The sequence below is a fragment of the Pezoporus wallicus genome, unplaced genomic scaffold, assembly GCF_028554395.1.
Source record: "Pezoporus wallicus isolate ANWC-B61680 ecotype Strahan unplaced genomic scaffold, APGP_CSIRO_Pwel_v1 contig_2384, whole genome shotgun sequence".
Taxonomy (NCBI): Eukaryota; Metazoa; Chordata; class Aves; order Psittaciformes; family Psittacidae; genus Pezoporus; species Pezoporus wallicus.
In genome coordinates, this window is record NW_026640488.1 from 1,817,624 (window position 1) to 2,024,488 (window position 206,865).

General features: G+C 39.7%; 4 protein-coding genes and 1 non-coding gene across 6 annotated transcripts; 2 read left to right on the forward strand and 3 right to left on the reverse strand.

Moving 5' to 3' along the window:
* Nucleotides 1–31,129: 31,129 nt before the first annotated feature.
* Nucleotides 31,130–143,109, reverse strand: DCHS2 (dachsous cadherin-related 2). 2 transcript variants are annotated; one of them, XM_057419073.1, is made up of 20 exons: nt 141,262–143,109; nt 98,266–98,457; nt 91,201–91,432; nt 76,585–76,821; nt 74,411–75,430; nt 72,799–72,986; nt 72,233–72,332; nt 66,723–66,880; nt 64,817–65,663; nt 63,620–63,859; nt 58,687–58,821; nt 58,236–58,445; nt 56,223–56,963; nt 50,118–50,228; nt 47,293–47,504; nt 45,689–45,840; nt 42,686–42,816; nt 40,937–41,223; nt 37,143–37,281; nt 31,130–34,792 (listed from the first exon to the last, which is right to left on the reverse strand). In XM_057419073.1, exons 1-20 carry the CDS (start codon nt 143,065–143,067, stop codon nt 32,166–32,168), a joined length of 9,765 nt encoding a protein of 3,254 aa, XP_057275056.1. In that variant the 5' UTR covers nt 143,068–143,109; the 3' UTR covers nt 31,130–32,165. The 2 variants fall into 2 exon arrangements, with proteins under 2 accessions (XP_057275056.1, XP_057275055.1); XM_057419072.1 differs by having other exon boundaries at nt 56,106–56,963.
* Nucleotides 39,408–39,509, forward strand: LOC130604602 (U6 spliceosomal RNA). Its single transcript, XR_008973494.1, has one exon. It is a non-coding gene; the product is annotated as a U6 spliceosomal RNA (small nuclear RNA).
* Nucleotides 143,110–167,291: 24,182 nt separating the features above from the next.
* Nucleotides 167,292–182,302, reverse strand: PLRG1 (pleiotropic regulator 1). Its single transcript, XM_057419065.1, has 15 exons — nt 182,266–182,302; nt 180,384–180,490; nt 180,031–180,173; nt 178,931–178,984; nt 178,361–178,454; nt 177,901–177,991; nt 177,606–177,707; nt 174,747–174,839; nt 174,232–174,381; nt 174,014–174,115; nt 173,413–173,515; nt 172,713–172,821; nt 171,056–171,195; nt 168,455–168,648; nt 167,292–167,496 (listed from the first exon to the last, which is right to left on the reverse strand). Exons 1-15 carry the CDS (start codon nt 182,272–182,274, stop codon nt 167,437–167,439), a joined length of 1,551 nt encoding a protein of 516 aa, XP_057275048.1. The 5' UTR covers nt 182,275–182,302; the 3' UTR covers nt 167,292–167,436.
* A 5,071-nt stretch (nt 182,303–187,373) lies between these two features.
* FGB (fibrinogen beta chain) lies at nt 187,374–194,678 on the forward strand. The gene is made up of 8 exons (XM_057419139.1): nt 187,374–187,533; nt 189,098–189,301; nt 190,519–190,702; nt 191,285–191,512; nt 192,097–192,210; nt 192,757–192,879; nt 193,071–193,356; nt 194,082–194,678. The coding sequence occupies exons 1-8, from the start codon at nt 187,381–187,383 to the stop codon at nt 194,308–194,310; spliced, it is 1,521 nt and encodes a 506-aa protein (XP_057275122.1). The 5' UTR covers nt 187,374–187,380; the 3' UTR covers nt 194,311–194,678.
* Nucleotides 194,679–197,435: 2,757 nt separating this feature from the next.
* Nucleotides 197,436–204,089, reverse strand: FGA (fibrinogen alpha chain). Its single transcript, XM_057419131.1, has 6 exons — nt 203,942–204,089; nt 202,216–202,344; nt 201,162–201,345; nt 200,681–200,826; nt 198,675–199,755; nt 197,436–198,295 (listed from the first exon to the last, which is right to left on the reverse strand). The coding sequence occupies exons 1-6, from the start codon at nt 203,990–203,992 to the stop codon at nt 197,586–197,588; spliced, it is 2,301 nt and encodes a 766-aa protein (XP_057275114.1). The 5' UTR covers nt 203,993–204,089; the 3' UTR covers nt 197,436–197,585.
* Between the last annotated feature and the right edge of the window lie 2,776 nt (nt 204,090–206,865).

The window sequence follows — 206,865 nt, forward strand, 5'->3', positions numbered from 1 at the left end:
TGCTACCAAAAATGGCATTTCACATGAATACACCACAGCTCACCAAAGGCAAAAAAGGGAAAGATCCAAATAATCATCAATACAGCTTTTTGTGCTAGTCACCTTAAAACAGTTTGGAGAAGAGAATTGCTAAAACAACTTTTAAGGGCTTGCAACACCACTATGCCGGTCCTCGTATTAACAGTGTCTGTGTGTTACTTCATAAAATATCAGATGGCATATCGCTTTATTTCCAGTCAATAAAAATAATAATGAGTTCTGTGAAGGTCTTTCTGATACTTCAGTTGCTCAGAAAGGTGATGATCTTTTGTCTGCGCCTAGTTCAGGTGGTGGAGACTTTGCCATGACCAACACATAAGGCACTGAGAAAACCAGAGCACCTGTGGAGCACAGGACCACGGGCCTATCGCATCACTACAGGGATAAAGGTGATGTGAAAGCCTTGTATCTATCAATCTCCGCATGAGAGCCCTGCTTAAAGCGCTGACTCTGCAGCCCCTGCGTTGAGCAGAAACTGCTCCGACAGCGGCAGTCACTTGGGCTTGCTGTTGCCTTGTGATGCAGGAAAAATAGGAAATTGGGTATTGGCTTATTTGAAATGTCCCTTACCTGTAAAGGAGATCATTCTTCAGAGTAATGCATTAAGGCAAAATGCCAGTCTGAAGGGTTAGACATAAATTGGCACAGCTTCAGGTCACAGGCAAAAGATGGGTTCAAGCTATCCTCCAAATGCCACTTGTGTTTCTCCCCCATCCTCCCCAGGCACCCTGAGCCTCTTCCTTGTGCTTGAGCTTTAGAAGATAACAACAGGAGCTTGTTGTCTGAACTGCTGAGCAGTATCCCATGATACCATGATGTGATCCAGCCCCGGCTGAAAACAAACCAAAGCTCCTGACAGAAAGTGAACATGAATCCCACCTGATTCCTTTGGATTTGTTTTAAGATTGTGGGTTTTGGTAAAGAATGTCTGACAAACCCTTTCAAACGTGCCCATCTCTTCGCTTTTGGGCAAGGAAGGAAGGAATTTGTCATTTTAATTTTACCATCAGGATTGATTAAATGCTTTGTAAGTTGTGCTGGATAAAGGCATTCTTCAACCCAGGTGAAACCTTATTTAGAAAATGCATCTTGTACAGAGACTTGCTCTAGCTGCAGAATTAAACAAACACGGTTTTTATTTGTGTTGAGGAGTTTCCATTTGTGCAGCTTTTGCCAGAAGACTGAAGAGGCCTGTGATGTGTAATTTACTGCTCAGTGATTTTAAAGATGAATATTTGGATTCTCATTGATATTTGATTTTTATTGCTCATTTTGTTACGGGGAGGTTTCCACATGCTGCTTTACATAAACTTGGTCTGGTTTCTTGTTCTGTCCTCAGGATACAGCATGTCTTTCTTCACTAAGAGTTTAGAAACATGCTCTGGGTTTGGGTTTTAATTATCTATTAACTCCTTGCTGAAGGTAAATTGTTGGGATTTCTGTCAGTGGTCTTAGGACTCCTTACCCCTTGCAGACCTGGTGAACAAGGCTCCCCACAGCAGCTGCAGCAGCAACTGGGCATGGGGAATTCTGCCCATATCCACACTACTGCATGTCCTAAATGCTGAAGCCTGCAGTTTTGCCAGCATGGGCCCACCATGACCAGTGAGCAATTGGTGAGACCCCAAACAGCCCGATCACACCAGTGCCCTTTCTTCCAGCTCAGCTTTGTCACTGTGTGGATGCTGTGAAATCCACCCCAACCAAAGCGTCTTTTAGGAAGCTCGAATGGGTGAAAGTCCACAAAAAGTCCTGAGAGACCTGAAGTAGGGCTCAGATCAAGTTTAGAAGGTTAAATCCAAACCACGAATCCTGACAGCATGGAGCTGACCTACCGAGAAGCACTGGGACCTGGATGCCTCATTGACAAAGGCCTTCTGCCCACACTAGATGCCCCATTGACATGGTCCTTCTGCCCACACCAGAAGCTGCCCCAAGCCTTGGGGCTTAAGCCAGGTCAAGGCCCACTAACAAGATGCCCTTATAGGGTTGTTCCAGTAGGTGTCCGAGGGCATGCCTAATAGATGGTGTCAGAATTTTCAGAAAATTCAGGATTTTCAGAAAATACAGCAGCAGTGCTCATGACATTGGAGGACGGAGAGAGGGTGGACAGAGGGAGGCAATACCCCTTTTAGACAAAAGCCAAGTGGCTGTAACGCTCTAATGAATAAGCAAATCCACTTCATTTCCTCCTCCCCATGGACGGTTTACAGCTCACCAGGTTCCCCGGACTGTGTTTCACATAGGTGCCTAATCAAACAAACCGTTCATGAAATAAGAGCTGACTGAGCAATATTTCAAATCCTGAAACTCTACGTACAATAGAAGCTGTTTTAAAATTACTTGCCAAATTAGCTCAAGCAAGCCAGAAGCACTAACTCATAGCCAAAGCACTCAGTGCAAGTTTGAAAGTTGAAATAAAACTTTCAAGGGCTCTTGAAAGAACAGGAGATGAGGGAAATGGCATTCACATTTATTACAGAAATGTAATTCATAATCCCAGCGGTGGGAATGCTAATGCCTTTTGATTGATTACTGTGGTTTCTTTGTGAAAGCAAAAGATCTCAGGACCTGAGGACACTACAAAGAGCAAATGAATGCCCTGTAATCATGGCTATGATGCAGGAAAGCAGTTAGGCATATACCAAAACTAAAGTACCTGCTTAAGTGCTTTGCTGCATAAGGTTGTGTTTAAGTCAATGAGTTTTTTTCCTGCAATAACCTGTGTCTTGCCTTGTTCTTGCATTCTGTTTCTGCTTCATTTGATTTTAAGAAGAACAGCTTTTCAGACATGGCTAAAAACATTTTAAAATATTTATCAGTAATGTTTCTTATCTGCCACTAGTTAAGCATACAAGAAGTGTCTCTGAAAATAAACACTGATTTCAGCATGTCTTCTAGCATTCCACATGAAGAGCGCATGTCTTCCAGCACACCTCTGAACACCCTTCTTGACACCAGATATTTTCACCCAGTAGTGACCTCTAGCTAATTCCTCCCTCACCTTCTTGCACATTGGCTTGTAGTGTGGAAAGGTTGTGGCAGGCAGAAATACCTGGCTTGTTCTGTGGGCATTCCACCACGGCACATGAACCATGTCCTGTTTGTTGCTCTCTTTATAGAAAGTGAAGTTTATTTCCTGTCTGACACACACAAATAGCGCTGAAGGCCAAAAAGACATCCAGAAAAGTCTGGGCTACAATGTAATTGCATTGCATCCCTCACTGATCCTTCTTATGAGTACCTGGTGCAGCACACATGGTTCTTTAGGCCATCATCCAGCAAAGCACTTTAAGCGCTCCCTTAACTTTAAGTATATGATTAATCCCATCTATATCTACAAGAAATAATATGCTTCCTCTCACTGCCTCTGAAGCGGATAGATCAGATTTTATCAAATCCATGCATTTATATATGTATGTATATATATAAAATAGATAAAAATAGTATTTTATGTCCACATGTTGGGCAGTTTATTGTTGATAAACATTTGAATTCTTAGAAATGGGTAACTTGGCACTGAGCGTATTCCTTTCGAGCTAGATGTTCTCTAGACCTGAGGTTTTAAAACACACACCATCCTTCAGCCAGTCTTGTACAAGAAATACAGCAATTTTTAATTTGATGGGAAAATGCCTAAGTGGATTTTCCTTAAAGTTTCAAATATGAGAAGTATGTGCTATTGCTGTTTTGGAGGGAACGACTTATAAGCACCTGCGACTAAAGTTGTCAAAAGCAAATGCCATGCAGAAATATAAACAGAGGGGTTTCAGTGTCATTTCACGGCATCAGCAGTAAAGTAAACTGTGACCAGTCAGATAAAACTATAAGGTCTGTATTAGTGTATCATGATTCCCGTAAATTTCTTCTATGAATAAGAATGTTTTAAATTAAAGACTGGCAACTTATTTCTACTGGCTCCACTCTTGTCGCTTCAGCTACACCCCCACCCTGGGGATCACAACAGGGGGTTATTGCCTGCATCTGACAGCTGCCCCTGGAATAATGATAAAAAAAAAACCCAAACCAGAAAAAGGGGAGAAAAAAGAGAGAAAGGAATATAATTGCTAAAACATGGGCTGTACTCAGAAATTGCCTTTTTTCCCCAAGTAATATACTTTGGAATCTCAAGTAAATGGAGTGTATAATTCTTTGTGAAATGGACACAGAATTAACGCAGAAACAAATATTCAGAAACACAAACTGGCACACGCACACATATGCATATACATCTGTGTTTTACGCAGTCACACACAGACACTGTGATCCCTTTTATCCAGTTAATTGTATGTCTTCCCCTAACATCTTACTTTCTGTACTTTCAAAGCCTTATTTGTTAATTAAAAACACCTATTTTTTTTCCTAATTTTTCTTTAACGACAAAGCCACAGCAGACTTGTGGTAGGCTTCTGGAGTGCAATTACTCAATTCCACAGCACCAGCCCCTTTTCTTTTTGGATGGTAGTCACAGACTCCAGATGCCAATGTACTGAGGCTAATTTTTTCCATCAGCAACATGTCGGTATTTGGCAGGCCACTCTGGCATTTTTGCTGGCTGCCTCAGAGCGGTTAAATGGCAGTGCTCTGCATATATTGCCTGGGAAACTGATTTACCTGGGTGGTATTTTAATCAATGTTTTGACTTACCCATGCATTTTACGCAAAGGATTCCTACTAATAAACATGCCTGTGTTTTATCTGATCATTAGATTTCCCCAAAGATATATTCTTATGTGCAGTCAAAGTCCTGCGCTGAAATGTTCTTTTGTGATTCACAGGCTCTTGTGGTCACAAATCCAGGGTACAAGGATTCCTGCACCCCTGTATTGAGGGGCAGTGGAAGCCATGCAACTAATTCTCCTCAATTCACCAGCCAACCTGAGAGAGAGAAGGGAAATTGTTTCAGGCTGACCCCAATTTCAAATTGCATTTGTTTGTTTCATCATCAGAATACTTCCCTTCTCAATGGTACTTCCCGTTGACTAAAACATCCTACAAAACTTTTAGTACAAACTAATTTTCAGGTAAAAACCTATCAAAATTCTATTTTTTCCAATTTGCTTATCAAATGCTGAAAAAAATGGTGTTCTTTTTTGGTTTTTTCCTTCTTTTTATTCAGACCAGAAACATTCATGGAGTTTTACATGAATTTACAAGTAAATGTACTTGCCTTGAAGCTTCATGTTTTTTATCCATACCAAGTCATTAACTTCATATTATACCACAAAGCTGATATAAAAATAGAAGATTGGTTCTCACTTAATACATATATAGGTGTGTGTAAAAACTCATGAATACATACATATGCGTATATATATACATGCGTGCTGTGTTGAACTATAGTGCATCGACATGCTATGCAGAACCATTCTATGATTCTATCAGGTGCCCAACATCTGTTGCTTACTTGAAAATATATAATGCCTGAGTTGAATGACATAAAATTGGACCTCAGTAGAGGCAAGTAAAGGGCACAGTTCAGTCAGAACAAGGGCAAGGCTACAAGGACAATGGCACCAGATGGCCAGGACAGACCCTGGGACACTTAGGTTAGATACCAAGAAAAAAATTCTCACAATGTAGCACAGTCCAAGCCTGCCTGTGGAGGATGAAGATACTCAAGATCAGACCCAAGAAGTGCCTGTTGACAAAGATCTGGGTCCAGTTAATGTTGCAGGATGACAGCCCAATCTCTACCACAGCTCTGAGAGCCTAGAACTCCAGGCTTGCTCTCTGGGGAGGCCCTCACCTCTTTCACTGGAATTTGTCTCCCTTGCAAGTGAGAGACAACAGGCCATTGCTTACATCCCCTATAATCAAAACATCAGGCACTTTCCAGGGAATGATGAACAGTAGTCTCTCCTCATAGGAAGCCAACCGTGCGCTGCTGTTCAGCTGAAACACTGGACGTCTTTCCCATGAGCTAAATCACAATGATTAAGCTTTCTGCTGGTTTGTATATTAAATCTTCCCATTGTAATTAGGGGTTCGGGAGGAGAGCTGTTTTCTTTGGAATGAGAAGGGTGTCATTTTCATTTTTTCCCTTTGGCACTCCCTCCTTTTGGAAAAGACCCCCATGGAGCTGAAACGTGGATAATTTGGGTTTGCGTCAGGAAAAGCACAGTGCATCGTCTGGAGGACAAGGCGTCCCTTGGCTGCAGGGGCCATGCTTCAGGCCAGGCAGAGAGCCATGGGGCTATGGTGGCTCTCCCCCTGCCCATTATGGTAAGCACTGTCCTTTGCACTGTCCTTTTCACTGTCCGCACACTACTCAGAGCAAAGAGCAGGTCTCCTATCCACCCCTGCAGAAGCAGTATTTTTTGTGTATCTGTGTTGTGAGGGTGCAGAAAGTGCCAGGAAAAAGCATCAGTGACCTCGTGTTAATGTGCTCTCAAACCCCTCTGCATCCCCCCAGAGTGATGGCACTGCTGGGTCAGCTTTACACTCTGTGGTGGTCTTTTTCCACAAGAGTAACGGGTTCGTCATGCCAGGACTTTTCTTCCTCTGCATTTTCCCTGCTATCCCAGGTGGTTTCAGGGCCTTGTGAAGGCTGTCAGGTTCACAAGAGCTGTTGCTGCCTCCCCTGGAGCTGGTGACAAGCTACATGGATGACCACAAGATCATTTTGTCTCATTCCTGTGCCTGGAGCCTTTCTCCTCCCTACTCCAAACCACAGCCTTACACAGAGCTACCGAATGGAGGTGAAGCATTAAAAGACATTTTGCTCTGTGACAGTGAAAAAAATACAGCAAGCAATCATAATTTGTAGAAAGTAGCAAACAATCATTTTTTGTAGGACTGAGTGCATCAGAAGGACAAGCTTTCTCTGAAGCAAGATTTCGTATCCATCCTTGACGTGGTAGCATATGATCTCCATCTTCTCACCAACGTACCGCAGTAGGAAACTGCAACAATCTGATTTTAAATAACAGAGGGCAGGTCCTCTTCAGTATGAGTTGAAAAGTCTCCCTTTTGCCTTCACCAGTGATTTAATTTGATGCGCTGGACTGTGCCCAAGTGTCAGCAAATCACCTGCAAGTTGGTGCCTCCCTGCTGCAGGTGGAGCCCATGAAGAAAAGCTGACAGGGCTCCCGCTGGGTAAGAACAGGCTGCTCCCTCCATTTATCAGTTTCACAAGAAGTCTGCCAATAGCTATGGGTACCTGCGTGTTCCTGTAAATTTGTCTATGACTCCTTATGGTATAAAAAATGCATCATTTCCTTCTTTAACAGTAGAATTTAAGAAACTTAATCCTTGTGTCAAATGCGCTACTGCAAAATTCTGTATCATTCATGAGCAATTGTATAGCACTTACAGCCTGACCTCCACAGCTGCTTATCAATCTCCATTTCTAGTTAACTCAGATGGGTCACCTCATTCTCCAATGCTTTTGGCTCAGTTACATAGTCTTACAACAGATAACTTTAAGAGTTGGAGACCCAAGGGTTAAATTGTGCAGGGTATGAGACCGAGATAAAGGTATAGAGGCCCAAAGAAATAGTGGTTTGATGTCAGCTGTTACCTTGTGCTGGCATTCTTGGGTCATTCAGAAATGTAAATTGCACATGCATGTTCTGTTGATGTTGCTACTTGTCCCATGAAACGCTTCTGCTTGGCCAGTGACAAGTCCGATTCTGGAACACAAATCCTAGTGCTGTTTTATCACCAAATGCTGCCACATGGAAGATAAAATTTGCTACTCTCCCTGTTTTGCTGTCAGCCCTTTCTCCCCCAGCAGCTTGTCACATGCCATTCCTAGATTATACAGCTTTCATCTACCCAGTGGTGGATGCCTGGCTGCTGTGATTTTGCACACTCACAACCGTAGCTCATGGGGAAGACCCAGTGCCATTTACCCCATTGATACAGCTGATGATCACCCTGTTGCAAAGACCACTGGTGGGCCACTGGGAATAGGAAGATCCAGGGCTGATGGTGAGCAGCAGCACTGACAATGTGATACCATCATTAATTTTCAAACTTGAGGCTACAGCTTCTTGTATCCTTAGCCAGTAACTGTTGGACAACTGCCTTTGTACCAGCTTGTCTCCGACACCGCAGGGCTCCATCTTTCCAAGAGTGGCAGCAGCAGAAAGGAAATAGGAAGAAATCAGAAAGAGCAGTATGACAGGCTTTGCTTGAGGGTGGCAGTGCCTCATCCTTCACTTTTACTTCTTTATCCATCACAGATGTCAGTAGGCTATGGCTTCCCAGACTCCTGTGAGATCAGGCTCCAAACAGGAGAAAACAGATGAAGGTTCTTAAGTGAGGGAGAGAAATCAGTTACCATGATAGATGGGTTGTAGCAGCTGGAGGTGAAGAAAAGATAAACAGCCAGTGAGCTCTCCTACAGCATGCAGCAATAGTCCATGTAAGGCAGCTGTAGCTGGGAGGGTGTTTTCAGCCACATGAAGCATCCATGACAAGCAGAGACAATGTCCACCACCAGCCAAGTGTGGTGCCAGGAGCATCTCCTGGCCAACTCACAAGCTTCTGAAAGTATGGCCTTGAGGAGACTATAATGAAGAGAACATACTGGTTTTTGTGTACTTGCACAGCTTGATGCTTAGAAAGTAGTCATCCATCAGAAAGAAAAAGTGGTGGTGTAGATTTTTTTCTTCTTTAGTAAATCTGCTGCTTTTCTGAAGATTTTTTAAAATCATTTTTATGAATGAAAGTGGGTAAAATTACAAAATAATGGTACTAAGCGTATCACATCTTAGGTATTCAACATGGGAGGCTCCACAAGTGCCAGGTCTTCAGAAAGCATCAAGCAGTAATCTTCTGAAAATGAATCTAAGTTATATTTGGTATAGGCATACAAGAAATTTGACCCTAAAAACCCCAGTATATTTTAAAAAAAGTTTCTATAACCCATTCAACTGTAATTTTGATGTAGCAATAATTAATCAGTGTAGTTCTGCTGGATATTTGTACATAGAGCCATTGACAAAATCATTACTTTCTTACCTTTCATTAAGCTAATGTTAACATTCAATCACTTGCATAGAATAAGTTTAGTTAGTATTTCAGGTATGAAATAATATGTCAGCTTGTTTTTATACTACCCCTTCATGCTTATCTCCTGTACTTTCTGTCTAGCAGAAGATCTGATACACGGCACTGTTTCAGTATCAAGGAAAATATTACATCTGCAGTGGTTTTTCAATACTCAGTGAGAAAAATAGGCCTTGCCAGATATGAATAGCGGGCATATGTTAGCTGAGGAGTTTCAATGTGCTTGTTTAATTTGCAATCATACACAAACTTAACAGTAAACAACCTCAGCAAATAATGATTATTTGATGTAGAACATTTTTTACTAGGGACAACAAGCATGAAAGTCAAGATGAATACATTGCTTTAATTTCATGGACAATGTGAATTAGAAACAGGCTGCATACATTCTGTTTTAACTTAGAGAATAAAACGTTTTCATTGTCTAAAAAACCAGATTTATCTTCGATAATACTCAAACCCTATTTTTTTCTCCCAGTGATTTCCCAAAAAATTTCAGAAGTAGGGAGTAGCTGTCTTAAATACGGCCAATTAATTTTGTTACTTAATTGGATGTGAGACAGCGAACCAACTTTCTTGCTGTTGATAGCTACAGAAGAGATGCAATGGATCACCTCAGACAGCTCAGATCAATCTTTTTGTATTTATCATGCATTTTGAAAACACAACTTTGCAAGTGATTGATGCGAGGAAAATTGACTAGTCTCCTTCTGTCATATTGGCTAGAAATGTCTATATTTAACTCCTAACAGACCAATTTCAGTGCACAGTTTCTATGCACCAGTTCCAGCTCATATCTAAAGGTCCCTAAAGGACAGTACAGTGGGAATGACAGTTCATGGCATTTTCAGAGATAAGAAAGAAGAAGGTGGAAGCCCCACTTCTACTCCTGCTGTCACATCTGACAGTTGAGTGACTTCAAGTCACTTCTTGTCTCCCTGCTCCTCCCTCTCATGCAGGAAAGAGCAAGGAGCACCACCATGCTCCTTGCTTAATGGCTGCTTAGTGCCAGTCCAAGAAGCCTCTTGTGCCCTACACTAAAGCAACTGCACCAGCATATAAAATGAGTGTGCAAAACCAGACGCAAAATCCACTGAGATGAGCCAAATCAGCTTAAGCCTGCAAAGTACCAACTGCATTCATAGAATAAGAAAGAAAAGTCTGCAGCATAAGTACCCACACAGATCTAAAACATGCATGGGAAAGAATACTACAGCTCAGTAAAGCCAGGGGAGAAAAGCCCACTGGGAAGAGTGCGGGAGGAGTGGGGAAGGGCTGCTCCAAAAGATAAACAAGCAGAAGGATGAGAAGCAAGCCCTGGAAAAAGAGTTAAAAAGACAAAGAATAGAGGGTGGGAAATAAATAAAACCAGAAACATAGCAAGGATTATAAAACATTTTTATGTGAACATTAGTAAAGAGCCCATAAGACTGGTAAAATATTATTTAACTCACAGACTCCGCGTTTTATGGTGCCTACCTGATTGGCAGGTGCACAAGCCAAGTTCTTTCATAGAAAACTCACTTTTCAGGTGTGCTGCTGCATCTGGAGGAAGGTCTTCTGTAGTTGTCTTAATGTGGATTTTTGCCTACATCCACAGGCTGTGATTTTGCTCAGAATTCCCCCATTGGTTTGCCAACGACACCGAGCTGTGTGGTTCAGTTGATACGCTGGAGGGAAGGAATGCCATCCAGAGGGACCCTAACATGCTTGTGAGGTGGGCTGATGCCAACCTCATGAAGTTTAACCATGCCAAGTGCAAGGTCCTACACCTGGGTCAGAGCAATCCCAGGCACAGCTACAGGTTGGGCAAAGAAGAGATTCAGAGCAGCCATGTGGAGAAGGATTTGGGGGTGTTGGTTGATGAGAAATGTAACATGAGCCAGCTGCAGTGTGCGCTCACAGTGTTCAAGTGCACTGGCAGTGTTCAAGGCCAGGATGGATGGAGCCTTGGGTGACATGGTTTAGTGTGAGGTGTCCCTGCCCATGGCAGGGGGGTTGGAACTTAATGATCTTAAGGTCCTTTCCAGCCCTAACTATTCTATGGTTCTATAACACAAAACTACTATTGCTACCATCAATAATAAGAATGATAAGTGAAATAACAAGGGAAGAGAATATAACCGCTCACCATCAGCCAACCAATACCTAGCCTGACCTGAGCAGTGATCTAGCCCTTCTGGGTAACTGCCCCCAGTTTATATACTGGGCATGACGTGCTGTGGTATGGAATAACTCTTTGGCTGGTTTGGGTCAGGTGTCCTGTCTCTACTTCTTCCTGGCTTCCCCTCCTCCCTGGCAGAGCATGAAACTCACAAAGTCCTTGGTCAGAGTAAACATTGCTGAGCAACATCTAAAAACACCGGTGTTATCAGTGCTCTTCCCAGGCTGAGTCAAAACCACAGCACTGCACCAGCTGCTAAGAAGGAGAAAAATGACTGCTACTGCTGAACCCAGGAAACATGTACAGATAGATACACAGACAGATGGCTGTGCAGTTTTCTCCAGGAGCCATTATATTATTTACTAACGTTTTCCCATATGAAGTGAATTGAGCACAGCAGAGATTAATAGCTACCTAAACAAAACTGCACTTTGCGGTGAATTGGCTAATAGCATGCCTCCTGCCTGAAAAGTGACATGTAAAGCATTGTATGAGTACAATAAAACCACAAAGGCTAAATATGAAGGGGATAACATTTAAGGATAAAAGATAAGTTGTTGAGTTATGCCTGACTGGACTAAATGCATCCTATTTCTGCTTCGCTACAGTCCATTCTAGCAGGTGGATTACACTAAGGGACTATTGCAAGGCACTGACAATACCTGTTTAAAATGAGAATGTAGCTTTTGCAGTAAATGTAAACTAACTGGCAGGATCTTGATTCACCTCTGCCCCCTCTGAGGGGCAGGAATTTTTCTTGGCCACCGACAGTAACTCTTTCATTTGCCTGGGTACATATCCTTGGCATGTGTGATCATCTATTCTTTCAAGGAAAGAATGAAATACCTTTCCTCAGTTTTATACTTTGCAATTGGCCTAAACTTATGGTTCTGAATATGCTTTTCTCCATGCCCAAGGAATAGCCTATCAGGCATTCTAAAGAAGTCCTGAGTGGGGCAGGTGAGAGGTGGGTGGTCAACCCCATGCCATGACCGGCCACAACAGCCTGTACTTTCTCAGAGACTGGACATTTCTGCAAGTTTTCTTACACCACGCTGATATGTACAACTCCTACTTCTTTTCCACTAATGCTGTAGAAAATCCTTCTGAAAACACCCAACCTCTTCCAGGCTTGCATTCAATTTGCAAACGCTGTACACATCTGTGTGTGTGTTTGTCATCTGGAGGTGAGGGAAAGGCATTACAAAGACCCCTTTTGGCAATGTCAGGATGTTATTTATGCCACTTAACATGGGCTTCCCACAAATAAAGACACTAAGTCTTTAGCACCGTAGCCACAGCTGACTTCTTTCTCTACAGTTTTTGACTATAAAACATTTTAAAGTGTTTGTTAGTGTCTGCAGTGCATAAACTGCTGATCTAATGCTTTAGGTTTTAAATCAAGTTGACACTTGTATCAGTCTTAGTAATTCATTTGTGGTTGTACAGAAATATTCCCAAACATACACGTCACCCAAAACATTTCATTCTGAATGCCATAAAGAAAGAAAGGCCTTTTCCCACACAGTGCAAAATTAAATGGTGAAATGTGTCATCCTTACCTTATGGATACCAGAAGTTTAAAGGGATTAAAAGAGAGATTAGGGCAGTTAATAGAAAACAAGTTAGCACAATGGCTCTCAAAGACAAGTTTGCCCATACAGCTTGCAGCTTACCACGTGTCATGGCAGACGCCAGGCCCCTGGTGGACCATACTGGGCTGGTTTTTGTACTCTTCTTGCAGGCATCTGCTGTTGGCCAAGGCTGGGGCAAGACATGGGATGGTTCCCATGATCTTCTCTGCCTCCCTTAGGAGCTGTGGATACAGCAAATCTTCCTGCAGCTGCCTCTGGAGCAAAGTTATGACACTCTGGGATGAGACCACCAAGGTGTTTGAGCTGTGCTCTTGGGAGCAGATGCCCTTTGTTCTTTCTTCTGGTGGTATGTGTTCCAGCTCTGGTGCCATCACACAGTAAGATTGGGCTAAATGGGTGCAAAGAAAATGAGAGTCTTTGCAAAGTCAAATATTACCACACCCCTTCCATTCTGGGACTATTGATGAATGTTTACGCTCACAGCACTGAGTATTCATTCGCAGAAGCTGTCATTTTTTCATCTGAGATCATTTAGCTAAAGTGTTTTGCCAGTAAATTTCTGGCACCCTTCTTTGCAAGGAATGCCAGACAGCAAACTGCTCACTAGCTGCTGCATCTACACTTTCAAACAATTGACAATTCCATTTTGTTCATTTTCACAAAGACATTGATGTATCTGGCTGTTCCCTAAGAGATGCCTCTGTGCTCAAACTGAAGCCACATCTGAAGAGACAGCAAACTGGAGATGCAGTATTTCTTTTTGCTCTTCCTTCTTAATCTAAATACCTACAGTGTGAAGTGCCAAATATTGGACTCTACCTTTCTCTGTGTATAATAAAAAGGAAATATATTTCCAAAGATGACATTTTTATTGTGAAATAAACTGCTGCTTTTTAAAATACTGTTTTAATTTCCTCTGCATTTTTCCAAACTCTTCTCAGCCTACCCAAACTAATTTTGAGTTTTCTAATGATGTCCATCATCAAAAAATAAATAAATCTGAGCACACATTGTTTAAATTACTAAAATCCACCAGGACTTTTCTACAATCTCTGACTTGTTTCTTTTTTGAGGAAAATCTGGTTGAGAAGAGCTGGAGGGAGGAAGCAACTGAAAGGGGACAGTCAGTTTTGCAAATGGTAATTCGGAAGGCAGGAAAGATGGAGGTTTTGCTGTGCTTCCTCAAGGCATCCACTCGATGCTTGCCCGATCCCTTTCAGGCACTTGTACCTGAGCCATCACACAACGCAATTGAGTGTGCCAGTCTGCAGTGTCACAGCTGTGCTGGTGGCATGCAAACTGATAGTCAACCTTTTAATGTAGCTGGGACTTGACTGATAAACATGGTGGAAGACTGGGAAGACCCTAACCCATCATCCAGAGCTAAGAGCCAGCTGAAGGACTTGAGCCCAATGTTCTTGCCACATGGAGAAGGCAAGCAGCCACATGCTGTAATCCTAAACAACCTTCTCCATGGTCATATACCTAAATATCCTATTAGACTCCATGGCAAAAGAGCCCCCAGACAGAATATGTAGAAGTCTTGCAGATCAGTAGATATGTGCTGAGATTTGAACACTAGACCAGTGAAAAGTTTTTGAATTAAACTGCCCAACTTCGTAAGGTGGGGCAGAGAAGAAACTTTAGCCTTAAAACTCTATTATCATATCTAAGCTCTTGCTCACATTTTTGATCAACTGGAGCAGATATACTCAAGAGGCAATATCATTCTCTGATGGGTCTTTATGTAGTTTTGCATAACAGATAAATGATTTTACTTGGCTTGCTTAATGCTCTGTTGACTAAAGAAGGGTGACATTTCTTTGGAAGAAATGCTTTTCCTCTAAAAAACATTTATTTGAGTCAACCAAAATTCTTTGCAATTTGACTGGTATTTTTTGGCCAAAAATAATTAAACCTTCAAACATTTCAGAACACTTCAGTTTTGATTTGTCATTCACTTGAACTGGTTTGCTTCCTGCTTTACTAAGGACTTTTTAAAATAAAAATTACTTTTATTCAGCTCTCAGTTAAATCCATTCTTGGTGGTTGTGATGATTTTACAATAACTTAATTCATTGAACCTTCTTTACCCTTTACTCCAGTTTTCAGGTTGTCTACCAAAACCAAAAGCTTATTGTCTTAGCATGTCTGCCATTCAGGCAGTCAGGAATAACTATTTTCCTGCTTACTGCAATTCAGAAATGCCTTCCCAGTGAGACTTGCTTTTGCAAAGCCTTAACACTCCCTAACCCAGCTGATCAACCAGAGGAGAGCTCATAGGCAAATTGGCAGCGCTCAAAATGTTCAGGGAGCTTATGATCACTGCATGGCACTATGCTCCAAACCGAGGTGCACAATTTCCTAGTTTTCTCTAGAGTTGGGTCTATTTCTACCTAGTGAGACCTTGTGCCTGGAGGTTCTTTAAATATCTCACAAAGGAAGTTATTCTTCTTAATGCCCTCTTGGCTCTACTTCTTATGCCAGAAGAAGCAGCCTCTCACTTGTGAAATGGGGTCATGCTGTTGCCTCCTCCCAGAACTTCAGTGTTTTAAAGTCAGCAGTTACCTTGGAGGTAAAGGCCCTAATCAGCAGTTTAGAAGGTCAGGCTCATTCTCAGAAGGCCTTTCCCATCTAACCAAATCTGGATTTATTTGGCGCTCAGCAATACAACTTCAGCAGAGGAAAATCAGTGTCATTTAGCAATGCTGTTATCAGTCTTACTGTTCACATCTAAATCCAACCCATATTCAACATATTCTTGAATAATGGCTGCCAGAAAAGGAGAGCTTGCACAGCAGTCACTGTGCCAAGTACAAACATGAAAAAGCCCCCACACCACCTAATATCTCCTTGATTTTAGATACAATGCTGAAGGCTCAGTTCACCTTTTTAGCCAGAGGACTGTACAGGGACCAGGAGTTAATCCATTAGCACCATGATTCCCAGTGCTTTCCTTGGATTGCAGAGTACTATGACAAATGTGGCCAGCATTGCACCAGGACAGAATGCCATACCAGAACAGAAAGTATCTGCCCTTTTTGCTGTAACACATCCCCTGACTACTTTTCATTCACTGGTCTCTAGGTTAACTGCAACTTATGTTTTCAGGCTATTGATAAAAGGCAGGAAATTGTATTGGTCCAAGATCTTATCCTGTTCATTCCCCTGATGAGGTCATATGGATTTTGCATTTTTTTTACATCAAAAGTAAAATATAGTGGGGAAAAAAAGCCGCGAAAATAAAACACCAGGAACCTCACATCAGCACAACAATCATTACCAAGTAAACCCACAACCTTAGCACAGCTCTATCAAATTTAACTGGTAAGTTCTCTTTTCCCTCATCTTAAGTCTGTCTCAGCCTTTGCAAACTGGCATTATGTATTTTACTGCTGCTAAATTCCCTCTTAAGTGACACCTCAGCCTTTCCAGCAGTTTGTTCAGTCAGGCTGACAAGTGCACAGTGATTACTCCAACTGTCTCCATTTAAATACCGACTTACTATTTACATCTATATTAATTCCCCAGGATGTGTGGGACCACCACGTTTAAAAACCAGCCCCTTCTCAGGTAGCTCATTACAAACTCCTATGATCTAATTATCGAGACCTGTGGCTTAACCTGCTTGACTACTGTGTTAGTGGAAGGCATTTCAGCATCAACCAGCATAAAAGCATTGCCTGCTTGCCTTTTCCATCTGTCATCTCCAGTATTTGCCTGACAGAAACCTCAGTGCTAAATCCTTCTGCTTAGCTTCATCTACTGTGGCTGACCCAGTGGGATTAACAGCTTGAGTCATTCAACAGCAAAGCCAGCTACAAACCCAAGAACCAAGCCCCAGATCATCGTCTCCACACAGCCACAAGAAAGCAAGACCTTTCTCCAACCATCCTGAGCAGGAGCTCACTGAGAACAAACTCAGCATGTCTGTCTAACTGACAGTGACAGCAGCTGCAGGGAGAGGGCTAAGCCTGGGTTCTTCTATGGAACTCAGGACAAAACAGTAAACATTCCATCTTCTCACAGGAAGATTCTCTTCGTGCTGCCATTGTTTTGTTCACCCAAGTTTGAGAGTACTGGATCAAAGGTTCATCCAAACCGGCAAATCTAGTTTTTCCAGAATACGTTCCCAGGCTCCAGCCGGTTGCGGCTGAAGGATTCCCTGAGCCAGAAGCAACTTCTTTCTAGTAAGACCCTTGAGCGGACTTTTATTCCACAAACTGTTGCAGGGACTTTTTAAACCTTGCATGCAAACACAGGCATATGTATGTGGCACGTTTTTGTTGTCATAGATACACTAGTCTAGAGAAGACTATGTATCATTGATAAGCAAAACGATTATTAGAGTAGCTGCTTGATAGGGGCCAAATGGTTACATAAGCAAAATGAAGCCAATTAAAAGCCCATTTTTCTCACAACCACAGTCTTCTGAATCACTCATTGTTCAGGCTGAAGTTTTCCATGCCTAAAGAGAGGGTTTTTTTTCTTATCCCCTTAAAGTCAAAGCAAACTCCCTGCAACCATTTTTAGGTTATGGGAGAATGATTCTAACCAAACTTTTTCCAGAAGAGCTACAGTAAAAACAGATGAAATCTGAAACTTGGCCATGACTGCGTAATCAATGAAAATTAGTGCTCTTGCATGCTTTGAAATGAATTTGCTTTAATTTAGTAAAGTTGTGGCTTTTTAAAAACAATGTGCCACATACTGACAGCTGAGATATTGTCTACAGGTGGACATACTGAGGAGTCAGTGAGCACACACACTGATTTCATAGAGAACCCTATGTTGTTGCAGAACCTGCCACTCACTGAAGTCACCCTGTATAAAAGTAATTCTCTTTTATGGGTGTGATGTTAAAAAAAAAAATCATCCAGGGCTTGCTTTCACAAGATCTGAGCCAATCCAGCCCTTGAACTTCCTCTAACCTCCAGCAGGTGTGAGAGGGCCCTGTGCATCCTCAGACTGATGGAATAAGGTAGGAGAGGTAAACAGGAAGGAACCAATAAACCAACAAGAAGGAATCAATAAACCAACGAGAAGGAATCAATAAACCAAGAGCACTACTGAGTCTGAAAGGATCAGCTTCTCACTCTTTCTTTCTGGGAAGGAAATCCTTGCAGCAGCTCACCTTTACATGGGAAGAGTCCTTTCTCAGAAAACCCAGTGGTCCACTGGAACTTCCCTGAGATATAAACCGTGGTGATTAGGACGCCTTAAGATATGTCTTACCTCATAACTCTTGCTTCTTGGACAAACGTTTTGACCCATTTGCAGCCAGGGAACAGGATGATTCCTGGGTAAACAGGGGCAATTGGAGATTTCTGCTCTTCTCTGTGAAGTCTGTGGGACCCTGGCAGTGGCTGGGTCATCTTCTGAGCCTGACAAGTTTCTTTAGGAAGTTAAACACCTGACTGCTTCGTGCGATATTCCCAGAGGCATCCATTGCCTCTATAAGAAATTCACTGAGTAAAATTTAAACTAGGCAAGAACCTTAGTAGGGCCAAATGTGTATAAAACTGATAGGTCAGTGACCATGTCAGGCTACTTGAGCTTCCCCCTCAGAGTTTTAGAATGAATATTTCCCTTAATGGTGGCCATATTTGATTATTTTTCGGTTGTGCTCGAAACAACACAAGAAATTGCATAAGATAACATCCAGCAAAGCAACAAACAAAAACCAGAGTTCTCCTGAAACATTTCCTTATACCTAGGCACCACCTATTTGCACACCTTTACATGAATGAACAGTTCTCACAGTGTCTGAAAGTTTTCACTTCTGTCACTAACCTTCAAAGAAATTCTTTTGAAGCAATTTCCGATGCATCAATTTATAGCCCTTTAAAATAAGATTCCTCTTCTGGGAATCATTTCCTTGGATAGCTAAATAAAAGAGCAACCCTTTTTTTGGACAAATTTTATAAATGCTAGAATAAAGAAAGATAACATCATTCTGACTCATCGGAAATTGCTATTGTGCTTTTTTCCTATTTGGAAATTGGATGATGCATGACAGATTACTACCTTGAATTTATGCACCCCCAGGAAACGCTGTTACCCGGCATGCAATGTTGAAACACAGAACTCTAGAAGTTATTTAGATGATTTACACTTATTATACATGGGTTTTGTTTGGGTTTTTTTTCAGATGCTTATCTGTTCTTCTCATTTAATGTATTTATCTATTTTGTCCTTCATCAACATATATAATGCCCTTTGAGAAAAGGAAGTGCCAAAAAGGTTGGCCACAGAAGATTACGCAAGAACATGATGCTAGAATCACTTTTAATATACAAAACACTAGAATGGATGACCTGGGGCAGGGTTAGGTATGAATAAAATAAAATTTCTTAAATTCTGTACAATCTTAGGCTTCCACTGCATTACAAGTTTCAACCCTTTTGCAAAGATGCAGCTACAACTGAATAAAACCTATTAACATAAATCTAAAGATAAACAATCCATGACAATTCCTATTTCTTTCAAAATGAAGAATTATTTTCAATATTAATTTTAGCAGTACTCCAGATCGAAGTATAATGAGCATCTGAATCAAAATAAGCAACTTACATATTCTTTCCCAAACATAAAAAAATTATTTTAATGCTGGGTTAATCAACCTTTAATTACCACTGTAGGAAGGACTGGAATATATGAAGCATCTCAGTTTAGACAATAAAAAACCTAGTCAGACCCAAGGAAAGAGTCAGCTTTGAAATCCTTTGGCAATGTAATATAGTTGTTTCTGTTAGAAACCCTAAATTATCTTTTCTTTTATGGGCTCCCAATCCCACTAGTTGAGTTCCTAATTTTCGTCGCTTGCCATTAAAAGACTTTGATCATGTGCTAAATGGTTTTACAGTAAATGGATAGGACTGCAAGTAGCAAGATAGGGAATAAAGAATTCATCCTCAAGAGTCTCTTATTTTGACGGGTTGCCTTTGATCCCACAAAGACCGGATTACAACTTTAAAGTTCATCCTAGCAGCGGGTGGATCACATCGGGAACCGACCAGAGAACAAAGCACATTCCAACGGCAGAAATTGCAGAACCTGGCTTAAAACTCCTAGCTGCAATTCAGGAACTTCACCAAAAAAAGAAACCTGAAAATTGTGCCAAGCCATCTGACAACCACAAAATTTGGGAGGGCATTCAGCTCACTTCCTTTTCTATCTGTTTGTCCAGCCTCCAGCTTTCCCCTTTAAGATCACCAGGTTTGTTCTTCAGCATAACAATATCAAAGTTATTTCTTGCATTGTATTCTGTTATGCCTGTACCTTGTGCAAACAACAGGAACTATTTAACATTTATGGGAATGTAGCAGACAAAAGAACCTGGCCCTCCCTTCCTTAAGGCAGCTTAAATACTGAGGATGCTTGTACAGCGCTGAAATACTTAAAAAATGAGGAATCGGAAGAAGAAAAAGTGAGAAAAGCATTCAGAATGTCCACAATAAAATAGAGAGAAGGAAATAAAAGAAATTAAAGATTTATTTTTCCTTCGGTGAAAGCCAGCAAGGAATTCTTGAAATTTTTCAAACTACATTTTGCTACACCTTCTATACCTAAACGTGAATCTGCACAGGATTTAAGCACATGCTTCCAAAGGTATTTCAACCACTGGCAATTAACACTGCTCCCACAGGAGGGCTACCTCTTTTCTTCTCATTTCTCTATATCTTCTACAGTGTCTTCATTGAAGTTGTTTTTGACTTGCAAATTTGGTTTCCGAGCAGCAGGTTTTGAGAAAATCATAAAGCATTAGATTTATTGCAGAGGGAAGCATAAAATGATGTTATTTTCATGTTGTGAGCACCCTTCCATGTATCTAAGATAACTTCCCTGTGTCAGAATCCCACTGAAGCCCTGAGGGAGAATTGGATTCAACAGAATTATTCGAATCATAGAATCAGCTAGGTTGGAAAAGACCTTTAAGATCATCAAGATCAATCCCTGATGGCTAAGTTACGGTTTTTATACTTACAGATACTGAAAAGCGGGAAACTTCGTGGATAATGCCAAGAAGTGGAAAACATGTTACAGACAAGAAAAAGAGTAGGACATTTCTCTCCTGTGGCTCATCACATAAACTGGTCCCTGGCTTGAAAGCCACTTGGGGAAGGGAATTGTTTGCATTCTGTTTGTATTGCAGCACTCTGACTAGGAGCAATACCCATAGGAAAAAACAGTTAATTAAACCCCCAACAATCCATTTACAACAACAACAAAGCCTGTTGTGAAAATTCTTGGGAAAGAGATACTACTGTTGTATTTGGGAAACTTCCTCCAAAATTTCCACAGAAAACTATCCAGATTTTAGGCTCTAATACATAACATCCAGTGACTGATTCAGCCTTTGAGCCATAGATGACACTCTGCAGACTTTCAGCAACCAGGAACTTGGGATTCAGCTATGGCAGTTTCATTTTCACAGAGAACTGAGGCCCTAATCCCTGTGAGCAGGGTGCCACTATTCCCCAAGTTGACTCCTCTCCCCCCCCAACAAACTATGAATCTCCCCCTTGGAATTAGCCTGATCCAAATAGAAGCTACCGATAAGCTTAATGACCCTCCTAGGCTGCAAACAAGAGACTTCATTTCATTAAAAAAACAGGAAGCAATTCCTACCTGTCCATGGTTAAAAAACAAACCTCTGCCTGTGGCTGATCACAAGATATTCCACTTTAAGAAGTGTGTCAAAATTTCTGCAAATCAATTTTAGAGGTTTCTAAATTCATTATTTATAAATTCCTTTCCTCTCCCAAAATTCTTTACAGTTGGAATTGTAGCATTAATGGAGTTTGGCTTTACAGGCAGAGACAGAAATAGCAACAATAAAACTTTAAATCTTACTAAAATACTTTACGAATAAGTTGCTGTAGAATATCAGGCATCCACAGAGCACACATTGGTGTCAAATACTCTAAAGGTCTTATTGCTGCTTCTTGGAGATGACCTACATAACTCACTAACAGCATCTCCACTCAGAAATAGTGCACCTTTCCAAATACATGCTGCAAAACCTTTTCAGACCACGTTCCAAAAATGTTACAATCTTTATATATCCCATATACATCTTTTTTATTTTCACATCTCTAAAATCAGTGAGATGATTCAGTAATGCAACATTTAATGGATAAATGTGCTTGCACTCATTTTACTACAGCTACCCAGTTTGAGTTCAGTTCCCAAAACAATTTTTGGCAGGAAGAGATACTGGGGAAGGAGGGAGAGGAAAAAGAGGCAGGAAAACAGAAAAGGAAGGAGAGGTAGATTTGTGCAATTGGAAGCTTAAATTAAATGTGCCTGCTTTTGAATTTTCATGCATTATTTATTATATGTGATAAACTCTATTATGTTTCAAAATATCTTGACGAAAATTCAAACAAAACATTTTGAAATATTTGAATCCCTGAGCAAAACCTGATACAACTCTATTGTTCCAAAGTTTGCATCGAGAAATGGCAGTTCTAGATAGCCTAATGTATTAAACAGAGCTCTGTGAGTTATGGTGCCTTTAAGAGTACTGAGGTCCATGCCAATATTCATGATTCTGGACACCACCATCTCAGCACATTCTCTTTTGTATTTGCATTCATGTTTTATGCAACTTCTCTGAATGACAGTATTTTCTTTGTGCAAATCAGGTTAAATTCTCTCTTCAAATACAACCGTGTGAAGTGCTATTAATCAAAAAGCAGTCAATACCTCTTTCTGGTTTGTACTACTGAAGAAATATAAAGAAGCTTCACCATTTTTTAGGAACAACAAGCATTACCCAGTTCATTAATAAGTGAAGGGAATGATAATGTTACTAAGGTCAGAAAAGACATAAGAGGATGGATATGTCTGAATTAACAGCGAGGGTATTCTGCATTCAAGAATCAAGTAAGAACTGGCTGCAAATGCTTCAGGTATGCAAATGCTAAGTCGCAATAATTTTTGGTAGTAAAAGAATACTGGAATAACAATATATTTCAAGATGCTGAAAAAGTACTGATGACAGTTGCAAAAATTGCTCAGGGACTAGAGAAAATGACTCATGGTGTGACAGTAAAAAAGGTCAATATTTTTACTAGGTAAAAAAAGAGATCAAAATTGATTTGGTTACAGTGAGCAATCATATTAGAAATTCAGGTGCTCCTTAATCTAGAGCAGAACAAGGTATTATAGGAACCAATATCTGGACAATGAAGTTTGACAAATTCATATTGGAAATTAGTCCATATTCCCTCTTACAAACTGATGAAGATCTCTTCCGGTCAGGCTTGTTTCTGTCACTGGTTCTATTGGAAAATATTACACAAGCCAGAAAAACCTATTTGTAAAAACCAATCCAGAAAAATCTGTCTCTACCAATGACCTTTTTCCAGGTCTGCTCTTCCCTTTTCAAAGGTCACCCTTTGCTCCTGCTCTAGCACTGCACTATTCATCTAACTGGCAATATAATCTGCAATAAATGTATAATGTTGGAATTCTAGAATTAACTGTTACTTGGAACTGTGTCAAATGCTTTTCTGAAACTCAAATACAAAAATTCCATTGAATTTATCTAAGAAGTTACCTTCCCAAAGATTGCAGGGTTTGGGCACATGACCTACCTACACTGAAACCCACGCACAATGTGATTGCATCTGTGTGTCGTGATTTTTCTTCAAAGCTGATTCTAATCCAAGAGAAGTTGTGTGAATCACTTTATTTTCCCCTTCTTTACTAGGGGGAACTCCATCACGATTTTCTAGTAGCATGCTCTCATCCCTTCCTTGATGAAATAATTTCAATGTCACGCCATGTCTTGGGCATGTTAACTCCACGCATACATACTTATTCAGTGTCTTAGGAAAAGGACTATTTTCATTTTGTGTGTGGTCTCCCTTCCTTCCCTGCCCTTACTATTAGGTCTGTCCTACCATTCATCCCATGGTCAACATCGCCACTAGCTTTACTGCAAATTAAGGTTAAAAATGCTTTCATTTGAGCCAGAAGACCTTATTTTTAACCTCCACCTCATTTTTCATGGGTCCTACTTCTTTCCTTCCTTTTTACAAGCAAAGAAGCTTTGTCAGTTTGTTGTAATTTTCTTAAATCTATTCACTGAGTTTTTGCAATCCTTACACTTTGTCCCCTTTAAAACAGAAAAGCTCCTTACTAGACAGTCCATGTCCTATTTTCTTTTCTCTGGATAATCTTTGCTATCCAGACAGTTCCAGCAAATGTTCACATCTTTGGCTTGATAAAATTCTAAACTTCCTCAGCATTCAGACTGCTGCGTCCCAATGTCTTCACCTCTATATTCATGAAAGTTTGCTCTTTGAAGTAAGTAATCCTAGCATTTAGCTTACATGACACAGTAGGGAATATGATCAAAGCTATTTTGGGTAGTGTAGCTATGTCAGCGTGATGTTCCACTTGAGCTAATATAGTTTGAATCTGTTAGCCAGAGCAAAGCATGTGGCAGTACAGCTTTAGATATTCAAATCAGCCCATTCAGAACTAATTTGGTTCTCTTTGCTGGCTATATAATGTTGTGTAGACACAGTTCTTAGTTACAGACCTATTTCTTCCTTTTATTGGAACTTTTTTAATTTAAACAAAACTAAATTTTGATTACAGATATAAGCTTGCTTTCTACAAGGAAACATCCCAGCAATACAATCACAGAAAATTCTATGTGTATGTATATACTAGTGTCTAAACCAAACTTAGGCACAACAGTCAGCTCTGTAACCAGCCAAATCTAAAAAGAGTTCTTTGGCTACTTTCTGCTAAAGTGACAGTAATTCAGATCAGCTTTATTTTTGCTGTCCCTTCCCATTTCTCTACAGTCTACCACATTAGTAATATATGGTGCTACCACATCACATTTTGCATTTAGTTCTGCTCTCCCTGACCAGCCCACTTTTTTTTTTTATAATTGTGTTCCAGTTGTAATTATTGTATTTGATTTCATATCCTGCATGAACAGCTGAAGTTTCACCATACTGCAAAGTACAGTGCTCAAGAAACAGAGGAACCTCAGTTGTGTCCAACCTCATTCAATATCAGACCTAACCTTTCATCACCCACTGCATCATCTACGTGATCCGTATTCTTGGTGGTAACACTTCTTTCTTAACATAACAGACTTACAGAATAATTTAAGTCAGAAAGGACTTCTTGAAATCTGTAATTATACCTCTTGCTCAAAGCCATGCAAGCTTCAAAGATATCAATTTGATCAGGGTACCATTCCAAATCTTTTGTCCATTCACCTTGCCTCTGTGATTCCTTTCTCCCTTATCCCTTCCCAACTCACCTGATTCTTCTCTTCCTTGTAATAGATCCAGCCTTGAGAAATTACATGCTCTCCCTGACTTTCTCCACACTGTCTTCCCTGATTCTTTTCTACTTCTTGACAGACCAGCAGAACTCTACTGAAGGTCATCTAAGCTGCAAGGTCTTGAAACTTCCACCTCTCATGAATATCCTTGACGGACTCTAGCAGACAGTTTCTTTTGTTGAGACTACAGGTGAGCAAAAGAAGCTTTTTTTATTCCTCAGAAGTTAATTCTCCATGTCAGGTCTTTAACATGTAACTGTCCTTGGCAGGCAGCACAACTCTGTTCTTCTGGACCAGCAAGTACTCAGTTCTTCTTAACAGGCAGACCTCATTGACAGAGATCTGCCCCATGTCTGTATGTATCTTTGCTCTTCCTTTCAACTGTAGTTTATCCCATCTTCTCTGTCATAGACTTTCACATATCACCCTCTTTGTTCAGTGCTGAGACTCAACAACATCTCTGCTTAGGAGATACACAAAGTAGAAAAAGCACATACATTTCAGAAACATGCAGTCAGCAGTCACTGGAAGGACTGTGCTCAGATTATTCATAATTCACTTCCCTTTTAGGAAAATACCCCCACATCTGTCTTTTATATATATATATATATATATATATATATATTTATATATATATATTTTTTTTTTTTAGTTAAGCAGCAGAGTGGATGATAGGTTCTGTGGTGTTCTACCACCCTCCACTCTTGCCACAAAGCATTGCTGATCCTGCCATAGGATACAATACTAGGCACTTTTGTTTATACATGTGAGCATTATCACTGCTATAAAAGAGAAGAGCTGTAATAAAAGACTAGCAGCTTTACATGCCCCAGATCTAGTAGTCTTGACCATCACAAGATCTTCCTAAGCAGTTAATGCCTCAAGCAAGTGGATGAACCAGATGAGCTTTTTACTCAGTCTCATTTTTTAAAACTCAGTTATCAAGATGTCCTCTTTGCTTCACCATTTCATCTTTACACTACTTGCAGTAATCAAATTTCCTTGCTGCTTTTGGTTTCTATGGTATAAACATCACTACTTAGCTAAATTTAAGTCACAAAATACCTCACTAAACCCTATCCCAAAACTGTTGGTAATATGAGGCTTGTGCTACTAAACCTTCATGTATCTCTAATTTCCTATTAAAGGAAAATGACATTCATCTGATAGGAAACATTCACATCCTGTCTTCACACCTTAACTGATTAGGGATCAGGATCCTGTATTTTCAGTTACTAAATCTAAGTTATCAGACATATACGAAGGATGGAAATGGTGGACACTGGAACATTCTAGCTAGATATGGAAAAAATCTGGAGGATATGTGAGTTCAAATATATCATTGATCAAGTACAATGTATGATATTCAGCAACAAAGTTATATGCAGTTTTCTGTAATTCTGCTGCCAGCAAACAGAGCATGCTGCTGAAACTTACCCATTCTAGCCAGTGAATGTGTGATCAGACAATGGCACAGGATATTCCATTAGTGCGACAGAAGCCCAAATTCAAACTGCAAAAGCTATATGACTGCGGAGTTCAGCTTAAAATTGAAAAAAAAATATGCACCTCAGAAAAAAAACCCACAACCTCCCCCCCAAACCCAAACAAACCCACAGACCCCAGCCACTCAACAAACCCCAAACCCTTCCTGGCTACCTTAATGTTAACAGTTACGAGGATCATTCTGAAGGCAAGTGCTACCCAGCACTTGACCTCAGGTGAAGTGCTTACAAGACAAAAACAAGTAGTGGAATCCCTGTCTGAAGACATGATTACTCTATGCATTCAGTAAAAGCAGTAGCAAATCAACCAGCAGACTGCAGTTTACATAAAAGTAGAATGAGGAAACAGTAAGTGACCTTTGCCTTACAGACCTTCTCAGACCTTTCTAAAAGTCACTCCAAAATAAGCATATAAAGCAAGGCTTGCATCAATCACTGTGAACCATAGAGGAACCTCCCCTCTAAATCCCACTTCCCCCACCACCCCATGCTGGTTCTACTCTCTTTTCCAGGCTCTTGATTTCCCTTCTTTTAATGCTTCTTCCTGCTGGTTTACAGCCCTGCACACTGGGGCGCCAGCTTTCTGCTGCCAGTGACTCTTGTTACAATACCAGGGAGGCACACATGTTGTCCATTTCTTCCAGGTGCATATTTTATTCAAGTCCCACTGAAATAAGTGGAAGAAGTCTTGGGGTGTTGGATCAGAACTCGGTATTTTCAAACCTTTTGAAATTAAATGAACCCTACAGTTTGTTAAAAGGGAGATGCTGGAAATGAGTCTACACCCAGCTAGATGGGGCTTGAGACAGGAATTTCTGAGGTCAATGCAAGCAAGCTTGGCTTACTACTCATTTATTCTGGTTCTGGCACCAGTAACACCATTTTAGAAACTCTTTCAGGTTTCCCATTTGAAAGTTTTCAACGAAACACTGTAGGCATATATGAGTAACAGCAAGGTATTCCTCCAGGTTGGGATAGTGAGTGGACATCATCTGCCCTATCCATTCGCAAATGCCACCTTCACATAACAGCTACTGTTGGCTGACCAGCTCTCACAATCAACAGTTCAACGTCCATTTCCTGAGCTTCTGAGAGCTTTTCATAGGCAATTAACATGCAGTTTTAGGGAAGGTGGCCAGGACTGTGCTAAATACTCTAAAAAGAAAGTTAAACATAAGATTATGTTCAAGCAGATACGGTGACATGGACATGGCTGACAGTTTTAATGCAGTTTGTACTGTGGCAATCCTTTTTTGTTTTTTTTGAACAGGATATTCAAGAAATTTGAGTTTTGTAATTATAATTAGATTTTCAACTGAAGTTTTGAATACCATGGTGGATGGTCCTTTACCATGACAGCTGCATTTTCAGGCATGTGGTCTGGCATCCCATGCTTCATTCAGGACAGGACTTGTTTGGGTCAGTCAAACATTTATACAATAATGAGGCAGCAATTTTTATTTTTATGACCATCATCAATTAAAGGATTTGGTATTTTCTACATTGCTCAAGTAACTCAAATATGTCAGAAACAGAACAGTTTTGCAATTCTACCCTACCCTTATGCCTCTCTATATTCCTTACAGATGCTTTTCTATTACATTTTACCATTTTAGAAGAAAAGCATCTGACATTTTATGAGGAATAGCCCTAGCACCAAAAGTACAGGTCTAAAGTAAGTTTTAGATCCTCCTTTTTCTCAAACTTTTAAAAAATGTTGTATGCACTTATCATGGAATTTTCAAAGTCACAGAGAGGATCTGGATGCCAGACTCCAGCTCCTCTTATGAGATCCAAACATCCAAATCCATATACATATTGAATATACATTAGGCTTTGCATACTTGCTAGTGAACAGCTAGCAGAGCTACAGCTGTATAACACCCAAAAGTATATTCAATTTGATTCTGCAACACCTTAGTTATTTCAACCAGATCATCTACAGGGAACTACGCCACATAACACCATAGTAAGTTGATTCTTTTGCGCCAGATACTAAGAGCAAGAAGCTGTAAAGCCATTTCACTTGCAAAGTAAGCCAAACACTAAATATAAACCTCCCACCAGAGGATATTCAATTACAAAGTGGCAACCGTCTCCTATTCCAATCAGCGTTTTTACAGGATTTTAAGGAACACCACCCATCACTCTCAGCCAGCCAGTGCCAGTTCCCTCTCTGCAAGGATTCCTCTGTGTCCTTCACCCTCGGGGGTGGTTTTCAAAGAGCAATGCAGCCAGCACGCACTGGGAGGAGGTCTAATCCCAATGGCCGCGCACACCTACAATGGCCAACTGGATTGCCAACTGACCTTTGACTCCATGAAGTGTAGAAGTATAAGGCCATACAGGCACAATCATCAGTCTGGTATTCTAGCAACATTATAGGCCTATAGGTGTCTCAAAGAGAAGAGTTAAACATAGTTCTTCAGGAAACTACATGCAGTTAAAGAAAACAAGTGAGATACAGCACAAAAAATTGATGGCAACCAAACGTAAATGATAATAAGAATTGGTGGTGCCATAAACTTAGCAATGATGATTCATTTTTATCTAAAACTTCTTTAGGAACAAACAATTCCTGACTGTAGATGAAGATAAAATACAAACTAAATATGGACTTGTGTAGGGAACTGGCATTTTTAGTATCATTCTAGGAAATAAGTATATATATTTTTATAACCTGTAAATTATGGATTCCCTAAAAATATGAAGGCTTTTCCTCTTTGTACAGGAATCTGCTTGAACATCAATTTAATGATTACTACTGGTAGATGGAATTTTTATATCCATTTGGTAGTGATTTACACCAGTGTTTTCAAGGCTGCCAACAAGAAAATCCAGAAGGCAGGCAGCCAAATTCCAGAAGAGACAACTGTCTTTTATTTTATAGCTTATGCATTTTGAGCTTAATATGATTTTCCACTAACAAGTTCTGTACCTTCTCCAAAGTGCTAAAACTTGTGTGCAGTATTGCAAAGTAATACAGCCTCTTCGAGGCAGGCTAATATTAAACTCATGGTAAATTATAGAAGTTATACTGTTTACTTAGGGAAAAAAACATTAAGGTTAAAAGAACTACACGATTTATTGCAGACACTTGTTTAAATGGTCACATTTTTAAGCTTGACTATATATGAAATAACAATATATTCTCTAAGCATTCTTTCTCATTTGATACAGAATGAACAAATACGTAAGAGACAAGGAAAAGATTGCTGTAACACTTAAAAGGAGCACAAGGTATGCATTGGTTATGTCATGTGTTTGATAAATAGAATGCAAATAATATCTAATATTTTCAAAAAGACATTGAAAACAAGCTGCATTTGAAGTAGCAAAAAGGTTACAAAGAGAAACAGGGTTTTCTCACTTTTCAAGCAGAGCTATGGGAAGTGGGCACACATTAGCATGGTGAGCTCCAAATCTTGTCCTAAATGTGATGACTGAATGCCTTCTAATGCTAATAGTATTTCATTTGCAACAGCAGTATTAGTGAGGAAAACGTTACTTATCCATTAGCCTAGATTCTATGCATGAAATGAGGCCCTAGTGCCACTTCATATCTATCACTGTGAGAGACCAAACACAGTTTTCTTGTGTAAAGCATTTATTCTTCCACCAATCACCCATTGGAAAGTTGACCCCTTTCAGGACAGCTTGGATCATTGCTCCTCTGGGCAAGAGCTACCACTTGACCATTACCACCTGAAACTAAAATCAGATTAGCTAAATTGTTGACTAAATAGAAAAGTTAGTTCTGTATGCCATGTGTGCCTCCTGAAACTGCAACTGCACAGAACTGGCCACCACAAAGAACACCTCTCATTCTATTAGAAATTACTTTACAAGTCATGCAAGTCAAAACCAAACAGGCTGTAGATCGCATAATGTTAATGGGTGGAGAATAATATTCATTCTGAAACAATGGCCTTAAACTGATATTTCACATTCGGATTAAAAACTGAGAATGACTCCTCCTCTTTGCTTTCCTCTTCCTGTCATGGGGCTTTGTCTGACTATGAAACTTATCACACTGTCTCCTTTCTTAGTAATATTTGTCTGTCCTGAAGAATTTCTAACTTATGTCTTGTTTCATACTTCACACAGTACAAAGAACAAATGTCAGCTTTAAAAGAAGCACTTAGGCAGAGCAGTATGGATCCTAACACATGATAGGATAGTGCAGGTGCAGCCTTAGAAACGGGACCTTATTCAAACACAGGTTATGAGCCCGCAGGCTGTAAATCTTGACATGCATGATTGAGGAAAAGACAAAAGCCACTGCACACATGATGCTGATAGCACAGAATCACTCAAACAGCACAGTATGCTTTTCCTCCACCTGCTGTGACCTGTATAATATACACCTCTGTACACATCCAACATATAACAGGTTCCCAGGCAACAATTAGACCCTTCCCTACAGACCAGTTTTCATACACATGATGCAAAAGACTTTTAAATATACACCGAAGAGAAACAAGAGTTACTTTAGATGCATTTTCTGTGTATTTTATTGATCTGATACAAGATACAAGCATACACAGCAGTATAGGCATGTGCATGTGTCTGGATATACATACATACACAAACTGCCATATGTATGATACATACAACAAAAAAGGCCAGATTATCTGGTCTTGCAGAGATATGCCCAGCCCAGGACCAAAACCAAGGGTGGAGGCATAGAGGCCCTTCAGAACTGTAACATTGCCTATTCTTACAGATGCCTGGGGACCAGGACAACTTCTGTAATAGGACTGACAGTAGGTATCTATTTTAGATCTAGTAATGGAGAAAATGGTTGCTTTTACCTTTGATCTGTTTTCCAAGGGTGATCCATTATTATTCAGATAAACATTACTCGCTGGCTTTACACCAGGAGATAAACAAAATGTCCACAGAAACTGCTAAATAGGATTCCACAGCACAAAGACAGCTTAGAAAACCCACTGGGGAGCCATGGCAGATGATGAAACTGCACCAAGGTGAACAGGCTGTTGTGACCCAGGGGCTAAGATGTGGAAAGCCTGGGCAAACACTCAAGAAAGAGCTCAGTAAGAATCCTTGCTTTATTCTTTGCCCACCCCCAAACCTGCTGTACTTACACATGCCTTTAGTACCTTCTTCTAGTACCACCACAGAGGTGGTCATAACCCACCAGCACGCTAATAAAGTTTTTCCACAGAAAAGAATTGCTACTATTACTTGTTATTGACATATTTTATAAGAAAAACAGTAAAATTGGTTAAGTTGGTTATCAGGCAACTGGCTGCATGATTTACCACAGGTTTTTGGAGCTGAAAGAGGAGGAGCTTCATGGCCTCACAATGAATTCTGGGAAGAACAAGATGGATAGTTACCAAGTTTGCAGCTATTTTGTATTTTAAACTTTTCAGCTCATGAAAACAAAAATAATACTGGTGATATAGCTCTGACAGGCATATTTTGCTTTTTTAACAGTAACAAAATATATTTTTAGCCTTATTTTTTTATACCATAATCTACTGTCAGTTAATAATCTAGACCTGAATTTCTTCCTCTGTTGCCAGTTCATGGCTTTGATTGATAAGACACATTCCTATAATTTTCCCATCGGACATTACTGGAGAAGCAGCAGGTGTCTGCATGGTAAGTAAAGAGAGAGAAGGAGAAAAACTTGGAGTCATGGTTGGTGGAGGATATCTAAGATTACTGATAAGGGGAGTGTGAGGGTATTTTTTAAACGCTTGTCCTGATACTATATTTGGCATTCGTGGTGGCACTGTCCTTATGCCAGGCTGAGCTACTGATGTTATCAAGGGAGGTGGGAAAACAAGAGATGTCTTCTCATTAGGGAAGCTATGAGTGTACATGTCTTCATCTTTCAGTTTTGAAATATCATTAAACACTGAAGCAAGATGTTGAAATCTGGGTTCCCAGCTGAGCACATAATCCCAGTTATAACCACCTCCAGGATCCTCATCACAGGTGCCAAGTGTTGCAAATGAATCATACCCAGAGTCCTGCCTATCTGACATTAAGACATACTCTCTTGTGAGGTCTGTCATTATGTCCTTCTCTTTTATTCCAATTTTCTTATATGTTGGGGATGATATTTTGTGTGCATAGGCTGTGTCACAGGCTTCTTCTCTGCCCCCTCTTTTAATGGCCTTCATGCTTTCCATGCTTTGTGTGTTAGCCACAACATCTGTTTCTCCAGACTGACAGGAGAGCTGATCAGACTCTCTTGGGATCCCCGAATCTGGTACCCGTGAGCCACACACACTCACCGCTGAGCCGTCACTCTTTCTGCATGAACGCTCATTGATCCGTTTGATTTCCTCATCCTCTGTTGTTTCTCCTTCAGCAGAACCATGGCCACTGGAGTCTGAATGCCTGCAGGGGACATTATCATCCTTTTCCTCTCCAATTCCTGCTAGGCTCAGCCATTCTGCTATGGCACCCATGGGAAGCATACTGCTCTCAGTACTATGGATTTTCTGGCAGTCCTTTTCTTTGCTGGCTAAATTCACATCAGTAGCTGAGGAGCATGATGCTTCTTTTTTCACGCAAGAGTTCATCAGATCATTCTGCTTACATCTCATAGTAAGCGCAGAAAGACTGACTGCAAGCAGTAGCAACACTATCAAGAAGGCTGAAATGCTAATGGTTAGGTTGTATGCTGACACTACCGGGTAACTTTGAGGAGAATTGGAAACATTTACCAAAACAGTGCATACTGTGAACTTGGACTCAGTTTTGGGGCTATGAGCTCTTACCAACAATTCCAGGGTATCATCATTCCTTTTGCTGCCATTTTTCTTCCTGTGCACAGTCTGAGTCAAATAAATATTACCACTGGTTTTATTCACTGAGAAGAATGGAGAAGTTTTTAGCAGAGAGTAAGTAACAACTCCATCCAGTCCACCATCACTGTCCGATGCTGTCACTCTACCAAGCAACTGGCCTGCTTCATTCTTCTCAGGGAGATTAAAGAAATACCGATCTTGTGTAAACACTGGGTCAAATTCATCCCTCCCCTCAATATCTACCTGAACTGTAACAGTAGCCAGTGAGTCACCTTTGTCTTTTGCTTGGATTATGAGACAGTACCTATTCTTACTTTCATAGTCAAATATTTGTTTTGTATGAATATCTCCCGTCAAAGGATCAATGAAGAACATGTCATGGTCTCTAGGAGCTTCACGATGAGCCAGACATGATGACTGGATGGAGTAGGTAAGGTGTCCATAGGAGCCTTTATCAAAATCCAGTGCATTAACAGAGCACACAAAAGAAAAGGTAGGCAGATTTTCACTGACAGTGCAGCTCAGGCTGGGAAACAAAAACAGTGGGGCATAATCATTGTCATCTAGGACACTAATAAGGACAATGGAAAAAGCCACATTTTTTACATCAGCTCCTCCATCTGTGGCTTGTATGATCAGAGTGAATTTTACGGTATCCTCATAATCCAACGTTTTCATCAAATCCACTGATCCTGTTTTCCCATCTAAGCGAAAATGTCCCCTGTCATTTCCAGAGATGATAGTGTAAGTGACCTCTGCATTTGTGCCTGCATCGCAGTCATTTGCTGAGACTTCAGTGACATGACTACCTACAGAGATGCTTTCTTTGACGTGAATATGGTACTCTGGGCTGCTAAATACTGGAGGATTATCATTAACATCCAGGACAGTTATTAGCACAATAGCAGTTGAATTCAAGGAGGGTGTTCCATGATCAGAGGCAAGAAGGACCAAACGGTGAGAAGAAACCATTTCCCTGTCAAGAACACTGATCAAAACAAGACTGCCAACAAGTCTGTAGGATGTTTCTGACTCCATGACACTTGTTTCCACAGTGAATAAATTCTTGTCGTTGCCATCAATAATAGAGTATTCAACATACGTGTTTTCATGTGTCCAGTCATTGTCAATGACTGAAAACATGAGGACACTTTCTCCAACTGTGGCATTCTCACTCACACTGAGATTGTACAGAACCTGTGTGAACTGAGGGGCATGGGTATTTACATCTTCTACATGCACTTCTACAGAAGTGACTGCACTCAGAGCCGGACTGCCACCATCCGTGGCTTCTATCAGGAGCTGAATAATGGAAATCTTTTCCAGTTGTGTCACTGGTCCCGTAGCAAACACTGAACCTGAAAATAAAACAAAATTAATAAAAGCTAACACTTCGCACTCTCTAAGGCAAGTAAATGTGATTCCAAAAGCTGTAGCTATTTAATTGTACTTGAAAATGACTCAACTATAATGTCTGCATACCCCAAAGTAATTCTCTTGCATCCAAAGAGTAGTGGGTCAATGGCTCAAGGTCTGGGTACAAAACACTGATGAGTGGTGTCCCCCAGGGTGTCTGTATTGAGACCAGTACTGTTTAATATTATCATCAGTGACATAAACAGTGGGATCAGGTGCACCTCAGCAAGTTTCCCGATGACATAAAGCTGTGTGGTGCAGTTAACACTCCTAATGGACAGGATGCCATCCAGAGGGACCTAGACAAACATGAAAGTAGGCCCATGTGAACCTTATGAAAGTTAACAAGCCCAAGGTCCTGCACGTGGGTTGGGACAACCCCCAGTATCTATCTAGGCTGGGGGATTGAGAGCATCCCAGTGGAGAAGGACTTGGGGGTACTGCTGGATGAAAAATGGGTATGAGCTGACAATGTGCACTCGCAGCCCAGAAAGCTGCATCATGAGAAGCATGGCCAGCAGGCCAAATGAGGTCAAGGAAGGTGATTCTCCCTCTCTACTCCACTCTGGTGAGACCCCAACTGGAATACTGTGTCCACCTCTAGAGTCCTCAACACAGAAAACACTCATTGGATGTGGTCCAGATGAGGACCACAAAAATCATTAGAGGGCTGGAGCACCTCTTCTAGTAGGACAAGAGGTAATGTTTTTAAACTAAAAGAGGGTAGTTTCATACTAGATATTACTAAGGAATCTTTTACAATGAGGGTGGTGAAACAGTGGAACAGGTTGCCCAGAGAAGTTGTGAATGTTCCATTCCTGGAAAGATTCAAGGTTAGATTGGATGGGGCTCTGAGCAATCTGATCTAGTTGAAGTTGTCCCTGCTCATTGCAGGGGGCTGCACTAGGCGATCTTTAAAAGTCCCTTCCAACCCAAACTATTCAATGATTCTGATTCTACAAATCCTAGCTTATGCTGTAAAGCCAAGGCCTACCCATAATGAGGCAGTATCAAACACACATACTGCATTTAGACCAGCAAAAATTTCTCTTCCTAGTAACAGACTGAAGATGCAAAATACATAAAATAAAAAAGTAAACAAAGCTAAGGAAATAGGGGCTCCTTACTAGAGGCAGCTATGCTGTGCAAGTTCATTACTGAAGGTCATTAGTTCTGTTTTACTTGCAGCCCAGTAACAGCCTTATGGGCTTGTTTGTTATTTAGATAGGTTTGCCAATAAGTTATGTAAACATGTTTCATTCAAATCGTTCATCTGAACATGGGGGTTGGATGATCTTGAAAGGTCCCTTCCAACCCAAACCATTCAATGACTTTACGTTCATAAGCCATCTATTTCTACTTCACCCTTCACTGTGTATAGCTAAGCACCAGAGACAACAATTTTCTGATCGCAGTGGAAAACAGCCACTCGCAAAACATAAAGGCAGGCTACAGAATAAAAAAAATGGGTAAAAATGAAATCTGTTTTAACTGGGTGAAACATCTGTATTTCAGTGATTGCAGTTACCATCATCCAACAAACACTGCGTTCAAAAATTCACCTCATGTAAACACGTAGGAACAGCAAATAAGAGATAAGAACTTGCTCACTGAACAACAGTTGCACATAATTTTTGCAGCATCTAATAATCTCTGAGGCTGATATTCCCAAAAATCTTATGTTCATATACATATAAAGAGACACACATATTTCCTTCTCCCAGAATGCTATGGTATTAGGCCAGAAAATTCAAATTGCTAAATCTTGTAACCACTGAAGAAAAAATTATGTACTTTGGAGAGAGTGTTCTCAATTTAGAAAAATTTTATATTCCATTTACAAGATTACAAGATAACATAAGCTCTGTAAAGATGCAATATTAAAAAAATACTAAGCTGTAGAGAAGCTCCATTATGACAGGTTCAACTTACACTGAAAAAATAGGAAGTATGAACTTAAATTGAATTAAATCTAATACATGAGCTGAAATGTTATGAATCAATGCAAAACATACAGTAACTTTTCTATCAAAGCACACCAAAGGAATAGCACCTATAGGATGTTGTGGCTGCTTGCCTTGTGCATGGTTCAGGGACAAACTGAGAACTCCAGCCCCCAATGCAATCAGTTCTTCAGTGATAATGGCAGATTTAGACAAAACATATAGTGGACTTTTGCCTCCAAAGATTTCCAGAACACATGTGATCACTGGCAACTGATGAGGACGTACAATAGGACTGCTCAATTCGCACTGAAAAAGCTGAAGTAATAAACCATGCTTACAGACTCACCATTCTTGTGGTCAATGGAAAATCCCTCAGTAGAAGAGAGGATTTTGTAGGAAATCACTCCATTTTGCTCTGAATCCCTATCCACAGCAGAGACTATCAGAACAGTGCCATCCATAGAAATGCGCTCTGGCAAGCTCACCTGACATATAAAGCAAAATTACAGTTTTGATAGAGTTTAATAAAAGATTTTGAACATTAAAAAAATGTGTTTTCCTTCACTTGGATTTCATTAGGAGAAAACTAAAAAAAAAAAAACCCAAACACAGTTCCCAGGTTTGGAAAAAAATCACCTGTTTTCTTCTGGGACAAAACTTTAAAGAGTTGAGATATTGAAAATGGTGCATACAATACAGCCAAATCTTATAGTAAACTAAAACCAGCAGTAAAACCCATCTAGTTCTAGTTCATTATGACAATAAGTTCAGAGACTCACTGAATCTCTTTTTTCAATAGAGGGTAATGGAAAGAATACCTACAATAGACTGGAACTAAAATTGGCTTTACTCCCTACTTGTAGAATCACCTTGATTGTTGTACACAGAATACAGTCTGCAGTCACCATCTCTAGTACATGATTGACCATTACAAAAAACAACATGCATGCCCTGAAAATTCCAGCAGATAATAGCACTTAAACATCACTGGATTATTCCCAGAATTTAGTTTTTCAAAATGCTCCCTTTTTCTCTTCATGTAATGTAGAAAACCAGCAAAATCCTTTCCCTTCTTAAGAGCGTCCATTATTTGAAATCTAGATACTGTACTTTTGTGTCCAAAGTTTCCTTCCATCTTATAAATCCAGTTTCAAATGAACAGTATGATTCAGCAGCTACCTTTAAATAATTTCAAGTGTTAGTTTAAATCATTTTAGCAGAGAGTGTGTATGTATATAACAGCTATAAACATATATGAAACTATATAGAAAAGTATAAATATTAAAACACTTGAAAGGACAATAAAAGGGTAAAAATTACAGGATGATGAATAGAGAATTATATGCACCATCGACCAAAAAGAAGCAGTGTACCTTACCCTGCAAGCAACACATCAAAACATAAGGATTGTGGGGAGAGAAGCTCAGCTGTTTATGTTAGCATGGTCAATAGAGCTGCACTGTTTTGCATCAGTTAATAATCCTGCCTGTAATGACTGCTCTGATCTACAGAAAAATTCCTAGCACTTGCACAAGCACGTACTTGTCTAAACTATTCTCCAAAATCAGACACAGATGGGGGTGTGGAAAACTTAAGGCAAGGTCTAAAAATGACTTGAGCAATAATAGTGCTTCTTTTTGTTTTTTTCCAGAACTTAGACTTATGAGTTTAAGTGGGCAATTTACACAAATCCTGACAACTCAGGCACCTGAAAGTTTCACAGGTGCCTACAGTCTGCCCTATACTTAGATAAGTGACTAAACTGCTGTGACTTCACATGCTCAAAGGTTGAAATTTCCTTACTAAGACAAATGTTTAGACTTATTTCTTGACTAAATCTGTCTGAGATTTATAAATGAAGCAGTAGTAAATCCACCACTTCTGTGGTGCCTCATATTTTTGGCTCTGAGCACATCTACCACACACAGAAAGCACCAAGTCAAGCAAACAGCTCAGTTCACACGATCACAGAATGGCTGAGGCTGACAGGCACCTCTGGAGAGCATCTTTTCCAGCCCTTACTCAGAGCAGGGTCACTATAGCAGGGTGCCCACGACCATGTACAGTTGAGTTTTGAATACCTCCAGGGATGGAGAATCCACAAACTCTCTGGGCAACCTGTACCACTGCTTAGTCACTGTCAGAGCTCAAAGGAAACATAAAAGTTTTCCCAGATATTTGAACAGAATATCCTGTATGTCAGTTTGTGCTCACTGCCTCTTGTCCCGTCACTGAACACCACACAGGAGAGTCTGGCTCTGTCTTCTTTACTCCCCCCACTAATATTTACACACATTGGTAAGATCATCTTAGATGACCCTTCTATTTTCTAGGCTGAATTATCCATGTTCTAGATTCTCTTGGTCCTGAGCCCAAGCCGCACAGCTTAGCCCCACACAAGTCCTAAGGAAACAACTCCTCTGGCAGCCTCACATTTCCTATGGAGCCTAACCTCACCTGGAGCTCCAGATTTTGTCTGTCTCCCATCCCTAACCACAATTCCAAGCTGTTACAAGTGCTGGGACTTAGCTCAAGCCCCACAGCCTTAGGACTGATGAAGTCAGGGCAAAATCCTTTTAGCAGCCTACCCTTCAGAGCTTTGTAGGATATTATGCTTGCTTCGGCAGCACCTATGCTAAAATTGAAATGACACAGATTAGCATGGTTCCTGTGCAAGGACAACACCCAAATTCATGAAGCATTTCATATATTTTATTTTTTTAGGGATCTGGAGGTGCTGGTTGACAGCAGGCTCAGTATGAGTCAGCACTGTGCCCTGGCAGCCAAGATGGCAAACTGCACCCTGGGGTGCATCAAACACAGTATAACCAGCTGGTCAACAGACATGATTATCTTACTCTATTCGGTATTGGTGTAGCCTATGCCTTAAATACTGTGTGCAGTTCTGGGCTCCACAGTATAAGGATGTGAAGCTGGTGAAAAGCCTGGAAGGCATGTCCTACGAGCAGCAACTAAGGACTTTGGGCTTGTCTAGTTTGGAGACAAGGAGAGTGAGGGGTGACCTCATCACTCTCTACAGCTTCCTGAGGAAGGTACATGGAGAGGGAGGTGCTGAATCTCTTTTGCCTGTGTTCCATTGACAGGACACATGGGGATGGTTCAAAGCTGCACTAGGAGAAGCTGAGGCTAGATATTAGGAAGCATTTCTTTACCAAGAGGGTGGTCAAGCACTGGTATAGGCTTCCTAGAGAGGTGGCCAATGCCCCAAGCCTGTCAGTGTTTAAAAGGCATTTGGACAATGACCTTAACAACATGCTTTAAGTTTTGGTCAACCGTGAATTGGTCAGTCAGTTGGACAAGAAGATTGCTGTAGGTTCCTTCCAACTAAATATTCTATTATATTCTACTCTATACTATTCCTATTCTACTCATGCTGCAATTCCCTTAATTGTCTTAGTGGCCCATAGTTGTCCATGTCACTAAACCAGATTTGTTTCAAAACACTGTTGGACAATGACTTCTACAACAGTCTAGCTTTTCAAATGCTTGTCCAGAAGTCTAAAAGCTGAGCCTTGTACCCTTCTCAGTCTAGTAGGGAATGTTGGGGAGGTCAAAATTCACATGCCTCAATCTCTGGATGAGTGCCATTGTGATGAGGCAGGGTTACATATTACAAACTACATGTGCATAATCTACCACAGGGACATTTGCTACACCTCTGTGGAGCCGTCTAACTGAAATGGTAGAAATTCATGACATAGTAAAGGGGCCAGAATAAATGTACCAACTTGTTTACCATTGTCTCAGAAGACGGAGTTCTGAGCACTGCACCCTGTTCCCCAAACTGGTTTGAATTGTCTCTAGTAACTTCTAGTAATGAATGAGTGGTAATGGAGTACAGCTAGCATACACACCACTTTTCTTCTGAAGTCAGAAACCACAAACATGAAAACTGAACAATTCCCTCAGTCCTTTTAGCAGAATTCCCAGGAAGGGGCTGGAGTTTCCCAGAAGAGCTCTGCTCTGTTTCTGCTCAGTAATAATTTGGAGAGACCCTTCTTCTCAGTGTTCAAATGTTTATAACACAAACATAAACAAGACAAATATAAGCACTCCTACTATTTATCATCATATAAAGACAGACATCACATATTTGTTGTCCATTTGCCATGTTCCCACCTGATATGAATCCTGAGTGAACACTGGTGGGTTATCATTGACGTCCAAAACAAGGATGGTAAGTTCTGCTTCTGTTTGATGTACAGAATCTGAAACTATAATTCTCAGCTTATACACAGCAGTTTCTTCAAAATCTAATGGTTCCACCACTCTGATTACACCAGTGTGTTGATCCATGGAAAATTTCATTCCAAGACTATTATCATAAATAAAACCAAACCGAAGTGCTGGGCTTGAGTCCACATCATTTGCTGACACCTGAGTCACTATAAAACCAGGTAGGGCATCTGAAACAATAATTTTCAGAGTAAGTCATAGCTAAAAGATGATGTTACAGTTTCTGAAGATTTTGCCAATTTTGTAATATTGCATCTTAGATATATGTAATCTTTGCGTATTAGCTTTTGGTGTATTTTGACTTTGTGTTTTAGAGTAACAGCAATATCCAGAAACACTATGGAAACAGCAGTAGATTTCTTCAAATACATCTACTTTATCTCAATTTTAATTCAGGTCTTCAGACTTCCGCGGATCCAGTGTAGACATAACCAGCAACAGGCACTTGCATGGTCTTCCACAAGCATTTAGGTGATGTTAATTTATTGAACAGTGTTACAAACTTCCACAAGAATATTTAACTGGGGCCTCAGAGTCTCCTGGTCTGTGTAGAACCAGTGATGCAATTCTTGAGCTTTTCCAAAGGAGAAAGCTGACAGAGAGAAATGAGATCTCCAGCAAACCTATGTGGCATAAAAATTTTAGAAGCTCAAGGTATAGTCTTGGCTGAGAAACTGGATACAGACAGCTTTTGTCATGTGCCGAATTGACAGTACCAGGGATTGCAAACTGAACTTATTAGTGATCATCTAAAAAACCCTGGAGCTAACAGAAACTGAACCATTTCTCATTTGCATGCCTGGGGCGTTAAGCCTAAAACATGCTGTGCAATGTCCTACAGTAAGTATTCTTAAACAGAATACAAAAACCTGAATAAGTAGCAAATGGTTCAGTTGCTGTGCACCCATGACTTCCATACTTGTCATTATCATTGGCAGCTGAATTTAGGAAAGGCTAAAAAAATATCAATAGAAAGATAGCCTTGATGTTTTTTGTTAGCAGGAGTACTGGAATTTCAGCACCTAAATCTTTATAGCATTTCTGTGGTGTATCTTAATGCATCACAGGTATAATGCCTGTATTTAAAAATACCAGGCTTAAGACTCCAGGTCTGCAAATGTTGAGCTACTGTCACACAACATACCAGATGTATGAGGTGGGAACTCAGGAGGTACTGGGTCCCCTTCTTTATGATCATAAACTGGATCAAGCTATAGAACATTTTTATACTCCATTCAAATTTACAGAAATTATTTCTTTCATGACAATGAAGTCCAAAATGTCTAATTTCTAGCAATGCTGGGTTTAACACCAAGTATTTTCATTGGAGAAAAGCAGAAACTGAAGACATCTGAAGAATACTATGCAGGAGTCCAAAACGAAGAGATTACAGACATAATTTTGTAGTTTGTTTCCCTCTTTCTGAATTGCCTATGGTTTTGTTCCAAACAATTCTTAAACACAATGTCTGAAGATTAAGAATAATGCCTCTGAGAACAAAAGCAGATATTTTGGTATTAATACGATCCATTATGCTTTTTACTACAGTTGCTTGGTTACACCAATCACCAAAAGCACTATCACCTGAGAACTCCCAGTCCTAACAAAACTTAGCTGTACTATCATACTTACCTTCTGGGACCTCCACTTCACTCAGTGGTCGGACAACTGGAGCATTGTCATTAACATCCAATACTTGTATCTGCACAATAGTTGTAGCAGAAAGTCTGGGGTTTCCTTTATCAGCAGCTTGTACAACCAGCCTACAATTATAGGAAGCAGTAATTTTCACTACTGGTCAGAAATCACTGAATTACCCACTGATGTTATAAGCAGGGGAAAAATTAAAAACTAAAAGGTTAGCCCTTTCTGCCCCTCATTGCAGCTCTTCAATTCCATCTTTCTGTGACGTTGACTGTCTGGAGTTTTATTTTTTTTGTCTTGCAGGAAAAATGTCCAGGAGATTATAGATGGCAAGACCGTGACAAAATAATACAAAAAAGAGAAAGTATTAATTTGTATTCGTTTCACCCAATTTCATACCAAATGAAATAAAACAAGCTATCAAGACTCTTTCAAATAAGACATATTTCTCCAGATGGTAATTCAGAGCAGGAATTAAAACTTAAGTACTAAATTGTCCTCTGGAGGAACCTGACTGTCCTCATTGTTTACAAAGGGACAACAGGAATGTGAAAATTGGGTAAGATAAAAACATACAAAGTAATACTCAGCCAAACATCTGCAGAGACACAGAATAGTCCCCCTTTTAAATTACAAATATAAGTGATAAAGTGAAAAAACAGGATACATACACCATTTGACATTTGCAAAGTTCTCACTGATTTTAGTGGGACCACAGTCTCACTGTCAGATTGAGAGAGTTTGCCTGTACACTTCCATTTTACACCTGCATAAGGATGGGTTGTAGATTCTCTTAACAACCTTAAAATTTCCACAAACAGTGGAGCAAAAAAAAAAAAAAGGTTAGTAATGACTGATAAATTTAGGTAAAAGGATGCTTATTCTCTGTGGGAACTATCCTCTGAACAGCAAAGAGCAAATGTTTAGTGTAAGCAGGAATTTGTTGGAAGACCACTCTTCAATATTAAAAATTACCCAGAAGGGAATTAAAAATTAAATCTAGCTCAACAAGCTCAACAAGTGGGCTAAACAAACCCTAAAACCAACCACCCAGCTATGCAAAAGGATATACAAGTCAGAGCTTGGCATCTGAATTAAGTATTTTGTGTACTAGCAAATGCCTGTATGTTGCATGATATTTTCTGTGTCTTTCTGCAAATATCCTGAATGCTTTGTATCTCCTTCTTTATTCTAATTCAGTTTCTGTTTAAAGTGTCAAATAGATGTTACTTCTTATATGTTCATAGGACAATACGGAATACCAAGGCAGTTACTTAAGTGGATTGCAGCACTTCCATTCCAGAATCACACTAGCTGTGGTTTGGTGTTTCCTCACGGTTTCTGATGCCAACTGAACATATAACTCAAATTGCAGGCTAGTATTCAAACAATAACCATGCATAATTCCATATAGAAAGTGAATTTTTGTAGAATAAATATTGGTAAAGTATACATATGGAAATATTTTACTAAAAAAAAAATCACGTTCTAAGGGAAAAAACCCCTCATAAAAAAATCTCAGCCAAGGCATTAAAATTAAGGTTCTGTCAACACTTTCCTTATAACTCCTATATAAGGGACTTAGAACTTATGGAAATGAAAATGTTCAATTTATAGATAAAATAAACAACTCCTTGCAAGTTTGAAACATTTTTGTTTCGTAACATTTTGAAATTAAACAGGAAAATGGTTTTGAAAGTTTCTGTTGCTGTTCACATTTCACCTAACAATGTACAGATTAATAACATATTAATAAAGAGAAGGAATATAAAACTTTGAATTCCTTGAACAAACTGTCAATTTAAAAGGCTAGAATTTCAACCTAAACACTGAAATAGATCAGGCAGTCAGTTAAAGACAGATAGGAGAATTATTATGCTTACATATCCAATGTTTCACCAACAGTAAACGTCCTTCCTTTGAAGGATTTATTGCAGGCATTCTTTTAAAGTACTGGTTACAAATAAAATTTATTACACTATTTAAATGACTAAAAATCAGAATGGACACTTTTGAGTCAGTGAAAAACTGAAGAAATAAACTTCAAATGAAGTGTTCTGTATATTAAGTTAAAACAAAGTATTTCCTTTAGGACACTATTGTCAAATTACGCTGATATTAAAAACCCAACATATTCTGTTGAGCTTTTTGATGTGGTTTTAGAAAAGGTATTCTGGTTCCTAAGAATTCCGATTGGATGTTTAAAACTTTGTGGGTCCAGAGGATAGGAAACCTTGTGAATACTTTAACTGATGCCATAACAACATGGAAAGAAAGAAAAGAAGGTAATTTCTACAGACACATACACAGAAATCTACTTTTTATATAAATTGCAGTAGATAAAAATATGAGTATGAATCCACATACTCATATTTTCTCTTCAAGGCATGATTTATTTGCTTCCTAATTCCAATTATGGCATGACCTGTATAGAAAAATTGCCATGTCCACTTGATCATATTTACTCAGAGTTTCTTGGAAACGGGAAAACCCCTAATACTTAGTACAAGACAGCTTCTAGGTGGAAAGAGCCTTCAGAAGCATCTTTATCAGATTATGGTGAAGGAAGTTGGAACAATATTCTAATTAAAGAACAGAACACGTGTGTCTATTTCTTGTATTCAGTTTAAATGTTTTCCCTGTGTCTTTACATACTTAAAAAAAACATTCCAGACAGGGAATAGCTGTACAATTCTTAATCAACTAAAATCCAGGAACTGCGATCATTCCTATAGTGAATCATCCCACTCACTTATATCAGTAAGTGTTCCCATTGATTAAACAAGACTTTATTTCTTCCCCTAAATTTAAGAAGTATGCAAGAATTCATCATACAAATGAGCAGCTTCAGTGCTGTTCTCAATGCTGTCTGGCTTGCACACGGGATTTGTGGGCAACAGATATCAACAGAAAACTATAAAACATGTAACATGAGCAACCTCAAAGTGAACAAGAAAAAAATACATTTTCATAAGAACCTTGCATACAAACCTGTAAGATGAAGTGTTTTCATGATCTAGGACTGTATTAGTTGCTAAAATCCCTCGTGCTGAATCAATTAGAAATGCTGCATTTTCATTACCAGATAAAATTGAGTATTCAGTTTCCCCATTCATCCCACTGTCAAGGTCAGTTGCAAATACCTGTTTGGGAGCAAACCTGAAACTTAATTCAAAATGTCAGAATGCAATTTCAGAAATAAACCCCCTTTACTAAGGTCATGTATTTCTGGTTATTTTTGACTGCACAGATTTAAGCAAATAATCATACTGGTCCCCAACATGAGTGTCATGTGAGGTTACAAAAATCTGCTCATTATAGGAAGCATACAAATTCTTTCCCTGAGTAATCTGAAATTCAACTCCACAAAGCACTAGGGTTGAACGTAATAATTGGAAACTGCTTATATTACTAACAAGCCCTTAACATATTACTGCTATACTAACAGAAAAAGGATAAAATAATTAGATGAAGTTTTCAGATAACTTTCATGGAACAGTTCATTGATTACTTTTTAAAATACAAACCAGAAAATGCAAAAAGGGGAGAGGCAAGCTATAAAACCAGCAGAATAAGTAACATTCAGCAACAGTGAACAGGTTTCTCAAAGACTCCTCTGGCTCTTTGAAGAGCCGTCTTTGCATTTTTCTGGTTGCTGAACAAGCATTATAATCAGTACAGGATCCAAACCATAGCAGAGGCAACAAGACAGATTGAATAAAGGAAATAGAATGTGTTCTGTCATAAAATTTTGACTACACATCTGTGTTGACTGCTTTGTGATTTTTCTCCATTCCTGGACATATGTTTCTCTAAATACAACGTCCATCAGTTTCTAATCACTTTGCCCTGGAGGCATTTGTAGCTTTCCATTTATTTATTCTCTAGAGGAGGAATATCTTTAGTACCTAACATGACCCTCACTGTGACCTGACTTGCAATGCAAGAACATGAACTGAGGAAATAATGTGTTCTTCTAGTCCAACTGATGTCTTCTTTTGCTCTAACACGGCCAGCTGGAAACACTTTCGGAGAATAGATCCATTCAGAGGAAGAAATGTTTACACATTTAAATTGAGACAAGCTGCTCTTTAGGCATCAGGTTTTAAATTGAACACTTGGGCTGACTCTACTATTCTGATGAGTTGAAAGTATTCTTTTTATTGCTATAGCCCTTTCAGTAGATGCCTTATGCAAGACCCAGCCTTATATTGTAACAAGAGCCACGGCTTTGAATGGTGTTTTTCAACTACTTGAAGAGAGAAACAGAAAATTAAAAACCAACAAAAAACCAAAAACCAAACAAACCACAACAACAAAAAAAAAGTATTTCAAGTCCAGCTGCACAACTATTAAGAAGATAAAGAATTATATAAAGAATTATCTTTCAACTTAAATCTGAAATGTGGTCTAGAAAAAGAATCATTTAATATTTTAGATATTTAAACAAAGTAGTAGCAACACCAAGAATCCATCTTTCAGTTTTTAAGAGACAGTGGTCCAGAACAGACTTAACAGGATTGTAATCACGAATAGATCAACCAAACGTCTTTTTAACTACGGCACTGGGCTTGGGAAGGTGTATTTCCACTTACCTGTATGATGTCTGTTTTAGGACTTTGGCCTTCCCATACTGATGCTCTGTAATAGCTTTGCTCAAATTTAGGTACATTGTCATTCACATCTTGTATCAAAACTGTCACTCCACAGAGTGCTGAGTTTAAGCTATTTTCAGCCAAAACTGACAAACGTATTTTATTCTTAACTTCATAATCAAGAAACTTTGGCTCTTTTACTGTGATTTCACCTGGTTTATTAAAACAAAAAATAGAATTAAAAAAGGGAGATGTGATATAAGTATTCAGGAAAAATCATGCACAAATGCAGTTATGAAGTCCCTAACATAAAGGGTCTCCTTTACTGAACACATGACCAAATTCCAGCAAGCTCCCTTCCCACCATGTTCTTCTTCTACCTAACATCACCCTCACATGCTAAGTACTGTACAAGTCTTGGACAGTGGATTTTTTGCTGAACAACTACCACATTGGCAATTTCCTAAAACAAAGCTGATTTACTTGTAGAGGACTAGACACAGGAAGAAAGTGGCTGCATGATGTGTGCTTCTTGACATGTGACAATGAGCCAGCTGTGCCTCTTGAGTGATTCTTGTCCTTCATCTGAGAGTGGCTACATCCAGCCCCCCATCTATATCCAAACTGGGCAGTAGCTGTATCAACTTCTGCAATGTCTTTGAAAACCCATGGTCACTATTTTGATGTTCTAGGTAATATAGTAATATACTCAAAATTCATCATTACATCTAAACATCAAACATAATTATTTGTATGTTAATTTCATTAGAACTGAAATTCAGATTTGCATAGATTTTTCAAAAATAATGCCATAAATATCTATATCCCAAGTTGTGATAGCAGAAGAACTCATCTACTGTGCCTCTCCAAGCTAGTGCTTTTTAGTTTTTATTTTCTATGATAAGCAGCAATTATTGGCTATTGCTTATGGATCTGCCCAGTGTTCAAGAATTGCGTCTTGAACATAAAGATTTCAAAGCTCTCAGGTTATCTCTCCTAAGTACAACACTTAAAAATTACTGTATTCTATATACAGGAAAAGTAAAGTAGGCAGTGACAGAAGGAATACACTTCAAGATGACAAGAGAGTAACTGGAAGACTATAGTGTAGAGTGGAGCAAATAACCAAGTTTGAGGTACACCACCTAGGAGGAACAAGTGAAAGAACCAGAGTTGCTCATTCTAGCGAAGTGCACATAAAAAAGAAACAGGGTAGCAGCCTCCAAATATCTAAAGAATAGGGTTTTTGTCTTATGTCTACTATTACTAGGTTAAGAATTATTAAGTTTAAATCATTTCAACAAGCATTCAGATAAGTATGAATAAAACCTTTCCAACTGCTTAGACAGACTACTGAGGGGGTTTGCAGAATTTGTGTTTAGATCACTTCCTACTATACTTTATACATGAATCCTCCTAGGATGGGAGAAAATCTCCAAAGTGCAGTTAATTAACATCAGTGCTTATAAAGACAAGTAGAGCAGACCTTCGGGTATCAAAAATACATAACAAAGAAACGGCATCAATACAGCTCAAAATATGTCTGCTGTAGAAACAATGGCTAGAGCTATTGGTGTCATAATTAATGCTGAGGGTAAGAACTGCTTTTAAAATGTCCTGAAAGGCTGCACTTCAATTAACATTTTCTGAAAAACAAAAGAAAGAAACCAGAAGAAACCACAGTGGCTCAAATTTCTCAAAGGAAGACTTAGGACATTCACTGCTGTAGAAATTCCACTATTGTTTGTGAAGAGAGCGCTTCTGAGACTCTTACATACACCATGTAACCACTTTTCAGCCTGGTTTGGTAAAAAAAACGAAAATCCCATTTGAGAATCACTTTCTTGAGGATAAATTTATCTCAGTCTTTTAAGATTAATCTTAAAGTACATCTTCATTTCAATGAAAGAAAGACTTTGAGATCAAGCGTATGCACTTTTAGTGCCCTTCTTCTAAACAAACCAAACCAATCTTAACTGTCCATCAGCATCAAACATACTAGCTTTACAGGAGTAAAGCCACTTGATACCTGCAGACACCAGAATAATCAGAGACTAAAGCCTCCAGGAAGCCAGGGAGAAAGACAACTGTTAAGGGTACAACTATTTATACTATTTCTGAGGAAAACTGTTTGCACTGTCTATGCAATCTCAGAAAGACTACAGCTATTCAGAAGGCAAATTCTTTTGTTGCAGATGTTTAGGAGCTGAGAGGCAACCAGAGTAGCTATGCTCTCTTACATGCCTTAGGTAAGAGCATGTAAATGCACACGGGGAATGTCCTGCTCTCCTGCCATCCAAATTTCCTGACTGAAGAGCAGGTGAAGCAGATCTGCTGCAGAACGCAAATAAAATTGCAAAAAAAGAAAGCACAAAATTGACTGTCAGACTTGTCAAGGTTTGCCTGAAACAAAGAGCATTAAACTCAACAAGGGTCTAACACTTCTTACATTAAGAGTGTTTTGAAGGATTATGTTTATTGAGTTTTTGGGCAGCTTGATGATGAGAAACAAAGCCGCATCTCGGCCTTGGATCACAAACCGATAGTTTATCAACTCCCAACACCTGGTGATCAATAGTTAATCAGAACTGAGCGTTTTAAACAGGTATACTGGTGTTCAACTTCTTTCCACATCAAGTTTACACTACTACAGGTCTCATCTGCAGTAAAACATTCCTGGTTTTACTAATGATTTATTCATTGTAACAGGAGAGTGATATTCTTAAGGCATGTACCCCCTGCTCTTGTGGTAGGAGCTTGCTCTATTTTAGAGATTAAGCTACACACAGACACTTGAAGAAAAATATGTATTTATAAAAATGTACCTGTAATGGGGTGTATGGAAAATATGTTTTCCTTGTCACTGAAGATGCTGTATTTTATGCTTTCTCCTGTAAATTTGCGTTCATATGCTTCTATGGTTAGAAGTGATGTACCTATGAAAGCAATGCAACATTTTCATCATGACCACTTTAGAAGGTTTCATTCTAATTTTGTATTACTATGATTAATAGCAGGTGCACAGCCAAACATCTGTGTATTAGGTGAGATGCTACTTCATGAATTAAAATAGTAGACAATAACAACAATTCTTCTATGAGTTTCACTGCATTATAACTTCATAGACAAGGCACTGCCTATCCCTCCTTGCCCAGTAAATTACTCATCAGATCATAATTTCATCACCTGTCCAAATAAAATGATGAGTTTTAACTTCTCTGAACTGCAAAGATTTCCTAATTTTTCACACTACATGAATTACCACTTACCTGAGATCCTATGTATTCCTTTTATTCAGGTTATGCCATTTGTGGTCGCTTAAATCCCACTTTTTCATTAATTCTTTTAAGAAAACTAATCCCTTCTTTTTTTGTGCAGCATAGGAATGCATAATACCCCTGAATCACCATAAAAAGCTTATTTTCACTCATTTATCTGAATTCTATTGGGATTCCTAAACAATATTATAAATGAAATATTCTTTAATTTTTTAATTAGCCACCTTTTAACAGAGGGAATCAAGAGATGAAACTACATGCATAATTATGTGTCAATTCTAGCAGAATCCAAATTCCATGAAAAGAGCAATAATTTAATACAGAAAACAAGGGACATGAAATAAAAATCCTGTTTGAAACGAGATTAGAGGAAAAATGGGGAACCGAATACATTATCTTGTTTTAACAAAAATGCATCAAGTTTAAAAACCATTATCAAGATTTCCAAATAATTATTCTTTCCAAGTGAGTTACGAACTTTTTTAGCATATATGGCAATTTCTTTTAATGGATTTTAATTATGTAATTTAACTGTAATTGATTCCATATAACTGTGATGGAGTGAGACTACTGTGCAACCTGAACTCTTCCAAACAGCATCACAGATAACTAGATATTTTATTACATTACAAAGGGCATGCTGTTCACACTCAGTCTCCTGGATGTCAGAGGCAAAGACATGTATCTTTAGTGTAAAAATGAGAGGGAGGAAACATTGCTGTTACAACTATCTATCTGCTACCTTTTTTTTAAGCATTGTTACTAATTTTTAAACACAGGAAGTTTTGTTTTGTGGTTTGTCACTTGCTCCCAAAATCTATCAAAAGCAAAACCTTGCCACTTTCAACAGACACAATTTTCTGTACTAGTCAATATATTGTAAGATATTTATAAAAAAGTTCTGGAAGTAAAATAACCACACAATGGGTAAAGACTGCACTGTTGGGGTTTTTTTTAGAAACTAAAATAGGGAGTTGTAGGATGAATTTTCATTGCCAAGGAACTTTGAAGTACTACAAGAGCCTGCAAGCACCATCATTCATAGCATCCTCAGAGCAGACTTGAAGAAAAAAGTTCAACTTTTGAAAAACGTTACTATTTATCTTCTAATGCTTTCAACAGCATTTCTGTTTCTTTGCTTGCGTGTTTAAGAACAAAAACTACCAGAAGTAAAGGAAGCAGCATCATTTCTTCTTGAAATCCTGTTTTTCAGGGTTTAGGTTAATAAACTGTTGCTCTAAGTCTTCAAATCCTAATCCTTAAAGTTTCCTATTTTTCACATAGTTAAAATTGTTTACATTTTTTTTTGGCAGAAACTTCTCATTTCTGATACTTTTCACAGAAAATTACTCCTTCAAATAGTGAATTTTGTAGTTCATTGTCAAAAAAATATGACCCAACTGGGAGGTTTGTTGTGTGACCTATCGTAACACAAACAGGTCCCATACAGGTAAATAACAAAAGATAGTACCCATCTGATGAAGCTCGCAATTTCAAATACACATGATTCAAAGACTGCTTGAAGTAGAGGTCACAAAAAATAACACTCAGCTTGGATAAAATTAGGAGGAAAGTAGCTTTCTGGCTGCATAGAAATGGCATGATGTGTATGAGATCAACACTGAAGCTCGTGCAAAGAAGGGGGGAGATCAGGACCATAGAAGAATGAAAACTGGCTTGAAACACTATGCAATTGACTTCTGAATTAGTTAAAAATGTCAAAGGAAGTGAAGAGTGATTTAAAATGTTTATATTTAGGTTTTTTGGTTGTTTTCTTTTTTCAGTTCAATTACAGACAAGCTAACTGCATTTGAAAGTACCTCAAACTGCTTTAAATAGCCTCACACCAACCTTTGCATTATGCCTGCCTGCTTGAAACTGAAGCATGGCAGCACAGACAGTATTTGCCTACCTGGCCAAGTACTGGCCATGGTGTTAGGCCATAACATATACACTGGAACTGAGCTAATGTATCACTATATTATTGTTTTCCTTCTCTCCTCAGTACCAATTACGGTAGTCTCTTTCCTCCTCCTTTGCCACCTAACCCCCTTTCATCCTTGTCATTATTTCTTCAAACCCCTTAATTGCTTACGAAAGAAAAAGCTAACTGCACAAACAGTAAGAGGTTACTTACAGAGAGGCTATATATTTGATATCTAATAGAAAAAAAATAGAGGACTTAACAAGTTTTACTCGTGAATTTGTCTCCAATGAAGCACACAACCGTTCAAGTAAAAGCTTGGAGAATAATAAAGGTTTCTTACCCTCTGGAGACTGCAGTGACTTGATTATTTATTGACTGGCTTCTAAGTACCTGTTATAATGCAGTTTATAATATTTAAAGACATTAAATATTCAATAATAAACAAAAAGTAGAAGAATGTGGTTTTCTGAAGGTCAAACTTGGAGGTCAAACACTTAAAGAAAAATATGACCACAAGGACCAGTACCTGAGGCACTCACGCAGTTGACAAGTCCAGACTAAATTAAGACCAGTTGACAAGTCCAGACTAAATTAAGGCTAAGGACCCTTGGCTCTGGCTTTTGTTGATTACACTATTCAGATTTTTGATTATTTTAAAAATAAACTTTCTACTTTAACTCTATTAGTTAAGGTAGAAAAATAAAATTAGGAGGTAAAGTCACATTTATTAATACCAGGTCTACAAATAATCAGTGCACAATGTAAATCTCCCCTGGACTAAATACACTGGTACCATTCATATTTATAGGGGTCCCAGGATCACATATATTCTATAAGCTAACTTCTGTGAGAGTTTTAATTATAATCACAATTTTTCCCCTGAAATGTAAAATATTTGATATTTATTTATGCTTATATAAATAAGAAAGTACTAAAAAAAAACAGCCAAAAATTATTAGTATTTAGTAAAATCTCTCATACTCTAAAAAGCATTTTTTTAGAGTATACTCTAAAAAGTATGATCTTCTTAGCAAATAAACTTTTATTAAATATACAAACTAATATTTGGGAATGAAACCCTCTTGTTTACCCTGCAGCTTTGCTTAATTTTCTTTAATCAAAACATCTTAAATTGGGTATTATTTATATTTTCTACAGATTGAATGGGACAACATGTGACTATGGCATTCTGATACCTCAGCTTCTTGGGGCATTTTGTAATTCCAGGGTTGATTTTTACAGTCTGACCTCAGATTTTATCTACACTTAGGAAAATTTAGGATCAGATCAGTTTATCTATTGCCATAAAGCCCTGATTTTAATTTTCTTTCTTTAAACCTAACAAAACCTATCTTTCCTCTTACTATTTTTTCCTTAACCAGAAGGAAATTTTAATGCAGGTTAATCCCATCTCTCCTGAAAAGACTGAAACCCCAGGACCTTGTCTTTACTTTGCTAGGAAGCCTGACAAACAGGTTCTCAGGATATTTTCTGAGCATATAAGCTGCTGCAGCAAGGGAGAAACAAAATTGAGAGCCTGGAGCTCACCTATGGAGTACCCTGTTTTCTCTGCTTCCCGGACATTTAGGATGGAGGGCTCCAGACATCACCACAATTGACTCTCAATGGATTTTATCAAAAAAGACAGAAAATGACAGATTTAACATACATTGCTGTGGCATCCAAATTGTAGCTTCTGGAAGCAGCACCTCTCCCAGGGCAGAATCTCATTTGCAAAGTGACACACAATTAAACACTATACAGTGCTGACTCTAGCAAAACAGGGCTTTGAGGCCTTGGGTTGTTGGTGATTTACACTCACACAAAAAAAAAAAACAGTTTTATGGTGTCCAAAACTACCTGTAAATTGTGCTCAAATTAATGGAATAAAAGCAATATTTTTTAAATTGCAGGACAAATGTGTTAAGGGAATTTCTTTTAATTTTGTTTTTGCATTTGTAATAGAAGCAACAAATAAAGCACCCTAAAGAATTTATCCTTCAGGCTCCCTACTCGGAGGGTTCAGTATAGAGTGAAAGGGAAATAAATACTCCTCTGCCTAAGAAGACCTGAATCTACACCTTTCATATTTCAGTAGTGTTTTAACCACCCGTGTACTGCATGCTCTACTCTTTCCTATTGGAGGCCTTTTGCTTTTTTCAAAATCTCACATTTTCTGACAAACAAGGGAAGAGCTAGAAGGATGCTCTAGTTTGGTGCTTTGATTGATTAAATTTTTCAAGATAGCCTGAAACCAAAATATTTCACCTATGCTTAAAAAAATAAAAAAAATAAAAGAAAAATGTAATTAAAAAAATAAATAATCAAACCTCACCTTATTGCCTATTTTTGATGTGTTAATTGAAACATCAGTAATACTCACAGCATTATATTTACCTTAAAATACAAGGATGAAAATTAGGCTTTTAGTCCCAAACAGGCACAGAGGAAGCAACAGCTGAGTAACCACAGCAGTAATTACCGCAACAGCAGTCTTTACCTTTCATCCTTTTTTCTGTTTATAATTATCCAAGAATATTGATTGGTTTTTCAAATTTATTAACATATTTCTTTTTTACTAGTTCCTAATCAAATATACAGGTTATTAGTCAAGATCTAAGAGTTCACTAGTCTCACAATACCCTTAGGATACAAAGGAATATTGCTTTTGTTTTACTGAGGGAAATTTGAACTATAAAGAGGATAAATGACTTGCTCAAGGTCAGCCTTATGAGGCAGTGCTTGAATCAAGAATACAGCGCAGGTCAGATCTCACAATACTTCTGGTCGATTGTACAGTGGGATTTGTGTTCAGAAAAATGTGAAAGGTGCTCCTTTCTGCCCTTTATTAGGATGAAGCAGGAAAAGGTACTTGCCATATATAACTGGCAGGAGATATAACTACTAATAGTCTCAGAATGATAAAAAGTAGAGCAGTAATTCTTATCACTATATGGAGCAAAAATAAGTCTGTAAGCATCTTGTGATTGAAGCTGGTTTGTCTATAGGTAGCTTTCAACAGTGCAGACTCTACTTAGAGGTACACTGTAGAAGCCTGTCCAAGTGACAATGTACTACAGCCTCCAAATTCCTCTCCCCTTCACCCCTCATACTCCTTATTCTCCTACTTTTGGAAAGTCCAGGTTTTCAGTAAGGTTTTACAGTATCTCTGCAAGCTACTACCATTCATGACGGGTTTTGCAAAACCAAGAAATGTCATGTTGCAACTGGTACACACCACTCATCTCGCCTGAGCTTATGTGCATTGAGATCGCTAGCGAAATTTTGCTAAAAGAGTGAACCCACTGATGCTCAGGGCATCCCAGGCTGAGGGGTGGAAACACACCACCTTTGTCAAAGGAGCTTCTGTTTATTGTGAGCATTGCTGCTGTACGTGGGCAGCAAACTCTAGCGCCAAACAATGTCTCCAACTTCTTTTTCATGCTTGTGCACTGGAAAAGGGCAGACAGGTATTTGCTACATCCAAATTAACTTTTCCCTTCTGCTTCACAGGGAAAAGGCTTCCCTATACTATTCATTACAATTACGATTCCAAAATGAGGGGAGATGGGCAACTTCAAGAACACAAATTGGGATTTGATGCCCACCTGCTGCACTGTTCTCAGGCATGGTTGCTTCATACAGGCTACGGCTGAACGATATCTCCTCCTCTTGTTCTTCTGTAAAGATGATGACCATAGCTGTGGCTGTTCGAGGTGAGATACCTTGATCTGAAGCCATCACTATCAGCTGGGTACTGAAGTCTTTGGAAGCCAAGGGCTCCTGAAGAATAATGTCACCGGTCTTCACGTCGATCTGAAACGCGGTTTCTGCTATCATCAAACTAAACACAACAGCTCCATTTGACCCCAGATCCATGTCTTCTGCTCGCACAGTGGCTACTGTCTCATTCACAGGGGTTTCAGCAGGCACAAAGGACCTGATAGGATTCTGCAAAAAAATGGGATCATTGTCATTGACATCATCAATGTGCACCACAACACTGACAGTGGTGCTTCTTGGCAAATGTGTGCTACAGTCACTTGCCACAGCCCTAAATGTATACTGGGATTTGGTCTCCCGGTCCAATGCCTTCGTAGTAACTATAGACCCAGTTACACTGTCAATAGCAAATGCTCCAAAGGTGTCATCAATGAAGGAGTATGTAACTTCACCATTCAGACCATCATCTTCATCAGAAGCAGAGAGGTGCAGGATGGCTGAGCCTTCCTCTAGGTCTTCTCTCACGGAGATTTGATACTGGGTCTTTGCAAACAATGGGTTGTGGTCATTTTCATCCAAGACTGTTAGATAGAGCTGTGCAGTGGAGCTTCTTGAGGGACTTCCTAGGTCACGGCATTCAATTACAAGAGTGAAGCTGCTGATGTCTTCTCTGTCTAAGCTACGAGTGACAAGCAGTTTTCCTGAAGTGACATTTACTGTGAAGTATTCTCCAACATTTCCACCTTTCAAACACATTAAAAACAAACTGGTCACAAACAATTGCTTTTGAAAAAAAGAATCACTTGTGAATACTTCTATGTTAATTGCAATAACATGATGAGATTGCTCATACAGCTGATGCACTCATGTGCCTTTTACATTTTTTATTCCTCTTATATGAATTAAAACCTGCATTTCATTTAAATCAGTGGGTGGCAATGACAGTAAATACAGAATGTCGTATCATTTTACAGAGTGGCTATTTTGCCAGGTGCGCATCTTCTTATAAGGTGTGCTGCTTTGAGAAAAATCTCCTGCAACTACGCTGCTGCATAAAGTGACCTCTTCCTAACCTTAGTTACAAATTCCAGAAACCTATAAAGCATTGCTGACAGTTGTAATTACTTGCTCTTCGTTCTCTTCTACAAACCTGTCTCTTGGAAGTGAATAGTTGTACAAGGTCTTGATTTGGGGGGTGTGGGAGAGAGAGGTAAATAGAACTAATAATATAAAATAACTTGCATTTATTCAAGTATAAATAGATATAATAAAGCAGTCAACAGAAAAGTCAGGGTGTTTGGTAACAGTGAATGGCATGCCTACTTTATAATATGTAGAAAGACAATTAAGGATCACAAAAGATTGTGAAATTAAACCCAAGAACACATAAAGGAATTTATAACTGTTTCTTCAAAGAAAAATGTGTTGGCTATTACCACAGTAGCTATTTGCCTGCATTGGAGATACTGCTGAGGGCCACAAACCAAAGTAAGACCAGCAAACTTGTATTTGTGCAAAGATATTGCAGGAGGCTTTGAACAGCTGTGGAGCTTACATTGACACAGTAGACATGGGAAGAGCTTGACAATATGAAACCCAAGTATGACATTACTAATTGCTCAGTGAAAGCAGCTCTCATGAAATAAAACAGATAAAACTAACAAATAAAATTAGATTATTGTACTTATTTGCAAGGGCATATGACATTCAGAAAATCCACAACTATAACAAATGGACAAAATTATGCCCCCATGATTAATGACTCCTTCCAGCATTTGATAGGTTTTTTTGGTTTTCTTTTCTGTACTATTTCAAATCCAGAAAGCAGACTAAAAGTATGCCTGGCAAGTGCTTATTAATGCTAACAAAGGGGTGAAGAATCTTTTTTTCTTCCACACGAAATAAGCATATGGACAAGATGGGAGCTAGGGAGGCCTGGTAAAATCTAAATCTTGGATACTGCTGTTTATATACTTTCTGATTTATGCTAACAAAAATGATGGAGTATAACTTACCAACTATTTTGTATCTCAGAGCTCCATTATTGCCAGCATCCATATCTACAGCCCGCATAATGTAAATGACAGAAGGCTCTTGATTCTCTGGAATACAAATCTCAGAGGTGGGAAGAAGAAATGTGGGAGAGTGATCATTTTCATCCAGCACTGTGCAGATAACTGTTACTGTACTTGAAAGCGATGGGGTTCCACTATCTCGAACCAAAACTAAGATTAATAAAAAGAAAGCAAATTTTATACAGTGGTTGCAGGTTCAGCAAGAGATGTTCCTTAATAATGGCAGAATAGGAGAGCTCTTTGTGCTGTGCAAAAAGTGCTCTTCTGTACCTGAAAATCTTACCATTTCCATCTAATTCAGATGGCATGAAAAAGGGTAATGCTGATAGTGACACCACACCCATCCTCACTTCTCATTTTAATGGCACTTGTAGACATTTCACACTGTTACCTTTAATACGGAAAACCTCCTGGGTTTCCCTGTCCAGTGACGCAGTTGTTACGAGTTCTCCACTATCTGAGTTCATCTTGAAATTCTCATAATCATTTCCTGGTAAGATTTCATATTGAAGCAGGGAATTCAGTCCTTAAAAGCAGAATGGAAGTCTTAGTAGATCACAGCCACACATTCAGGTCAACAGATTTGTCTCTTTTTTCGTCTCCTCCCTGGGACATGGGTTATGTGTATGATCTTATTTTTAATACAGTAACTGCTTCTTCATTAGCACACAAGATACAAATTCAAAACCTGGTTCTTCGAAATCTTTGTCCAGATGCTGCTTTGTGCCTAGCTTTTCCAGATACTCAAAGTGACCCCAACAACATTTCTAGGCACTCAGGGCATGCCGCCAAAGAAGCTGACATATTAACATGATGCAAGAGAGCATTAACTTAGCGCAATTGATACATTTGTCGTCTGCTTTCCCAAGGTAGTTAGTTTATTTCTCAACAGGATGTCAGGCAGAGTACTGGGCTGCTCTGGTTCTCCACTTAACTTCACTCGGAGGCAACACAAGAACCTCTATACAGTACAACACTGAATAGTATAAATATTCTGAAAAAACATCCACTTCTTGGCATGACCACCAGTTCTAAGTATTCATTATACTGAGCAGGCAGATGTCTAAGCCCCATCAGGTCTCACGGGCTAGCCAGCTCCTAGCTGTCTGCAACAGAAAAGCCAATTTGGTGTGCTATGGGAATGTTCATCTCAGACCTTTTAGACTGCTCCCACTTGTAGCAGTCTCTGAAATGATACTGCTTGGGTTTATAAAGTCGTGCAGGATTTCCAGAAGGGGAGGCTTAAATAGTTTCCTTCCCTCCAAGTTTTTCTGAATGCCAATTCCATTCAGTTCTTAATCATACCTACCATTTGTACATAGCACAGGGATATTAGCTTTCCTGTCTTTCTCTAGGAAATAGGGTAAAACTGTACAGGCTTTTGAAAACATTTCTTTCAAAGTTGCCTGAATTGAACAAGAAATATGATTCCACATTCTTACCTATTATGGTTATAAAATAATTTCTTTCATATTTCTTCTAGTTTCATCACCCTCCTGAGGAAAGTACAATGTCATCTCCATCACACTTAGAATATTAATTTTAGTGAGTTTAATCCTACATTATACTTGAAGGGCTTGTACTATTGTGGTCTTTATTTTTCTTTCAATTTTTTCTACATTTCATTCAATCACTCTGTGTTTTCCCAACCAACAATCAGTCTTTTAGTAGGGTAGGGACAGTTGGCGCACCTGGAAAACTACACCACTTCTAGTCATATGAAACATGCTACTCAGTCAAACACTGCCTGCCTGTTCTTTGCTGCAGTCAAAACCAGGACAATCTGTGCTGGAATTGGTGGAGAAATACCAGCATGAGAGAAGAAACAGAGCCTACAGTTTTTAACATCCATGATTTCCTTTGTTTATCTTTGAATAGCTTTGCTAACTAGTTGACAAAATTTGATTAAGAGAATTACTACTGTAAATGCATTTGCACCTAAATGAAGTCAAAGGAAGGACATACTCATACAAGACACAGCAGAAGGAAAAATAAGTTACAGAAATCCTTCCAGCTTTCTAGCAGGAAGGAGAAAAATCACAGCAGTAACGACAATCAAGGAGAACATCTTGAAAGTTTAAGGTTACCAACACACACTCCTTGATCTGCCCATATTGGATACCATTCAACTATTTTTAGAAACAACTATTAGAAACAATTTAGAAACAACTATTTTTATGAACTCTGCCTGCATTTATCTATTATTACTCACCAATATGCTACAGATGGGGAAAAATAGGACACATGACATTGCAGAGCTGATATTAACTATTAGCCTTTGGTCTGCTGCAACTGAACTGCTTCAACCCAGTGCCTTCACTTGCAGATTTCACAATGACCATTATTTACAGACAGTGCCAAAAAACACACAGGTGCCACCCAAGCTGACTATTCACATGCTATTGAAATTAAACTTTTAACCCTTCAAGGACACAGATATGTGACACCTTAATTAGATTTCTCTACCAAGCACTTATTGCCTTCTTTCCCATAGTCAGCTGCTAGGAGCACACACCTAGCAGCAGGAGAAACCTGCACACCCTGCCCAAGAGAGGAGCATGACAACTCTATGCATTCACATAACACGGCATAACAGCTGACAAGTCTGCACTTGGTCCAACCTGTTGGTAAATTATTCAGTAACGCTAGTCACCTTTGGGGGCTAAAATTACACACTGAAATTAGAAACAAACAATTCTTACCCTGCATTACAAGCTCGAAGAGGAGCTAAGCCCCTTCCTTGCAGGACCCCTTTCCCTGCAGGCAAAATGGCAGGGTGGATGCATGGTGTCTGAGCAGCAGCCAGAGAAAAGCTTCAGCCCCTTTCCTGTTCCCTCGCCACAGCACCAGCAATCCCTGTGCTCCCACAGCTTCTCAAAAGCAGCAGCTGTGGCATTACATCATGCCAACACCAGTGAAGAAGCAATGGGAGCAAGGTCTCCCCATCCCAAATCTAGGCTCAAGTCTCATCTTTATAATACAAGTGTTTTTAAGACTACACTAATCCATGAATTTGAGCAAGACAAAATGTCTAGTGAATGGCAGCATGCCCTGTCCCATAACTCTAAGTCAGCAGTCCCTTTTAACGTCCTGAGACTTTCCTCCTAAGGCTCCAGACATAACTACTAAACCACAGAGGTCCACATCAGCTTAAAAGCAGACCTTGACAAATGCTATTTCAGTCCATTCAGAGCTTCTGCAAAGACATATCTCAAGACAAACCCCTGAACTATCTTTAATATGCTGCAGATATCTTTGATTTCCCATGCAATTTTTTTACCCCACTATTTACCTGTATTACACAGTGATAGCACAAGGCTGATATTGTCAGTAAAAATGATTCCTCCCTGTGGTCAGTCAAGGAACATATGAAGTAAAAAACCCAGAAAGGTCTGTGATAACAGGAAAGTCATCCACTAAAACTATGCAAACATTACGGGATGTGAACTGCAATTTAAAGAGCAAATAAAGTAAAAAATATGATGTAAAAAAATAAAGACCACCATGAGAGGAGTCATCTCATTCAAAAATTCAGTTCCAAAAATGTAAGAAAAGCGAGTAGCATTGTACTTATATGACACCTACATAAACCCTGTTTTCTTACCTTAGGAGCATCACTTCAGCATTTGTTTGGAACTATGCTGTTACATCCACATGACAGGGGCCAAATTAGCCAAATGTGAGCAAAAAAAAAAAAAAGTCAACAGAAGGACTGTGGTTACTGAAAAATGCATTTAGAAAAAGACAGGAAGGAGCCATCAGCCACAACAGTGCTGCAGCCCAGAGCGTCTATACAGGCAGGCGCACACTGTGCCACCCAGTACACTTGGAATGCCCTTCCTCTCCACCCAGCCAAGCCGGCCCTGGGCCCTCCTCCTAGCGGCTCCCCACATTTTCCTCTGCTGTATTTCCCACAAGATGTGCAATAAATAAATATAAGGGATAGAGAAAGGAGGGAAAGGAAATAAAGCAAATTCCTACTTATTTTCTCTATTATCTTGCAAATTTTTATATATATAGTGTGATCCACAAAAGAAAGAAAATACTTGGAAGAGCAAGATCCAGAGGTAGACTGTAATGCTGCTCAGCTGTCACAAGGATTTTCATTGAAGAGCTACACCCCCCCCCCCCCCCCCACTTCTTAATTTCTAAATACTTTACATACTTGTGGGGAAATGTCTCTTCTGTACAGCACCTCCAGTGAGCTCACATCAGCTTTTTGCAATCAATACATACTCTACATTAAAATGACAAACGTTACTGAATACAGAAAACTATTTTGCAAATGAGATCTGTTGTTTTACTTATTTCTTGGGTAGCACAACTGTAAACAATTATAAGGATGTGCAGAAAGTGAACACACAGCAAAAAGAAAGTAATTCACAGAGCTGAGACCACCTTTGGGCCAGCTGCAGCAGTACTGTAATATTTAATTCTCTTTCCAGATTCTATCTTTCCTGCAAACTACAGGCTCCATGTAACTGCTTCATGTTACATCAACTGTATGTGCCGTGCGTGGTATTACTAAGATAAGATTCTCTCCAGCACACAGACTACCTATAACATCATCTGCATTTTAGATATTTCAAAAGAGCAGGTAGTTGTAGAGCCGGATGGATTTTTTTGTTGCTTTGCAAAGATTCTCTCACGTTTAGTCATTACCTGTGATTCAAATAGCGTATGAACCACCTCTTCTTACTCGTCTATTCTGCATATGTTTGAAAAGCAGTCCATTAACATCATTATGTATGTAAAATCCCATTTGAAATCCAGAGCGGTTCCACGATCCCGGCAGAGCGCAACTAGCTGGAAAATCTTGGATGACAGTGCCCCTCTCTGGTCAGAAAAGATTAATGCATATTTGCAGGGTCTCTTACAAAACCAGAATTCTTGTCTCGCAAACCGTTTTATAACTACACAAAATGTTCTGATTGAGAGCAACAAAACGTTCAAATATTAACTTTAACTCAGCTAAGCATTGCTTGCTGGCTTATAACCAGAGCACGCCGGCTACCTTCACATGAAAGGCATAGTACACTGAGTTACTCTGCATCTTGCAAGCGTACATTTTACACTTAATTTACCAGTCACAGCTGAAACTACCCCAGTGTGCAAGTTCAAATGCCTCCAAGACCTGAATAAAGGTTGAGGGCCTGAAGCAAAAGCCATGTTTTGAGATCAATATATCAAGGTATGTATCACTCAAAAGTGATATATACCTTGGGTAAATCACAACAGCTGTATGCTCAAGCAGAACAGGCAGCAAGATTTGATAGATCTACTACAGTCCACAATGAAATTAATAGCAAAAGGACAGAAATTACCTGCATCTCTGTCCACAGCTTCCACCTTTATGACAAACTGCCCTGGATCTTGGTTTTCATGAACTGCAGTCTCATAAAGTTGCTTCAGAAATATCGGGGTCTCATCATTAACATCAACAACAATGATGGTTAGAACTTGTGTGGCAGAGAGAGCTGGGCTGCCATCATCAAGAGCTATGACTGTCAAATTGTAGCACTCCTGAGTCTCACGGTCCAGAAGCTGGGCTGTAGTTAAGAGTCCTATTATAAAGAAAGAAGTTATTTATAAAGTATTCTGAAGGTATTAAAAAAGTATTCTGATCCAGGTTAGGATCCCAGTTGTTCCAGCACTCACAGCTTCAGTGGTAGCATCACTGTGCATGCCGTGGCACTGCAGCACGGCTTCCAGACTTTGAAGTCAATCATTACATGTGATTAGGCTGACAATTTGCCCAGAAATGCTCATTTTGACATCAGGGAAAACTAAGATTCACAGAATATTCAAGTGAAGTTCAGAGATTCCTTTTTATTTAACTTCGGTCTCAACTTTTTAGCTTAAATATTAAACTTAAATATTTTTAACTTAAATATTTGTCTTCTTTAGCACATAAGTTATGCAATTAGGAGCTCTACAAATCAGCCTCAGCTATATCCCCTAATGTATTCAAAACCAGAGTAAGAACCAGAAAATACTGCAACCATTAGGGCGAGATCTGCATTTGCACGCAGATGGTATAATAGTTGCACAATTCATTCAGGAGTGAGAAAATTTCAGAGGGCTGATGAAATTCATCAGCACTTTGAGCTGCCACCAAGCATGTTCCACCACAGTGTAATGCACACTCCTTGATCTTGACTTTGCCTTTCCCTGTGTGTATGTATAGCAATATATGTGAGCAGCATGCAAAAATGAGGATGAAGCATTTCACTGCACACACGTTCTTCCCACATTCCTTAATGTGCTGTTTGGAAGGTGCTCCAGAACATCTACACAACACAATAACAGTGTCATGTGGCAATTTTTGAGCTGAGCATCATCGAGCTTGCCTACTGCACGTAGTACTGCCATGCTTGTGTGGCGCTCTGCCCAAAGTTATCACCCCTGAGGACAGTAAGTACCATCAAAATGTGGTATTTCATGCACATGGCATTGTATGTACTCCCAAATATTACCGTGAAAAGCACACAAGAAACTCCAGAGAACAGTAGTTACAGTACCTGTGATTTTATCCAATACAAATGCTTTGTTTTCATTGCCTGAAACAATGTGAAATGTAACTTGTCCATTTCTTCCCTCATCAAGATCCTTTGCAATTATGCGGTGCACAAGGAAGCCCACCTCCACATCCTCCATGACATAGGATAGAGGTGAAGATGTAAAACTGGGACTGTTGTCATTGGTATCTAAAATAACAATTTTCACAGCCAGAGAATCAAGCCTGCGATCACTCAGATTTATTGCCTGGTCTGTTGCAGACACTGTAAGGACCACAGAGTGAATAATCTCCCTGTCCAGTGCAAAAGCTGTGGTCAAGGTGCCGTACAAAGGGTGAATATGAAATAGATTTTCACCCATGTTACTAATTTCTAGGAAATACTGTATTTTGCTGTTCAGAAAACTGCCATCTCCATCTTTTGCATTGAATGTGTAAACCAGAGTGCCAATAGGTACATTTTCCTCTATGCCAATCACTACAAAGTCATCTTGAAAAAAAGGAGAATGATCGTTCTGATCTTCTACATCAATACTTAGGAAAACAGTGTTATTCTGTGGAGGATTATTATTATAATCCTTTATAATAACTTGCAAAAGGAAGTGCGAAGCTGTTTCATAGTCAAGTTCCTTGGAAAGATAAAGGTCTCCTGTCAAGCTGTCTATTTCAAAATGAATATCATCGTCATCATCATCTCTAGCAATACTGAAATGCAGTTTCCTATTGGCAGTTAGATGATTATCAGGCCACTTCAGAGCATTCAACACTTGCGCAGGTCTAAAATTTTCAGGTATGATAAAGTGCTTGAAATCTTGAGAGAAGACAGATCTCCCATTGGGAAGTGGGATTATCTGAAACAAAAGCACAAAGACCTCAATACTTTCCCATTGTTATTACAAATAGTATAATTATTTCTTTTTCCTTAATAGTTTATTTTTTTGTGACTATATTGATCCTAAGCATGCCTCAAAGCCAGAAAACAAGCTCAACATGCTCCATGTCATTTCGTAACTGTTTTGCATTCCTACATTAAAAGAACTAATAAGACTCTCTCACCCCCTTAATAACAGGGTCTGAAGACGAGATGACTTGAATATTGCTATCTCTGCCCCTACTCTGAAGCACTTCAATTGCCTTTGACATAGGACAGCCTGACAGGGACAGATGTGACAAAGAAGGCACAGTAGTTATGCACCTTGCCAAACAGAGATAGCTGGGGATTTTTGAGGGTTGTTTATATCATTACAGGGTTTCATTCATTACAGATTGCTGCAGTGTTCCAAGTTAATGCTTCAAAATGAAAGAATCTCTTCCACTGTGGGAACTGCATTTGCCTTGTCTTGACTGAAGCTTTTTTTTTTTCTTTTCCCCAAGCTATCCAAAACAAACCAGCTTTTGGGTGACATGAAAATAGCAGCCTCAGTGACATTCAACCTCTCATAAAGGAGCACACAGGCAGCCTGGACAAAGCAGCCCCACTGCGGCTCAATGAACAGCAGGTGGCTGGCTGTGGAAGGAGCACACGCTGGATTTCACACTCCCATGCAGAGCAGCCCTGTATAAACCAGCACAAAAGAATGAGCTATCTTTATACCGGGTTACAGAGACAAAGTATTTTCCTACTCTTTTCCAGTGTTCATAATGACCTTCTACTAAAGCACAAACATCATCTACTTGCAAGACAATCCAGAATGCTGTTGTGCACTCTTAACAAATCAAAATGAGTCAGCCCTCATTTTCTCCCTCAACAGAAAAATAGCTAAACTACCATGAGACAAGGTGCTTGTAATTTTGAACCTCTTTCTTTCTTCAGCTTTTTCCCCTAGCTTCTCCCCCCCAGTTTTTATTTTATTTTCAAAGAAACTAAGTATCTAACATAACTCTTCTATCTGTACAGCATAAATAAGTACCTGGACATAAACAGCAGCATGTCCTTGAAGTGAAGGCATTCCCTGGTCCTTGGCTGTGACCATAATTCTGTAGTCTGATCTCTCAGCATGTGACAGAAAGCGGGTTGTTCTTATCTCCCCACTGACAGCATCAATCTGGAAGTATCCTTTATCCTGTTCTAGGGGATAAAATGGGTATGAGTTACTGCAGATCTCTTCAGCTTTCCTCTACAGTACTGAACATTGTAATTAACAGTAAGAAAGAGCAGGACACAGAGGAAAGAGAACCCGCTGCACTCATGGCAGCTCTTTGTGGCTCATTTGGATCACCTTTCTTCCTTTGAGTAAATAGTTATTATAAAACACTCAGGATTTAGAGAGCGACAGAGAGAAACACTATGGAGTACTAAAGCAACTGTTCAGTTTTATACCATTGTTATTCACACCACTGAGAGCAGCAGACACCTCAGGATTGATACTCCTACTTCCAACAAAAGCTGCAGGCAGGGCCAGAATAAAAACTAAGTTCCTACACTGGCATGAATGGTCAAGTAAGTAATGCTGGGCATACAGCTGGCTCATGTCCCTCATAGACTACAGGTCAGAAAAGAGCCCTAGCCACCTCTAAGACACCATAACTGCAGGGATGCCACCTGCCCTGTCAGTGCTCTGAACCGAGAGGTTACTGGTGGTAGCTAAAATCTTACAGTACATTGTTGCAGAGTAACTTGTGAATTTTGGAAATTATGCTTACATCCTTCATCAAAGACTGGCTGCATGCTAACAACAAACGACTTCTAATTAAAATTACTACTTGAAGGTACATCATATTACATTTAGGCTGGAGTTGCAAAGAAAAATTCTACCATAGAAAAGTAAACAGCTCTTTGTGACTTAGAATCACAGAATTATTTAGGTTGGAACAGACCCTGCAGATCATTGAGTCTAACCATTAACCTAACACTACAAAGTCCACCTTTAAACCATGTCCCAGAGTGCCACATCTACACGTCTTTTAAATGCCTCCAGGGACGGTGACTCAATCACTTCCCTGGGCAGCCTGTTCCAAAGCTTGACAACCCTTTACATGAAGAAATGTTTCCTAATATCCAATCTAAACCTCCCCTGGCAGAAATTGAGGCCCTTTCCTCTCATCCTATCACTTGTTACTGGGGAAAGAGACTGACTCCCATCTCCCCCATTTTCAAGAAATGCAACACAAATTACTCTCCAATTTTTAGTGAAATGGGAAAGTGTCTATTACCTGGTATACCTTACCAGAAACTGAGAAAATGGAATTTGTCATTACTGCTTCTCTCTTAGAACACTATGCAAACACCCTTTTGTTATGTGGAGTTTTAATAAGGTGTGCTAGTGGGTTAAAGTCATGCAGCATAACAGCTGCAATTCTAATAAGCAGCTGTGGTAAAAATAAATTCAGTGCAGATGTAGTACACAAAACATCCATAAAGAACTTTATTTCCATAGGCACCTAAGTGAGCATGAAGTTGTTTATGGTCTCCAAATCTGCACATGCAAATTAGTTAGCTGCATATACAGATGTTGGGTTTTGTAGACAACCACCTCACCTGCAGCTGGAAAATATCTGCACCTGTGCAATCTGAAAACAATACTGGGTACACCAGCTACAAAACAGGGGGTTCACAATCAACAAACATGAGGGGTTTTCAAATATTGTTCTGCTATTTTTGACTAACTATCGGCTCCTAATGCTCCATGAGTCCCTTCTGGGTTGACTCTTGCAGTCTGGAATGTAACAAGGAAATTGCCGACAAAGGAAATAATATGTAGACACAATTATATTGGATGAGACAGTCCCGCACTCTGCATTTTTCATGATAGTTTCGAAATATTAACGGTGCTATATTACTGTTTTCATAAATAGCTTTTGGTTACTTTCCTGGTTTAGGTCCCAACAGTATGTCTACATTCATAGATACGCTATTTTGTTCCATATAGAGTTTCACAGCACAAAATCCCAGCTAAGCAAAAGGCAGAGGAGATATGAAAAACAGAACACATAATGTGAATTGCATGCATAGAATTTTAATATTTTGCTAAAACTGACATTTAAAATAACCGATAGGGAGAACTAACAAGAACAAGAAAACAGTTAACAGGCTACTATTCCCTTCATTTTTCTACCAAAATAAAGCTTCAGTTACCAAACTGAACCAAAAATAAAAAATCACTTAAAGTATAATAATCAGAGAACAAAAACATTCCCAGTGTGTAATTGCAATCTGAGCATGAGGCTATGAGGATTCATCCTTGTTTCAGGAGTGACGAGGATAGTCAGTAACTCTTAGCATAAAGACTGATACTTGGTTTTTTGTTTCATGTAGTGGAACAGAGCTGGAACTTCTAGGCAGTTGAAGCTTATTTGACAGGAAAAAGGAATGGTCAGAGTCTACTTTTCTGAATAAAAGAGAGCTGGTCAGGAATTACCAATAGTGTTACTCACCAGAGTCCACAACTCCATTAAAATCCTAATACTGCATGAAACAGTCAGTTTTGTGCATATTTTGGTGGCGCCAAAAGTGACAGAAAAATCTGATAATTCTGGAAAGAGATACTGTGTAAAACCAGAACTCCTTGGGACTCCCACTGTGAAAGTGTTTGCAATTTTTATCTCTTTTTTTGCACTAAGAAGCCATGTCTCCCAAAGAGCTTGAATACCAGGGGGCTGCTGCAGAAACACAGCCTTTTGCAAGTCTAGAAATGCTCTCTGCATGCTGCTTGCAAATCACCCTGGAGAACAAGTACTTGTCCACTGACATACGTTCAACACTTGTCAATTTGTGTGTGTTAGCAGGGCAAACTAGGCTTCTCCTAACACTCTGGTGGTCACGTACTAATGTATGCACAGAATTGGTCCAAATAAAACTGTAAAAGCCTCTACTTTGCCAGTGCCAGTCTTAACATACAAAGGAATAGTTTATGATGCGCTACAAATACAGAATGTTTTTTGTTATAAATGCTATAGTACAAGCTATTGAGAGTCATAAAGAAGGCAAATCACTTTGCAATTGGCAGTGTCACTAAGGAATAATACACATAGCTGAGATCCACCTCCCTCTGAATTCAGTTGCTCTTTCATTGATAATGCAAAAGTGGAGGTATGGCCATTGACCATGCATTCCCATACACACGAATGTCTAACGAGGATTTGGTTTAATTTTCTGGCAAGAGGGAGGGGTACTTTGAAGGAAACACTTCTCCTGTGAATGTTAAAATTCATCTGTTGTGTAAATCTCAGAGTTCTTTAACAGATTTTTCCTTATGTCATTTGTTGGCATCAGTCATCAGCCCTCCTGCATAGCTTGATCTATTGCTGCTATCTTGGCATTTCTTTAAGGTCTCAAGAACATTAAGAATTACAGAGCGACTCTTACAAGCTCAACAGCTGACACTGACACAGCTCTTAGTCTTGTGGCAGTGCCTCAACTGTTGAAAAGAGCACTGGTCTGCATGCAGTCCTCCAATTAACCTGGTTTCTCTGTGTTTAACAAATAAGGCTGTAAATCAGATCATATTTCTTCTTCATATATTAGTACTGAACAATGTCCCAGAACTTGAAAATACTATTTTAAATATAAACCAGGCAAGAACTTCACCATGAAACACAAGACCAGATGTTAAAGGCTGTGAGCCAACTCACAACAACAACAAAAATTAGTATCAGAGGAGCTCAGCTGTTTCTGGATTTGTTTATCAGGAAAATATCTCGTTCCAAGGTTGGGAGGGCTCTTCTAGTGTTGGTTTGTGGGGTTTTTTTTGCTGCTGTTTTTATCCTTTTGCTCTTTCTAGAGACAGCATTTACAAGACCAGTCATATTTTGTGTTGCTAGTCATTTTTATAATTTGAACTCTTACTTACTCCCCTCTGGGGCTCTACAGTGAAGCCAGTAAAAAACATCCAATGCGCTGTTTGAAGAAAGGGGATATAGTTAGATATACAGACAGGCAGAGACCCCTGAAGGACACTTCCCATGTTGCCTGGCCACCATCCTTCAAACAAAGGATTGCACATTACTCATTCCCTTTTTCTTAAGGGAGATAATTTCGTGCAAAATATTGTTATTCACAAAGCAGAAAAGTATAATTCTCTCCAGTTCTCTCTGGAAGAGGCAGTCACTTGTATCCAAATTAAGGGAATAATAGCACAGCCATAAACCGACCCTACAGTATTTTATTATCTAAATATTTTCAACTGCAAAATTTTCAATAGAGTTGTTAAATGTCTCATTTTTTTTAAGCATCTCATGTTGGAAGACGGCAGAGTTAGCTCCCTGGCCCTTGTGGATTTGAATCTTAAAGTCCTTCCATTACTCCACAGAAGTCAAAAGGGTGCATAAATACACAGTATAACATAATCCATGGGATTCTTTTGGTAATTTCAGCCTTGGCAAGAAGAGACTACAGATACCCTTTCTCTTTAAGAGCGAGGAGTAAGGTAGCTTTGCAGTATTTTTTTCTTTACCAACTGAGTCCATATTCGAGCTTTGCCTACACAGAAAAGAACACTTGAGGAAATGCACTGAGTGGATGGAAATACTGGAAATGCTTTTTTGCTCTGATGAAACAGTATACTTTGTGAGCAAATTACCACAGACTACAAACACCAAGCTTAAAAGGTATTGATTACATTAAGCTGATAAATAGAGCAGGTACCGAAATAAAATAAATAGTTCTGTTCTTGGCACCTCTTGCTGTCTTGAACCAATAGCAAAGCAGGGCAGAAGTAACAGACGTTTTCCTCATTGGTTACAGATGGAGATCTCTTGTGTAAAACTGTAGCAAGTGGTATGTGGCAAAACCAGAGATCACATCTGTATCTCTTACCAGCATTAATGCCCAGTCCCACTAATGTTCCAATTTAGGACTGCTCTGTTATCGATTCCACTGCACACAAAACTGGATACCATAGCTTACCCCAGAAGTGAACCAATACATGCAGCAATTACAGGGAAAACTATAGAGGGGAAGTGTTTTTAAGTGGCCACCCTATGTCAGGCTAACACAGTGCTAAACAAAGGGTGAAACATGAGCTAAAACCCACAAGCCTCATTGTTTGCCCAGATTATCTGCTGATCCTTCCAATCCCTGTCTCAGACTGTCATGAACCATTCTTTTAGAAAATTTTCAATTGGTCATGGGAAAAGGGAGATTGTTTTTCCTTTAAGATGTTAACAATTGAAATACTAAACTGTACAGTACAAGATCATGGCCCTAATCTTTTCTAAGTGCTCTCTGGCCAGCTGTCAATCAAGCAATCAAACCCCTGGGAAGATGGGGCAGAGAGGGAGGGAGAAAAGATAACTGCTTGCACCTTTTTAAATACTTCATAAGACATATGATGTCCTGATTCCTATTTACGGAGCCACATTTATTCAAACAGACACAAAACAGACATAGCATCCTGTATGTATACATGGCACCTCTAAAGCTCTAGTTTTAAAACTCTACTTCAGTGTATCTTTTCTTATGGATAACACTTTAAATTCTTACCTGAATCTATTGAATATAACACAACACCGTTGTTTCCAGAATCAGGGTCTTTTGCGAAGACAGTGGTAATAAGTGTCCCTGGTGGCTGACCTTCCAAAACCTGTCATCAAGCGGTTTATAAATAATTTGGAGATACACATGGATAACAGTGAGTCTTAAAATAAATCCCTTGCCATAACGCAAGAGTTTAGCTGTTGCTCTGTTTTCCATTTCATTAATATTTACAGTAGTACAAAGAGCGTTTCAGGAACTGGTAAATAATCCAGCTCTAGCAATCTATAGTCTGCATATATTGCCAATTCAAAGCCTTTACCTGAGCAGACTCAGAGGTCAGAAATTAAAAGAGATTCTAGAGCACAACTAAATAAAATTACATGTATATATCCTCTACATCTAACAGTATAAAATCTTTTGTAATCATTTTGTAATCATTAATTCATATTTTGAAATTCCCAAATATATCCGAGTATCAGTGCAGGATTTCTGTTTCAGAGCACGGGGGATTTGGGCTCCTGCCACAGGGTGGTGCTCGGAGCAAGGCAGCGCATCCCGCCTGCAGCACCCACCTTCAGGTGCAGCCCGTGTCCCGGTGCCGCCTGAGGGAAGAAGGGCCTGTTGTCGTTGAGGTCCCTCACGGTGATGTACACGGCTGCTGTGGCATTGAGCCGCGGTGACCCGTGGTCGGTCACTAGCACGGTCAGCTGGTGGTGAGCTTGTTTTTCACGGTCCAGTGCAACCCAGTTTATGATTTCACCTGATGAACAAAAAAAAATGAAGGAGAAAGTGAGTTGGGTATTTATTATATGCTAGCAGTCATCTTACTACGTGCAATTACATACTTAACATGAAACAATGGTAAATGTCTTCTGATATATCTTACGGCTGACATTAAAAATTCAGCTTTCCAAGCTCCATTCCACAGAAGCACCCTGTCAGTCACTTTGCCCTTCTACTTTAGCACCATATTACTTTCTTTACTGCACAGTGGATGCCCCGGAGCAAAGGTATAAAACAGTACAAAACACTGTGCTGACCTTCCAAAGAAATTCATCTGGCCTTTTCTTCACCACACTTCAGGGCAGACAATATAGCAGCACAGGGTTTTAACTGCTGACAAATGGCCTTTATTACACCCACAGGTTAGGAAGCTCTCAACACAATGTCTCTATATTAATTAGGAACCCTTATGTCTCCTATATGTTCTAGAAAACCCAGTGAAAAAATCTGACCCAAACTTCTCTCCATTTGCTCAGCCATACTCGATATAGCTGTAGATTTGTGGTTGACCACAGTCCTTCACACAGATAACCATGTATTATTTTAAAATCTTCCACATTAACCCCTAGTACTCTATTTGCCTTTAAACTTCCATAAACGTACTCAACAGCAACCTGCTTTGAAAGGGCAATTTTATTTTGAGATTCATACAGAGAAATTCTGGGAAAGCCTATCCACTTCCCCTGAGCACAGGACATTTGTGAACAGGCATTTTAAATGGCGTATCTTTGCTGCTACATATCATTTTGCTAAACAGGATTATTTACAGTGCTGGGGTTCCTTCCAGGATTCCCTTCCTCTGGGCTCTCCATGCTGTGGTCAGTGGTGTTGAGCCATGTGGACAAAGTACCTATTACTAAGACATTTGGGATTCACTGCGGGGTACACCCTGTGCTGTGAAAAAATTTTCTCAGTCAATTTGATTTCTGTGGTGCCATGTACAACATGAACTCAGGTTTGAGGTAACTTACAGAACTTTCTGCAAATATCTTAAATCACTGTAACTGTCAAATGTCATAGTTACCATTACAGTTATTTATGGCTGATTTGCACTTTTCAACTGTACTTGATCACAGGCAATTAATTTCCTCATATGAACTACTAAAGTTGTAACTCAAAACTCCTTCTTTTAATTTGTTACAGTCAAACACTAAAACTTACAACCAAGTCACCAGAATGGAGTAATGAAAAAATCAAATCCTAAGGGTTAGCTCATTCTCCACGAACATGTATTAGATTTATTTCATTCCCCAAATTGTGAAGCTCTGAGTTAGGATATTCACATACCAACCCAAGAGATTCACAGTAGTTCCTGAAAGCTTTACACTTTACTCCCATTCCCTTAGGGAAGGCTGCTTTCCAAAAGCACTATGAAGCAGATCACAAATCATAAAATGCTACCTGTGTTGGAATTCATCTTGAAATACTTTCCATCAGATAAGAGGAAGTAGGAAAGTTGTCCATTTCTTCCAGAGTCTTTGTCAACAGCTGTAATGGTGCCAACCACACCCCTAGGAACTGGATTTTCCTCCATTTCAAAGAAGAAGCTCTCACGCATAAACACAGGAGGGTTATCATTTTCATCCAGGACATTAACTATTACCGATGTACTTGCATTTTGCCTGAGGTTTTCATCCTCAGAGGTGCTGACCAGGGCTCTAAAACTTAGTATCTGTGTACATTCATAGTTCAAATGTTTCCGAAGATAAAGCCAACCAGTATCAGAGTTGATTTCAAATGCAATAGAATCCGTGCTAGGCTCTAAGGAATATGTCAGCTTGGAGGTAACACTGTGTAGATCAAGTGAGTGGGCTTTAACCTGAAGGATTCTGGCTCCTGGAGAGGTAGCTTCACTGATTTCTACTTGATACACCAAGTTTTGAAAAACCAAAGTAGGGCCCATCTTCTGCTCTTCAATAATCACTGTCAACATCAGGAAAGAAGTCAGAGGAGGACTTCCACAGTCTTCAGCTGCTATATGCAGAGTATATTCCCTCTGCTTATCTGCAAACACTGTCCTGGTGAGGTTTACCACTCCAAGGCTTGGATCAATGCTAAATGGATTTGACTGCTTGCTTGCAATACTATATTTGATAGCCCCATTTAAGCCACTGTCTTTGTCTTCTGCATGAGCAATGTAGACAGCAGTGCCAGGAGGCTGGGTATGTGAAATAGTTACCTTATCAGATCTGGTAAGAAATACTGGGGGGTTGTCATTAATATCGATTACAGATATGTTGACCTGGGTGCTACTGTAGACAGGGGAGTTACCCAGCTGTGACTGAACGGTGAGCACCGCAACAGACTGAGTTTCATGGTCAAGCTGTTTTTGGGTGCGGATGACACCAAACTGGGGGTCAATAGAGAATTTTCCATGTGGATCACCAGAGGAAATTCTGTAAGAAACGGCTTCTAAAGAATCTAGAAAGGGAAATAACACAAAAACGTAAAAAAAAAAAAAAAAGAGGAAACAGATAACATTAATATTGGTAAGAACATATCTGTAAAGAATGCATGCTGTTAAATTCAGTGGAATAAATATAAGTTACACAAATGTTTATTTGACTTCTTTGGCCTTTTTACGCTTCCTTCTCCCTGCTGCTGGAGCTCTTCAGTAAAATGTGATTGTATATAGTTTGCCCATTTATGCAGCATTTGATTTTCATCTCACTGGTATGATAAAACTCTAGAGGGAAAATAGTATAATAGCCTCTTGGTTTTCTCTGATCTAAAATATAGAGAGTAACCCACATCTATAAATTAGTCTTATGTGATTAATTTCACTACACACTTCACTATATGAAGGAATGAAACAGCTGGCTGTTCTCTGAACAAACTTAATTTTACTGAACATACTGTTCATGGAAAACCATTGTTATTACTCTTATACATCAGACGCTACCTAAAGCAAAAGCTGTTTAAAGGTTCAGGCTTATTACAAAGGCCACTCTGCAGATGCTACCTCACCCTGAGGACAGTGGTCAATGCACTGTCCTTCCAAAAGGAGGAAAGTTAGTGAGGAGGACCTGACTAATTAAACTTACATAAAACCTCTGCCTCTACCACCTTACAAGTATAGAATCATCATTAAGTTGGTATGTGGACTTATGGCTCCCACTGTTCTGCATAGGAAACAAATATATATGGCTGTCAAGATTCTCTGAAGCTTCTGAATACTTTCTAGGCATGAGTATTGCTCTGAGATTTTTCTCACATGGCTAATGATTTAACAGAAGCCACACCATCATACAGATCCTTCCTCACACTTTCACAACATGCTCCCAGTCTCCCCACTTGCAATTACAGAAATCCACCTGGAAGAAACTGGAGGCAGTTGCCAACCCCCATGAACCACCAAGGAGAGTACCATGAATCTCAGTCTTTTCAAAAGGACATCCTGATACAGCAGCGATTACACCAGTTGCTGTAAACACCAACAGTAAATACTATTTAATGCTTGGCAGCCTGAATGAATAATATGAAAGCTTAAAAAAAATTACCTGCAGGTATTTACAGTTAATGGTCACATTAAAAAACTAACTTCAATGCAATCTCTGACTGAGCATGCAACTTACCTGGAGGCTCTCTGGCCTTTACAGTGCCAACTGGGCTGTTTTCAGGTGCATCTTCAGGAACAGAAAACGCATACCGGGATCTCTCAAATATGGCAGGGGCCAAAGCAGTCTGAAGGATGTTTACTGTGATGGCTGCATTGGTGGCAGAGGAAAGGCCACCCCCATCCCGTGCAGAAACGGTCAGGAAGAGCACAGAATGTGTCAGGTGGCCAAGAGCTGAGATCAGGTAAATACTTCCTGAAAGTACACAGAAATGCAAGAGCAATGAAATAAGTTAAAATTTAGCAGCCTGACAAAACAGTTTCAACATGAACTTCTACTCTTAGAGAAGGCCAGATAATGGACACTTTTTGTGTGGCTTCTAGGAAGCAGTCACTTGCTGTCTGATCACAAGTTTCTCATAAAATACCCTTTAATAGTAAATCCTAACATCTGATGAATTTGCAAGCTGCTAGCAATTACATTTTATATAAACTATATGAGATAAGTAATTATTTGAGAATACAATGCTCTGTCCAGAAATACAGCACTTTGGATGTCCCTTCCTCAAGATAAATATATTTTTCATCCTTTAACTGTGGTGAATGAGACTAGCTGTCTCCAAATACATTCTCTTCTGACTGCTAAAATAAATCTTTAGTAATATTAGATAATTATGCCCAATTTTCAAATACTCTCCATATAACTACAGAAACCCACATCTAACTATTATTACTTAAGATGGCAGTATGAGTAGAAAGAATGAACATGGCAGGAATCCTGTCCCATTCTTCTTCTATGAGTAAAAATTGCATGAACTTCAAAGAAAGCTTTGTTTGAGTGAAGACATCAGACTCAGCAATGAGAATTATATTCAAACCACAGGTCTCTACGGGATGTTCATAACGGTCCACAACAATTATCCAAAACTGATACTTGTTAATTGTTCTGTGACAGTCATACATTGTCCTTTGCAAGCAAATTAAGGATTTGTAAATGAAGATATAAACCCAAAAATAAATCATTAGCCTTCAGAGTACTATTAAATGTCTGGTCCAGGTGAAGTGAACATAACTAGTTAAAAATTTAGGGGTAAACACTAGATCGAAGGGTAATACAGCAGATCACAGTATGTTTGTGATTTCATAAACGGTACAACTAAATTATAACCTAAATTATAAATTAATTTATAATTAAATATTACAAATTATAACGTGAGGCACACAGCTGAAGACCAGGTGTTTACAGCCAGGTAAAAGATGGAATAAAGAAATGTAATTATGCCCTAGAGAGCATTAAAATTGGTTTATCTTATCCATTCCAGCATCTTCCCTATCACTCACCAGAAGGAAGAGCACTTAAACATTATTTGAGGTGGGAAAAATCCATCAACATTCTTTGGTGGTCACAAATGTTGCAGTACTATTTGTAAAGTAAGGTTTTGAACATGAAAATGAAGATGGGAGGTGACCAAATGCAAGAAAATTCTCAGCAATGACTGAGTTTAACTAAATATACACTAAACACTACAATTGCAGTATGCTAAGTAGTAAGGTCACAGTAAACTCAAGTGATTCAATAGGGACAATTTCTACATACCAACAGGTATTTTTAAGAACTCACCTACTCTTTTTCCTACAGTTCATACAGTTTTGTAGACACTGGTGAAGACACAAAACTTCTAGCAGCTCAGTAAAACCCAGCCTTTAAACTTTGAGCTACCTTTGTAATTTCCTGGCTCCTGAGACAGGTTTATTAGGAATGTTGTTTGGTATTCAAGTCAGACATTTAATTGTCCTATTTGTCAGACAGGGTAAAAATTTGGTTTAACTCAAAAGTGCCTTAGGAGAATCAGTGCATTATTCAACTACAATATATCCTCTCAAAATTTTGGTGAAGCCACAACACTAATTTGCTACAATACATTCTTAAGCAGAATAATGGAAAATATATAAAATCCTTATAAATACTCAAATACGCATGTGGTATACTTTCCAATTACACTGCCAGGACATTATGATAACAAACTGTGTCTTGACATGCTTAAAATGCATTCAAAGGGGCTTCAGGATGAAGGAAGAATACTTTCCACTACCAACAAATGTCACATTCCAGTATGACAAACCACAGTAAAAAACCAACAGAGCTACAGATGGATTCAGAATTCATTGCTGATCCAGCTCCTATTCCAATAACAGATGCACTTCCAAGACTCAACCTTATTTTGGCCTTTTTTAAATATTTTATTTTTTATCTTTTGATGATTGGGTTTTACATTTAGTTAGATATATACTTTCGCATTTCCTGAGGTAATCTGAGCAACTGTAGCTTGAAGGAAAAAGGGGTTTTGCCTTTTCTTTTCCAGAGGTTAAACATATAAACGTGGATTTTAAACACCGTTGCTGTCAAATCAAGTGAAACCAATCAAATGGACTGTTTTTTAGTAACTTGACTAATTGGGTATTTTTCTATTAACAAGGCAAAAAATATCTCATTCCCATTTTGGATACTTCAAGATGTGAAGAGTGGGAAATCTCCTACAGAAAATTATCATGTTGAAATTCTTACTCTCAAAGCAGTAACTAACTTCAGAATATCCCTTAGCAAAGAGGGGAGCAAATAGTGCTCCATTCCAGGAATGGTGACCTGGTGGAACAGACATATTTCAGAATCAAAATTCCTTCTCTGCTCATCTAGACAGATTACAGCACAGTCCATGCCAGATCAGCTACAGAGAGGAGACAGGGAAAAATACTGGTAAAAGATTCATTTTTTTTTCTGTGTCCTAGGGAGGAAAGGCAATAGTCAAGCACATCTCACCAACTTAGCCCTCTCCTGCGGGACCAGGGATGCCCTAAGAACAGTGGTAGATGACAGTAAAAAGTATCTGTCTTCCATATAGTTCTTTCCAGCCTCAAAACTGTAGTATGCAGGAAAGTTTATAACCCAGTTTGACTTTTAATTATATATATTCTGTTTCTTCCAACATTTGTAGGACTGGGCATTAGCTTTGCATCTGGCAATATATAACCCATACAGACATTGAGACAGCTCTACTGTATGTTGAGGAACATGACACATTAGGCTCTATTATGGCACTATATGACGGGAAAGAAGCTGTAGAACTAAGCAGCATCTGGGATCCTACTTTCTATGTGGTTAGGTAACAATGTGAGACTATGACTAAAATGAACAGCCATGACTGCTTGGGTGCAAAGCAGCTGCCAGCATACCTCGGAGCAGGCCGGCTAGGCATATTTGATCTGCTAAGGTACAGTGTAGGAGTTCCCCAGTACTACATTGCAAAGGCAGGAACAGAGGGCTAACTGCAAGAAGTATGTGGCAGGAACTAACTGTGTAAGTCACACACTTGGTGTGCGAAAACTCAAGGTATGTCTTGCTAAATAACAGGCTGAAGATGAGTCACAGGTTTTTTTTCTTTCCTGTTCTGTAATTAAGAAAATACGGTGTTTATTATTGTTATTACCATGGTCATTTGCAGCCTGCAATCTGTGGCTTCAGGAAACTTAAATGACAATTAGATCGCTGTGGTACAGAATATATTCTTCTATTACAAATATAACAGTTCATACAACAGTTTCTAGAAATGCTGACAACATAAAGGGAATAATGAGATGGCTCCTCTGTGAAGAACATTTTACCAAGACCAAAGCTCTCAGCAGGAGACCAAACAGACACAAATGTGGTTCCACTTTAAGAAGGCACTGTGTGAAAAATGCCACTTTCTTTCTTATAGCTTGGCTCCCCATATATATATATGGGCAATCTTATCTGCTGCCTTTAATAACATTTAATTCCCTTTTTCAAAATCTATTGTTTATGTTACTGCAGTGCCTTGAAAATGTAATTTCAAGTAATTTCTCATTGTGCACAAGAGAGAGCTGGAATCAATTGTGCGTCACAGGTGAACAATCATATAATTACATACCAGATGAAGCATTAACATCCAGCCTCACTTGCACCTTGGCAACCTCATTTTCTTGACTAGATCTGCATGGGTATAACTAACTGCAGATTCCAACCTTTACAAATCAAAAAACATGACACAGAGACTGCCCATCATGATTTACATACACATTTTAGATAGGATCTGCAATGCTTGCTGAAACTGCCACTGCAGGCCTTGCTCCAGGGCAGGTTAGCTCAGCACAGCCACACTGGAATTTACAGATGTTTTGCTGCAGAACAATCTGGGCTCACTGGCTAGCATAAATCGTTACAGTGGTTTCAGGGATTCAATGTACGGTGAGAGCTAGTACTAATAAAAGGCAAAATCATGACTGTCAAATCTTTGATCTCCTTCATGCTCTCTCAGTCACTATTACCTGCTACAGTACTAACTTCCAAGAAGTTCTTGCTCTCCGCTTTGTGCCTACTAACAATGAAAGATAAAAGAAGCCAGTGCTTGTGCAGAACATGCAAACACATTAGTGAAAGACAGGATTCTGCAGCACCTGCCATCTCCTGGTAATTCTGATGGGATTTGTTCTTATTTTTGTGGAGATGCACCCTACTCCACAGGTGAGTCAGCTGCCAAGGGCTGTTTCTCAACAGTTAAAGACAGGAGACAGGGGTACACATCTAATGATTCTCTTAAAATATGTATCTGATCATCTTCATGATCGTGTTCAGTCTTAACATTACAACAGCCTCTACCACCAAAGTAGGTTCACTCAGCATAAGCACTTTTTGTACAGCAGACATAATACTGGTTATCCCAATAGGATTTCTGCACATAGCCTCTAGCTGACCAATTTGAAAACCTGTTTTTCCATAGGGTCCTCATGGAACCAAAGCAAAAACCAGACCTACATTTATAGCTATTTGTAGGTAAACAAAATGTTTTCCATTAGTCAAGCACTGCAGAGGCAAAGATAAAAATCAGGACATACTAACTTCAGGACACTGGATTGCATAGAAATGTGTTCTTGCTTAAAAAGCTTCCAGTATTTTCTCATTGTTCATGAAATAAGAAGGCACTTTAGAACACAGCAAGAAGAACAAAATCAGCAACTATCAACAGTGTCCCCTAAGACCACGAAACTGAACGCCCTAACAACTTTAAATAACATCAGTGTTTATTCACCAAATATTCTATGATGGGTCAGCTGACGTGACCTGACACAGCTCAGACAGTGAGCAGATGGCAAAAAGTATGCACAGTTCATCACCCCAATTCACCTTCAAAGCTGGCAGCTGGACCTGCTGTTTAATACTATATGTCTGAGAGCTGCATGCAGTTAGGAGGTATAGACCTTGCATGAACATTAAAACCAGCATTGTTCTAGGGAAGAACAACAGTGTTTCTACTTGACATTTCCATTGAACTTTATCCGACTCATTGTCTATGCTCTAATCTTAGGTTGCCATTTAGGTTCCTGTTTTAGCTATCTACCTGTATTTAAAATGCACCTTTTTAAGTGAAGCTGCATTCTTGATGGTAACCATAACAACACTCTGCCAAATGCACTGTTTGAAGAGCTGGTTTAATAACTGTCAGGGGAAAGGAAAGAATTAATGAGGAATTACATTGTTATTTATAGTCTACCTGCTGTAATACACAGAGCTTCAGCTCATAACAAAAAGCTTTAAAAACTTAATTTTGATGGAATAAACACTGTGTTGCATTTCAGTGAATAAGACCATTTCAAGTCCAAAAGTATTTGGCATTTGAACGTTTTTCTAGTAATTTAATGATTCAACTGGTATCGATCTCTTTTCTACATTTGTATTTTACAGAAGCCTTATACCTTGCACCGGGGATGCTTTTGATAATGGCCCCTTGCTAGCAGATTTCTCTGCTAAACCCACAGTTTTCCTCTTAGAAAAGGAATTATAAATAAAATAGCTTAGTGCCTATAATCAATACTATATAAAGATACTGTGTTTAAGAGCAAGATTTTACTTAGCGTATGAAAGTCTATTCAAGAGTACTTCATCCAAATCTGACCAGGTTGGTAATCTTCAATATAAGAAACCAGTATCTGGATCTGTAAGCTAATGTACAGTTTTAACACTGCGGCTCTCTACTTTTAGAGCATTTTTTGTTATTTTAAATACTACAGGTTAGAAATAACTTTTGTGAGCAAATAAATATTCATCAACACACAAAACATTAATTTCTAATTAAGGCAACTCCGTTATTCACAAGCAGAATATCCACCTGAGCATCAGCCTCTCATGTTGAATGATTTTGTATTATCATAGAATCATAGAATAGTTAGGGTTGGAAACAACCTTAAGATCATCAAGTTCCAACCCCCCTGCCATGGGCAGGGACACCTCCCACGAAACCACGTCACTCAAGACTCTGTTCAACCTGGCCTTGAACACTGCCAGGGACGGAGCATTTACCATTTTTTTGGAAAACCCATTCCAGTGCCTCACCACCCTTACAGTAAAGAACTTCTTCCTCATATCTAATCTAAACTTCCCCTGGTTTAGCTTATACCCATTACCCAAGACTATGTTGGATGGAGCTTTGAGCAACCTGCTTGCCTTTGGCAGAGGGATTGGGACTAGGTGGTCTTTAAGGTCCCTTCCAACCCAGACCCTTTTATGAACTCAACTGGGTCCTTCTGGTCACCACAGCAATTGTTAAACTGAGGGATTTCAGTTTCTAGCTTACTTTGTAAATCTATTGCTTCATTTCCTATATTTTTAACATTCAAGTCAAATTAAATATTTTGTTTGATCCACTTCCTCCCATTTTTAATTTCAACATAAAACCGCCTCAGACTCTGAATGAATTCGTATTTGCTACATATCCTTCAGAATACTGTCAAATCTAACAGCTTCCCAAAAACTAATTTTCCATAGTACATATTTAAAGAAACCTGGAGATACTGAACCAACTGATTGTCATAATAATCCACTGTTGTCTCATTATTTCAGCCTACCACAAAACTCACAGGACAGGACTAGGGTTTGGTGGGGGTTTTGCTTAGTAGAATGTTAATGTTAATAATACAACGGAGTTTTTATGGCTCACCATAGGACATCAAAATTAAAACTTAATATAGAAAAACAAGTATTACTTTGATGTAGCTTTCTCTATATTAACTATTACATGTTTAAATAATTATTCCCTAACAAAAAAAAACCGACACCAGCCAAAATGCTAATTTGTCAGTAAAGCAGCATATAACCAAATAACATAATAGTAATGCAGAGCATGTTTGTTGTCTGACTGCATACAAAGAGAATGCTTCCACATAAAACATGAGTTTTAAAAAATCCCCAACCAAAAATCAAAGCATGCACCAATAACTGGGCAGGACTCTGGTCAGCTGAACTGCTGTATTTTCAAAGACAAAGGCAGAGCTTTCATAATACAGTCTACACTGCCACAGCATCCCACTAGGTCACCTTTGCTTGCTTAGCTTATTGAAGTTTTCCTAAAACATCTTTTTAACCAAGGACCTTTTCAATCAAGCTGACAGCCTGCAGATCCAAAAATAGCTCAGTGCACAACTCGACTGCCAATGTAACTGGAAATGCTATTTCTTTGAAGACACGGTACCAAATGATGCACGTTTCCAGCACAGATACAGAATGAAGCCTAATATAAGACCAGTAAGATACATTTGCTGTTCTCATATTAAGAGCATCACAAAACACATGCTCATCTTAATCCTCGTGAATTGATTTTCTGCCACTCCCTACTACATTCATTTTAACAGTCCAACAGTATGAAGGCATTTTGCCAAGGCTGTCTGCTCTCTTTGTGTGACCTGCCGCTTTCTTTTCTTTATGTTAACTGAGAACATGAAGTACATTAAATACATCTGCATTTAAGACTCGTATAGTCTCTATCCCAGGAAAGTGTTGATTGCCTGAACTTTACTGTACAAATCTCACATTACTTGTCTCCTCCAAAAGGGGAGGTTTGGGCATATTTTTTTTTTTTTTTTGCTTTTTTCCATTTTTCTTGTTAGCAGCCCACATCATCTGTGCAATGCCAAAGGAGTTCAGTCTCTGTCTCATCTGGTGTGTGCTTGTGTTTCTGAGATCTGGCATTGACTTAACTATAAGAAAAGGGGGTGGGCTAGAGTATTTTTGTAAATAATTTGCATTATATCTTGTACAATGAAACTCAAGTACACATGTCACCACACTATCGCGTGGTTGAGTTTTTGGCACATAGCCTGTAGGAATTCTTCTCTTTGTTGGTGGTCAATTCTATTGGATTTTATTCATAAAAGAAAAAAGAGATGCATACATTAAGAGCTGGCACTATGGGTGTTTTTATTGTGCTGTTCAACTGCACAACTTACTTTCAAGGCCAAAATCTGCACTCCAGCACTTAATACACAAAATTTTGTGTGCTTCAAGGAGAATATACCATTTCCTGTATTCTTTATGTTAGGTTTTTCATTAGATGAGATCTCAGTGAGGGTAAATGCCCACAAATTACTCAGCTAAGGCCACTAATTTTTCCTTTGTGACTTAACTCAAACAAAATCCTTCAAAGGTGAAAACTTAGTGAGCGAAAACAACGCCTCAGACATATTCCTCTGATTTGTAGCATTCTGAATATGCTACCCATTCCATATGAAAGATCAGAAATACAGTAACTGAAGAAACTGTATTTTTTTTAAAAAGTGGCCTCAAAACATTAAAAAATAAAACATTCCTAATTTTAAATGTTATTTATGCAAACCTCTTCATATGTTTAGCAAATGTAGTACATGCTGTATGAAAATGTCAAAAATAGTTTAAAAATAAACTATTTTTTCCTACGATACTATACAAGAACATCATAAATCATCATAAAAATTGCCTTGTTTTCTTTAGAAAAGATGCATCCCCATTTTACTTTGATGCACATTACAATCTGCTATATATTACGTTCTATAATACATGGAATTAAGCAAAGTTTGGAATTAAGCAAAGTTTGGATTTTTTTTTCCAAGAAGAAATCTTGGTATTTCAGCTTTTGTTTTCAACCTGCACTGTACTAAAAAAAAAGACAAAACTTTATCATGCATGGAAAATATCCTAAGATATGACTGTTAAACAACATTTCCATTTTCTTCAATACAACAAAACTTGTCAACATCTTTAACTAGAATGAATCTATTCTGGTGCTCTGAACCCAAAAGTTTATTTTAAGTCAGTTTGACATTAAACCACATTTACATATGGTGCCACAGTACAGTAATGGAAGCAGTACAGCACTAAACTTCACGCTGCCAAAGCAAGAAAAATGTATCAATGGAAGGACTGTTCTGCACAAGCTCTACACTTAATCTGTCTTTTTGTATCCATTGTCAGACACTGTTAAAGATGAGATGCTGGACTTAAATCTGTGGTTTGGCTAATGAGGTTAATAATTCTTACATTCTTAAATTTGTATGTCCATCAGATATATCCCTCCCTTTGTTTTTCTCCAATGGACTAAGCTCCTAGACTGCTCTGTATCTTTTACAGGACATTTTAGTTGCATGATACCATATGCTATTTAGTTAAAAAGAAATCAGAATGCATCCTAAAGGCAATAAATTATTTTTTAGCAAGTTAAAGTTTCCTCAGGGGGATATTCATTTTGTAGAAAAAGCTGTACTTCTGTGTCAAAAATAAATTTTTAATGCTAAAGTATTAGCATTAAAAATCCTCTTGCTAAAGCAGCTCTTGTAACAAGGCGTGTCTGTTGTACTCAGTATGTATTTTTTGGTATAAATAAGTAACAGATGTATTATGACAAAAGGTTGATCCAAGTATCTTCAAGTCAACAGAAGGATCTCCAAATTCCTCACTTTATTGGGTTTGTGTATAAAGGTTTTGGTAGTAGGGGACTGGCTTCTATGAGAAGTTGCCAGAAACTTCCCCCTTATGCAGTACAGCCAATGCCAGACAGCTCCAAGACAGACCTGATGCTGGCCAAGGCCAAGCAGTAAGTCAAGGGGTAATGGATATAAACTAAACCAGGGGAAGTTTAGATTAGATATAAGGAAGAAGTTCTTTACTGTGAGGGTGGTGAGGCACTGGATCAGGTTGCCCAAAGAAGTGGTAAATGCTCCATCCCTGCCAGCATTCAAAGCCAGGTTGGACAGAGTCTTGGGTGACATGGTCTAATGTGAGGTGTCCCTGCCCATGGCAGGGGGGTTGGAACAAGATGATCTTAAGGTCCTTTCCAACCATAACCTTTCTATGATTCTAAGCTAAGCCTGGAAAGAAGGGAGGGGTGGGAAGAAGGCGTTTTTTAGATCTAGTTTTATTTCTCATGATCCTACTCTGATTTAATTGGTAATAAACTAAATCAATTTCCCCAAGTTGAGTCTGTTTGTCCGTGAAGGTGAATGATCTCTCTCTGTCCTCATCCCGACCTATGAGCCTTTCATTATAATTTTTCTCCCCTGGCCAGCTGAGAAGAGTGACAGAGCATCTTTGGTGGGCACCTGGTGTCCAGCCACAGTCAACCCACCACACTCAACAGGAACATTCTCATTAAAATACAAAGGAGGAAGGGTATAGCATTTAATTTAGATAGGAAACACAGAAACACAAGCCTAAATATCTTACATAGTCAAAAGAAACAGAGAAGCTAAATTAAATGCTTATACTGCTGTAACACACACTATGTAAATGCTACCTTCTCCACATCCTTTTCATACAAGGTTTAAATCATCAACACCTTCAAACAAACATAAACCAATAGCTGCTGCCTTTTACTTAGCCTTCAGAGGAATTTTCTCTTCACACAGTGGCTAGCTAGGGGACTTGCTCTAAGAATATGAAACAGACCATTTACCTGAAGACTGACACATGAAGTCACCCTGGCCTAAAGTAATTTTCAAAGACTACTATTAGTTTTGTGGAGGTAAAAGAGCTTCCTTGAACCAGGGCTACAATAAGATGATAACCATTTTTTTTATCCAGCTCTCATGAAGGCCTTCAGTAAGATCAATGTAAAAATTAATTATGTGCCTTTGAGTGAAGGAAAATATTAATGCCTGTAACATAGTAAAAGTTTATAAATTCAGCTGTTAATCTCAAATTCTTAAAGTTAGCACTGCATAGGTTTTCTGCAACACTTGTGATTGTATCCTGTGACTTACATTTTGAATTACCTGCTGAGCTATAACTATAAATAGTTATAAAAAGCTGTCTTTCAGATAGCTTTTTAGGTAACAACAGGAAAATAAACAAACATAGCTCAAACAGTTTCTTAGCCAGAAGAGCTCTTCAACTTGCCCTGTTCTAATCAATTCATGAGTGCTGTTCATAGATCATGCATGGATCAGATATCTACAAAAGGAAATATAACGAAGCCAAGATGTTGTTTACACAAACACTAGAAACAAACGATAGCAAGAGTCACGAACTAGCAGAGGAACTGGTTTAGTTTCCTATCCATACATTTTTCTAGTTACACAGTTCTTTGAGTGTTTTTTCTTGTGGACATTCTATCATTAATCAAATTAAAAATACTTCATTTCATTTTTTTTCTCAAAGGAAAATACAACAAATGTTATTTATTTGTCCAAGGGCATATAAAAATAATAAATGCACGATATGAAAGCTAAAATAGCAAACAAATATTGTTAATAAAGGCTTGTTTAGAATTCAAAAAACTTTTAAATGGAATATCTATTTGCTTTATGAAAGGCTCTTCCTTCCCACTCCCATTGAATTTATTGATATACAACATCCAGATCACAGGGCTTGAAACAAATCATGCAGCCCCTTCAAGGAGTTTGAATGTGGCTTGACCTCATAATATTTCTGTATCAAAAGTACCACTCATATACTCTGTACATTCAGTGCTTGACCAGCTGATATATCCTATACTGTGAACTCAGTTCACTATGCAAAGCTAAAAGCTTTCTTGCTACAACCATACAATTGCTTTAACAAAACAGCCAGAAGCAAGCCACAGCATTGAACAATTTGTGTTCAGTTTTTTAATTTTTTATCCATTTCTCTTTTAAAAATGAAAATGTTAATGAGGCAAAAAAGTGAATTCTAAGTGCAGAACTCCAAAAACACCCACAAAGAAAACTACAGTGACACAAGTTTTCAAATCCGCAACCTGGATGCCATAAAATAGGAATTACATACGCCATGGAGTACATCATCATCTTGCATATGACTTTAATGTATCATAGTGTAATGTGACAAACAGTTAGCTACTGACTGATCCATATCTCATAATACTGAAAATGTCTCTGTCCACTTCTATATATAATGCTAAGTGCTATAGTGAACATAAGTCAAAAAAGTCTAATGCACTGGATTTCATTGCTCATTTCTAAATGCTCTATCAGTGAGAAAAATTAATTGTTTAAAAAATAAAACTTAGCAGTAAGGCAAGTTCATGGAAGACTCCAACACCATCATATCCTTTCAGGTTCTGTAATAATGAAAAAGCTGATAAACCACAATATATCATAATGCAAATAACCCCCCCCGTAGAACACATCAGTAACAAACTGCACGTCCACAAGATCAGAAAACCAAAGACAAAAGCTGTAATATGATCTTATTTGGCTTATGGGTTTGGGGATCCATGCCCTGAAGAATTCCTGTTGCTTGTCATTCTTGTCCATTGTCCTGTGTTCACAAAACGCAGCCCACATAATTAGATAAAGTTCCTTACATAACCTTCAGACTGGAGACACCTTTAAATCAAGCCATATATCAGAGAATATGAAGACAGCCTTAGCACAACAAGAACTGGGAAATGTCACTGTCCTAGCATGAAGTAAGGAGGAAGAGCTCAAAATCTCTGTCCCGTAGCAGCAAGGCACCTGCTTCACCTCACTATGAATACTGAACTGGTTTCGCAGCTGTTTAACCCACAAAGATGGCAGAACTTCTGTGTGACAAATAGGCAATTTTAATGTTTATAACGTGTATTTTTTTAAGAGTTTAAAAATCTTTCTGCTCGCCGATGACTGAGCCTAAGCACTGTTGTAGGTAGATGTGGAAGAATATAAAAGGAAACAGTGTATTCTTCAGAAAAAAAACCCTCCACACACCATTAATATTAATAAGTTAAAAATAATAGACACAGTCTGACCTCATGAATTACCCCGGAGATCTGATTAAGTGCAATCAGATTCAAAGCACTATGATGTCGGGAATAGTCTCTGACCTAAATGTTCTTCTCATCATGAAATGTCAGCAATAATGACCTCAAGCAACTTCACCCTGAATTTGGCCTGCCTTTGATAAAATACCATGACTGATCCACAGATAATAGCAACTTATAAACGTATATGGTCTTCATGATTGAGCATGACATTTTTTCCTATACAAAGTGCCAAAACTAGAAAAAAAGGCCATAAGGTCACAATCTGAGGAAGAAGCCTTTCAAAAGAGAGGACTGCTGCAAAGCCAGCACTGCCAGCATGATCTATACAGGCTCTCTCTGACAAGTCTGCTGGGGCAGTTTTAAAATGACCAGTTAAATGCCTGTGGAGATCCAGCTCCCTAATTATTGATTGACCTATGTATTTTTGGCATTAGTTATGCCCCCGAGAATCTGATTTGACAAGCAGTTAAAAGTCCTCTGTTAAGTAACTTCTGAAATAGCCAAGACAAGCAGACCGACTTCCTAAGAAGATTAGTTTCTTCTGTTCATCAGAATATTTTGGAGATCATGTAAGAAAGTGAAAATAGACACCATTTTGAAAGAATAGAGCCTTCCAACATTTTGTATGCCAAACAGCTAATACATACACACATACGACAGCCCTAAATATTCTTATAACATATAAAATAATCCTCTGTACCATGACCATCACAAAACAAAACCACTGATTAGGATACATTCATATGGAAAGGCTGGCTCTCAAGTAAAATGGTAGCCGCAGTTTAGATACCCTCTCTCTGAAAGGTGTGGTGGACATTTATAAATACACTGCTCTTGTTCTTTCTAGCTGATCTTGATAAGTATCTTAAAGTTAGAAAGCAGACTACAGGGGCTGCTTTATGGCCTTGGGAAAAATAATTCAATCTGTGAGATTCACCCATCTTCAAAACCATTCAACCAGGTTTGCTTTTACCATAGTTGTTTTCTTGCTCTCTTCATCACTCCTTCATTGAATCTCTCCAGAAACCAGAAGAACAAAGAGCCACATCATGAAGCAAAACACAGAAAAAGATATTTACAAAGCTAATCACTGAGTCAAGCAGGGAGGCAGCTGGACATTATGACTGAGCAGAATGGGGACTTATTCTAGCACAGTGTGAGGAAAGAAGATTATGACAGAAAGAGAGAGATGAAATGAAAGCATTTTGAAGGGTCTTTTATTGCTCCTCAAGAGTAAGACCTAAACATTTCAGGAATTCAAATGTTATTACAAAAAAATAAAGTTTTTATTATTTCTTACAATTTTGAATATATTTACGGCTGAAAATAGAGGGTAAGTGGTATACTGCTTGTTCTGTGTTGTAATGGCATGTACTATGTTTCCCATTCTCCTATTTGTTTCAGTGAATGCAAAGGTTTTATTTTAAACCTAAATCCTCCAACTTCCTCTAGAATTATTTTCGATTAGGATATAAATTTCAACTGTATGACCTGACTCCAAATAAAAAAAGCATCAGCAAGGAAAAGCTACATGCTGTATATTTATAGCCTTTGTGAAACATAGACTCATACAATACCTGTGGATGCATCTACTGTGAAAAAAGAAGAAAATTCTCCCGGGACCAGTTCGTACATGACAGCACCATATATTCCCGAATCTCTGTCTGTAGCAACAACGTTGATGATCTCTGTTCCTGGCTTTGTGTGACTGCTGATGCTCGTCACATAGACAGCTTGTTCAAAAACAGGATGATTATCATTAATATCTTCTATCTCAATGCGAACAAAAGCCTGGGCACTCAGCCCACCCTGTTGGATAAATCAGAAGAGATAAAACCAAAAACACAAGGTCAATTTTAAAAGTGTACACAATAAGATGCTGCACATCTGTCTTCAGCCCATCATTAGGAACAGAACATGCTGCAATACTGAGCAATGAAAATGTCAATTAAAAGCAACTTCTGGTATTTATAATACCCCAAAATACTACATTTAGGCAAGCTAAATGCTCAGAACAACTCCAGTGGGCTGATAGACTACACTAAATTCAAATTCTTATATTGGCGAGGCCTGAACACAAAGTTATTTTTGTTAATACTAATGAGCAGCACACAGGTTAAAACCCTTACTAGTCTAACCTCACTTGTTTTTACTGTAGTCACCTACACATCACTTATTCTTTCACAGATAAAAGTCAGGGCTTTCTGCCCCAGAAACACATGCCCCTCAGGTGATTGCGTTGCTCCAGTAAAGTGGGAATAACTTCTATCTTTGAGTCTGACTTAAAAGCATGAGCATCATGACAGCAAATTTGAGGCTTTTTCAACTGCTGGTTAGGAACACAGAGAGTGTAGAACAGTCAAAAGCTGATCTGTCAGGCTCCTGCCTGCAAGAGCTAGCCTCAATTTACCACCCTGAGAGGTTCAAGCAGTACTGCTCATGCAATGTGTGTGTCTATACATATATATTTTTTTGCTTATACATAAGTGTGCGCATATATATTTCTCTATATATGCACATGTGCTTGTCTATATACCCACATTCATTTTGTGTACACAGAGACAAAACAAATACCAAATTCGACTAAAGCACATAGCTGAAACCAGTTTGTTAATGTAAAATTCATAACTGATTCCATAAAATTATTTCCAGCACATTTGTGATTTTACAGGGAAAGAGATCTCACCATGCTTTCTAGGGGGCCTGGCTCAACTTCCCTGCTCTTGTTTCTTTTCCCTACACAAAGAGCTGGGAAAACAGCGAAGCCTTGGTCACAGCTTCAGCACCATACTTCTTTCCAATCCCAGCCCAACCACTGAGCTGCTCTCCACACAGTTGATATGCCCACCAAGAGCGCACTAAAATACCACCTGGGCAGCCACAGGGCAATACTTACCTTTGCTCTGCAGTGAAACCAGAGAAACAAGGAGCAACTGCAAGTTGGCTTCTCAAACTATGCCACAGCAAAATCACAACTTGGCCATGGCAAAGCACTGAAACAGCAATTTACTTCTCAGAGGCACTACCTCGCACTCCCTGTGGACTCCCTCCATCAGTTTCGAGGGTCTGATATTTCCAAGGTTATTTTATAGCCATAACTACCAACATTTTTACAAGAAATCTGCTCTGTTGTGGCACAGCTAATGTAGTGGGGCACTGACATGTACAATGGAGGCACAAAACTGCACACGTATATATAGCCTGCATGTGCTGTATGCAGTACATTAAGATACAGATGGAGGAAGAATCCTGTGCTCTTCAAAGTCACACTGAGCATGCTGTACTCATGCCAATTAGTCACTTACAGAAACCGCTGACACAGATCAGATGTTGGTGGCTATACATAACAGGTCATGCTGAGCTCGCCCAAACTTAATTTTGCAGTCACAGGAGTTATGATACGAGAAAAATAACTAGGCTGCATATTTCTTCAGTCTAATTATTCATACCAATTATTTTCAAACCTGACCTTCAGGAAACTATCCAATGATTCAGATGGATGCTACTCCTTTAGACTTGCTCTATAGAGGCGACAATCTTCCCAAAAAGTATTTTTGAGGATTTTGTTCTTATGTCCACAGGTTCAGACTTACTCTGGGGTTAAAAATACTATCAGCATTCTCTTCCACATTTCCATTGGGATTTTTGCTTTGTTCTGTTTTGTTTTTTCTATTCCATGTTGTAATATTATATCTGCTGGGTGGCAGTAACATGCCCATGAAGGCTCAAGTATGTAGAAAATCAAGATCCTGTGCATCACATGTCTGTGCTTCAACTGCAAACTAGGAGATCAGGTCCAGATCCTCCCGGCACACTTGGGTTTTCTTATGAAGAAAATAAGGCATGCTTCCAGAGCTCACACTGCTGCAGAGGCATCCAGCAGCCAGGACACATGCCTGGGGACCAGGGCTACTTTCAGTCTCAGAACTACTGAAACAGCCATAAAATCCTGAACCCTGTGTTGATATGGAGATGTGAAGACATAGCAGGCTCATGGCCAAGACATCAACCCCACTTCATTGCAAGTCCCTTACCCAATACCATGATTTCCATAGGAAGGAAAACCTGCACAGGAGCTAAGGGGTGAGAGTGGGGGAGTGCTTTGTTAACTGTCAGAGGATGCTCTGTGGCTCCACGGAATTTTTAAGGCAGCAGGGAAAAGGAAGAAGTGAGGTCAAAAGCAAAAAGCATCTAAAAGGATGGTTGGAACAGCATGAAACCAATCTGCAAGAGCTCATCAGAATTTGTGTTAAACTGCTTCTGCCAAGTTTCATTATGCTACACAGACATCAAAAAAACAAACCAAACCAACCCAACCCCACCTACCATTCACCAGCCAAATTGTATTTATCATATAGAATCATAGAACAGTTAGGGTTGGAAAGGGCCTTAAGATCAAGTTCCAACCCTCGTGCCATGGGTAGGGACACCTCACACTAAGCCGTGCCACCCAAGGCTCTGTCCAACCTGGCCTTGAACACCAACAGGGATGGAGCATTCATAACTTCCCTGGGCAACCCATTCCAGTGCCTCATCATTCTTACAGGAAAGAACTTCTTCCATATATGCAATCTAAACTTTCCCTGTTTAAGTTTGAACCCATTACCCCTCATCATATCACTACAGTCCCTAATGAAGAGTCCCTCCTCAGCATCCCTATAGGCCCTCTTCGATACTGGAAGGCTGCTATGAGGTCTCCTCGCAGCCTTCTCTTCTCCAGGCTGAACAGCCCCAACTTTCTCAGCCTGTCTTCATATGGGAGGTGCTCCAGCCCCCTGATCATCCTCATGGCCCTCCTCTGGACTTGTTCCAACAGTTCCATGTCCTTTTTATGTTGAGGACACCAGAACTGCACACAATACTCCAGGTGAGGTCTCACAAGAGCAGAGTAGAGGGGCAGGATCACCTCCTTCGACCTGCTGCTCACGCTCCTTTTGATGCAGCTCAGGATACGGTTGGCTTTCTGGGCTGCGAGCGCACACTGAAGCCGGCTCATGTTCATTTTCTCATCAACCAACACCCTCAAGTCCTTCTCCGCAGGGCTGCTCTGAATCTCTTCTTTGCCCAACCTGCAGCTGTGCCTGGGATTGCTCCAACCCAGGTGTAGGACCTTGCACTTGTCATGGTTAAACTTCATAAGGTTGGCATCAGCCCACCTCACAAGTGTGTCAAGGTCCCTCTGGATGGCATTCCTTCCCTCCAGGGTATCAACCGAACCACACAGCTTGGTGTCATCGGCAAACTTGCTGAGGGCGCACTCAATCCCACTGTCCATGTCAGCGACAAAGATGTTAAACAAGACCAGTCCCAACACTGATCCCTGAGGGACCTATGTGTTATGTAAAGACTGCAAAGTCTTCAGAAATTGATTAAGTATCTGGGGGAATCAAATCTCTCAGAAGACAGACCAAATTTTATTATGGAGACAGAACGTTCTTTCCTGAAGCAGCGGTGTATTCTCTCACATGAATCAAATTCAATATTAAGATGGGAAGAATACCCTGACTGTGCTCTGCAGTTTTCGGAACTTCTTGCCCCACTGATGAAAACAGTTGGTACACTGGCACATGTACTGCGCTATGTACAGAGGTGTTTGTTGCTGGCATTGGTCCATAACTGGTAGAAGCTCTCATAGGCTTAGGTCATCTAATTTTGCCCAGCCTTTGAAGAAAACCTGTGTGTGCCAGCTCCCAGATGCAAGGTGGGACTCTCCTGAACACCCCTCACTGTTCACCAGCATCAAGATTATGCAACTCAGATTTTGGCTTTGAAGGCCAGACAAGTGTTGTCTGTAAGCAGGTAGTATAGTATAGATGCTGCTAGACAGAATATATATTAGCATTATTCCAATTAAATTTCTCTAGATTATGACAGATTAACAGCTGCAGTATACTGTTTATTTGGTTGGAAGAAAAAGAGAGGTGATGGGCATCATAAAAAATGCAAATGAATAAACAAGATGATTGAATTATGCAGGATACAAAGCAATAAAACTTGCTGCCATCCAGCAGCATAAATGTGTGTTGTTAAAAAAAAAATGTTTACAGTATGAAAATGAATTCACATTAAGCCTCACTAAGACAGGAATATATAAAACAAGCATGATAGGAAGCATGAATTTATGTATGTCATAGTTAGGAGACCGCCAAGCAAATAGGGAAGAACATACAATGGAGTGTCCATTTCAGTCATGTTGTGAAGGGAAACAAAAGAAGCCAAACAGAGGAATTGGAACATACAAGACCTAATTTTCACATAGTGAAGAACAAAAGAAGTACTGATTTTTTCCTCTATAATGCTTTCAAAACATGCAAATACTTTTACTGCAATCCCTGGTTTTCCATATTTTCCTTTCACAGGTCTTTATTTCACGGTACATCTGATCTAAACCTCTCAACTGCGTGTGGAGGTTCCCCAAGCAACATACCTTCTTCTAACTGGCTTTTTCCAGAGAAAGAAAAAAAAAACTTACAACATTAACATCTTTACAAGAAATTTTTGTCAGACTGTAAATTCAAAAACTCCCCAAATGCCAACTGAAACTCCTTCTGATCTGTCACAAGTGCACAAGGGTGCAGTCTGAATGTTGGGTGTCCCAGGCTGAGGTGGCATGTGGATCACCAAAGGGTCACCTCACTACTGGAACAGCTCTCAGTCTGCCACCGTTCAGAGACCCAGGAAGAAGGCTAGATGCAGAAGCTGTGGGATTCAGTGCAAACACCCTTCTATAAACCTAGCCTCATAATTTATTTTCATATAAAAGCGTTTCAAGGAGGAATAACAAATATGCATGTGAAGTAAGTGACTGGGACTAAAACTGGTGCTGCCAACTGAAAAGGCTAATGCTAATATTATCATCAGTTGTGTTCCACTTAATCGGTGCTCCCACAAGTTCTCAACGGGATGTTTATTTAACACCAGTTTAACAGAATCTTGCCTCTCCATGGGCTCTTGTGTGCAATTTTAGTTCTCCCATTACACTTTCTACACAATGCATAAAAAACATGACCGACAAGTTCCAAAACCATGTAATGGAGTAGGCATGAACAGGTGGAGGAAACTAATAGTTTTGCCGTAAGAGAAACTGAGCACCAACTGCAAAATACTTCCTTTTCCTCCTCATTTCTAATTAACTTTGTTATTTTGTTTCCTTTCCATCTCTCCTCCCTGCTTTGTCAACAGTGACCCTTCAACTCTTCCTCTGTCTTTTCCATACACGTTTCTCCCCTGAACATACAATCTACTTTGAACCCCTCACCTAACTTCTTTGATCCATCAAAATCAGCAGTGGAATGCCAGGAGGTAAAATATCTTACTAAAATACCTACTAAAGGTGGAAAGTGGCTCTACAAAAATTCAGATATACTGAAAATTTTGGAAAGCTAATACTAAATTTTTAGGTGCTTTGGTATTTAAGTGTCAGATAAGCAAATTTTTAGAAAGAAATCAATGGGATCTATAAAGTGCTGACTTCCAATAAAAGATCAAGTCCTGCCTGTCACAGACAAGGCAATAGAAAATTGAACCCCTATTCCTATTATTGAGCTTCTGAAAACACAAGGTCTCTAAATGAAGATAAATGACAGATCAGTTTATAAAATAAATAGCCTATAGTATTTAATGCATATAGGATTTAATATGCATTGGCTGTTTTCCTTTAATTTTTGACATAAGATTTATCTCAAGAGCAATAATTTAACCAAAAACTGCATCAAGCTTTCTTCGTGTGAACCTATTTTCTTTCACATTTTCAAAATAATTTTCTGTCCCAGACCAGATATCTTAGAAACTTGTCAGAATTTGACTGCTGTTGTCCAGCTCTCACACAGCCTTTACTAATAAGACTAATCTGGATATTCCAGATACATGTACATGTTCTTTATGCTAATACAGCTTCAAAACATGTGAGTGAGAGAAAAAATGAAGGGATCAAGTACAGCAGAATACGTAATTTTCTGCTGCCATACACTGTAATAGTGGTTTACTCTTCAAGGCTTGGGTATCTGTACTCAGCTGTATGCTACAAAATTTTGCCCAGAAAGGAATTTTGAAGACAAAAATCACAAATTAGAGAAATTCCAAAATGGTCACATAGACTTACTTCTACTGTAAAGATTACAGACAGGTCTGTATCATGAATACCTACTTCCAAGCATCAGATCTTGTAAAGTGGGAAAACTCAGACACGCCATTGCAGGTAGGCTGCACTCAGCCACAGCAGCAGCAATGGCACAAGCTAGCTACAAAGGACAAGGAATTTATCCAAGAAAATCACTGGCAGCCACGCAGCTCTAGGACAAGACACTGGTTTATTACTGCTGCAGTCATCTTGAAAGCAGAGGACAGAGATTACCTGGAGCCCACCAGTCCTGAGAAGAGGAGAAAAATCCACACAGCCTAGAAATGGTTTTCAACAACTTCTTTAGGAGCAAATGTGGATTTCACAGCCAATTTTCTCAATTTGGGTTGATAAAAATTTATGGTTCACTAAGTATCACTTTCTGCCCTCTGCAATGATAAGAAATTTTATTCGAATTCATGCAACTTTCACATACTCATTACATTCTCATTTAGAAGTATACAGTCCATCCAAATTTGCAAATGCATTCACAAGTCTGGCAGTGTGGAAAGGTTAAACTTACCCCATCTGTAGCTTTTACTAAGAGATCGTAAGTGGTTGGATCTCCTTCTCTGTCAATGTCTTGAGAAACACAGATCTGACCAGTACGTGGGTCAATCTGGAAGGCTTTGGATTTCTCGTAATAATGAAATCCATCATAAAGGAAATACTCAATTTCACCAAACTGGTTGGCATCTGCATCTGTTGCCTTGACCTGCAGGTTAAAAGGAGATAAAAAATTAAGACAGTGAAACCATTACTCATTCATTCAAAAAATCACAGATACTTTGTTTTAAAGTTACCCGCTTGTGTTGTAAAAGCAAAAGAAATGCAAACACACTGCTACCTCAGCTGTCTGTCTGCAGTTTGCAAAATGATGACTCAGCTACTGAGAGCATATTTATTGCAACAAGCACACAAGATCGATTAGACCTGTCTGTAACATGATTCGTTTATCTGTCAATAATTATCTGTCAAGTGAACTTCCTGTGACTGGAAAAGCCTCACATATTAAACCGTATCAGGAGGCCATACCTTAAGCTACTTCCCCTTCACATTATTTTTACCCATGGAGGTACTTCTTACAAAAACCATGACACACTTAGGTCAGAAAAGGGACATTCTTACCTTTTTTATTCTTTCTAAAAGACTCCCCAGAGCTTAACTTAGTTTCCATTTGAAAGAGGGCTTGGTGGCACAGTGATTCATACAAGTTAAGGACCGGAGGGGGTGTTTTAATCTCCAGTCATCTCTCCAAGGAACCTGAGTTCTATCAACACAGCTAAACGTGACCATTGCATGTATGCACAGAACAAAGCAAGAGATGCAGACTACAGCAAGTCCCTGTGAGAGACTTAATTACCTTGCAAGCATAGACTTGCATGTAGCTGTATCTGCTGACTGACAAACAAGCCTAACACCTTTTCAGCTATATTAAGTACATCTATAAAGCAGCGTGAATTCTGCTGTAAATCCCAAACAAGACATGAAAACTCAGAGTCACTTTCAAGATGCTGTATTGCCTTCCTTCAGCTGAGTTTTGAAGGACTCATACAGCGTTACACAAACAGTACGAGGTTATGCTCTTTAACTGAATGAATGATTAAAGCACTGACTAGTCTAGAAAGTACAAAACCCCAACAGTTTAAAACCATCAGGTGATTATAAATTTTAATACAGAACTTACCCAAAGATTTTTTTCTAACAGAAATATTTTCCTTTTTACAAGACATGGGGGGAAACAGAAATCAACATACCTCTTAGATAGTTTAATAAATGTTTACCGTAGCAGTATATTTTGCCAATACCATATACATGTGGCCCTGCATGAGGCAAGGCTGAGATGTGGGCTTGTTCATGGTGGAGAAGGCTTGGAGTGGGGGATTTGATAAGTGCCCTCCTGTGCCCTAGAGGAGATTATCAAAAAGACAACACTAGGCTCTGTTCTCAGGGACTGTCTGTCTGCAGGGCAGCAGATGAGGAAACAGTAATCACAAGCTTAAGCTGCAGAGGTACCAGCTAGACCTAAGGCAGTATTTACTGTGAAGATGATTCAGCATTAGAAAAGGCTCCCTGCCCAGAGGGGCTGGGGTCTCCATCCTTAGAGTTTTGAAATCAAAGGTAACACAGCCCTGAGCAGCCAAGGTTGTGGCAAAGACCTCCTGCTGATCCCTACACCCACAGCAGGGCCGAGGAATAAAATGCTGCCCAGCTGCATTAGCACTGCAACACAGCAGTGCTGCTTCACCAGCCACCAAAAGTCAAGTCAGCAGGATGTTTGAGTGTGAAACTCTTGCTCTTTGGCTGAGAGGTGGATTGGTTAAATATGTACTTGATAAACAGAACAGTTTTGTATATTGTGCCCTCACTTTTATTGCTCTAAGATCTCTGATAACAAAACATTATGTGCTGAGTTTGGCTCTTCTCTGGCATGTTCTATGATGAAAGCTTTCACTTACACTTGCAAACAACCTGGAAGAAAATAATTTATAAAAACATGCATACAATAAGAGAGACAGTATTTTTAGTTCTGTAATTTGGAGATACTTAAAGGCTTTCTCCTTCTCAGCTGGTTTAATTTTCTACTCACTTTTTGATGATAAATCCTGTGTTTTTTCCATCAGCCTACTTGCACAAAGTACTGAAGTACAATGCCTTAAGAGAGCTTTGGAAACCTTATTGTCGCAAAGCCCAAGAGTTAGTACAGCTGGGAGTTCAAAGAGGAGGCCTGTGCCAGCCATTGCCTACACATGGTCTGTTAAAGTGAGACTCACAGGCATCTACCACAGACAGGGCAAAGGTAGAGGTCTGCACATGACTGCCCATAAAGATAAACATCTGGCATGGTTTTAGGCATGGTTTCAAAAAAGACCAAGCAGGACAGGCCAGGGACTATTGCTAGCAGTAAATTTGGATGAGGTCATCCTGTTTTGGGATGTAAATTAATTTAGCTGCAGAGACCCAAGCTGTGCCTGGTCATATGGCCTTAGTGCCCCAGAACACCCTTTGTCTGCTTCTCCTAGTAGTACAAACATGGACTTAGAGAGCAGTCAGTGCCTTCATTGCACACTCGCTTTTTTGCCCACAGAGGAATTGTTTTGGCACGAAGATACTGAACTGGGACTGAATTAAAACCAAATGAATGAAACATGCCTTGGAAAGTCTGAAAATCATAGAAGTGGGGAAAGGGAAACCATGTAAAAAGTGCCAAGGCAAATTATAAAGCTAAATGTTACTCTAGACCAGTTACTTCAGTCAGAATTTAAAAATGACAGCTAGCCCAAAAGATGCACATGTTATTTCAATTATTTTTTTGCTTGTTGTGGTTTACTATTTGTTTATTTTTAAGCACCCTGTGGACTTCTCCACTTCTGCATGGGACGCTTAAGATTTGCTGTCTTTCAGAAGAGGTATCATTGTGACTGTAATTGGACCACATACTCCAATGCATTCCTCCCCCAAGAAAAAAATGTCTTCTCATAGCACTGAGGGCCATTATAGCAGAGTTGCTGCGGCTGCAAATAGAAAGCTCCTCCAGGGGAGCCCTGAGTTTACAGAGCCCTTCATGCCCCTTTCACACCCTTGCAGCTTGCATCCCATGGCTTCAGCAGAGGGTGCAACGTGCAGTCACTCCTGACCCCAGTCCAACCACTTGTTCTGGGTAAGTCAAAAGCAGAACTCACACTCAACTTCAGCAGAACAAAGATTTGGCCCTAAAAATTCTCTACAGCTGTATATAAATCAAATCTACAACACACGTATTTCACCAGCCTTGTACTTTGTTATTTCTATCATAAAAAATAATAAACCATAAGTCTAGTGTGCTCTTGGTACTCTGCCATTTGGCCCTTATAAGAAAAGTATTGCAGTTTATTTCTCATGCCTGAAATATAATATGGGTGACAATACTGAAATGTTCTGTCTCCCTGTGCCTGCACACGGTTACGTACGCTAACATTTATGTCTGCAATTGAGCATGAGTGATTAATTACAGGTGTGAAATTCAAGGGTATTGTTAGAAGTTTAACCCACCAACTTGTTTTATTTCTGGCAAATTATGCAGTGCTCAGACACTGAACAGCACATGCAAAGGCATAATGAGTAACAAATTTGAATAAAAATGCTGTAGTTCAAAGTAATACAAATTTGAGAGTCTAATTGGGTTCACCTTCAACTACTTTAATCACCTCTCAGGCAGCAGAACAAAGTGGCATCAATTTCTGCATTATAAAAATATGATCTTTCTCCCTGTAAAAGTCCTTCACATCCATTCAATTTCCACCCACATTAAATGGGTCCTTTTTTAATCACTCACCGTGGAACCTTTGATCTGAAGAGGGAAGAATCTGGAATTAAAAGTGAATTAAAAGTTTACAGTAGCAGACAGAGCTGATGTTGAACGGCACTACACTTGAGGTCAGGGAAACAATTAACTGTTATGACTGAATCATAGAATCATTTAGGTGGAAAAGACCCTCAAGATCATCAAAGCTGTTTTAGAAGGTGAAAACCTGTAACAAATTCAAGTTTTCTGACACAGTTAAGAGACCAAGTCATCACAGATTTTAGAATTTGCAGCAGTCACTGTCCAAAACACATCAGGTTATCACAGCGTACTGCAAGAAGTACTAATCCTACAGAGTATTGCAGTAGTTAAATGCCAAAGAGCTGTGAATTATAGCAGTTCAAACAGGAGGAAATGAAGGAAGAAGCAGGAATTTTCACAGTGGATTAATCAAGGGTGTTGTATGTCAACAACATCACAGAGGTGATAGAGCTGAAAGGATTTATATGCCTTGAAGATGTGGGAGGCAAGAGAGTACCAAATCTGTAACATATCTTTTCTGACAGGCTGAATATGAGATTGAGATCTAGGAGAAAAGAAGGGGATAAAAAAGAGGGCTATGCTCACAGGACCTTTCTCATTCTTTCACTAAATATGTTTTCAGTACACTAAGTTGAAGATTGTCATATTAAAGAGTGTAAACTTAGGAATAAGTAACTACAGGACAAAGTATATCCAAAAGAATCATTTTTAAAAGCCAACAAAAGTCATGGTATGGCCACCTACTGGCTGGACTTCTGTCATGCTTTCTGTAGCCTACTCCTTTAGACAGTTTTTACACTGTCTAGACAGCAAATCCATTATAGAAAAGAAAGTTTCTTCTGTCCTGCTGACACTACCAATAAGGTAACAAATGGCCAGAATGCAGACATTCTCCCAGGAGAAGGAAAAAGGGGGACCTAGAGAAATCCCATGGAAAACAATTAAAAAAAGAGCTGATCAGTCTATGTGATGCTCAAACAGACCAGCCCATGAGAAGAATAAATGGTAGAAACTGGTAGACACCAAAGGTTGCAAGAAGATAAGGAAAGAAAATTAGTGCTGGAAGCGCAGAAATAACCTTCCATTTGCATATGGGAAAAGAGGCTGATCTCAGAGAAAAGAAAGTAAAGGGAATCACTGTATAATTAATTAACGTCACCTAAATGTACATTTAATCCTATAATACCTGTACAGGTTTGAATGGTGAACAAAATGCTGACAATACACTTAAATAGGAGGGGACAGAAATATTTTTTTCAGTGCTATGCTAAGGAAGGAGAGACTTCAGAGCTTGTAGAAAGCAAACGTTTGTCAGATCCTCAGCTGGTTCCCTTCACTTCAGCAGAACAATGACAACTCAGCAATGGGCAATATGTCCTTTTATTTTACATGCATGAAACAGTGTTATCAATAAATGATTAGTAAACAAGATCATAAAGAATTATATCAGCTCCTAAAGCCCAGATTCCCTTAAATGGTTTGGTTTAGTGTTTAAAACAAAGTCATCCCCCCTCCCTTTTAAATTTATTTTTCATTTCCACTCTTTAAAAATCCTCAAGCATATATTGAACAGGGCCACTTCAGTATCAACAGATTAAAATGAAGTTCCTGTCTACAGATCTTACTTTCTTTACTTTCTTTTCTAGGCATTTGTTTCCTGGTTTATATTAGCTGAACATACACTGAAAAGCAGAGCAAATATTTTGTGTTATATGCAAAATGGAGAAAACACTTGTGCACACAAAACCACATCAGAAAAAACAATCTTATTAACTGTGCAGATCAAAAATTAAGAATCTATACAAAGACTATTTCTAGGATTTAGAGTATGCAGCCTGAAAGATGACTGTTCTGCAACACTGAATTTCACATGTGAGTGACCAGAATTAATTTTATGGCTTTCAGCTAGACAACATAAAAGTAGGCTATGATGAGAAAGAGCAGACAGTTTGCCAAATAACTTATGACAGTGGTCATCTCAGATAGCAGTTAAATGAGACTAAAAATAATATTAGATCAATTTTTTTATGACTTAAGAATTGCTCCCATAACACATTTTTGTCAAGTTTACTCCACTTAATTTCAGCTAACCAATATGTAGCTTTTATAGCTCATAAAATCTGTTTGGAGGGACTCAGTGTCAGAGCATAAGACAGACTTCTATTTTGTGCATAAAAAGTGTATTTAATTCTGTCAGTCGTACCGATAGCATGAAAAACAAGTTAGTCTCCAGCACTCAGTTTCAAAGAAAATTGGAATACAGGGTAAACAAAAAGCATACTCCTCTACTCCAAAATATTCATCATCAGAATGTAAGAAAGGACAAAATATATGGATGAAGACATAGGGAAACTACCAGGCAACTGAAAGGAGACTGTTCAATGATAGAGTTACCTTGCTGATGAACAGTGTAAGCATATTCCTGTCTGCAGACATGACTAACACAAAAGCCAACATCCTTCCAATCAAAGGGTCAAAGGACAGCAGGCTCGTTTATGGCAATACAGTAATGCCTGATCGCAGACCCTTACCAAATAAGCACTGCAATTTCACATGCAGCCAATTCAAACACAACCCAAATGGCCGACAACCACATTGCAGAATTATCTGCTAAGCCAGATCTTCATGCCAAGTCCATGGCCACAGGGAAGGAGGGGAACAACCTGCTTTTGTGGCATGCTGTCAGTAAAATGAGACTGCAGAAATACCAACAGTAAAACTACTGGTAGTCGATGCTCCTCAAGGGTCATCCAGGTGCAACTGCACCTGTGAGATTAGCGCATGAGCAGCCAGAAGCACACATCATCAGATGTCTTCGATTTAGTGTTCTCACTTATAACCCTGGTTGGCAAGAAAACAGTATATAAAATACACTCAAATGATCTTGACCTCATAGCTTCGTGAGGGAGTAAGCACAATAATGCCAACACCAAACCTGAAGACTTTTAGTAAATACATTATGTCTCTGGATTTTTATCTGTCTGTCTCAATATGTATGCTCAGTCACCATCTCCCTCATAAGGGAGGTTTAATGTACAGAAACAGGAATAAAGCCTCAGAACTACTTGCTGAAGTCCTAGGGCATAAGCTTTGACTTCAACAACAGGAACTGTCTGAGGACTTGACAGCCTGTACTTGAAAGAGAACTTGTACTGACAACACAAAAAGCCCCACTACTCATCCTCAAACTGGGCCCCATCTAGAAAGCCACAAGCCAAAATAATAACTGGAATTTAAGCTGAACGTTCAACTGGCATTGTTGATCGCTTTGCCAACCACTACAAGTACCACATACTCCAGAAAACAAACAGTAAAATTGATAGCACTCATCTTTGCTCTGATGCAAAATATCTCCACTTGACTAACATCAATCTTTCTGCATTCTTTTCATTTGCTATAGCATGGAGACTACAACAGCTGAAACACTGACACTAAGCACAACACATACATGACCTAACTAACCTCGCCTGCAGCAGATGCACACTTCCCCAGGTCACTCCAGAATTGTTGTCAGTTTTCCAAAGCTGCTCATAACCTTTTCAGTCAAGTCCCACCTCCATCTCAACAGCATTTAAAGCAAAAGTACAGAAGACTAAGCTCAAGAAGAAAAAGAGGGTGGACATGCACTGTACTCAGTGACAGCATGTGGAATGTACGATTCCCTGTAACCTCAAGTAAGCACCACATTTTTCAATTATGATACAGCTTTTGGTTTTGGCCTTTCAAACAGTTATTAAATGGTTCAGCAAACGCATTTTGTGCTACCTGCCTTTTTATTTTTGCTTGTGGGTGGCCCATTAGTTGTATAGAAATTCCCAATAAACAACAAGGTTTTAAAATGAGGTAAGAATAATCTCATTTGACATATGAATCTCACATAAAAGATCCCACTGATTTTTATCTTTTTAATAACACATTGATTTTTTTAACATTTTGTATCTTCCCCGATACAAGTAACTGAACGTAAACATATTTTACTTGACGAATGATTATGAGATTTTAGCTTTTAGCCTTCTCTGAGCTTCTAAGTATATAACTGATGACAATAAACAAACCTGCCAACAGAAATATTGACATATCTTTGATTTACTGCTTTCAGTTAGTCTCTAAAAAGAAAGATTAAAATCACCAAAGGAGAAAACAGCATTAGTACATTATGCTTTCATTCTGGAAACCAGACATCATCCAGCAAGCCAAGCCCAGATCCAGGAAGAACTGGCCAATTCAGCCTTTATAGTAATCTGTAATTCTTGTTCTGATGCTATCCAGAGCCTGCGTTCGCTCCTATTTAACCAAAAAGTTCCTGACATGCCTTCAGTTTTGTTGCTACACCTGCTGCAAAACAGCACAAGCATCTAAATCCTCCTGATGCTAGCCAGGATACAGAAGTGTGGGAGGCAGGTCCAATTTGGAAGGCATGTCCTTATCACTCCTAACACACCAATAGGATCTGGACCACTGCAAAATAACTAACAGTTGTTGATGTCTGAATGCATAGCAAGCAGCAATGCTGCTGATGCCTTCTTATTATATGGTAGAGAGGTGGTTAAAAAATGTGTCTTGGGAGCAGGAAGCTTAGGTTCCAGCATCAAAAATATCTACTAAAAGGACCAATTACTCTGTCTATTTGGTCTACATTGCCTTCCTTCTTACAATGCAAATATAACCAAATAGAGCAGCATCTGCTTTTACTGCCTACATAAACTGGAAGAACAGAAATTAAAAGAGAACATATTTTTGAAGAAGGAAAACTAATTTTTGTAGCAACTAGTAAATATTTGCAGGACTAAAGCTTTGTTTAATCATCAAAGTTAAGACCCTACTTTTCAGTAAAAGCAACTCCATCTATTCATTAATGCTGCTATAATTTTCGATTTTATAACATCCTACATCCTTGCAAAGCACTGTGAAGAGTTTAAGTACAAATCCATTTTTATTCATTAACTTGAGTAAGCTACAGAGCTCCAAGACTGAATAGCTCCGCCAAGCAAGAGCAGAACACAAAAATTTCCCTATTCTGGGCTAATTGCACAAAGCAAGGAGTCATGGGTTTAATAATCTAGAATATCTATTTCACAAAGGAATATTTGGTACAGAACATGTTGTTTTCGTGGTCTTGCAGTGGCATGGATTTAAGACAGGATCAAACTGCACACTTATACATGTTCGTGTAAACATTTTCCAAGCTCCCAAACCAGTTTGATCTGCTAATTCCTGCTCATGAACTACAATGCTCCAACTAGGGCTTCTGGCTAGACTGATACAACTATTTATGGAACTACATTGTGAACAGGATGTCTAAGAGCAGAGCTTAATCCCTCCATTTAAAGAAACAGAAAGCAAAATAAAACCCAAGAAGTTATTGGCCTATAGTCAGATTATCTAAAAAAAAAAATCTTTTCCTAGTTTACTCCAGGGTCAGACTAGCAAGAATCAATGAGCAGCCAGGGTACAAATCTCTTCAATTGATTTTGCTGTCAGAGTAAAAAGGTTTGTTCATGCACCTTTGTATTAAACAAAGATGACGGATGAGCTGCCCAAACTGGCACTTACACTTGTAAATTGCGGCACTCGTTGGGTAAATGCGGTGGCTTAATGTAGGGGAAAGGGCAGTATGGCAGGCCAACTGTCACTGGAGAAGCAACCTTTGAGTTATCATTACTGGCCCAAAGAGCCCTAGCAGGTTACCTCAGAAACTGTACAGCTTGCACAAGCCCAGAGAAGGCCCCAGAGAGGGTCCACCCAGAGCCCAATTCCTCCTCTTCCTGTATTACAGCTGCGGCTATTCTATGCATTGCACCTGGGTGTTTGCTGAAGCAGTGAGTTGGCTGGTCCTTACCTTTCCATAAATCAGGAGGGAGTCCTCCTCAAAAAAGTCCCCAAAACAAGCAAGTTGATCAAAGCTAAACAGGTTCTTTTGCATTCTTTGCGACACCAGATTTTGACCTGCCATTTCAGCTTATTTATTTCCTCAATTAGTGGTGGGCTTCCTTTTAGCCATACTTCTTTTACAAGTATTTGTCCTTTTGACCACTGCCTGAGTCAGTGTGTTAAGTGACAATGGGTTTGTTTACCTACTCTCATCCACACACACTTGTAAAACACGTATTTTTATTACATCTGTTAAAACTTAGATGTTGTAATGACTGTAGCCCATGGTACTAATGTAGGTCAGATAACAGCAATATCATTATCATCATTCTGTTTGTCTCGTTTTGATCAGCAGGGTAAGGTTCAACAGCACTAGTTCAAGACAGGCTTTTCAGGTCACATCAGCATAGTTAAGCAAAGGTTTCTATCACTTTGCGCCGCTAACACTCAGAATCTGAACGCTCATTCAAATAGTCAAATTTTAACAAATATGAAATGCCTTTCAGTCTTCAGGCACTGCTCACTTACATGCTGCACTACTTTCAGCTATTCCTGTAGAAGTTGTGTCCCTAAGCATTAAAAAGAAGAATAAACTCTCTCCTAAGGGAAGCATACATTTTGAGTGACTGGAGTCTTATAAATCATAGCAAATTTATATTTGGAACTAAGCAGATAAGGGCTCTCTTAGTTCACTGCTGCCTTTATGGAAAATTTAAAACATGGCCAAACTTACAGCTTGAATAATCATATAATTTGGAAAAAAAAAAAAAAAATTTGTATTTTGTTCATTGTAGACAAAAACATTAGCATTATCTAGTGCAGAAATGAAGCCTGACACAAAATGTAGAGACATTTCTCCTCTCCTTCCTTCTAAATGAATTTTTCATATACACACAATTTTGTTTTCTTACTCTCCAACACTACATGTCTACATTTTCTCTATAGAGTCTCCACTCACAATTTAGAGGCTAGCAGACTACAGTGTGCAAAAATAAGCAATCATCAGAAAGATCAAAAGACACAGAACATGCAAGATCTTAACCTCAACTGCACAACATGAAGCAATATCTGTGATACTGTCTAACAAAAGCATAAGCCTGTAGTACTTCATTTGATCTGAAATACAAAACCCACCGAGTGCACAATGAATGTGTGTAACTAAACCAGCAATTTTTTCAATTCAAGTTAGCTATAAATTTTACAAATATAATTGACGGCCCAGTTTTGGGTATGTGGATGTGGCAAAGCCATTCCCAAAAATTTAAAGGACATCACCTATGAGCCATGATGTCTAAGCAATGATATGCAGAAGCATCATAAAGTCACCACCACTCTACAGTTAACACAAGCTGTTCTAAAAATACTCTCAGTATCTAAACCAGAGCTTACCATAAATTACTTCCTGCTCCTAAACTACAAATCCTAATTAGTATTATGAGAATTGCACTTATGTGTACAACGAAAACTCCATTCAGTGAAGAGTGAGCAAAAAATGACCCAATACATATTATGCCAACTAAGCCATACATATCAATAATTAAAACCCTTTTAAATGCTACAGCTCTTCAGATGAACCCAGTAACACCATTAACTATACCATCTCAGAATTACCTGGCTAGAAGTACCTCTATCCCCTTTATGACCAGGCTAGATGTCTGAATGATATCAGGTGCACCTGATGTGAGGTCCTTCAACCTTCCTTCTCCCTCGATCCATCTCTGTTCATACAGCTTCTGTGCACAACCCCAATTACATGATGACCACGAAACCAGCGTGTCGCATGCAAGTCAGAATACACAGCCAGATGGTGCATTACCTGCAAGTTTCATTTGACAATGTGATGGATGCACCTTCATCAGATGGGGACCCAGGAGCAGACTGTCCTGCTTCACAGCTGAGAAGTTGAGAATTGCCAAGTTACAGAAGTTTGCATGCCAGAAGATTCCAGAGCCAACAAACAGCCAAATCAAAGAGAAAGGGGAGAGAATAACCAGTGCTATAGCCACAAACCTACAGCACAAGTGGATCACGGCCCATTACATCTGATGTATTATAAACTCCATATACTTTATACAGCAATACCTTTTGCTGCATGTGTTGAAAGCTTTTAAATAGCATGATCTAATGCCTGAAGAACCTTAAGCCTTTGCAAAATACATCACATAACGAAAGGAACATCATACATGGGTGCAGCTTAAGCACGTCTACAAGTACAAAATGAGGCTGAGTTTTATAGCATAACATCCAAGGAAAGCTCACTGTGTACTAGCAGTGAATTTTAATTAGTAAAAGCAACAGATGGATTAAGTTCCAGGAAGGAAATGAGAAGGGCTGACAGGGTATAAATTGGCCACATCAGTGACACAAACAGAAGCATCCCTTTTTTTCTGATAAGGAATTCTCCCATAAACAGGACACTGGAGTCCACTGTTCCTACACTTCTTGCAGAGTATTAGAGCTGTTTTGAAGTGGAAGATGATGAAAATCAGATGGCTAGGTCCATTTGCTCAGCTCTAGAATTCTCTGAAGTCTTTTGTTTTCTCTTAGGAAAAGGAAATACTGTGTTCTGGGGACTTGTTCTGAACATGTTGGATGTAACCCTTTCAGTGACCAAAACAGTTAACTGGAATGAATTTCAGCTTCAGCAATCAGAAGATGGTGCTGGCAAATAGAGGCATTCTTCATTACCTGCTCTGCAGAAACAAAAATTGAAAACATAGCAACTCCAAAAAGAAATGTATGTCCAACTTGGTGTATGCAGAATTTGTGTATCCATATGTTTAGAGAGGATTGAGGCATCCCTGGATATTCAGACAGTATGTGTCTAATACTAAATCACTTTATCACGTGTGCTACTTTTAGACACTCCATTCCCTATTTCCTCATTACATTTTTCTCAAACTAACATACGAGGCCATTTGTAGCATGGTATTTAAACTATAAACAGATCAGATATTCTTATTAAGCCAAAAGGATCCCAGCAGTTTTGTCCCATCTATGTGCTAAATTTGTAGCTGTAATTTTCATTGCTGTGTAATGTTTCTCCATTTTCTGGAGAAACTAGAAAGACACATTAGAATAGGGAACTGCTGAATATAGATTCTGCTCTCAAGTGCTTCCATCTCTCATGTGTATTATTGGTACCTGTCCATGATGTTAGTCAGTTCTCAGCTGCCTTTATTTGAGCTTTTCACCATCTGGACAAAATAAATAGCTTGTTTTTCCCAGTAGCTTGCCATGTCATTCCATTCCTAGCTCTGGTCCCATCCTTCCCATACCTCCACAGAGAGGGGCAGCTCCACCTCACCAGCAGCTATAGCACAAACACATAGCAACAGGCTTTTCATTTAACTTTTTAAACAAACAGTTTCTTAAAGAGACCTGGCTCCTGTTAAACTACACAAACGGGAATCACAGCAGCTAAGATTTCACAACAGAGCTATTATAATTCAGCCACACAAGACACACTGGAGAGCATTCAGTAGAGAGATGGGGATATCGGGGCTACAGTATGTGCTTTTTCCACTTTGCACCACTGGTTTCCACTTCACTTGTAAATACACCAGCAGATTTTATTCTCAAGATCTTGTTCCACTGTACAGAATCAAAGCTTGTTTTCTAGTTTGTCCTGCCACATTAAAACCTCATTTATTTCCCTCCCCCCCTTCCTTCTTTCCCAAGTGAAACTGTAGCTTTTGAAGGAACATTATGAAGATATAAAACTTCCAGACTGTAGCAGAACAACTGAATCTTCAGTCCAGGACCTTGTTCCTAGACAATGGCCGGTGCCAGAGCCTGATGACTGAGATGCAAGAACCCCACAATCAATAAAACTACTCTCTACCTCTCTCCCTTCTTCTCCTTCCCCCTCTCCCTGAAAGGATTCAACATAATAGTTAAATAGGCTAATAACCAAGACAAGTCATGTCTACAAATTCCCTACTCAGTAAGAATTTTTTCTCGTATTTTTCAATTTATGTCTTTTCAATTTAATGGAGTATTTTATGTTGTTAGACAAGGAATGAAAAGCTCCTCATATCTACTCTGAACTATTCATTATTTCATAATTATTCTAATGTGCCCCTTTGTTAATTTTCTGGCCAAGAGAAACAATACCAATCTTTCCTTTCTATTCTCATTTCTCAAATGAGAAACATTTGACATTAAGTAACAGCGTGCACTGTGAAGCTGGGTGAATGGATCTGCAGACTCCCATCATTCAGCACTAGAAAAGCCCAATCCCCTTGACCCAGTATGAAGCTGGCATTGGTCAGCACTGTAGTAAAGAAAAACCTTAGCCTCTGACAATGTCCTAGAAAATAGTGATGCAGTGCCAGTAAAGATCTTTCTCCACTGATGATGATTGAGGTATCTACTTCCTGAGGTAATGGGAACACTGATGATGACTAGTAACTAATCATCGCTAATGATCACTTACTCATGAAAAGTGAAAAGGCATGAGGTGGTCTCTTAAGAATTACCCCAATAAATATGCCAGAGTCCTCCACCAAGAAGGAACATGGAGCTGGTTGATCAGTCTTCTTCAGACCTTTATCATCATGGGAGCTGCCATCAAAACACACCACTGTGGTATACCTCCACAATAAAGTCTGACAGGGAGATTCACTTCACCATAAAGTATGGAACTTGCTTAATTGGCAGATGCTTCAAATTTGGAAATATGTCACTTCCTGTAATGCTAGATTCATTCTGTATGCAGATGTAAAGGTAGGCTGCAATAATGGTGCAGAGAGCAGGACTGAAATCAACTGATAGGCTAAAGAATACAAATTGACAATAGGGAATAATGGAAGAACACGTGTGGCCTAAGCAAGCACCTGTGCAGCTCAAATTAACTCCAGCAGAGAAGTGATGAGGGGAGGAGAAATGCCGTTGGAGGAAACACAGGGCAAAAGTTCAAGTTAAAAATTGACATTTTAAAAACGGGGGGGGGGGGGGGGGGGGAGAGGGGAGAGGGGGTGGGACAAACAAAAACCCATCAAGGAGCTGGACTTTTCAGAAAGAGCTGAAAACTAAGAATAAAAAGAGGGGAAAGCAATCTGAGCAGGAAAAAAGGAGGAAAATAACATTTTTAAATGTGACTCTTCTTATGAGGTATTAAAAAGACACTTCAAAAATTTATGTAAGAATTAATTATGCTGATAGTGATGGGCTTTGGTGGGAAAGCACCAGCTCTACCACAAAGTAAGTGTAGTCCATCTGGCCCACCAGCTCTTCCAAACATACAGTTAGAGAAGCCCACACACTTTAGCAGTCAACTGCTGTGTTTTGCAGACATCGTTTTTTGTGACAGGAAACAGAAACACGATCCCCACGCAGCCACCATGCTCTGTGCACCATTAAGACTCACAACTCTGCCATTTGAGCTGCTTTCACATCTGTAATCTAACGCTCCAGCAGTCCTGCCTGAACAAATAATCTGGTAGTGTCATGCACCAGGAGCACAGGTGGGATGACATAAAATCAGTGTGCTTTGAAGTTAATGCAGAATGGACTGGAAGTGTTATCTAGAAATAACTGAATACAGTGACCATGTCAGTAGCTGCCAAAGCTCGTGAACAGTGAGCTGTCTTTAATAATTCTTGGTAGAGCTACTTTACCATTAATGTACATTCATAAGTAGCCTACATGGAAAAAAGAGACTGACAGGGCTGTCACACAGCAGAGAATGTTTGCCAAGTACTTGATTGCAATAATTACCTGCTAGGCTGTGCAATACGCTCCAAAATATTTGTAAGCAAGGTAAAGAGATTTATAGGAAAAAAAACCAAACAAACAACAAAAATTATACTTTGTGTTCTATTAAGAGGCAAAACCTTCTTTGAAGTTACAATGCATTCTCCATCTGCCAAAGATGCAATCTCCACAGACACTGTAAGATAGAACAGTAAGATTTACAATTATTTTCTCTCACTACTGACAACTTAAAATGGTTTTTCTCTGTCTAGAAACTGTCCATAGGACCTGTACTATTCTTTACTCAGAAAAAATTGCCATTATCAGGAGAAAATATCACGAAAATAATCGCTTCATATATGCACTGCTACTGCTACTATACTTTGCAATACAAAATCCAAGCTGATAAGTAAGGGTATGACACAGGAGGGGTGGGAATGATTGGTGACCCAAAAATCACAGCATGCAGTGCACTAGTGCCGTCACTGAGAGTTGCACAGCCAGGATTGCAAACCTTTACTCTGTGGCTAACTGTGGAGAAGCAAACTGAATCCTGCAGAGGAGGAGTGGGTGAAAGGGAGAAGGCTGTGAGACATGAGACCATGATATAGGCACTGGACAAGTGACAGAAGTACCAGGAGATGATGTGAAGGGTCTTTGAAGGGTTAGTTATGTTTAACTAACTAATCTGTCTCCTTTAGCTTTACTGGAAATGGCTTAAATAGTTTGCTGGAGTTGATGCAGTCAACTTCCATCAGCTGTAACTGTGTGCTGCTAGCACAACTAGGAGAAAGCTTTAGGTGCTTCCTAGCCTCAGCTTGAGACCAAAGAAAGGATATAAAAAAAACTGTAGGAACTCTCTGATGAAAAAACAAATCCACCAAAACAATTTCTAAAGCCATGAGACAAGATAGGACAGAAAAACTGTTTAAGGTGGGATTTTTTTCACCCAATTCAAAGGGCAGGAAAGAAGTTACAAAATTCTACTATAAAATGAATATAAAATTATACTACAGAGATTAAAATTATAAAATAACGCGATAGATTCTGTGCTGAAGACAAAAACCCACGGCAACATTGTCGTGAATTCCTACTGTTCTGCAACACAAGGAATCCACGAGTTTAGTAACACTGTCACAGTAGCACACAAAGGCATTTGTAAAATGTATGTCAAAATCCATTTCCCAGCATAGGCAGTATTCTCTATTACAGCATGAAATCCTGAGAGACTGATTTGAACTGACCATGAATGCACTCAAACACATTTTGGAACTAACCCCACTGTCACCACCTGTGGGTTCCAGACAAAAGAAAAGCCCATTATGCAGGCCAGCATGCAGAGAAAGGTCTCTCTCTCAGCATTATATTCCTCCAATAAAGTGTTTGCTTTCTGTCCTGCCAATTAATCTGTAACATCTACAACATGATGAAAAACAAACAACTACTAGTTGCTCTACCTTCCCTGCAGTCTCAATGACTCCTTGAATTATAGGAGAATTGCATCTTCAGTATTTCAAAATGCTTAAACTAAAATTTTTCACAAATAAGCACTCCGATACCATTTCTCATTTATGGAATTTATAAAAATATATTTAATACCAAATTCAAAGCAAACTGTGCCATGGTATATTTACCCTCCTTTAATAATCTTTCCTCTTCCAAAGAATTCTACTCTATTTTAATATGCTAGCAATAGACTAGGAAATTTCCGTCAAATTATCATTAGTTTTATAATGTCATCACCTTGGCATTTAAAGGAAAAGGAATGCTGACTCTATGCCTTTTTCAAGGCTCATTTCACACCTAGTATAGAAAATAACATCACTCCACAGCACTAATATCAGTGATAAAATGTGAGCAGTCATGCTGGCATGCATTCATCTGATATCCATGCCCAAATCAATAGCACCAAGATAACTTTCCCAAAGACAATGAAAATAAATTACTAAATATTGATAATGTTTTGCAGAATAAGTGGTTAAAGCGAAATTATGGGAAGCCTGTAACAATCAGGTGTTTTGGACTGCAGCTTCAAGAGAGCCCTCTGCTTCCGGGCAGCTGCAAGCAGGCACAACTGCTGGGACGGATGATAATACTATAGATAAAGAGCCCTGCCCAGAGATCAGACTACCAATGCCCAAATATGGAATGCAATAGGGAAGAAAAATGCATTTCAGGAAATAAACAAGGTGTAGGATTCATGCATTAAGTGTAAAAACTCACCTTGTAAAAGTCAATTCTATGGTTATTTATTTCTGGACTTCATCAAGAAAAGCAAAGTGGTTATGCCAATACCAAATGGAACAATTTCATGACTGACATGATAAATGTCTCTTGCAAAATACTGTGGTTAAAAGCTTCTTCAAAGCAAACAAAATTAGCACAGAACTCAGCAGAAATATTAAATCCTTAATGAATACCTGATCATCATATACGCATGTCTGTCACCATGAAAACAAACTCATTAATTCAGAAAGCAAGAATTACATGACAGCAAATGACACGACTCAAAAGATCAAGCGTGGAAAAGCAGAGTCTTTAGTGCACAAATCTTGTGATGAATGTCATTGCAGTATATTTGTCTACTTTAGTTTACATGCAGCTCCTCAGCAGTCTTGAGGAATTCGTACTACTACTACAAAGATCATCTGACTTCATCGGTGGACATATTGGACATTGATAGACACCTTGGTAATCTTTATAAGCTTCTCATCTTCACATGTGTTACTGCAAGTAAGCTGTTTCTGCTGATTTGCAGGCAATAAGCATCTACAGTGTTGACCTTTAAAGAAGTGGAAATAAAAAAAACCTGCAGTGAGATACAACTTACTGCTTGCTTAGTGCCAAGACAAAGTTCTGCGGTGAAACAGCATTTTTCTATAGCACTTTCAAGTATGAATAGTAGTAGAGTCTCTCTCTTGCATGCAAACCCAGTTCATGTGGTCTTCATCTCTGAACAAAGCTGCAGCAGCTGTCTCACATTAACATACTTAAGCACATAAATACAGCTACAATGTAGACATAAAATTATAAACGTTGAATTAATTTTAAGCTAGTATATAGTTGATATAAGCCCTTTTCTTCAGTGAGCATCAGAATCCCATAAATCTCAGCTACTGCCGAGGTCTCAGTCCTTATTTTCTTTGGCTGGGTAGTATTTAAACAGATATATTTTTCCTCTTTGGGGGGCTTTAATCACTCAGTAAAGTAACTATTATTATTTTGTCTATTGGATTAACCTGTCCACAATTACATACTACTTTTATCTAATTTAAAAGGTCACACAGCAGTCACTTTGTGTTCAACCAGATAATGTCATGTGAAAAACTGCATTTGGACCTTTTAATGTAAACAAGTGTAATAAGACTTTATGAATTTTGTGGTAAACTCTCAGATATTTCCATAGGATACATTTGGTTCCCATAAAGCCCCAAACCAACAGCACTGGCAAAATGAAACCCCTTCTCTCTTCTGACAGGATAAGTTCCTGTTGATGTGAATAAGCACCAACCACAAAACAACACACTTTTAGTATCAAGATTTCACTATGTGTACGTTTGGATTTTCTGGTTTTTTTGCTTGGCTGCCAAAAGTAGCAGCTTCTTTCACAGTAGTTTTTGTGATAAAAACAAATGAAGCAGCAGTAACCAGCACAAGACATTCAGTCTAATTCCTGAAGGCTAAGGAATAAAGAGTAAGAATATTCCTTAGTCACATGCTACAGAGCTGTTCCTAATAATCTGGGTTTGTAGGATAAAGACAAACAAATTCTTCACTGTTTTTCAGTTATGATATATTCCCTTTTAAAACTCTTATGAGAAGGGTCTCCTTTGAAGCACACCGTATTTGGCTCTCCATTTATTCAACTCCTCTATTTACTTACCATCTGTAACATAACCTCCCAATTCCTGAGGAAGCCAAATAAGAGACTTGACGAGAATTGCCTCCAAGTTCATGCAGGAACTGCCAAGAAGCGGAATTCCTCCTGACTGCGGATGTTACTGCCATAAACACCTCACAGGGGTTATGGAGATTACACTGAGCTGGTTTCAGAGCTCTTCTCAGAAAATCCTAAAACATCCTGCTCTTCCTCTCCACAAAACCATTGGGAAAATTAAATATAATGGTTTATGTACTGGGATGTATGCTATGTGTGCTAACATCCCTCTCTGCTATCAAACATTAGAGTTATTTCCTAGGTATCCAAGATGTAAATAAGATTTGCATGTGGATACTAGACAGCTGGCTGAACCCTAGCAATCTTAAACTGGCTCTGGTGAAAAAGAAGAGTTGTTAAAAAAATTTATCGCCATTCAAGTATCACCAGTATCAAATATAACCTCCCTGCAGAACATTAGACAACCTATTTTAGTATTCATTTGAATTCATCATCCTTCCCAAACACTCAGAAGGCCAGAGCAGCTCAGAGGGTCCCATTCCTGTCCCTGTTGGACTTAAACACAATGATCACAAGCTTTTTCACCTTTAGGCCTCATCACTTCAAATGGAGCAGATAACTGAACACACTACAACTTCAAGGCTCCAACCAGACTGAAAGACAAGGTCACAGTCACCACATCTCCTCTTACTTTGTCTTCCTTTGGCTAACTCTCCATTAAATAACAGGTCAAATTCAACACTCCCATCCTCATCTTTAGAACTCTTCAGTGGAAATGGCTTACCTACAAGAGAAACTGCTTTTCTAAAGTGACAGAAACATCAGTTTCAAGTTACGTGTTCAAACGCTTTTTTTCCATGATGGACACAAAAAGTTCAGAGACCATTTCCATGAGGGATGAGAACAACAAAAAGCTTAGCTTTATCAAAACAGAAGGCAAAACCCCTTTCCTTAAACTACTCTTCTGACAAAACCAGCTAAACCAAAATCATCCTCCTCCCCAAGTAAGCAGTATGTGGTCAGCACCATAAAAACAAAGGAGAAAGAAACAAATCTGTGTTCTCTTAGGCAAGCAAGCACCATGGCCAAAGGCACCACTGGTTTCTGAAAGAGACAGACATGCAAGTCTTTCCCTTGAACAAAATTAAATTCCTTCCAGATGATTACAGAAATTCCCTTCTCAACAAAGCAATGAACACTGAAGTAGCCGTTCAAGCAGGAAGAATCTATAGCTGTGATTCAGTCAGGTCTTACAATGCAAGGCTGAAGGCTTCCAGAAGCACTGGTTGATTCTGGAGTGTCTGGGGGACACTCAGGGATAACACAAGAACATAACCAAGGAGAGGGAAAGGAAAGATCAGAATTGGAGAATTACAGCCAAAGAAAGAATTAGTGTTATTTGGGGCCTAAAGAAAAGATGTTGATGACATAGAATCATAGAATAGTTAGGGTTGGAGAGGACCTTAAGATGATCTAGTTCTAACCTCCCCGCCATGGGCAGGGACACCTCACGCTAAACCATGTCACTCAAGACTCTGTTCAACCTGGCCTTGAACACCACCAGGGATGGAGCATTCACAACTTCCATGGGCAGCCCATTCCAGTGCCTCACCACCCTTACAGTAAAGAATTTCTTCCTTATATCCATCTAAACTTCCCCCGTTTAGAAGATCTTAGAGCTTATTAAGACATTACTTCACTACACAGAAGGTAAGAAGCGCGTCTTTTCAATTGGGCCATTTCAACAAGCTAAGCATTTATGTAACTACTAAATCAAAATCTCACAAGGATGTATTAGAAAAACAGTATTTTTATAGTATTGTTATTCAATATGCTTCGGAAAAATACAGATGTTTTTTCTTACACTAACAAAACCCCAGTACATTGACTAGTTTTACAAATTGGACTTTGTGTGCTCCTTCTCTGGTCATTAATATTACATAATAATGCCTTACTTTACACTTCAATAACTTCTTTGTGTATATCATCTGGCAGTGCCAAGCTTCCAGTCCAAGGGTCTGAAAAAGGAGGTGGCACCAGAGCTCTGTCATGCTCCCTGAAGAGTTTCAGGTACACTGACTGCTTTTGTCCCAGAAGATAAAGCTTACACAATTCTTTCCTTACTGTAACTGCATCTGTCACATATCCAGTGCCCTGTGGAGTTTTCTGTCCCCCAGGAAAGCCATAACTGCTTTTGTCACGTAGCTTCAACTACAAAGTTGTTTGTTAAAACAAGTCTACTCGCACCTACTCGTCTACACATGTCCAACCTCTACAGTCAGAGCTGAGGATAAGCAGCCATGAAAACAATCATCACCCAGGCACAGAGAATAACATCCAGGCAAGTGGAAGGAATGAGAGTGTTTTCAAGCAGTCAGGTTTCTTGCTGCCTACAGATGCAAGCCTTGTGGAAGCATGTGAGTCTTCTCAGAGTAAACTAAAAACAGCTGTTAGATTTCTCATTCTCCTGTGAGCCCTGATTTCACAGTGAGGAGTCAGTATCCTGTTTTACAAATAAAAGTGGGTGGTTGGTTTCTTTTTCACAACAGGACCTGATCTGTTGGTTCTGGACCTTCTCAGATGAAGGCAGTTGGACACACTGCAGCTGCTCAGCTCCGGAAGAGAGTAATAAAATACTTCCCACAGTCATTCTGAAGACATAAAATGAGTGACTTTAAATTTGTTTTAGGATAGCAGTTGACAAACTGTATCTGTGAAATGCATAGGAAATGTACACAACTGGGGTGGAGTTTTTCTGCAGTAAAGAAATTTGGGAAATTTAACAGTCACTGTTAACTAAAATAACCTCAGGAAGTTTTTCAACTCCTGCTGAAAATCCTGCTATCAAAGAATTCAAGCTTTGATTCTTGAGTTAAAAATCCTTGGACTCAGACAGCAAAATCAAGCTGCTCTTACATATGTGCATCTAAAGAGAAGCTGCAATGAATCAGAAAGTTCATTCAAAGTAACTTTCTTCACAGTATCACAGATATACAGACCAAAAAAAATCCGAATAGCAAGCAGAAAACCTCTGAAAGGTTATTCACAATTATAAGGAATTTATACTATAATACTAATGAAAATAGTGCCATCAAGTTCCAGAAACAAATAGAAATATAAATAGCAGAGTGAAGCACGTTGAATTTTGCCCTTTTCCGTGGCTAGGACCACTGTAGTCAATGACACAGCTTAAGTTGCTATACAAGTACACTATCCAAAGCTAGATCTAAATAAACAGGAACACTATTGCTATTACAGACATCAGAGAACAGAGAGTGATAAAATTAAAGCTGGTCTTCCTGTTTATACTTACATGCTAGATGACTACGTAACTACAGGTACTTACACGTGTTGGTAAAGCCCTGGGTACCATATGTTTTCAAGGCCTTAAGACAGGACTAGACTGGAAGAGAGATTTTTTTTATTCTAAGGCTTTGGACATCATTGCCCAAGAAGGATAATCAACAGTTTTGAAAGAAGACACTTGCTCTTTTCAAGTCAGACAGCACTAAAAGGAAAAATGAAGAGTGACAGCAGGAAGAGAAGCAAATGGCTGAGAAACCATCCCTGAATGCTTATTTTCACTCCAGTTTTATCAATTAAGGCTTTCAACTTCAGTGGACAAGGAATTAGAAATAGGACTATATACTAAACTCCACAATTACTGAACTAGACATGAAGACTCATAATGGCCAGGAATACAGGAGCAAATGTACCTTTTGATAGAAAAGTATAACAACACGGACAGAACTAGAGAAGTATGATGGTTAACAGACTAAGCTTTGATGTTCAGAAAAGTTTGCTGATACATGTCAGGCGGTCTCTGCAGGAATGAAACAGACTGACCACTATCTTGGGTAAGACTGGGACTTACCAACCACAGTGCAGAAAGAGACAAAGGAAAAAAGAAAAAAGGTCTTTGGTTGCATGGTTGACTTAATTGACTTAATTAGAAAAAGAGGAACTCTGCCACACACCAAAAATACATGACAGGACTCAATGTTCTGCATTTGTCACATTGATGTTACTAAATGCTCCTGACTGTTAAAGCATGAAAATGCAAATGTTGCTGACAAACATAAAAGCTTCTTCAATAATCTACTGCCATCTGTATTATTAAAAGCACATTTTTCATATAAGCAAGTTTCTGAGCAGCAGACAGAACAAGTCACCACCCTGGCTCATGCTATGAAAAATTCTAAGATAATTCTATTGAGCTGATGAATACTATAATTATAATGCAAAAGTTTCACATGATCAATTAAAAAGAAACCCAATGTAACTAAAAATACACAAGAAACAAGATTAGGTTTTGTAGTTTGTACAGAGGACTGGGAGCAAAGAACCCTCCCTCCCACTCTAACTTAAGCACTATCAATTATCCCGCTCACTGCTCAGAAACACTACTTTATCTGAAGGCACAATTGCAGAAAAGCCTTGGTAACCCGGATACACTCCACGTTGTATATCGCTGGGTTTAGAGGCCCAAAGCTTTGCATGAATCTAGATATGGGTCAGAGCTGGACCCTAGCATAGGTAGGAGTGGGAAAGGTAACTAATTATTATTTTTAATATTTTTTATTTTAATAAAAATGTTTATTATTTTTTATTTTAATAAAAATTTTATTTATTTTAATAAAAATAATATTATTTTTAATTCCCTTTATTACAAAATCAGGGCCAGAGAGAAAAAAAAAAGGGTATCTTTTTGCACAATTTTTACTGAAAATATCAATGTCTAAAATTCACCAAAAGATCTGTTTTAATTATCTGCTGGACTACCAGAAGATTTCCAGGTAGTACCTTTACTAAGATGTAAAAAATCCTAACTTTTTGCTGTGCAGGCTCCCACAACCTGATATTTATAGTTAAAGAAGACTTTCAAATCAAATAATAAAGCTTGTGAACAGCAGAATACTTGACCACTTCTATGTGGTAGCATGCCAACTATAATTCATTGTCCTAGTGGTCTCAATAGCCTAACCTGGGGATTTTAAATTGGGTATGCACTCACCACATCTCAGTATCTTAAAAATACCTTTCAGACACTATCAAAACAGCTAAATAAAGACAAAAATGACCAAAAAGACATCTACTAGTAACTTATTAAACCCATCCATTTCTAATCACAGGGAACAGCAACATGAACTCTAGTTAAGCAGAGTTCACTAAAATACAATCCTTATCAAAGTCTTAGTCTGTGAGAATTACAAGTACCTTAAGTTACTGGAGCTTTTTCCTACATGCAACTAATGAAACAAAATGTGATCAACAGACATTCAGGACACTATCTAAACTTATTGAGGTTTTAATTGTAATACACAGGTTTAAGCTTCCAGTAATCCATTTTTCCTGCTCACAACATATACTAACCAAAGAAAGACTAACATATTACACAAGGGTCAGTGACACTCCAGTAAAGGGCTGCCAAAGGCAAGGAGCATATTAAATGCTGAACAGGTGAAATTTCTACAGAATGGGAATGAATGCATTAATAATCTCTCCTGAGGAATTGTATTAACTGCAGAAAGTGTTACACTAGATCACACTACAGTGAATGCAGCTGAGGCTTTCCCCTTTATTAACACCTGTACAAAGCAATTAAGCTCCAAAGTAACTCATTACCATTCCCAGCAAGTACTGCTGCAGAAGCATTCCTGAAGACTCACTTTTATGCCATTTCTACAACTTCACTGGAGGTCATTCCCATCTCCTCTGCTTTCTATTTAACTCATTAATTCCAGATAATTAAGTCAGGCTTTCAGTATCAAAGAGACCTCTGGGGAAAATAAACCAACAGCAATGCCAGAGTGGGAGTGAAAACAAAGAAAACTGAAAATTCATGGCAACCTCTCCTTCCTGAAAGAGAACCTTGCCATAGTTTCCAGGACTTTTCTTTCTCTTTCCTTTCTTATGTCTCATTTCTGCAAGATGAATTCCATGTTCTGGTTTTCTTATCATCAGTTCCCTGGGAAACATCCTGGTATGCTATAGCATCTCACCAGAATAATGTCACAGTGATTAAAAGCACCTTCAAGACTAGAAATGTTTTCCAAACATACATCTGTTATTGTGGAAAATACAGTCTGAATTGTGACTATTTTCAATAATCAGGAAAAGCCTTCACTTATAGATATCACACACCTCCTTCCAGAAAATGGGAAAGGGGAGCTTGATTTCTGCCTCAGGCCCTGTATTGAGTGAGTTTACAACTGAGACGAAAATGAGAGAACATTTACTTTGTTAATTTCTTTGCTTACCTTGAAGAATCAAAAAAATCTGCTTTATTGCCAAAGAATGTCAATGCTTCATTCTGCCTGCAACACCTTGTTAATTTCATATTTAATTTGAAATAGGAAAAGGCAATAAAATGAATTTCAGATTCATTCTGATTGAAAGCCTGTATTCATTTTTCATCTCAGACAAGGCATGATAAGATCTAAAGCACTGAATCAGAACAAGTGTGATAAAAGAGCTATCAGAAGCCAAACCTCTGGGGATGTGACCCAGAGAAGATATCAATAACAGCTTAATCTTGCTACTACTTATTCTGTGCTGCTAGTTGAAACGTCAAAACCATATTGATGATCCAAAAAATTCACCATTCTGACTGATGGTGCTAGAGTTACTGAAAATTGATAAATTATCCCAAAACACATAGACTAAAAAACAAATTAATGATGGCTCTACCAAATTAATGTTTGTATTTGAAGTCTTTGAATAATCTATCACATAGAGATTATCCATGTTATCAATGCTGTAGCTAGAAGAGATTAATATCCTTACAGCCTACTAACTCGCTGAAGACATAAAATCCTCCAGGAATTGTCACAAATACACATCATGTTCCTAGTATCTAAATCTGTGTAGTACATTACAGTTTGTAAGAAGGTCTACAACAACTATACATATGAGGAGGACATGCACTATTCCAGAAAGCTGAATAATTGTAGAGGAGTTACATGCAAAAGTATTCTTGAAGTTCACTTTTTAAACAAGAGTATCCAAATGACTAGAGCTCAACTTATGCTTCTCTACCTGACTGAACCCCATTTTCATTATCTTTTAAAGAAGTAACACTACCACTTTATTTTTATTTTTTCAAAAGGATATGACAAGAGTCTTGAATGGACAAATTACTGTATACTTGGTAAAAAGCACAGAGATATTTAAACAGAAGAAATTGTTCTAGATGTATATGGTATTGAATGGGGCTATCAGCTTAACATCTACCTCTGGAAATAGGCCTTTTTACAGCAAGAAACAAAAATAGGCCAGCCTGCCTATCACTTTATCAGCACATCCCCTTCTATGATTTGCGACAAAAAATATGTACTACCTTAGAGGAAATCTCTTCCCTAAATTCTCCTTCTCCCTGAAGAATTTGTTTTTTAGATGATAATTAATTCCACAATGGAAATTTGTATCAAACTGAAGTCTCATATACCTACGCTCTTATATTACTGTGTTTTAAACGACCAGAAAATACTGAGCACACAAAGTGCCTGTAACTGTGACTCTCTCCAAAAGATGATGCTGCAACCAATGCTCAGTCCCTGTCTCACAGCTAGGAGGCTATTCCTGTAGATCGGTATGGAGACCAGCATATTTAACGCTAAACATATGCAGCTTCACAAAATAGTTTACAAAACTATTTGCACAAATCCTTAACTTTGTAACACAACTGTTCTATTTGTAACACAACTTTGACCGTGTTCTATTACATACAAAAGGAAAACTGACACATTGTTTTGCTCTGAAAGCTTAAGTGAATTTCTGGCAGTTTCTAGAGCTCTACTTCAATCCTATCATGAACCATGTGAAACTTGCACAACAGCATTCATCCCCACACTAAAATGCTTTCTTTTTTGCTTTCAAGTATTCTAAGCACAGTAATCACAACACATTTGCAACACTACCCACACAAACCTAAAGACTCTGCAGGACTCTTTCAGAGACAATTCAGCACATTCCCTTTGGCTCTTGTCATCTTTCTCTTCTGAATACCAAGTCATGATAAAGACAAAATACCTTTTTTTTTTTCCCTGGCTGATGACAGCTTAGTATTCCAGTCTCATCTCTGTCTCTATTAGTCTGCCTCCCACTTATACTTTACAACTGTTTCTATCATTCATCAATACTTTAATGACTTGGGTATTCTTCTTTCCTCCCATTTGGTATATGCAACAGCAAAGTTATCAATGAAAGTAGGCTGAGTTACGGCCACCAAAGATCTCATACTCATACTTAGGAACTTCACAGACACAAGAGGAATAGAACGACGATGATTATTTTCCCCAATCACAGTTTTTATTTCTTGCTTTTTAGGGATGCATTTTATTTAATTCAATAATTGTTACCTCTAAAAGGGATTACAGATATTCTAAATATTCAGAAGTCCTGAATTTTCTAAAACATTTTTAAAAATAGGATGAGGAATACAACAAACAACTGTATGCCTCTTGAAGCTCTCTGAAGGCTTCATTAACAATTCCACAGAAGAGCAGTTTTGGTACTGCACAGTGAGAATATCCAGGAATCTTTACTGTAAATTACCCATGAGCTTTGTCTGACATTTGGAAATTGTTTTATAAATATTGTTTATTCAATGAGTAACCCTCACACACACCATTTCCAGCCACACCACTCCAACCAGACAGAATAGCTGGCCGTTAAGAATAACTATGGCTTCATTGGGTGAGGCTGATTAAAGCCAGGAATGAGTTTTCTCCTGCTTATCCACAAGGAGAAAGTGTAGAGAGCAGAGGACATCTAAGCAAGAAAAATTCACTGAAAGTGGATAAAACATGAGCTCAAAAAGACTTGAAAGAAGGGCCTTCACAGGAGACAATCTCATTAATTTTCTGAGAGAAGAAAGAAGATGGGCTCTTACTTAGATGGAGACATGTAAGATTCGCTGAGAACAAAATGTGAGAAAAGCTTTGTTATGAAGAGCTGGAAGGTGCAGAAGCCAAGAGGAGCTGGGCTGAATCCCAACAATCACTTGGAAGATTTATGGTATCTCCAGAAGGTACTTAGAGACCCCACAGAGGTTCAGATTCCAGGGGGCTAAAGAATGAATGGCCTAACAAAATAAATCCCTAACATATCAGCCAGCAAAATGTCCTATCAGAGGAGGAACTCTATTTGCAACCCCAGTTAACCTGCATGTTATGAAAAAAACTCCACAAAAAAAACAAAAACACAGAATGAATTCTCATGCAAGCCTGTAAGCCAAGAGAAACAGAGATGGTTGGTCCTCAAGAGCAAGAAGATCAAATTTTAACAGCCGTTAAGTGCTGTTAAGTGCTCAGAGGCTACATTGTTCAGTGGAAATTTTTTTTTTCCAAGAATCACATGGAATAAAGCCAAGTATCTGCTATAGGCCTCCCTGGCACCAGGGTCACACTTTAAGATAGACAGAGATAATTATAATGTTCTTGGAGAAGGAATATCACCTGGAATCATTTATTTATGTGGGGCTTTAACTTCTCAGAGACTCACCAATCAATGAAAGTAACAAAGCCATTTGAGACGAATAGTTCAGACCATATAATTGTAACTTAAATTAAATGACAAATAGGAATACATAACAAGGAATAATAATAATAAAAAAAAAAAGAATAAACAACAGTCTGCAGTTGTTTTAAAGTGATTTTAAAGTGATAAATACATACTGTTAAAAATGAACCATTAACAAAGACTGTACATGAAAAAAGGGGGTTGGAAATGAAAGAAGTCTGGGACTTTAGTCAATCATGATAAAGATATATAGGTGTTTATGAACAGAAGAAAATAAGCAGAAATCAGCGTGCTGAGAAGGTAGCGCACTGTTAAAATTGGGGTACCTTCCTCACTTCTTCCATCAGCAATGATAGTTGCCATCATAACTAAACAGTACAGGAATGGAAGTTATGCACCTTATAGTTAAAACTCAAACAGCATTCAAAGTGGGAGGAACAAACCTAGAACTATTAAAGAACTGACAAACAAAACTGCAAGTTTGCAGCCACAACCACTCTAGACCTTAACAAAACCATCTGTCTTGAAAATATAAAATGAAGGGACTACATTTAGAAAAGGAGAACAACTGAATGTGAACACTACAATCCTAGCAGCCTGACTGAAACAGATACAAAATAAAGAGAAGACAGAAAAGAAGATAAAATAAAACATTTTGCAAAGTACCTCAGTATCCTTCCAATAATGGATATTTCTAGATGCACAAGTCAGTCAATCTGGATTTAGTAAAGCGACCAATGGAAATCACATTTCTTTACATTTTATTTAGTAGACAATGCATCTCTTAGTCAAAAGATCATATGGTAAGAAACTAGGTAAAGAAGAAATTAAAACATGCCTAGGGAAGTAACAAATAGTTTGGTTGTATTGATAACCAGCTTGTTAATTCTATTCATTAACCAGAAAAAAAAATAGCATAAGCCCTTCAACATTCACCAGTTCTTGAAACTAGAAAGCACTGTCGATGTAGCAGATCAAGAGGATCTTTATACAGAAAAGCTAGAAGACTGAAGTAATAAATGTAGAATGACAAAATATGAAATTACATACAAACAAAGTAGTATTTTTTCTGTAATCTGGGAATGTATTCCTTGGAAACTGAAGAGGATTAAAAAAATAAAAAATACATGGATGACTATGAGTCAAAGTGATCCAGCCTAAAACAAAGACAAGTGCAAACTGATTTAGGTGAGATATTACTAGCTAAATATTAATATTCCTGTGCAAACAACTTCTCAGTTCCCATTTGGAAAATACTGAGCACAAATGATGGAGTAGAGAGGACCAGTGGTCTAGCTAGAGCCAGAAACTTGATGGTAACGCCCGCCTGCCTGCCCATGTGTTTTAGAAGGTGCAGCAGTTCTGCTCTGCTTCCTGGAGATGTGGTGTTTGTGAGGGGAGGTGCAGTCACTGGGAGCCCTTGGGGATGGCGTTATTGAGATTTGTACCTGGTAATGCCCAGCAATGTTTCTAACTTTCATCCACGCTTTCTAGGAAGAACAACCACAGTTTAGTGCATGCTCACAGGCCTAAAACATGGCTTCTGTTATGAGCAATTAGTAAGAATAATACCATAGCAAAAAATTGAAGTCTCAAAAAGCATGCTTTAAGTTGCCTCCCGTAAGATACAGCAGACAACAGAAACCTTCCAGGAAACAAACTTTTTTTCAACACAGCATTTCAACAACAGTTTCAGAAACTGCAGGAAAACTTGTGTCCCATGACCACAGGATTTTGCAAATATATCACATGCTCTGGTCTATCTCCCAAATATTGGCTTGGGTTCTCTCTCCAGACAAACATTTCTGACAATTAAAAGCAGTCAGCCTTTCAAAAAGTGTGTTTCGACTGCTGTCAGGTCTTTTCCCCCTCCTCAGATTACAGGCACAAATGGAGATTAAAATTAAACCAAAAAAAAAAGGAGGACAGTAATTATTGATTAGTTCCATGAAATTCAAACCTTACTTCTTGAACTATGAATTACAAACCTAAGAGATTTTGGGCTTTTTCAATGGAAAGGGAACACAAAAGCAGCCTTGTATCAGAGCAAAATCATTGTAAGGCTGCAGCACTGCCAAAATTCTTGCTAAAGACATCAACTTCAAAGACACTAAAAAAAGAAAAGAAGAAACAAATTCCAAAATACGGAGTTTTACTTTATAGTAACAAAAGAGAGCAAACAAACAAACAAGAGAGGCCAAATATATGAGGTTTGCCTTCCTTTTTTCTTTTTAAAACCAGCATGAAATGCTCTTAGGTCCTTTAGAAAGTATACAAATGTAAGTCTAAAGGAGAAAGAATTTTCTAAGTTGTGACTTTGTTATCAAATTAAACTTGTGGTGGAAATAATGACTATAGTATTACTACTGATGGCAGCATATATTGTTTTAAAATATGTTACATTAAAAAGTTCTGTGCTCTGGGAAAGCAGGTCACATTTGTATTGGAGTTTATTTCATTTCATTCCCTTGCTCCTACAGCATCATGTACACCGTGACCTCTCTTCCCCTCAGAAACCCACAGACACACATTAAATTAGTTGGGATTTTCAAAATCCAGAGAACGTGAAAGCCCCCCAGAGAACAAGTCATGGCTGATTTCATTGCAGCTTGGGTTCCTAAGCTCCCTGCACACTTGTGCAACAAAAGCTTTTCTGAAAAGACCTTCCCAGTTCCCCACTGCCTCACAACTTCTGCAGCCATCAACTGGTGTGATGTTGTTGTATAGCCCTCCTATAGATCTACACAAAGCAGAAAGCAGGCAGGAATTACCAGGTTTGGTCACTTTTAAAATCCAGCATTACTGAATCTTGTATTCCAAGCCAATCTTCAATTTAAGCAACTTTTGCCCCATCCTAATTTTGCACCCTGCACTGGAGACTGGATTCTGATGGGGCTCCAAACATCAACTGACCCTTGTTACTAAAGGTGCTAAAAAGCTACCCCGCAGCCACACTAGAGTAACTACAAACGGAGCACAGCCTGCCCCAAGAAATCTGAAGTTCTCTCAGTGATTTCATTTCTCAATGTGCTGTAAAATCAAATTCCAGTTGATGTCTTCATGAGCAAGAGTACACACACAAAACACTCGAAACAGGAACCAACCTGCTGAAAACTGAGCAAGCACTGAGGTGGCACATTCAGGTTACTGCTCCCCTTCCCCTCAATGTCACTGCACATTTTTAGGTTTAAATTCTGTGTTGATATATTCTTGAGAATGTTTCTAATATTTTCTAATAGTACAGCAAAAAAAAAAATCTATAGAGCATGCACTTATGATACAATGTACAGCATCAGCATTAACAAAGGGATCCTTGACTCAAAGAGCTTATTCACCTTCATTCCAAAGCATCTTAAGACAACTGAAAATCTTTTCAGCACAACACACGTTTTATTGAGTCCATGCCCACGTAAGTGAACATCATTCCTACAGAAATCTTTTTAAGCACCATACTGATAAAAGTACCAAACTGAAATGTATCCATAAAATTAGCTAATTAAAAATGTTGGGATTTCTCACAGAATCAAACTGGGTAAATATCCAAGGCAATAGCCTATCAAAAGAAGAATAATGTATCCCTAAGTAAAAATAATCAGGTGCCTATGCATCTATGGAAAATGTTTAATACCTAACTCCATTTGTGTACGGAAGCAGAGATAAAGATGTCAATATAACTGTGACTGACAACAGTCTAACAGAAAACACAGTTTCATACAAACAACAGGTCTATTATCAATGCTGCCACACCACAGAAGGACACCTGGGAGAAAAGGCTTTGTAAGTCACTACTCTGGTATGCCTGCACATAAGTTCAGAATTCAAAGCACCTACAAAACATAGCAGGAAAAAACTGAATGTGTAGTAAAAAATTGTATTTATTGGGGTTTTACACGTTTGAAAACAAAAGGTCACATAGAAGGTAATGTACCAGAAGCTGAATGCAGCAATTGCCAGCAATTACTCTGACTGGTAAGACACATCAGCTCCTTGGACTGCATTAAACCATATGTGTTTGCTTATAGCTGCTAAAAAATCAGGGCATACACAAGTTGTCTCGCATATGTTTAGTCGGGCATTAGTTAAAAAATCACCCTTCCTGTTACTCCTTTTCCAGTACCAGATGTAGGAACAAGCTAGTGGAAGTGGAGCAGACATAAGCATGACAACCTAATTCTCTGCATGAGGGAGGTAGCTGAGGACAGGGAGGGGGAAGGGGAGACATAAACACTTTACACAAGATCAGTGCAGGGGATTGAGACATCTGTCAAGGCTGGAAGTTAGTACATTTGCTTTTATTACAGCAAATATTGCTGGTAATGCAACAGTTTAATGCTTAAAGCACTGCAGCCTGTGAGCACAAGTAAATAGGCATGACAGTATCCTGATTTTTATTTTAAGTCATATCCAGCAGGAAATCGAGCTAGTAAAGTCTGGCATAAATGTAATGCTTGTTTTTCGTTCACTGCAAAGGAGAGGAAGAGACAGAACCTAAAGCTGCCTCTCTAATGCTGTACTTTCAGTTACAGAACAAAAACCTGTTCTGTACAACAGTGTTTCCAAACAAAGCACTATTTCAAAGTCTATAGATTTGACCCATTTAAAGTAACCAACATAACAAGGGAAGTGAAGGAAGTAAGGAAATAGGCACAAGACGAGATTGCAACAAAAGCTTTGTCCCTTAAACCATGTGTGGCTAACTCTCACTGCCAGATGAGTGAGGCTTTGAGTTGCACTCTCAAGTTTACCCACATAAAAAAAAAGCCTAGTTAAAATTTTCTTTACACTGCTTCATTTAAATGGGACTAAGTAAGGAATAGGAACTGACTTCATCCACAGCACAATTTCATCACTAATCATTCTACTTTCAAAAATAGTTCCTGCACCTACCCTGAAAACCATAACCAAGTGTCCTGTGTTCAGCAGCAGCATTTTCCTCCTTCTTGGTAGCTGGGGCAGTGCTGTGGCTTTGACTTTCGGTGTGGGAACAGTGCTGATAACACCAATGTTTTTAGTTATTGCTCAGTAATGTTTAGACTGGCCATAGGACTTCGTGAGTTTCATGCTCTGCCAGGGAGGAGCGGAAGCTGGGAGGAAGCAGAGACAGGACACCTGACCCAAACTAGCCAAAGAGGTATTCCATACCACAGCACGTCATGCCCAGCATATAAACTGGGGGCAGTTACCCAGAAGGGCTAGACCACTTCTCAGGTCAGGCTGGGTATCGGCCAGTGGGTGGTGAGCAGTTGTATTCTCTTCCCTTGTTACTTTCCTCATCATTAATTATTATTGGTGGTAGCAGTAGTAGTTTGTGTTATACCTTAGTTACTGGGCTGTTCTTAGCTCAACCCGTGGGAGTTACATTCTTTCCATTCTCCTCCCCATCCCTCTGGGAGCTGGGGGAGGAAGTGGGGGGAGTGAGCGAACAGCTGCGTGGTTTCTGAGTGACAGGTTGGGCTTAAACCACGACACCAAGTAATTATCAAGAAGATTAGGCAGAGGGTTTGCATCCAAGAATGGCCAGCCAGCACACAGGTCTTTACAAACTTTCTCTCTGCATTAGCAGTTACTGTAAATGCTGACAGTTACTACATTTGGCCATGTATGCGACAGAATACAACAGTTTAATCTGCTGCACATTTTATATATATATAAAATTATATAGACAAATTTATACAGGACAGCAGTTCAGTACAAAAAGGTGAGAAACAGCTGCACAACTTCTGTTGCAATGTTAAATATACCACTGCTGACCATGGTCTCCAGGCATGACGTAAATCCCTTGCAATTCAGCATTCAACAGAGAGGAATGATTTCACCTAAGTGTCAATGCTCCTGATTTTGTACAATTTTTTAGAGAGGAGTCTCAAAGAGCTTAAAACTGACTGCATGAACTGTGATTTATAAGTAGTACCTTAAAAATCTATTACTTCTCCCAAAACAAATACCTTTTTACACAGATTGGTAAACTTTCTTCATAGACTGAGAGCTAGGATACTGTTTTCTATCAATTCTATAAAATGTGAACTTTCTTCTGCTGCACCACCTTTGCAAACAAAGCTTAATTTTCTGTTTTCACCAGTGGCACATTTCAGCATTTGGCATTCAAGAGCTGCTGCTGTCCAAATGCTATTTTTTTATTTTTCAGCTAACAAGAATGAATCCTGGAAATGAGGTGGAGAAGTGATATAACAAATGTGTGAAATTATTAGTAGTCGGGACTGATCACTCTTCTTTCTTCAGGTTCAAAGCAAAAGGGCAATTTGTCATGGAGCAGGTAGCTGATCAGCACACCCCTTGCCACATTATGTTGTGGCTGATGATATTTGAGAAAAGCTGAGGGCTAGGTATGTATTCACTGAAAAAAAAAAAAATCATTTGGGGTTGCAAATACATAGAATCTGTCTTGCTTGGGGTGTCCTTGAGCTGAAAACAGCTTAACACCAAGAATCCATGAGGGAAAGACTTACATGTTTGCCTTGTTCTTACACTCTTCTGCATACAGTGTTAGCACCTATGAGAAAAAAGATATGGGAGTAGGAGGAATATTGGTGTGATACAATACGTACAAAGGCTCTTACATGTAACAGCTGTGCCAAGTGAGTTGTGTGGTATTTTCCCCCAAGTGTTTTGTTAGCTGATATCTGTGACTTCGTACTGTTGGCACCTGCAGCAGGATTTGGATAGTCAGTTTGACAGACAGCCCCACTGCTTGCTACAGCAGTGTTCATATTACTTACCGTTTTGCACTGAATGTGGAGTAAGGATTGCTCAGACAAACTCTATCCTTAATGCACTGCACAAGTTTTCCAAGCTATCTAAATGCACATTGAAGCCCATAAAGCTCCTGACTTGGTTCTAAATCAAATCCATGATTTTAAAAGAGAAATGAAGAGTGTGTAAATCATTGATGTTTTTTCAGCATGCAATTAGAAGCTTGTTTTCAAGAATGAATTGAACAGCAAAGTAAAATAAAGGGCTCATTCTGCAGCGTGTCAATCTGTTTGCACAGTAGGCTAGAAGTTAAAAGATTCGTAACTCATCTGTTTCCCAATGCTTTGAAGCCTTCCAGGAAAGACTAAGTATTCTGCTTATCTAGCAATTTATGAAAATCTATACATATGATAAACTGACATTAATATTTGATAAATGAACAGACAGGCTATACCCAGCCATTTACACCTTATAATACACTTGAGCAAATTACTAATAAGACAAGTGCCAAAGTCAGCATTTTTTATATAAAGGTGAACACCAGCAAAACCCCTGCATTTCTGCATTGGAATGCTTTCCATCTGAAAGGGTTGTTCACAATCATTATTCCAGAAGGTCAGTCTCTATAAAGGAACTTTTGCTGGACACATAACTGAATTTGTTATGCTGCATAAAATTCTACAAAATTAGCAGCCAAAGGTATTCGAGGACTCTGTTTGCCCCTGGTCTTCCAGCTTATATTTTAATGCAGAGATCTCCGTGATATAAAGCACATGATTAAGACTATTTAATATTATTACTCCTCTTCCACTACTCCAAAGCTAGGGATACATCTGATTTCTCTAACAACAATACCTTTATCATGCATGTCTCTTTTCTCATCATGGCTACAGATCAAAGTATACACAGAATTTCAGACTCGGTCACGCACAAGCCTTCAAACTTTCCCTCTTCCCAGACCCAGCTTGCTGACATCAATTAAAAGACTTCCCTGAGAACTGGGGAAAAAAAGGTCATTTTCTGCAGTAATTTTAAAAATGTTTTTGTTCTCAAACTTTCACATGATTTTTAATCATCAAATAAAAACCAAATGTTTCCATGTCAATGTTTTTGATGTTTCCATGTTTCATGTGTTCTCTAAGTGGTGGGTTAGTTAGCAAACAACTGTACATTCAGTACATGGAAGAGGAGGAATTACTTACCTCCAGAGATCTGGGTTTTTTCCAGGTGTTGAATACTGAAAATTTAACACTTGCCATGTTTAAGAGTAACTACAAACTAAAAGCAGCAAATGTCAGAGGCTTCCACCTCCCATTTATCACATCCTTTCACTTTCAGGATCAGAGTGTTTACATCTGCAAGCATCCATTCACTGTTGGATGCTGGTATTGAAAGGATTCCATCAAAGAACAGACTCTCACTCTTAGAAACATTTCAATTATTAAACGGAAGGGTTTTCCTATTGTTAAAAACCTAGAAGGACACCACAATTAGTATTCTTAAGCAAAAGAATATGTAGAAATTCCATTCATGTAAAGCTACTAAAAAATAATTATTAAAATAATATATTTCCTTTTCTGATTCTTTTTTTCAATTTTCCTCCTGTCATGCAATCAGCAGCTACTGCACACATTCAAAGAGACATTTATTTATATCTGAGCCCAGACCATCCACACTTCCAAAACTACATATTAACAGATTGCAAAAAGTTGTGCACAGCCATAACAAGTAATTTGATAGCCACAAAGGTATTAGAATCTACTGAGAATCTACTGAATGGCTTCTGGAGTGAAAAGGGAAATTAGTTGTGAATTTAGAAAGAAATAATTGTTACAAAATTATAAATATATACATATACCTAACAGATAAATGATGACATGTTAAATGCTTTCAGGCTCAGTAAAATAATAACATGAATTGGATGAACAAATAAATAGCTCTGCATTATAGTTACAGGTTAGATGATAAATTTCTTTGCTGTAACTGTAGTTCAGCCTGGTGTTTGGTCTTCCTGTTGTCAATTGAATTAGCTTTAAAACACGGTAGCATTCTAAGTCAACAAACAAAATGTGTCTTTTCTGCAGCTGACTTCTTTAAATCAGATGCAGTGAACATTAGACCTGGAAATGTCAAGCCAACAGAGGAATGCATGGATTGATCTCTTCTGGCTTCCTGTTTTAATTCTAAGTAGGATGAGTTGGATTTTATAGCTTTCTATAACTTACGTGAACCTAGTTTGCTGGCTTCATTTCTGATTTCAGAAATTGCAGTGTGAACTAAATGATCCAGTACCATAGCCATCAGAGAAAGGACTATCCTTTTAGCTCATTGCTTCAACTTTTAGTGAGAGAAAAGGAAGGAAAATGCAGTCTCCAACCAATGCTGCTTCCTGCTCAGCAGCTCAATAACAAATGAGTCTCTGAGTTTCCATCCCTCACAGTAGGGACATCAGTATCAGCAGTATTCTCCATCACTTTTTATCCTCTTAGTTTTCTTTTTACTGCTGCAGAAGGCAGAGAATAATTCAGAAAATATGTATTTTAAAATGTCTTATTTAGAACACTCTCGTGCTGCAAGTACCTCTTGGAAATGTGAATTTCATGTAAGAATGAACAACTTCTCTCAAATATGCTAAGCACTTACAAAGTCCTCAGAACCCATGCATTTTTCTTACATATGTTATACCTTTAAATATTACCTTCTAAACCCACACAGGTCTATTATTCCATGATTTCTGATATACCTAAGTTAGCTTTAAGAGCTTTAAACAAAATGTTTCTTTGCTGGCATTGCATTTACAAACGCCCCACAATCTTAGCATCAGAAAGTCTGTTATTTTAAAATAAAAGGAACTGAGGAGCTCTAACCAGTGAGTTAAAACAGCCTCCTTAACAGACCTGAAAAGTGCAAATTATCCTAACAGTGAAATTCATATGGGTCTTTATCATTTGAGAGAGAACATATGCTTTTCCACTTCCTCTGCTCTGTCAGAGATGACTCTAAAGCAAATAAACATGTATTTTCTAATAAACCATAAAATAAATTTAGTAAAAAACTACAGACATGACTGTTACTAATTCATGAGGATTAAAGTTCTCTTCCAAGTTGCAGTTACAGGTACAAAAGTTGTTATAGTTTTCGTAAGAACCCATGCAGAGGATAAAGTGAATGACATTTATACCACAGAATACCTTACACGCTACAGCAGCATACCCCAGCAGTGGAAGTAAGTTTAACCTACAAGCCCCAGACAGATATAGGAGTACTATACTGTATAACACAAAATAGGCACTTTCATTAAGTTTAAAATCTGAGTTCACCTGAGAGCTGCCTCAGTCACCAAATCTCTAACTATGAACTCTGCACAGCCCAGTAAGGGAGAAAAACTCTTTCATTCAGGAATCCCTGGAGGATACAAAATAGAATGGGGTTTCACCCCATCAGGGTGAAAGCTGCCACACAAGGAAAACTGGTGCCAACCTATGTGCTGAATTATTTCTCTTTATGGCAAGTTTTAGCCTGCTGCAATGGGGAGGTGGGGGGAGGGAGGAGGATAGAAATACAATATATTGCCGCTTTAGGTAGAATACCGAAAATCCTGACAAACCTGGCTACTCAATACTATAATTTGGAGACATATTATACAGCGAGTATTAAGCAGCACTGCTATCACCAAAAAAGCTTGAAAATAAAATTTGTAATCAATCTATTGAATTCAACGTATGTTATCAAGGCAGGTCTACAGAAAAGCTTTATTCCTTAATTTACTCATACGATTAAGGGAATGGCTCAGAAAAGAGACACTGTCACACTCCTCACTCTTGGGTCATAGAGGTGCAATCATCACAGAGGTATACATCATCAGATGCTAAATGCAGCTGGATTTCCCAAGCTGACAGCAAGGAGTGCAGAAATAGGACATAACATTGATCAACAGTCCACAGGCATTTGTAATCATGTTTGTCCTTGAGAATGGGGTGAAAGGTGTAGTGAGAAAAACAGGAGAAAGCCCAAGGTGCTCTCACACATTCCTCTAGCTTATTGCCTTTCTAGGTCATGCTGAAGATCTTCAGGAAACAGATACATATTATGATGAAAGTTCATTATAACAATTGAATAACTAATTCATCCGTAAGGCCAATGACCACTCAAAACCAACATACAGTATCTCTTACATGAAGAAACAGGATGTTGATGTACCTGCAAAAATCAAAGAGTTAATAAAACATCTGCTAACATCACATCACACAGAGTGCTTCTGCTGCTTCCACTTTAGTTACTGCAAATTGCCTTGGTCTACAATTTCTTTCCAACTGTGTTCATCTTTTCCTCCCTGTGCCTGTATCTTTTTCTCATTTGCTGCTTTTTAATCCTCCCAGCAGTAAAGCCTAAATTTTAACAAAGGTGTGTCTGTAACGACCAGTAATAAACCACAAGTTTAGCATCCAAAAATGGACAAAAACATGAAAAATGCTGTCCGTGTCTTCAAAAATCTGCTTATGTGTTCCACACCTGTGCTCCAGTTTCTAATATTCGATAACTCATTACTTTCCCATTGATTTTCCCTTTTCTTCATTTAGACTTTCTCCCATTTTTCTGCTCAGATTTCTGATCTCCACCTGCATTATTTTCCCCACTAATGCAATTATTATATTGCCACATGTCTTCCTTGTATTAGCTGATCCAAACAAATTACACCTATTTCTCAGGATGCATATTCTCACTTACTGGTCAATCTGCACTGGAAAGAAGAGCTTTTGTCAACACAGAAAAACACACGTATATGCCTGGAATGAAGTAGTATTTCCAGAAGTGCTGAAAACTATATCTCCTAAGTGCACAGCTAATGTTTCTCAAAGGTGAATTCTTACAGATTAGGAGAAACTGGTAAAAGACAGACAAATGCAAGCTAATCCACTTCACAGATCTAGTCCACATTATGGACTATACTGGGGGGGGATGGGGAGGTAAACTAAATAATAATCACAGCAGGAGTAAAAGATTTCCCAGAAGGAAAGAAATCTATTATAAATATGCAGTCAAGAACATGAGTGAATAAACTGTGGCTGGGCAAAGCTACAGCAAAAGCACTAGTACAGAAAGCTCTGGACACACCACCTATGAAGCATTGGTTTGTCACTAGCTGGTCCCCAAGCAAAGGTTATTCATGAGCAAGAGCCCAGCAATGCACTAGTGCAAGAGTCCCTCTGCTTACGGAGGGGAAAGACTGGAAGCTTTAGAAGACATCCAGCTACTATGATTGCAACCAAAGCACTGAACAGAACAGAAATGTTTCTCACAAATATGTGATAACAACCTCAGACCTCTTCCAACACCCTCCAGGTTGTGGAGCAGAGGAAGCTAAGAGACATGAATAGCCTCCTTTGGTGTCTTGGATTATTTCCAGTTCTCTAGGAGCAACATTAACACAGTCTGTGATTACCTCCTCTCCATGCTAGCTTTTAAGTTCAAGAGCCCAGTTAGAGACAGGACTCATAACACAGACTCTGAGTATGACTTGGCAGGACCAAAACTTATTCTCTTCATTCTTATCATTAGCTGCAGCTCCTGAAGCTAAATGAATATATAGAATGATAAATAAATGAAGACAACCTGCTTCATGATAGCTTTTCTTGCTTACAGTGAGAGCAATCAACCATTGGAATAATCTCTCCAGGGAAGTGGAGATTATCCAGGCGTATTCCCCAACACTAGACACTTTTAAATTCAGCAGGACAGCATGCTGGGATATCTAGTTTAGGTCGTGCTTTGCCTAGAAAGGTTGGACTAGATGACGCTCAAGGTCCCTTCCAACCTGGCATATGATCCTATTATACATTTAAATCTAAAAAGGTGGGTTTGTTTAAAACTTAACCCTACTATATCATGCAGTATAAAACCTGGATATTACTCTGATGATCCAGGATTGACCTGCAAGTAGAAACACCAGTTTCCTTCCCTGTCAGTCCATGGGGTGCTCATTCACTCTTTGTCTACGCACGTCTCCAGTGTCTCATTTTGTTCACCTTTGGCCTTAATTCATTCAGCCACCAGGACCTAACTATTTCTTTCTACTCTCTAAACAGGATTACAGCAGCACAGTGACACTTTCAAAATCCAGTACATAACGGATGATATCCATAGTTTATGACACCTTTAACCTGATAGACAATCTGCATTATTAATGTACCAAAACCTACAAGAAAAAGTAAAGCCACAATCACCGTTTATTTTCTTTAAAATGCTCTAGGAATCCTTCAGGATGCTTCCATCTGATTAAATCAAAAGAAATCACTATTCACCAACCCCAGCCATGCATCAGGCTGTGCAATGCACCCCCATAGCTTCCATCCTGCTGCATTTCAGCACCACGGACATTCACGCCTGAGCGCATGTTTACACCCACACCACCCTTATCTAAAACAAATGAAGCTGGCCACCCAGAGCTAAAGAGAGAATGAGTTTTCTTCAAAAGCACTGAGAAAACACAGTGCAGCTCTCCCGAGGTCTCGTTAAACATGCTTTTCCCCCAGATCTGTGTACATTTCTGCACGAACTCTGAAACACTGGTACCTCCTCCTAGGATCAACTGCTGAGAATTTGCTGCGAGTGGAAAAGACTTTGCTCAGTTTACAGGTATAAGTTCCAAAATGCCCTCACAAGGTAAAAGCAACAGGGCTATCTGGCAACTCCTAGCTCTTCAAAGCCTCTATTCAACTGCACCTGCAAAGAATAAAGGTTTTTTGTTGTTGTTTTTTTTTAACGTACAAGTAGGAAGCTTTCCTATTAATCAATTGCTGTGAAGGTGGAGTGAATTGATTATCAATAAGAAGTTCTTCACTGTGTGGGTGGTGAGGCACTGGCACAGGTTGCCCAGAGAAATTGTGGATGCCCCACCCCGCAAGTGTTCAAGGCCAGGCTGGACTGGGCTTTGAGCAACCTGGTCGACCGGAAGGTGTCCTTGACCATGGTAGGGCGGTTGGAACCAGGTGAATTTTAAGATCCCTCCCAACTCTAACTGTTCTATGATTCTACGATTAGCAGAAAGCTCTTGAAATACTGCAAGTCCCAGAAGCACTTAAAATTTAGGAAAAAGAAATCCCAACCAACCAACCAAAAAAGCCCATCCAGGTCTGTCTGTGTTAACTTGCCTGGCCTCCTCTCTGTTCCCGTGTGGATCACACTGACCCTCAGAGATGGGTCTTACTGGTTTTGCTCCGAGGACTACCTCAGGTCCTCAAACCCTGAGGAGCACAGGAATTTAACACTCTTTGAGAGCGAACGCTTGAGTCCCTCTGAAGGCCTAGCTTCTGTGCCCACTGCCCGCTCAACAAGTTCTCCGGGACACGGAACGAGGGTTTAGTGGCACTCCCGGAGGTTACGGCAGCGACTGCGCACCGACTGCGCTCACCAGCCGCGCGGGGCGCCGAGGTCGCCACCCCGCACCACACGAAGGCTCCGTGCCACCCTGCCGGGCCCGGGGAGGAGCTCACCTGGAGGAGGCAGCGGCCGGGCGCGGCGTGTTCGGGCAGCCTCCCGCGGTAGACCTGGCGCTCGAAGCGCGGCTCGTTGTCGTTGGCGTCCTCGACCCGGACGCTAAGGCGGCAGGCGGCGGCGCGCTGCGGATGCCCGCCGTCCCGCGCCACCACGCGCAGCTCCAGCGCCGCCTGCCGCTCCCGGTCCAGGCGGGCGCGCGTGCTGACGGCGCCGCTCCGCGCGTCGATGCGCAGCAGGGCCAGCGCGGCCGGGTCCCCCTCCAACGCGTACCGCACCTCCGCGTTGGGCGAGCCCGGCTCGTCCGCGTCAGAGGCGCTGAGGCGCAGCACGGCGGTGCCGGGGGAGGCGGCTTCGGAGACGGCGGCTCGGTAGTGGGGCTGCGGGAAGGCGGGCGCCTCGTCGTTGAGGTCGGCGACGCGCAGCAGCAGCGGCTCCTCGGCCGAGAGCGGCGGGGCGCCACCGTCCGTGGCCACCAGTCGAAGCTCGTACAGGTCGCGGGTCTCGCGGTCCAGCGGCCCCGCAACGCAGAGGAAGAAGATGCCGACGCCCGACGGCCGCAGCGCGAAGGCGCCGTCGCCGCCCAGCAGGGCCAGCGCGATGCCGCCGCCGCCGCCCTCTTCCGCGCCCTCCTCGTCCGCGTCCGAGACGGAGACGCGGGCCACATAGTCGCCGGGGCGCGCCCCCTCGGAGACCCACGGGCCGCCGCTCTCGGTGAGGTAGAGCAGGCGGATGGCAGGGCGGTTGTCGTTCACGTCCAACACGGACACGGAGACGAGCGCGCTGGAGACCTCGGGCTGGGCGCCGCCGTCCCGTGCCTCCAGGACCAGGCGGTGCAGGGCCCGCGCCTCGCGGTCCAGCGGGCGGCGGAGGCGCAGCACGCCGCTGCGCTCCTCCACCGCGAAGTAGCCGTCGGGGTCGCTCTGCCGGCGGTTGATGGAGTAGCGCACCTCGCCGTTGGGGCCCAGGTCGGGGTCCGTGGCCCTCAGGCGGCAGACCGAGGTGCCCGGCGGCGCGTCCTCCCGCAGCCGCGCCCAGTACTCGCTGCGGCTGAAAGCGGGCGCGTTGTCGTTCTCGTCCAGCACCCGCACGGACACCCGCAGGCGGCCGCGGCGCCGCGGGCTGCCTCCATCCCACGCCTCCACTACCAACCGGTGCGCGTCCGCCCGCTCCCGGTCCAGCCGCTGCAGCAGCACCAGCTCCAGCGGCTCCGGCCGCCCGTAGCGCAGCTGGAAGAGCGGCGGCTCCCCCGCCGCGCTGCCCTCCTCCAGCAGGGCATAGCCCTGAGTACCGAAGCGGCCGGCGTCGGGGTCGCGGGCTGCCGGGAGGCGGAAGGCGGTGCCGGGCGGGCTGAGCTCTGAAATGTTGAGCTGCAGGTAGTCCCGCGGGAAGCGCGGCGGGTGGTCGTTCACGTCAGTGACCGCAATCTCCACCTGCACCACCTCGCCGCGCAGCGTAGCCGCCGCGAAGCTATAACGCGCCCGCAGCTCCCGGTCCAGCCGCCGAGCAGTGCGGATAACTCCCGTCTCCGGCTGGACGTGGAAGTCCGCTAGTACCGCCGACTCGCCGCTCCCCTCCGAGAGCAAGAACCCGCCCGGCGGTCCCGCGCCTGGCGGCAGCCCCGCGCGGATGTCCCCCACCAGCGTCTCGGCCGGCAGCCCCTCGTCCACTGTCAGGCTGAGGTTGTACACCGGCGCCGTACCGCCGCACGCCGCGCACAGCCACAGAGGTACCAGCAGCGCCAGCGCCCGCCCCGTCGGGGGACCGCCGCCCCGGCACCTGCCGCCCCGCTGCCGCCGCGCCATGCCTCGTAGCTAAGCCGGCATCGCGGGCAGCCCGCGCCGCGCCGCTCCCCTCAGCGGGGCAGGTGGCTTCGCCCCGCTGCCGCGCGAGGAAATCCTGCAGGCCGCCGCTGGTGCCGGGAAGGACAAGCCTGTGCGAGGAGGCGGGGAGGGCGGCTCCCACCGCTACCGCCCGGCGCAGCCCCCGCCCCGCCGCCCCCGCTGCGCTGCCGGGACATCGCCCGTCCCGCCCCTTCCCCGCGCCCGGGGCTGGCGACCCCCGCGTGCACGTGTCGAGCAGCGTTTGGAAGACTCGGAGGAGGCTTCGCCGATACTGATTCCTCGGGGAATCAGCTGCTGAGGGTGGGAAAGCGGTGGCCAGCGCAGGTGACATGCCGCATGAAGGTAGGGACTTTAAATGGGACAGAAATGTGCGAGGATTAACGGGGATGCCCAATTGAGCAAGGAATTTTCTCACCTTAATAACGTTGTCCTCGCTTTCCATGTAAAGGCTTGCTTGCTATCCTAGCATTAGGTCAGTAAATGGTGCTTGGCATGGCAGGGAAGCATTTACTATAAATAAGCTTTAAGTAGAAACTTCATCAGCTTCAGGGAGACCAGAATTTCTTTCCCTTTTCACTGTTCCTGACTCTCATATCTAATTGGGAATGGTCTGAGGATGAATTATTGTTTCTCCAGTGACAGTGAGAATATACAGCATCATATAAATGCTAAGTACCAACCATCCATCTTTCCATGAAAGCTTAGTAAAATACTTCAGCATTTACCAGTCTCTTGCTGTTCCCACTGGTCCTTTGCCAAACTTAATTTCACCTTTATGGCAAAAGTCTGACAGTTGGTCATAGAAAAAAAAAGTAAATTCATCCTAGGACAGACAAGGAAAATCAGGGCAAAGACAATAATGTAGCAGGAGAAGTTGCTGTAGCTTGCTCCTCTCTTACAAAGGGGCACTAGGGAGGGCAGCTGGTTTGCTGTTTGCCGTTTTTCAAGTCATGGAAGATCTACCCAAGTCCCACTGCCAGAGCACTGGTTTCCCGAGGAGGGGACAAAGCCACTGTAACAGCCCTTGATGTATCCACACAGGGGAGAAGTGTTTTTTCCGACACTGCTGGGACCCAACAATTCCACGTATCCAAGTAAGCAGGAGATCTGGGTTCTGAAGTAAGGCAGGAAGTCTTAGCGCATGTGTGTGTCTGCATGCATGGAAGGGGAGACACAAGATGTTATCCACTGTCTCTGACTTGCCTCCCTTACAAGAGAGATAGGGCTGAGCAAAAGATAGCTTTTGTAAAACCTTCTTAGACACATTCTGAGAAAGTCTCTGTATATTTATATACTATGATAATTACAAGCATAGAAGCAAGAAGGAAACACTGAGGACCTTGCCAGTTTCATTCATATTCATTGAGAAAACACATGGATCCTCCCCAAGTCACAGATGTTCAGCATGAAAATGCCTGAATTCCATTGAATCACAGCAAGTTTGGAAAAACAGCCATGTCCCATGCAGCCCATGCAGTCACTAAGAAAACATGTGAATCATGTTCAATCAGGCACATTCACTGCAACACTAAGCAAAACCTTCTGTTGCCAAGGTCAGGCAGTGCCTAAAGAGCAAAGTCCTGTATTCAGATACAGCATGCATCGAGATAGGGGGGAAAAAGTAAGATGAATGCAGTTATCTGTGGTTCTGGCAGTAGTCACTCATGTGTTTTGTGAGACCAGGGTGCTTTAGCAGTTTTGTAACACAAGAAGTCAAAAGCACTGCCCAGCTACAAGATGTTTCCAGAAATACCACATCTTTGGGACACTATAGATGTTCTTTCTACTGCGCATATGAGCCTTGCCTTGTAAGTGTTCTTCCACCTTCTTCGTTTTTCTGCCTTCTCTGAGCCTTTTCTTCTTTCTATTGTTCCCTTCTTAAGCTTTTTCTCTCCCTCTCTTTTACCATGTTCATGACCTCATTTCTTCCACAAATCACAACCAGAAGTTTTTAAATCTTGAGGAGATGTTTGCGGTCTCCTGGATATATTTAGCTACCCCTGCTGTTCCCTTTTTTCTCTGTGACATGGTGACCTACACAAAAAAGACAAGTCCCATCACGTAAGACTTGAAGGGAAGCTGCCGCAATGACATTATTCCAAAGGAAGCAAGGGTGCAAAGTTCTAGTGCACTAGCTACCTCCTTGCATCCTCAAGCGGTCTCTCTTAGTGAAGACACTTGCTAACTCCTCAGATCTACCAAGCCTTTTAGTGTAAAAAGCGGACAGGAGCACAGCCTTGTTTGAAGGAAGAGGATGTGTGTTAGAGTGTGCTAAATGCCTGTCCACTACAGTTTAGAAGGGACCATCTGTGAGCCAGCATGCTCAGTCAGATAGCAGTCACCCATCTCTTCTCCCATCCCTTTCCTAAAGATGGCCACCTCTGACTTGGTAGGCAGGTGAACAACATGTGGATCCACTTTCAAAACACTGAAGTTTCCAGCCCTTCCTCTTTGCTGTTCTCCATGTGCAAGGCAGAGAACTGATGCTCCCCAAGCAGCTCTGAATGCCAATTCAGCTGTCCTTGTGGCACAGACCCAACCTCTAGGAAAGGAGAAAGGAAGGAAGCTGGAAGGCGATAACTGCATCAGCTGCTCAATTTTAATCATCCTGTATTTGTAAATCAATATTTTCTGTAGCTTGATCCTCCCTGGATTAACAGGAAATTTTTTCCTTTAAGGAGAATTAAACTGTAGCAAACTAAAGCTGTGGTACAATTCTAGCACACAAAAAATTACTGAAACAGAGATAGTGTTGTTCTTACCATGAAGGTGCATCATAATTCCAGTTAATTCTACCTACAAACATTGCCTTGCCCACGCAACAGCTGTGGCAGCTTAAGATGTGACCTTCCCGCACTGAAGACAGAGATGGCAGAGGTGGTAAAGCAGCATGACTGCTTCCTTCTTCTGCAGCTCCCTGGCTCGCTGCACATCGTCTTCAGCAGCAGCAGCAGTAGTAGTTCAAGCCAAACCAGCTGACTCGGGTTTGACGCAGGGTGGGAGAGAGACAGGATCCATTCCAGCACTCATCGGATGGGCGGTAGCAGCCAGCTGAGGGCAGAGAGTGGCTAAACTGCTCCAGATAGAGCTGAAGCAAATAACATGAAATAAAAAATAAGTCTTTCCATGAAGTTATTTCCTGTGCTGTTTGAAGGCAGTATGGGCTCAGCTGCTAGTTACTGCCTTTCAGCCAGCAGGCACCATGGTTCCATTTCTGCCTACCAGGTGGTGTTCCCTGATCTTCCTTGGGTTTACTTGTAGGGTCAAAGATTAGTTTAAGCAACACTGAAACAATTATTTCTGTTAAACCCAGTGATTTTTTTTTTTCCCCTGTGCTGGATTACAGAGATCCCATATAAATCAGTTTTCTGGCAAAACTGTGGGGTGAGGAAACACTAATATCTTCAACTATTGCAGCTGGATCTAAGAAACGATGTCTGCCTACAGCCTTACTGGTTGGGGTCACAACATATATTCAGCCTGGAATATATGATGTATGGAGAAAGCGTTAACTTTGCAGAGCATCAGGTGTTTCGTTATTTATAGCTCCCCAGGCACACATATATTGATTTCAGCAACACCTCTTTGAAGGAGTGTCAGCTGCACAAAAGATTTGCTGGTGACCCAATGAAGCCTGGTCACAGTTGCTATAATAGAAAGCTATGTGTAGGACTGGTTTCCTTATAGATGCAGTGAGATGTAGAGGTTTTTTTGTTTGTTTTTGTTTGTTTTTTTCTGGTAGCCATCCCCTTCACTCTTGATCACAAAGTAGTTTGCAGAACTCATTTTGCTGTGGAACAGATGCTTGGCCTTCACTGATGAAGAATCATATTATTGCTAGAATCTGGCTGGAAATAATGTACTGAGTCTGTCCTGAAAGGTAGGAAAGACTTCCAGAAAAGACTGGTTTGAAAGTTATGAAGCTATGGGACAGGTAGTAATAGTGGCTTCTTTTTCCTTTTGTTCTAGATGTATTTTGGATGCTTTTGCCCCTCCTGTGGAGTGGATTTTGCTGCTGCTTTCTGTGGGTAATCATTTCAGAATTTGTTGCTCAGATATAACTGCCTAAGTAGGGCTACCCAGATCAATACTTTCAGATTAACCTTATTTCTAGTTCACTTATCTCATATGCTATCACCCAGGCCTAATCATCTGTCCTGATGTTGTGCTTCTGCCTTGTGGATCTTCATTAGTCTCTTTGCCGTCAACTCTGTTTAGTGTCACATCACTTGTCCGGATGACTACTCAAATATATTTTTATCTGCCTGGAAAATTTGAATATGTTCTTTAACTCATGTCATTTTAATCCCATTATCCCCCTGCAGGTTGAAGACATTTCTTGTTATGCATAAAACAAACCTGATAACTTTTTATGGATAAAGTTTCTAGAAAATATCAAATAAAATAAAATATGAAAATAAACGTTAACAGAATTTAATTAGATACTACTAGATAAGATAGGGCTTTTGAGCTACCTTGATTAGTGGAAGGCGTCCCTGCCCAGGGCAGAGGGTTTGGAACTAGATGAGCTTTAAAGTCCCTTCCAACTCAAACCATTCTATTTATACTTTAGAGTGAGGTGTCTCTGACAATGCAGGGGGGTTGGAACTAGATGATCTTAAGGTCCTTTCCAACCCTAACTGTTCTATGATTCTATGATTCTGTGATTTTATGATTCTATAATAGGTGTGCATTCAGATTTTGACATTCTAACCATTTTTAAATACATATTTACATTTAGTTTGGGAACTTAGCCACAGATCTTACTACTCTAGCAATGGGATTTATACAAAAGTAGAAAACCCTGTTTTTGATTGCTGTTGACTTCCTCATGTGATTTGCAATCTATATCACTATTCACATATTGTGAATTTATCTTTAAAACATATCTTTAAAACAAAACATATCTTTAAAACAAAACACATCTTTAAAACAAAACAAAAAGACTTCTTTCTTTTGCTATCTATCATTCTGACAAGCTGATGCAGATTTGAAACAATCCCTTTAAGACAGCAAATGGTTCACCCTTTTGGGACAGAAATAAACACAAAAGAACTTCCCCCTACACTGGGTTACATTCACATAAAGCTGTCTTTTGCCATCTGCTTGCCACCACTGAATCAAGAGCTTAGTGGTCTCTCTCCAGCTCAGAGGTGAGCTCCAGAAAGCTTGATAAAACATAGTTCCAGGTTGGATTTAATACTCTCTTAATAAAATACCTCCCTTGACTACTGTGTTGAGTTTTCACACAAAATGTATAAAATTATCTATAGAATCAACTCTTCTCACACAATAATAGATCACAACTTGCAGTCAGATCCAGTAGTTAAATTCCGTGTGCGTATAAGAACAGATGTTAGAAACAAAACAGGACCAAATTCTGTTATCTGATATGTTTGTCTGAACTGCAGATGATACGAGAAGTATGCAGTGACCAGATGCAGTTGCAGGAGCTCTAAATCCACAGATAATTTTCATCTAGATGAAGCCTCTTAACTCAGGGATGCAGCGTTAGGAAAGTTATTCTGCATCTACAGAATACGAAACCATGGCATTTCCTACACTTCCAAAATCTTTCTCTCTAAACTTTGAAGCTTTGGAAAACAAGAGTTGGCTGAGAGCAAGCAAAACAAAATGATTACAACCATATCTGAATACATAAGAAATCATCCAGTAGAGGATTGTTCTGAATTCACTCTTCCCAGATTTCCCCTCAGGGATGTCAGTTAGCTGATGTTAACATTGCCGAACACTGTGCAAAGCACTGCTGGTGCCAGCAAGCCAAAATACAGCGGCTGAAAGCTGAAAGCCTGTTAGAAGAGCTCAAGCTGCAAACAAGATGCAAATAGCAAGAACAATTGCAATGTCATGACATGGGATAGAATGCATTTTCTGTCACTTATGGTCTTTAAAATAAGGCAAAAAGGCATGTTCAATTTCAGCCACAAATGACAGGGCTTTAGGCAGGAATTACAAGTAGAATGAAGTCAGGCTGTATGATTAGACTGTTCCTTTCTGGCTTTCACATCCATGAAAATCCAGTTTCCCAGGGCAGCTGCCCTCATCAGGAGGAGTAGCCCACACAGCAGGCTTAAGAGCTGGAAACCTGCTGCTATCACTTCATCAGCCAAAGTCCCTGCTGAGGACTCAAGCTTGTGGCACTGAGAAGAGAGAGAGTCGACACATAAAGCTGGATCTTAATAGGCTAAGCCACTATGCCTAAGTAATTATTTAAAATAGCTGTAAATCAGAAAAGGGCTTTGCTTTTCAAAATAAAATATACTGTAATTTACGTGTGAATTAAGGCTGCTGGTTATTTTCTTCTTCTCTCACATGCACACAAATGCTAAAAGCAACTAATTCACCAGCAGTTTTTGAGACTTTCCACTCCTTTTCCAGATGATAATTTCATAAGGAGTTTGGATGCCTGAGTCTTGGCTCCCGTGCTCCAACTGACACTACCACAATTACGATCCTAAAAGGTTCTCCTGTTTTCTTAGAGAGCCTATTAAGACAAGGCTATAAATATACAAGAACAAAGCACTCCTCCTTGTCCCAGTGCGCAAGTGCCCTGACCTGCTGATTTTCAGGGCACACGTATTATGCAGTACTATGCCTTTCTTCAGGAAGGTGTCAGCTGGAGGTGCAGCTGGACAGGGTGAAACCACATAGAAGCCATAGGGGAGCAGATGCTTGCATTAGCTCCTGTAGCAGGTTTGTTTTTGTTGGCAGCTGGCAGTAAACTGCTGCTGGCTAATTCTGCTCCTTTCATTTCAGTAAGTGGTAGTGGAGCACCTAGCAGCTTTTGGATAGGCACCCATTTTTACTATGTGTGAAAACACATTTGTGCAAATCCTAACTAATGGATCTTATTTTCTTGAAAGTAAGCCAAATTGAGTGCTGGAAACAGAACTTGATTGCCTATTTTAATTTAGGAAGTACAAGCTGCATCTAAAAGCAGTTCTGCCAGCTTCCTCCAGCCACTCCATATCTGCAGGGGGAAACCTTATTTTTAGTGTTCTCACTGAATTATCCAATGTCCTTATCCTTTTTTACAGAGTTTATCTTTACAGAATCTTTATGGGGCTGAGAAGGTCCATTATCACCATTCCACAGAGGACCACACACAGATATTAAGTTATGTGTCCATAGGGTACGTTTTGTATCCTACAACAGACAGAGTCCTTAGGTAATTCCAGCCTTGCTCTTCAGCTGGAGATGTCATAGCAGCACCCTCAGGGTCCCCAGCCTGCAATAACAGACCAAAGGGGAGAGTTATATGCCAGAAAAGCCCCAGCTATCTCACCATTATAATCCCTAGAGCCAAACTAGTATCTTAGAGCATCAGGTGTTTCATTATTTATAGTTCCCCAGGCACATGTGTATTGATTTCAGCAACACCTCTTTGAAGGACTCTCAGCTGCACAAAAGATTTGCTAGGCAGGTGAACAGCACATGAATACATTGGGGTGAAAAGCTCCATGCTGCACACTAGCTTAGTTTGCCTGCACTCACACAGGGGGTCAGCAACACAAGCGATACCCCTCCTGAATCCTAAGGCAGTGTCTTCAGGCTTGTTTTTTGCTGCTTGCTCAACTGTATTTGAGCTGCTGACCTTTTTTTTCCTCATGTGCTCAAGCATAAAATAACACAGGCTTTTACCAGTTTCAGCTATGTATCTTCTGCTCTGGTTGCTGGAATGCCAACTATGAGATGCTTGAGATCCCAGTGTCACAGCAGCGGTTTTAAAGTTTCAAACACTGAGATTGCAGTTTCCCAACATAGAACCGCCAATGAAATATCTTTTAAAGTGTCTTTTCATTAATCCTAGTCATATTCCTGAATATTCACCTTTGTTACCTTTAACTGTTCATGGGTTGCAATGCTTTCAGGTATCATTCAGCAGTAAATACAGAAATCAGTGTTTGTTGTTCAGAATGAACTCAGCCAAAAAAGGATAGGAAGGAGAAGCTTCTCAAGCCTTTAAGTGAGGCTCAAGATAAACTTCTGTCATACATTTATAGGGAAAAGGAACACTGCTGGGTATTTGTAACAGGAAAATAGTTCTTCTAAATCCCTATACACAGATGCCCTAGAATGTGGCTACTACAGGAACAAGAAAGCATCACAGGAAGACTAAATTCATACAGCTAATTTTAGGCAAGAGCTTTCATAGGCCTAGCTCACTATTTCAATTGCACTTGCTACGCGTCTGTGCCTGGCTTGATTCCATTGTTCCCGAATTCCTGCATCAAAGGCTTTACAGCTGCTTTTTTTCAGAATAACACAAAATGCATCCCTTTGCTGAAAAAGGCCATCAGGAAAATGAGACTGGATTCCTAAACCCACTGGTCACAGTAGGTGTCTTGGGGCTAGCGCAGCTGGGGACAGGCCCTTCCAAAGCTGGGTTTCCTCCAGTGTCCATCGTACTCTAAAACTGGGCATTCGCACTTTTCGGATCAGAAGAGTGCACCTATTTTTAAATACATTTCTCCTAACAAGACTTAAAGGCTTGTTTAGTAGACCAAGGAAAAGAATCACAGCTGTGCTTTTCAGATTTTGCCAGGAAGAAAGATATGACACTCTTAAAAGGAATTGTATGGTGTTTAGGTGTAGAAATGGATGAGCACTGAATTATACTCTGCTGGAAGCAGACCCCAGGCACAGGGAAGAACATGTCTATAGCAGTGTTGCTCACAACTAGAAGGAAAAAAAAGCAGCAATGAGAAAGCCATAAAATATCCTAGTGAATTTAAATGCCATCATCCCTGTGCAGCACAGTAATTACTTGGCTGAAAATTCAGAGTACAGAGAAACTGGGCACTCTGCTGACTTCGGGTGGTGCCCAGGGCATCGTTTTCCCTTCACAAGAACCAGAGAAAGACCATTTCTGCAGCTGGCCTCTGAGCTGGCCCCTAGGAGGGGACCTTCCTCAGGGATGCCACAGCCACCCCGGGTCCCCTGCTCTGCAAGGGAAGAGCTGCTGATGGGATGACACACATGGGCTCCCTGATGACATGCAGGGGCAGGGAAACCAGGCTCTGTGCTGTGCCCACCTAGCATGGGCCTCAATCTGCTTTTCAGCTTCCAAGCCTTGATCACCATGTCCCTGTCCACCACATCCCTACATCTGCCCACCACGTCTGCAATGAACACGGGCAAGACTCTCGGACCACCACACAAACTCAAATAGTTAACGCAGGGCAAAATGGTTTTGTCCCAGTAAAATCTGTACGTTTTATCTCTGGCTCCATCTTCAGTTTATTGATGCGTGGTGGCGAGGATAGGGGAGGAGACCATCGGGCAGTGGGACTTGCTGGAGGCTGTAGGAATTTTTCTAGATGTGGGAGCAGTTCACAACTTCCTCTTGATGCTAAGGAAAACAACACACATGAAAGTGCTCCTGTGAGGCTCAATATAGGTCTTTCTCAGGCTCAACTCTCAGCTTACACCCATAGAAAAAACCACATTGCCAGCATGAGCTCATGACATGGTGATCTCTCTCTGAACGCTCATTTTGGCTTACACTCTTGGAACAGGCTGCTGTTTTCTCTGTAGCTCAGTTGTGCGATATTTCACCTCACTCTTCATCAAGAACCAGGAGGGGTCCGTATTGCAATGGAATCTAAAGAATAACAGCGGTTTTAATTTAACGTGCATTTCATTTATGAGAGGCCTTTTGAAATGACAGGATTTTTATTTTCATACACAAAGACATTCTCTGTGAGGGGAAGAGTTCAGGTCTGCCTTTACTCTTTTTCCTCTGTCATGAAAGAGCTGCTTTCAGTAGTTGACAGAGGCTGTCAGGATTTCACTGTACTAAACAGATTGTTGGCAGCTGATGGGAAGGTAAACTGACTTAATCTACACTGAAATAACAGTTTGTACTTTGAAAGTGGCATTCATTTGTGAGTCCTAAAGCTCTCTACAGATGTGAATGGATGAATGAAGCTTTACAGCAATCTTGTCAGAGGCATAAGCAGAGCATGCACATTTGATTCCCAAGCACAGAAGGCACCTGAGTTGTCCAAGGTTAGACTGAATGCACCTGATCCAAAATCTACTGAAATCAATGAAAGTTCTTCTGTGATTTCAAGGCATTCTGAGCTAAGACCTAAACTAGTGACAGAAATAGAAAATAATTCATGACCCTCAAACCTCTATTCTAATTGCTATTTTAGGCTACTTTCCTTCCTTCTGTTTTAGAGCAGACTTAAACCAGAACATCAGCCAAAACATGATAATTTATTATAACACAATACGATATAAGAGAACTTGTGGTAAAGCTTTCCAGAAAATTTCATATTGCAAGGGCGAATAACAGTACTTTGTGGCCAAGGTAATCTTTAAAGGAAATCAGAATGAGTTGAAATACCCCCATGGGCTTCGTTGCTTGATCACTAATGCACTTATTTGAAATGCTTTATTTACTGCAATAATTTCATGTCATTACTGCGTAGATTAATCGCCTGACAGAAGTATAGCAGAAGTACCACCTAGAAGTCAGGACTCAATAGTGTACCAGGGAAATGAAAAACCCAGACCACTCAGAACTGCACACCATTAGGCTAATAAACAGATGTCTTCCGCAATGAGCAATTAAATCTTCTTAATAATTTTAAATACACTTTTTCAACTGCATAAATAACAGTAATCCTAACTGTGGGATCAATTCGGAAATACGGATAGCTGCCAGTTATGTGGAAATAAATTATTGTGGCTGGGAATTAGTCATACCACAGGTATGGAAGACACTCCAGCTGCTCTGAAAAAACAAGCTTATTTACTTGCTTGCGGCAGCACCCAAACAGCCCTACTCCTTCCACACCTGAGCTGAGCAACATGGATTTGTCAGCAAAGGCTTGGGACCTCTGCACTATGCAGTCATCAGCGTTTTCCTCCTGCCAGTTGTTTGTAATACCTTCTCACACTCTGATTTACTTAGGCTTTATATTAGCTATAGTTTTATTTTCTCTGGGTGGCCACTTCCTACTTCACTGGATATTTAAACCTACTGAGGTTACAATAATAGAGGATTCCCCCAACTGCCTGCTAACAAGAGTCTTGCAACAGAAAATAGCACGACATTAGCTTCAGCCTTTTCCTCTCCTCTAAACTTCAAACCACTTAATTCACCCCACTCAAGGCATTCTGACCAAGAAGAGAAAGCAAGTTTCCAAGTCAAAGATCTTGAACAGAAAACGACTCTCCTGCTACCCCTTTTCTCTCTCACATTAGCAGCTTTCCAGGCCGAGGGCCAGCACTAGCTGGTGGCTGGGCCAGGAAAGGACAAGCTCCCTTGGATTGCTGGAGCTTGCCGGGCCAAAACTAACATGTTCAAACCAAGGCAAGAAGTGGCCAAAGTAGACTGTGGAGCACAGGCTCACGGGGGATAAAACCAGCTCATAATCTCCATGGTATTGCTTTCTGATCTGATGGAAGATGCATCTTTGTAAGAAAGATGTTGAACAAACCCGCAGCTGGGAGGCAAAGGCCTGGATGAAATGGCAAGGTCTGTTTCCAGAAGGATTCATCAGAGTCAATCCTGGCCAGGCAACAAACAAAAACAACAGAAAATATTTGTCCTGGCTACTAACACGGTTCTGAGTATTTAGAAATCCAGCCAGAACAAGACTGGAAACCCAACCAGGCCTTTGGACTGTAGACTTGGAACAACCTAAGACAGACTTGCTCAAAGGGCAAGATACTCGCTTTGCTTTCTGCTCATGTTACAACCCCCATCCAGACAACATCACCTCAGCCCCCTTCAGATCTGGTTTCAGACATTTTCTTCCCATCTGTGCTCCTTTCTCAGCTAACCTCTGTGTAACGCTGCCATTGATGGATTATACAAAAGAGAGATAAAAGATAAAGTATGTAACTTTAATGCAGTAAAGACTCTCCCATCCACATTTCTTTCTGAGAACTCAGACCCATATAGTAAGCCACAAATGAAGATTGCTCCCCCCAAGGTAGAGAAGAGCAATCTTCTTATATTCTCTACAGGAATTGTTTTAGTTCATTCATGAATTATCATAACATATAAAAACATATGTAAAAAGTATCAGGTGAAATGCTGGCCTGACTGAAGTCAATGGCAAATCTCCCATCTACTCCACAGGGACTAGATTTTTTCCACTAAGCTCCAAAATAAACCTTTTTTTGCGTACATTTCCTTGAATATGCATAATGCATATAAGGCAGACGCTCTGTATTTGCTCAACAGCTAAAGAAAATTGTTCTTTTCTCCCAAAACACGAAAATACACTTGGAATAATTCCTTCAGAAAATGATACCAAATTGTCAGAGTTTGTACTGTCTAATCTGGGTTTGGCATAGCCAAGTGAACTCACTGGCTGCTAGCCCTGCTGCTAATATTGTGCAGCAGCACAGTTTAAGACCCATCCTTCAGTTTTCTGCTCGTACACGTCTCCATGTCCAATTTCAAACACAATCAATCATGAAACAAGGAACAAACTGTGAAGTGGAATGTTTAAGGACAGGGAAATGCATTGAAGCGCCTCTCAACAAGTACAAGGGCAATTACCCACACTAGTGAGAGTAAGCTGGGCAGAGAAAAGTATTCAAAGATGCATAACCATCACAGCAGTGGCACATGACCTACCGCTCCCTGCCCTCTGCTACTCTTCTGCAATGATTGCTGTCCCACAGTCACAGGACCAGACCCAGGTCAGCATTTCAGCTTCTCCACACTCCCATGAGTTAACCTTAAGTACCTCAATTTGTATTAACATATGGGGCAGCAAATTGCCGCTGCTGCAAGGGAGGCAGGCTCCTCCTGACAGCTGCCTTAGGCCAGGGCACCATGGCCAGGCAGGTACAGGGTGATGACCCAGGGACTGCAACCCATTCTCATGTACACCCCAACATGAGCAGCAATATGGGATATCTGAGGATCTCAAACTGTTGCAGATAACAGGTAAGAACTCCCCACAAGGAGAGAGATGCTTGGAAAAATAAATATCTCTTGGGGAAGGAGAAAGCGGTAACATTCTCTCTTGGGAGGCTTTGATTTCCTACTAAATTGCTGTTCTGTGAACTCTTGCCTGGCTTTCCCCCACACATCAATTCAGGTATTAAAAAGCCTCAACAGAGCTCTGGAAGATGCAATTCTCTCTTCAAAACCCAGATCTAACACAGCCATTTGATGCAGGGAGTTTTTGTACGCCCAAGTTCAGAAGCCACTTAATGTTATTTGACCTTTCTGTTGGAAAGACAAAACACTTGTGCTGATATCCCAGCCTGGGGATTTTTCCCTTTTTGAAGAAACTTACGGAAAAGGCAAAGGCATAAAAACAAGAAAATGGTTCAAAGCAGTGTTTTAAACAGGTGTTTAGACAGAACAAATACTGATCCTATGATTTATCACTTTCTGAGCTGGGGAAGGACATTAAAGAAAGAAGCAGCACATTAACACTGTTAGAACGTTTTAAAAGGAATGAAAACATCTCATCTCAGCACGCCTAGATTACCCTCTCCGTCTGCCTCACCTCAATTAGCATTAACTGATTGTAACTGAATATACTTTGAGAAAGGAAACCGCTCAGTATGGTAGAAATCAACTCCTCTGTTAGTACAGCTTCGAGGCACAAACACAACTGCAGAATATGCTGCAAAGGGCTTATGACCAGAGGTACTAGCAGAGAGAAACATCATAGAAAATGCAGCCATGAGGACAATGTAGCTTTTTAATTTCCCCATAGGTGTATGTCGGGTGGATTTATTGCCCTTTGGGCTATGAGGCAAGGTTTATCTGTTGGCTTAAATCTTTGCAAGGGGAGAAAAAAGGAAAAATTAAGGATTTGATAGAGGAAGCTTTACAGTATGAAATCTGGAAGGCTTGATCCTCTGGTTCTACTGCTGGTGAGTTTATAGGACACAAAGAGAATATGAAAGACCTCACTTCAGCATTATTTCTCAATACTCTTGCGCACTCTTTCTTAATCTTTTTTCCCTACTTCCTTTTAAAGGAAGCAAAACCCCTGAACAGATATGGAACATATAGAGGTAGATGGAAAGTGAGTCAGGCAACCAGCTGGGACAGGTATTTAAAGTAATGCTGCTATTTAACCACACCATGCTTTTTTTCACCTGTCATCATCTTGTCTCTGGTACCTCCGGTGCCCTGTTCCCAGCACACTGGTCAGCTGGGCTCTCCCTACCGCGGGCAGACAGCAGGAGTTTGTGTGTGCAGCACAAAGTACACGGAAACATTAAACTCAGTGTGTGGGTGAGCAAGGCTGGCTCAAAGAAAAGGAGTGAAACAAAGGAAAAAAAAAGGAAAATGGGTGAAGAGCATGAGGAAAATAAAAAAAAAAACACAACAGTCTTCCAACGATTTATCAGGCCATTGAATGTGTTATTTTTTCACTTAAAAAGCAATATTTAAGAATAACAAGAAAGAAACTCATCATTTTAACTGAGGCAACTAATGCAAAACAAATGCATGGCTCCAATGAGCCAGATAGGGAGAAAATGCCAATGAAGAGATTTTGGCAAGGCAAAGACCACTTCAGAACAGAGCATATACAAGCAACACTTCCTCTCCTCCTTCCATTATGAGATGCAGCAGCAAGGATTGCCACACACACACACAATACAACTCACAGCATTGCTGTCTTGATACTTCATGTAAAATGAGACGAAAAGAACACATGAAATAGGAGCTGCAAACTTATCTTCCCAAATTTTATGTGCTCAGGAATGTGCATATGCTTTATTTTTCTTGCTTAATGTCCATCATGCAACATAGATGGTTAAGTTGTGAAGCACACTTGGTTTGGCATAAAGATCTCACATTGTTAATGACAAGAGAGATAGGGCTGAGCATTTTGAGAGAAACCCTACCTCCCCCACCAAGTCTGGCAGCATAGGCCACAACAGTGCCCTTATGGATCTAGCATGCATTTCAGTGGCCTACTGCCTCTCTCCCAGAGAGGACAGGGAACGGATGAGGCAGCAGCAAACAGCCTGAACAGCTGGGCATGCTTGCAAATAACTCACACTGCACTGCCAAAGCTGCTGTCACTGCCAGTCATCCCTAGGAAAGGGAGGCAAGAGGTGGAACACGTATGGAGAGCAGAGGTGGGATCTACCTATGTACCTGTGAGGAAACCTCCAGACTGTGACATGGCCCCCATGGCTGATAGGACTACACCACCCTGAGTCCCGTGGGAAACATTTTATGGGCTTTTTAACAATAAAAATAATCAACACTAGCATCTTCTATCAGTGGCCTAGATCAAAACCATCCAAGCAACCACCAGAGATAATGCAATTTGTGATGAACAAGCTTTACAAGTAACTATAGTCATACAGTCCTATCACCATAGCTGTAGGAGCAGGAGCCCACTCTGCCATGCTCAGTTACTGCTCAGGCTGTATGTTTGCTAGGGACAATGATTGCTGCAGTGAAGCGGTGAGCAAAGCCAGCTATGTTTTATATTCATTTGTACAGTTTCTTTTCTATAAACCACGTTGATCTCACCAAACAAAATCTAGAAATCCAATGGAGTTAATCAGTGATGCTGCCCAGTCCCATTTCAAAGACAAAATCGAAAAGAAGATAAAAATCTGGAAAAAAAGCATGTGAAAATATAACTCCACACTCAGTGCTCGTTGTGGTATATGATAGATCACCAGCATTATTTTTATCCTTCTGCTGCTTTCAGACAAGAGAAAGCAGGAGATCCCTTTCTCATCTCTCAGTATCAAAGAGGAAAAAATAATTCATTCCCTGCAATACACTCACCTTCATGATGGTCTCTGATGCACATGAAGGAAATAAGAGAATACTCTTTTATTGCGCTCATGAACAAGTAAGAGGCAAAGAGGCTTTGGGTATGACTGGAGGAAGGGGCAGAGCTCTGGGTTGTGGCTGGATTTCTGCTCACCACCTCCCTGGGAGAGACAGGCTGCAGATGAGGAAGGAGGGAAGCAGAATTTCACTCTGCTGCGCTGGTACCCTTATCAGCCTTGGCACAGGGTGAAATTACAGCAGCCTAAGGAAATCTGAAAGCACTGAAAGTGCCTTCTAAGAGCTGAGACATCAAACGCATTTTTTGCAAGAGGCTTAGCTGACTGTATCTCCTTTATATCCGCTTATCAACAGAAAAAAGTTAAGCTAATACTTTTTAATCTTTCCCACGTAAAGTCTTAGGGAACTTTACTTTTACCCTCTCTTGCTTAATACTGATTCGGTTCCCATTCTATTGAGGAAATTATATGAACTGCATGTGAGAAAGTGCAGGAAAACCTTTCAATAAAACCCATGGGAGAGAAAAGATGAAAGAGGATGAGGTTTCCTATTCTTGGCAAAGCGTATCCTCCATACAGCAATGTTCCTAAATTCCACCACATATTCCTCTGGTCCTGTCTCCACCAGAGAAACACACCAAGTTAAAAAAAGTGTGAACTGATACGCCTTAAAACTGGGGCAGCGTGAAAACACGCTATTGCCCTTAGGTATGAGTTACAACAGCTGTGTTATGTTAACATGTGCTGGCTCCTGGTGGTTAATTGTAAGGTGTCCCCTGCAGATAATCACCAGTTTTGTTTTTCACATGCAAGGTTCACCTCTCCACACAGATATCAGTTTCAAATGAACTGCCTCAGTATAAACAGGGTGTAAAGCATACATTTACACTACAGCACGCAGACATTTATGCTCTGGCCATTCCATTTCTAAACACACACGCACACACATACCCCACCACCCCTTCCGACATTCAGATGTGGATTCTAAGGAGCAGAAAGTTCTCCCATTTCCTAATTGTGACTATAATTGATAGTGGCTTCTTGGCTGTTGTTTTCTTATAGTAAGAGATACCATGTTATAGTAAGTCTTGGGATATTCTGGTGCCCACAATCTTAAGACAATTTAGAAGTTCTGTCCATAATTTAGAGACCTATATTACCTGCAACATTAGGTCTTTTTACTACACTATTCAGAGCAACTATTTACAGTGTTTAAGAAATGAAGAGTACTTTGTGAAACAGAGAAAAGCTAGACACTGTCCCCTCACAAGGAAGACAGCCTTTCACTAGCAGAGTTTTGGGCATTTCTCCACCTCATCTTCCACTCAGCTGAACCAATACAAAGCATCTGCTGGGACAGTCTCAGCTCAGTCAGCCTGAACTTATCTGAGAGTAAGCTCAGACCAATAAACTGGAACTGAGCATGATGCTGAGCAGAACAGGAGGTTAAAGAGAAAAAGCCTACAGATATGATTTACTTAAACAGCTTCTGAATTTGGTTTAGGTTTCCATGGCATGAATCTCATTCAGTCTTAGCCTTTACCATTTGCCTTTATTCTGCCAAGAATGTGAAAATTGTTGTCAGATTTTGTTAGGAAAATCATTGTGAGGTGTTGCTAGCAACCACTGGCATATGTTATACACAGTGTGCTGTACACCAGAAGGATACCTCAAGAAAAATCAAGTGGGGTAAGAACTGGGAGGATGGAGGGAGAACAGTCACCTCTTGACATCAGGTTGCATATCAGGAGAGAAAATAAGATTTTATCCAGTCAATATTTTCCTCATCTCCAAGAACAACTTCCCACCACATAGTTCAGTTTCCATGTTTGATATAATGAGGCAGAGCCATGTGGACACCTGGAAGAGCAATCCATAGCACTGCACACTGTAACTGGACAGTGTGAAGCTCACCAGAACAGCTGAGGATCTTGCAGGCTCCATGGGGATGCTGTTGATGGAAGAAGACCAGAACAAGTTTGGGTAAAGGAATAAAAGGAGTTACCAGGTCATAATTAATCAGGCTGGAGATACAGGCTAGAGATAGCTTCCAATTTCTTAGCAGTGTTTTCCCCATTAAAGGCTACAGTCACCTTAAAAACCAAAAATCAAGTAGAAATTGAAACCTGTGGGAGAGAACACACTACAAAACGCACTGCCACAGACCACAGGGCTATGTTGCTACAAAGCATCTGGAACTTTTCTTCGGCGTGTGAAAGTCTGAAACACATTGTGCTGTTTTAAGCACAGTCATCCCACTTTAATGGCTGGGGAAAAACTGCATCATTGACCTGGCAACTGCATGTACCTACACAGCTAAAGCTGGAGAAACAACAGGAGCAGTTTTCTTTCCCCTTATGTGATTAAAGGACATTTAAAAGCTCACCTACAAATTAAGAAATAAATTAACAAAATAGACTCGCTCAGGAAGAGAAATACACTGCATTTCACTACATTCATTTTAATTAGAAGCAAGCATTTTTACCTATTTCATTTAGCTACCATGATGACTCCAAGTCGCTAGTTACTTTTGAATTTCCTGTTACACATTGATTTTGAGCAACATGGAATAATAAAACTCCTTCACTGGGATTTTCAGTTCCAAAATAGAACAAAGCCATTAACAGAACTGATTGATCCCTGTAGGTTTGCACTGCCAAGCTTTCTTTGAAAGAAGCATGGTCATTACCATGTTGCATGGGAAGAAAATAAATTGAATGAGCAGGAAAGAATTACTATACTTTGAGATGAAATTTGAGTCATCTGGCAGCTGAATCCATGTTCAAATTTTTGTATGGAATTTTTCTATTCATACTCTATATTGCTGCTTTATTGACAGCAGATCTCTAGTTGTCAATGCAGGAAGCTTGCTTGTCAAGGGGATTACTTGGAAACAGTTAAGTCATGTTACAATTCGTAGTGTCTTTTCCTATTTAAGAAAAGCACTGTTGGATGCAGCACAAAAGTTTTTCTGATTGCATACACTACGCCCTTATTTATCACATGATAGTCTCCCAACAGCAATGCATCCTGTCAGCATGATATCTCCATGGCTAGAGTCACATCTCATTCTACAGCACACCATTGGCCTGTCAGAAAGAAGCATACGCAAGTGTTGTAAGGCAATCCTTACACTCAATCAGCTGTGAAAATCAGTCTCACCGTATTTTAAGCTATTCACAATGCAAACTTTGGTTTCACTCTTCACGCTTTACTCTTTGGTCTTGTTTAGAATTGCACTTGTGTTTCCTTTATAAAAATCCCATTGTGACAGCAAAACCCTCCAGACTCCTCACTGCATTGCTCTGCTATTTTTCATGTGCCACAGAATTTTCTAAGGTATACGTTATACTTCAGAGCATGAGGGTACCTGGACCATGCAGATACATGCAATGCCAGCGCTTCTCAGAAATGCATTTGTAAGTTGCTGTCAAATGAATTTGCATTCAGGTGCTCACGTTTTCACTTTCACCACTGCCTGCGCCCACACTAGCACACTGTTCTCTCCCATTCCTTCATTTATACCCGTACAGCATTCATCTAATCCAGAAATATCTCCTTTCCTCCAGCCTGACAGGTAAATGCAGCATGTTTTCAAACACTTTCTTTCAGATGTCATAGCTCTGGTCTCCTCTACTCTGTTTTTCCACTGTCCTTTTCACCTCCCTGAGAGATTTCCATTAATTACAGCTCTTTCTTATTGGGTCTCTAGGAGGTCTCTCTCTTCTCTAGGTGTAGCCCTTGGTATCCATAATTCATATTGATCTTGCATTGATTTTTCCTTGCTCTGGAGGGCTTAACCCTTCAGCCCTCCTCCTAGCAATGCATCAGCTGAAAAGAAAACCCAAACAGATCCTCAAACATTTGCAGCATCCAAAAAAAAGCTGAAGAGCTTTTCCTGCAGCAGAAGGAGTAAAGGTGAAGTGTCTTACAGGGACACTTACTCTCCCTAAAAATAAAGCAAAAAGGGTTGGCAGAAACAAGTGTTCCACGTACATTACCTGCACTTCTCAAGCACAAGTGCAAGGTGTGTTTTTTTTTTCAAGAAAATAAAAACCCCAGCAGCATAAAGTTTTTCCAAGCCTGTGCAAGCTTAAGATTTCTCATTTTCAGCTGTAGTTTTCTTGTCAGTGATTTCAGTCTTCCTTACCTGAAGACAATTAGCTCAGTTATTGTGTGTACTGTTGAGGTCTAATTTGCAGGAAAGTGCCCCAATTAATCCATGCTTCAGATACACATTTGAGGCTTGTGTACTTATTATATTCAAAACAAAAACCTAAAGAAAGACTATCAAAAGCCTGGTGACAACATGCACCTGAAGGAAGTTATAATGTTACTGACTTTAAAGTTCAAAACTAAACCCTACAAAGCTAATATTACAGTTTCAATGCAAGCAGCAATAGGAAACTAGTTAACACCTAAGGGCTGACCCTGCAAATCCCTAAAGTCAAAATAATGGAAAAGATTTTCAAGTGAATGTTTTGAAAAAAGCAAATCCACACCTAGAAACTTCACAGTTCCCATTTAAAGCAAATCCCATGGAGTTTTCCACACATCCTTAAAAATACCCAAGCATTGCTTCACAGGAATTTGTAAATAGATACTAATTAATGAGAAAATTATGCCGATTAGATCATTTTACTGGACAACCTCTCAAGTAATCTCCAACATCAAAATTTGTGTTTGTACTGATACCGACTTGAAAAATGCTGATACTTTTCTTGGAAGAATCATCTTTAGACGGGGATGGCCATGCATTTTTCATTCAACATTTTTTTGCCAGTTTTCAGACAGCTTCTGTCCTACTAAGCCAGAAAGCTGCTTCTTAGCTGCTGCCATTAAAGTAGCATCAGATGGAGTTTTCCAGAAGTGACCCAAATGACCACCAGTGAAATTCAGCTCCCTGTCTGCCAAGTTTTCAAACCACAGACAAAAAAAAAGTCAAGAAGCGTTTCTCCCTCTTCATGCAGCCTCCAAGCTCATTTTAGCTGTTTGCCTGCTTTCAAAGAAATGAAGTGATTCACCACCTGCATATTCTGCTTATGGAACAGCTTCCACAGAAAGTCATATTTACACTAGTTTCAAGGCCTGCTAATCTAGTATTAAATTTACAGAAAAATTGCAAACTGACATTTTTTCAGCTGATCAGGCTTATCAGCATTCATCAGTTTCCAAATCCTCACCATTTTCTTTGGTATACTAATAATTTTGAAGCCCCACCTAAAAAAGAATGATGCATCTTGTGCACAAATGAAAACCCTGCACCTTGTGCGGGTACTTACATACATGATGTGCCAGACTTGATGGTTTCTCCAACTCACTTGAAAACAACAAAATCAAAACCAAAGCACCCCACTGAGTGAAATCTTGACTTGAAAAAAAAAGAAAAAAAAGTCAAAATTAATGCTAAGCTCCCATTGATTTCACTGCAACAAAATTTTCGGTTATGTGCCACAGACAGAAATACCCCTTTAATTTGTTCCCCATAAACATACCAAAATTAAACACGATAGAGAAAAATTAATGAACAATACTGCATTTGTTTTGCTAATCCTTTCATGCAAATAGGAAGCTGTGCATAAAATAGCTAGCAATGCTTTCTCTCCATTACAGCTGATCTGCAAGAGTATTTGTTACTGTACTGTGGGAAACAATCCATTTTAATTCTAAATAACTTTAACTTTCAATACACAGTTATTTTCCGTTCTTCTAGCTACAAAACCCCAAATAGAAAAAAAAAAAAAGACATCATATTGTATTGAAGGCTTTATTGATGGCTAAACTGCTGTCACTTAAATCCGGCATAGCGCTTTTAATTTTTATCTAACAGGACTAAAAAGAAATTGGCTATTAAAGATTTACTTCTGTAGGTCTTTAAGGTGCCAAACACATACCGTTCTGCACAATTTTCATGCTGCCAGCAAATGGCAGCATTCTAGCTCCATAGTTTACATTGTAAGCTTCAGTATACAGCAAAGAGTGATCTTAAAAACTCTCAATTTTACCAGTTACACTTTTTTGAATTATGTTACAAACAAACAAAAAAAAACCATTTTCTTCTCTGCAATTATGTAGAGTATAAAACAAAACTCAGGGTTTGTGGTAGAAATGTGTATGATTTAATCATATACAGAAGATAACAAAATTTTATGAAATAAATTACAATTGTTTTCTGAGATTAGGCTCCTATTAACTGACATTGCAGTGCGACGCTTTCCAGAATCATGGACAATACATCCAGTGGACCAGACCCTCCTATTTTGCTTTACCTTGTGACTTACACGGACAAATCTAATATCACTGTGTATCCTCCACAAACAGATATATGTGTATAAATTCAGGCACACTTTGCACTAGAGAAGAACTTAAATGAAATCCAATAATTTAGACATGTCATGAATACTACATACGTGATGCTATTCACATTACTGTCAAGCGGAAGAAAAACACTGTTGGGATGGAAATGAACATGCAAATCAAATGTTAAAGAATACAATTTTAAAGAAAAAAGACATTTAGAACTGGAACAACATATTATAGAACCAAAAAGGAAAAGTGTTATTCTAAATAATAGTGAGTAGCCTTTTCTGCAAGCCAAATATTTACCCTGTGCACAGGTTCTGCAGGAGACTTTCTGATCGATCTTCAAAGTGATAGTGGAATAAATGCAGTTTTTAAAGGAGAAGAGATGTGCTGGAACTGTAAGCCAAAATCTCTGATTTCCCCTTCCTGACTCCAAATTGTCACAAGAAATAGACACTAAAAAAAACTCCAACAAAACAACTCCCCCCAAAACCAAAAAACCTCACAACAATCCCGCCCACAATCCCACCCCTTTTCAAGTGCATTATTCCTCTCTTCCTCTCCACTCTGGTTACCTTCAGGGGATTTCACTGTGAGCAAGAAACTTTTGTGTAATACCAATAATTCAACGGTTTCTGGAACGAAGTATTAGCAGTAATACAAAATACATCTAAGTCACAATCTGTGTTTTCCCCTGTTACGTTAGTTAACATCATAACAGCTGTAATAAAGATCTAGAAAAAAATCAAATTATCAAAATAAAAGATGTTTAATCCAACTTGTAATACCAAATACGGCCCTCTCTCTTTTGTAAAGATGCTTCAGACAATAGCTGTCAACCAAAAATCAGGTATTTATGCAGCATGGAATCCCTTAAAATGATATTGTCAAACATTCAAATTATAAGTAGAAGACTTCCTGAGTACCATAAAAAAAAGACAAAAATTCTCGTAATTTAAGCAACACCTAGTTTTACTAGCTTTTTGTAAGTTACATTGCAAGTAACTGTCATTTCTCCAACATTAATTCCAGGCTTGAAAAAAGTCAGACTGGCAGAGAACAGAAATAATTATTATGAACTCCTTGCTATCAATGCTGCGGCCACAGAACAATTCTCAGGACCTACCCAGCATGAAACTTGCTGCTGCACCTATTAAAACTGCTAGCAAAGTTGCCAACAACTGGATGGCTTGATGGCTTTAACACTTCTCTCCCCCATGAATAGAAAGCGCTTCAGAGCATCACATACATCACAGAAAAGTTGTAGCAAGGAGGCTTTTATGTTTACTGCATGTTATGTGACTGTTTGTAAACACAATGAAAGATTTGTCCCTTCAGGAGGACAAATTATCTTTCAGAAATATTTTAAATTCCTTCAGAAGATCATGGGGAGACAGCAACATGTAAAATTAAGGCTGGAATGACTTAAGAGCTTTTCCTCTTAGACCTCAGTTTTAAAGGTTAACTGTACTCTAATGTCATATATACTTTAGATAACTGAAAAAACCAAACAGGTGGTTTACAAAGAAAGTCAACTGGTCCTAACACTATGGCGATGGTGAACAGTATGATTTGACAGTGGTACTTCCTATAGGAGGTCCACTCTGAAATGAAATGAGTAGTTGCATATGAAAGCTTTCCTAAGGAAAGAAACACTTTGAAGATCTATTTCATTCAATAATACAGCACTGGCAATGCTCAGTGGCTGAGTTTATAAGGTAAACTACATCATTATTATACTGTCCTCCTCCTTTCTTGATTACAGTTACTCTGTAATTTAGTATATATACCGTTTCATTGCAGTATACAATTAGCATATGTACACTAAGCTATACTGGTCTAAAATCTAAAAGTGTCAATCAACAAATTCCCAGTACATGGCTTCTATGCATGAACTTGCAATTAACTTCTGGAGTCAAGTAAAGGTCTTTTAGAAAACCTGGCTCATCAAAATATGTTTAGACCTACACTCAGCAGATTCATACAAAAAAGTAACCACCTGCACACCTATCCTTTTCATGAACTATACATGCTCCACAGAAAGAAAGTTAACAGCTGCAAGTGGTTTGCTGGGATCACACCAAAACAAAAAAAAATACAAAAGGGAAGAGAAATAAGATTTATTATAAAACATGTTGAAATAGCAATGACTTAGCTGACTTCCTGCTCTGCTGTTCTAGACAGAGCAAAATGTGACTGAATGCTCTCAGGAAAGCCAAAACAAAATTATAGTATAAGTATCCTGCTGCACTAAAATCGCTTTCTCTTGATAATTTCTGGCTTCCAGCTGACAGGATGAGTTTCTTCAGTCTAAAGGAAAAAAAGAAAAATCTCATAAGGTTTTTTTTAACACAAAATTCACCTCTAATTAGGGTTTAGTTTAAAATTACTCACATAGCATATATACTCTATGACATATGTAACATTGTAATTACCTAATCTACTATGGAATTAATTTATCCATATGGAACTTTATCCCAATGTCTGAAGTACATGACAAAACTTATTCTGTGGGTTTGTTTTTTTTTTTTTGCAACACGGACAAAAAACAGGTTGCCAGTGGCATTTCAGGAACAACACTGTAGTGATCAAAGCACAAGAACATGAATTCCAGAGACAGTCCTTCCAGCAATATTAACATCAGTACTGGCTGATGCCAGAGTCTACATTCTGCCCAGTCACAAAATGGATAAAATAGTCCATATTCCTTCAGACCTAAGAGTTGTTCCAAGTCTAATTCAATGCAAAAATCCTAAGATTTAATGAAAATCCTTATATCCTTTATATCGAAGACATACGCTGATAAACTATATAATAATCTTCTGTCTTATCTATTAGTAAATGGATCTGGATTTCAGAATAACAGCTTAAAAATAGACTATTTACTCTAGAAATTGCCAAAGCAAATGACTAATCTAAATCATATACAGAAGTACAATAAATCTTTCAAATGTAATCTTTTTGCAAATTCCCATGTTTTAATCAATACAAACACACACAGTCCCCTACTGGCTTTAAAATGCAGTATGCATCATTGTATTAAGATTTCTCCAAGCCTCATCACAAGGGACTTCTGCAGAAGAGTTGACAGGCCTGACACTTATTTGTACTATAGCATATAATAAAAAATTAGGAGTGCAGAAACTAGCTACTGTCCTCTTAATGTTATTGCAAACATATTGCTTCCAAACTTCAATAAAATTGATTACACAAGTCTGTGCATGTCTCTTATTGATCTGCATAACATTAAAAAGCCACTATGACATACCGCAGTATCATCTTCTTTGTATACTTTGATGGTCTTATCAGCTTCAGCAGTTAGCAGTCTGCTTTCTGACTGGTCAAACACACATGCAAATATTCCTGATTCACTGTCCAAAGAGCCTGGCTGCACAGCTGCATGTACTCTCTGGAAGTTGTATCCAGTTCTCCAGTCCCAAAGATGCATTGTACCATTGTCAGCTAAAACAAAGAAACAGTATTTTTAACCAGTTAATTTCTACTAGTTTTCTAAAAACAGTATCATGAACAAGTAATTAATACATCAGCTATAACATTCACGCAGAACAGCTCAGTAGAGCCTACAAGGTTTCCTATTTTCTACTAGTTTCCTTCTCAGTTAAGAAAGGCTGATCTTGTTTAAGGCTGATAGAAGCTTCCTCAGAATCTCATCCAGCTTTGTATTAGATAACCCAGAGAGATGACACACTACATCACATGGCAACTGAAGCAAGGTGCTTTGGAAGCACAGCAAGGACTGGCATTCTCAGTATCAAGCTCCTTGTTCAGTAGCTCAACTAAAGTTGAACAGACATCATCCTGTCAAACAGATTACAGACATTAAGGAGTCGGTAATGGGAAATAGCTTAATGTTTGCAGAGGTTCTATTTCAAATCCAGTTCAAACCACTGCCAGCATTACTGCTACTGTCATCAGCTACAGCGTATTCATAGCAATCTGAGCTCTGTATTCACAAGGATGATCTCAAAGGAATTTTTCAGTTACAAAAAACAACCTCTCCTCCCAAAGCATTATCTAACCAAAAAAGATCTATTAAAAAATGCTCCACAGCTATGAGATAGAAAAAAAAAAACGAAACAACCAAAACAAACTAAGAAGGGTGTTTTTACAGTTCCTAAGGTAACCTCAACTTATTTTAATTCAGCATCAACTTATTTATACATGCTTGAAAACATAATCAGGGTAAAGTGACTTACTATCAGCTATCTTCCAAATCCTGCTTAGCACATTTCCATCTTATCCACATCCCTAGCCTACAGGATATACTGTATCTAATGAGACCAACAGGGACCAAATCTAATTCCACAGTGTAGCTTCACTGTTACTTTTCTTGTTATTCTCTGGTTACAAACACACACACGTTTTTTTGTAACTATCATGTAAACTCATGGAACACATCTTAAGCTATCATGTGCGATGCTGTGAATTGAGTCCTCTCCTTGCTCGCAACTAGCCAAAGTATTAGACAAGCAAAACTGAGACATAAAAACTCATGCTCTGCAAGTTATGTGGAACACCACAGCCTGGCCTCTTAATTCACTTTTCTCTGCTAGAGCTCTCCCAGGACAATCTCGTAATTAAGCAACTGCTCTAGGACCTCAGAGATTTGGGTTTAAACTCCCATGCAATCCTGAACTGTTACTCTAGAGCTGAGCTCTCAAGCTGTAAAATTAGCACTTTCTTTTTCCACACTGTTTATTCCTTCCCTGTTTATAACAACATCTACATTAAAAACACACCGTCTTCCTATTGGGATTTCTAAAAGCTTTTTTAGTGACAAGCTTTTTTTGAAAGAAAGTCTACTGTCATGGTTTAAACCCAGCGGGCAACTGGACATCTATGTATGTACTTTGTCTTGTACACACACAGAACTCAAATTTCACAAACTACGGTTTAAGTAACACATACTTCCAACAAAATAATTCTATTACAGTGCTTGGATAACTAATATACAGAAAAATGCTACCTACAATGAGGTAACTGTTCTGACATAAAATTATTCATGATCAGACACAGTAAGCATTTGGGATTCTTCTGCTACCCCAACACAGATACATGAAAGCAAACTAATAGCTCCAAGAGGTCGGGGGCTCACAGACCGCTAAACAATAATGTATCAGATTATTATTAAATTCTGGAACCTTTTGAATGAAAAAATTAAATCCGTGTGTCACAATAGACATAAAATCCTCCCATAAGCACTGGAGCCAAAGGACTAGTTTCTTAATTTCTGAACGTTTGAACACATAATATTGCTAAGTAAACATGGGTTTGATTCACAGTAATATTTGGAGATTAGCCATCAATCTTTTGAACAATCAAAGTAACATCAGAAAACGTGTGCAGGAAACCTTAAGACAACAGAACCAGTCCATTTGTGCTGCATAAGGACCAAGGAAGAGTTCACATTTAAATGGTACAGCAAGCCTGGGCAAGATGTTTCTATATGCTCTACCCATTCTCACTGCATCAACTTGTTACTAACAGAGACACCAGGTTCTTTAGCTGCTCTCTGAGGCAGCTCCCAGTTTCCACACCACTCCTGAGGGAATTCTAATCATCAGGAGATCACAGAAGGTGAAATCTGGAGCCCTGCACAAGCAGTCAGGTGAGAAGAGGAAACCTCTTCCCTGCAGCACATTAAATGTAACTTCAAATACATTTTTGTGCATGCAGCTCGGTAACATCCAAGAAGATAAAAGTGGCCCTACTGACTATGAAATTGTATGCTGTAGCACGTTTATAGGCCCAGATAAAGGACATCTCAGCTAGCATCTTTGTCTAAGGACCTCCAGCCATTGTAGAGGAGTGTAAAGGGGAAATACAAGCATTTGTTTCTCATTTTTACCTCCTGAGACCAGAACACCATCGGAATTTACAGCCAGTGTGTTGATAATAGCATTGTGACCAGACAGGTTCTGAATGAAATTTCCATCTGGGAATTTCCACTGCTTAATATTATCTGGAGAACCAGACGCAAATGTGTAACTGAAAGAAAATAAGCACAGTATGTTGAAATTCAAAACAGCTGTAGGTATAGCAGACATCCTTCACTGAAACTGCTGTTAAATGCTAGCTTCAAAGTTACTTCAAACTGCTTTTCTGACATTTTTACTTCACATAAAATGAAGCAAATTTATGACGTCATGAATTACCTATTTGTACTGTTTTCTTTCTGTTCCATAGACTACCTAAAATTTATTAGTCCTATGCCATATAGAGTGTTAATATGCCAACAAATATTAAAAATGCACACTAAGTTCTTCTCAATTGTTATTCTGGCAAATTTTCAGGTTTAAGTGCACCCTCAGCAAAGGTACCAAAGGAAAAAAAAGCAGCACACCCGAAACAAAACAAATCCCACTATTGGTTAGTCATTCAAAACTATACAACCAAAGATAAAGAACTGCAAAAAAGTGAACTATGAAAGACAACTTGTTTTACCGAGTTACCCTAAAACAAGCAATTCCCTCATTTTAGTATGTGCAAGGAGTTACACTGTTATTTGGGTAGCACATACAAAACCCTGTAGGAATATTTTCAATTGACACAACGTCTAAGCCATTTGCTGTCTATTCAATATACCCTTCAACTAAAAAAATAATTAGGAAAAGAACTAGACCTTTTTAAAAAAACAGAAATACTAAAATATAAAAAATATACTAGGCTGACAGCTGCTATAGCTTGATAAAACCTGTTCAAGTTTAGTTCCAAAGAGGTACAACTGATGAATCTGAAACCAGACTGTTTTTCAGAATGTAAGTAAAATTAGGGTTTTTCTCTGGTCCAGCTAACAGGCATAGCGTAAGACCATCGCAATTTTTAAGACGCACAGATTGGTCAGAATTTATTAATATTAAAGATTCTGAATTTCTGCATTGACAGAATTTTAAAATATTAGAAGTGAAGTATTATAGTTCTATTTGAATTCCTTTTCTGCATTGTTTTAATGTGTATTTATTCAAACAGGCAACTGCTGATGCATCAAAATATAGCATCTAAATTGAGAACACTTCCAACAACACCTGCTTCAAAGACTAAGCTCAAGAAGTTTCTTTTTAAGATCAGTTAGACTGGAATGTTTTGTGCAGAGAACCACATATTCAAAACCCCCACTTTGTATTAATCCCTGTCTCCTTTAGCATTATTCACACATGCATCATTCTACAAACCGACTTCACTTTCTGCTAACAATCATTTAGTTACACCTTTATCATTAGCCTTACTGTGTCACTGATTTCAATGACTTCAAAGGCACATATATAAGAAATTCTGTGGGATGTAACACATTCTCAGGATTGCTAATGTACAGCAATGCCTGGGGAGCACAATCAATGTAGTAAAAGGTATTTGAGAACTGATATACGTACTTTTTACAGCATTCTAAGCTCACAAGTTTTTCCACATTATTATGCCCTACCATTCTAAATCATCACTCACATTGGCTTTCTGTCACCACGCAATGTTCTGAACTGCGAAAGTGTAAAAGAATGAGGAAAACTTACTGTCTTGGGTGTAGCACTACTGCTCTAACAGATTTCTTGTGATTTGTTAAAGTAACACGAGTTTTTCCTGCCACTAAATCCCAGAGCCGTATGGTAGTATCATGACTGCCTACAATGAAAACAAGAAGTAGTAGCAACCATCATATTGATTCTATCACCGTTATTATTTTGACAAGGCAGCCAAAACCTTATATGCAAAAAAGACAAAAACACCATGCTTGTTACAAAAATATTCTATTAAATGCCTCTGTAGGTGAAGAAGATGCTGGGTTGTAATGGTCTTTTTACACCGTTTGAAATTTAAGAGCTAAGTTACACAGCAAAGCTGAATTTTTATGCAATGGGAAAGAAGATAAACAATATTTTACCATGGTACCAGACACGTCTTAACTTCATTTGGGAGAACTGTGATATATCACAGAGAAGGCAAGTCTCAATTCATAGTACAACAGAAAAAGTAAACACCAGAAACAAAGTGCAGAAAAATATTCTAGCAATGTACATCTATATTTGCTTAAACATACAATTAACAGCATGAAATAACCACAGCATTGACTACTTTCAACAGAAAACTAATAAGAGAAATTAAGTAACTTAACAAGGATTGCATTATGAACCTCACATAATTAATGAGCACATACAAAAATTATTAGGTTTTTCAATCATGTTACTTGTGAAGTAACCTATAAGCCCACCATACCTGTAATAATTTGTGGTTCTGCAGCCTGGCACTTCACTGTTGCTACTGCATTTGTGTGTCCCGATAGTGTGTGCACGCTGGCTTTTGTCCTTACATCCCAGATCTATGAATTTGCAGTAAGTATGTCAGAGGTCAGTAAGAGGTGCACATTCAATGTATCTTAGGCACTGTCATTGATTACATGAATTCCTTGCCATAGTTCTACAGATTAAGAAGTATTTAGGTTGTATTTTTTTTCATCCAACAGTTCATCACACAGTTGCCTCAGCTGGAAAACTGCAAGGGGAGCAGGAAGCCTGCCACTGAATTTTTAAACATACAAATAACTTGAAGTCACCATAAAGCCATACTACCCTTCTAAATGCTAAGCAATCCTATATAAACACTATGAGGTCTACCCACTAAATTAAGAAATAAAACCTTATCTTAAAGTGACACTGCATTTTTGTGTATTCAGGCTTGAGTTTTATCAACAACGGAAGACAAAGCTAAAATAAATCATCTTAGTATTTTCATCTTGATTTCATGTTAACTTTTACAAATGGAAGATGTTGAAACACTGACATACCAAGATATTAAAAAGTAACAATGCTATACTTACTCGTGCTGTTGAATCTCTACTACACGTTACCAGTACATCTATTGTTGGATGCAGGTCTAAACCATACACAGCACTGAGATGACCATGGTAATGCCTAATAACCTAGATGAGTAAAAAAAATGCACACATGCTAACTTGATATTTGAAAGAATTTTCTAAATGCTTTGATTTTTATATTTGACACCACCAATTAATTCAAATTAAAGAAACTAGCTTACCTTATTGTACTCAAGATCCCAGCATTTCACTTGTTTGTCTTCTCCACAAGAAAAGAGGTATGGACTTCTTGCACTTACTATCACCCCTCGCACAGTACTGATGTGTCCCGTCAAAGACAATTTCAATTTGCCGCTAGCAAGGTCCCAGATCTGCATCAAAACAGGGATTTTGAGGTAGACAGGTAAAAGCTATCTAGTAACAGTCTGGGTAAACAGCCCAGATGTAAGTGACCCTGCTGTACTGTAAATCAAAACTTACAGTAACATAGACATTTGCCCTCCAGCTATTACCATGTAATAAATGAAATCTTAAGAAGTAGTAGTACTCCACAAATCCTTTATGACTAGGTGATAAATTAAAAAAAACTGCTCTGCAGTTCATTATTCTGCAAGCAGTTATGCTACAAGGAGTTGCAAGAAGTTGTTTCCAAGGGCTGAAGACATTTTTAAATAACAAAACAAAAAGCTAAACACCCCCACCTCAACTTTGTCAGCGATTTCTTCCAGCCTCTTACCTTTATGGTTCTGTCAGCAGAGCCAGTAACAAACCACTGATTTCCTGGTTCTACTGCAATACATCTCACCCAGCCCAGGTGACCACTGATAACCTTTAGAAAGAATAAATTTTTTTTAAATAAGAAATAATACACATACATCTGCCAGTATAACTTTCATTTCTCAGCACTGGAATTCGTTTGTACTCATCAGGAAATGTATACTCCCCAAAAAGTCAAATGTAAAATTAGATCTGAAGAGAGCTTGATTTCTACTTTAGTTAAATGAAGAAACTAATGAAAATTTAGAAGTCATACAGACTTTGGGAACTTGCAATATAGAAAGATCCTGTTCCTATATGCAACCTTTTCAAGTCCTTTGACAGTCCATAACACTGTGGCTCACCACTTGAGGCTTTGCAGAGAAAGACTGGACTTAAGCACAAGTTCCTTTTGCTGCTTCATACCACTTACACAAAAATAAAGAACAATTATATAAAATCTTAGCTATTAAATCATGTTGCCATATAAGAACTTGTTAAAGCATACTACCACCTCCTTTTCTCTAAATAAGGGATAATACGTCAGAAGCTTTCTGGTAACAAAATGCTGGAGACAGATCTCATAAGGAAAGCTCTACCAACACAGGGCTTGTTTACAGCCGCTTGTCTCTTTAATTTCTCTGAAGTCAAACAGCTAAACATCAAACCCCGTATTTGGTTTCACTGGATGTTGTATTTCATGCACTGTTACACAGTTAATTTTAAAAAAATCTGAAACAATAAAAGTTCTTAGATAGAAATACTTTGGAAAGCTAAAGTGGATTCTTCTGACCAGATAAGACCACAGCCACATTTGAGATAGCTGTCTAGATTTCTTCCTAGTCTAAAAATAGAAACAGGAATTTCCAGGGAAGAAATCTAAGAAATAGTTTATCTGACCTATTTGAGGTCCTCACCTTTCACAAACTTGGGGAGATCAGTTAAAATGCAACAGACAAGATGAAACCCACATTTACCATTCTATCTATGCTTTATTTCTGAAAAAGCTTCTTCATGCTGAGCAAGGATTTTAACAGCAAACTCCCACTAAAACCGTTTACATGTAGAATTAATACAGTGACTTCAATTGTATTTACAGTCTCTCTGAAAAGAAAGTGTTCCTTAACAAGTACGCATTTTTCACTTATCTTAAATCTTTCATGGGTTTATTTTGGTGCAATTTTTTTCACATGGCATTTGCTTTGATTTTTATGAAGAGCACATTCCACTACTGCCACATTTAGAAAACCTCTGTATTCCTTTGAGCTAAAGTGCTTTTCTCAAAAAGGCTAATCTCAAAAAGTAATTTAAGATTCATGACTAATGCAGCACTCAGTACTCTTCTGAAAATCTAAATGCCTATACATGGTGCTACATTCAGATGAAAATTGCTAATCCAGTTCTGATACCAGAGCATAAGATTTTTCAGTGTCAGGAAAGCCTAACATTCATAATGTTGACCCTTTCTTTCGTATCCTGGGCTGCATCAAAAGGAGCGTGACCAGCAGGTCGAAGGAGGTGATCCTGCCCCTTTACTCTGCTCTTGTGAGACCTCACCTGGAGTATTGTGTGCAGTTCTGGTATCCTCAACATAAAAAGGACATGGAACTGTTGGAACAAGTCCAAAGAAGGGCCACAAGGATGATCAGGGGACTGGAGCACCTCCCGTATGAAGACTGGCTGAGAAAGCTGGGGCTGTTCAGCCTGGAGAAGAGAAGGCTGCATGGAGACCTCATAGCAGCCTTCCAGTATCTGAAGGGGGCTATAGGGATGCTGGAGAGGGACTCTTCATTAGGGACTGTAGTGACAGGACAAGGGGTAATGGGTTAAAACTTAAACAGGGGAAGCTTAGGTTGGATATAAGAAGGAAATTCTTTCCTGTTAGGGTGGTGAGGCACTGGAATGGGTTGCCCAGGGAGGTTGTGAATGCTCCATCCCTGGCAGTGTTCAAGGCCAGGCTGGACGAGGCCTTGGGTGATATGATTTAGTGTAAGGTGTCCCTGCCCACGGCAGGGGGGTTGGAACTAGATGATCTTAAGTTCTTTTTCAACCCTAATGATTCTATGATTCACATAAAAATACACAACCAATACAAAATATCAAATTGCTCAAATTTCATAGTAAGAATCAGCCCCTTAAGAAAAAAAGGTACATGTTCAAACAGATGCACCTGAAAAGTTAAAAAGATCTGAACAGATACACATGCTTAGAGATTTTCTCTTCAACTCAGCTCCTTTGCCATACTTATCACCAAAACATTTGAAGATGGTATCAGATTTGGGGGGAATGGCTAAGAAAATTAAAAGGCAAATTAGAGTAATTAAAAGACAAGACTAGAAGTCAACCAATCTAAACCACAGAGATAATTTGTAATTTAAGTATTCAGCTCTTCTCCCCATTTTCATATCAAGTAAAAGAAGTCTTGCCGATTCAGTGACTGCCTTTAAGTGTTTCTGGTGACAATTTTACTGCATTAACAGTATTTCTTGAACATGTTATCAGTTTCAAATTTTGCACTTTGCCTTTAGGTTCCTCTATCAAAGAATCACACTAGAAAAAACAAACTCTATAACAAATTTATCACAACACAGCTACACGTAAGTAAATATAAGGGTAAAATTTACAATGTTTACAAAAAAATTTGCCATATAGAATGATGTTCGTAATTTAACCTCTTTGTTATTTAAGGAAGTGTACATATGCAACTTAGCTGTGATCACTTTTAATTTGATTTAATTTTTGTGAATGAGAAGGAAAATTATGCTTTGAGGTCTTCATAGAACATTAAATACTCATTTACTTTTATGTGCATGTTCATATTCACGTATTTGTAACTTACTCTGTACAGTTTCCAAGGCGGATGCCACTGAGGTTTGGGCATGGTTGGAGCCTTCTTTGCCATTAATGCTGAATTTTTGTTTCCACCAGCTTCCACCATAGCCTGTAAGTCAAAAGGAAGGTTACTCTTATGTTTTATAACTTACCTCCTTACCTAGAACCTAAAGCCTTCTTGCTGTGACATCTCAACACTGATTATGTTTAGTCAGTCAGGAGATTTCCACACAACACACAAATGTATCCAGAAGCAAATCTGGTGAATACTACATACTTTTCACATTAGATCTGCAACTCACCACAGACATCCCAGGAGGCTGTGAACGCTCAGATATTCCAGCATGTCTGTAAATATCACCCACACCAGCAGCTGTTCGACTTGCATCCAACCTAGGTTGAATGAAAATGATTGATGGATTGGAATCAACTTTCTTTTACTAAACAATAAGTTATCGCAGGGCTACATCCAGTTGAGCGTTGTACACCTCCAAGAATGGAGACTCCACAACCTCTCTGGGCAACCTGCTCCTGTGACTGACCACCTCAAGGTAAAAGACATCCACAAACAAAGCCTCATTTTTTCTTTTCCATGAAAACAGTAGGGCACAGAAAAATGACGCCTGACCACACTAAAAGTAGTTTCTTTAATCATTTCATAAATGAGTTCATAAAAAATACTCAAAGTAGCTCCTATTCTGACTTCAGTATTTTGCCTTGAAATCCCCGTAGAAAAGTGTTAATGAAGTAACACATCAGTACCTGGATTGAGAAGCAGGAAGTGCCACAGCTAAGGACTGTGCTGCAGATTCACTAGGCATCCTCTGTACCTTAGTATCTGCTGTCAGAGCCACACCTTGAAAAAAATAAAACAGTAGTGACAATTAGCAATGGCCAATGTAACAACATAGAAACATAACCCTTCCAAGCACAGACAAAACCAAATGACACAAATTATTAGACCTAATGTCTCTTTCTCAGGGAAAAGTCTCCCAGAGAAAGAGGACCACAATATCAAAGAGCAGATTTCTAAAACATTTTTGTCATAATGTTACCACAGAAGGTGAAACCTCATAGAAATGAATGACTACCTCACAGCAAGCTTATATTCACTGAGGCTCAGTGAGAAGACACAGCATCTGTACCTAGATCCTCCTCCTTCCTATCAGTCACAAAACTATCTGCATCAATACCATGAAAGTTTTCAACTGCATTTCCCACTACTATAAGATACGGATTCACAGCGAGAGGAAGACTGCTCCTGCTAGGATGGAGGATACCGTGTTGTTACAGGAAGGCAAAAAACCCCAGCACACACAGAATTTTACTTACCAGGCCCGGGTGGATATGGATGTGTGCCAGTTATCAAATATTCAAGTTCTTGTCCTGAAAAGCAACAAAATGTTGTATTAATAATTACATCTCATACTGCAAATGATGTACTCAAACAGGAAATAAATCAAAACAGCAGTAGAAGAAACTAACAATCACTTCTAGTGTACTACACAAGCATTTTTATTTTAATTTCATTTGTTCCAATTACCTCTGTATTCTAAAACTCAATAGTAAAAAAAATAAAATAATTTTTTAAATGGTGAGGATACCCATTATCAAGAGGGACTCTCAAGAGAAAAATCTTCATACTGTCAAAGATGCCTTTTGTAGCAGCTATCATAGAAAAGAATTCAAGTACACAAATAGCACTGGTATCTGAAATGTAAGCTAGTAAAGACAACTGGTTGTCTATGGTATCAGAAAAGTTTTTCTTTTTCTTTAAAGATTTTTCATTATCTCTCAACATATTTCAGAATACTCCCACATAAAGTACCTTGAGAAAAAAAACAACAAATCTTAACTGAAATAAGGTGGCATTTGGCACTCTTTAGAAGAGAAGTTTCCATATGGGATCTACTTATTACATACAGATTTTATATATAACCAAACATCGGTTGAAAAAAAGCCTACAGATTTAATATAATTTTCTGGTTTCATAGTCGCAGAGCTAAAGGAAGCATGAAAAAATGTTATGAAACAAAATAAAAACAAAACCAAAACAAACCCCAACCAAACAAACACGCCCTTGACCATCATGAATATGTAAAAAGGAGAAATATATTACTCATCTTTCTAACACCCAAGTATAGCTTACACTAATGTTACCATAAAATTTGCTCTTTTTACTAATGCATCAGTGTAAAACCTTCACAGCAGCCTATTATTCCTTGTTAAAACAAATTTCCTCCTTGTTCTGAATCACTTGACTCCTATGGACCGTAGCAAGAAAAATATGAAACAATAAAAAAAAATAAAAAAAGTATTTTGTTTTCCACATTTATTACCAATGGATTAACACTGTACTGCATTCTTTGGATTATACATCAGTGAGGCTGTTACAAAAGAAAGGACAAATATACCCTTAAAAGCAAACTAACCTTGATTTCCAGAGTACTGTTTGTGTCCATAAGGATCCCCGGTGTTTGGACCTCCTTTTTCTCTCAAGTTTTCTTTAAGAGTAGGCATGTGTAATACTGAGCCATACTCCGTACGTAACTTGACTGCCATCTTTACTTTGTGACTGTTGGGAGAGTAAAGCACAATCCTGAATAAACCCTGATTTTTGTTGTTACTAAGTTTTGAAAGATCTGAGAGACTTTATATGACTTACTTTATGGTATTTTTTTTCCCCTTAAGACTACTTTGTTAACTCTACAGAACCTTCTGAACTTCTGACTTGGATGGAGCAATCGCTAACACAGGTTAAAACCTGACTGAGTGCAGTACTTACCTTTCATCATCTAATGGGATAGGCTTGGCATTATCAGCTACAAACATATCATGAGTCCTCTTCAAAGATCTGAACACAAGTGTATGCACAGAATGCTTTTGGACTTCCTAAGAGGAAAGAAAAGAACATTTAAACACATTTGATTATAATTACATGAAAAACTGAAACACAGATTAAACCAAGTAGCAATTTCCAGACTTCAGTCCCATTAGATAACATAGCACTGTTTAGTTCACGGAAAACACCACTCATCTTGGTAACTAGAAAATTATGTTTAGCTGTTAATTGTTAATTTATCATTTCCTCAAAATAACAATCCCTTTCTTGAAAACTGCCAAAAACTTTGATCAGGCTTTCTGCACTGGCATCTACAAAACAGCTCCATGAGCGTACAAGCTTTTTCCCCCTCCTCCTTTCACGTTCTGTTTTTGTAAGCAGGCAATAAAATAACAAATTCTGAAAACAGTTCTGTAAGTTTTATTTCACTACCACCAGAAAAAGAACAAGAGCAATCACCAGTTTCTGTGACACCTTACATAAACACAGCAGTTTACTAAGAGAAAACTTGGGATAAAACCTGACAAAACTTGTTTTCCTTTTGCAATATTCATTTGTTACTATGAGCAAAACATACTTACAATTCCCATCCAGAAACTAACAAGCAGAGTTAAAGCTATTAATTTATAGAGGCTTTTTACTTATTAACAGCACAAGTAATTTCTTGCTAATATTTTCCTCCCAGTGGAAAAAAAAAAAAAATCATTGTAAATCTGAGCCTGCTTGCTCAGGTACAAAGCCAAAACTCTTTGCATGACTGTACGTTCTGTATGTCACACAAAAAACGGCAACAAATTGGAAGCTACTTGAATAACTTCTGGCACTGCCCAGCTTTCAAGAATCACTACACAAGCGCTTTCCCTATTTAGTTATCTGTAAGTTTTTGTTTTCCTGCCTTCAAAGTTGTTTGGCCACTTACCAGCCCATTTTGCAGTGGCTATTAGCTTCCTGACTCAGTAGCAGCTACACAAAGTCTGCTGCTCTGGCTCAATACTTTCCTACAATCTCCAGGTATTAAACAGGAGAAAAAAAAACAAGCCAAAACATTTAGAGTAGGATTAGGAATTTCATACATCTGAAGAAAGAGATTAGAATAATAGAAGCTAATTACTATTCAACAACAGCAGCTGTTGAAATCAACACGAGTACTAGGTAACACAACACCTCCCCAGTAGGGAAAAAGCATTTACAAATATTTTCTGACAAATATTCTTTTGTAAAAAAAGCCCTGCTACCGTTACATACAGCAGCAGTGTCTGCATCTTCGTACATGCTCCTGACAACACTACATGCTTTCAGAAATGCATGATGTTCACTCCACAGTAACTATTCCAGGGTCCGTAAAAACAGTGGCTTTCTCCATGATTTCACTTCCAAGCCCTCACAGGCCGGATTCCGTTTCTTTGGCTAGCTGACCAAGCCAATAAGTCACCGGAGGCTGGGAATCACAACACCATTTCCCAGCACAAATACCGCATACGGCGTAAGTCTTTCAAATCAAAACTGCTGCCTGCCGCTTACTCCCGCCCGAAACCCGCGCCCTGCAGCCTTCACACCGGCGCCCCACTCGCTGTCCCCGCGGCAGCGGCTAGGAAGGCAGAGGGACAGCCGTAGTCTATCACCACAGCGGCGCTTTCACACCGAGGTCGAAGTGGGGGTGCGCTGAGGTGCTCGGTGGTCCCCGCCGGCTTCCCCCCCATCACGGGCCCAAGCCGCCCCGCCGCCCCAGCAGCGCTCCCTAGTCCCTCCCGGCACGACTCAACGGCAAGGCAGGGACCACGCAAGGTACCCACTGGAGGTAACCGAACCCCCTCCGGCCTCTCACCTCCACCATGGCGCCGGCGAGCTCCGAACACCACCACCACCACCGCACTCCGACACCGCTATGGAGAGACTTCCGGCACCTGCCCCGCGCCGCAACGGAAGTGACGCATCGCGAAGGCGCGGGCACAGACTCGCGCGCGCGAGAGGCGGAGCAGATAAAGGCCCGGGGGCGGGACCTGATGGAGGTGGGATTTACGGATCTTGTGGTGCGGGCTGAGGTCGTGGGTTCGAGACCTGCGAGTGGTGTGGGAGTGTGCGGTGAGAGGGCTGCAGTGAGCGGTACCCGCCAGGAGAGAGCAATGCTCACCTTTGTGAAAGGCACCTGGACTTTCATGAACCAGGGCGATGGAGGAGTCGGCGCCGTTTACGCAGCGGTTCCCCTCGCTGAGGGGTTGGGTGCCCTCTGGTCAGCCTGGTTTTACAGAAATCTTTGGCCTTTGCCGTTGTTTTGGGCCGTGCAGCTACAGCGTTTAGGCGTCGTGTTCGTTGTGGGTTCCCAAGGTTAAATTCAGTTCAGGGAATTGCACAGCACGAGCGGGATGTGGGAAAATAGTCCCAGGCCTGAAATGCAACCTCTGAACAAAAGAAAACAGTGCAATAGGGGATGCTAGCCATTATACTTGGCATTTTGGAGAAAGTACCTTTAGTGTGAGTCTACAGGATTGTCTTTTAGCGGAGACTGATATCTGGCAATCCCTACACCTAATGGCATGTATGCTATGTAAGGGCTTGTAGTTCTTTTCCAAAGGTACTCGGATACTCCAGTTGATTTTTCACTTGCCTTCATGGGCAGAATAACCAAATGCATATGTGCAAATTGGCATCGACTTTCTTCACATACACTCACTTGCTCTTAAACTTAGGAAGTCTTAACCTCCCAAGCTAAAGCTGGCATTTGGCAAACACATCTTCTGCAACCCTACCATCACATTGCTTTTCTTTACCACTGTGCCTGCCACTTACTACATCTCTCTGTGTGCCTGAGCTGTGAGGAGTTTGCAAACTGATTTGGTTTAAATGCAATCCAGTGCAACATCACTCAGCCCAAACCTGTGCTCTTGATTAGCCACAGGATAGAATTAACTTGGCATTATTTCTGGCACATGAACTGCCTGCTTGACATAATGACCATCTCTTCTCTCTTTTGGAGTTGATGGGTCATGCCTGGTGGCGGCACTGGCAGTTTATATTTAGTTATTTAAGATACAGTGACAGTTGGACATGTGCTGCAAGTGGCTTTGGCTCCCAGTTCCTGGTCTGGGGTTGAGGTGTGGGAGAGGTGTCGGTTATGTTGTACCGCTAACAGCAGAGGAGCATTGCCAGTTCAGTTTCAAGACAAGCCAGCCAGGTTTCATGTTTAACAAGAGGACCTATTTTGATAGTCCCTCTGGTGATCCCTGTTAGGTTTCTGAGCCTTGGGTAAAGGCCAGCACAGCACCTTAAGGAGGAGGAGCATCATCCGTCCGGTCTTAAAGCGCAAACTCCATGGGGTGGTGTGTTAAAATGAGGCAAAGCTGTTGCATCCTCCCAGGCTGGTGAGGCTAGATTGAAGACACACAAGGTTTAAAAGGAGATTTTGGGGGCAAGGGATTTCAAACAGGTTTGGTGGTTTTTAAGTTTACACAGAGTAGTCTGTGCCTGTTGATTGGTCAGTGGATTTGATATGTGGAAATGGTTTAAGGGCTAATCTCTGGCAACACAGAGTATCATAATGCAGTTGTTTCTATTGTCTGTTGAAAGAAATCAGGCTTATTTTTACTGCCTTTTTAAAGGAAACTAAATTTCAAATACAGGCTCTTGTAGCAGTGCAAAAAAAAAATAAAAAATTATCCATTTATATTTTCCAAGAAATTTTGCTCCTATATGTTGTTTCTTGCTATTATTACTAGTGTGCACATGGCCCTGTAGTTGCTCTCATTTTTATTTTTGTTTTTTACAAATAAACATTCCCCTCAGAAGTTTATAATCTCACCTTATTTCCTGGTGTCCTTGGAAAGCTTTAGAAAATCAGGGGACAAATTAATCTCTGTAATAATTTTTTTTTTTGACAGAATATGTAGTCCAAGGTGAAATTTAGCCCCAGAATTTCAATAAATTAATGACAGCAGTACTAATTAGGGTATGCACTTTATTAATTTTCTTCATTATATGTCTTCTTGCATGTCAGCAGCAGTTGCCAGCTGTAATTCTGGAAATAATACGCTATGTAATTTTTTATAAATTGCTACTTAGATGAAGGTGACTAGTAAGTTGCATGTGCTTTTAGTGCTTTTTTAAGTTCAAAGTGAACAGCCCCACTCATTAATGTTTGAGAATTTGTTTGCTTCCAGATCATGCATAGAGCATTAATTCTCATTTATGAAAAACCTTTGAAGTAATATTTCTTACCAGTAAAAGCAAGAAATGGGGATGTTCATCTCAGCAGAGACCAACATTTAAGTTTACAGTATTCTTTTCATAGTATGACACTATTACAACACTAGTTGTTCAAAAGGACATTTATAAATGAACCGCTATTTTAAAGTTTAATTTAGTCAAGACTACATCTCATCGTGGCACATCGTGTTCTCCCACCCCAAGAACACTTCAGAAGGCACATTCAACTCTGAAAAGCTGTGATTCAGTGACCATGACTTGCCTGACAGGGGTTTGTGTAAAGAGGGTTCCACCACTGCCAGACACGTCGGCACAACAAACACAAGGGGCAGCAAGCAAATAGTCATTCCTCCAAACATACACATACACCTCTGCCAGTAAGTGCCTTTTCAGTACAAAAATACTGTACAAAGGGATGTCCTGAAACACCATCAGGTCCATGTTGTATTATTGCAGTTCCTAATAGCAGGTTTGTTGTGGTACCGTTAACTCTGGGAACAGCTTCTCATTAACCACAAGTTGGAGGAGGGCATATGAAGGAACAAAGATTAGGTGTCCTGTTTTGAAAAGAAAGCCTTTTTGGTATAATTTTTAGAAGAAATTTAAGCCATGGCTGTGGTTGTTAATAAGGCTTCATTCAGTCCTTAGAAAGCATCAATCAAACTGTATTTGGTTGCAAGCATGAGAGAAAAATCACATCTCATAACCAGCATGCTAATGTAGATTAAATTCTGCTGCCAAAATGTTCTTTGTATACACATTTGCCAGTGTAGGTTGCTTTATAGGCAGTTCAAATTTGGACCATTTTTTGCTGATAAAACTCCAGGCAAAATCTTTGCAGTGTAGACAAGGCATTGGCTCACTAGCTGGGGCTTCTGCTCCTCTGACACAAACCCAGTGTGGTATGACACACGTGTGGTTCACAGAAAATCCCCAGAGAGACACAACTGCCCAACTCTCTTGTGGAAACCAAAGAAAAGTACTGGAGGTGGGAGGGTCAAAGGACAAGCTTCAAAGAGGAAGTCCCATCTGAAGGCAGATGGAGCCTAGGGGTTCCCTGTCTGGGACTCTACATCAAGCCTGGGGGCTTCTGTGCCAATCCCTGTCATCTGGTCCCTGACATTCTCTGCACAGGCATAGCCACGCTTCTTCATAGGGGGACAAAGTGTACTTAAGGCCTGAAGAAGGACACCATAAGTTACTGCAGAACATGGCTATGGTTTCAGAATGGATTTAGGACAAATATCATACATTTAATTAAGTTTTGTTTGGACTGAGACAGGATAATTTAGTAGCAAGTTTCTAGGTCAGGACTAGTGAGACCTTCTTTTAGTTCTGCTGTACATGTACCCTGAGCAAGGGTTCAGCATCGCTATGTCCCTTCCTTATACGTAAGATGAGGGTGACTGAACTTCCCTCAGAGGTACATGGGGGGAAAACTGCATTTAAGGTTGGGACATGCCCAGAATCAGTGATAATATCTTGGAAATTGTGTGTTAATTGATGTCAGTTTTGGCTTTAGGCAGAATTCTCTAATGCCTGAGAGGAGAAGTTTGTGTTCTTCCAAATTAAAGTGTTGTTGATGTCCTCCTGCAAGGGATCAAATTCAGTGGAGTTAGAGCTCCTTGAGCCACAACTGATGTTAGTCCAAGCTATTTAATAATTAAACCGGTCAGGTTAAATAGTTTTCATATTTCAGGAATCTCCATAGTTTACAAGAATTCTGGCAACAGCACAAATACAGAAAAAAGGACTAAACCAAGTAATTTTAGCTGTCCTCATCTTTACTTACCATAAAATCTCCCACTTCATCAAGTTGATCTTTGAAATGGAACATCAGCCCATGGTTTGCATCTCTGTGTCTTCAGACACCAGAATGAATGGCTTTTGAAAAGCGTGCTATGGTCATTTATAATGCATGAGAAAATCACATTATATAAAGACACAAAAATGTTAAAAGCCTGCTAATATGAGAGCAGTGATATGTCATACTCTTATAAAGCATCAGAAAACATGTTTGAGTATTTCACTATGATTACAGATAACTTAATGCTGTATTCTTTTAAAAGATTATTAAAAACCTGTAAATAATATTCAACAGATATACTTTTTGTATTAAAAAAATAAAACCAGCAAATTCATATGTAAAATTATTTACTTTAGTTAATTTACAATACTAAAGTGGTGGAATAGCTTACAATATTCATCTGATCTTTAATGTTTTCATTCAAAATTATTTACATATTGAACATAATATACTCCTTTTTGCTCTTGTACTTAAAGAGACCCAAAGACTTGCATACCTCTCAGGCACCAGAAGAATGTAGCAATCTGTATGATGTGAGTTTAATTCAAATTTATGTGATATTTCTGAAATGCTCAAATATTGAGCAGAGAAAAAAGGGAGACATCACAGTGAGATATGATGTGTTGGTTTTTTTTTTCTTTTGATGTTCACCTTTTCAGCTATTTTGAAAGACTTGTGATTTTTGAGAAAATTGTAACCTTGCGTAATCTGAGCAGGAGATACTTTTAAGGATTTAAACATCTATTTGGTGCCAGCACCAACAGAGGTCTCTGGGACATGTAGATAAGATTTGTCCAAAGAAATTGCTCAACAACAAATGCATTCCGGCACACAGTGAAGAGAAAGGTTGAATATTAACAGACATACAGTGATTGCTCAGAAGGGTTGATCCTATCACTGTGAAGCTGGAAATTAGGATTGCCGCCTATATATATGGGAATAGAGAGGACATCTCCCTGTCAGAGCTGCTGGTGGGAGAAAGTCACTGAACTGCTCAAGCAAGCCAGCACCATGAAACTGCTCCTGCTGTTCCTGCTCTGTGTTTCCTCTGTTAAACCCCAGGCCTCTACAGACTATGATGATGAGGTTGTAGTACTGATCATCAATAATAATAAGAGCAATAATAATTATAATTATGATAATAATTATAATAATTATTAATAATTAATTTAATTGTGTGCATGACTTATGTGAATTAACTAAGTTTGAAGCTGTGGGAAAAAATGATCCAGTGCATATTCTTTATGCCCACTTGAAGTGTTAAAAGAAATGACCTTTGTATTATATATTCATGTACATGTAACTGCATGATAGTTCTTTTCTCAGTTTGGATATTTTATTCCTATTTATTTTATTCTTCTGTAGGGAATGAAAAATGTCCAATGGTAAGATTAATTATTTAGCTGAATTTTGTTAAAAATATTAATTTAGCAATGCTGTTGATGATGTTACACACAAGTAGTGTCAGGTGCAAAAGAGCAGAATTAATGTGTAATTAATCATGTCCTGTCTCAAAGCCAGTAAAAACTTCCCTGTGGACTCAATAGACATTGCCAGCTCACAGCTTAACATTAGAAATGGAGAGGTAGCAATTGTTAAACAAAAAAGGCAAGCGTGAGGATCAATCTAAAATAACAGTTTAACCTGTATGTAATTTTAAGTAAAATGTTTAATGGAAAATATAATTTAGAATCTCAGTATATTTTTTTATATTTTTGAAAATTCCTGCAAAAATTACATAGGTCAGGGTAGCCAAAATGTGGTGATTTTCTCTAGTACAATCTAAACATTTGTGTCTGTATGTTTACTACTGATAACGCTACCATGCTAAGGAAGGCTAATTCAGGAATTTTGTGATTTGTATGCTGCCTACTTTTGAAACCACTTGAAGTCCTGATCCTGGTTTCCTACAAATGTTTATTATTTGTAGCTAAGTTGGAGTGGAATCTGAGATTGTTGAAGATTTTGATTCTGTAGATCAAACAACTATTAATTCAAATAGTTTAATTTCAACAACCGTTTAGGGCCTGTTTTCCTTCACAGCCTCTTAGATTTTACCATTTCTGGCAGGGATGGGGAACATATGCATCAGAGCAAGCTCTAAAAACCTAGCCCGAGAGACAGCATTGAATGCTTTTCCTAATTCCATCAGTTAATATCTGGCATGTGGCCTGAGACCTGATGATGTATTTGACTGTGGCTTGATTTTCTGAGACCTTACAAATTTTCCTGTAGCCTGATGAAAAATTGGGACACTGATAACATAATGCTGAATATTCTTCTTAAGCCCAAGAATGTGTTGGGGTTTGGTTTTGTATCCTACTACATGGCCTCATGGTGCTTAGTGGCTCCGAACTACATAAACTTTATTCTTGATCAGAATGAGCTACTGAAATACTGTTTTGCTTTGGTTTGAAGACTTTTTAGTTTGTCTATATCAGGGTAGAGGGAGTGTGACTAGTTTTACAAGAGAGGCATAGCAATGACTTTTAGATAATGCCAGCGTAATGTTTCCATTATTGCTTTTTTGCATTCCATTCCATGGTTCTCCTTGCTGTTTAAGATACTAAAGAATGGATGCCTCTACCCTGTGCATCACGTTTTACAACAGCAATCCCAGATTCAGTTTCCTCCCTCCTTGGTTTTGCAGGATGACAGCCCTCAGCTTGGGGTTCGAGGCCACCGACCCCTGGACAAAAGGCGGGAAGTGGCTCCCACACTCCGGCCCGTAGCACCTCCCATCAGTGGAACTGGATACCAGCCGCGGCCCCCAAAGAGAGTGAAACCAGGAGACAAGAAAGAACGTATCATATACCCCGATGCTGGTGGCTGTAAGCATCCTTTAGAAGAGCTGGTAGGTGTCTGCCTGCTGATAAGAGACTGTCCTTTTCTTCTAGTGCACCCAACATGGAGTTTTCTTTGCCACACAAGGGACAGTCATTCATTTAAAGCAGTCCAACTTTGCTTCATTTTATTTGAGTTTGGTAGGACTGCATTCAGAAAAGGTAATGACACAGAGCTCATAGGATTCGTCACAGAGTCAGACAGCCAATGGGATTTGAACTGCAAATGAGGAAAGGAAGTACCTGTGGGTTAGCCTGCAGTATCCATATGATTTTGAACATGTAACTGTTAAGAAGGAAAAAAAAAAAAACACCCCAAAAAACCCACTGCAGAAGCACTGGCTTGAATTTCAGATAATCTCAAGGAACCTGGAGAGCAAAAAAGTAACCTCCCATTCGTTTCAAACTAATTACCCTCAGTCATTGCCCCAGTACTTACGTAGAAGTGTGCAAGCATGCTGAGACCTAGCATACTCCTTGCACCCTTGCAGTAGTCCCTGCTGTGCTCTCTGCTGGAAAATGCAAGCTGTGACAGTGCTAAGGGACATTTTGTTGTCTGGGAGCAAATTTGAGTATGGAGGTTGCCAACAAATGAAGTCTGTTAAAGCTTAATGAGTACACAGTTGTGGTAAGTCCCACTGCTGCCTGGGTATTTTGGTTCTTACAGGACCTCAGAATTTCCCACCTCTTTTTAAAACATTGCTGTCCGTGACGGTGCAGCACTTGTTGCGGAAGCAAGGGTGCCTAGTTTCTTGAGATGGTAATTTTTAAATGAATTGTGTGGCTGTTTCACAACAGATATCTATAACAAGGTATGGATAACATGGTTGATTCTCTGAGGACAGAGAAAGAGGAGAGGAGTAGGTATAAACATGGCACAGGCACCAGGTAGTTCCTGATAGGTTTTAATCATAGTTCAGGTGGCCTAACACTGTGAACATTTAGCAGGGCAGAAAAGTGAAAAGCAAATAGTGGACCAAAAAAGTATGAAGAGAGAGGGCTTTTCCTAAGATCTTCTATGAAAGAATCCTTACGGGGAACTCAGGGCTCCTGCCTGACCTTCAGCTGCAGCTGCTTTGCAAAAGTTTGATGTCTTGAGTGCTTATCTAGATAGTTAAATATCTGGTCTCACACTGCTAACTATTCAGTGCATTCAGAGGTGTGGTCATACACTAATGGAAATAGATACTTTTTATATTGACTTTATTGATTGTTTGTTGTTTTTAAGGGAGTGCTGTGTCCAACTGGATGCGAGCTGCAAACTACACTGGTAAAACAGGAAAAAAATGTGAAATCAGTTGTTCGTGATCTAAAGGACAAAGTGAGCAAGCTGTCTGAAACCTCTGCAACTTTCTATGAATATGTGAATGTTCTAGATGATAAATTGGTAAATAGGCAAAAACAAAGAAGAGGTATGTTATTTCTATGAATTACTAGTGTAAATGCTATTTCAATTCTATTGGTATTGCCGCTGTTGTTAATGGAATTTCTTCAAAAACTTAAAAATACAATGGAATATCTAGCAAAGCAGGGTTCCATAACCATGTCCTCTTAAATCTTAAAAAAAGAATCATTTGAGAGGGTCAAAGGAATGGATCTCATACCAAGGCAAGATTCATATGAAGCCCCTAAACATGAAGGTCATGTGTTCCCCCTTACCTGCTTTCCTATGTCCATCCAATGTGTTATGCCCAGCACCTGGCTTGGCACTATGGCTCCCTAGAGAGAAACTCATTATAGTTCTTTGCAGAATATAGCACCACTGATAAACCTAATAGCTAGCAAAGAAATAACAATACATATGCACCACTTTCCTGAGAATCTCTGCATATTTTTTTGCATTGTGGAAATGCAAGCAAATGAAATGCCTGTCCTTCCTCCCTGCTAAGGAAAGAAGTGGCTTATTAAGTTGTGGTTACAGATTGCTCTTTATTATTCCGTAACTGGAAAACATGTTGAAAACTAATCTGCTTTTCATCTCTTTGCTTTTCTAGACAATGATGATATACTTTCTCAGTACAACACAGAAGTGGAATTGCATTATAATTATATAAAGGATAATCTGGACAATAACATCCCATCTAGCCTCAGGGTCCTTCGTTCAGTTGTGGATACTTTACACAAAAAGATACAAAAACTAGAAAATGCCATTGCAACCCAGACAGACTACTGCCGTTCCCCATGTGTTGTTTCCTGCAATATTCCAGTGGTTTCAGGCAAAGGTACTTATTCACCTATAATGACATCAATCCTCCCATTTATATCACTGTGCAAATAGATAGATGCATCATTCAATTGATTTGAATGAGCTCTGAAGTCTGTCATTGATTAGGATAGCAGAAAAAATGGAAGGTTATCCTAAATGCAAAAAACCTTTCACAGATGTCTATACTGGTCAGACCAAAAATCTTCTTACGCAAGATCAGTCTTTGCTAGTGGCATTTTAAAGAAATAGGTGCTTCAGCGTTTTGTAAGGTGGAGGTGATACATTTGTGACCCTTTTTTTTTTTTAGTCAGGAAAGGTTCTTTCACGAGTTTGTCTAGTTCAAAAAGTCTTTGTGAAATATACAGTCTTCCACCACTCAGTCTGAACTTTTAGAAATTCCTATTTGGAAAAGTAGAACAATGAAAGTGAGCTGTTCTTTCTTCCTTCACTCTTTCACATCATGTATCACAGAAATCAAAATGAAAGTAGAATTATATGTATATTTAAAATTGTTCTCTTATAATCATCAAACAAAAGGATAAGAAGATTGTTGAAGAAGTTCATAGCTTTTTCAGTAACAGTCTCTGGTTATTCTCTCAGAATGTGAGGATATTATCAGAAAAGGAGGCGAGACATCTGAAATGTACCTCATCCAGCCAGATCCTTTCGTCAGACCATACAGAGTATACTGTGACATGGAAACAGATAACGGAGGTTAGTGTGAAATAACTGGGGTGTTAAAATATTAATTAATATGGATGTTTCAAAAAACATTTTAGTAATTTGCATTTTATAACAACTAATATGGAGTTATCACTTTTGTAATTACTTGAGGTTTAAGTATGATTGACTGATTCTGAAAAGTCTTCTCGGTCTTCTTCAAATGCACAGTAGGATACTTCTATAATGAAACTGGAGATAAATTGCTGGGATAGGGTTGGCAAATAAAAACGTATCTTACTGTGACTAGAATAAACAATATCTGGGTGGGCAGACCAGGAAAGCCTGTCTCATTCCTTACCCTGCTACCATGTGCTAGACAAAAGACCAGGGCAGTCCTTCAAGTTCTGCTTTTCCCACCTTTCCTTATGAAGCAAGGCACTACTTAAGTGTGAGTAAGAATGGTAAGACTGAGCTTGAAAATTCAGACCTGATGCAATATGCTCCACTTGTCTTGAGATGAAGATCAAAGGACTGTATCTTAACAATTCGTGTTCCTTTCTTAATGGCAATTTAATCTAAAAACTGTTGCTCCTGCAGGCTGGACATTGATTCAGAACCGCCAGGATGGCAGTGTTAATTTCGGAAGAGTATGGGATCAGTATAAAAAAGGATTTGGCAATGTTGCAAAGAGTGGAGGGAAGAACTACTGTGATACACCAGGTAAAACACCGAGCGTGAAACACAAAGAGCTCTTCTTACTGAAACTGTTTTCTTGTATTTCTTTAAGATCTTGATTTTTTTTTCTTTTAATTAACTAATCCACTTTTAGGCAGACCTATAGGCAAATAATAGATTTGCCTTGAAGTATATTTGAAGTCTATTTCACAGAGCAATCACTTGTTGCTTCTCAGGTGAATATTGGCTTGGAAATGACAAAATCAGCCAACTTACCAAAATAGGGCCCACTGAAGTTTTAATTGAAATGGAAGACTGGAATGGCAATAAAGTGTCCGCTCATTATGGAGGTTTCACCATACAGAATGAAGGAAACAAGTACCAACTTTCAGTTAGTAACTACAAAGGCAATGCAGGCAATGCGCTAATGGAAGGAGCTTCACAGATGCATGGAGAAAACAGAACAATGACAATTCACAATGGCATGTTCTTCAGTACTTTTGACAGAGACAATGATGGATGGTATGTACTTGTGTTAGAAATTTAAAAAAATAATAGAACTGAGTATATAATATTTCTTTAGTTTGCTGTTAGTTTTCACAGGATTTTGTAGTTTATTAAAATGTGCTTTATCCCTGCAAGTTATCAGCCAAATGTCCATGCAGTTCTTTTGACATAGCCAAGGGCAGGTAAAACTATATAAAATGTTAGTGCAGCTCTACAAACAAGTAAGAAGCAAGCACACTGAATTTTATTCATTCCATGAATGATGTTACCATAGGCAAATCCGCAGATCTGGATGCAATATTGTTCTATGTGCTGATGGCACTGTCTTGCTTAAGTAGGAATATTGTTACTCACTCCAGTAACACATACTGGGTCATAGAATCATAGAATGTTTTGGATTGGAAGGCACCTTTAAGATCACCTATTTCCAACCCCCTGCCACAGGCAGGGACACCTTCCACTAGACCAAGTTGCTCAAAGCCCCATCCAACTTGCCTTGAACACTGCCAGGGATGGGACATCCCCAGCTTCTCTGGGCAACCTGTGCCAGTGTCTCATCACCCTCATAGTGAAAATTTTTTTCCTAATATCTAATCTAAATCTCCCCTCTGTCATCTTAAAGCCATTCCCCTTGTCCTGTCACTACATATTTATTACGGTTTGAAAATTTCAGTACAGTCGCAGGTGTATGTACTCTGTTGATCTGTTTGCTTACAGTTCGTCATTCTTCCCTTCATCAGGTTAACTACAGATCCAAGAAAACAGTGCTCCAAAGAAGATGGTGGTGGATGGTGGTACAACCGCTGCCACTCAGCCAACCCCAATGGTAGATACTACTGGGGAGGGGCCTACAGCTGGGATATGGCAAAACACGGTACAGATGATGGTGTTGTATGGATGAATTGGAAAGGGTCATGGTATTCAATGAAGAAGATGAGCATGAAAATCAGGCCATACTTTCCACATTAACTGTTATCAAAATGTACAGAATCAGGGATTTTCTTTTAATATTTGTACTTGGTTATCTTTTTAGGCATGGTATTCAGGCTTGTTTTTACGTATGAGAGCCAAATATGTATGTATGAGCATATTGTGACCTAAAGTGAAAAGCAATGTCAACTGTAAATCAAAATCTGACTGATGAAAATAACTCAAGTGTATTTTGTTCCATTTTTTGCTTGTTCACAAGACAGTGGTAGCTAGTATAGAATAGCACTGATAAAAAAAAAACAATCCCGACTTGTTTCACAACGGACTTCTATACCACATTTGAAGAGGGAGAGGATTATTCTGTTTTCTGAAAACTAAATAAAGCCTTAAAACTAAAGTTTTGTTCACATGATTCCTACATATTTATGAATTATCTGGGAAGGAGCGAACACATTCCACTAAATAAGGGACAGTAATTTTCTTTTATATTATAATGGCAACTACCTGTGTAAAAAGTTGAGAAGGAATAAAGTGAAAAGACACTATCTAACAAATGGGTAGGTCACCAGTCACTTAGTTCAAACCCTGTATGCTGGATAAAATATGCCCTTTCCTGGGATCTGGCTCACATACTGTGCCTCTCAATATCTCTTCCACCATCCCACACCATAGAATCATACAATCATAGAATAGTTTGGGTTGGAAGGGACCTTCAAAGGTCATCTAGTCCAAGCCCTTTCCAGTGAGCAGGGTCATCTTCAACTAGATCAGGTTGCCCAGAAGCCACCTCCAGCCTGGCCTTGAATGTCCTCAGGGGTGGTACATCCACCATCTCCCTGGACAACGTGTGCCAGTGCTTTACCACCCTCTGTGTAAATTTTTTTTTTGTCACATCCAGCCTGAATCTCCTCTCTTTTAGTTTAAAAACATTGCTCATTGTTCTATCACAAGAAGCCCTGCTCAGATGTTCCTTAAAGGAGAGCTGTTCCATATCTCTGATCATTTTTGTGGCCCTCCTCTGTACCCTCTCCAACAGGTCCATGTCTTTCCTAGACTGAGGACTCCAGAGCTGGATGCAGTACTCCAGGCAAGGTCTCACCAAAGCAGAGTAGAGGGGCAGAACTATCTCTCTTGACCTTCTGGCCACACTCCTTAGGATTGGCCTCCAGGGCTGCAGGCACATGTTGCCAGCTCATACCCAATCTTTCATCCACCAGCACCCCCAGGGCCTTTTCCTCAGGGATGCTCTCAATCTCTTTATCCCCCAGCCTGTATTGATACTGGGAGTTGCCCCTACCCAGGTTCAGGACCCAGCACGTGGCCCTGTTGAACTTCATGAGGTTCGCATGGGCCCACCTCTCGAGCCTGTCCAAGTCCTGCTGGATATCTTCCTGTCCCTTGGGTGTGTCAACTGCACCAACCTTAGCTTGGTGTGATCTGCAAACTTGCTGACAATGCAGTCAATCCTACTGTCTATGTTGTTGATGAAGATATTAAACTTACTTTTATCACAGAATAAAATACAGCAATAGAAGACCTGGCTGATATGTTTTTCATGCAATCACTTTTGTGGGACTAGAGCAATTAGTGACTCCAGTCATAGGGGAGATTATGTGTTTCACTGAAGTTGGTAGTCTGTGCTTCCCTATGTAGCCAGAAGCAGAGGTTGTCCCAAAGACAGGACTTCCCAAGCCTGGTAGGCAGGATTGAACAACTTTCAGAGGGGACTGCCTTCCTCCATAGAGGAAGCAACCCAGATAGCTAGCAGTAGATGGATCCCATCTGTAACCTCTTGTGTTAATCTATGGAGTTTGGGAGGGCAAGGAGGAGATATAATGGCATCATCTAAATACATGAGTGCAAATGTGCAGCATTCCCACAGGCAGGCTTCCACTGAGGCTAGGGAACAAGAAAACAAGGTGTAAAGCAGAAGCCCATTTTCCAACAGTACGGATGCTTCTCTGCACTTGGCTGTAAAGATGTCTTTGGTCTTCAGCAGACTCTCCAAAAAGGTTAGACAGTGGCTGTGTTTGAGAAGCACTGGGAAAAGGCTCAAAGTGAGCTATTTTGCCAATATTTAGTGATACTATTAAATAGTATGAAACACGCTGGCCAATGAGGTTGGAGGCAAGAAAGTTTGCTCATGCTTGTTTCTCAACAGAAGCACAGAAATATTAAACAGAGTAAGTACTTGTATAATTTTATGTCAGCATGTTCTTGTGCAGTTGTGTAACTGATATAATTGTTTTTCCATGCACCAGCTTTTTGCTAAAAAAACCTTACCATACACTCTCAGTAAGTTGCTGATTTAAACACCTTACCTGTAGAAGAATCCTTGCTTGACACATGTGCCAAGGAACATTCTAAACCAAGGAAAGATACTTGGTTTACAGGCTACATACTACTGCCATCCGGATGATGCATATCTTGCTTGTGCTGGTTATAGTCATAACCTTTTAGTGGTCACTAGAAAATAATTGCCTGTTCTGAGAAGTTGTATTTTGGTGATTTATCATGATCTGTCTTATTTTGATGCTACAGTATGCGTGGCAATCTGCCTAGAATTCATCAAAGGGATGGAAGGTCTATGTCCATATTTGTAAAACCACACCTTAGGAGATCCTGAAAAGTTAGTCCTAAAATGGATGCACCATTTATCAAAGTGTACTCCATGTTAGGTCTGTGACAAAAGCAAGAACCCAAACCATCTGTGGCTCTGCCTGAGAACTGACTCCTCTGATACTGTTATGCTGCCCTCAAAATGGAAATGGACAAAACGGACACCCAGAAGCATGACTGTTGAACTTGATCAGACTTTCATGATTGATGCTAGCGGAGGCAGGACTTCGTGGTGAACATACTTCTAAATTATCTTATTTCTTTAACACTTTTAAACAAAATAAATAATTCAAATTATAAATATTTTTAGCTCCAGCTTAGGTGTGACCTGTCAAAGACAGAACTCTGGATGGCATTCTCTAGGATGAGGTGTCCCTGCCCATTGCTGGGGGTTTGGAACTAGGTGATCTTAAGGTCCTTTCCAGCTGTAACTATTCTGTGATTCTACTCTTGTGAAAGGCAGAGACAAAGTTCATATAAAAAGGGGTTTAAAATCAATGTTTCCCTGAAAAGTTTTAGAAATTGCAAATAAGATGAAAGAACTGTTTTGTTGATTATTAATCAGTGTTTATTTTTAAAGCCACAGATGTGCCCAGTTGCCTTCAAATTCACAGAGTAAAGGTACATCATGCACATTCACATATAAAAAAATCTTTTCAACATAAAATTGTAACATACATTAAAAGCCTGTCTTTCTACATGGTTTCTATGGGCCTGATTTTCATTCTAACAATTTTGAGGGAATAGTCAGAGGCTCTAAATGGCAGCCAGACCACACCATTTTCGATCTCATAAGGAACGTTGTACCTGGGGTCATAGTGGCCCCCCAGGTAGTAAATGCCATTGAGGTTGGCTGCCTGGCAGCTGTTGTACCACCAGCCGCCCCCGTACATCTCTGCACAGCTCTCCTCCCAGCGGTCCTGGTCCCGGTCGAAGGTGCTAAACCGCATCTGGGCATGGGATGTGTATTCAGTGCCATCTTCCAGCCAGCCCTCTATCAGCGCATCCCCAGCAGTCCCCTCATAAGAGGACACGGCAAGGGCGTACCCTTCTGCTTCAGATCCTACCTGTATGATATACTCTGCATACTCAGCATTTCCATCCCAGTCCTCTAACTCTACCCGAAGGAGAGTGTCGTTTTGAGTCAGCAAGTGTATGTTTTCATTGCCCAGCCAGAACTCTCCTTGCCCTTTGCCATCCACGCTGCCGAAACCTCTCTTGTAGTCTTGCCAGGTCCGGTTAAAATTCACTGATCCATCCATTCTCTGTTGGATCAATAGCCATCCTCCCAAAGTTGTCTCTTGGTCGCAATAAACTGACAAAACCTTATTCGATCCCGCTGGCTTGATTTTGAAAATGCCACTTTTGGCACCAAAAGTGTGTTTCTGGCGGATATCATCACAGTCTAAAAAAAAAAGTTGATCTGGTTTGACAGGAGTTATCAGCAAAATTTAATAAAAGGTTCAGAGGAATCCAAGTACCAATAGTTCTGAGGAAAATTGTTAAACATGTCTTGAAATACACTAGGTATAGGGACAGGCAACATTAAAAAGGATTCAGAGAAGAAAACTACATACATCTTAAATTGTGAATTGTCTATGTAATACCCGCGTATCAATGAAATATTTTCCTTTTTGTTTCCAAGATGGCAATAAATGGACACAGTGTTCACATTTTAACATCACACTGTTTTACTACGGTATCTGAAACCAATGTGTCAGTTTGGTTATTGATGGAGTTTGGCTCCACTACCTCAATTAACTACTTCTGTGATGCCTGTGTACCTTTCCCAGTGCTGGCTCTCCTTTGCTTCTTTCCTGATGGTCTGATGCTGCGTGCCTGAAAGTCTGGGGTATCCTCTGCACTCTGATCATGTTGCACCCCACCTAGCTCCTCAGTTATTTCACGGGTCTTTAGGGATTTGGTTTCAAAAGTGGAGCCTCCCTTGTTGAAACTAGAAGAGGCGCTGGTCACTACAGTCTTGGAGTGACTTGCGCTGCCAGATGGCAATCCAGATGGCTGAAGGTGAAGTCCTCCAAAGTCATCTTCTTCCTCCTCTCCTAAGTCTGTAAATTTGCCTTTCTCCCCATAAGTCCCCGAATGACTGGATACTCCAGTACCTAAGTGGCTACTGCCTGTACCAGTTGCGTGGCTGCTAGATGAAATGCTGCTTGATCCACCAAAGTGCTTGCTAGCAGTGGATGCAGAGTCAGGAGTAAAAAAGGACTCTAGCTCAGGGAATAACCTCTCTAGCTTGTGGAAGCCATCTGTCCCACCAACATGGTACATGCTCCCTTCCTCTCTAACATTTCCTGCCCCTTGCAAATAGGAGCAGTCTGAGCCATCAGAAGAAACTGTTTTTTCAACTACTTCTTCTCTAGGGCCATCGGGGCCAGTGACAACTCTTTTGGTGGTAGTTTTGGTGCATCTACGGACAGTGGAGGAGGTTTTGTCTCCCAGACTAATAGTTTCTCTCCCGTGAGTAGGAGTAACTAATTTGCTGGTGTGTGAAGGTCCATCCCCCCTTGATTCTGCCGCGAGATACACGCTGTCGCCTCGGGAGGACTTTGTGTCTGTTTCTGATCTTTCTAATACCACTTGCATCTGCTTGATGTTATTAATTATATTCAGAGCTTGCATTTCTGGCAGAGGCTTATGCTTAAAATGCTCAGGAACATTTGAGTCCTTAATTGGCCTCATTTTCAGCGTGCTCAAGGTGGTTGTTTGAAGCTCTGGGTGCAAGTTGATGGAGTTGGCTTGGGTAAGCTGCTTCTGGATATTGTCATAGCTTTCTTTGTCCACCTGGTAATCAAAACTTCTATCACAGGTTCCTTTGCAAGCTCGTATCTTAATATCAATGTCCACCTATGTAAACAGAGAGAAATAATTTGGTTAGGGACCTTTCCTGACTTTCTCAAGCAAGTGTATTCTTTAATTGGACTGGAGGAAAGGTGAGGGATCCTGGCACCTCCCACCTACAGCAGAGCTTTTCCAAAGCTCAGTTTTGAAATAACCCCTGGGTTTATTTCCAATAAATACAACACATGCAATAGCACACTGCACATGAGCTCCACGGAGAAGTGCATTGTAGCACGTTCCCAGTCTCTGCTCCATTTATGCTTGGTGCATAGGGGTGTCTTCCTGGGTCTGGAGGGAGTGCTGTAGACCTGGGCAACTCCCTGGGGACCGGGACAGAAATGAGTCCTCCAAGGAGAGGGCAAGACACTGGGCTTGTCCCAGAGCCTGTCATGGCCCTGCTGTGAGGCCTGCCATACTGAGGCTACCACTGCTTTCCTAGATGATTCAAAAGATGGATCTCTGATCTGGGGATCAAAACAGGCTTTTGAGCAAAACCACTGTTTGTGCCAGGACTTTTGCTTTCATTACTGTCAAAAGGATTGCCTGTAGCTTGGGAACATGGGCTCTAGTGCCAGCACTGGCTTGGGCAGCAGTGGTAGCACTAGGGAAGGACAGGGTACACCCCTCTCATCCTAGCTGCTCAGCAACTCCTTATAGGAGGAGAAACACCTCCTGCAGAGCCAGTTATCAGTAGATATAAGATCTTTGAGAGAAGTGAGAAATGAGTCCTCCTGAGCTCATACTCGTTTCCAAACCTAGCTGCACAAAAAGCAACTAATTTGGGGATTTGTTTCAGCAAATCAGGTCCTGTGAGAGTTGCATCAAGTTTTCTTCTAGAGGGGGCACTGCTCACCATGTACAGTGTAATGGATAGACCCTCCTTCTGTAGCTAAGCCCTAGAAAGAATGGAAACTACATAGCAGCTACCCACCTCCAAGCGCTTCATCTCTGTCACCTGTTCCTGGATGCTGCTCTGCAGAGCTTTAATTCTGTTTACTTGAGTGACAACCCTCTGCTTTAATGTCACAATTCTCTGTCTCAGTTCTCCTGACACGCGACCATAATCATCATCAATCTCTGAAACAGAAATGCCTCACAGTCAGCTATGCACGTGTGATTTTCTTTCCTAAAAGGGTAGTGTTTTTTAAAATAAGTAATTAAAACATGTAATTAAGCATATATTTCTCACAGTACTCGACAGATAAAAAGTACATTAGTTTTTACTAGTTAGCAGTTAAGAGTCTTAATTACTATGTTTATTCTGGGTCTTGTTCATAAGGTCCAGTGCAGCATATCCTTTCCAACCCTAACTATTCTATGATTCCATGATATATTTTCACTACATATTGCTTATGCACAAAAAAAAAAAAAAAAAGCTATTCAGCAATATAAACTGGGTGCAAGATACTCACTCTGAGCACTGTCCAGGTTTGGTTTCAGTACATTTACAGTTTCCACAACTATCCGATTTGATTTTTTATAGTTGTTTTGATTTTCTAGGAGCAGCTTCCTGATTTTGTCTATTCTGTGACTATAATCCTGGTCTGTTTCATCAATCAATCCTTGCATTCTGCAGCCTGATGGACATTTTGTACCCTAAAATCAGAAGATGGAAATAATTGTGTTAAAATCTTCATGAGTAAAACTTTTTTAGCATTATATTTTCAGACTTTTGGCCAACACTGAAAACACATGAAAAATTAAAAAAAAAAAAAAAGTTAGGGCAAGATTCTGCAAGTTTTCTTCAGATGTCCATTTTTATATATATGTATGTATTTCCCAAAGGGTTGCTGTAAGAAGTCTGTTGTCTGGTTCAAGCAAGGATGTTAGAGGCCAACTTATTTAAGCAAAATTTTCCTTGGAAAAGCTTAATGTTCTTACAGACTAAAGCTCTTAGGCAAGATTTCATCAAATAAATGTAGCCTAGAGATGGGCTAAGACGCATGAGGCAGGAGAGAGACAAATGAACAGTTTATACACAAAGACATCCAATCAATCATTATGAAGCTTTTACTGAACTTTTTGTCATCTAATGTCCTAGAAAGTAAGTAGTGAAGAGAAAGTTATTTCTAGCTATTGATTTTCTTTGTCACACATCTTTCTGGTGCCTTTTTCTTACCAAGTACAAAAGTGGCAATTATCAAAATTATTTAAAAAAAAAAAAAATCCTTCTTATTTTTTTCTAGGTATAACCTTCTTTTATTTCATCTCTCTTTTCTAGACTTATGCTCTCTTCTGATTCTACACCCTGGCAAACTTCCACCTCTTTCTTCCTCCTAATTATTTCCTTTCTTGCTTTCCTGCAGATCTTTCCAGGCTGCCCTGACGTGAAGTTTTACCCATCCTCCCTAAGACCCAAGTCCCAACTGCATGCTGGCTGCATGGCACCCATCATAGCAGTCCAGCTGAGGTCCATGAGCACTCTACTGATAGGCCCCTCTTTCGCCCCCAGAGCTCATTGCTCACCCAGTCATCATCTGCACAGATGGGCCAGTTCTTCTCATACTGGCAGGTGGACTGGGACATGTGCTCCACAATCCTGGGACCACGCACTCCTCCACCCTCCTTTTCAAAGGTGCTTTCTCCATCTTGTGCCTGCCAGGAGGAAAAAGGGCAAAAGCAAAACCAAGATTAATCAAACAGCTGCCAAGAGAACAGAAACAGAATGTTGATGTCCTCAGACACTCAGTGGCACAGCTGATGTGTGGCAGTTACACCCATCTGGAAAGCATCACACTGAACAGTGCCCTTGCACTGTTTTATTCCTGACATTTCTTGGAAGATATGATTTTGTTTGTTTTGTCAGAGTAAAGCTTTTCATCTCTTAGAATTAATGCTGCTATGTAGAGAGCTGGTGATGCTCAAGATATATTATGGTAATCTAATTCCATAAAAATCTTTTGTTCTGTGTGTAAATATAAAATTAACTTCAAATCAGATTGAAACTGGTTAAGTTAAAGCCAATACTTAAAAAATCCTATGTTCTATTTTCACTTGCTGCAATATTGTTAAATTTGTGTTTTCATTCTACCACCTTCAGTCTACACAAAACTGGCTTAAATATAGATATATATATATGAAGAGTGTTTTCCCATTAGTGTTTCTGATTTTAATTACAGTTGCTACATGTAAGCTTGTAGCCATGTTTTGCCTGGCATAAAGAGCAAGAAAGCTAATAACATTGTAATAAAAATAGTAACGTCACTGATGGGTGGATTCCACTGTGCTAATGGAAAGAAGAGAAATAAATATACTGAGATCTTCTTCAAACCTCAGGAGAAGGGCATCTATACAAGCTAATTCTAAGCCAAAACAATGTAAGGATTTCTACTGTGTTACTTATATATGTTATATATAGCTACATTATACTGTTGTTAAGCCCTGGGAAACTGGAATGTATTATTAAAATTGGCAGATTCACTCTGGTTTGATTAATCCTGAGGATCTGGCCTTTTAAAAGTAACAAATAAAAACTTTACTTTTAAGTGGTTTGTGCCCCTTCAGCATTGACAGCTCCAGTATGACTGCTTCTGTTTTGTCCCATCGGCTTTCTGTAATTTCTGTCATTTGTTAAAATATGCATTTTCTTCAAAAGACAGTCATAAAGAGAAATGTGAAGAATCTAACACATCTAACCTATGGCCTGAGACCTCAATAAGAAAAACAAGCTTATATTAACATAGCTGAAAATCAAGTCTATCTGTTTCCTTATCTAAAAATTGTTTCTTACTTAGCCCTAGTTTAACCTGATATTGCTGCTACAGAAATCCTTGGGTTTTAATGTGTGTTTTATAATAAAGGTATTGTGTATCATTTGTAGGTGTAAAACCCTGCTAAAGTACCATCCAAAGGAGAGCAGAATTCACCCTAATAAACATGAAAATTCCTGTCTGGCTGGAGCCACAGGCATCCACAGACTTACAGCATCACCTATGAATCTAGAAATTCAGATTAATGGATTAATGTATATGCTGCTCATGAATCCAGGTAGACTCAGCAAAACCAAATTAAGGAAAACTAGAGAGAGCTGGATGCTCAAGAACTATTGATGAAAGTCCAGCAGTGAAATGGTTGCAGTAGGCTTGTGTATATGGGTGTGCATTGAATTTTACAAGCTAGATGACAGTCAGAATTTATCTATCTAATAAACACTCTTCAAAACAGAAAGATATGAAAAGAATCAAATTCATACCCAGGCTAAGCAGAGGCACAGCAACACACAGAGGATCCTCATTGATGTCATCTTCAGGAGAAGAGCAAGCAGAACTTTAACTGAAAGGATACTCTTCCCCCATCTCTGGGTGCAATTTAAACCTTAGCGTGAAGCTGAGATTAATCATTATGCTCACTTCTGTTTGGAGACAAAACATGCCAGATATCCCCCTCCCCCTTACGTGATTACTTAAGGCGTGTTGCACAAGTTTGGGCTGTTATTTGCTCCAGATAAGTTTGTACAACACCAACATGTGGACAACATCATGTATTCCAGGAAAATAAAAATCTGTCTAAAGCTTGGTTTCTCGTAAATGGACGTTCAACTTAGATGTACACAGGACCTAGCGAGATCCAGCAATGCTTACCTCCTGGAAGACACACACTATGCAATGGGAACTTAGTTAACATAATCGAAGAGCTGCTATTTGAAACAGGAAGTCATTGGTTTGCCCTTTCTCTGTGACTGTGTTCCACTGCTGTGAAATTCACCAGCCTTTCCAAGGCAAGTACTGGTCTAAGAAAGTTTATCTGTGACCACCTGGTCACCAACTAAATTAATTCCTGAGGAGTCCAGAGCCCAATTTACAACAGTTTTTACAGCTAGACCTTACTGGTATTTGTATGATGCATGATGTGTTTAACATTATGCTGTCTCTTACACAAATGGTATATTATAACTTTTTATAAAGTAGGATTCGTTTGAAATAAACACAAATTTATGAAGAGTACCACAGTAGAGTGGTACATGAAAACGTCCCAGAACAGATGTTAAGCATAATAAAATATTCCTAAAGAGTCATGCCTTCTTAAATGTTTGCATAATGGGTATAGTTTGTATGTGGTAATTGATGATAACAATGTGAGCTCTATAACTATCCCGTTACTGGGGAATGATGCACATGGCTGTCAGACACTTGAGAGATGCTGCCCATCTCAAAAGCTGCCACCACAGTGATCAGGAATGAGCAAGAAAATCTTTGTTTAGAGCACATGTTGATCTCATCAGTCAAAAGAACAAAATTCTCTCTTGGCTTTTTAAAACCACATGACGTTTGAAAAACTCATAATTTATAGGCTGCAACACCTTGCCATGTTCTGCTTTACAGATATGTGAATGGGACCCTTTGTTTCCTCCCAATTCTGGCCTTGTATTTCATGCTTCTCTTATCTAGGGAACCCCTCTTAAATCTAACGTATACCGGTATCAGAGAACCATAGAATGGTTTGGGTTAGAAGGGACCTTAAAGATCACCTAGTTCCAAACCCCCTGCCACGGGCAGGGATGCCTTCCACTAGACCAGGTTGCTCAAAGCTCTATTCAACCTGGCCTTGAACACTGCCAAAGATGGGGCATCCACAACTTTTTTTGGTAATGTGTGCCAATGTCTCATCACATTTTTGTGTGAAGAATTTTTTCTTAATGTATAATCTAAATCTACCCAAGTCTTATTCTCAGGTAGCAGAAGAGCTCATTAAGATGGTGCTAAATTGATTAACACACCACCAAGACCTGGTTTTACATGAAAAAGTGTTTCTATTATGTTTAAGGCTTAGTCTTATTTTGTCTGTGCACATTCTGAAACAAGACATTTTGTTCATATAAATTCCCTGCAACATGCTCTGTAAATCTTCTGTTGAATCTCAGTGCTAGTAATCCCACTGCTAGTGCAGCGCTAGTAATGCTGTGATTCAACAGACTTCTATTTCAGCAACAAGACAGCCCAAATAACTTCTGCAACAAACGTCCAAACAGACCATGTATTACCTTTGCTCAGTTTGAAGATCAGCCAGCCGTTGCTGTGTTCTTTGATAAATGTCCATAAGGCAGCTCCTAAACTCAAAGCAGATAATCAATATTCTTACACACCAAAACCCCCAGCTACTAACTTCATCTGGGGCACAATTGGTGATGCTTCCCCACTCCAAGTCCTACACAGTTTTATTCATTCTGTTGCAGCAATTCTGTGGAAGACTTATTAAAAGCTTATCAGACAATAAAATGCTTGAAGGAGGAAAAGACAGCAAGCAGCTGCTCAGAGCTGTACATTCTTTTCATTGTATGATGATGCTCTGCAGACTGTTTAAAGCTTCACATATTTTCCTATAGTGCTCATCACTCAGCTACCGCAGTGCTTTACCCGAGTATCTTGCTTCTGATCCCACAGGAACTGAGGGATGAGGGCAGGAATAGCACCTGATTTTGCAGGGTAACAGCTGTAAGTAAGAGACAACTATATCCCACCTGGTTTTATTCCCTACCTGCATTACAACCTATGCAACAACGAAAGCATCCTTCATAATTCAGATGTGATGTGACATGGCACCTTAGTTCTGGCTTCTCTCACTTTGGAAGAGCTTGACTTTGTGATCTTCAATAATGTCTGAACATTATTTTGGTAATTTAATAGGACTTAGAAATTGATAGTAGTCAGAGCACACCAAGCAGATGATTTTCTGCCTTTCCAACTGTGCTCACAGAGGATGCAACAATTTGCTAGGTGGTGACCCAGATACCAGCTACCAGTGTAAAACTGGACACGGCACAAAGCATGTGCTGGGCCTCCACAAACCCTGATGGAGGACAAAGCTCTCTGGTGACCTTCAAATGTAGAAAACTAAAGCTCTGGTCCAAGAAAAACTTGGCCACCATGGCTAAAGGGACTGGAAAAAGCTGATAACCAACCATTACCATTAAGTAAACTAAGTGGTGTTTCCTGCTTCATGTGAAGGGGTTTCTGGGTGAAGCTGAGGTGAAGGAGGATCTCCTCAGGATTTCCAGTTGAGGACTGAATCTGGGCCTGACCTTCAGCCTGTACCTTTGCTTTCCTGTTGCAATCATCCAATCACTTCTCCCTGTGTTTGTTTGAAAGGCTAAAGGCCAAGAGCTAGATAAACTTTGGA

What these genes read in the sequence shown, in the direction of transcription:
- PLRG1 (XM_057419065.1), bottom strand. An exon ending in GGGATCTTGAGTACAATAAG is followed by an intron (nt 174,116 to 174,231) that starts GTAAGCTAGTTT and finishes TTACTCATCTAG; the next exon opens with GTTATTAGGCATTACCATGG. An exon ending in GTAGTGCTACACCCAAGACA is followed by an intron (nt 171,196 to 172,712) that starts GTAAGTTTTCCT and finishes ATTTTCTTTCAG; the next exon opens with TTACACATTTGCGTCTGGTT.
- FGA (XM_057419131.1), bottom strand. Translation starts at nt 203,992, where the DNA reads ATGACATCAATGAGGATCCTCTGTGTGTTGCTGTGCCTCTGCTTAGCC. An exon ending in TGTGCCTCTGCTTAGCCTGG is followed by an intron (nt 202,345 to 203,941) that starts GTATGAATTTGA and finishes TCCTCCTGGCAG; the next exon opens with GCACAAGATGGAGAAAGCAC. An exon ending in TCTGTGCAGATGATGACTGG is followed by an intron (nt 201,346 to 202,215) that starts GTGAGCAATGAG and finishes TTCTGATTTTAG; the next exon opens with GGTACAAAATGTCCATCAGG.
- FGB (XM_057419139.1), top strand. Translation starts at nt 187,381, where the DNA reads ATGGGAATAGAGAGGACATCTCCCTGTCAGAGCTGCTGGTGGGAGAAA. An exon ending in TCCAGTGGTTTCAGGCAAAG is followed by an intron (nt 191,513 to 192,096) that starts GTACTTATTCAC and finishes TTATTCTCTCAG; the next exon opens with AATGTGAGGATATTATCAGA. An exon ending in GAACTACTGTGATACACCAG is followed by an intron (nt 192,880 to 193,070) that starts GTAAAACACCGA and finishes GTTGCTTCTCAG; the next exon opens with GTGAATATTGGCTTGGAAAT.
- DCHS2 (XM_057419072.1), bottom strand. Translation starts at nt 143,067, where the DNA reads ATGGCGCGGCGGCAGCGGGGCGGCAGGTGCCGGGGCGGCGGTCCCCCG. An exon ending in CACAGTAGATGCATCCACAG is followed by an intron (nt 76,822 to 91,200) that starts GTATTGTATGAG and finishes GTGTACTTTCAG; the next exon opens with GAAGTATTTACCTGATCTCA. An exon ending in GCCTGAGAACAGTGCAGCAG is followed by an intron (nt 50,229 to 56,105) that starts GTGGGCATCAAA and finishes TTGCTTTCATAG; the next exon opens with GTACATCACTTCTAACCATA.